Raw genomic sequence first — 275,000 nt, 5'->3', positions numbered from 1 at the left:
CCTGTGTAACTCCAACCAAATCAGAAGCTGGAGCTTTTACCGTCTCGACTTGTGCTGTTTTTGTATTCTAGCTAACTCTCAGCAGCTAGCTCCATCATTTCCCTCAACACAACCTGTTTCCCCTGTGTGCAGTGCGGCGACTTTCATCAACTAACACACGCACTGTGGCTCACTTAACTCCATCCTAACACAACAGGCATGCTCAGTACCTTGGACCAATTTATTTCGCCCAGGTTGCGCTTTTCATAGAAAACAAAAAACCTGGCTCAGCCTCGGCGAAACAGTGGCTGTTGGTGATCCGCTCTCTCATTAGTATTCCTTCTGCTCGGCCATGTCCTGGCTGCTACAATCAGCTGACTCCATAGTCACCTGACGTTAGCGAGACAGTATATTTTCCACCCGTATTTCGACACACCTCCACTTCCTGCAACGCGGATCGTCCACAAGACGTGCCTGAAATCCTGTGCTGTGATTGGTACAAATTCACATCATTGCTGCGCGAAATAATGCGCCACTGTGAACTATTAACCAATCCTCAGCAACGGAGGCGGGGTTTGTCAGAATACAGGTAGAAGAGAAAAGCGTAAAAAGTTTTTAGGGGGGGTAAAGAGGAATTAGTAAATGGAATTAGTAAAGTATTCATTTATGGGTTTTCTTTTGGCTTGGTACTAATGTGTTCCTGCTGTCAGTATCATTTGTAGTTATGAGCTTTGGGTCAAGTCCAATCAGCTTTGATGGTTCTAGCATAAATGTTACTTTAGGCTAATATCACACTTGCAAGTTGTGATATAAATATATTGCTATTACTATAACCTTCATTTCCAGTCAATTACGTTTAAAGCATAAAGCATAAGAAGAGTTAGAAGAGAAGTAGTAAACTGGCCCCATACACAAAATATGCCATAATTTAAAGCTCAATAGCATTTGAAGGGAATGATGTACAGTCACACAATCAACTGTAAAGTGTTCATCTAGGTGTCAGCTATGACGCACACCTTTTAGATTTTTGATATTTGACCCTACAATTCATGAACCAAAAAAACCTTCACGAATGCATAAAGGAGATCAAAATGACCCGTACTGGACTGAATAGTTTTCTTTAAAAAATAGATGTCTAAATATATATATATATATATATATATATATATATATATATATATATATATATATATATATATATATATATGTATGTATGTATATATATATATGTATGTATGTATGTATGTATGTATGTATGTATGTACCCCACCTTGTGGGTAAATATAATACAAATTAAAAAATCTAAAAGGTGTGCGTTATACCTGACACCTAGATGAACACTTTATAGTTGGTTGTGTGACGGTACATCATTCCCTTAAAATGCTATTGAGCTTTAAATCATTGTATATTTTGTATATGAGCCCATTCTGCAGTGAAATTCGTGTCTAATTTACATATATATATATATATATATATATATATAGAGAGAGAGAGAGAGAGAGAGAGAGAGAGAGAGAGAGAGAGAGAGAGAGAGAGAGAGAGAAAGAGAGAGAGAGAGAGAAAATATATTATTTATTTCTTTGTTTCACAATGCCTTTTCAATGCAAGGCACATAACCTTCATAAGGTTAATGGACAGATTAGTCTTAAATAATCAACTGTAACTGTCAATCTTGTTACTTTTTTATGATTAACACAGGGTGGGGGTGGCAGGGGGGTGGCAGGGGGGTGGCAGCTGATCAGCGGCCTAGAGCATTTGATAGAAGGAATCAATTTTGTTTTGCTTAAAAAACAAAATTCATCAGTACAGGGTTAATGATTTGTTACATGTTCCTGAGGCATGACAAGGAATAATTTGAATAGGAGATGCCATACAATGGGTTTAAGACAACAATCATCTTTCTAGTAAAGCTATTATCTCTATTTTAAGATCATTCATATTTGATATTTTCACACGAAGTTGCCTTGAGTTCCATGAGTTCTTGTCAAAACAAGACGTTATAATCCAGGCAAAGTACTGGTGCAACATGCAGTAGAGTCAACCCTCTGAAATAGCAACTCAACAAAATCTAAGGACTTAAGGACTCATTATGATAGTTATGATAATCAGGATTAGCACGTTTGCCTCACACCTCCAGGGTCGGGGGTTCGATTGCCCTGTGTGTGCGGAGTTTGCATGTTCTCCCCGTGCTGTGGGGGTTTCCTCCAGTTTCCTCCCCCAGTCCAAAGACATGCATGGTAGGCTGGTTGGCGTGTCTAAAGTGTCCGTAGTGTATGAATGGGTGTGTGAATGTGTATGTGATTGTGACATGCAATGGACTGGCACCCTGTCCAGGGTGTACCCCGCCTTGTGCCCGATGCTCCCTGGGATAGGCTCCAGGTTCCCCCGTGACCCTGAAGGAAGGATAATAGAAGATGGATGTATGGATGGATGGATGAAAACCAGGGTTAATTCAACAAAATCCTATTAATCCATTTTGCATCTTGGTATTTCTCAGCTCCACCGCTCCTGTTAATTTGCATTATTTCTGCATTATCTGTTACTTAGTCATCATGTGTAAATCCAAAAATAAACCTGCTGCTTACACTTCGTGGGTTAGTCTGACACAGAATACAAGTAAGGAAGGGAGTGGTGCTTATGAGGGTGGTGAGAAGTTTCAGCTGGAAGAGTTCATAGTATACTGTGGTTTATCAACAGCAGCTTATTTATGTGACTAGTCATATGATCCTAACGCTAGTTTATTTCAGTAGTATTTCAACAAAGAGAGAAGCAGCTTATGTACCAGTAAAAGCATCTTAAAATGTAAAAGCATATTATTTCCATTTACATTTATTCATTTAGCAGATGCTTTTATCCAAAGCGACTTACAAATGAGGAAATACAAGCAATATTTAACCCTCCTATTGCATGTTATGGTTCAATTTGACAAATTTACATATTTGAGATGTCTGAAATAATGGTTTCTCTTTGAAATTCTTTGACTTTTCCTCATTTAGGGTCATGAACTTGTACGGAAATATGTCTTCTTAAAGGTTTACTGTTTTAAGCTGTTCTTCGCTGTTTTTTGTGTGTATTTAAACTGTGGAAGTCATTGTGACCCATAACATAATGGATATAACTTTTCCCCCCAACATAATAGGAGGGTTAAAACTGTTTTGTAACATTTTACTGTTCCAAACCTGAGGAAACAATAAGCTGAAAGTAAAACATTGGAGTGAAAAAACTCGAGTGGCCTGCACAGAACCTTGACCTCAACTCCACTGAACACCTTTGGGATGAATTGCAATGCCAACTGCACCAACATCAGTGCCTGACCTCACTAATGGGCAGAATGAGCAAAAGTTCATACAGCCACACTCCAAAATCTAGTGGAAAGCCTTCCCAGAAGAGTGGACATTACTATAACAGCAAAGAGGGGCTAAATCTGAAATAGGATGTTCAGAAAGCATGGGTACGAGTGTGATGGTCAGATGTCCAAATACCTTTGGCCATATAATATACTTACCAGTGTGGAAAGCCAAGAGGCAAAGGAAATGGAGAAGGACTATTTGAAGCTTTGACTTCAAGTTTTTGTTAACTGGTGTCATTTGTGTAACTGTTACTGACTTCATTGTGAAACATGAAACAGAAAATAAGTGATAAGTTGGACCACTCAGTGGTGACACTTTACTATTAGGGCAACGAATAATAAACTTATTATTTCATTAAACCTTAATGCATCTGGAAATAATGAAGCATGCACTAACGGCCAATTGAAACTTATACTGTATGTATAACCATTAATAATGGTAGTAGTTGTGACATCCTGGAAATAATCTAGGTTAACTCAATTTATAAGCTATTAATTTGACACCTTTTTAAATACTTGATTCTAAACTAAACTAAACCCTAACACAGGATATATTATAACTAAAATGAAATATACACCTTGTTAAATTTTTCACCTGTGGCATGAACTTAAAATTTATAATACAGTGTTCTGAAATCATGTCTATGCACATCTCTAAGTGAGGCCTACTTTTATTAGCATAGTTACATTTAAAATCCTAATTATATTACAGGTGTTATAATATATAACAAAATATTAAGTGTATTATATGTTCTTTTACAAAGCATATGTGGTAAAATCAGCCATTTCATGTAAATGGTACAGAAATGCCTTCCCAATGTGTAGACTCAGACACTGTTTGGAGATGGGTAGTAGGCTATTTTTTTGTTTGTTTCTTTTGTTATTGTTTTTTCATTGCAATTTTTGATGATCACATGATCTCAAAGCAACTTGTTAGCGGGATTGGCTTTCCGTTGTGTGTGTTTTTTTTTAAATGCCCAGCCCCAAGAGTGTTCATACAAAGTGTAGCACCTGAGTTTACTTAAAGTGAACATCAAACCACCTTTCAAGAGGTATTACTATTTATTGCAAGTTATTATGTCAAAAGTGCAATAAGTGAAAAAGCAAAACATTTTAGTAATCTATATTTAATCCAATCCACTAATCATAGCATAGCAAGATGGAAAATCATAACTGTATTACACATATAATGCAAAAGCTTAACTCTGTTTCAGTATACAGTATATGTTCTTTCACAAAGAATCTGTGGCAAAATGAAGCATAAGACATAAATGGTGCAGGAATTGCTCTTTTACTTCACCACACATGCAAACCATCCAGGTGCGCACACTCAGACAGCCACACTGTTTGGGATTCTGTCTGGAGACAGGTAGTAGTATGGGAGGTTCCTCCCCTCATTGCGATTTTTGATGGCATTGCTTAGCTCATCCAGCTTTTTCCGGAAATTCTCCATGGCTTTCTTCACCGGTTTGTCAATGAAGTGTTCATCTGGATACATGCCTAAGAACAACTAGAAAGAGAAGTACACACCAGTGTCAATAAAACTGTATTACAGCAGTAAATGTGGAGTGGAAGCTTTTTTTTTTGTAGGTCTCACTTCATTCTCCTGGAATTGACTAAGAGCCCACACTGCTCCAAGATGCCAGCAGGAGCGACCACGGTCAGGCAGACTATTCACGATGAATGATACATCCACCTGGCCCTTCTTCGTAGGCGGGGGCTTCCTCATAGTGGGCGGAGAGTTCGGGATCCATGAACACCAGTCATACTGAAATTGTTATAAAATTTGGTTAAGAATTTTGCATTGCAATATTATGTTTATGTTGTTTATTACATTTTTTATAACCAGTGTTTTGATGTATCATTGTGTCTATATTAGTTCATGATGACCCTTGATACAGAGAAATGCTACCTGTCCAAAGTTGACGGCTGCATGATGCGCAGAAGCTGTGAAGATTATAACAGTCAGGTAATCCACCAGCTGCTCTCGCTTCTGCAATGACTTCGGAAACCCTAAAAGCAATCACAAGCGTGTGTGAATCAAATGTTCTCAGACACGATTGATCACTTATTTCAGACACAGAATATAGTTTATTGTTTCATTTGTGAAGATTTTTGTGGTTTAAGTGGTTGTAACTTGGAGGAAGTTCTTGCATGATGAAACTCAGGAAACTTCTTAGAAGCTCCTTTCGAAAGATATCTGACATCATGACAAGCATAAGTAAGTTGTCATTTTTTATTTTACGCATTGTATAGGTATGCTTCTGTTACCATCGCATTGTACATTATTTCAATGCTTACATAAATAAAACATGTCCAGATGAATAAAACATCAGGGTCAGGGCCATAGTTATAAGAAATTTGTATTTGTAAAGAAGAATATTCAAGAACGTGGCAATATAATACAGTGAAAAGCTTGTTCTCACCACAATGATCAAAATCCTGCATTCCAAAGCTGCAGACATCTTTGACGAATGCCTGTATCTCCTCATCCTCCAGCAGGGTTTTGTCACAATCATAGTATATGTGCACCACTTCCTCCACAAAACTACCAAGAGCCACAAAAAATGAGTTTGTCATCCAAAGTTTTATAAAACATTTTTTTTATATATAGAGGAGTAGATTCTCACTGCATATTAATTCTTTTACTAACTGAAAATGTTAGTGGATTTAGATTTATATTCTATGAACTTCCCAGATTACCTTTTGATTATCTCCCAACATCTGAGGCCATCGTCTCTGTAGTAGTAGTAGGGTATCTCCTCCTTGCTGTCCATGCCTCGGGCCTTTATGGACTCCGGAAAGGACATGGACTTATAGGTGAAAGTCTTCATGGCTTTCTGCACTAGCTCTACATGGCCACCACCACCTGTGCCATTAGCCTGCAGTATGCCCACACACAAACACACACACACACACACACACACACACACACACACACACACACATTTAATGTCAATGTGGTTCCTTAAGATGACACAGGTCCAGAATCAATTGTGTTTGGTATGGTGTAAAAGTGTGGTATGTGTACAGGGTAAACATACCTTGTCAAACAGTCCACATTCGCAGATAAGTTGCTCGCGTGCTTTCGTATTGATGGCAATTGTGTAACGAACATGTGGCACAAGCAACTGAAAATGTAAAACATATCTTCTAAAAAATGTCTTAAAGAACTTTGCATAATTTATGTATTCTGATAAGGCTATTTCACGCTTGGCTGACATACACTGATCAGCCATAACATTAAAGCCACCTGCTTAATATTGCGTAGGTCTCCCTTGTCCCACCAAAACTGACCCGTTTAGGCTCAGACTGCACAAGACCTCTGATGGTGTGCTGTGGTATCTGGCACTAAGATGTTAGCAGCAGATCCTTTAAGTCCTTTAAGTTGCGAGGTGGGGCCTCCATGGATCAGACTTGTTTGTTCAGCACATCCCACAGATGCTCAATCAGATCGAGATCTGGGGAATCTGGGGGCCAGAATCCCCAGAAGTCAACACCTTGAACTCTTTATCATGTTCCCCAAACGAAACAATTTCTGCTGAAAGAGGCCACTCCCATTACGGAACACTGTTGCCATGATGAAGTATACTTGGTCTGCAACAATGTTTAGGTAGGTGGTACGTGTCAAAGTAACATCCTCATGAATGCCAGGACCCAAGGTTTCCCAGCAGAACATTGCCCAGAGCATCAAATTTCCTCTGCCGGCTTGCCTCATTTATATAGTGAATCCTGGTGCTATCTCTTCCACAGGTAAGCGATACACGCACCCAGTCATCCACATGATGTAAAAGGAAAGCATAATTCATCAAACCAAGCCACCTTCTTCCACTGCTCCATGGTCCAGTTCTGATGCTCAAATGCCAACTGTAGGTGCATTCAGAGGTGGACAGGGGTCAGCATGGGCACTCTAACCGGTCTGTAGCTACACAGCCCCATATGCAGCAAGCTGTGATCCACTGTGTGTTCTGACACCTTTCTGTCATAACCAGTATTAACTTCAGTAATCTCTGCTACCGTAGCTCTTCTGTGGGATCGGACCAGATGGGCTAGCCTTTGCTCCCCATGCACATCATTGTGACTTGGGCGTACATCTCGCTGTCACCGGTTCACCGGTTGTCCTTCTTTGGACCACTTTTGGTAAGTACTAACTCCTGCATACTGGGAACACCCCACAAGACCTGCTGTTTTGGAGATGCTCTGACACAGTCGTCAGGCCATCAACAATTTGACCATTGTCAGAGTCATTCAGATCCTTACACTTGCCTACTTTTCCTGCTTCCTATTCATCAACTGCAAGAACTGACTGTTTACTTGCTGCCTAATATATCCCACCCCTCGACAGGTGCCATGGTAATGAGATAATCAATGTTATTCACTTCACCTGTCAGTGGTTTTAATGTTATGTATGGCTGATCAGTGTATGTATTAGTTTTGCCTCAATAATGCATGACATACAAAGTGTAAAACTGGCACACCTTGTACACTGGATGAACAGCAGGCAACTGTCGGTACATAGCAATGCCAAAAACCTCTGTTATCAGATGGGTCCTCAGGAGGTGTGTCACTGTCTGGTGCACATGAAAGTCTGAAGATTTCACCCAGATCTTGGCCAGCAGCCAGTCATACTCAGCATCACTAGGCAAAAAGATTGGGCTGTCTTCCCCTGGGGTTTGACTCAGCTTTTAAAACATATAGACACATGTTATTGCCATGTCGTCACAATCTGCAAATTTAAATGACAATACCAGCAGGAATACATCTTAAACATAACTATGGTACCTTTTTTTTTTTTTTTTTTTTACAATTCAGGTTGTGTTCAATACATTAAAAAAAAAAAAATTCAGCCATTGAAAAGGCCGCAATAGTTTGGATTTTGTGGTTGTGGGTGTGGTCTGGATATTCAATATTATGTATTCAGTATTCCAAAATCATCCAAAAAATCCAGGAAGTGTTTCTGTATCATACTTTTTATTATTATTATTATTTATTCATTAACTGTTAATTTATCCTGGTTGTGGTGGATCAGGAGCCTATTCTGGGAACACTGAATGCAAGACGAGAATACAACCATCACAGGGCATAACACATTCACACTGAGGGACAATTTAGAGTGTCTAATCCACCTACTGAAAAGTCTTTCAGACATGGGAGGCAACCAGAGTAATCCTGGGTGTCACGATCTCGCCAGCAGAGGGCGCTGCGGCGGCGACATGCACGAGCGGCTGGAGAGCATGTGCAAGTGCTTGAAGTGCGGACGTTAAGACTGTGTTTACAATATGCACTATGACATATGCACTTGTTTTGGTTCCTGTCCTGTCCCTGCCCGGTTCAATTATTGGCAGAGGTGCGTTAAATGGAGTGTTTCGAGCCTGAGTTAAACGAGTGTTTCATGTCATAGTTGTGTTCTAAGTGCAATGCTTTATTCCTAGTTAAAGGATGTGTTTAAGTTTCATGTCCTTTGCTTAAGTCTAAATAAAGATGTCACCCCTGCGCTTACTTCCCGTTTTGAGTCCTGTTTCGTAACACAGGATGTTTTAAAAAAAAATCTTTTCGTGTTGTGACATTGTTTTAGGTGCCTTGAAGAATGTTCCTTGTGTGAACACTAAAACTTTTTTCATCTTACTTTGCTAAAAATTTAACAGTGGTTAATTATACATTGATTATTTTTTAATCCTGCATCTAAGTATATTTTTAGACTGCACCGAAATAACATTTATAATGGAATTGATATGTGGTTGTAAAAGACATTGAGATTTGCAGCTACTATAGAAAGTACCGCTATATACCTGTATGGCAATTGGCAAAATTTTGTTTTGCTTGTTCTTGTACATCAAGCAAATGGGTGCAGCTAAATACTGCAGGGTGCAAGGATCTGTAGCATTGGGGGTGATGTCATCCATGATCTCATAATCCGCTATGAACAAGTTTCCACCCTGCAAACCACAAAGTGTCAGGACAAATCAAATCAAGTGGCTTTATTGTCATTTCAACCATATACAGCTGGTGCTATATAAAACAACAAAGGACTACAAGAGACGACAAAGAACTAAATAAGACCTACACATTTCTACATAAAGTTCTCATGCAAATGTTTGCAAACAGCACAAGATAGTACTTTAAGTACTAAAACAGGGCAGTAGGCACAGTATAAGTGCCAACCAGTACACAGTTCTAGTGTGGAAGTGACGGATATAAAAAGTTGTGCAAAGAGACTCAATGGTTAGTTACCTTTAGCTCATCTTCTAGAGTGAGATCTCTTTCCAAGCAGTCTTGCACCATTTCATGGGTGACTGGAAACTTGTCAGGTATTTTTGTACACTTCTGGATCATGACAGGATTACAGCCATTTAAGAACTGATATCCAAACATAAAGTCTTCTTTCCAGTGCTGCATCACATACTCTGTCCAAAAGAAAACATGAGCAAAGTCATAATATGTCAAACAGATTGTTTTCCATATCTCATGCTCATGATAACTCACAAATACTCAGTGATTATCTTAATGTACTAAAATTGACATCATAAATTTACATACACCTTGCAGAATCTATTAAATGTCATTTATTTATTTATTTTTAGATTTATTTTATTTAGCAGTAAATTGTTATTATTTTGTCTTCTGGAAAACAATATATTATGTAGCTTCTGAAGAGCAGTACTAAATAATAATAAAAAAAGATCTATAAACAAAATAATAACAATTACACCGATCATCCTGTTCAAAAGTGAATGTTTGCAGCCTTTGTAATAGTTGTGTACGAGTCCCTCAGTTCTCCTCAGTGGGAAAAGATGGATGAACATCATATAGCTGCTGTTGGAATGGGGTCAAATATGCAGAAGATGCTGGAAAAGCAAAGAATGTGCAGGACCTGGAGGGTTTTTTTAAGAACAGTGGGCAGTTAACATTTACAGCATTTGGCAGATGCCCTTATCCAAAGCGATTTACATTGAAGTAGATGAAAGTTAAGGGCATTGCTCAAGAACCCAACAGTGGTAACTTGCTGGTGCTGTGGTTTGAACTCATGACATTCTGATCAGTAACTCCACATCTAAACCACTGGGCTAGCACTGCCCTAACCTCTATTAGTTTATCTGCAATCTGCTAGCTATGCGCTATCAGTTTAACTACTTAGGACAATCAAGGGGCTCATAAACAACTATCACAAAACACAAAAACAGTCATTGATCATCCAGGTAACTACACACAGTATAAAGAATCAAGTGTATGTACATTTTTGTACTGATTCATTTGTGTAAATTCAGTTATTATTGTGTTTGTGTACTATATGTAAACATCTGTTATGTGAAATCACTCATTCAGGGCAGAACTAAATAAAAAAAACAAAATGCAATTTTTTTAGGATCCCTAAAAATTATTATTACTTTTTATTTAATATGAACATTTTGCAGATTCTGCAAGACATCTGTAAACTTGTGACCTCAACTGTATGTAGAAATAACTTATTATGTACTATGTATTGTTTCTAATAAGTCTTAATATTGGATGTGGATGAAAACAGTGTAAATATTCAGACAAAAGAACCTGATATTGTGTTCTTGATCCTCATGAATATCCGCTCGAAATCTGCTAAATCTCCCCAAGAGGACTGGAACATGTGCATAAACTGGTTAACACAGAGGTTCTCTATCCTAAAAGAAGAAGAATAGATGCTTTTATTATTATTGCATAATATCTGTAATGCTGAATGTAGTATCGATGGTGTAACAAGAACATCCTGGTCATTAACGTTTGTTTGCTTATCTTTCTGGTTGCTTAATCTAAATGATCAAGCATAGAGTAAGATTATGACTACAGAGAGAAAACTGCTCAATGTACCACATAACCACTTTGTGGGAGTCTAGCTGCAAGCTAGAGTTTTCAGTAGTAAATGATTTATACATACAAATGCTTCATATGTGCTTGCGCTGTACAGGAAACTACTCTCATGTACAATTACACTGATGTTTTAAATATTGGGTTTTAAAGAAATGTATTAATCACTGATTAATATCAGATTCCTGAAACGTTTATAAGAAATATATACATTTTATTAGAATCTATTGTGTTTTTAAGAACCTTAGATAAGTTAAGAAGCTTCCGGTTCTAAAAGACCTGGCAGGGTCATTTTCAGAGTATATATGAAGAGAAAAATAAAGATAGTGTGAAGGTAAAATGTACAGAATGAGTCTGGCAAACAACTGCATGTCCTAGGCACACATGTGTTTGACAGTATACTGTATGTATTCAGGAGTCTGGCTCCAAAAATGACATGCAAATGTTCCTTAGAAGAGTACAATGACTGACTGTTGAAGAATCCAGGAATGTTATACCAGTGGGTGTAGGTCAGTTTGTAACTGTGAATAACTAGGAATTGTACCACAAAACTCACGCTTTACTGTAGTTGAGGGCGAAATCCACACCTTTCTCACTGTCAAACTGGATGTCTCGAGGTAGCTCTTTATGGGTGTTTGCATCGATGCTCATGGGAAAGCCAGGATGCCACTCCTTCCATCTACAATAACGGTATTAACAATTATCTGCACTTAAACAATGAAAAAATAAATGAGAGAAGAAAAAAAAACAAGCCAACATACATTTCCTAGTGCAAATGAGGGTAATGTACACATATGAAATGGTTCACACACTGTAAGACATGGAAATTCAGTCCCTGTTTAATCTGCTACATTTTATTCTTAATTTGATAGAGCTGGGAAAAACAAGCCATACATGAAGGCAGACAAAAAGGAAACAACCTATTTTGCTCAGACTGTTTGTAGAGTATATAATAGCTTAAGATTTTAATTTCTTGTAAACCTGAAAGTCTTCTGTCTGTTTTCTAGCTCCTTGCGTCTGTGTTGTTTTGCCAGTCTGGTTTTGTCATGCTGAGGGAGACGAGCTGCAATTCACACATAGAGAAAGCATGAAACACTTTTTTTTTTTTTTTGTCTGACTCTGTAAGGACAACTCTTTAGAGCAATCGAATCATAGAGATTTAGCAAGCCACATGTATGTAAGATACAACAAAAGGATCCCACCTCTGCCATCTCGAAGTATTATCTCTTTATCGTCCACTACCCAGCGAAAACAGGGGAACTCAATGTAATCTCCAGTGGGTGTCTTGACTGTAATGTATTTACAATACCAGTCATCATGCATCCAGTACTTTTTCTTCTCAATCTTCAGGAGCTCTATGTCACCAAGGTCCTCTGACACTTTAATGTCATATGAGTCCACCTGGAATTAGACAAACTGGGCGTCAACTGGCAGGGTAATAAGATAAGAAAAATGTTATGTGTTTATTTTCGTAACAAACCAAATTGGCCCATTATAAGCCATCGTAGCAGACAGGGCGCAACTCCTAAAATAAACAAGCTCATTCTTGTGATGTGAACATAGTGTGAGAAGAAGAGTCAGAAGCTTCACTGTGTCTCAAAAAACTATTTTCCTCCATTCACAGTTAATCTGACTTTCTCTAATTACAATCTGACTGGCATGCTTAAAGTACTCCACTTTTGCATTCATATTTTCTTGCATCTTTTTCATTTTGTCTATTTTGCTTTTGTCTAGTTTCGAGTCCATTTGCATGCATTTTTCAGGATTGCTATGTCTTTGTTATGTCTTTTTATTATTCTATTCTCTTCCTGACCCTTCTTTACTTTTCATACCGATTGGTACTAACTAGCAACTTCTCCAAAGTTTTTTTGCAATTGCTGAAAAAAATTGATGATAGACAGACATCTTACCGCTCCTCGTTCAAAGTCATTATATAGTGCTTTATCCAAAAGTGTTCTCTCACTGCAGCGCTCTGTCCCCACCAGGGTTAGGTAGATGTAGTCGTCAGTGCCAGCAAACCACTGGGATCCTGTCGCTACAGTCACGGTGTACGAAGGCATCCTGATCAAACGTGTGGACAAGATTCTGTGTCTTCACAGTGAAACCTCTGAGGTCTTTCAGTGAAACCATTTCCCCTGTTCTATTTCACACACATAAAACTGTGCGCACGCATACACTCAAACATACGTCGCTGATCTACTGAGATAAGACATGCAAATGCTTGAAGGCATCAGTAGACCATGTTCCACCCATAACTTTAGTCATGTGAAATACCAAAGCATGTTTCTACTATTAATCTAGAAAAAATGTTTGATATAATACGAGGCATTCCTATTTCTCCATTGAAGAAGTAATTGTTTAATAATGAACAACCACTAAAGCACTGTTGAGTCAGAATGACGAGAAACCTTTTTAACTGTCAGAAAAGGAAACCACATAGGTATTTTCATTTTGGAATGACAGACAGAACAGATCTTAGCAGATGATACAAAATGTACCTATATACTATCTTTCTGCCATTTATTTACTGTGCTGCATGATGTGGAAAGCATTCAACATAAACCACAAACAGTATTTTGTATATACCATATTTACCAGTCAAATGAGACACTACTTCATTCAGTAGCACCATACAAGACCAGAGAGGAAAATGCAAATCAAGTAATGATAGTATTTTGGCTTGTTTCATTAGAACATGATGTCCCTGAGGTGAAGGTTTAATAAATATCATTGCATTATAAAGATGGATGTTTAATAATTTGGTCAGACAAAAGCTCATTTCACATCAACAGTCTTTTATCTGGCTGTATTCTTGTTCCATACTTAACCAGACAGACACACAATCTTGCAAGTATATGATGGTATGGCTAATATAATGAATGTAGTATTCTAGTATGCTGAACAGTAGCAGCATAGTCTCCTCACTGAGGCCGGCTTATATAAATTTCAACAAGTTTGTATGAGATGCCGTCACATGTATTGGGGATGCCGTCCGCACGAGCTTCAGCTGGGTTCTTCCGGATTCTTCCAACCTCCCAAAAACATGCCAGTAGGAAGACTGTCGACTCTAAATAGCCCCTAGACGTGAATTAGTGCATGAATGCATGTGTGCATGGTGACCTACAGCTGATTGGTCTCTCATCCAAGATGTATTCCCTCTCCATACACAGTGTTCATGGGATAGGATCCTGATTCACCATGACCCTGACCAGGATAAAGCAGTTACTGAATGAATGATTCAATGTATTGATGATGAAAGTGCATACTTCCAGTAGCCTATTATAATATTTGGTATTCTGTGGAAAGTTTCCATCACACTCACAAGTTCTTAGGCAGGGTGTATATGAAATAGCTAGCATTACTGTAAGTTCCTGAATCAACTGACAAAGAATGCAAATCTTGCCTCATCACAGTTATTTTATCACAAGTGAAAAGTACACACCATGGTGGCTATTTTAACACGATTAGTGAAAAATATCCCATGTCCTAGTAGCTGAACATCCCCACAATCTAGCTCAAGTATGTAGGTTTGTGTTGAATGTGGAGGTGGTTAAACTGAATGTTTATAAGCTGCAAACAATGCATTTATGACATCCTGCTGTGGGTTTATTGCAGTTTACTTCCTCATAAGGGTTTATAAAGCACCTAGGGTTAGGGGCTTCTGTCATAGTCAGTTTGATAATTATACTAGTTTGCTAATTATACAGGTTACGTATAATAATGTCTGTTTATCGTGCTTTTCTTGTCTTCAAATGAAGACAAGAAAAGCACGATAAACAGACATTATTATACGTAACCTGTATAATTCCACATACACTCTTTGGGTTCACTTTTAGGCAGTGGGATGTTGCTGACTCACAGCTCACCTTGCAACATGGCAAATATGCAGATGTGTACAATAGGTGCCTGGAAAGCCATGATATTTTACACTCCTCATGTAGTATCTTCAGCTCATCAAAAGAAAAAGAAAAAAGACTACTTCAAACATTTACATTAAATAGTGTGCCTACTGTAGTGCAATCATTGGGAGTGCTCTTGTTAGAAGAAAACTAGGATGCTAGGATGAGTTTAAGAAATAGTAGATAGGTGAGGAATAGTTGTAGTGTATTTTGAACATGAAATGAATAGTCGTAGCAAGCTGCATAAGTTCACAGAGATCGTGCAGCATGAAGGGTTTTGTAAAAATGTGACTTTGGTACAGTAGTAAACAGTACCTGTTAGCAACTGCTATATATCCAAAAAGTGGCAAACCATTATGCAGAAGAGTATTTATATTCTCAAAGTATCCACCATTGTCATCGAGGCATACAAGATGCAGAGTCTTTTGATATCTATCTTAATGGGCGGGAATTAACTTCACACTGTGTGACTGTGTCAAAATGGTTCAGTTGAAAGCGATATACAAAACACGCAACCACATGCGCTTCCTTGCTGTAGTGGAAAGCCAGAAGATTATAGTCCATGATTCAATTTAAACTGACCACCATGAAAGTAGGTCACTTCAATCTCAAGGTTGGTCAGAGTGTATAAAGACAAAGGAATCAACATGGTTTTATATATTGGTCGATCATGAACAGTGCATGAAAACTCTTTCTACAGACACTTTATTGATATACCGACACATGGATCACATACAGATCAAATGACGTTTTGCAGAAATAGAAATATACATTAAATATAACCACTGCATGAACAAACATTAAATGATCATTTTCACTGATCAGTAGTTTTGTACTGATTAAATATCTGCCTGATGTAAAACTCCACACCTATAATTTCATTTTTTTAAAAAAGTAAATTCCTCATGAACGCATAAATAATTACATTCTTCTGTCAGTCTCCCAATACAACTGCAACCTTAATAATGAGACAAACATTTCCCAGAGCAGTTCTTCTGAGCTCATTATAATGATTTCATTCATGGGCAACAAATACCACAAATGAAATACGAGACATTTACTTCAGAAAATGACATGAAACAAAACGATAAATATAAGCATATTAACAATAAATGTTCATTTTACCCCATATATACAAGCTGTGCAAGCAAGTTACACTTTCTTTTTAACCAAGTTAAGTCTCTTTCATCTTTTTTTTTCCATCAAACAGAGCAGCATCTGTAGGTAAAAGCATGTTTATAACAAAACAAAATATTAATAAAAAAAATGGTGAATGGTGTACAGATAATTCGCTGTTAAATTGCTGTTTCAGGATAAGACTGCCATCAAGTGGAAGCAAACAAAAGAGCACTGAACAGGATGATGACACTGAACCTTCTGCTGTTCTACACCTCTGTAAAGATGCTACAACATACGGTTAACTTACATAAAAAATAACATAAAAAAACAAGAATCTACTATTAGAAGCTCTCAGAAACAGAGAGTCTACTAGAGAAAATAATCAGTAGAAATACTACAAGTAAAACCATATCAGGCTCTACAGAATTTGTTCGGGGTACACGGTGGGAATCCAGAAAATATACACTCACTGTCCACTTTAATAAGAACACCTCATTTATGCAGTTATCCAATCAGCCAATCATGTGGCAGCAGCACAATGCATAAAATCATGCAGATACAGGTCAAGAGCTTCAACATCAAACATCAGAATGAAGAAAAAATGTGATCTCTGTGACTTTATCCGTGGCATGGATGTTGGTACCAGAAGGACTGGTCTGAATGTTTCAGAAACTGCTGATCTCCTGCGGTTTTCACACACAACATTCTCTAGAGTTTACACATAAGGGTGCGAAAAACAAACAAAAAAAACATACTGTGTGCTAGAGACTGTTGTGTGTGGAAATCTACAGAGATTTACATAGTTTATGAAGTACTCAAACCAACCCATCTGGTACCAACAACCATGCCACAGTTAACGTCACAGCCATCACACTTTTCCCCCATTCTGATATTTGATGTGAATCTTTTGACCTGCATGATTTTGTACATGATTGGCTAATTGCATAACTTTATAAATGAGCAGATGCACAGATGATCCTATTAAAGTGGACAGTGAGTGTATGCCACTATTTAAAGCAGTGTGTCCTAATGAAAAATAAAGTACTAACTCTATGTTGAGAAGACAATCATAATTCCCCTTTCAGTCATGCTCACATGCTTTCACGTACTGGTATATAATCAGTATTAAACGTGTAGAGCAGCCAGGAGAAATATAGGCTTTGTGTCACTAGTTTTACTCACACAAGACGTAATCAAATCTGAATGATTAAGGCGGATTGTTCAGTGCAACCATTGTGTCATTGGCAGATCATTTCCAGTGATCTGTGTTAAGTGATGTTCCCCTGATCCACATGTGAACATGGTGAGCAGTGCTCCTACAACACTCCCAGAAGCTGTGTACAGTTTTGTTCCTGGTGTGGAGGTGAAGATACCTGCTCTAGTTCAAGTGCAGGACTTGCTTCATAAAATCGTAAGTGGTGAAGGCAACGGCTTGCGAAGGTACACAGCGGATGTAGTTGAGAGACAGGCCACGGTACAGTCCCTTTTTAATCCCGTACTGATTATATACATGCTTAAGGGTCTTTGTAAGGGAGCTAGGCAAAAAAACAAAAACAAAAACAAATTATATATAAAACTAATATTAGAATGATTAGAAACATCATTCTTTGATTGCCTCATTTAACACTAGTATATTATTTACTACCAGTTGTAAATACGATATAAAGCAGCGGTTCTTAACCTTTTAGCAAGTGCGGCCCACTTTTAAGAACGACAATGCTTTGCGACCATCGCTCACAACCACCCTCCAACCAACCCCCCGTGCACAATGGTGCGGACTACTCACTCAGTGGGATGGTTGCGCTTGGATAGGGGATGCTAGGCAGTCTTGTTGTGCCTCAGTAGGCCTGACCATAAGTCTGGTGCTATTCTTGTTCTTTATGTACACCAGTGCTGAAAAAACAGCCTCACAGAGATAGGCTGATGCGAAGGGAAGTGTTTTTTTTTTTTTCAATGCCATGTCTCAGTATCTGGCATGCACAGATTGCACGGATATCCGCCAGCGGCTTCTCTGTGAATCTATGTGTACAATCGGTTAAAATAAACGTTTTTCTGCAACACCCTTCAGACCCTCCGGTTAAGCGACCCCCCGGTTAAGAACCGCTGATATAAAAAATAAACACTACAATCTCCAAGACTATATTTATAATCATACTTGACTTACAGATATTTGTCGGCGTCAGGGAGTGCTGCTCCCAGCTGCATTCTCCTCCGGGCAACATCCAGAGGATATCTAAATGATCAAGAGAGATTATTAATCTACAGATATAATAGTTTCAAGTATCAAGTGTATCCTTGACACATTTTCAGACTTGTTAAAAGGGTTTTTCCAGCTATCAAACAGAATTTTGGCTTCCATTTAAACCCAGCAAATGTGTGACTAAGACAGAAATCTAAATATAGATCAGCTATATTTAGCTCCTATTGAGCAGAGCAGAGCAGAACAGAACAGAACAAAGGATTGTTCTGAATGAGAATGTTACTCATTAATTAAAACCACTACATCAACATTAACTCATGTTACTTATTTACTTTTACTGATGCTATGCTGTGTCATGTCCAAATTTAGGTTTAGGAGCCTGCAGCTGATCAATTATTCCTTTGTAACCTTGGCGAGCAGAAAAGCATCTTGGAATGTAGCTCACAATGCAGCAAAGGTTTCATGGTTCAGTCTTCTGAGATGCTTTTCTGCTACAAAATGGCCAATTGGATAACAGCATAAATGGGCAGATGTTCCCAATAAAGTGGCCGCTCTGTGTACAAGATCATGCATAAAACAGCAATATTCCAATAGTGTAGCATCAAAAAAAAAATATCAAGAAATTAAAAAAAAAAAAAAAAAAAAAACATACTAATAAAGTTTGTCCTCGCAATTATGGTTTATACATTTGATTTATTATGGGTCATGAGGCGTCAAAAGCCACTATATATTTTTTTCCCTCTATGTTTGTACACATGGGTATGACTTACGATATAGTTTGAGCGATGGCCCCTGCTACTCCTCCACATAGCAGGTTAACGTGTGTCTTCAGAACCAGGACATCAGGGTTGTCCAGAGACGGCTTTCCCAGGAGCTCTGGGAAATGAGCCAGTCCCAGACTCTTCAACGTTCCAAATGTAAAAAAAGAAAATCCTGGAAGAAATAAAAAAATTAATAAAAATTCAGTACACACAATGCACATACTGAAAAAGAATAGTATAAAGCCAGTAATATCACATTTAAAGTTACAATGAGGCCCTGATTTATTAAAGTTAAACAAGTGCAAACTTGACAACATTTACAAAAACATTCAAGCTGATTTACTAATAGGGTTTATAGTGGAATGTGTCATTGACAAGAGCACAATACATTGTATTTTATATGTTTGCATTAATAATTATGCCAAATAATTGAATACTCCAATGTTATTTTGAACCAGCAATGCAAATGACTAGGCCTGAAAGTGTTATGTTTGTAGTGTGTTTTGTGTCATTGTCTTGTTGCATGATGAAAATATTCCAATTAGATGCATTTCTCTGTAAACCCACAGATAGAAAGTTTCTGAACAGTTCTGAATTTATTCTGCTGCTACCATAATGAGTTACATCATCAATACAGATTCGTGAGCCTGTTCCAGAAGCAGCCATGCAAGCCAAAACCATGACACTACCTCCACCATGTTTCAAAGATGAGCTTGCCAATATTTTTGATCACTTGAAAAATGCATGAATTCAAACAGAATGTGCCATGTTCTAAGTTTGTAAATATGAGGAAATAGATGCTGAAATTCTGATAAGTCATCTCATAGTCATCTTTTGATCTCAAACCCAAAAACAAAAGTATTGGCCTTGATGTTCCAATACTTTTGGAGGGGAATGTATTCCTCATGAACAGAATGCACATTTATATCTACACTACTTTTCAAAGCTTCCCACTGACTTCAGTCATGTTTGTTTCAGCCCTCTGATATCTAAACTCACCATAGCTATAGAGAACAATTAGTTATTTGCATGTTGTTAGGTCTCCTAATTTGCAAGTGATGTCATTTGCCCAATACTGTTTTGTATATCATCCACAACACATCCACTGACTGAATGCAGAATTTATCCAATGCACACAGGAAATTAGTGCCTAAATCAGGGCCTAAGCGTAAAAAAAACACAGTAAGAAATGACAACCAACTGAAAAAAAAAAAAGCTTAACCTGCATAGGGAGCCATGCCAATGATGGTTGGAATTAAACCATGGTAGAACCCAGGGATACCCCCCTCCTTTGAAGAGAAAACACAATTGAAAAAAATGATACGAGAAAACAATTCTCATTCAAACTCCGCGTCCCTCTTATACCTTAAGGTAGATGGTCTGGAAGGCGTTTCCTATGCCAGTGTATCCATGCTCCCCGGTCACCTGAAACGCCAGGCGAGCACGAATAACATCAAGAGGATAAGTACAAATTACTGCAGTCATTCCTATAGAAGAAGTGGAAACACAGAGCGACACACTCAGCATCAGTAAATATTATTAATACACCCATTTGTACCTCTAAAAACTAAGAAAAATATCTTTTCTTATCTAAGTGGGAGGCCAATATTACACACCTGCCATAGATCCAGCCATCAGCCGATGAACATGCCCAGATATACCAAGCTGCGTACTAAGGAACTAAAAAACACAAAGTAAAATTAGAAACACTACCACAGTTAAACAGAACACTCATGCATATATAATTGTAGAGCTTATACATTTATGTGAATAATGTGAAGCACCTTTTTATAGTTGTCAAAGGCCATAAACTGAATGGCTCCGTATGGAAAGATCCTGACCATCATGGCCCCATTTCCTTTGTAGAGCCCGAGGAAGCCCTCTTTTTTTGGTACAGCCCTGAGTGTAGCAAACACTCCTACAACGTGCACAAACATACAGTATACTATAGAGTTCGGTATCAGGTTGGTTTACCATTACAAGTACAATGCAAATAAAACTATTACCTTGCTCTAATCTGCAACAAGTATTACTTACCTAAGTGTTTGTAATGAGGATTATGAGCTTGAAGTAAAATTTTCACTCTGTCTAGAGGTGCAATAGTGGTCTTGGCACAGCATCCTGCTACACCTATATAAGCAAACAAATGACACACCATATTTAAATTATGGGCACTTAATCCTTTCACCTCGCTGGCTCACGTTGGCAGTCAAGGACAAAATGAGTTTGTGTAAAGGTCATATGACGGAACAAGCTGCATAAATCTCAAGCCACTGTAAAAGTATGGGTCATTTTCTAGGCCAAAAACAATGTCACTCTTAACCCACATTCCTCAGTGGGTAGTCCCTAATCTACGTCAAGCAATGAAACATGTCTTTTACAAGTAGAAAACATAATCCAACGTGTTTATAAAGTTTTCGACTTATGAGCCTTTTAAATATGAATAGACCTGACCATAAACCTGGAATATGCCATATATACTGTATATAAACACACACCAAAACACAGTTTGCCTATGTGGGTGTTCTGATGATACAGACCATTCATGAGATCCAGCAAACTGCAGTATTTCGATTTCATGCAGTGCATGCAAGGTCAAGCCAATGGATTATCAATGTTGCAAATCATGTTGTAATCACAATGTGTAGCAACATAATTACGCTAGAAATTTCCTCCATGTTCTAAAGCTTTACACAGTGAGACCTCACTATTTTGCACTCCATGTGGGACTGAATACACACACCTGTTTCACTTGTATTAGACCATGTACAACTTATTCGACTAGAAGATATATTGACCAGCTTTACCTCCTGCTACAAAGGAGCGGAGGAAGTAGTAGTAGTCCCTTTGCACAGTGTTTCCTCCCGCAATCTGAGACCGACCAGCGGAGGAGACAGATGCCTCGGTTGTCATGTTGTGTGAATCAGCGCTCAGGCACAGGCATGTCTTCAGCAGAATCTAAAAATTTAATAGCCCAATTTAAACAATTTAATAATCATTTAAAATAATTATAATAATAATAATAATAATAATAATAATAATAATAATAATAATAATTACACTAACCATTAAGAAAGAAAAGCAAAAAGGCTGTACAAACCAGCATAACTCATAATACTGGAGTGTGTAATTTCATACATATTTCTCATTGGATAATGTTGGTACAAACAATGCAAACTTTGTCGCATCTCTGTATCATTAGAATTATAATATATTTGTTTTAAAATGAGTTAATTATTGCAAATCTGTAAAAGAAAAATTCCTAGCTGAAGATTTTTTAGTGCTACAGTGTAAATTTACTTCATTACCACTCTCTAGTGTAAACCCTACACATAGTGATGTTACAGGCAAGTCCATAAGTATTTGGACAGTGACACCATTTTTTAAAATTATGTCTCTGTACACTGCCACAATGCATTTGAAATGACGAAATCAAGATATGATTGAAGTGTAGACTTTCAGCTTTAATTCAAGGGGTTTAACAAAAATATTGCATTAACCATTTAGGAATTACAGCCTTTTTTTTCTACAGAGTCCCTCCATTTTCACAGGCTCAAAAGTAATTGGACAATTGACTGATAGTAGATTTATGGCCAGGTGTGGACTATTTCCTCATTATTTCCTGACAAATTATGGAGATATCTGGAGTTGATTCCAAGTGTTGAATTTGCATTTGGTAGATGTTCATGGGAGCTCTCAATATGCGGTCCAAAGAGGTGTCGATGCAATTAAAGGAGGCCATCATTAGGCTAGAAAAAAACCCAGACCTATCAGAGAGATAGCAGAAACTTTAGGAGTGGCCAAATCAACATTTTGGTATATCACCACCAAAAGGCCTGGAAGACCATTGAAGACAAGTAAATTGGATGATCACAGAATTCTTTCCTTGTTAAAGAAAAACCCTTTCACAACATCTAGCTAAGTCAAGACCACTCTGGAGGAGGTAGGCATATCATTATCAAAGTACAATCAAGAGACACCTTCATGAATGTAAACACAGAGGGTTTACCTCAAAATGCAAACCACTGGTAACACTCAACAACAAAAAGTACAGATTAGACTTTGCTTAAAAAAAAAACCTGACCAGTTCTGATGCAAGATTAACTTGTACCAGAATGATGGTAAGAGAAGAGTGTGTGGAAAAAGAAAGGAAGGGCTCATGATCCAAAGCATACCACATCATCTATCACACATGTGGAGGTAGTGTTATGGCATGGGCATGTATAGCTGCCAATGGAACTGGGTCACTGGTGTTTATTGATGATGTGACTGCTGAAGCATAAAGAGCCATACCTTCTGCTCTGATTCACTCAAATGCTGCAAAACTGATAGGATGGCACTTCACAGTACACATGGAAAATGACCCAAAATGTACGGCGAAAGCAACCAAGACTTTCGTAAGGCAAAGAAATTAAATGTTCTTAAAATGTCCAATGACCTTAACCAAATTTGTAAGTGCTTTTCACATACTGAAGACAAAACTGAAGGCAGAAAGACCTATAAACTAGCAGCGACTGAAGAAGGCAGTCATTGACTGCAGAGTATTTGCAAGTATTGAAAATAATCCTAATATTTATGATTATCTTAGTTTGTTCAATTGCTTTCGAACCTGTGAAAATGGAGGGACTCAGTTTAAAGTGGAACGCCAACACTTCAACCACATCTTGACTGCTTCATTTCAAATCCATTGCGGTGGTGTACAGAGGCAAAAGTACAAAAACTGTGTCGCTGTCCAAATACTTATGGATCTGACTATGTCCTTTATACATTTAAAATCAAATGATCGTTAAAGTCACGCCATCACGAAGGCTATATACTATACACGACATTATCTAGACCAGGTGTTCTGGTGCTTATTTCACAAACATTATTTAAATGTGTACAATCATGTTTGGTTTATTTATTAGATTTTATTCGCTGACGCAACACATTAGTCAACATTCAACAATCAACATTATTAAAAGGCTACTTGTTGTTTTTTTCAGATGTTTTGTGACGTTTTGGATTAAACCCCTTCAAATATCTATAAGTCTATAATAACTCAATAATAAACATAATAACTTTGATCATGCTGGACTGTGAGTTCCACCACTGTAACAAGATTAAAAAGGGATTGATCTCCTGGATATTCTTCACTGACCTCTGTTTGAAAACCTAAGCAGATAGTTGCTAGCTAAGTAGCTGTCAACAGATCCGGTCAGTAAAGCAATGGATTACCGCAGAGACCGGATCTTCAGTGTAACGTAGATCTACCGACAATATTTGAGCTATTTTGCATGCAGGAACCTGTGTTTAAGGACAGAAAGCCCCCAGGATATAAAACAAGCCTACCCAACAGTAACGTCAACTATCAGTCGATGTTTTCCTACGCGGACTTTGCGCCTGTCCCGTGTGATCCCGTGTGATCCTGTATGATCTTGTGTGATCGTTAACACACGCAGCAGTTCCGGATCACAGCGTTATTCCATTTCCATGCCAAATTTCATGATTAGCTACATTAGCTAGCTCTTGAATGATACTAGACTGTGAATCTAATGCAGTAACGTTAATGGGTTCAAATGTCTTCCATCGTAGACCGTATCGATCAGGTTAAACCATCATGATGCCCGAGGTTTCCTCACAAGCCGAATTCGGGACATTAGAGACAAACTTCGCACGTGTGTCTTTCACTGGCTGTCTTGGGTCCTCATTATAGGGTGCGTCTCAAATCGATTTCTAGTACAACAAACTAGGGATCTGAGGGATGGGTTTGACGGTAGTTTGTGGTTAGTATATCCAGTCGTGGGTTTCAATTCAATTCAGTTTTATTTGTATAGCGATTTTTACAATGGACAGCTTTACGGAAACATATAAACACAGGATACTAATTTTAAGTATGTGGATTACTCCCTATTGAGCGAGCCGGTGGCAGTGGTGGCAAGGAAAAACTCCCTAAGATGATATGAGGAAGAAACCTTAAGAGGAACCGGACTAAGAAGCGAACCCGTCCTCATCTGGGTAGCAACTAGTGTGAAAGTAAAAGAAAGGTCATTATGGTTTTTATATTAAGTCTTTGTTGAACTAGTCCATGGGTTCCCAAACTGTTCCAGGGCAAGACCCCCCAAATGGCATAAACATTTGACCGAGGCCCCCGTTTTGCAAGATGTCTTTAAAACACATGAAAAATACAGACTTCTGAATATACCCCCCCCCCCCTTTTTTTTTTTATTAATAATTACATTTTACATTTTTACTATACATTACATTAGGAACGGACTGTGTGGGTGGGTATGTGGGTGGTTGTCTGAGAGTGAGAAAGAGAAAATCATGTATTTATTTTTGAGGCCCCCCGGGCGCCCCCTGGTGGCCCCCAAGGTGACCTCGGCCCCCACTTTGAAAACCACTGAACTAGTTCACTGTTCACTAAAGGAGACCTGAGTGCAAAACTGCATGTGGTAATTGTAGTCTCAAGGCCGTAGCAGCAACCGTAGTCCCAGCAACCACAGCGAGAATGTCCATGTAGAATTGAGGTCTAAAACTATTTCATGGTAAGTTTTTCAAGCAGTACCATCCTAATCAATCTCCAGGCTGTAGCCTCCAGTTTCATCTCCAGTTCTACGAATTCTGTCCTAACACAGACCGATGACCTCAAATCACCAAGACTTTGTAAACTGATTCGCATGTTAGAGCAGGGATCATGAAGTGCAGATCTTGGGTTGATACAAAATGCAATTCATTGTGTGTTCTCTGTGTAAATGGTTGGGTTCTGTGCGGAAAGTATAGTGATAAAGTCTCCAATAAATAAATATACGTTTACCTAATGTGTCTGATATACAGCTGGATTGTGTTTATAATATCAGTCTATGTCGTCATTATAAGACAATGTTATACTTATTTATTTAGTTAGTTAGTTAATTGTTTATTAATTTTGGCCTATGGTTGCAAAAAGTTGAAGAATCCCTGTCTTAGGTTATTGGAGACCTAAAGCCAACCCATAGAAAATATCATGTCATGGCAGCAGGATGATATGCTCTGCGTCCCAATTCACATACTTATACTATGCACTATAAGTATGTACCCTTTTTGTAAACAATAAGCATACATACTTCTGAGTGTGTAGCAAAAGAGTATGCAAGTACTGGGACATACTAACACATCGTGAAACGGATGAGAGCACTGTCACCGTAAACACACTCCTCGTTGCATTTCAGATTTTCTTCATTAATTATTCCTTATTTGATTTATACTATATAATTGAATCTATTATCCCCTTGATTTGTTTTTCCACATTTCATTTACACCTCTCTAAAATACATCCTTGCATTCGGCGAAGTAAACCGTCACAGAACCCCTTCTCCCTCGCGCAAGGAGTTGTGGGAAATATTAGCTGAAAAGGCGTCCACAGATCCACAAATCTACAGGAAATAGTAGACCATCTGGGTATCTTATGGATACTTATTACAACATACTTCGATTTGGGATATACTAATTCTCATCTCGGATACTATTTAGTACGGTTAGTATGCCACTTGGGACGCAGCGTTACGAAAAGCCTTTACGTGGCTTTTAAGTGTCCGAAGCCCGAGTTGATGTCATGCAGAAAAAGACGCCGATTTGAGACAAACCCATTACATACCTTTCTGTCGCATAAGTATTACGTCATTAGTAAGCGGCAATTGACCGTCAGTGTAAAAGCATGGTTTTAACCATTTTAGTTTTATGATTAAACTGCAATTTAATGCTAAGATAACAACAACAACAACAACAACAACAACAACAACAATAATAATAATAAAACATTATATTGTATAATATTATGTACTATTATTATTCCAAAATTATAACAAATACATACAACACACCAAGAAACTTAGTTTTAATTGTATTGAAAGTTAATATCAGCAGATTTATTGATATTTTCATTTCACTGCTCATGAAATCTTTGATAAAAAAATGTTTTGTCATATTTGATCATATTATTGTTATAATTATTATATATTATTATATATTATTATATTATCATTTAGGCTACTGCAATCTCTAGTGTAATCTAAAAGTTGGCCTAATGCTCTGTTTGCATAAGACCTTCCCTGGCATTTTAAACATGGTTTGCTTTTATGAGTGTGTGCAAAATGCTCGTGTTTAAAAGGAGAATTCTAGGTCAGGTCAAGGTCAAGAAAACCTAAATGAATTTTATGCAACAGATATTGAATAAAAGCATGCATTGCTGCAACATAGAACAACATAACTTTCATTAATTTAGTTTATATACGGCATTGTTTCATGTGTCATTATGTTAGATTTTCTGGATTTGACCTCAGCCTGCCTACTGTGGACATCATATTGGGAATTTCCTATGCTATCTGTTTATACTTGCAGATTTGTGTGCTGATACACAAAATCTTGAAACATTTAGCATTTCTTTATTGGCAGTCATTGGGCTTTCAAGAAAAACTATTAAAGTGCATCTGATGTTGCTTCTCAGGATTCTTGATTATGTGTCAAATGCAATCTATAATGACAGATGTAAATGTTGAAGATCTACAACACTAACGCTTAACGTACTGTAATAGTATGATTACCCATAATCTTTTTAATAATTATCTGTATAAACAATACTAGTCTGAACACTAATAAAAATAATCATTCTAATATTACTAATAACATTAATAATTATTATTATTATCTAAAATTAGGTTAACTAGCATGCTAATAGCATGATGACATTTAAGACTTTATAATGATTTGCTTAGTTGAAAAAAAAAAACTTTCAATCTATAATTTTGGCACTTTCATTGTGACCTCATTAGTCAATATCACATAACTGAAAATAAAGAGAGAGAAAAAAAATTAGAGGAGGTACTTTTCTTCCTCCCATGATCTTCAGGAAATTTGGATGCTACAAATTCCTGTAAAACATGTGACTTGTGGAATAATTCAAATATTTCATAAAGGGTGAAGATGAGCAAGTAAGAGGGTTGAATGAATGTGGGGAAATCAAATTGCCTATATTGGATGCTAGGCAGCATGCTTGCAAAGTGTATAGCATCACTGCCTCACAGCTTCAGAGTTCCTGGTTTGATCCAGTATCTGAGTGGGTTTCCTCTGGGTTCTTCGGTTTCCACCCACTGTCCAAAAACATGCCTGTAGGTGGATTGGCCACACTAAAGTGTCTGTGAATGGTTTCCTGTGATGGACTGGCTTCCCATCCAGGGTGAATTCCCAGGCCTCGCACTTCAGATCCACCACAAACTTACCAGGATAAAGCAGCTATGGAAGATGAATACATGAAAACAATGAATGACTTAGGTTTCACTCTTGTGATATTAAACAGGTTAAGTACTATTAATTATTATATTTCAGGGTAAAGTATAGTTGTAGTGGTCTAAGACTGGCAAAAATAATGTTTCTTAGTGCTGTAGAGTTTTTTTTTTTTTTTTAGTTATTGTTTTAGATTAATTATCTACATTTTCTTACGACACAGGGAGGAGAGGCGGGAGCAGGTGCAGATCAACGTCTTTATTTTACACGTAAATCAATAAACAAGGAAAACGCAGTCTCGACAAGAAAATGAGAAACTGGATGCGAGGCAGGAAACTGAACAGGACATGGAAACTGAACAGGACATGGAAACTGAACAGGACATGGAAACTGAACAGGACATGGAAACTGAACAGGACATGGAAACTGAACAGGACATGGAAACAAGACCGCTTAGCATACTAACGCATTCAACTTTCACTTATTTATTAACGGATAATACTGCGCCCCGTGCACAGCAAAACGAGGGGTTTAAATAACCAACATAATCAAACTAAAATACAGACACCTGGAGTAAATTAAGCGTCTCGTGCACGCGCCCGCTCTGCAGCAGTCTTTGCGCTTTGACGCCGCAGCGCCATCTGCCGGCGGGAGCGTAACACATACAGGTTTGGAACAGCTTGAGGGTGAGTAAATCATTTTGTTTAAGTCATTTGTCTGGCTAGATGACACAGTCATGTCGTTTTACAGAGACATTATGACAATAAAGACAATCAAATTATATATTTTTTTCTTTGGAACAGCAGAAAAAGAGGCTAAACTGACAAGAACAGGAAAAAAGTTAGCAGTATAAACACAGTGGAACTTTTTCATAATTGGTCTGCTCTACAGTTTGGATCATATTATTCACTATATCTGTGCATAATGAGATGAAAGGCCTACCTGGGGTAGAGAGTGAGTAAATCTGAAATATAATAAACCATCAAATCTAACTTGTTTTTGTATTGTAATACACACTGACGTTACTGTAGTTATTTTGGTCCTAATTATAAAGGTCTTGCATTGTATACAGTTGTGAACAAAAGTTTGCACACCCCTTGCAGAATCTAAATCTTAATACTGTTAACAAAATAAAAAGCATCATAAAAATCCCATGTTGTTTTTTATTTAGTACTGTCCTGAATAAGCTATTTCACATGACAGATGTTTACATGTAGTCCACAAAACAAGATAATATCTGAATTTCTAAAAAATAAATAAATAAATTTACCCCGTTCAAAAGTTTACATGTCCTTGATTCTTAATAAAAGTGTAAATTGTTATTATTTTATTTAAAGATCTTTTTTTTTCCATTTAGTACTGCCCTTCAGACACTATATAAGATAGTTACATGTCTCCCAGAAGACAAAATACTAACAATTTACACCAATAATCCTGTTCAAAAGTTTACACCCCCCTGGCTCTTAACGTATCGTGTTACCTTCTTGAGCATCACTGAATGTTTCCATCTTTTTTTTATCATAGAATTTTTATTGGAAAATTGAATTTTACATATTATAACACCCCATCCAACAACCCCCAAAAAATAATCACAGCCAAAACCAAAAGAAAGGGGGGAAACAAAAAAAACAACAACAAACAAACAACCAGAAAAACAAAAACAAACAAACAAATAAATAAAGAGAGAGGGGGGGGAAAAAAGAGGGTAAGATGATTAGTATTTACCGTCTACCTTTCCTCAATCCACCTCCAGGGTGCGTACATCAGTGAAGTATGTAATAAACTGTTGCCATTTTCCCAAAAATGATTCACCCCTGCCTCTGACGTTATACTTGATTTTTTCAAGTTTTAAAAAGAAGATTAAATCTTTAAGCCAGATTTAGAGGGGGGTTGTGGAGAGGTCCAAGACAGCAATATTCTGCGCCGAGCAAGCAACGATGCAAAAGCCACAACACTAGCTTGTTTATGGTTCAGAGGCTGACGCTGAGATGGAACACCAAAGATGGCAATTAAAGGGCAGACATCCAATTTGATTTTAAGAACGTCGGACATAGTTTCGAAGAAAGAGTTCCAAAAGTTCTGCAGTTTGGGACAGAGTGCAAACATATGACTGAGGTTACAGAGCAAAAGTCTGCATTTTTCACACATCAGGAACATTGGGATATATTTTAGATAGTTTACTCCTAGAGAGGTGAGCTCTATGGACCACTTTAAATTGTATGAAACTAAGTCTAGCACATGACATGGCGGTACATATATTATCTAACACTCTGCCCCAGTAATCATCCTCAAGCTCCAGGCCCAATTCCTCTTCCCAAGCACTAATGGTTTTGATATTGTAAGAATCGTCCTGAGACCAGATCGTTGCATATATCCGTGAAATAATGCCACCCTTATGAGGATTCAGCTTGAACACCTCTTCCCATGCAGATTTCGTCGGCAAGGAGGGAAAACCAGCCAATAGGCAGGAGACACAATGCCTAGTTTGTAAGAAACAGAATAGGTGAGACGGAGGCAGGCTGAATGACGAGTATAATTCAGAAAAGTTTGCAAACACATTATTAATGAAAAGATCCTCAAAGCATTTCAGACCCTTCTTTTCCCAAAAAGAGAATGTGGAATCTATAAAGGAGGGGGGAAAGAGGTGGTTATTACATATAGGTGCCATGATTGAAGCCGAGATAGATTTAAAAGGACGGCGAAACTGATAGAAAATTTTTAGAGAGGTACATACTATTGGATTATCCGTGTGTTGTGAAAGGGATATAGGAAGGGAGGAGAACACCATAGCAGGGAGGGAGGTTGAAATACCAGACTTTGCTTCTAAGTGGTACCATGGAAGAGAGGGGGCCTGCACCCAGAGCACCAGTTTCTGAATATTAGCCACCCAATAATAATACATGATATTGGGCAATGAGAGGCCACCACTTAGTCAACTCTTCTGAAGTGAAAATTTGGAAACCCTGGGAGTTTTTCCTGCCCATATAAAAGAGGAGATTAATTAGTCTATAATCTTGAAGAAAGATTTGGGTAAAAACAAAGGAATGGACTGAAAAGGGTAGAGGAATTTTGGAAGAATGTTCATTTTCACCTGTTTATTCTACCAAGAGGGGATAATGGTAGAGGTGCCCATCTTTGAAAGGCTGACTTCATGTATGAAATTAAGGGTGTCAAATTCACCGCCATTAATGCAGAATAGGAACAGGTGACATTAACTCCGAGATATTAGAATTTTGAATCCTCCAAACGAAAAGGTATTTCAGTCGGTTTTATTTTTTGGCCAGATTGGTTTATGGGTAAGCATTCACTCTTTTGTAGGTTCAGTTTATACCCGGAAAATTTCCCAAAGTCATTTAATACGCGTATTATCCCTGGAATAGATGCAATTGGATCTGTAACATAAAGTAGTAAGTCATCAGCATACAGGGCTAATTTATGTTCAATTCCTTTGCGGATTATACACTGAAATACAGAAAGGGTTCTAAGCGTTATCGAGAGAGGCTCAATCGCTATGGCAAAAAGTGAGGGAGACAGAGGACATCCCTGGCGCGCACCCCGAGACAAAGTCAAATAGTCAGATTCAGCATCGTTGGTATATATGGAAGCTTGCGGTTCCACATATAATAAACGGATCCATGATATCAGTCCATCCCCAAAGCCGAACCTCTTTAGCACTATAAAAAGATATTCCCATTCTATCCAATCAAACGCCTTCTCTGCATCCAGAGAGATGACCACTTCAGAGGAGTCGCTGTTTTGTTTTGAATCTAAAATACTAAGAAGAGTATGAATATTAGAAAAGGAATGCCGTCCTCTTATAAATCCGGTTTGCTCCTCTGAAATAATGCTAGGGAGAATCCCCTCTAAACGAGAGGCCAAAAGTTTGGCTAAAATCTTGACATCACCATTGAGGAGGCTAATAGGTCTGTACGAATGACATAATGCTGGGTCCTTCCCATCTTTAAGCAACAGAGTTATAGATGCTTGTCTCAATGTTTTTGGCAGCGTACCTTTCTAAGGATTCCTCGAATACAGCCAGAAGTAATGGGGCCAATGCAAAATGAAATTTCTTATAAAATTCGGAAGGAAACCCGTCCGGGCCAGGCGATTTCTTAGATTGCAATGAATTGATCGAGTTAATGATCTCATCTAAGGTGATGGTGCTGTCAAGTTCAGACGCCAATAGAGGGTCAACGCTGGAAAAATCAATATTTCTAAGAAAATTGTCCATGTTACCTGAATTGTCAGGAGCTCCAGCTGTGTCTAAAAACAGTCGTGGATCATCCAGGTAATGACACAAAGTATTAAGAATCCAGGATATGTAAACTTTTGAACGGGACAATGATTATTATTATTATTATTATTATTATTATTATTATTATTATTATTATTATTATTAAAATAAATTCAGCTTTTACTTTATCTTGTGGATTATATGTAAACATCTGTTATGTGAAATAGCTTATTCAGGACAGTACTAAATAATAAAAAACAACATGGGATTTTTTATGATCCCTCTTATTTTGATAACAGTATTAAGATTGAGCAGATTCTGCAAGGGGTATGCAAACTTTTTGGGCACAACTGTATGCTATATAAATAATGTATTTGGGCCTTTATTACACAGAGAACTAAAAAAGATCACCCCACTAAATGGTTTGGTCTCCCCCCCCCCCCCCAATGTTCAGGATGTGGTTACAGCCCTGGTTTAAGAAAACGTTGATCTTTACATTACATACATAGTTAAGTTAAAGCGTGTTTTCAGAGGAAGTTTAGTGATGGTAGTCCACTCCGCGTTTTGTCGGCAGCCGGCGGCGGGCGTTAAAGAGCCGATCCGCTGCCTGAGGCCGGAGGGAGTGGAGCTCCACTACACGCTCTCGTGTAAGTGCGGTTTATTACGATGTTTTACACCGAGACAGCATGGCAGTGTTATGAGTAAAAGTTTATAGTGGACTTATTGACAAGTTTATAGTCATTCGACCGACTTAGCCAGTTCGCTAAGTGAAAATGCTGAAGGACCAGGCGTCTTTTACAGGCGTGGAGTATTATTAGCAGGTCAGACGTTGCAACTGTCTCTCCGGTATGTAAAGTATTTCAACTGGTTTTAAAGTGTACTCACTACTATAACGCCACAACAACAGTGTCGGTTCATTATGGGTATTGGCTCATTTTTCCCCCGTGATGTTGTATATAGAAAGTCGATTTCAGACGGTTTTAAAGCGAGATGAAGTGTTATAACTAGACGCTGCGGTGAGCTTGTAGCAACAGTAACGGATAAGCGAGGAGCTAGCTGGCTAAGGCTAGTTTACTCGAGTTAGTAAACGTTCAGCTGGGCTTCAACTTCAGCTCGTCTACATTACTCAAGTCTACATTTACTTGTCAGCGTTAGCGAAGGATTGGAAACCCACGTGACCTTTACACAAATTATCGTTTTAGTAAATATACATGATACAAAATGTAATATTGAAAAGTTTCATGAAATGTGTCACTTCATGGACAGCCACATTAGGGCGTTAGCTATGTCTTAAGCCGCATTGTTGATATGCTGTTTTACTTACTTTAAAAACGACAACAACATCATATTTAGATCATATTTTTAGATTTAATTTCTTACCCACTTGGACTACATTTTATAAATGTTGTTGTGTTACATTGTAACTAACAAACTAAGGAACTACACACAACATTTATTACACTAACACTTCAGTGCACCACATAATTGACACTAAATCCAGTGATAATACAATGTAAGGTACAAAATAATACAAACTAATACTACTACTAATAATAATGCAGTAATACATCATAATAAAATCAATCCATCCTTTAACACCCTAAACGTCCAGGACTTGTCAGCAGGTCCATGCATCTATTCCTCACTACCTTCTTTACATTAGTTGCACTGTAATTACGAATAATTTATTACTATGAGTTATTTATAAAAGTTACTGAGTAGCATGCTTTAAGATAAATATCTGAATAACAAGTATAATAGAAAGAGTTTATCAGGATGAGATGATGATTATATTTACCGTTTCCACAGACATACCAAGGAATTATTGTACTGGACGCTAAATAGGGAAGATCAAATTCCGCATTTGAAAGATCTTCAAGTTAAAAATTATCCTAGCTCCACTTCCCATGTGTGCTGACTCATCTTTTAACTCCCTCACTCTCATGATTCTTAGCTATGCCTCATACTGTCAAACGACCAAAGAAAGTACAGCCTCCAAGAAAACAAAATGTTAAAAAGTTGAAATCATCCACTGGTAAAAGGCGAGCAGGGAATTCAAGCAATCCCAGAGGGCCAACAATAGGTAAACGGCATCCAGTAATCAGAAAGCCCAAAGCAAAGAAACGAGCAACCAGGGTGATCCAGGGACGTGCCATCAGCAAGGACACCAAAAAAGCGGTCACAGGAAGAGCAAGCAAGACCAATAATACATTTAACGTTATAGGATCTATCAGGTGCACACGTAGCTCTCAGGCCCAAAATGGCCTGTTTGCAGACCTCGCTGGCAGGAGGAGGTCCTTTCGAGGTAGTCAGTTATCCCAGATTGTCTTGCAGGAAGTGAAGTCTCCCAGGAGGGTGGTCACAAAAAAGACCATCAAAGCCCAGGAGACCACGGAACAGGATACTATGAAAAACCCAGATCTTTGTGACCCTAAAAGTGATGTCCGACAAGACGAGGCACTTGTTCCCAACAGAGGGCATCCCACCTTTAACTCAGTTTCTGACGAAGCTAAAGTAGAGGAGGACAGAGAATCACTTGTTCTCAATGCTGCTAAGTTGGTGGAGGAGAAGACAGAGGTCACCTCTGAAATGGTAGAAAGTGAAAACAACCCTGGGCCCATTCAGAACACTGACCAGCCACACACTGAATTGAGTGATTTGCTTGTGAACTCATGTGACTCGACCGTTAACGTGGACTTTGTTTGTACACTTAATACCTCAGACCTGACAGTATCCACACTTTCACAGTCACATGATATTGCCCCTCAAATAACTCCAAAAGACTCTTCTCAGCCAGATGTCTCTGTGGTGCCCCCTGTAAATGAATTACTTCAAGAATCAGCAACACTTCAGCACAATCCAGATCCTACCCAAGGGGTGGACAGAGAGCAACAGTGCACCTTAGACCTGAAAGCCAAAGATGTGAATGACGCGGATGTGAAAACCAAAGATGCGAATGACAACGACGATGAGATGTACAACAAGAATGAAGGAGCACTGTCACTCCTCTCGTTGAGCACAGGTTTTTATTGCAACTCTCTGCCCAGCCTGGACTGTGAGTCTCAAACAGCAACGTATTTCCTAAATAAACTGTTGAGCAGCTCCGAGAGCACCCAGTCCTCTTTTGACAATGAGTCCGAGGCTGGGGGTTCAGTACTGGCTCCAGGACCCGAGGAAGCAGGTGCTTCTTCCTTCCTGGAGGCAGAATTACACCAGCGTTTACCCCAAGTTCAGCAGAGAAGAGAGAGAAAGAAGAGGAGGAGATGTGGGGCATGTGTGCCTTGTCTTCGCAAGATCAACTGTGGACAGTGCAGCTGCTGCTTAAACCGAAAGACTGGTCATCAGATCTGTAAGCTCAGGAAATGTGTAGAGCTGAAGAAAAGGCCCTTTCCGATCTCTGCTGGAGAGGTAGGCCACTTCACTTCATTCGCTTAATGTTTCTGTTTCTCAGTTCTTACCATTGCGAAACTGAAACTCCATAGTTCCTGACTATCACGGTTCATAGTGTAGCAAAGACCATAATGTATTTTCTCCATATACAGATGTTTTTGCATGCTATCTGGAATTGTCAGCTCAATGCGCAAGAGAGTTTTTCCACGTGAAACGTGAAGCTCTGCGATATGACTCACATGTGCTTTAATAGTGCGTTGGGCACTTCTATGATCTCAGAACTGCTTAAGTATGTCAGCTGTCATGTTCTCCGTATTACGTGTCTGCTTCCTGTGCTGTGACATGAATGGGAGTATCCAACCACACGAGTCGCTGTCAGCTCAGCACGTGGTGTGAGTGTCTGTTTGTGTGTGTTAGGGCATGATAGCCTTCCGTATGCTTAACTGCCACAATGACGTGCCTCCTTCCTTACCACAGAAAGCTGTAGCATGTTTTTAGCTAATGTGTCACGCTGTGCTAAAATCCAGCGCTGTTCAGAGCATGTCGTGTCACGCATTCACACTGATAAAGTTGCCAAAAAGGCAACTGTGCAAATGCTTCCTCATTTTCTTTAGTCAGGGAATGGGAGGTACAGAGTTCAGGGCAGAATTACAGTAAATAAAAGCCTGGAAAAACAGTCTGTTGCTCTTGTCAGTCTTGTCAGTGTAAATGTTGTACATTTCCAGAAACATTTCACATTTGCTGCTGAAACACTGTGGGATTAGATTTAAAATTTAATTATGCTCAACATAAATATTGTTGTCATATTCTAATGGAAACATTCATGTCTTTAGTAATGCATAGGAATGTGCTGGTGTCTGCGTGATAACACAACTTTTCCAGTGACATATTTAACCCTCTTGAGGTATTAATGCAACATGGTTCAATTCAACTGAATTTATGCTACAATAAATTCACTCATTTTTGGTGAGTGAATTTACATGAATCTAATCTACATGAATTCTTTAGATCATTAAATAGGTTTATTGTAGCGTATATATTGTGTAATAGGTTTTGGGGATCATTCACTGATCAACGATTAACAGGCATCCGTTGCAGTTTATACCTAGCTTAAGTAATACTAGATTTAACTGCTTCATAGACACAGAAGGATAGAGGAAGCTGTTACATATTCTGGATGCCTGATTAAAACATAAAACATGGAAATTTTTGGTAAACATATACAGTCAGGGACAGGAGGGTTCCTTTAAAATGTATTGCGTTACAGTTACAAATTACTTGATTAAAAATGTCATTAGTAATGTAATCCAAGTATCACAATACAAAAGTAATTCAATCTGATTAATTTTGGATTACTTCAAGGTCACATATGTAAATAAAGTCATGAGAAAAGTAATATGATCTAAAATACTTTTATTTAGAGCTTATTTTAGAGGTTTAAATCATGTTTGGATTTGTATCAAATAAATTAACAAATAAATAAATAAATAAATAAATAAATGAAAAAGATCACTGTCCCTGATGCAGGTAACATTACATCACAAAAGCATTTCAGAGAGCAATTTATGTAAATTTTTTACAAAATATATTTGCGCATGCACCAGGAGGTTGTTCATGTGAGCCACGACTGGCGAGAGAGAACCAGAACTATAATCAAGCAGCTGTCTATATCGTGTTATGTCATAAGATTCATTTATTTGGTTTTAAATGAAAAAAATGTTATCCTGATAGTATTCCCATTTTTTTTTTTACAGAATGTACCTGTAATCTGATTACTTTGTTTTTTGACGTAACTGTAACGGATTACAGTTACCAGTTTTTTGTATCCTGACTACATAACACCGTTACATGTATTCCGTTACTTGCCAAGCCTGTATACGGTGGATATAAAGAGTCTACACACTCCTGTTAAAATGGCAGGTTTTTGTGATGTAAAGTTAAATCATGTCAGAACCTTTGTTCACCTTTATTATGAAATTACATCATATAAATATCAAGTGACAAACAACCAGAAATGTTTTTTTTGGGGGGGGCAAACAAAAAACATCCAAATTCCAGCTTGCATAAGTAGGAACACCCTTTTATAATTGGGAATGTGCCAGTGTTCAGAATCAACCAATCACATTCAAATTCATGTTAAATACTAATACACTTGATATCAATTAAAGTGACCGATTATCCCCAAATAAAGTACAACTGTTCCTATAGGAGTTTCCTGACATCTTCTTGGTAACATCCAACTGGAAACACCATGGGCCACAAAGCGCTTACAAAGCGGGTATAGGATCTCATTGTTGAAAAATATCAATCAGTAGAGGGTTACAAAAAAATCTCCAAGGCACTGGATATACCATGGAACACTGTAAAGACAATAATCAACAAGTGGAGAAAATATGGCATGACAATGATGATATTAAGAACAGGACATCCCTCTAAAATTGATGAGATGATCAGGAGAAACTGTTCAGGGAAGGTGCCAAGAGGCCTACAGCAACATTAAAAGAACTTTAGCTATTTCTGGCAAGGACTGATTTGCTCCCTACATATGACAACAATGTAACAGGGGTGTGTAGACTTTTTTTTTATATCCACTGTAGTTGTTTGTTTATAGTTGCATGAGGCCATCAAATATCTGGGCACCATAAAGGTGTACTAACACAATGGATACGTTTTTTGGAAACCTTTTAAAAAAATATATATTTTCTCATACTGTGCAGCGATTCATTATCATATACATCACTATTTGAATAAGAGAGACAATCTTGTGATTTAAATTTGGGGATTTGATCTGCAAGATTGGTGTCGGAGCAAACATAATTACTTCCACTAAATTATTATGATGAAGACAAGTCCAAACACACCATGGCTTTTGTCTTGACAATTCTTGGGAAATACTGAACAGCATGTTGACTGTGCTGAAACACATCAGACTTTCAGAGCTGTGTGAAGTAATGTAAAGTCAGCATCATAAACACTTTCAACTATTGGCTTGCTGAGAGTCAGACATTTTATACTGGAGGGTAATATAAGGGGCATTTCATAGATCTAGTCCACAGTAACACAGATTTTTTTTCTTCTCTCATTTGCCTTTCCAGGCACACGAAAACAGTATTTTCAACCACACACACACAAAAAAACATATTTTCAAGGCTCCTGAGTTGCACAGCAGAAATACATTTGCCCTATCATCAGGAGGTTGCAGGTTCAAATCCTAACAGTGCCACAGCCATCTGTGGCCAGGAGTCAAGACCAAAATTACACTTGTGATGGGAGGGACGCCGTTATTTTTTTTTCCTTGTCAATGAGCGCAACACTAGACACTAATTGTGAGTGTCTCTGAGCTCATGTATGCAGAAGAGGGCAGTGCTTCCCTCAGATTGTGTTATGCTATGACACAGCAGTTCAAAAAGATTTGAAAGTTGGCTTCATATGTCTCCTTGTTGTGTGATAGGGGACATCACATCTTTTCAAATATGCTATCCAAAGATTTGTGGATAAATTTACAAATGAATTGCCATGACAATGCCAAGATGGTGAAACTTATTACTAGGGTTGCATGGTATACCGGTACGACGGTAGTATCATGATACTAAAGCTTCAAAATACCACCAATGTATTTTTTTAAACCATTAGTATCATCAATTCGGTAGTACCGTAAGTATTGTTGTATGTGCGGCAGTTAATACTATTTTCGCTAAAACGACACATCTCACTGCTCTTTGAATACACAAAGGTTAGTGACACTTCATATAACTTAAATTCTTTACCTTAATCTTTTCCTGTTTGCTAGTAAGTGAGCTAACTTTACACTAACCACTGTGTGAAAATACTAAAATTAGCTGAAATGAGCTAACATTATGCCCACCGCTGTGCGTAAATTCTAAAATTAGCTGAAGCTAGCTAACCTTATGCCAACCACTGTGTGTAAATTCTAAAATTAGCCATGTTTGCTAGTAAGCGAGCTAATGTTCCCAATTTTATACATTTATTTATCTTTTAGCGTTTGTTGTTTCCAAATTGTTATTTATTCCTAATGATGTGTTCATTCTTAGTATTCTGAGGACATTTTCCTTTTGCATGATTTCATTGCTCTAGGGACTAATAGATGAAATATGTGGCACATTGAGTTAGTTGCTTGCCAACTGTACGTATGATTGTTCTTGAGTTTTTCCAAAAGCCAGTTATTCATTCTCATTAATAAAGTATTCAGAGGAAAATTCAGTTTGTCTGTTTTCATTTGTATCTCTGTATTTTTTGTAAATTTGGTTCATTTTGTAGATTTGAATTAGGAACTAACATACTATCGCGTGGTATCGTGATACTTTAGCTGGTATAGTATCATAAGGTACGTTTATGGTATCGTGACAATCCTACTTATTACAATGCTCTTTTCTGCATTAGGTATTTAATTTGACATTTTTTGTAAAGGTTGAGTAGGAAACAGACTAGATGAAGCTAGTGTCTCCATGCAGGGTGATCAGGATCAGCCTGTCTTCACACCTACTCCAGCTCAAACATGACAGATCTTAACTGACAATCCATTCAGGCAGCTAAACAGGATGGGGCTTGGCCCTGAGACCCGATTGTGTGCAAACCAAACAAATGTGTAACAAAGCTGAACTGTAGATGGTAGGGATGCACAATACGGCGCAAAATAGCTTAATTATTAATTATTATTATTATATTGGAACATAAAGCATTCACAATATGCCATGCAATATACAAACAGGTAGGTGATGTGTCAAGTCAGCTAAACTATATATTTATGCTATACTGTAGGGCCATAAGTATGTGGGAACCTGACATCACACACCCATATGTGTTTTTGAACATTCATTCATTTTCAGTAGCCTTTTTATACTGATCAGGATCTCGGTTGATCTTGAACCTATCCTGTTAAAATTGGATGCATGGTGGTAATACACACAGGAAGGCATGCCACCATGTAAACACATATCTGCTATATCAATTCACACTTTCTATACCCTCATTTTTTATGCTTAAAGGACAGAACTCCTGCCAAACCCTATACAAGAAAAACCTGGCAATTCAAACACATGAAACACGTGTTCAGGTGCTTTTAATAATATGAATGGGAATATCAACACCTTTTGTAGTACAACATTAAATATAAATTTTCCCTGCAGAGATATTAACTTTTTTTTTTTAATTACTTACTTGGACTGAATACAACCCAAAGTATGCGGTGCAAAAGGGAAAACCCACACTGCAGCAGTAACCGTGATGCTTATAGGGGATTTCTTGCATAGACCGAGCAAATGCTTAGTAATGACAGCGAGACTACAATGACACATAATTGATAGAGCAAACCTGTCTACAATATTCAATAATAGAATTTTACAGAGAGGGTGCTGTGGATTATTTGTTCCAGGAATAATCTACATTGTGCAATATTTTAGAGCTTAGGAACAAGTAAGAATTTCATTGTGTGGTCTAAACCGTGGCGTTTTTACTGTGCACATGACAATGAATCTCTTGATCTTGATGGCAACTCTTTTAAAGATAACAGTGGCTCGTGACCCTAAACTGTTTTCCGATTTTCATAAAATGTCTTTCATATTTCTCTTGTTTACTGAGACTGCATTTCTGAATTGTTACCACTGAGCTAAAAAGCCCTGTGTAATAGCTATAATTCAGTACTTGCCATACCGTCACCTGCAATTTTGTCATGTAGTCATAGTAAACACGGCATGTGTTTTTCGCCACTGTATGTAGTCTTAAAACTTGTTTTCTTTTGTCCAAGTGACTCATAGTCAAATGTAACATTAAAACTTGGAGATTTACCGTTTATTAATTTCCAGTTCACCAGCTCTATGATTATGTGGCATTCGTTTCTTATTCTGTGGCTTATTTGAGTAATAGGAGGAAAATTCTGGTCAGCGGGCACTGCAGTGAGCCAACTCGTCCAATCTAGCTGTACACTGTTAGCTCCCTTATGTCTTTATGTAGTGTTTTAGTGTGCCACAGTGACAGAGCTACTGTAGTTTGCATTGTAAATGTAGCAGGGCTTTGCTTGGCCATGTAGGGAGAGGAGGGAAATCAGATGAAGTCAAAGGGGAAGAGGGCCATTGAAGAAATCAGTTCTGGTTACAGTCTCTCACATCAGTGCTGATGTGTCATAATTGCAGAATATATTCTCAGGTGTAGAGACTTTTAAAACAGAATGAATGTCACTAGAATGTCTTTGTAAAGTATTATGAACTGAACCAATAGAAGAAGGTGGCCTGGTCTGATGAATCATTTTTTTTTTTCACATCATATGGACGTCTGTGTGTATGTGTGTGACTTACCTGTGGAAGAAATGGCACCAGGATGCACTATGGGAAGAAGTGTGATGCTCTGGGCAATGTTCCGCTGGGAAACCTTGGGTTCTGGTATTCATGTGGATGTTACTTTCACATGTACCACCTACCTAAACATTGTTGCAGACCAAGTACACTTCTTCATGGCAATGGTATTCCCTAATGGCAGTGGCCTCTTTCAGCAGGATTACAGTATGCGCCCTGCCACACTGCAAAAACTGGTCAGGAATGGTTTGAGGAACATGACAAAGAATTCAAGGTGTTGATTTGGTCTCCAAATTTCTCTGATCTCAATCTGATCGAGCATCTGTGGGATGTGCTGGACAAACAAGTTTGATCTATGGAGGCTCCACCTCCCAACTTACAGGATCTGCTGCTAATGTCTTGGTGCCAGATACCACAGCACACCTTCAGAGGTCTTTGCCTCGACGGGCCAGGGCTGTTCTGGTGGCTCAAGAGGGAATCTACACAATATTAGGCAAGTGGATGAAATGTTATGGCTGATCGTTGTGTATATATCTATATATTCCTATATAAACCTGCTCATTCACATAGGTTTATATAGGAATATGTATAGCCAATTATATGGCAGCTGCACAATGCATAAAATCATACAGATAGAGGATCAGAGCTTCAGTTACTCTGATCTCAGTGATCCTGACCCTCGCATGGTTGTTGGTGCTAGGCAAGCTAGTCTGAGTATTTCAGAAACTACCCTGAGGTGGATGGGCTGCAACAGCAGAAGACCACATTGGGATACACTCCTGTCTGCCAAAAACAGGAATCTGAGGCTGCAGTGTGCACAGGCTCACCCACAGGCTTCAACTTGTTGAAGATGAGCAAAACTTCACCTGATTTTTCCAATCTTCAACTGGCTAATTTCAGTGAGCTCCATCATTTGTAAACCGTAATTTTATTTAATGAGAAGTTTAACTGCTTGCCTTAATTTCTTTCCTGACACTATTTGATTAACTTCAGAAACGTCCTGTAAAGGTAAATATTGATTCCCCTTTTACTACACTTACTGTACTTCTCAGGTACAATCTCAGCTCATAAACATATTAGTTGGATGTCATAAAGTTGGGAGGATCTCCATTACGCTGTGATGCAGAAGATGATGTTATTTCGCTTCACGTGTAGTTTTGGGCTCCCACCCTCCAGTTCTATAACCATAAAACAAATAAAGGTTTTCCATTTGAATTTCGATTTTTAAATTTAAAATGTAAAATTTCTAAAATTCCAAGACTAGATGCACTTACACTGCTATGCTTACACTAATAAAGATCACATATAGGGGAGTTTAAATGGTCAGGTTAATAGCAAGCTGCCTGTCATGGAGGTGCTTATGTCTTATTAAAGTTTGCTGTGATTTTTCATAATCAGTTACATTTCTTCCAGTAATCATGGTCCTGTGCATGAATAGTCTTACATTCAAGGTTGTAATATACAAATATACAAATACTCTGGTGCAACGATGATAACCAAAACACACACACACACACACACACACACACACACACACACACACACACACACACACACACACGTTTGTCTTACTTTCCTTGTTCGGGCATTCCATTGAAAATTATGCAGCTAAAAAATGCTATACTTAAATTTAGCCCCAACCTTAACCTTAGCAACCAAAAGGAAACCATTTATGCTGTTCTAGTTTTTTAAAAATAAAAAGCTGGAGTTTTTGTTTAAAAAAAAAAAAAAAAAAAAAAAAAAAAAGGGGGGGGGGGGGGGTTTCTTCTCATTGGGACCAGCCAACATCAAAGCTGTTAGATATTCCTACACTTGTGGTGACATTTGGGCCCAACTGAGATAGAAAAGCATGCTCATGCATGTGCATGCACATACACACACACACACACACACACACACACACACACACACACACACACACACACACACACACACACACACACACACACACACACACATATATATATATATATATTATACAGACACACACTGCTGTTGAACTCATTCAACCCTCTATGGCATTGCAATAGTTTGGTAATGGAAGGAAGTCTTGTATAAAGTAAACTTGGGTGAGCCTCCACCCTTCCACTACAGCACATGGAAATGCCAGACACTCAGGACTATGATATCGTGTTTGTGTTTAGCACAGCTTGTTTTGTTTAGCACATATAATGGCTGAGAATTTTTTTTTTTTTTTTTTTTTTTTTAAATATGCTTAAAGTGAAATGTGACAACTGAAGGCGATAGTGTGGGTTGTTGATACTGTGACTGTGTGTCAGATTGTGAGGTGTGGGCATGGCCGCTAGGAGGCTGAGGTTGCCAGAAAGGATTCGTGAGAATCGTGAAGCATGAAAATGTGAGGAGGCAGCACTGACTCAAAACTACTATAACATCTTTTCTCCTGTGTGCCTACTACTGCTGTTACCAACCTCCACACCCCGGTAGCTACCCACATATGAAAACACCAACCACATCATGTTCTGCAGTGGATATCATAACTCTGTGAATCGTGTTATCTATGGGAATGCTGTAATGATTGAAGCTAAAGGTATTGTCTCGGGGTCAAGTTATCCGGACATTTGAATATCTACATAGTTTTACATAAAAACTGGAACGCAAGTCCCTTGAAGAGCAGTGTAAAAAGTAGGAGCATTTGGAATGGCTTTTCACAATGTGGAATCTGCAAAGATTGTTTGAAGTTAAGGTTGTATGTAGTACCTAATTGTCTCTCACAAACATAGAAATGTACTTTAACTCTTATCAATTCAAAATGGCCTATTTTACATTCCACCAACACAAAAATTTTAGTTTGGCTCAATTTCTTGAACAAGCATAAAAGACCTTATGTTTAAAAGTCATATTTATATTACCAGTATGATGCCCTGGGGTCTTTTCTCTCTGGAGTTTAGAGCTGCCACAACTAATCAATAAAATCGATAATAATCGATTTTAAAAATGTTTGTCAACGAATCTTATTATCGATTAGTCAGTCTGCGTGCTGCACGGGGCACGTTTACTCATTGTGTTACTTCTGTTCCGAAAACACACATCGGAGAGTACAGATCAAAGTTGTGTCCCAAATAACATATATACATTTACACTATGCACTATGTAGTCTACCATCCAGTGTATGACTTTTAGAAGGGTAGTATCATCTCAAATGGAACACTAGCGTTTTTTTACTAACCGGAAGTATAAGCTGTTTCCAAATTGATGGCACCTGAGGTCAAACGCACGTAACGTGACGCTGCTAGATACCCAGAGTCAATGACAAATTTTTTCAGTTTTACTGTTTTATGCCCAGCGTGACCTCAGTCACCATCAGACGGAGGCATAATCATAAACAGTGGGAGTGCAAGTAATGTCTAATTAAAACCGTACGAACAAAATAAACATAACTAAAGCAATATGCCTAAAGGCAGTGAGTAATAGACACCGTAAGGTGCAGTGAAAGTGTTTTTATTATTAGGACCGTAGTTTAATTATCACTGCTTTTTGTGCAGCCATAAACGAATAATGCATAATTGCTTACAGTGGGGGAAATAAGTATTGGACTCTTCGACATTTCATTCAGTATATATATTTCCAATGAGACTATTCTCATGAAATTATAATACATCAGTATTAACTCAAGAAATCTGAAAATAAATAGAATTCACAACATTAATTAAAGTCCATAAATAAAGTTGTGTAATAAAGTGTAATGACACAGGTAAAAGTATTGAACACGCTAAATGAAATTTATTTAATACTTTGTGGAGAAGCCTTTGTTTGTAATGACAGCTTCAAGACACTTCCTGTATGAAGAAATTAATGGGCAGCAGTATTCAGATATGATTTTGGCCCATTCTTCTAAACATATTGTCTTTAAATCTTGTTCAGTTTGATTGAAGTCAGGTGATTGACTTGGCCATTCTAACACCTTGATTTTTTTTCCTCTGAAACCAATTGAGAGTCTCCTTTGCATCGTTGTTCTGCTGGAAGGTCCACCCACATCTCATCTTCATGATCTTGGTGGATAGCAGCAGATTCTTCTCAAAAATCTCCCGGTTAAGGGCTCCATTCATCGCTCCTTCAATTATATGAAGTCTGCCAGTATCATGCGATGAAAAACAGCCCCACACCATGATGCTTCCACCTCCAAACTTCCCTGGTGGTATAGTGTTTTTAGGGTGATGTGCAGTGCCATTTCTTCTCCAAACATGGTGTGTAGTTTGACAGCCAGAAAGTTCAACTTTGCTCTCGTCTGACCAGACTACACTCTCTCAGTATTTCATAGGCTTGTCCAAATGAGTTGTAGTGAACTTTAAACAAGCTTCGACATGCCTTTTCTTTAGTAATGGAGTCTTGTGGGGTGAGCGTGAGCAGTGGAGTGCGTTGCCTATTGTTTTCTTTGGACTCTTTCTGAGTGGTGGGTTACTCTTCTGACTCCCTGGTCAGAAATCTTCCGAGGAGCTCCTGTGCTTGGCCGGTTGATGACGGAGTGATGATGCTTCCAATGGTGATGATGCTTCCAAAGCCCCAATGGTACTTATATTTAAATTTACATTTACAGCATTTGGCAGACGCCCTTATCCAGAGCAACTTACATTTATCTCATTTATACAACTGAGTAATTGAGGGTTAAGGACCTTGCCCAAGGGCCCAACATTGAACTCCTGACCTTCTGATCAGTAACTCAGAGCCTTTAACCACTGAGCCTGTAACTGATTTCATCAGTATGTTTTGCAACAATAAGGTTACAAAGGTGTTGGGAAAGCTCTTTGCTTTTACCCATCATGAGATGTTTCTTATGTGACACCTTGGTAACAAAAAGCCTTTTTATAGACTATCAATTTTTACTAACGCAACTGATATTAATTTGCATAGATAGGGGGTATAATTACTTTTCGGATTTCAGCTGGTTCCTTGCCTTACCTTGCTGTGGAGAACTGCTTTTTCTTACCGTGTTCAATACTTTTTTCCTGTGTCTGTCACGTACCGTGGATGGCAACGTAAGCAGTTGTGGGTGACCGAGTCCAGGCGGACTAATCCAAAGGGTGAGACAAAGTTCGTAGTCGAGAAAACAGTCAGGGGTCAGGCGATCAGGCAAACAAACAAAACGAGGCGAGGCAGAAAACGAGGTCGGGTACAGAAACACTGGGCAAAATACACTAAGGCAAAACTCCCTAGAACACGGGTTGGCAAAACGGCAGAGAGCAAGTCTACTGAATGTATTACTTTGCAAAGTCTGTTTGTTTCCAAAGTCTCTTAAATGCTGTAGTGAGAGTGTGTGTGTGTGATTGGAAGCAGCTGTGTGCGATTAGAACTCCGGGGAAGGTGAGCGCATGCGTATGTGGGAAGTGTAGTCCTCAGCAGCCATGTTTGTAGTCAGCGGTGTCTCCTGGGAAACTGAGTCTTGACTTGGCTGTGATATGACAGTCAGTGTGTTTACATGGACAACAATAATCCACTATTAACCCGATTAAGACAATTCTCTGATTAAGAAACTAGCATGTAAACAGCAATTTTTAATTACCTTAATCCGATTAAGGTCATACTCAAAGTAAACACAAATCGAATTAAGACAAATCGAATTAAGACATGTGAAGTACTCCTGTTTTAGTCGCATTATCGACGTGTATTACAGACATGTTAATACCTTAATCACACTATTAACGTCGTGTGAGTTTTCACCGCATTTTGCAACAGGACAAGTACACACGGTAGTGCTCAACCGTTTGACGGCAAACGAGAGCACGGTTACCGCGTACTTGCCTACTATAGGCCTGTAGTAGGAGAAATACATGTATCTTGGCTACTATATAGACGGTAAGTATGCGGTTTGGGACACAGCCCACGGTTTCAAGCAGTCGTCTATTTGCACGTACAGCATGACAAATAATTAACTGCACTTGAAGCGTTCGCAAAAAAAATTAATAAAAACACCCAAAACTGTATACGGTCCCATAACGAAGACGAACTGTATGTTGATACATGAAATTCTGGAGGGATGTCGGACGGTGTGGCGTGGTGACGTAATGACGTGTTCTGTTAATCGAACCATGTTCTATAACATGTAAAATGGGAACATGACAGGAGTATTCTAAAAGTGACTCATGTAAACACCTTAATCACATTATTATCTTATTCAGAGTAAGGTCAATAATTAGATTACTGCTGTCCATGTAAACGTGGTCTGTGTCATTCCACTTTATTACACATAACTTTATTTATGGACTTTAATGTTGTGAATTCTTTATACTTACAGATTTCTTGAGTTAATACTGAATTCTAGTGAAAATGTCATGTGAATAACCTCAGTGGAAAAATATTTACTGAAAAAAAATGTTGCGTCCAATACTTATTTCACCCACTGTATGTGTGTATGTATGGTATGTATGATGTATGTGTGTGTGTGTGTGTGTGTGTGTGTGTGTGTGTGTGTATATATATATATATATGTATATGTGTGTGTATGTATGTGTGTGTATACATACATACATACATACATACATACATACATATATTACATATATATACACACACACACACACACACACTCTATAGAACACAACTGGAAAATGTTATGCATTGACCTGGAATTGGACGTGTGTCTGTATTGTCTCAACACACTGTGAAGAGGATGGTTTGAGTGGCCAAAAAATCTCCAAGGATCACCGCTGGAGAATTGCAGAAGTTAGTTGCGTCTTGGGGTCAGAAAGTCTCCAAAACTACAATCTGAAGGCACCTACATCACCACCAGTTGTTTGGAAGGATTTCAAGAAAAAAGCCTCTATTCTCATCCAAAAACAAACTTAAGCGTCTTCAGTTTGCCAGACACTACTGGAACTTGAAATGGGATCGGTTCTATGATCAGATGAAACCAAAATAGAGCTTTTTGGCAGTAAACACCAGAGGTGGTTTTTGTGCACACAGAGGGAGCCATATGGAAAGTACCTCATGCCCACGGTTAAACATGGTGGTGGATCTTTAATGTTTTGGGCTGTTTTTCTGCCAGAGGACCTGAACATTTTGTTAGGATGCATGGCCTCATGGACTCTATCAAATATCAACAGATATTAACTGAAAACCTGACTGCCTCTCCAGAAAGCTTGAAATGTGTCATGGTTGGATCTTCCAGGGATCTGGAGAGATTCTGTATGGAGGAATGGTCTCAGATCCCTTTCCATGTATTCTCTAACCTCATCAGGTATTATAGGAAAAGACTCAAAGCTGTTATCTTGGCAAAGGCAAGTATTGACTAAAAGGGTGCCAATAATTGTTACACACATCTATTTAACAAATATATATTTTTTGATAAACCTGTGTTTTGTTTGCAATTCTTTGATATCCATGATAGCAGGGTATTTTTGTGAATTAAAAAAAAACTGTTCAACAATAAAGACAATTTTTCACAGCCTTCTTTGCAAGGGTGCCAATATTAATGGAGGACACTGTGTGTATATCTGTATATATAAATATTTCAACTTCATATTGTAGGGTAACATAAATTAATTAACATGTTAGTTACTGAAAATGGATGAATGAACATGTCAAAGTCACTTAGGCTACTGTTTCAACGTTGGTTTGAAATTGATTCACGATGGTCTAGGCTGTTTCTAAGAACTCTGCTATTTGGAGTGCTGTAATGGTGATGTAATGGCTAATTTGGCTCTAAAGTAGAAGCCATTTCATATTTGAACCAGTGGTTTCTTCGTTTCTTCTCTTCTGTTATTATAGAAGGGATTGAACCATATGTTTGGTCTGGTCTCACTTTATATTGGGTGTCTCTGGTGATTATCGTTACATATACACTGCACATGCAGCTACAATGTCACTACTGAGGATGTGCATACAGATGTAGATGGAGCACAGCAGTACATCTTCTGTAAATACCCATGTGTATCAACTTTTCAATTTTGGCTCATGTACATACACAAGTCTATCTTGGCAGTTGTAACAGGACATCGGGTTTCTCTCAAATGCGTTAGGTTCAGGAAAATTACATTTGTATGAGCTGCTGGTTTTCCAATAACATTTTCATTCAGATTGCGACAATAGCTACAGTCCATTCTGACGTAATAGAACATCATGAGAACTCTATAAAGGGGGACAGCCCATGGTGAAGTGATGAAAAGCACATACATTAAAGGGTACGTCTTTTTCGATGGGCATATCTGATAAACCTTTTGCTTCTGAGATATTTTTTGCATCAGCCATAACATTGAAACCACAGAAGAGTTACTGTAGCAAAGATTGCTGAAAACGTTAATGCTGGTTATGCAATAAAGGTGTCGGAACACAGAGTGCACCACCGCTTGCTACATACGGGGCTGTGTAGCCACAGACCGTGGAAAAGATGGCAGCAAGGTGCACTGTGGAAAGCTGGCGGAGGCAGTGTGATGCTCTGGGCAATGTTTTGCTGGGAAAACTTGGGTTCTGGCTTTCATCTGAATGCTACTTTGATACATACCACCTACCTACAGTACACCCCTTCATCGCAACAGTATTCTATAATGGCAGTGGCCTCTTTCAGCAGGATAATGTGCCTTGAGACCCTGCAAAAATTGTTCAGGAATGGTTTGAGGAACGTGATAACGAGTTTAAGGTGTTGACTCGGCCTCCAAATTCCGAGATCTCGATCCGATCCAGCATCTGTGGGATGTGCTGGACAAACAAGTCCAATCCATGGAGGCCCCACCTCGCTACTTACAGGACTTAAAGGATCTGCTGCTTACATCTTGGTGCCAGATACCACAGCACACCTTCAGAGGTCTTGTGGCGTCCATGCCTCGACAGGCCAGAGCTGTTTAGGTGGTATAAGGGGAACTTCACAATATTAGGCAGGTGGCTTTGATGTTATGACCGACCAGTGTAAACGTAAGGTCAAGTTTAGATATGAACATTCCATTTAGGAATAATAAGCTATTATTAATAGGAAACAGATAAAAGTAGCTCTTAAGTACGGTTCATATCACATTACTACTTCAATTAACTGCTCATAAATTCTGGGAGGAAAAATAGCTTTGAACGTGTTCGTTCCAAATGGATATTACTTTTAACCCTTACATGTCACAATTCTCACTGTAAAAGGTGTAGCCTTCATATGGAGTAGGGCATAGTCATGATAATCTCACAATGCCAGTATCAGTGCCAGTACTACACAGGAACTGTGTCCAGTTATTTATTTTTTTTGAGAGATATTTCCTGTATGGTTAGTATGTAGTATGTTAAATTACAGACTGGTGTTAATCCGATTCTGTCGGATTAGCATATTACAACACAAATATGGTGTAGAGATGATATAAACGTTAGAAAATGTGAAGATACACACTCCAAAACTGAAACTGATACACGTGTATTTACCCATGTAAGATGTACTGCTGTAATCCATCTGTGTCAGTGTACAAACTGTCAGCACATGTATTGTTTATGTGTAACTACACAGGTATTAGAGACACTTAGTTTAACCCTCTTACCCCGCATGGCCGAAAAACCGGCTTGCCCGTCTTTGATCTATTCCAGTAAGGACGATATACCGGCTTGGTCGTCTATGCCAAATACGTGTAAGGCCGATATAGCGGCTTTACAGTGTAAACGTTATCCCCGTAAGGCCGGTGTACCGGCATTACTCGGCTATGATTCCTTACTTATTTAATTTTTTTTTTTAACCCGGAAGGTTGATGACGTCATGACACCACGACGTGATTACGTTATTACGCCGGCATTACGATGAAGATCCAAGCATGAATATTGATGTAATAGTAGAAGTGAACTAAAAATGCCAAAGCGCAAAGCTAATCATGTTCCAGCTAAAGTTACACCTACAGTGAACACAGGTACATCTAAAACAGTGGGAAAAAAACAACAACATACAGTTACACAGGCGAGAGCGAGGATTCTAGATAGTGACAGCAGTGAAAGTTCAGGCGATGTTGAAACCAAAATCGAAACTGATAGAGACGCAAACTCTCCTGATTAAGACCCTGATCCGTCTTCATCTTCAGCATCAACCAGTGCGACTGACACTGCAGGGGTCTGGAGTCATAACGGGACCATTTCTGTGCATTCGTGAAAACACTACCTGCCGGTCTGATTATCACCAGAAACTTGACTTTTGGCGCTAAAATGCATTTATTTATTTATTTATTTATTATTTACTTGAATTTATTCAAAGGCATTGACCACGCTGATGCTCGTATGGTACTTCTAAATGAGTAGAAGGATTTTAGCGAGCATTTTTCGTCATTTCTCTAGTTAAGAATTGTGCTCTAAGTGGAGTAAAAACACTGAACTGCTTCATTTTCAAAGTAATATTACACAAATACATTATTATAAGTTGTTTCAAGGCCTAAAAATGTTAAAATTAAAATGTTGATTTTAGGGCCAATTTTGGACTGGGAACTCAGGGTTGGCGTGCTGTTTCTATGGGGAATATAGGGTTGTGGGACATAATACTGTGGGAACTAAGGGGTAAGAGGGTTAAAGTAAAAGCTTTGGTCCTCCTATATCACTCCACACACACATACAGTACACACATAAAGCACACAGCCATACACTATTTACTTCCTGACCACTCAGGGAACCTGTGGGCTGGATGACTGTGGTCTGTTTTCATCAGCAGTGATAATAAAAGCTGCAGGCGGAGACAGCGTCTCAGTCCAGTGCTGCTCACGAGCACCACACACTGCCCTTTAGAAGACAATGCTTGGTGATGTCCTTACCAAGGGCTTCTTTGATCTTTCAATCTTGTAGGATTTTTTTGGGCAATCAGCCTGATTCAAAAGAACGATTCAAGTTAAGCAAAACAAGGAACTAATTAGACTGCAGGTTGGAAAAAAATAATGACTTTGCTACGTAATAGTTGTCTTCATTTTGAGGTACAGAAACGTAGCACGTTTATTCTTTCATCTTTAGAAGTTTTTTAGGCCTGTTGTGTTAATCATCCCATCCCACTAGCATCCCATCCCACTAGCACCTGAATATGCCGTGATAGGGCATGGTGTAGAGGGATGGGGCGAGCACTTCCAACCATCTAACTCATTAATTATTTGTTAAGAAGACCGTGATTAATGCTGGCACTGCTTGTGACTAATGACAGTTGGTCAGCTTGTTAAAGCTCAGCATATGGGACATTTTAAGAGCAAGCCAATGGGAGTACCTCAGTGGAAAGAGAGGTGGAAGACGTGCAAGAGCATCGACTGAAGGCATCATCATCATCAATATAATCTATTGCTTCCCTTAATATGTTTTTAGTGTACTGATCACATGCTCAGTGCATTGACGAGACAGATGATTGGGCATCTGTGACACAGGGGAATATATATATATATATATATATATATATATTTAAATCCCAAAAAGTCTTCAGCATGGATTCTACAAGAAAGCTTGTTAGGCAAACATTAACCTTTTGCACAATCAAACTAGCAAGTTAGTTTTACACCAAAGTTTTGCTTTTTTTTAAAAAAGTGAGAATTTTATGAAACAGCGTTTATTTAAAAGTACATAAAGCACAAGCTCGGAATTTCACGAGTGGGCACATGCAACCAAAGATCATTATTCAACATGTTAAATTTAGCATTATTACTCACAAATAGCATCAGCTTGGCTTTCTGCAGTCATGGAATTACCTCATGAGGTTCTCACGGCCCTCTTCCTATCTGAGAGGATCTCACGAGCTCTGTTATTCGGCAGCTGCGGCGTGAAGAGTGCGTCTTTCTGAAGGCTGCTGAATCACTGCACGACCCAGAGTGCTGCTAACGACTGCAGTCGTCATCGCTGAACGCACGATGACAATAGCTGGGGTGGGGGGAGGGAGAGGAGGACACATGCTTACAGATCATGAGAGAATACCAAGTTTCAGGAATGTAGAAGCAAAGTTTAGATAGAGTGGGATTAATTAACTGTGCGTAAACGGTATATAGACCGCAGATCTTATAAGTAGTAATCTTGTCTGACTCGTTCAACAACAATTCAGTATGTGATCAAGCAAGAAACTTGTCTCCACACCTTATCCGCCAGGTATGCCTTTATTTCCTAATGTAAACATGCGTTTAAATGAGTGTTTATGGAATGCATATTAAACTGTCAGTTTTTTTTATTGTGTACGTTCACCTGTGATAATGAGATTAGGTGTGTGCACTAAAGTAGTGATGGCTTGTGACACTCTGTGTGTAAGGAGTTTGCTGTAATAAAGTAACACCTGAAAGTATCTTCACTGTTTCCTTGTGGTTGTGTGCACATCTGAATGTGCCAGGGTATAAATGGCATTGTGTACGTAAGACAAGCATGAACAGTGGACAGAACAGAGAGAAAACTCGCAACAGCTTGATGTACACTTCTCATGGAAGAGAGAATAGATGTGAACTTGTACGTGTTTGTGCCCTGAAAGAGTGGCACACCTTGCTTTAGTGTTATTTTGAGGAAATATTGGTTATTGGTCATAGAATAAATCAGTTATTTTTGTTTTGTTTTTTTGTAATTCCATGTAGATATGTGATTAATTAATGCTAGGGTACTAGATTGCAGACAAAGAGTGCAGATAAATCTGTATGTGTGTGTGTGTGTGTGGTTTATATTTATGTTTTCACCCTGTAGAACAACCAGTTCCCAGTCGAAAGCATAGCTACCCTTGCTGTTTTGCGCTCCAGTCCAGCACTGCAGTTGTCCACCCCACAGCTTGTCTCTTGCCCTCGTGCGTACTTGTAGAGTAAGAGCTCACATAGGGGATCCTTTGTTTAGGAGGGTCTAGGCATGGCCGATGATTTACAAGCTGCAAAAGTCTCCACGCGATTGGCTGCCTGTGCCGTGTGCGCGTCGGTCAGAAGCATGCGTCAGGCGTCTGCGGCAGTGTGTGGCTGTTTCGCTCTGTGCTGATCATGCAAACCTGGGCAGCTCACTTCTCATCGAGCACTACAGCCACTTATTCTTCTAAATCCAAGGGAGGCAAGATGGCTACCTTTTAGGATTATGTTGCCTAAAATCGAGGGCTTGCCCCTAAGGAGCGACAAGGTATAACACTGGCTTTTCTTTCTTTTCTTTTTTTTTTTTTTTTTTTACAGCTATTGTCTCGAGGAGACAGAGGTGTTATAATTGTGGGTCTGCTCGTTTGCTTTGTGTGTCTGACTGTGTTTTGTTCTTATCCCTGCATCAGTAATGTATGATGGTTTATGTTATGATTCTTCTTTTCAGGTGAGCTGCAAAGATCTTTCCAAACCACAGAAAAAGAACAGCGTCTCCAAGGTAACGAATACCCACTTTTAGCTATATGAATGTTTTCTCTTTCTTTTTTTTTATAAATGTTTTTTTAAAATAATTAAGTACGGTTTTGGCACCTGCCGCTCTGTTCATTGAGGAATGCTGCATTTGTAATCCGCATGTGCTACGTTTATGCTGGCTGGCAGGCAGGAGCAAGCGTAAGATTCTCATCTGCGCTCTGTTTAGTCTGTTTTCTATTGAGTTCAGTGAAGTTGTGAGACAGGAAAGGAGTGCAGTATGAATGAAGCCACCACAAGCAGCTTCAGAGAAACTCTCACCAGGAAGGAAGCATGCTTTTTTAGAAGTCACATTGCACTAAAGACTTGATGCTCTGACATTGTGCATGCGGTGCAGTTTTGGCGAATTACTCTTTGAGGGCTTTCGAAAGGACTAGGAGAGCATCACGACACTTGTTAGTCGTGTCAAGGTAGGAGCAAGACCTTTTTTTCCCCCTCTCCAGATTTCAGAATTGCAACTTGAGATCTAAACCACAAGTGTAAATCTGTGACCTACTTGTTGTGTCTTTGATTCTCAAAATGTTAACTATGAATCTTTTGTTTAGCAATGGAAGGATTAAAGAGAATGTGTTCTTTAGGTCGCATGAGCTTTCTTCTGTTTTTTTTTTTCTTCTAATGGTGTATTATATTGTCTTCTCTCTTTTGTAAATGGGAAGTTTCGTCAGTGTGTGTAGTTAGTGAGATGCAAAAGATGTGAAGTCTCTCCTCTGTGTTTGGGTTGGACACGCCCACTCTGCTCTAACTTTCCCTGGTAACGCTTCCTCAGGGAGGCTTCTTAGAATTCTGTAGGCAATACGTGCACTGTTGCTAGGGGTGTGCGTGGGGGGTGTGTGTCGTTTGCCGTGTCTACGGTTTGTGTGTGTGTGTGTGTGTGTGTGTGAGAACAGGGTTGTTATTATCCTGAAAAGGAGTCAAGTGTGACTTTCTGGGTTTCAGTGCTTCAGACACAACAAACGAGAAACAAAGAAGCTGAGATGTGTGACGTGCTGAGAATAAGCAAATCATCTCCTTTATGCCAAGTGATCTGAACAAGCACTATTCGTGTTTTTACAGTAAACAAGAACACGTGATAAAACGAGTTATTTCAGTTTAGCTCCTGCTCACTGCAGATAATAAGAGACAACATGGGGTCAGAAACAATCACATTTCAGCCTTAATTTATGTGTCACGATTAGGTTCAAATCATTAAGATTTCGGGATATTAATTAACTATAGACATCAGGTTAACGCAGATGAACATAACGCATGGACCTCACTGATTATTGCGCTTGTCAGATTTATTTGCAGCTGTTTTTAGATCAGGTTCCAGAAATAAAGTGCATCAGAGTAGTTGGTTTATGGCGGGAGTACGTTTTCTGTACATACTACTAATGTGCACTTATTTGCTGTGATAAGTTTCTTTCAGCATTCCGTCATGTTGTTGGATTATTTGTGCAATTGACTTCAGAGAGATGCACATGAATATACTCAGCTCAGCAGAGTTCACAAGGTGCCTGGTCATTTCAATTTCTGATGTGTTCAACCATCATAGTATACTCTAAAAGCAAATCTCCACATGCCAAGTGTGACACCCAGTGCACACAGCAAAAAGAAGAAGACGCTTGGCGATTTGAAACGTTTTGAAAGTTATCTGAATGGGACGGGGAATAATCTTCCTTCACACAGGTCTGTGTGTATGTAAAGTAGGCTAGGAGTTTTATTATTTATTGGTAATTACAGCCGTCATTTGAATAACTTATGTTAAGGATGTTACAGTTTCTGGAGAAGCCTATGAGTTTAGCCTATGCTGATTACTTCATTGTGTTTTTTGTTTTGTTTTTTAGCTACCGTTAGCTGCAGTTTGAATGTTAGAACAGATTGCTAATGATAACGAGCTTGTTTAGTTCTTTTGTTTATTTATATTTGGTGTATAATGTAATACACTTTTATATTGAAGATATCAGTTCTTGCGATATATTTGAACCGTTAGTTAAAATGGAAAGGTTTCCGGGTCTGTGTTTGTTCAAATTAAAACAAAATATGAAACAACTGACAAATGCAAGTTACAAACTATGGGCAGTATCAAAGCCTTCTTGTAAACAACATCCAGTTGGTGGCCATCCTGCCAATTCTTTCCAGGCACTTATTTTTAGTCATGCAAGACCAGACCAAGACATAGCTGAGAAGAAACTTATATACCAGAAACATACTGACGGACGGATTCGAAATAGCTTTTAAAATCTGACAAAACTGTAAATAATGTGTGGTCTTTGGCTCAAATCATATGAAGGAACATTTTATTCAGTTTGCTTTAGCTACTGTGCCTTCATGTTTCTCTATAACTATTGCAGCAAAGGTCCTTGTATGTGTACATGTGTACAATGTTAGACTTGATAGGCTAGGTGTTTTCTGCAAACGTCTTTATTAACAGTTTAATTTTCTCTTTTTATTGACGAGGCAGGACTTACGTAATTCATTTCCTATGTTGCGTGCTACACATTCATTCACATTCAGTGTTGCGTGATACTGCATTCATGGGCTGTTTCCACTAAAACTGAAAAAGGCAAAAACAAAAGTGCATCTGATGATTCTGATCTTGGATTTAAGTCCACTGAGGTGAACGAGGAGCAGAATTAAGTTCAGCGCCACTCTCTAACAATTTGTTGTAACCAATTTCATTGCCAAAGGTCGTGCGTCATATTTACTACTTCAGCAAAAAATTAAGAATTTAAAAGAGTAATTGTTTTCATTCCTACCTAAGCTTCACACATCCTGCCAACAGTAGTATAAATTATTTAAATACTTCTAGTTAATTATGCAAAAGTTAAACGCTGATATTTTATAGTGACAAATAAATGTGGGTGGAACCCATATTGTTATGGCACTTTTCCACCGCACAGTACAACTCCCAAAAAGCCGAGCCGATAGTAAATGTGAGCCATGCACTGAGGGAGCAGGGAATTCTCCTTAATGAGTGGTTCTGTATTGTGCCTGAATAAATGTGTGTCATTTAATACATACAATGGGGGAAATAAATATTGAATGAGTCAACATTTTTTTCAGTAAATATATTTCCAATGAGGTTATTCAAATGAAATTTTCAACAGACATCAGTATTAACTCAAGAAATCCGGAAATATAAAGAATTCACAATTAAAGTCCATAAATAAACATTAAAGTCCATAAATAAAGTTATGTGTAATAAGGTGGAATGACACAGGAAAAAAAGTATTGAACACGTTAAGAAAGGCAAGGTAGGGCAAGGAACCAGCTGAAATCCGTAAGTAATTACACCCCCTATCTGTGCAAATGTATATCAGCTGGGTTAGAAAAATTGATGATCTATAAAAAAGGCTTTTCATTATTAAGGTGTCACACCAGAAACATTTATTGAGTTAATACTGATGTCTGGTGAAAATTTCATCTTAATAACCTGATTGGAAATATATTTACTGAAAAAAAATGTTGACGTGTCCAATACTTAATTACAAAAAAGGTTTCTGGCTTAGATTTTTACATCTCTCTCGTTACTGCTTTCCAAACAGACATTTAACGAAGTCACTCCTGTTGCAGTTGAATCAAGCTTAGTCATATTGAGCACTATGTAGGTTCTAGAATGCTGTTGTTTTACATCCTTAGTAGGGTCCATGTTCAGTGAACAGGAAAGGCATTTGGAATACGGCCTGACCGTGTATTTGTACAGGGCTTCGATAATACAACATTGTTCCTGCGTGAAGGTGAGTGGAAGATGCCACCCATGTTGAGGCGGCACTAAACTGCCATGGAAAAGCAAGCTCAGAAAAGTAAAGCGAGTCGAGTCGAGCTGTACCATGCAGTGAAAAAGTGGCTGTATACTAAGACATTTTGAGGTGCACACATGATTAACATGATTATCAAAGCTAGGATCAGTTTCACATCCTGTTAATGACAATCAGCCTTAATCTTTGCCTACTTCTCATTTATATATGACCACTGATTCATTCATCTTCAGTAACCGCTTTGTCGTGGCCAGGGTTGTAGTGGATCCAGAGCCTAGCCCCAGAAACACTGGACGACTGCAGTCCTGAGCGCTCTACACAAGAAAAATCTGGCAACTTCAGAGGTGTGAACTGCACTCAAGTAATCTGAGTGGGCTGCCCAAAAAAATCAACTTAACCACCCGCGTAACCCGAGTCTGAATACTGCAAACTTTCCCAGCGTAAATATTGATGTAACCTTTTGAACTCACATTGCCGATTAAGTCACTGACTCTGAATACGTTTCTATGGCAATAAAACTGATTAAACACATTAAACTTGCAGTGTTGTGGTGGTGGTCTTTTCTCTGAAGCATGACAAAAATTTAACTAATAAAAAAATCTGATTTTAAAAAGGGAACATTTTAAACTTGCAGGTCCATCCATCCATCCATCTTCTCTACCGCTTAATCCTTTTCAGGGTCACGGGGAAACCTGGAGCCTATCCCAGGGAGCATCCATTTGCAGGTCACAAAGTACAAATAATATCATAATATTATAATACAGTTCTGAAATTCTGAAGCTCTTCCAGTGCAATATGAATAGGCCATGAAAACATACAGTAGGAGCTGATTATTTACATGGGCTGTCTGTTCAGGTACTGGCCATGTTCCAGGGTTGGTTATGAAAAGTAGTTTCTGATGCTAGCTGCTTTCATTTCCCCCCCCCCCACTTCTGGATTACCTGCCAGAGAAGCTGATGACTATACTCTTCTGTTTTTTTTCTCCATCAGTAACAGTTGCAGGTGCTGGCTAAGTTATTGCCTCACTCTGCTTTTGGCACAGCTAGTCAGTTACATCACTGCATGTCCTGGCATAAAGGTTGTAAAGGTTATGTATACAATATTATACACAATCAATGTAATAACTCCTGGTGTATAATTCAGATCTTCAGTAAACAATAAAACCACAAGTGGGCTCAAAACCCTTAAATCCTTTTAAGTTTTTTGTGTACTTATTCTTAGATTTATGCAAGAAGGGAAAATATGTAATAGGTAAGAGCCTAATGTACTGTGTGAATTAAATTACAGCTACACTGCCTGAGCAATGTGTTATTGACTGTTGATGCTTTTTATACTTTTATTCTGTCGTGAAAATACCAATGTATGTGCTAGGTAAATTGGTGATGTATATAATATAAGAAGTGTGCAAAAACATTTTTCAAATATAAGATATAAAAATATAGATGACTGGGATTAGGCCATGAATGTCCAAAATCCAGTTGACAGCAGCACACAGTTTATATATTTAATTCCGCTGTAAGGACCTACGAAACACGGCCAAGTAATGCAATTATACAGGAAAATCAACAAACCATAGAGGAACAGTGACTATATTGTATGCACTCCTGCAATTACACTGAACACTTTGCATATTATTTTTTTAATGATGTCCAGTATATATTCTATAATAAGATTGTGAGTTAACTTTCTTGGTTTAAACTTCTTTCATTGGTCATATTGGTCTGTTTTTACTTTGGTTAAGTTTCTTACATTACCTAAAAAATCCGATTTTTTTCTCCTATAAGAGCTAACAGCAAAACCTGCCAATTATCACTTATGTTTGAAATTGTTGATTTTTTTTCCCCCTCCAATTAAATGCTCTTGTAATTGTGCTAGCAATGCCCTGCTTGATGGCAGCCTGGCACTTGACCGCTAACTTGAAACAGGAATAATGAAAATACAGAACTAACCAACACATTACATCACAAATTTTGCAGTATTAAATTCAGAGTGGACTTTTCCTTTAAGAATAACAAGACATACGTGGATGAGGTTTAAGGTGCCAGGTCAGAGCCAGAACAGGAGAAGACTAGTCAAAAGTGAACCATCAGTTATGGGAACTCCCAGACAAAGAGAGCAAAAACTTTTGAATGTATTCATTGACATGTCCTTATCAAAATGTGCATTTATTTGAGCTGTAGTCCTGCTGTGGCACCATCAGGTTGTTGATTTTTGATGGCCAGTAACAATATGTGCCACATCACTCCTATGCCAAGTTTAGTCATTATTCTGTTTTTCGTTGCCCAGGTTGAGTCACAGGCCATCTCAGTAAATGGCACTAGCTCAGAGCAGATGGAGGAGGAGGTGCCAGAGGACGAGGCATGTGATGTATCTCAAGAACACTCTGCTCCACCTGATTCGCCCACGCCTCTCCAGAACAGCCCTGCACCAACACCAGCTGAGAGCGAACTCCGGCCTGCTGTCAGCCAACAGGCACTTCCTACTCACTATGACTCTCACAATGGTGCTAAGCATGTAAAACCAAACACTGAGAAACATACAGATCCCACCAAAACACAGTCCGAGCCCCAAAGGACTTTGAACATGCTCACCAGCATTCAACCACCTAAGGCACTTCCTGAAAAGATGGAAAATGGAAAGATCAAAACGGAAGAGCCAAGCATGGTGGCAGATGAACAAATCACATCCCACTTAGGTAGTAGTGTCTACTTTGAAGATGCTTTGTCTACACTAGCAACTGTAGTATGTTCCGCCATTCCTGATAGGAAGGTTTTGGAAGAGAAGCTATTTGGTCCAGAGACCTCAGATATCTGTTCTTTAAAAAGTGAAAATGAAGAACCGTATCAGAGTCATAAACACCAAGAACAGACTTTTAACAGTCCAGAAAATGATGATAACCCTCATCTTAAAGACTCAGTTGCACTGTATTTTCCTAATATCCAGTCTTTAGTTGAGCATAGGAGCTTAAGCATTGATCAGGCCATAGCTATTGCGGCCTTAACCGAGTTGGCAGCTACCCCAGAAACCGTGCCCTTCAAAATAGATCATCAGGGTCAGAACCTTCAGAATGAAAGCACATTGTCCACAAACTTTGCATCAAACAAGCCTATACCTCTTCAAGAAGCTAAATCTATATCAGAGGTTGTTTCCAATAAAGTCCCAGTAATTAGTTCATCATTGCATCAGACATCTGTTATTTGCAGTCCATTCAACAGGCAAGAAAATTCCACCCACCGCAGCACACCCACCCCCCACAGACTCTCTTTACATGATCTCTTAAAGGCTAGCTCAGAATGTGAAAAAATCTTGCACACCCAAGAGCATGGAAGATTAAGTCAAGCACTTTGTAAAACAGAGAGGATAGATGGCACTTTTAAAAAGATCAAACATGTTGATAGAACACATAGCTCAAGGAGGAGAGATGAAGAGGAGGTTGCAGCCCAGTTGGTACAACTTGCATTTATGATTGAATCACAGCACAAGCCAGTATCTTCTGAAAACAGCCCACCCAAGGGAATGCCAGTTCAGACTACAAAATACAATCATCACGCCATTGGGCAACATTTAAAAAGGCAAAGGAAACCAAAATCAACCTCCTCAAGTCCAAGGATATCAAAAAAGAGAGCCACTGAGATTGAGGGAGGGAATCACAGGATACCACTAGCCAAGAGATCACCCAATGGCAAAGCACTTCTCAAGATGAAGGGTAAAAGGGAGGCCTTGCAGCAAAAGGCAAAATTGCACTCCAAAAGGAATCCGTTTCTGCCCCAGACGCAAATAGACTTGAAAAAATACCTAGGACATGCTAATAATGAAAATAGGCGACTTTTCCATTTCAGCAACTCCCATAAGAGAGAGCACTTAGACCTGCAGGCTCTCATGAGCTCTGGGAACCAGAACACTCAGCATTTCAAAACAGACCATGCAGCTCTGGGTCACTGCCATGGCAACCAGTGTCCACCAAATGGATATTGTCATAGTCTCACAAATGGCCACCTAGGTGCTACCCAAGGCCAGAGGCATGAATGTGAAGAACATTTTATTTCTCAGGTATCGAAAACCCACAGTGTGCTGAATCATGGTGCTAAATCACAAGCCCCCTGTGCCATGCCTAATGTCCAAAGGCCAGACCCATCAGTGAGTCCAGGGAGGCAACATAAAGCAAACAGTCTCAACTACGAGCCACGTCAGGCTTCCGCTGATCAGAACGGGTATTACGAAGTAGAGACATCCGGCTCTGTGACCGTGTTGTCCATGTCAGCTCAACATATGGAAAATGGTGGTGTAGAATGTCCCGGAGAACACACTCCCACCAAGCACACGCTCAACAGCTTTTTGGAATCTCCATTAAACTTTCTGAACACCCCAACTAAGAATCTGATCAACACTCCCTCAAAAAGAATATTGGACCTCCACTCCTGTGACTGTATGGGTAAGCTGTAAAACATCACTGATGAATTTTAAAAAGATCACAAACACCATTACTAGGAGGAATAGTTCATAAACACCATTGCATTTTTTATATTTATTTGTAGATCAAATCATTGAGAAGGAGGAGGGCCCATACTACACGCACCTTGGATCTGGGCCAACTGTAGAGGCAGTACGAGAGATGATGGAGAACAGGTGTCATAGTTTAATCTTAATCTCTTTATTGCAGAAATGTGATCATCTTTCCTTCTGAGGGGAAATGATGTACGAAGTATGAAAGATACATTTGAAGAATCAAATGAATCGAGAATCAATTAAATATAAGCTAACATGGACCTGTTAGACCGTTTTGATGCAACATGACACGGTATAATAACAACAAACTGTTTTTAATTCTTTAAAATGGTTTGTTTTGAAGAATGAGAGGATAAGCTTTCTTCACTGGGACTGATAGGTAAAGAGAAGCATAGAAGATGAGTAAGCGAAGAGAGTTTCTCTCACGCTCTTTCTTTACTGCAAAAGGAAATTCATTTGAGAGCATGTCTAAATAATAAACACTTTATTAAATGACACAATTAAATAAGTACACTAGTTACCTATATGAATTCAGTCATGATTTTCTCCCAACTATTGTCTAATACTTGATTTTTATTCATGCAACAACTTGAATCTTTGTAAAACTGCACACAGAAACACCAGTTTGTAGAAGCAGAAAAGCAAAACCTGGTTCTCATGCACTATTGAAGTTACACAGGAAGCCACTTTTCTGTGCTGAAGGGGCCCAGCAAAGTGACTTTTACCACACTATACACTACACTGACCTCCTGCAGGCTGATGTCTGTGATGCATTTAGGTGTAGCATGTAATGTAATCCCTTCTCAGTCTCTACAACCACATTTTTTTCCATTTAGGTATGGGGAGAAAGGCAAAGCCGTGCGCATGGAAGTGGTGGTATTTACAGGAAGAGAAGGGCGGAGCTCACAGGGTTGTCCAATAGCCAAGTGGGTAAGTGACCTGTGGAAAATACATTTGATTTAAATTTTATTTCCCCCAGATGAAAGGATTAAAGTGTTTTTGTTGGTGGATATGGGTATATTGTAAGTTTAGCAGTTAGTCAGCATTTTCTCCACCCAGTATACTTCCACCTTAACTGTGATTATATACAGTATATTTCTCAAAATCAATGTCTCCAAGATAGCAATCATTTAATTAATTTATTGTCTTACTTTATTCTTAAACATAAAACAGATGACAGGCTGAAACTACTAACCGTGAAGAACTGAAGAACGCAATGAGCACAAAAAAGGAAAAGGTTAATTATAGAGTCTAACTGTGTATACGCACAACTCCTGTGCCTGATAGACTCAAACCAGCACAGCACACAGTACCATGACATTGTCAGCACTGAGAATGGTCCATTACCCAAAAACGGAGGGTGCTGTAGTGCTATAGGGTTACAGTCAGTAAAAATGGCAGACGAGTTGAAGTTCAACCTCAGTTTCTGACAGCGCCACTGCTGGTTACATATTTTTGGTTGATGGACTATTGTCATCCTAGCAGTGACACTGAGTGACAGTCAAATCCCAGCAACATTTTTGCACCTACAACACCAGCACCACACACATTACCAAGCCTTTGCAATGGCATTGTCACTGATGTACTCAGAATCAGGGCCATTTCTGGGCATAGGCAAACTAGGCGGTCACAAGGGGAACCACCAGCTTGGAGGCGCCGATGAGCATCCCAACGCCCCCACCCCCACCAGACTCACCCACCCAGAAGAAAGAGAGTACCAGGGGTATAACCTGGCCTGGACATTCGGACCTATAGACCCGAACAGTTTTTCTTTAGCCCCAAATAATTTTCCACTCGGAGTGGTTTGCCACTACGTAACTGAATGTCGGTAAAAGAAGACGGCGGTGTTGTAATTTTGTATCTTCGGTGAATGAAGTGGTGTATTTTATCTTCAGTGAATGGAGGCGAGACCAATCAGACAGAGTTTACAAGAAAATATGTGGAAATACTCGTGTCGTTTTGGCTGACGGGTCTCAATTCTGCCAAAGGCTAGCTTACACAGGCAGTTAGTGTGAGGGGAAAATGGATATGCAGCGATTTTATTTTATTATTTTTTTACCAGTAAACTGAAACATTAACAAGGTGTGTAAATGTTTATACAAGTTCCAGTGAACAAGTTACATGAACATGATATGAGCAGAGCATAAGAAGAGATAATGTACTTTGAATGGCACTGTAGCAGCTAAACCCTGACAGTGATAGCTTAGTTGTGCCTCCTCTTGGCTAGTGACACCAAAACTAGTCTAGTCTCATGTTATATAGCCAAAAAGTGTTATATTTTAATTGGTCTGGTTGTCCTGCAAACAGTGAGAACACATGAGGCAAGTTTTATGATAAATCCAACTTTTTGTCTGATCATGTCATACATGGACAGCTAAGTTACCACCGCTTCCATACAACAAAACCTTAGGCTAGTAACTGAGCTGAGAACATTGAGCTGGAGAATTGACCATTATTTTTCTCATGCTTTACTACCTATATCATCGAGGTGGGAATTGTGGTTCATATCAAGTAGTTCCATCAGCAAGGTTTTTACAACCAGATTATGAAAGTTTAGTCACTTTGGGTAGTGTTTGCCTTTCATTCATGAAATTGCAATTGTATTATGGGTTTTGAGGATTTTCCATCACATAGGCCTAGTAATAATGGAAATAGGTGTCTGATATGATGCTGATTTGAGACATTCAAGTGGCTGGATTATTCATGTGCAGATTATATGGTATATCAAATCCAAATCTCAAGTTTTCACATTTTTAAGGCAATTAGCCCTCACATGCAAGAAAAAAATGCCTGGAAACAATCAATTTAGAAGTATGTTTTTAAAAGTTTTTGACGGAGAAGTACCTGGGCTCAGCCCCGGATGATTAACAGTCCAGTTAACGACCTTGTGGAATACAGCACCTTTTATTATTATTATTATTATTATTATTATTATTATTACTACAGTCAGTAATTGTGATTCCTTTTGAAAAGTACAATTGTATAGCAGTTGTACCTGACAAAATGGCCAATGAATATTGATAATAGGCATGTGTATCTTTATCAATTGATAAGTGCATTGTGTATCGTGCATTGATGAGTACAAGTTAAGCTGAGTGCTAGGTGAGAATAAATAGGGCATACATATCTAGTTGCTTGTAATGATAGACACTTGGGAGAAGGTTTAGGCTTTATGTGCTGGAGTTTTGCTGGAGCAATCCCAAACAGCAATCAGGGAAAATCCAAGAGAAGTATTCACACAAAACAAAGGTCATACACAGAAATGGCAGAATTGAATCAGTGAATCAGAACTTACCTAATAAAGATATCGGCGATACCTCACAATGCAGGAATGAGTCATTTATTTTAGTCCATAGGGTGCTTCTCATTTCTTATTTATGCATCCTCCTTTCCTTTCCTCGCTTCCTTTTCTTGGGTCTTAGCCCCACCCCCTTAGGATATGAGGGAAGGATGCAAGGATGAGATGTGAGGAGAGAGGAATTGAAGCAGGTCGAATGGAATATCCTCGCTCTCTCAAGCGTCACTTAAAAGCGACGTCAATTAATGATGACTGTGCTCAGCTGGATGACCTCACTGCGCTTCAGAGATCTGCCATTATGCTTAATTTTTTTAATGTGCTGTTATGTTGTTTGAGCTTGGTTAATAACAACATTCTTAATAAAGCAAAATGCATTGATAGTATGTGAAATGTCTGGGTTATTCAACAATGAATGAATAAACAATACATAAATTATCGCATCTTTTGTGCAGCTTTGCGTATCCAAACATGCAAGTATCAATTAATTACAATACTCATTGTAAGCATATTTTTAATGAATTATATTTAACACAAAATTCCTTCACATCAGCAAAGGACTTTTTGTTTGAGATTGTGGCATATGTAAAGCAGGAGGGGAATTTATACGTGTGCCAGGTTTTTCGATAAGAAACACTTCCACATAGGATACACCTGTGTATCCTCGCTCCTAGCTACTCTGGAAACTTCCTCACTCCTCATCTCCTTGCGGTGCAATTAGAGAATTCATATGTCCTTCAAGATGGTTGACGTTGACCGGGTCACGGGCTGGAGGACACGAGGAAGCATCAGTTTGAGTATTGAGAAGCACTTCTAGACTAAAAAAATGGAAATGTATAGAGAACAGGAAGGGTGTGTTCAGTACTCACAACTCTCTGCTGTTGTAGAGGTGTCGTGGCATGAGCTGGTATTATACTGTTAAACAAACCAAATGGAGTTGAGTGGAAACTGTATATATGCTATAAGAGTTACTTAGGTGTGTCACCCATGGCAAATTTTACCAGCCCTAGTTATGCCCCTCAGGTTATCCGTCGGGGCAGTGAAGAGGAGAAGCTGCTGTGCCTGGTGCGTAAGCGTGCAGGTCACCGCTGCCAGAATGCAGTGGTGGTCATCCTCATCCTAGCCTGGGAGGGCATCCCACGCAACATGGCTGATAAACTGTACCAGGATCTTACCAAAACTCTCTACACATACGGATCGCCTACCAACCGCCGCTGCGCTCTCAATGAGGAGTGAGTCAAGAACTGCACACAGCACAAAGAATGCCCATGATTCATACACACACACACAGATGAACCACACATGAGTGGTTATTTAAGTATCACAGATGAGTGAGGGCTGCTAGTTATCATTTGTTAACTAGACAGTGTTAGTCTATGATTAATATTCCTCTTTTCACCCTTTTTTTTTAACCTGCCTCCTCAGTCGTACCTGTGCTTGTCAGGGTCTGAACCCAGAGACCTGTGGAGCCTCATTTTCTTTTGGCTGCTCATGGAGCATGTACTACAATGGCTGCAAGTTTGCACGCAGTAAAGTGCCACGAAAGTTCCGGCTGCAGGGTGACTTCCCTGAGGAGGTAAGAGCAGTAAACCTTCACTAAGTGGACTTCATAGTTTTAAGAGGTGCTTTTTTATTGCTGATCATATTGGCCATGGGGTTTATACATGTATGACATGAAAAAAAAAAAACATCATGGGTTATATCATTCAATGCAAACTCTGACATACAATATGACTGATAATGAATATGACTGAAAGGACTGTACAATTAGTACAATTACATAACCAAATGTACCTAGATTATTTCAGAAGAAGCATATGTCCTATTCCTTTCACTTTTTCATCATAAATTATGTGTAGCTTCTATTGTTCATGTATTCCTATGGATATGTAGTTGGGGGGTGATAGCAATGCAGATTTATTTGAATGTGTACATAAGTGCATGGTGTGAGCTTAAACAGTATACAGTGCATTTGTCTAATGTGGAAATGTGATAATGCACGAACACTGTTGGTTTAGGATAAAAGTGATGCCAGTTTATGTATACGTACATAAACAGTCACTTTTACTCTTCTTTAAAGGGAATAGCAGTTCTACAAATAAAAACTCCACAAAAAATTAAAATATATACTATATGCATATAAACCATCATTTTTACTATTCTTGTATTAATCTCTTATTACAGCAGACTAAGCACATATGTGCTGAACATGTTTGGTAGAATCTGTGAGGTAGATCAACATCCTCATTCACAAACTGTGTTACTGCGCTCATGTTTCCCCAGCATGATTCACGTACAATGTTGAGGTGTGTAAGGGATCCATTGTTAAAACACAAAATCGTAATATACACTTTTTTTCCCAACAGGAGGAGAAGCTTGAAAGCAACCTGCAGAATTTGGCAGAGGATGTGGCTCCGGTGTATAAGAGACTTGCCCCTGAAGCATATGAAAACCAGGTATAACCATAATGCCAGTCAAATAATTAAGTTGTAAACTTAATGCATTACACAACGCTTAAAGTAGAGGGAAATCACTAGTATTGTAAGAGCCTGTCTGAGCAAAAAAGGGGAGAAATGAGCTCTGCAGATGCTAATCGATTATTAGTGCAAGTATCAATACATTTTATCCACATTCTCCATGTTGACAGTATTCAGGATTAAAAATTTCTGCTGACTCACTGTGAAGGCTGATACCCTGTAGTGAAATAGAAAAGCTGAGTTGACTGGTGTCCTTTTAGGTGCGGCAGGAAGAATTGGGGCAAGACTGTCGTCTGGGCACAAGAGAGGGTCGTCCATTCTCTGGTGTGACGGCGTGTGTGGACTTTTGTGCTCATGCTCACAGGGACACACACAACCTGACCAACGGGAGTACTGTGGTGAGCATTGCACATCATTTATATAGGGTTATATTCAAAGCAGAGGTAAGCACACGTAGTGAGGATTTAATACCGAAATTTCCCATATGGGTATTCAGACGTCATATGTAATTGCTGCAGTAACTACTACAGGAGTTTGCTGAAAACACGTCTCAATGCCGCACACTTCTGAGTGTGAAATTAAGCACGTTTTTCTTGCTGGATATCACCTTAATTGAGAGGCAGTATTAACTCCAGGCTAACTGTCTGTGTGTGATGTAACTCCAAACTGTCATGTTGAAACATACGTTTTGAATATTGTAAATACACAGAAACTATTGAATGCCAATTGACTCCAATATTAAAGATTTCTTTTTTCAGACATGCAGAAAACTCTGCATTATTTGACCAGTGAACCTGTTGAACCATGTCAATAAAAAAGTATGCTCTACCACTTGCAGGTGTGCACTTTAACTAAAGAGGATAACCGTGCGGTGAGAAACATTCCAGAAGATGAGCAGCTTCATGTCCTGCCTCTCTATAAGATCTCAGAGACTGATGAGTTTGGGCGGGTCGAGGGCCAGAGGGCTAAGATGGAGACTGGAGCCCTGCAGGTGCTCTCATCCTTCCCACGAGAAGTACGTATGCTGGCTGAGCCTGTCAAGTCTGCCCACAAGAGAAGACTAGAGGCCAAGAGAGAGCGAGAGAAACAAAGCAGCCAGGAAAAGAAGCAGGTCACCCCAGCAAAAACAAAGAACGAGCCTCTCAAAGGTATTGTCAGTAGTGCCATTCTTTTACTGTCTATCCGTGATTCACAAAACCGGTTATGTTTGTGTGATACTCTTAATAGCAGAGGATTAGCCATTGAATAGCCAATAGAAAATAAGAAGGCGAGACAGTGGAATTATTGTTCAGTAAAAAAAAAATGGAGGCGCTGCTTATTATTAAGATGTGGTCTATAGACTTAATTCTGTTAGCATATATTTGTGACATCCACCCAAATATGCTAGGTTTTTGTGGCACAAAATTCTGCTTTTTTTTCTCTGCCGGCTAGGATTTTCTTGTTGCCACCTGTGTTCTTACAAATAAACCCACAGACATTTGTAGAATGGAATATCCTTAATGTAATACAAACCCAATTCCAAAAAAAGTTGGGACACTGTAACATGTAAATTAAAACAGAATGCAACGATTTACAAATCTCATAAACCCATATGTTATTCACACTAGAACATAGAAAACATATCAAATGTTTAAACTGAAGAAATGTACCATTTTAAGAAGAAAAAAAAAGGTAATTTTGAATTTGATGGCTGCAACATGTCTCAAAAAAGTTGGGACGGGGCAACAAATGGCTGGAAAGGTAAGTGTTACTAAAAGGAAACAGCTGGAGGTTAATTGGCAACAGGTCAGTAAAATGATTGGGTATAAAAAAAGAGTATCTCAGAGAGGCAGAGTCTCTCAGAAGTAAAGATGGGCAGAGGTTCACCAATCTGCAATGAACTGAGTCTACAATTTGTGGAACAATTTCAGAATAATGTTCCTCAATGTAAAATTGCGAAAACTTATTAATATCTCAGCTACAGTACATAATATTATCAAAATGCTGGTTAAAGCACAAATGCTGGTTAAAGCTCCATCATGCAAAGAAGAAGCCGTATGTGAACATGATTCAGAAATGCAGCCATCTTCTCTGGGCCAAAGCTCATTTAAAATGGACTGAGGCAAATTGGAAAACTGTTCTGTGGTCAGACAAATCGAAATTTGAAATTCTTTTTAGAAACCATGGACGTCACATCCTCTAAACTAAAGAGGACTAAAGAGGAGAGGGACCATCTGGCTTTTTTTTTTTATCAGCCCTCAGTTCAAAAGCCTGCATCTCTGATGGTATAGGGGTGCATTCATGCCTATGGAATGGGCGGCTTGCACATCTGGAAAGGCACCATCAATGCTGAAAGGTATATACAGGTTTTAGAGCAACATATTCTTCCATCCAGATTCCATCCCATCTTTACTTCTGAGAGACTCTGGCTCTCTAAGATGCTCTTTTTATACCCAATCATGTTACTGACCTGTTGCCAATTAACCTAATTAGTTTCAAAATGTTCCTCCTGCTGTTGCTTTTTAGTAACACTTACTTTTCCAGCCTTTTGCTGCCCTGTCCCAAATTTTTTTGAGATGTGTTGCAGTCATCAAATTCAAAATAACCTTATTTTTTGCGTAAAATGGTACATTTCCTCAGATTAAACATTTGATATGTTTTCTATGTTCCATTGTGAATAACATATGGGTTTAAGAGATTTGCAAATCATTGCATTCTGTTTTATTTACATTTTACAGTGTCCCAACTGTTTTGGAATTGGGGTTGCATTTGGTTGCCTTTATTATACCTATAACTTTTTCTTTTTATTTTACATTCTTATTAATTAGGTATATTTTTCTTCATAGGTTTTAAAAGCACTTCGCCGAAATACGAGGCGCAGAAATACTGTCCACCTGTGCAAGTGACTCCAGACATGGAGACACGCTTTTTAAGTTTAATAGATTCATCCAGCCCTTACAGCAGCATGGACTGTACTCCACAAGGGGGCCCTAGTGAACACAGTGCAGCACTTTCTCCCTACTCTAACTGCAACCTGCCTGCCCCTTCCCAGTTCGCAGGACAGAAGCCCTTCAGAAACCAGCAGGATACACAAGGCTCCTTAGAAACCGAGTCCCAAGGTTTCAGTGACTACCAATTTGGAGTAAAGACAGAACCCATGGAAGTGCACTGCTTCCAGGGTGGAGCTTCTCCAAGACTGCTCTCCCCAGCCCAGGCCGAGGGTCTCCACAGCCGACTGAACCAAGCACAGCCAAGCCTGGATAACAACTACCACCATGAACCACCCACAACCTTGCGACCCCTGACCCCAGAAGAGGTTAAAGCTGAGGAGGTGTGGTCAGACAGTGAACACAACTTCCTGGATAGTAATATCGGTGGGGTCGCAGTGGCACCGTCCCATGGCTCCATCCTCATTGAGTGTGCTCGGCATGAGCTTCACGCCACCACTCCCATCCTGCAGCCTAACCGCAGCCACCCCACTCGCATCTCTCTCGTCTTCTATCAGCACAAGAGTCTCAATGCACCAGGCCATGGCTTGCTCCAGTGGGAGGCCAAGATGGCCGAAAAGGCCAGGGAGAGAGAGGAGGCAGCTGAAAGGCTGGGATCTGAGGCTGCAAACGTGGGACGGTCAAAAGCAGTTAAGAGAGTTTCAGAAAGTGAAGAGGAAGATGTGTCGCAAGATGAGAGGGAGGAGCTAAATGTCCCTACTCGCCAATCACTAACAGCTACTCGGGACAACATCACCACATCATCCCCATATGCTCTTACTCATGTCACTGGGCCTTATAACCGCTGGACATGACCGTGGCCATGCCACTAATGCCTTACCTCAGTCAGATCTCTCTGTTTTTAAAACATGCTTTCCCCCCCCTCCCTTTTTTTTTTTTTTTTGTTTTAACTTTTCACTCTACATCTCAGCTTTTCAAATGATACTGACTACATTTGTCAGTTTTTAACTGTGAGATTTGGTGTCTATGTTTTTTTCTTTCTTTTTTTTTTTTTTTAAAGAGATGGTGCTCACAACAGATGTTTTAAAAGCTGGTTTTATACAAAGAGATGGAATTAGTGCATAGAAGATGTGACTATTTATTCTGAATGTTGTTTTTTTTTTTTTTTTTTTTTTTTTTGCAACCGTTTGTATTTAATTTCTGGTCCAAGCCTGTTTACTGCAATATTACTGTGTCAACCTGAAAATGATGTGTGTAGTAAACACTCAGAATTGACATTGTAAAATGTGAATTCTATTGTTTGTTTGTTTTTGTTTTCTTTGCCTCAGCTTGGGTGCTCTTGTCAAAAATTCAATAGTTGCTGTTTTATGGTGCCATTGTAGCAGTAACTTTGAATATCCACAGAATGACATACATTACTATTTGAAAGTATTGTGACACAGTTGGTTGTTGGTTAGATTTGAACATGTAGCATTGGTTTTTATCATGTAATGAAGGTACATTGATGCTGAATTATTCCCATTACACATTGCGTTATTTGAAAAAAAAAAAAAAAAAAAAAAAGCACTTTGAAACAACTTGACTTTTGAAATGTCCTGTATGCACAGTTTTTGTTTATAAGCGACCTCCTTCATCCAGTATCTGTATATATGCTTTGCAAGTTGGTTTGAAACCCATTCAGGTTTTTTTTTTTTTTTTTTTTTTTTTAACAACCATGCTTATGAAAGCAATAATCATGGAAGGTTATATGCTGCATTTTGATAATGTGTGGAATCGAAACCATTTTATTACTGGAATTTGCATAAAGTACAATATTACTAGTTTCCCAGTTGTTTAGGTTTTTCAGCTCCAACAGAGTGTGAAACAAGACTTGAAATCAGCATTTTATATAATCTGACATAATATTTTGTCACATTTGTGTGCTAAAATGCATCAATAGTTTTACTGTATGTTTCTCCATGGTGCTTTTTTGAAGACCTACTATACATCCAACTGATAGTAGATCCTCTTTTTTTTTTATTGATTTATGGTGTTTTTTTAATTTGAAATAAATCATGCCCTGTTTTACAATTTGCATTCTTTGTAAATGTCTGAATATTAGTTTTTTAAACCAGCATATATTTGTTAACCTGCTACTCCATTGCGTTCACTGTAGAAATGCTTTCTAAGTTTTATAATTGACATTTGTTATTGCAATTTAGGAAATCCTAGGTTTTTCCAATCGTTTTCCTTAAGGTGCTTAAAGTTTACTGTGTAAATGTAGTATATTATGATGTACTCCCAAAACTTTTATATTGAAAGCGTTTGTGTCTAGAAAAACATTTCTTCATGCCAGCTATGTAAAATCACTTTTTATAGTTTTTTTTCCCCCCTCCTTACATCAAAGGCAGAGAAAGTTCTTACAAAAACCAAGTAGGACCTTCTGAAGACACAAAATGGCATGGATATATTCATTCTAGTGTACATTTCCAATTAAAGCTACTTTTGCTGAACAAGGAAATTGTTGCATTTCTGAAAAGCACTGATATCAAGCACTGAGTGCAGAGCTATCGACTACAACATAGCAAAATGCTCATTTTCATACATAAACAAAGGCCAAGAATATAGTATAATAACACTGGGCTGTTACTCTTTGTGGAAACAGATGCCATTGGTGTTTATACACCAGACATGTCACCAGACATGTGCAGACGTGTCTGCAGTGACTTTAATAAATAACTCATTCACCATAGTCAACAAAGTAGTTATTTGCTGACCCTTTAAAACCTATATTGCAGTTTGCTGCAAAAAAAATAAGCAAACAGAGAACAGTTAAGTCTTGTCACATATTAAAGTCACCATTAACCTTATGAAATGTGTTTTTGATTGAATCCTTTTGGGGAAACTAAGTGTGTAGATTGATCCGTGTGAAATAGTCACTGCAGTGGTTTTGCAGGTTTTTTAAGTAAGCTTTGAGTCTAAATATGTAACAGGTAACTGTTATTGCATTATACGATACATTCTGTTCAATGTTATATTCACGGCACTTTTAAGAGTAGAATTGTTTTTATAATGCAGCTTCATAGAAATGAGAATCTTGATCTCGAATGAGCAAGGCAGATGTGAAAGTGGTGACAAAGACATCATGAGGAGGAAATGGTAGTGGGATTTATTATTACAGCAAACAATAAAAGTGAAATGAGAGTACTAAATCTGTTCAAAGGATAGAGAATTGGAACGATCATATTTTGATGAGGATGAGCATAGGAGGGTAAGACTTCAATGGTATTCAGGTGACATATGGTAGACTACATTACAGCAGTTAAAATGGAGAGCAATGGTTAATTCGTTTTCATTTTTATCATCAATTTGGTAACTTTATATAGAAGGCCACTTTTGTGACTACTACATTGCAATTCAGATAAATGGGATGGAAAAAACATTTTGTGATACACCAAGGGCATCTCACCAAGCAAGTTAGTCATAGAACAAAACCTATTAAACATAACCACAACTATCTCATCACATGAGTTAATGTGTTGTAGTTGAAGGACATCTTGTCATTGTAATGTCAATACAAGATCACTCATTCACGCAAGCTGTCCCATGGTTCTGAATCAGCCCCCTCCTCCCAAGCCCTGATACAGAACAAGCCTTATAAATTCCCTCTGAATATGCTGAAGTACTCAGTATAAAAAAACCTGTATGCTCCCTCCACCTTGACCATATGATTGTGCCATAGACTTCTTATCTGACACTACCCCGCCTTTTTCCTGGGTATATCCCTTGTCTGCCCAAGGAAATAAAGCCATTGAGGAGAACATTACTGAAGCTCTCAAACAGGGGTGCATGTGTACATCTACTTCTACTACCATTGGCTGGATTCTTCTTTGTGCAAAAGAAGGAGCTAAGTCTTTGGCCCACGTATTGACTACAGGGGGAGAATCGGAAAAGAGTATTCAGCACCACTGGACTTTATAAGTACCTCACTATAACACATGGTCTGGCCAGTGCCTCTTCCATCCTTCAAGCCTTTGTGAACAATGTCCTCTGGGGAATGTTAGGAGAGATGATCATAGCGTACATTGACGGCATCATGATCTAATCTCCCTCATGTCCATAACAAGTCTAACACATGAAGAAATATATGCAGCTACTGTATATCTAATACATCAACTCATTCGTGCAATTATCCAATCAATTAATGTTGCAGCAGTGCAGTGCATAAAATCATACACATACAGGTCAAGATATTCAATCAATGTTGACATGAAACATCAGAATGGGGGAACAATGTGATCTCAGTGAACATGGCATGGTTGTCCCTGCCCGACAGGCTAGTCTGAGTATCTCAGAATCTCCTGGGATTTTCACAATCACAACAGTCTTGTGAAAATTAAAACACATCCAGTGAGCAGCAGTTCTGTGGCTGGAAAAGGCCTTGCTGATGAAGGAGGTCAGAGTAGAATGGCTAGACATGTTTCAGCTGACAAGAAGGCTGCATTAATACAAATAATCACTCTTTACCCATGTCTCCCGGTCTTCTTCTAATCTTTAACTGTTTAGTTTCAGTGCCTGCTGTAGCTTCAGATTCCTGTTCTTGGTTGATGGGAGTGAAACACCATGTGCTATTTTGCTATTTTAATCCATCTGCCTCAAGTTTTGATGTGTTGTGCATTCTGAGATGCTCTTCTGCTCACCACAGTTGTAAAGAGTGTTTATTGAGTTACCGTTACCTCCTGTCAGCCCGAACCAGTCTGGCCATTCTCTTCTCACCTCCTTCATCAACAATGTGTTTCTGGCCACAGAACTTCTGCTCAGTGTATCTTTTTTTCTTTTCTTTTTTTTCTTTTTTTTTGGGGGGGGGGGGGGGGGGGGTTTGCACCATTCCATGTACACTAGAGACTGTTTTGTGTAAAAATCCCAGGATCAACAGTTTATGAAATACTCAAACCAGCCTTTCTGTCAACAGCAACCATGCCACTATCAAAGTCATCGAGATCACATTTTTCCCCATTCTGAATTTTAGAAGAACAGTATCTACATGATTCTATGTATTGCGCTACTGTAACATAATTGGTTAATTGCATAATTGCATGAACGTGTAGGTGCTTGTGTGTTCCTAATACCTAAACACCAAAGCTGCCTTGTGGTGAGTGGAAGGTGTGTGCAATCCATAGCACCAATCACTCTTGGAAACGACCTCTGAAAAGCATTTGTTGAATCATTTTTAATAACTAGATTACATGTTACTTATTCTGTGCTATCTTGTCAGATATGTCAAAGTAATACCAAACTTACCCTGTCCTGGAGCATGTTGGCCAAGCAGCAAGTAACCATGGCAATATAGCCCAGTATGATTCACCACCATGAGTCAAAACTCAAAGATAGCACCCTGAGACAGAACTCAGTTAGTGGAACAGGATTCAAGCCCAATTTATGCTACTTGTGAATTTTTGAGTGTAGTTTACAATAAACACATCCTACATAATGCAGGGTTGTAGTTTAGTTATTTAATAAACACATTTATCATGTTTTTATCATTTTCCCTGTCACAGTAAGTGGCTGCAGGTTTGTTTAATGAGCCAAGTATGAAAAATCTTGACAGGGCTCCAGTGAATTGATAGTTACATTTAATTACAAACTTTTGAATCTTAATAAGTTCCTTTAAACAAGTTCCTTGTTTTGTGTAAAAAAAAAATTTGTTATTTTATTTTTACAAAAAAAAAAAACTTAAGCATGTCACATAAATAAATCCTCCTGAAAGTAGCTGAGTAATAACATACTTAACATTATAAATCAATTAGATGCCAATATGAAGAACTTTAAAAACACAGGCTCACCTTTAAAATAAATTCAGTGACTACAGATGGTCATGGAGAAGTTCCTGCAAGAAAAGAATAGAGTTTGTTGTTGAGTAATGTTTATTAGGAACACCTGTACACCTACACATTCACGCAATTATCTAATCAGCCAATAGTGTGGCAGCAGTGCAATGCATACAATCTTGCAGATTTTATGTTCACATCATTCACATAATATATCATAATGTTCACATCAAACATCAGAATGGGGGGAAATGTGATCTCAGTGATTTAGACCATGGCGTGACTGTTGGTGCCAGATGGGCTGCTTTGAGTATTTATATTACTTCTGATCTCCTGGGATTTTCACACATAACAGTCTCTAGAGTTTACTCAGAATAGTGCCATAAAGAAAATGCTATAGTAACAAATATAACAGTAGGAAAGACAACCACTCAATTGTGGTGAGCAGAAAAGCATCTCAGAATTCATAACACGTTGAACCTTGAGGCGGATGAGCTAAAACAGCAGAAGACCACGTCGAGTTATACTTCTGTCAGCCAAGAACAGAAAGCTGAGGCTGCAGTGGGTACAAGCTCACCAAAACTGGCCAGCTACAGACCGAAAAAACGTAGCCTGGTTTGATGAATCTCCATTTCTGATGAGGCACACAGATGGTAGGGTCAGAATTTGGCACCAACAGCATGAATAAATGGACTCAACCTGCCTTGTGTCAACAGTTCAGGCTGGTGGAGGTGATGTAATGATGTGGGGAATGTTTTCTTGTCACACTTTGGGCCCGTTAATACCAAGCAATTATCATTTGAATGCCACAGCCTACTTGAGTATTGTTGCTGACCATGTACTTCCCCAATTTACCCATCTTCTAATGGCTACTTCCAGCATGAAGTACCATGTCACAAAGCAAAAGTCGTCTTTTATAGTGCTCCTAATAAAGTGCTCACTGAGTGTACAATGGCATGCCAAAGGATATCAAACCCACAATCAAAAGTTTTGCATGTCTCTGGTGGTGTTCTGCTTTGGGTACATGGCCTGCATAAAAAAAACCCCACTTCCAAATAAGAATTGGCCTAATACTTATTAATACTTATTTCCTATCTAATTCCTAATGAATTAATTTAATATCATTAATTGGAACCAGTAGATCTTTGCCAGTTGACAGTGTTGGTAGAAAGGAAACCGTTTCTGAATTACAGTAAGGCAATGAGAATGTTCAGTTTAGACAATTAACAAGGAAGCTGGAAAATTAGTTCCCAGCTGGCAAAGTTGGTCCACCAGCATGACCAGCTTGGCCTGTGTATTGATAGCTAGTTACAACAAACTGGGATTTTTTTCAGGTGGGTGTACGCTAAAATGCCATTTGAATGTTTTTGTGAGGGTTCAATAGATAAATAAGGCTTCTAGTCTTCCTAAAAAAATTGTACTTTGGACTCTTTATGATAGGGAAACACTCCGTTGTAGGGTTCTATATTGAATGGAACAACTGAAGAAACCTTAAGGCAAAGGTTCTCAAACTGTTTGAGCAAATGACTCCAAATAGATATTATTATTTTTCTGTGAGCCCAAACCTTGCCCAAGCTACGTTTAATTTTACATTTATGGCATTTTGCAGGAGCGCTTATCCAGAGCAATTTACAGAAGTTCTTTAAAATCTCAGTCAATAAGTATATCCAGAAACTGATTCACTAGATCATGGATTAAGAATGCCATCATTCAAAAAACTCTGTCAGAGAGGTAATATAGTAAGAAAAGCACACAGACAACACTATTTATTTATTTATTTTTAATTGAAGTGCTAATTTAGAAGAGGTACCCTCCAAAACTACTGAAATGGCAATTTTTTTGTTTGTGCTATACAACAAAGACATTTGGGTTTGATATCCAAAGATAGATATGAGACGTGAATTTAGGTTTCAGCTTTTATTTTATCTAGATGTGTTAAACAACATGAAACATAGAACCTTTTGGATCAAACCACAGAATTTTTAGGTGAGCAAAAGTACAGGAACAGATAAGTCTTAAAGTAAATTAAATAACACATAATATTTGATTGCCTATCCCTTTCTTGCAATAACTGCGACTGCGACTGACTGACATCACCAAAGTGTTGGTTTCTTCATTTGTGATGCTTTTCCAGGCTTTTACTGCAGCCTCTTTCAGTTGTTGTTTGATTTGGGTGGGTGGGGGAGGGGGGTTCTCCCTTCAGTCTCCTCTTCAGGAGGTTAAATGCATGCTCAATTGGATTAAGCTCTGGTTATTGACTTGGCCGGTCTACAACTTTTCACTTTTTCTTCTTGATAAAGTCCTGTGTTGTGTTGGCAGTGTGTTTTGGGTCATTGTCTTGCTGCATTATGAAATTCATACCAATTAGATTGGATGCATTTCTCTGTAAACTGGCAGATAAAATGTTCCTGTAAACTTCTGAATTCATTCTGCTGCTATCATCAGGAGTTACATCATCAATAAAGATTAGTGAGCCTGTTCCAGAAGCAGCCATGCAAGCCCAAGCCATTACACTACCTCCAACATGTTTCACAGATGAGCTTGTCTGTTTTGGATCATGAACCGATCCTTTCTTTCTCCACACGTTGGTATTTACATCACTTTGATAGAGGTTAATCTTGGGTCCAGAACTTTTGTGGTTCATCTCTGTATTTCTTTGCAAATTCCAACCTGACTTTCTGATACATCTTGTTGTATGGCCTCTATATTTTTGTTATTTTAAGTCTTCTTTTAAATGGTGGATTGTGATACCTTCACCCCTGTCCTTATTGGTGATGTCAATGACTGTTGTTTTGGGGGTTTTCTTAACAGCTCTCACAATGTTTCTGTCATTAACTGACCCTTTCAGTGTCTGTTGCTCAGTACATCAGTGGGTTTTTTTTTTTTTTTAGGACATTCCAAATTGTTGGACTGGCTAGGCCCAACATTTGTGCAATGCCTCTGATTGATTTTCCCTCTTTTGTCAGCTTTAAAATAGATTACTTATCTCCCATAGACAGTTCTCTGTTCTGCATGTTGACTTATGCCTTTTAACAACAAATGCAGTCTTCAAAGCTGAAACTGAATGCAAAACCAAGAATACATGTTCAGAGCTATTTATTTGTTAAACAATCAATCGAACAGGACACACCTGGATAACAAGAAACACCTGTCAGTCACATGTTCCAGTATTTTTGCTCACCTACAAATTGTGTGGTTTGATACTAAATGTGTTATGTTCTATGTTGTTCATGTGTTATGTTCATGTGTTATGTTCTATATTATGTTCCAATATTTTCAGAGGGGATTGTAGGTCTTTAGATGCTGTTTGAAGACTGCCAGTGACTCAGAAGCTCAGACATCTAAGGGAAGTTCATTCCACCACCTAGGTGCCAGAACAGAGAAGAGTCTTGATGCATATCTTCCTTGTATCCTGAGAGATGGTGGGACCAGTTGAACAGTGCTAGAACATCGGAGAGAGAGTGGTGCAGTGCGGGTGTGATAAGTGCTTTGAGGAAAGTGGGTGCTGGTCCGTTTTTGGCTTTGTAGACAAGCGTCAGTGTTTTAAATCTGATGCAGGCAGCTACAGGAAGCTAGTGGAGGGACCGTAGCAATGGGGTGGTGTGGGAGAACTTAGGAAGGTTGATAACAAGTTGTGCATTCTGGATCAGCTACAGAGGTCGAATAGCGCTCAGAGTTAGACCTGCCAGGGTTTGGTTGCAGTAGTCCAGCCTCGAAAGGACAGGGGACTGAACACGCACCTGAGTGGCCTGTATGGATAGAAATTGACGAATCCTTCTGATGTTGTAAAGGAGAAATCGACACGAGCGTGTCAGATTAGCGATGTGAGAGGAAAAGGAGACTTGATTGTCCATGGTTAAGCCCAAGGTGCACAGTGACAAAAGGTGAGATCAGAGAGTTGTCCAGTGAGATCACAAGATCCTGACATGGTGATGAATCTCCTGGGATGAACAGCAGTTCAGTGTTGCTGAGTTTAATTTTCAGATGATGAGCTGCCATCCATGATGAGGTGTCTGCCAGACATGCTGAGATCTGAGTGGAAACATGAGTGTCTGAGGGAGGGAAGGAGAGGATGACTTGAGTGTCATCCGCATAGCAGTAGTACGAAAACCTATGTGAGGATATAACCTCACCAAGACATCAGGTATGGAGCGACCTACATGTACTTAAAATCCAGATTCCTAATTTAGGACCACTGTAATATTTGAATATTTTATTTTGTTAGTAACGTGTACGTGTAATATAAGTGACTTACAACCAAATGAATATTCATTGCACTGACTTACCAGTCTAGTGGTAATTGCTGTGTTGTTACAGTAAAATAATAATCCTTGACAGGGTGGTGTAATACGGCCCAATGCGAAGCAAAGGTACCCGGATTATACTTGCCAAATGATTTTGCATGCATGTGCAAAGCAGCGGCAGCATAAGCAGCATTGTTCACACACTCTTTGCATGATTTCAAATCGATATTCACCAAATGGCACATTAGAGCCAAAGCATCCCTGGCCATCAGGCTTCCAAGCTAAACTTTAAAATGTTTCTCAATTTCATGCACAGTGATGAGCTTTGTGTGACAGGCTGCATCTCAAATCGAAAAACTCTGACCTTACAAAGGAATTTATTAACCTAGAAAAATCAAAGGTAAAACCTTTCAGTAGGTTTGAAGCCTACATGAGTTTTTTTTATTCATAAAATTACATAAGGCTTCAATATAAGAATCAACACTGTTTAATGAAGGTAGATGGAGAAATTTGACCATTTTTATTGCTGACTTATGCTAGTGAAGCATGTCAAGATAGTCAAGATCATCCATCCATCCATTTTCTGTACTAGTTAATCCTACACAGGGTCACTGAGATCCTGGAGCCTATCCCAGGGGACTCGGGGCACAAGGCAGAGGACATCCTGGATGCGGTGACAACCCACTGCAGGACACAATCGCACACACACTTACAGACAATTTAGAGATGCCAATCAGCCTTCACAGCATGTCGTTGGACTGGGGGAGGAAACAGGAGTACCCAGAGGAAACCCCTGAAGCACGGGCAGAACATGCAAACTCCACGCACACAGGGTGGACGTGCGAATCGAGCCCCCAACCCTGGCGGTGCGAGACAAAAGTGCTAACATCTAAGCCACCATGCCTCATATATCATATCATGTACCCTATTAATTTAAATAGGGCCTGCCTGAATATGACTCCTGGTGACATTTTAGAATATTAGCACACAAATTCAGTCTTTGATATATTTATTTTATATATTAATTTGTGTAATAAATGAATGAATGAAACAAAAGAGGAAATTGTGAGGACACAATTTGTAAATCCAGCCCAGGACCCCTAGTTCAGAAACCCCTGCCTTAAGAGTTCAGAATGTTCAGAGTTAAATGAAAACATTGGAGATACCTATTTAAAAATAATAATATTATTAATAATAAAAGATGGAGCTTTATGATATAACACGGTAGAAGGTGACAGTAGCTAGTAAGTTTCATGAACAGCAGTCGTGTGGCTGGGGCTGGGTGTTGAAGCGTGGGCTTTCAGACGTGAGTCATTCATTAGCAGTGACGCGGTGTAGGAGTCCGCGTGACTTCAGCGGTTGCCGTAGTTTCCGGTTGGCAGTGTGACGTAACGAAGGGCCAGAAGAATTTTACAAGCAAGATGGCGACTTCGGAGCCGGTAAGGGAGAAAGGGGTGCACCTAGTTTGCTCGTTTCATGCGTTTCTGAAATGACAAAGCTGATGTTCCTGTGTATTTCTGGGCTGTTTTCGCTCAGCTCATCTGAACAGTGGCGGTTCTAATGTCTGTGTGGGAAACGTTGGGGCGCGCGCTCTGCTTCTCAACTTGGGGTGGACGAGCACCGATGCTAAGCTATTGCTAGCTAATTATCTTCTAAATGGACTTGTTCGGGGGGCATTGCCTGTCGGCAGTTAGAGACACAACGGTGCTTATGGTGGACATTTTTTTTTAGCTCGCGTTAACACCTCATTTTCGGTCGTCCTGTTCGTTAGTTTTAAACGAATGCACTTGGTGTGTGTTTTTGCCGGCTTGTCGGTTATTTCTGGCCAGTTGGACACGTGTGTTGGCTGCAGCTTTTGCTAGCTCTCTTTTACAGGGGAACACCGTGCTGACCCCGGCACTCATTCACACCCATCCATAGGTTTAATCATCCTAGGCTTGAGAGTGCTTTAATTTTCTAGAACTTTTTTGCAGAAATATCTGGACGTGGTTTTGAGGCGCGGTGTTGTAGTTCTGAATGAACTCACATTAGCTAGCAGGCTAACATAGGATGAGCTGGATTCCTGATGAGCTGGATTGTTGTTCCGCCAGTAGAGGGTGTGTTGTATTTGGCAGATTGCTTTCTGAACGTATTCCCTCACACAAGCAGTGAGTGTAAATCTCTATGAACCCGGGATTATACGAGGAGAAGGAATTTTCCCAGTAGCTCTGTTTCCACTTCTCTAACTGATGCTTTTTATTATGGAGCCCTGCGTTGCTTAGTTATTCCTTCTACTTCATTTGCCGTGCTCTATATTTTTAAATGTTTCTAGGCCAAGTTCTCTAACCATAATTAAATGTGAAGATATGAATATTATGAATTCATGTTTACAGAATACATTTGAAATAATGATGTTGTTATTCATGCAGCGAGGACCTGAAAGTGAAGAGGGCTCGAGTGATAGTCCCACACCAGTTGCTGCCAGTCCTGAACAGTACATTAAACACCCTTTGCAAAACAGGTAACAGTACTTCTTGAAACAAAAACCACACACTACCTGAATTTCATACTGGCCTTGTTTCTCATTATCCATCCAGTTCGGGATTCCCCAATACGATACGGGTCAGGACCTTCCTGGCAACCTAGACAAGATAAAATGCTTCATGGCATCAGGTCCTACTTTCTCTTTCCTGCCATCATGTTCCTCACAGTGTCTGTCAGTTTGGCTTCTGCCACCATGGATTGTGTGTGTGAGATTGTGTGAGAGAGAGAGATACTGTAACAGTCTGTCACTTTGCTGTGCCCAGTAGGAAGTGCTGAGCACACATGATGAGTGATTGTGTTTCTAGAGCCGTCGGCCTTGTTGCTACACGCCGCTCAGCTTTGCACTCTCTCTGCACCAACGAGAAGCCGCACTCGTTCCGAGCGTCGCTTTGAATACCCTCTGTAGCATTTTATTTTATCATATTGAAATACTTTTATTTTAAAACATTACACAAACAAATTTAATGATGCTCATACAGAAAGAAAAAACACAGATGGAGAGAGAAAAAGATATCTATCTCCCTCCCTCCTACCCTCCTCCCAGGGTAGTGCACATAGAAACCAGTAGCATAGTTCATGAGCTGGAACTGCTACATATTCCAGTTAAAGTCTGTCTGATCATGCTCTAAAGTTTCTGTAGTTGAGTCTGATAAGGTGAAAAAAAGTATCTACGCTCCCTTTTACTGAAGCGCTTATTCTTTCAAATGGAACCGTTCTGAAAATCTGATAACATAATTACACTGATGGAGACTCGTCCTTAATCCAGCTAAGACAAAAAACCATCTTCGGCTAATGAAAAGCAACTTGCATGCCAGATTTGTCACCTGTTACAAGTGTCAAATCGTTCTGTATCAGTCTTAGGATAAAGAACCATGAGTCTGTACATACAGTATAAATAATATGGTTTTTAATTTCCTTTGGAACATACTCCAGAATTGACCGCACGGTGGCTTAGTGGCTAGCACGTTCACCTCACACCGCCAGGGTTGTGGGTTCGATTCCCGCGGCTCTGTGTGCGCGGAGTTTGCATGTTCTCCCCATGCTGCGGGGGTTTCCTCCGGGTACTCTGGTTTCCTCCCCCAGTCCAAAGACATGCATGGTAGGTTGATTGGCATGTCCGAAGTGTCCGTAGTGTGTGAATGGGTGCGAGTGTGTGTATCTGATTGTGCCCTGAGATAGACTGGCACGCTGTCCAGGGTGTACCCTGCCTTGTGCCCGATGCTCCCTGGGATAGGGATAGGCTTCAGGTTCCCCACGACCCTGAAAAGGAGTAAGCGGTAGAAGATGGATGGATGGATACTCCAGAATTGTCAGGCTGACTGACAAGTAGGGCTGGGCGATATATCGATATAATATCGACATCGTGACAAATGATTTCACGATACACTTTTCTGAGACATCGTTGCTATGGTTATGTGGTTTTTTTTTTTTTGTTTGTTTGTTTTTGTTTTTTTAATGAGTACAAATGAAATGGTGCTGAATTGATGCTGCTGATTTGACTTCATTTTTTTTCATACTTAAACTTCTTTGTCTTTTTAGGAACTTAAAATATCATCAAACTTGGTTAACTTTTTTTCCCCTGTGTATATTACTACTGTTTTCCAGACAGTTTGTTAGATAAATTACATATATAGACCAAAACCTCTGTAGCATTTGTAAACTTTTTTTTCTTTCTTTTTCTCTCGCTGGTTATTGGACTTTGGACCATTCTTGTTTTTATTTATGACCTGTATATGTATACCTTCACCCCCCCTTTCTGTCAGGATAAAGTATGCTATCTGAATAACGTTACTCTCAACAATGAATATTTCAACCACAGCAAGAGTTTTGCCATTAGGTACATTTATTTGTTTAACAATTCTGTAATCCTTTCATGTGATAAGTTTGAATATTTGTCTAATGTAGGGATTTAGTCCTTAGTTAATCTCTTACTCAAGTTTCCACTGTATCCTCTCTGCAGATGGGCTCTCTGGTATTTCAAAAATGATAAGACCAAAAGCTGGACAGAAAATCTGCGACTGATCTCCAAGTTCGACACAGTGGAAGATTTCTGGGCGTAAGTGCCACTTTGTAATTTGTAACTCTTACAGTACTCATGCTGTTCTTTTTAGTGTTGATTTGTCAAAACATTAAATAATCTCAGTCGTCTTAGAAATAATCTGTTTCTGTTCTGTTTTAATCTTACAGGTTATATAACCACATACAACAACCCAGTAAACTTGGATTCGGCTGTGATTACTGTTTATTTAAGGTATGCTAGAAAGACATTTTTGTTTCTTTTGACTGTAAAATGTCTGCACCAGCGTTCTGATCACACACTGTGTATGTTGTGGGTGCTCTGTGTCTCAGGATGGGATCAAGCCTATGTGGGAGGATGACAGGAATAAACTTGGAGGGAGGTGGTTGATGACGCTCAGCAAACAGCAGCGACACAATGACCTTGATCGCTACTGGATGGAGACGGTAAGCTTTTTTCTTTCCTCGAAGTGTTTTGTTTCTGAAGCAAAAGCCCTGTATCTTAATTATTTGTGCATTGTTTTAACATTGCTTTATTTGACCTGTTTTGCAGCTGTTGTGTTTAATTGGCGAGTCTTTTGATGAAGCCAGTGAGGATGTTTGTGGAGCGGTAGTTAATGTTCGTCCAAAGGGGGATAAAATATCCATCTGGACAGGCAACTGCCAAAATAAGGACGCTATTATGACGATAGGGTGAGTTATATTATTTTGTAGTTGTGTTTAAACTAATGTCAGCTATGAGCTTCTGTATGCAGCTTTCAGCTTCTGTATGCATGACCCTTGCCCACTAGGGGCTAATCACATTCAGGAGGAACTGAATATCACATTGTTTAATATTTTAGTTGTGACCAAATTTGTGTATTTGATCATTCCTGTAGCATTATTGTATTCTTCATCACACCTAGAGTTCTTTTCAGTCAGTTAGATCAATTCTCCATGTGTGACTATCAGTACGTTTACGTGGACAAAAATAATCCGATATCAACCCGATTAAGACAATACTCTGATTAAGAAACTATCATGTAAACAGCGATTATTGATGACCTTAATCCGGCTAAAGTCATACTCAAAGTGAACACAAATTGAATTAAGATGGGGAGTATTCCTGTTTTAGTTTCATTATCGACGTGCATTATAGACATGTACACACCTTAATCACACTATTAACACCGTGTGGGAGTTTTCACCGCATTTTGCGACAGGACCTATACACACACGGCAGAGCTCAATCTTTTGACAGCAAACGAGAGCACGGCTGCGTCCGAAATTGCGTACTTCCCTACTATATAGTCGGTGAGGTGCATGTATTTCAGCTTATATATATAAAAATTTATTTATTAGTGGGAATGTACGCGGATTCAGACGCAGCCCACGGCTTAAAGCAGTCATATATTTGCATGTATAGCATGACATAATTAACTGCACTTGGAAGTGTTCGTAAAATTAAAAATTAAACACCCAAAACTGTATACGGTACCATAACGAAGACGAACTGTATGTCGATACGTGAAATTCTGGAGGGAACGTCGGACTTCGTGGCATGGGGACATAATGATATGTGACGTTAATCGATCTATGTTCTATAACATGTAAAACAGGAACATGAAAGGTACTGTATCTCACAAAAGTGAGTACACCCCTCACAATTTTGTAAATATTTGATTATATCTTTTAATGTGACAACACTGAAGAAATGACACTTTGCTACAATGTAAAGTAGTGAGTGTAGAGCTTGTGTAACAGTGTAAATTTGCTGTCCCCTCAAAATAACTCAACACACAGCCATTAATGTCTAAACCGCTGGCAACAAAAGTGAGTACACCCCTAAGTGAAAATGTTCAAATTGGGCCCAGTTAGCCATTTTCCCTCCCCAGTGGCATGTGACTTGTTAGTGTTACAAGGTCTCAGGTGTGAATGGGGAGCAGGTGTGTTAAATTTGGTGTCATCGCTCTCACACTCCCTCACTGGTCACTGGACGTTCAACATGGCACCTCATGGCAAAGAACTCTCTGAGGATCTGAAAAAAATAATTGTTGCTCTACATAAAGATGGCCTAGGCTATAAGAATATTGCCAAGACCCTGACACTGAGCTGCAGCACGGTGGCCAAGACCATACGGCGGTTTAACAGGACAGGTTCCACTCAGAACAGGCCTCGCCATGGTCGACCAAAGAAGATGAGTGCACCTGCTCAGCGTCATATCCAGAGGTTATCTTTGGGAAATAGACGCATGAGTGCTGCCAGCATTGCTGCAGAGGTTGAAGGGGTGGGGGGTCAGCCTGTCAGTGCTCAGACCATACGCCGCACACTGCATCAAATTGGTCTGCATGGCTGTCGTCCCAGAAGGAAGCCTCTTCTAAAGATGATGCACAAGAAAGCCCGCAAACAGTTTGCTGAAGACAAGCAGACTAAGGACATGGATTACTGGAGCCATGTCCTGTGGTCTGATGAGACCAAGATAAACTTATTTGGTTCAGATGGTGTCAAGCGTGTGTGGCGGCAACCAGGTGAGGTGTACAAAAACAAGTGTGTCTTGCCTACAGTCAAGCATGGTGGTGGGAGTGTTATGGTCTGGGGATGCATGAGTGCTGCTGGCACTGGGGAGCTACAGTTCATTGAGGGAACCATGAATGCCAACATGTACTTTGGAATGCCTTCGGAGACTGGGCCGCAGGGCAGTATTCCAGCATGATAACGACCCCAAACACACCTCCAAGACGATCACTGCCTTGCTAAAAAAAGCTGAGGGTGAAGGTGATGGACTGGCCAAGCATGTCTCCAGACTTAAACCCTATTGAGCATCTGTGGGGCATCCTCAAATGGAAGGTGGAGGAGCACAAGGTCTCTAACATCCACCAACTCCGTGATGTCGTCATGGAGGAGTGGAAGAGGACTCCAGTGGCAACCTGTGAAGCTCTGGTGAACTCCATGCCCAAGAAGGTTAAGGCAGTGCTGGAAAATAATGGTGGCCACACAAAATATTGACAGTTTGGGGGCCAATTTGGACATTTTCACTTAGGGGTGTACTCACTTTTGTTGCCAGTGGTTTAGACATTAATGGCTATGTGTTGAGTTATTTTGAGGGGATTTAGAACTTTATTATAAACAAATTTACACTATTACACAAGCTCTACACTGACTACTTTACATTGTAGCAAAGTGTCATTTCTTCAGTGTTGTCACATGAAAAGATATAATCAAATATTTACAAACATGTGAGGGGTGTACTCACTTTTGAGATACTGTATATTCTAAGAGCAACTCATGTAAACACCTCAATCAGAATATTGTCTTACTCAGAATAAGGTCAATAATTAGATTATTGCTATCCATGTAAGCGTGGTCTATATGTGACGCATACTTGTGTTTCTTCCTTTCATACAGGCAACAATACAAAGAGCGCCTGAATCTCCCCATCAAAAACATTCTTGGATACCAGTCCCACGATGACACCTCTAGCAAAAGTGGCTCTACGACAAAGAACATGTATTCGGTTTGAAGAAGACTTTCAAGTTGTAGGTTTATAAAATTACAAATTTGCATCACATTACTATGTTTAAGTTGTCAACTGCTGTAGTGTCCTTCCTTTTAAAAAAAAGAAAAAAAAGAAAGAAAAATGTTAAACATGTGCATTTGTAGTACTCCATTCTAAATGAACCAAGAATATCTAATGGTTTCGACCTATGAGAGGGACTGCATCAGCTGAAGCTGTGTGAATCTTGCTAGGTGATATTTTAGAATATTTAGACATTGTGCTAACTAATAAAAATGCCCTAGCTGAAAAGATTTATGGCTTAGATTGAAAAGACAGTTCTTTCCCTTATCCTTTCTTTTTCTCATGCTTCTTGATATGAAAATCATATGGAAAAAAAAATAACTATGATAACACAAGGACAAAAGAACCGACAGCTTAATTCACACATTTTATGGGCCACGACCATTTTAACATGCTTTGGTTAGAGGTATTTGGTATGAGACATGATTGCAGCGGTGCCTGTGGAGAGAATATCATAAAGGTTTGCAACAAACGAGCTTCAGTTGCTCTCCAGGTTTGAGATTTGGATGAGCGGCCAATTATTGTTTCAGCTATGGAAACAGCTGTGGAGTCTTGCTTGTGGACCTCCTTTCAACTTTTGTGTTGGCCCCACATTTATTTATGACGTACACATTGCCATTGAGCTACCTAGTAAGAGGATGACTAAAAGCCCTATTTTTGTTTTCCATTATTATTTGCCTTCCTTTTGTTTTTGAAGTTGTTAGCAATGTGGACTACTGCTTAATACAGAACATTTTTACAGTGAATTATATCGTAAATACATATACAGCCATGCTTTTAGATGTGCTTTTCACTTTTCCTCTTACAATCAGCATTGTAAACATCTCATTTGCAGCATTTTGGGTGAATTAAAATGAAGACAAATACTCATTTTGAATTTATTTTGCTCATAATGTATCTATCTTGTAATTCCAGGATGTATATTACCTTCTTTCAAAGTAAAGATGACATGCTTTGCATTAACAAAGTAGTTTGTGCTGTTTCTTCACTCAGAGAATATTAATGAAATATGTACTTCAAAGCATATCACAGTGTAAATTCAGTTTGTGTTACTTCATGAGTCATGGGTATATATATATATATATATATATATATATATATATATATATATATATATATATATATATATATATATATATATATATATATATATATATATATATATATATATATATATATATATATATTCTAATTAAAGCTCAAATGCGTTGGTCATACTTGTGATATTAGCCACTGATGTCAATGTATACCACACCTATTATCCTCTGGCAACTTGACAGAAAAATACCTTGCCATCCATCTGTTTGTATACCAATGTAATTGTGTAAATAGAGATGGTAGTAGAAAATAAACAAAAAACGGAAAATACACCTGTCTATTGAACACAAGTTTCTAATTTACAGTCAATAAACAGTGATTTAACCTGCTTCGTGTTTATAGAGTAGCATAAAAGAATAGCCTTACATAAAAGAATCATTGCTTACTTTGGGTTTTTTGGTTCCAGAACACCTGTGAGCAGTAAGTTCAATCAACCTTCTATTGATAGCTCTGAGTTAATGTGCGTGCACGGCGAATACATATAGACATTGTCAGTGGATCCTGAAGACATTGTTCAGGAGTCACCAGGGAAACCCAGGGTGAGAAAAAGCGAGCAGTATACATTAGTGAAGCGGAGTTTGAGGTTTTTAATTAGACCCTTGTATTTAATAGATAAATCTTTACTTTTAAGGGCGCTCGGTGGTTTGCACGTTCGCTTCACACCTCCAGGGTTGGGGGTTCGATTCCCACCACAACCCTGTATATGCAAAGTCTACATGTTCTCCCGGTGCTTCGGGGGTTTCCTCCAGGTACTCTGGTTTCCTTCCCCAATCTTAAGACATGCATTGTAGGTTGATTGGCATGTCTAAAAGTGTCCTTAGTGTATGAATAGGTGTGTGAATATGTGTATGATTGTGCCCTGTGATGGACTGGCACCCCATCCAGGGTGTCCCCCACCCGGTGCCCCATGCCTCCTGGGATAGGCTCCAGGTTCCCTGTGACCCAGTAAGGATAAGCTGTACAGTATATGAATGGAGGGATCTTTACTTTTAGCCCTCCATCAGTTTCTTTACATTGTACATAGTACATTAGCTAATAATACATAGGATTAATAGTTTATCAGGTGTAATCCTTCTGGATCTAGAGAACTTGGAACCAAGTCAAAATGAAAATGAACCACAACAACATTCTCGAAAAACTTAATATTTAATTAGCTACCTAAACTGTAACCTGACTACTTCGGCCAACAGGAAGAAGGCTGAGGCCTGTAAAATGGGTGCGGGACCACCACCACCTTCACTCACTCCGGCTGAGGAGCTGGCACTGTCCCTTAATCAAGGGCGACCCATGGTCGATGGGATTCCAGGGGCAGTTCATCAGAGTCAACTACCTCCCATGACAAGTGGCTTGGTCAAATGTAGTTATAACATTAGTACTAATGACTGAAGTTTCCAGTGACGCATCCTTAGACACTCAAGATGACCATAAACATTGCCACTGTTTGGAAAAATGCATTTTGAAATAACACTTTATTGTCAATGTTTCACTTGTGTAGTATGCATGCTTATTTTATGTTACTGCATATGGTGCGTACACTCTTAATTGTAGTGCCCTATTAGATCAAATGGCGTTAAAAAAGCTGAACATAATAAAGGCCAGTCTTGAAACTGAATTGCTGGAGCACTGGCTAAAGGTGAGCAAAGTATTGTATTTGCTTAGTGATGATGATGATGATTATTATTAGTCATTTATTGTTGAATGGTAAAGTAATAAATACAAATGTCTTTTTCAATTACATGAAATAAAGAAACCATGAACCACACTTGACAATTCCAGAAAGCAGTTTATGCGACGTACCTGGATAAGTTTATTTCCCATAGGGAAATAAGTAGATATAATTATAATTCAGTAACCTGAAGAACCACCATTAGCAACAATAACTTGAAAAACATTTCCTGTAGTTTAAAGTCTCTCACATTATTTTTGAGAAATTTTGGCCCACTATTCTTTATAACATTGCTTCAGTTCATTGCTGTTTGAGGGCATTTATTTATGCACAGCTCCCTTAAGATCCCATCACAGCATCTCAGTAGGTTGAGGTCTGGACTTCGACTTGGCCATTCCAACACCTTCATTTTTTATTATTATATTTTGTCTTTAGACATTCAGATGTCGTTTTTCTGGAGTGCTTGGGATCACTGTCCTGTTGCATGACCTAATTTCGAACCAGCTGAAGCTGCCGGACAGATGGCTTCACATTGTCTTAAGATTAGACCAGATTTTTCTGGTATAAAGTAAAGTTCATCAATCAATGACTCCAAGTTTCCCAGCTCCTGTGGCTGCAAAACAAGCCTCAATCATCACTCCTCCACCACCATGCTTGACAGTTGGTATGTGGGGTTTTGGTTTCATTTTTGTCAAACATGGTGCTGGGCACAGTAACCAAAAATGTCCACCTTGTCCTTGTTCCAGAACTTTTGTAGTTGGCTCAGATGCAAAATTTTCAAATCAAAGTCTTGCTCCATATTCTTTTCGGAGAGAATGAATCATTTTTCTAGCCACCCTTCCATGCAAGCCATACTTGTTCAGCCTTTTTCTGATTGTGCTGTCATGAACGTAAACATTTAATGTGCTTACAAATGCCTGTAGGTCACATGATGTAGCTCTTGGGTTTTTCTTTTTATCTGTGAGCATCAGATCTGACCTTGGACTGAATTTGCCGGGACACCCACTCTTGGAAAGATTGGACTATTGAAGGCTCACCATTTGTAAACAGTCCTTATCGTTGTAGAATGGTCATGACTGATGTCCTTTCTTCAAGGAACGATGTAGACACATACCTGAGTGCTCCAGAACAACAACCAACCAAAGGGTCTGCTTTTATAGAGGTAGTCACACTTCTTGATGACTTGATATGTATTTCATTAGTAACACCTGGCTGCTAACTATTCTCTTAATGATTGTGAAAGTTGGAAGGGTGTGTACTTATTTATTCCCACCTGTTTTCTGAATGTTGGATGACTGTTGGATGAGTTGTCACCTGAAGGATTTGTTTGTTTGTAGAAATTCTTTTTCCTATGACTATGTTTAAATACTGATAAGATTGTAAAACCTGCTAAACATTACACATCAACGGCTTGTGCACCACACCTAAACGCCTCATTACGTAAAGAATCTATTCTATGTGCTGAATCTTGGCAAACATTAGTGGCTGAAACACAGAGCAGAAAATTACAGTTCCAGTCAGATACTGTTGACTTGTCAAAAAAGCCCGGCTTTTAACTAAGTATGCACTGTTTATTGTCTAGTCATTTATTCATTCAGTCATCTTCAGTAAACACTTCATCCTGGCAAGGTTTGCGGTGGATCTGGAGCCTTTTCCACGATCTCTGAGGTTAATAGACATATTATTCACACACTTATTCATACCGAAAAGCAATTACTGGCATGTTTACATTCCCAAAAACTGATCTGCAAGTTAGGCTTCTACCTTTAAACATCTCCTCAAATTACAACACATTTAGCAATGTAAGCCGTTGGGTGGAGATACATTTTGCAATTCCTTAACCAGGAGCACATAATTACATCACAAAAACAAGACAGGGGCTATCTGAATATACAAAGCATTAATATGGATCATGATCAAATGAAGAGTCAAACACAACAGTTCAATTTATTGGTCTTTAAATTAATTCAGTTTGGTAGCTACTCAATGTTGTCTTGGGTAGATGAGAGTTCCTTATCTACATTGCAGACTATACTGATATGCCTAGGTTTCTCAAAACATATTAAATATGCTTTATCCAATCATCACAAAATTTACATCCCGATCATCTACATATAATATAAATGTATGTCTATAAAATTGTTCAGTGTTAGAGGTATTTTGTGATTTGATAAGACTATAGTTACTACCGAGTGAGAATTCTTGATCTTATACAGCCTGTGTGTATTTAACCTTTACAGAATACTGCAGGTGTGAAATTCCAACCAAGGCTGAGGTTTGCATTTGTGCAAAAAATATGCTTACATGCCTGAGTTACAGGATGGTTTACAGGTTTGCCTCTCTAACGATCTCTCTAAACTTTCTGGTTTGAAAACCAGCTCCTAAGAAATAACAAAAGAGTGGGCAAAATGTCAGCCATTTTGTCAGGACAAAATGATGGTGTTCTCTTCATCACTGTTTGAGAGAAGTACTGAAAGCATTGCAGAAGAGAAGAAATAAAACTCCACAGCATAGCTGAATTCGAAGAGCTCCAGGTTCAAGCTGAGTGTCCACTCAAAAATCGCAGAGATATGCCTGTAGTAGAAGTCCTTCTGAGTAAAGAAGACGCAATCTGACACAAGTAGAGGTTAAGGAACAAGTTCTAAGGAATGTATAAAAGAACACCAAATAATTTTGCCATACTAGGTCTGCAAGTTGCACATGTTGGCTTGTCCTTAAGCATAAAGACTGAGAACGTGGCATACTCTGGCAATATGTTAGTTATTTTGGTGGAGCAATCTACAGACCTCCTGCTGATCTCTACTGATTTATACCTCATTCCTGGTGGTGGGACACCTGGGTCAGGATATGGGGTGACTCTGCTAGCATGGCTTCTATGCATCAACAGATGTGGTTAGGGATGCACTAGCAATTAAGAGGTGTGAATCAACACAAGTTGCATGTGTAACTGAAGTTCTATGAACCTCAGATAAGCACCAGGGTTTGTGTGTTGGCACAGTGACATGTTTCTAGGGAATTATGTGCTGGATGATGGTTTTTATTGCAAACACTGTGTCATACATCACTAGGTGGTTTTGTTGGAAGGTCTTAGCATGCAAGTGCACATGCAAAAGATATCCAGATGATTCAATTGCTAAGAACGGTTTTCCACTCAAGTCTCCATCAATGTACAGCTGATAGCTTCAACATAATAGACTTTAAGTTAAATCTATAATGAATTCAGAAATGACTCTGATGCTCATACTCATAAGTAGCTAATAAGTTCCTGTTTACACAATTGCACTTTTTGACAGTTATAGAAGGGAAATTATTTATAATCGCACTATTCGGTGTCACCTAGATGAGGATGGGTTTCCTTTTCAGTCTGGTTCCCCTACAGGTTTCTTCCTCTTGTCATCTCAAGGAGTTTTTCCTCGTCATTGTCACCTCTGGCATGCTCATTAGGGACAAATTTCTTAATTTAAAATTTATATTCAGAATCTCTATAAAGCTGTTTTGTGGTGATTTCCATTGTTAAAAGCACTTTATGAATCAAACTGCATTGAATTGAATTGCGTTTTACAACACTCCTGCAAGTTCATGAAACAGTTTAATACCATACAGTATGTAACTAGTGTCTTCTGTCCCAGAAATAAATAAAAGCATATGGCACAGCCAGCTGGTTTCTTGTCACACCAGCACTTAACAGTGCTGCACATATAATGCATACACTTAGACAGGATACAGAGGACGGTCAGTGTGACCTGGATGCTGGAGAACACGATGCGTATTGGGTAGAGGGTGCGCTCTAGTCCAGTGAGCATGCACCTGCTTGTCAGAAATGTGAGCAGCACTGTGTAGAAGCAGATACACACAAAGCTCAAAGCAGCACCTAGGTTATGCAGAAACATCAGTTCTGCTGGCTACAGGAAGAACAAAAAAAACACAAGGACACAATCATTTAATGTTCTTAAATAGGTTTTGTTTTGGAGATTCAGTTGTGTAATGTAGGTGACAGTAATGCAGCTAGGAGGAACATTTCGTTATTGAATGCTGTATTTACTGTTCTGTTTTCATTAAAGCACTGCAATGTACACACAGATTGTGCTGTCTTAGTATTTTATGAAAGACAGTAAGAGAAATTAACATTTTTGGCCACATTCCAAAGTTAATGTTTTCAGATTTGTACCTGAAGATCTATATTCCCACTGAATTCAAGTACAGCACACACTGCTTTAATCTTTAAAATCTCTTAATTGCAGTGTGTAACAACTAGGGCAGGAATTAGAGCAACTGTAGGAATGCAGCCTGATCTAATTTCAGATTAGGCAAGCGTTTTAAACATTATGTAGTAATATTTCTATAATTGTTATTATGACCTTAATACTTGGTAAATCTGGTTCTTCATGATTTACCCATGCACACACAATTTTAGAGTACAACAACAACAACAACAACAAAACACAGTTCAGAGCTAATAAGCTATTCCTGTTTTATATGGGTGTTAGAAATCAATAGATAAACCAATAAATATTGCTTTAAATCACTTACTAATTAATACTTACATTGCAGTTTCCAGCCACAAAGGCACCAACTCCAGCAATACAACCAAAGACCATGGCACATTTACTGAGGATGGAGTGCATATTGCACTTCTTCAGGATATGCGCATGATGGAAAATACTGAAAACCACAACTAGACAAAAGGAGAGAATGTACAGTATCATTCATTCATTTTCACAGTGGACACCAAGCCTATCCCAGGAACACTGGGCATGAGGCAGAAATACAACCCGTATGGGGTGTTTTGCTGTAATGCACTAAAGGCATTTTGGTTGTTTTATTATTTATCATTTGAATCATGTGTGATGCTGTTAATCGTAGCATGAAATAAACATCATTACATCATGAAGAAAAAAAAAGAAATACACCCTGTATGGGATGTCAAGCCATCACAGGGCACTATGCACACACAATGTACAGTATACTATAGCTTTTTCACATGTGGCATTCTCTTTGCCACTAATGGTCATAAATCAACTTTCTTATTTTATATATTGACATACATATATACTTTCATAGCATGGCCTCTGCTTGAACTGATCTACGTCACTGTAAATTCAGAATTAACATGTATCATAATGGCTATGGCACTCACATAAAAATGAAGCCCCATTGATTGTAGCACTAAACAGGGAATTTTCTGGAAAGTGGGTTCCACTTCCACTAAAATGTAAGAAGAAAAAAAAAAGTGTGTTAAGACTGGCATGACAAACCCAAAGTGGCAGAACTCCAAAATGTTTATGGGAATAATGTCTGGCTAACCTTATGGTGGGTATGTTATTTCCTGTGCAGCATATTTCTGTTTCATTTGTCATACATGAGTTGCTGTATTCCCTGGAAAAAGAGATTTATTGATGAATAAAACACTGATTTATTTCATGTAGCTTATTAACAGGTCAGGGTCACAGTGGAAACACTCTGCACAAGGCAGGACAACACACTGGACAAGACACCAGTCCATCACAGGGCATCACACATTCACACCTTTTAATTAGAAGTCAGTCCAACAACATGGTGTGTTTTTGGGAGGTTGGACGAAAATAGAAACCTGAATGTACATGGGAAACATAGGAGAAACTCCACACAGACAATGAATACTTCTCTTGTTCAAATCCCACAGCTGTGAGGCAAACAGTACACTCTTAAAACAGATGTGTTAAAAATAACATCATGTGTGAATTTAACACCTCTGCATGTCTAGTTAAGGACAACACATTTTGTGTTGTTTTCAACACAATCAGTGTGTTAGTACATTTAACACATGCTGTGTGTTAGTACATTTCCACACAAAAATAACACAGATGTGTTGTTTATACTTTTTCCGTACAATTATCCTAAAATGCAATTTGTTTGTATGTTAAAATTCTACTTCTAATTCTACTGTTAAAATGCTCACAAAATAAAACAAACAATTGCATGAAATTCAGGGGACATTTATTAAAGTCATGAAAACATTTGACAGATGTAAGAATTGGAGTTGATGCATCTTCTTACAAATCTCCCTGCCATCTGGAAAGACAGGAGTCCCACTGCCTTCCATTTGAAAAGCTGTAAAAGAGCAAAAAGAGTGTTGGTTAATTGTTAGCTACAAAATATGAACAAATGCCTTTGGGCTTCAACTAAGAAACTGCATTACAGTATCTCAAATTGTGTAAGTTTTGAAATGTAACTTCCACTCTGCTAATGAACAGACTCACCAGGAAAATCTGGCTAACTTGCGTATATTTAATTTCCTGAGTTTAGCACCTCACTGCCAATTTCTTTTGCACGACCTAATTAAGGTCAATATTACAATATTACAGAGATAGTGGAAAGCATTACAACTTAAACCCCATCCTCTCTTTTTGTCACGTTAACCTTGTGAAGAATTTTGGCCTCGACATTACTGAGCTAGCTAAGTTCTGTTAGCCACTGACTGTCTGCACCTGTTACCCAGCATTAACACTCACCGAATACATGAAGAAACACGGCTCTAACCCATCCTCCTAATGCTAATTAGTACAGCTTCCCTTGTCTAAAACACTTGCTAAATGTAGTTAATGTTAACCCACTCTCTGTATAACATCATGGTGAATATCTGTAATGTTAGGTTATCATTAACTCTCAAAAAGTTAATGGGCATATCTAACATTACTTCAAGCTGTATGCTAAAGTAATGTTATCAACTCAGGTGAGCATCTAGGTTAGTATCACTCATCCCTACTTTGATTGGTGACAGCATCCAGCTAGCTAACCCCAACTCAGAGCCTCAGATAAGATGCAGAGCCAGAGAATTATAAAATAACCTCAGTCCATATTTCACAGCCAACATAAACACATGACACCAGTAGTGTAACGCCAACACTGAAGAAGTAGTACATGATATTCACGTCTGAAGCCTTCGCGATATTTAAAGTTAATTATCACGTTCTGAATTACTGTTTTCCAATAAATACATTTTTGAGAGCTCCCTGCCTAAATATCACAAACTCACTCAGACATTTTGAGCAATGTTAATGCTAAATAGTGATGAACACTAACTTACCTGTGGTCATTTGGTTTCCTCGCCTCAAAACTCCAACTCCGCAGTCACAATCAAAAGGTCAAAGCAACAAACATTCACTTTGAGACGAGTTCAGAGTTGGATGATGATGTCGACAGTGCAGTCCGCAACATGACTGAACAATAATTTAACACATGTTGTGTTGATCACCCATGTGAAATTTTTTAAACACATTTATTGGATAATTTACCACAGCGTGTGTTGAAATAGTAATAACACAAAAAGTGTGTAGGGTATTAACACATTCTTTCGGAGAGTGTACATTCTGCGTCACTGCCGTGTTTTTTTTTCTGGCAAATATAAAAATATAATAAAACATTTGAAGGTCATGGTGATCTTCATGTATCAACAACTACATAGAAAATTCCAGCAGTGCGACCTGAGTGAATCAGTAATTCACAGCTATGGCATTGTAATCACTGAAGAAATGTTAGCCTTGTACTACTGGTACATCACTGTACAGACACAAAATACGAACTCAGTTTATCAACTACGTTTGATACAAATGGAAAAACATGATAACGTGGTAAGAATTATTAGGACATACCAATTACTGAGTGAGCAGATGTGGTGGAATTTTAATGCAAGTCCATACCTGCAAAAACAGTTTATATGTATAAAAACAGATACATGAGCAAAAAAAAAAAAGATCAACATCTATTAAACACAGTTCTGTATAAATATTATGTATTTCCTGCTAGCATACAAATTTATTCTTTATTTACATGAAGCCAAGCCCTCAACAGCAGTCTAAGTGAATGGTTAATGATTAACCCGGAACTCAGAGATAGAAGACGGTATCAGATGTACACAGTTAGAGACTTTCTGAGCACCATCAGAAGAAAAATTACAGGAAAATCCATCTCCTGTCCTACTGAATTATGTGGATCACTTAAATCATACAGTTAAACCGGCAGCGACAAAACAAGACAGGTGAGAATTCATCTAAGAAAGACAATATAATGGAAGCTTTGCCTTTGTTTTTATATTTCTGTATTGAAGTGTATTCAGTGAGTAAAGGCTATTAGAGTATGTCATGTCATATTTCATATTTTAAGAACCTAAAACACCTTTTAATTAATTGTTGTTGGGCTTGCTAAAATTTGGTTACAAGACACAACCCGAATACAAAAAAACATGGAAAATTGTATTTTTCCTGAATCAAAAGGGACATTTTATATACTGCTCCCTCCCTTAGCACTATTGTACTTCAGAAGGAAGCTTGACCATTTCTCTCTAATATAATAAATAATTTACACAGGTTAGACAGAGCAGATTACTAGAAGATCTCAAGTTAATATTTACACTTTCATAAACACCATATTATACTGAATTTGACTTACACTGTCCAGCATCCGATGAATGAGACAGCACTGAGACTGATGGGTAAAATAATCCAGAAGGCCATGTGTCTTCAGGTGAGTTACCAAATGATTTAGGAGATCTGATTCTGAGCTTGTCAGTAATTCTCTTCCCAGTAGATGTTAACCAGCCATGTACTGTGTCATCTTCATTGTGTTCCTATTCTCATCACCTCTGTAAGCATAAAAGTTCTCCAAAATGGCCTTACCGGTTAACCATGTCTTCTACCAACCAAACTACATTCTTCAGTGGCTCCACTTTGATAGATTTAAAACACTATACCTCCTTTAACCACTCCTTGAAAAACATCATCCTGTAAGAAAGCAGGAATGAGAACATTTGGGCTGGGTCAACTCAGCTTTATCTTACTGTTTGCTCAGGCCTAATGGTTCTTCATTCAGTTTCCACTCTCCTCACTAAGCACATTGCATAGTGATAATAGTAAACGACGTTTGCTAGCAGTGTTCAAAACTCAGGTTTTTAAAACGTGCTGGACAAAATAAAACGTCTTTGTTTTTTTGTTTGTTTTTTCATGCCTTCTTTCCTATACATCAGCAGAACAGGGCGTTTTGATTGGGGAGCACACGGGCAACCGTGTGTTTTAACGTTTCAAACCGAAGTGATGAAGAATTACATTAAAGGGCACTTCTATATAACAAATGAAAGATCCACTATATTCAGAAATATTCAATTGTAATTAAAAACGAATAGTGTTTTGATGTAGAGTATGTTTTCCCCACTACATTTCAGCTATAAAATATGAAACGCCTAGGAATTTTTTGTTGATTAGTCCAGTTACTGGTTTTGTTTACATGAGTGTCAGCGACTGTGCAACAGAAAACACCGGCTTCGGCGCTATTATAAACAAACAAACAAATAAATAAATAAATACATGTGAGCTCCAAATGGCCGTAAATTTCAACCCCTATACAAGGACCCTTCACAGTCCCTACTGCGTAAAGCAGTATTGGGAAGGAAGTAGGGAATAGGGTGCGTCCCAAAACTCTAAAGTAGTGCTGTATAAAACTATAAAACTGTGCCTTGTTCACCATATACTGCACTATTTTCATGATCCGCCATTTTGTAGTGCTGTCCAATTCCCCCCTTTGTGGTTAATCAGTATCTTTATGAATGATTAGTTTCTCATACTGAAAGCATGACCTAATCTAATGTATCACTTATTATTCTTATTTTAAAAATGATTCTACTTTATTCTAATAAAAACCTATCTATCTGTGTGTACTCATCACTTCTCATTGCATTTTTTGTGCATATTTTTATAATGAATATTTTTATTCCAGCTGTATCCATTTTTTGTTTAGCCTAATTAAGATGTTTCTTTTTGAATATGTGCTTCATATTTTCTTGTTAACAAACGGGTACGTCTTTAAAGACTGTGAACTTGAGTTCGGCACCGCACAATCATCTCAGAGTAAATGACATAGCGTGTGTTATTTATTAAGGACCCCAGAAGTAGTTGACTATTCAACTGCCCTGTGAAAACAAATAACATATTGTTTCCAAGTAATGGTTCATAGGAATTCAAACGCTTCAATTTCAATCATTTTCAATGCTTCGTGCTTCAAAACAAATAAACTATGATATCTATCATAAGTACCGAGAAATACAGGAGAAATATAAGTAGTAGCTAACGTTGGGTCCTAATGATCAAAACAGTCAACATGGCAGCGGTTTTCAGACGCACTGTCCTGAAGCTCTTACAGTTGCAGGAGTCTTCGCATTGCGTTAGGTTTGTGACTAAAAAATAGACAGATTCTTCTAGATGTTTATGAATATTTACACTCTTAACTATTGCGTTAAGGAAGAATGACTATAATGGAATAACGCTGTTTACCATAGCAGGGAGTTTAATGGACGAAGTTAGCTAACTAGCGGGACTGATGCGGACAACGTTAGCTCGTTAAATTACCCTAGTTGTCGCTCGTGTTAACTTACATCTTTAGACACGAAACACACAGTTTAGGTTCATAAGTAATCGAAATGCAATGTTATTTTTACAATAATAGACTAGATAAAAAAAATAGGTTCACTGTTGTGTTATTTCTGTTAGTTCAGGTAACGTTATCTTTTTTCTTTTTTTCCCCCCAGCATCACTAAACTAAACACACCGATATAAACAGTGGTTACTTCCGGTGTACAAATGACAGTAGTAAGTAGCAAAGATTAGTAAAACACGAATAAAAGCCCCCGAAAAGATAGTGTTTCACAATACACAATTTATTGCTATTTGTATTTCTCCATGAAATGTCCGTTACAGATGTATGTGAGTCTGTAATGTCATTCTCCTAATGAAAGGATGTTTACTTTGAATAATCTTCTGCATATTAACACACAAGTTTTCATTTGTCTATAAGTTCTCGTGTGTGTGTGTGTGTGTGTGTGTTAGGGATGGGCGATATGGACTTAAAACTATAACACGATATTTTCTGGTATTTATTGCGCTAAGGGTATACAATATAGTACCATTCACCCCTGTTTTTAGCTACAAGTGACAGCTTCATGCAGTCTTGAGAGCCTCAGAAACACAAACATTGATCTAAAAGTAAAACTGATTATCTCTACATTTCCAGATTGTAGAGGTAGCTCCTGGTTTAGCGATAAACTCCTCAGCTTCACGTCCGTCTTCCGCCATGCTTGTTTTCGCTCTGCACGTGAGATGTGCATAGGTCCTAGACCGTCGCACACGAAAATACGTCATCAACTATGCTTTATCTTTATTATCGCAGGAAGACTCATTCTTATTGTGGGGAGAATTTCTATCGGTATATCACAAACGATAAGATATCTCCCATCCTGTGTGTGTCTGTGTCTGTGGGAGTGTGGTGTGTGTTTGTACCCCCACTCACACATTGTGTAGTCTGTGCTTGCTATGACATTTAGTATAGCACTTAAAATCACATTCATGCATTCAATAAGTGTGGTCATAAATTTGACCTTCTCTCTCATCTCTAATTGTCTAGAATGTAGTTTAGTGCAGTTAAGTGTTCAGTTTCTGAGCCAGAGAAGAGTGGTTAAAGCAGGCGGAGATGATGGTAGTACAGATGTGTGCTTCCTGCCCTCGTGATAGAGGATTCTTAATTCTGAATTCCACATACAAGTTCAACAGTTATGGTTTTGAAAAATAAAATAAAAAAGATATGAATAATTAATAGATATTAATAGAAATGTACCTTACTGCACTGATGCATAACAATGTTACAGGAATGCATATTAGGTACAATCTGTTTATCTTATTTCATGCATTTGTGGCTGAATTTATGGGGTAAAGCTTGCTTTAAACTTATGCTTAATTGTCTTAGGGGTTTTTTAAATGGCTGAAACGTTTTACTACTAATTTCATAATGGGAATGTCATTTGGATTAGCAAATAACAAAGAAATAAAATAATCTCCATAGGTTTTCAGTGAAAGATAGAAGTCAGTACCGCTCGCTGTGGTCAGTCCAGAATCACCATATACAAGCTCAACTGTCACAGAACAAACCATGCTCAGGTGAGAATTTTAAGCCTCCGTATATTTCATATTAAATGCTATATGTGTCTTTAGATAAAATGCAGATGCCATGTCATCCCCCATTGCTGGAAATAAATTGCCTAGATTGGTTCTTACAGCCTGGTGTTTTTCTAAAGACAACGTGTGCTTTGTTTTACAGTACGATGGCTGTCAGTTTTTACAGAAGACACACCAAACCCCAGAAGTATAAAGTTCCTACCTGGGAAGCCTGTGCTGGGAACAGGAAGTCTAGACTTCCCAACTTCAGGTTCTGCAGAGTGTTCTTCTTTAGCCAGGTAACATCTTTAAATGAGCTTGTGCTTCTTTTTGTTCTGATCAGAACAAATGTAGTCCCTGCAAAAAAAAAATAAATAATTTTGATATAGTAAATGTAATTAAATCATGGAATTGAGAATATTTTAATGCACTTCTGTTCTGCTGGGTAAGTGTGAAATTACAGTCAGACAGAGAACATTTCCAACGTAGACAAGAGTGAAGGACAGCTTATCTGTGTTTATCACTTAATGTTATGCCTGGTCAGTTTGTCCTTGTTCTTTTGGTTCCCCTTGAGTGAAGAAGTAGTCTGTACTTTCTTAACTTGGTTGTGTGTCGTTTCATGGGACACTGATTAGGCACAATATTTTCCCCATTGTTTCTGCAGGAATCTTTTTCAGGTTGAAGGGGTGAAAAGTGTGTTTTTTGGCCCTGATTTCATCACAATTACAAAGGTATCAGTCAAATGTTGATGGTAATTCTATTTATGTTGATTTTTGTAAAAACAGCAACAGTAGATGAAACAGAGTTAATGCCTTCATTACTTCTGATCCTAGATGGATGGTGTTGAGTGGGCACCAGTTAAACGGCATGCGATTGAGATCATCGCAAAGTTCTTTGAAAGTGGAGAACCTGTAATAACAGGAGTAACACATCCAGAGAACAGTAAGTAAAGCACTGCAGGGCTTAGTGGAACAGCTCTGGTAATTGGAGTTATTCCAGAACAGAGATGCAGTGCTATTAACATTCACCATATTTCTTTGTAGCTTTTCAAAGAAATGTTTCATTGTAAAGCCAGATTACTCCTTTAGCCAAAATATAATTCATCAGCCAATCGAGACATTTTTGGATATTTGAGGTATGTCTTGCCCAAGAGTTCCTAGATAAAAATAATGAACGTATACAGTATCTCAAGCAAAAAATTTTTTTATTATTTATTTATTTATTTATTTATTTTATTTTTTAAAAAATAGATGCTCAGGTTTTGACACACTTGGCTTGGCACATAACATGACACAGACTTGCAAGAAACCTCCAAAACCTCACCTTGTAGCTAAATGCTGCTGTGGGGAAGCCATCTTGAACAACCAGAATCACTCTTTCCCTCAGAGAAAATTGGTATTGTTCCCTGGGAGACACGAGTCTCTAGTTGTATTGATTCAGAAAGCTAGAAGTTATACGGATAATACATTGAACCTCCATTTGTAAGTGCAGACTCTCTGTGGTATTTTACAATATCATGTACTTAAAAAGTAGCTCGTGTGGCATAAAAATACTGTGAAGCAGGTATATGATAATTTTGGCCATGTAAAGGATTTTGTCCTTGATAGACTACTAGCAGCATTGGTCTTGTTGCTCCAGTACTCTAGTGGTTATGGCTGACATCAGAAATTGTGTAAATTACTAACTCTGTCGTGTTGAGAGATTTTATATTTTCATCTATCTGGTTTCTGCTTTTGCAGATGTGTCAGAGGAGGATGATGAGATCGTCGCAATGATTAAAGAGCTTTTAGACACTCGAATCAGGTAACTCATGTTAACATAATTGTGTGCATAAATGACTTGTAAGTATAATATTCAGTACCCTGACTTCTGAAAAATGATTTCCATTTTGCAGGCTATTACCTGCCGGGCTAATAGCTGAGCAAGTTCTTTGGCAAGCCCAGTAAAACTGGAAGTATAGCACAGTGACTTGTGTACCAAGACACTAAACAGGGCCTAGTAATGATTGATATTAGTGCAGCCTTACACGCAACAGCTGCTAATGTGCCCATACACTAAACAGGCCCAAATCATCCCTTTTTAGAAGTGCAGAAATAGGCTAAGCCATTATGTAATGTTAAAATATACTGGAAAATGTTTAAATACACTGCATTTTTAGAGTTTAACGTTTGCTGTTGTAAGTATGTAAATGGTAGAAATAAGTAGATACGTAGGATAAATTTGCCATACGTCTTTTTATTTTTCAAACGTACCACACTACTTTTATACACATCCCAAAAACTTTATTATACTTTTTTTGTGTGTGTGTAAGAGGTTGCTGCATTATGGATATTCAATTCAACATTATTGTCATTATACCAATACATCAATTATATATCCATCCATCATGTTTTGAAATTATGTCCGTTAAGTAGTTCTAATGTTAATGCATGGTACTGTCATAGTTGTCTGCCTATTAAGTAGACTACACAGACTTTGCTTTAACAAACAGATAAACGTTTACATTGATAGCAGTGAAGGTTTTTTTTTTTTTTTTTTTTAAATCAGAGAATCATCATAATGACTAGCGTGTACTGTACCGTAGTGTTATTGATGCATGCCACCCCCAGTTTCCAACCTTCCGTTAAGAACAGAAAAGCTATCTACTAGTGTCCTCTTGTGGATGACTATTCAGGTCCATAAGCAAATATATAAAACATTGTTACTGAACAGAATTCAAAAGGAGTAGAGCCCACCTTCATTTCAGATGAATTTTTCAAGAAAAAAAATGTATGCATCCCCTGTTAAATATCTGAAAGCTTCAAATTAAACACTAAGAACCTGTTAACGTTAGTAAAGTTGCCAATGAACTGTGCTATATTTCCATTTTTACTAAGATGGAACCAAAGTACAACTGCTACAACTGCTACAACTGCCTATGGTTTAAAGAACAATTTGGCTTATTCCTTGAAGCTATTGTTTGCTCTATGTGACTCGTGTGAAACATGATCCCAGCAAAGGATCCTCGAAAAGCATCTTGATGTGTTCCATGGTTCTCAGGCCTACTGTACAGGAGGATGGTGGTGATGTTATCTTTAAGGGCTTTGAGGATGGCACAGTGAAGCTGAAGCTTGTTGGCTCTTGCACAGGCTGTCCCAGTTCTACAGTTACTCTGAAAAGCGGCATTCAGAACATGCTGCAGTTCTACATCCCAGAGGTGGATGATGTTGAACAGGTGAGAGGCACAATTCTTGTCATGGGCCCTACAACATGGCCACAGAGATTCTATGTGGGAAAAGGGTTTTAATGCCTTACTTCAAGACAGCGTCTGTACGCCTCACACATTTCTCTGTTCCATTTGTTCAGGTGGTGGATGAAGTGGATGAAATCAACATGAAGGAGTTTTTAGAACTGGAGAAAAAATTAAAAGATTCGTAGTCCCAGCTTGTTTTGATGACCTGCAGAGAGAAAGACCAAGAACATCGACCAGTGGCCATTATACCCAGTTGTAATAGTATACTGATCTCTAAGTAATTATTCATCTTACTTTATCCTGGTCAGGGTAATGGTGGATTTGGAGACAACCCTAGGAACACTAGGCATGAGGTGCGAATACATCCTCGATGGGATGCCAGTTCGTTGCAGAGCACTGTGCGCATACACACACACACACACATTTGCATGTTCACACACTTACTCACATTTTTGGTTATACAATAATTAACAGTACACAAAAACTTCATAATAAAGGTTATAAATTATGCATTGTAGAACATAATAAGTCAAAGTTTTTTTTGTTTTTTATTTTTTATTAACAAAGCTATACTACAAGTTCTCATTTACTTTTTTATTTCAGCATACCCATGGTTTAACCCTACATTGTATATAATGTAAGATAGCCTTTAAAGACAGGACTGAATACCTATTGTGCTGAATAGAGCTATTTAATAATGTAATAATGTAAATGCCTGAATTATCCACTAAACATAACAAAGCAAATATAATTCTGGTGTAGCTTGAAGTGTATTGCATTCTATTCACAATTGTCAAACAACAAAAACCTGTCTGTTGTTCTGCTTTTAGTGCTTTAGTGCAGTATTGTAAATATCACTTTGAAACTGTAAAGCGTTGACCCTGAATCCAGGCAACTGTCTGTGGAGTTTTGTATGTTCTCCCCATGTTCATATAGGCCAAGCACAGCGCCTTGCGATCCAGGGTGTATTAATACCTCATATTTAGTGTTCTGGCTTTGGATTTGCTATGACCCTGACCAGAATAAAGATGTTATTGAAAATTAATGAGCGAATCAGTGTGTATTTTGCAAAGTGGTAGGATTTATGATGCATAACATGATTCATAATACACATTATTAAAAGTAGTACAAGTGTAAGCAAGTTTACATTCTGGCTATTCTTCAGGTTATATGAAATACACCAAAAAATTAAACGTTAAGGGGGATGGTGAAGGTTTATTGTTACTGTTACTTTGCAAGTTTGTTGCACTTTATACAAGTGAAGGATCAAACCCAAACTATTGCAGCTATTAGCCTGATAAATGGGTGCCTGTCTCAATCTTTTGGAAACTGGCTATTCAACATGGAGTCACTGGAGTTAGTCTTTTCTTCAAATATTTGTCACTGTGCATAAATAATTATTCTGACCTGAGAGTATTAAAAGATCGAAATAAATAAAAGTTTAAGACATAAGATAATTCTTATGTTGGTAAAGGGACATCAACTGATTTGAAAAAGTAAATATTTCTGTGAAACCTGGTTTTAATTTCATGATTTATTAAAGAAAATAATTTAGGGGAAAATGCACATTTTGAAATGTACTATAATTAGTTACTGTTTTAGAAGAGCATGAATGTGTATACTGGTCAAACAATATAGTAAATAATAACCAACATGTAGAGATGATTAAATCAAATCCTATGAAATGTTCAGTGCACCCAGAGAAAATGGTTCCTCATGAGTTATTGTGGGATTCTAAGCCTATAAGCGACAAAAAAGGTTTAACGCAGGGCCCTTGTTTTTTTTTTGTTTTGATTGTTTGTTTGTTTGTTTGTTTGCTTTGTTTAAATGTGCATTAGACATTTATAACATGTTACAATCCAGCCAGCCATCCATTTTCTGTCCAGCTTATCATATACAGGGTCTCAGGGGAGCCTGGAGCCTATCCCATGGAACTCAGGGTACAAGGCTGCTGACACCTTGGACGGGGTGCCAATCCATCACAGGGCACAATCATGCCCTCACACACCCATTCACACACTATGGACAAATTGGAAATGCCAGATAGTCTACAGCGAATGTCTTTGGACTGGGTGGAGGAAACCCCTGAGGCATAGAGAGAACACGCAAGCACACAGGGCGGAGGTGGGATTCAAACCCCCAACACTGGAGGTGAGGCAAACGTGCTAACCACATGGCACCATACCCCCTTGTTGCGATCAATGACTGTAAATAAGTCCTTGGCACTGGAATAAAGTTGGTTTGACGTTGGACGTTCGATATTAGCAGATATGCGGAAATTAAGGGACCATCTCTAAAGGTACATACAACATTGTTATACACATTTCTAACTTCAGTAGCATTCGAAGAGAATGATGTACAGTCACACAACCAACTGGAAAGTGTTCATCTAGGTGTCAGGTATGATGCACACCTTTTAGATTTCTGATATTTAATATAATAAACTATTAAATCATATATACAAAATCACCATGTATTTTATTAGTGCATGGGCTCATACACAAAATATACCATAATTTAAAGCTCAATACCATTTGAAGGGAATGACTTAGTCACATATACATGCACACACACACACATACAGTATCTCACAAAAGTGAGTACACCCTTCACATTTTTGTAAATATTTGATTATATATTTTAATGTAACAACACTGAAGAAATGACACTTTGCTACAATGTAAAGTAGTGAGTGTAGAGCTTGTGTAACAGTGTAAATTTGCTGTCCCCTCAAAATAACAACACACAGCCATTAATGTCTTAACCGCTGGCAACAAGAGTTGCCTAGTGAAAATGTCCAAATTGGGCCCAATTAGCCATTTTCCCTCTGCGGTGTCATGTGACTTGTTAGTGTTACAAGGTCTCAGGTGTGAATGGGGAGCAGGTGTGTTAAATTTGGTGTCATCTCTCTCACACTCCCTCATACTGGTCACTGGAAGTTCAACATGGCACCTCATGGCAAAGAACTCTCTGAGGATCTGAAAAAAAAGAATTGTTGCTCTACATAAAGATGGCCTAGGCTATAAGAAGATTGTCAAGACCCTGACACTGAGCTGCAGCACGGTGGCCAAGACCATACAGCGGTTTAACAGGACAGGTTCCACTCAGAACAGGCCTCGCCATGGTCGACCAAAGAAGTTGAGTGCACCTGCTCAGTGTCATATCCAGAGGTTGTCATTGGGAAATAGACGCATGAGTGCTGCCAGCATTGCTGCAGAGGTTGAAGGGGTGGGGGTCAGCCTGTCAGTGGTCACACTGCATCAAATTGGTCTGCATGGCTGTCGTCCCAGAAGGAAGCCTCTTCTAAAGATGATGCACAAGAAAGCCCGCAAACAGTTTGCTGAAGACAAGCAGACTAAGGACATGGATTTCTGGAACCATGTCCTGTGGTCTGATGAGACCAAGATAAACTTATTTGGTTCAGATGGTGTCAAGCGTGTGTGGCGGCAACCAGGTGAGGAGTACAAAAACAAGTGTGTCTTGCCTACAGTCAAGCATGGTGGTGGGAGTGTTATGGTCTGGGGATGCATGAGTGCTGCTGGCACTGGGGAGCTACAGTTCATTGAGGGAACCATGAATGCCAACATGTACTTTGGAATGCCTTCGGAGACTGGGCTGCAGGGCAGTATTCCAGCATGATAACGACCCCAAACACACCTCCAAGATGATCACTGCCTTGCTAAAAAAAGCTGAGGGTGAAGGTGATGGACTGGCCAAGCATGTCTCCAGACTTAAACCCTATTGAGTATCTGTGGGGCATCCTCAAATGGAAGGTGGAGGAGCACAAGGTCTCTAACATCCACCAACTCCGTGATGTCGTCATGGAGGAGTGGAAGAGGACTCCAGTGGCAACCTGTGAAGCTCTGGTGAACTCCATGCCCAAGAGGGTTAAGGCAGTGCTGGAAAATAATGGTGGCCACACAAAATATTGACAGTTTGGGCCCAATTTGGACATTTTCACTTAGGGGTGTACTCACTTTTGTTGCCAACGGTTTAGTCATTAATGGCTGTGTGTTGAGTTATTTTGAGGGGACAGCAAATTTACACTGTTACACAAGCTCTACACTCACTACTTTACATTGTAGCAAAGTGTCATTTCTTCAATGTTGTCACATTAAAAGATATAATCAAATATTTACAAAAATGCGAGGGGTGTACTCACTTTTGTGAGATACTGTGTGTGTGTGTGTATATATATATATATATATAAATTTAATTAATAGGACATCTATTTCAATCCAGTACGGGTCATTTTGACCCTCTTTATGCATTCGTGAAGGTTTTTTTGGTTCATGCATTGTAGGGTTAAATATCAAAAATCTGAAAGGTGTGCATCATGGTTGTGTGACTGTAAGTCATTCCCATCAAATACTATAGAGCTTTAAATTATGGTATATTTTGTGTATGAGCCCATGCACTAATAAAATACATGGCATTTTTTATATAGGATTTAATAGTTTATTTTATTAAATATCAGAAATCTAAAAGGTATGCGTCTTACCTGACACCTAGATGAACACTGTACAGTTGATTATATGACTGTAAGTCATTCCCTTCAAATGCTATTTAAGTTAGAATCGTGTGTAACAATGTCGTATGTAACTTTAGAGACGGTCCCTTAATATCCACATATCCGCGATTATCGAACTTCCAACGTCGAACCAACTTTATGCCGGTCTTCTTGGTTGTGATTTCATATCACAACAGTGCATATTGAATTTAGGGTGCATGATGGAACATTTTTTTAACTAAGGAAATATAACTTAATAAATAAAACCCAACGTTTATAAGATAATATTTTTTAATTATTTTTACGCAAAAACGCTACATTTGGAACAGAGTGCGTGCTTGGTTACACCTTCCTTGATGCCTGGAGTAGTTAATATTTGTTTGCTTCAAGTGGTATGACGTCACCCGAACGATGCGCATGCGCAGTGTTCATTCGCACCAGCGCTGTTTCTCCGTGTATTACCAGCGGTAAGTGGCTACGATGCATGTATACTATGGAGAATCTTGTTCAATATTTGTTATGGTTCTGAAACACACAACATTCTGCGCAGCAGATATTATTTTGTTTGTTAATTTACGAAAGAATTGTTGCGACTGAATGTCCAGTAACAGCCTCGAGCTTAACTAAGGATATGCTAATCACTGGTCCTCAATTAAAGCGCAGTTTAACAAAGTGTCCCAGAGCGCGGCGCACTCGGAGCTCAGGGCTAACGCTAACGCTAGCGCGGTGAGCTAGTCTGCTGCAGGCGGTGCACGGTTTGCGGACTTGACGTTTCTAACCACAGTGTGAGTAGATAAAGAAGTTTACTTCGAGAAAAACATACATAACCCCTTTGTTTTTCATGTTTCCTGAATGCATTGTCGTTTATTTAAAGCCGCTGGATATCGCTGCTGTTGTAGAATCGCCTAGCATGTAGCCGATATTATATATGGCTTGACAATATGCTTTAGCACGCATTTAGCCCATGTTAGCTTAGCGTGTAAACTGAAAGAGGAGCAGGCTAGCTTGCTAATTTGCTAGTTTCATGGCCTGTTTATATGGCTGGTGTTTATGCTGAAATATACAAATGTACGACTAGCTAACCACGCTGCGTTTTCCGCAGCACAGGCCACAGCTTCAGTGTCGTTCATTGTGGTTTTAACCCACCTGATAAATTTGTTGATGTATTTTAAAATGTTCCTTACAGCAGACATGTTTACATTTTTATCGGAGACAGCTGTAGGATTGTGGCTAACAAGCTCGCTGTGCTGTACGATATGGACATGTAGAGAATATCGCGATATTTCCTGGAATATATTCAGACTAACCGGTGTACCAGTGATGTGTCACGGTTAAAGATCAACCTGCGGGATTTTTAAAAACAAAAAAAAATTCTTTATTGTAATAATGACACGATTTATCATAACATGCTCATATATCTTATCTGGAAATGATAAGATGAGTCAGAATGGTCACAGGAAGAAAACTGGTTGGTTAGAGGGATCAGTTTCAATTAATATTACAATAGACCAAATCAAAATACCAGTGAACTAACATTTCATCTCAGCACCACAAGAAAAATGACAAGGGCTGTGTCTCGATCAGCTCCCTTGGTGGGGAATCAGTATATTGTGTATGAGAGCTCAGGCACTGGTAAGGACCCTGGCTCACCACACACTGGGACACTGGTAACTCAATTCCCAGTGACATGACTACGTACTCATGTTTTAAAACATCACCAAAAATTAAAAACTTTACAATACTTAATAAATATTTTAGTTCATGTGTCATATAAATTTGTTAGCTTAATCACATGCATTTCTGTCATGTTGTTAAAGGCAGAATCATATGCTAGCTAGTGGATTAAAAAAAGACTCAAACTGTATATAGAATGTCAAAGTTAATCGTTAATGTAAGTAATCATTTGAGAGCTACAGCAATGATTACAAGCTACGTACATTTGTAGATGGAAGTTGGCTGAGGGTTTGTGTACCCCCATACCGGCCCAAACCAACACCCCCCCCCCCCCCCCCCCTTCCAGCGGAGCTAGGAGCGATACACAGGTGTATCCTATGCGTAAGTGTTTCTTGCTGAAAAACCTGACGCACGTATTAATTCCCCTCCTGCTTTACATCTGCCACAAACTCAAACAAAAAGTCCTTTGATGATGTGATGTAATTTTTTGTGAAATATAATGAAATAATATGCTTACAATGAGTATTGTGGTTAATTGATCCTTGCACGTTTGTATATGCAAAACTGCACAAAAGACGCATCTTTTAATAAATAAGAAGATCCCTAAAGCGCACTGAGGTCATCCAGCTGAGCACAGTCGTCATTAACTGACATCGCTTTTAAGTGACACTTGAGAGATAGGATATTCCATTTCCTTCGATTTCTCTCTCCTCACATCTCATCCTTGCATCCTTCCCTCACACCCTAAGGGGGTGGAGCTAAGACGCGAGGAAAGGAAATGTGGATGCACAAATAAGAAATGAGAAGCACCCTGTGTCATTTTCATTAAGGGAACTTGAGTGTCAATGCTCCCTGGTTTTTTGCAGTGCATTGTGGAATTTTTTTTTAGGGAGTGAACTTTCCAGTGCACTGGAAGGATTTTGCATTTGCGACCGACCTTAAAATGTCCTACTCCCTAATCAGTGCCCAGACTACTGAACAAGGGAGCTGATCGAGACACACCCAAGGTTTAATGGGCATGATCCTCAAAGTGGGGTCCTGGAAGCATAGTCAGGGAATTTAAAATTTAAAAAAAATTTTTAATTCTGTTATCAAATTTAGTCTAATAATCATTGCGATCTTCTAGTTATGGGTATGTTTGAATTGAATCGGTTTAATCCATGCTTCCTTCTATAAATGATGTCTACATGAATCTGTTAACTGTTTTAATAATTAAAAAGAAAAGTTCTGTGAGTGGGGTGTTGAAGAATAAAGAGCTCTCTGACTCCAGTGCATAGCCAAAATATAATTATTTATACAATAAGACTGTGAACAGTGGATTGTGTTCACAAAATAAACATGTACCGAGATGGTCTGTCATTGCTTATGGCTAAAGGGGGTTCCTGTCTTCAGAAAAGTTTGACAACCTGTGGTTTAATATATTGTTGATTTTCATCTTTGTAAGTGAGATTATTGTTTCCGCAGGACATCATTTGCTGCTGGTGCATCAACACCATAAGCCATCCTCCATGGCTCAGTTCGGAGGACAGAAGAACCCTCCGTGGGCGGCCCAGTTCGCTGCAACTGCGGTGTCTCAGCCCGGACACTCGGCACAGTCCCTTGACTTGAACAGTTTACACTGTGAGTAATATAATAAGTGATACAAATTATTGTTTTTAAACAAAATATATGTATATATTTATTATCATTATTACTGGTAATTTCTCTGTAATCAAATTGTGAAGTTTAAAGGTTTTGAACCATGGTTTATTTAGTGTTCACTGCATTTCGGGTTCACTTCGGTTCACTGTACTTTGGAGTATGTTTAGTCTGCTTTGTTCTAGATTCTGTCCTGCCAGATTGTGCAAAGCAGTGTTTGCTGGGAAGTTGCAGCTAACTTATTTTGTTCTACTGTTTGTCCTGCTACAGCTTTGGGTGTTCAGCAGCCATCTCTTTTAGGTGCTTCCCCCTCCATGTACTCCCAGCAGTCAGCCTTGGCTGCAGCGTCCCTCAACACGCAGTCCGCTGCCAATTACCAGATTTCTCAGCAGACTGCGGCTCTCCAGCAGCAGGCAGCCGCAGCTGCTGCAGCTGCACTGCAACAGGTGAGTTAGTGTAATGTTGCACAATACTCTGCTGTCTTCATGGGTTAAAAGTGCTGGAATTCGGGAGTTCATGAAAGCCCTCACTTAGAAAGCACGCTATTCACATTCCAACAGTACAGTATTCGCTCGCCAAGGATCGTAATGTTTTTAAAGAGATCATGCTGGTGGTCTGAATGTTGATGATGTACTGCAATATCACTGTCTCCGTGCTCAGCATAGCGGTAACTCCTCTCACAGCTGCAGTGAATAAACATGAGGCTCTGCCATGTGTTTAATTTTAGTCTCAGATCAATTCAGCCCTGCAGCAGTACCAGCAGCAGCAACAGCAGCAGCAGCAACAGCCACCTCAAGCTCCCCCACCACAGCCACCTCCGCAACAGACACTCTACAATGTCCCACATCAGGTACTCAAGCTCATCCAATTATTTGTCACGTATGTCTTTTCGCACAAAGAACTTAATCAGACTTTTATACTGTCCTGGCATGTAACACAGAACATGTAGGACCTAATCTACATTCAATGGAATATCTCCTTTTTTTGTGTGTGTATGGAAGTAATATTGTCCTGGTAGCAAAAGAAAAGTGTAATGTGCATTGCTAAATTAAACTACTCTGTGACTGATTGTATTTGAGCGTCTCAAATTAATCTCATTGCTACATTATTTGGCAAATTCACATCTTAATGCAGCACTTTATAATTAGTGGTTGCAGATGACACATCTGCAAGGTTATTTCTCAAGTAATTGATTGAATGAACAAGCAGCACAAACCTTTTTTCACCAAAAATATTCATTATGGAGGGCAACAATTTGCTGTTCAGCTGTTCACAATTAGGGCGAGAAAGGAAATCCAGATGCATAGCTTCTGCTATTAACTGGTGTTGACACACTGCAGATGCTGGTGTAATGTTAAAAGAAAGAAAGACAGAAACACGCATTTTTAATTAATCAAATATGTATAAGACCACGTGTAAATGTGGCTCATATCAGAGTTTGAAAGGATTGGACTTTTTTTTCCTTCTTTTTTTTTTCTTTCTTTCTTGCTGGAAAAAAACTCAGATCTTTTTGGTCTTGATATTTGTATGATTTATGTGAACAGTTCCTTGTTCCCCTTCATAGTAATGGAAATATAAACAGACTATTCCTGATGATGAAGGCGTCAGCCAAAAAAAGGCAAATACCAGAAAAAAGGCCTGCCAGGATTTTCAAGCAAATTGGCTCTCAACATCATCTTTAAACAAGCTTCATAGTACAGCTATGTACGATCACATTTTGTGATCTTGTAAAACATTTTAGATTTTGTTACGTGCAGGATCAATTGTGCTGTGTAAACTTTGTGGTGCTTCAACACTAACAAAGGTTTGGCTGCCTATGGAGTTTTGTTGACTTGATTTAAATTCAGCTCATGCAAACCTGGATTCACTACTTCATACTTTTTTCTTAATTACACTCTTTTTAAACATCAAAAATTGCCTTTATAGTGCAAAATAATCATTACAAGTGAGTATGTAGTGCGATGTTCAGGAAGTGTCCCAGGGTTGATTTCATGCCTCTTAGCTAGTTTGCATCATGCAACTTGTTGACTGGTTTGTTATTTATTCAGGTGAAAATTGTTGCTGCATTATAACAGTGTGCATTGAATGACCTTAGGTTGACATGTTTTAAACTTTGTAAATAGTTTTTCTGTTGTTACTTTGTAATTGTTCATTAATTGCTGCTGTTGTAATTATTCCACTGTTTTTTGACAGCTCCCACAGCCTCAGCCTGCTCTGCTTTCACAGGTAAACTTCATTATTATTTCTTTCCCCATTAAGCTTACACATTCAACAAAATATATTTCATTAAAGGGTAGCACCTTTACTTTCCCCAAAAATTGGTATGTTTGTTCGAGATATAGTCAATGTTAAATAAACATTTGTGTAGCCTGCTCCAAGAAGCTAAATAATTTTTTAAACTGAAGAAATGCAACTTCATTTAACTTTATTTATCATCAAAGCTCTCCAACTGGTGATTTAATATGCCATTGTAGGTCATGTAGTTATGCTCACCAAGCACTTAATTATGAACACCTAATAAACACCTATTTAATTAGACGATCGTGTGACTGCAGTGCATAAAATTATACAGATACAGGCCAGCGGCTTCAGGTAATGTTCACATCAGCCATCAGAGGGGGGGGGCTACAGTAGGCTACAGTAACTCTGATAACCACTCTACAATTGTGGTGAGAAGAAAAGCTGCAGTTGCAGAACTGAGGCTGCAGTGGGCACAGGCAAAACTGGACAGGTGAAGACTGGAAAAACGTTGCCTGGTCTGATGAATCTCGATTTCTGCTTAAGCACACAAATGGTAGGGTCAGAATTTGGCACCAACAGCATGAATCCATGGACCCAACCTGCCTTGTGTCAACAGTCCAGGCTGGTGGAGGTGGTGTAATGGTGCGTGGAATGTTTTTTTTGTTTTTTTTTGGGCACAATTTGTACCTGTTAATAGGAATCAATCATTTGACTATGCTACGGCCTGTTTGAGTAATGTTGCTGGCCATGTGCATCTCTTTATGGCCACAATTACCCATCTTCCAGTGGATAATTCCAGCATGATAATGCACCATGTTACAAAGCAAAAATCATCTCAAACTGTGTGTTCTTTAGTGACCTTCAGGATCTGAATCCAATACAACACCTTTGGAATGTGGTAGAACAGGAGATTCGCAGCATGAATATGCACCTGAAAAATCTGCAGGAATTGTGATGCAATCATGGAAAAATTTCTGAGATTCTGGTCTATGTCGACATCTTGTGGAATGCATGAAATGAATAAATGAGGCTGTATTGAGAGCAAAGGGAGTCCCTACCCAGTATTAGTATAGTGTTCCTAATAAAGTGCTTGTGAGTGTATGTCTAGGTGGGCAATCTTATCTGGAAAGGGCCGGTGTGGGTGCAGTTTTTCATTCCAACCAAGCAGGAGGCACACCTGAGTCCACCTGTTTAATCAGTTGATCTTGGCTTTCAATTGATTCAGGTGTGGCTTCTGCTTGGTTGGAATGAAAACCTGCACCTACAAAGCTGATGTGACAAAAAAAAAAACCCACCTATGCACGGGTGCACTAAAATAAAAAATTTAAGTACGATTTTTGCGCTCAGCATTTTACTTGTCTTTGTACAGTTTTAGCCAAATGTTTACATACACCTAGGCTAAAGATTTGCCCTATATTTATTTTGGCAAGGCAGTTAAGGCATCTACTTTGTTCACATCTACTTTGGTCATTTTACAACAATCTGTTAAAGACAGATTTGTTTACTTTGTACAATAGTTAGTTCCTGTCCTAATTTTATGGTCGAGTAGCGTTTCAAAGGTGCCTATATTTCCTCTAAGCTCACTGAGGCTTTTCACTCTGCTCGTCTGTGATCGCCATGTAAAATTATACACAGTACAATAGTGTTACCGACATCATCAGAGGACATGCCAAACAATACCTTTCAGGAATATAACTTTTGGCTTAAAATATGAATGCTTGTGAGATGAAGTTGAAAAGGAAGTATCAAAGCCAGTTTTACTGGAAGCACCTTTAACGGGATTGTACAAATCATTGTGAGCTAACTAGCCAGTGGAGTTTGATTGAATTTAGCCTAGGTGTATGTATAATTTTGGCCTGTATTTTGAATATGATGTAACTATAATATGACGTTGATTTTATTTGTGCTTCTACGTTGAAAGTTGTCAAGCAGCATCATTATAAAACACTTGCTGTGGCATTTGACCTGCTTTTCTAATGAGCCTAATCCTAACATGGGGAGTGTCAATAGCATGACCGTGCTTAAGTATGGTCTCTGTATGGCTTTCTGTCATTCATTTTAAGAAATCTGGTTTATGTTCCCCAGCCCCCTGTTGCTTTGCAGACCAGTATGAGTTTGTCGAACCCACAGCAGACGGCACAGATCACAGTATCGTACCCGACCCCCCGCTCCAGCCATCAGCAGCAGACTCAACCACAAAAACAACGTGTCTTCACTGGGGTTGTCAACAAGCTGCACGATACATTTGGGTTTGTGGATGAAGATGTATTCTTTCAGTTAAGGTAAGATGCGGTAGTGAAGCTGTGTTTTCAGTGGCTTTTAAATAATGGATATTTATAAAAATGCTGATTATTAACATGGCTCTATTATGTTTCCAGTGCTGTAAAGGGAAAAACACCCCAAGTGGGTGACCGTGTTCTGGTGGAGGCTGTCTATAATCCCAACATGCCCTTCAAATGGAACGCCCAGCGCATACAGACTTTACCTCAGTTACCCAACCAAACGGTGAGCAAAATCAACTTGCCAAACTGATCCACTACCCAAAATCGAAATAACCAACATGATAACTGGTTCTATAATGCTTTCAAAGGATGCCATTGCGGTGATGTTGATTATTGTGCTTTTAATCTCCATATAGCACCAGGCGGCCCAGCCCTTACCTCAAGTTTCCCCACAGCTGTCCAGCTTTTACTCTGACGCAGGAGTACAACGCTACACTGACACATACACAGCGGTGGATTCAAGACCAAATGTAACCTTTCTTTTGAAGTGCTCCCTCTTATCTTCTTTCTTGAAATAGTGCATTCATGTCATGCTGACATAATGGCAGTTTTACGGTTTCAGCTAGTAAAAGAAATCTTTGTCGTACTTTACCCGTAATTACCGGTCGAAATCTCTCTACTTTGACAGTTGTGACCGCTGTCTTGTTCTATACAAACACAGACAAACAAGCAACTGCCACAGCTAAAGGTTGTTAAAACTATGAATGCCTAGTTTTAACTGCTGGATGTAAGATTTGGGAATGTTATGCTCTCTAGTAGAAAAATGGTATTGTGAGCTACTCGCAGAAGAATATTTTGTAATGTGCTCTTCTCCACTACCCAGGTTAATTTGACTTCTGCGTAAGGCAAGTAATACACATGCAGAGAAAATTCAGGACAAAATTTAGAGTACCAGTTGAAAGAACAAATCTTCCATCCGATAACAAGAGCAGGTCGCTTAGTCCTGTTTCATGACCAGTTTTTCTGGATAAGATAAAGTGATGGCTGAAGATGAATGAATTGCTGGTCATTTTCAAATAATGATGTTCTACAAAATAGTGTTTAGTGTTCTTAATACAAACCGTAGTTTAGCTTTCTTAATACAAACTGTTTACATGTTAAAAGCTTTTTGCGAAGTGCTTGCTATCATAGCATAGAAAGAAAGCTGGTTCGCTACTGAATACATTTATTTTTGTTTTGTGCGAGTTGCCTGAGTTTGAACATCTCCACAAGCAGCTATATTGATTAATTTCTATAACTCTTTCATGGCATGAATGAACTGAAATACTGCTTTTTTTCTCCCCCCCCCCATTGCACAAACAGGTGTTAGTTGCAGTTTTTTGCTGCTCTTCCCTTCTGCCAAAGATGAGCTGTGGCTAACATGTTACTGCTTCTGCTCTGGTTTACAGCTTTATGCTTGTGTGTTAAATGCCAGTTTTTATACTCTCTTTTCTCACAATTCGTAGTCTGTCTTTGGCTAAACAGTGTTCGGGGAAATTAGGGCTTGAAGGATTTTTCTTTGTTCTTGAAGCATTCAGATTTGCTGTATGCTTAATATTAATGGAGTGCATGATAAAGCAAGCGTACACTAGCTGATGTCTGTATTGTTCTGTGTAACTAACCAAGTATATTACCAAGAAGTGTAACATTCAGGCTGCCTTAGCACTTCCTAGTTCTAACCAGTCCAACATCTCTTGTAGTCTTTCCCATGAGTTAATAAAGGTGTATGTTTATATTTATTTATTTATTTATTTTTAACCTCTGAGACCGAATGATCATTAATGACTGCATGCTCATATTTTATCACAGTCATGGAGTTTTGTCTTTAAGCAATGGCCAAAAGTGATAAATAATTGATTTTGTATTTGAACTACTTTCTTACTTATTCTTCTTTACTTGTCTCCTTATCATGGGATTTATTTGTTTCTTTTCATCACAGGGTTCTTTGTGTTTTAACAAAACTTTCCTTTAGGTCATAACCTTTTATAATGCGTTGCTCAAATTCATATGCTGGAAGTGAAACAGATTTCATATACTCTGTGGTAAATTGTGTTTAAAAAAAATGAAATGTATACCATGCACCCATATGTACCACTGCCAACAGGCAAGTCCCAAACTGGTTGCTATAATCCTCTGACTGGGTTGATTCTGACTCGCATGTACTGCATGTTTCAGAGCCAGCCTCCTGCTCCCAACATGATGAAGCCAGGCCCTTCCATGATTCAGTCTCTACCTCCACCCACCACGTTCAATGTGCCGGCACAGGGTCCCCCTCCCTCGCTGCTTCAGGCGCAGCTTTCAGCAGCCTCTCTCGCACCATTGCTTCAGAATCCTCCCCAGCCTCTCCTTCCTCAGCCACCTCCAAAAGGTAGGGTATCTTAAGCCAGCTTCCCAACAGGTTCTGAGTTTGTGCAGAATGAGAGATATTACTACATTTATACTGTGTACCTTATACTATGTTTTATCTGTTGGTTCTGCCTGTCTTATAGATTCAGTCTTTTCAGGGGGGTTACTTCAGCCTCCCGTGCGGATGATGCCCCAGCCTCAGCCTGTGAGACGCATAGAGCCGTCTCCTCGCTTTCCCAGCCGCAATGATCGACCAGAGCTCATTCTGAGGAAAGAAGACAGAAGGTCAGTATTTATGTTTTTGTTTGTTTATTATTTATAAGGTAAGGTTATTTTCTATAGGTCATTTTTAATGCTCATTCCCAGTTTGGCAATAATTACTGCTATAAGGTGTATACATCGTCTACATACTGTACATTAATGCTTTTCAGCAAATTGTTGCTTTATTTACTAAACATCCTCTACGTGGTTATCATTTCTTTGTAAACACACACGGAGTTACCTCTCCCATTCATGATGAACTTGTGTTAACACATCTGGTGTTACATGTAATTGCAAGTCCATTACAAACTTGCAACAGCTTCCTGATCCAGCCATATGAATGATTTCAGTATGTTCTTCTTTTGTCAAAGCCATTCTTAAACGCGATCTGAAAACTATCTCTCTCTCTCTCTCTCTCTCTCTGAGATATATATATATATATATATATATATATATATATATATATATATATATATATATATATATATATATACATATATACATATATACATAATGTGTGTGTGTATATGTGTGTGTGTATATATATATATATATATATATATATATACAGTTAGAATTTTTGTAGCAGGACACAATACTCAGTATGTCATTTGTTATTTATCTTTATATTCTTGTTGAAACATGTCTAATCAATATAACGAGAGAGTTCAGTTTTTTCTGTCACAGTTATCAAACTTCCACCACAAAAAAAATCGTTTGGTCTTGGACATTAAACTCCCGATCTGAAATAGGGTCACACTCCATCCCTGCCCATGGTGGAGGTAGTGTTGGAGAGCTGCAGCCATCGCAGGTCGTCACCGACCACCGGTTCTGACCAGAAAGCCGATCGCTCTGTTCAAGCTATCAGTCTGTGCCGAGTACAGTGTAGTGGGGGAAACTTTCAGGGTTGGTAAAATAGCTGTCCATCGGCGTGTATAAGCTGTATGCATAACTATTAAAGGCTGCTGAATGAAGCGGAGGCCAATGAAACTGCATACCTTAATTCTTTGCTGCATCTTGTCACAGGTTTGCAGTGCACTGCATGGCACACACATCCCTGTTCTTCCCCTGACTGATGGATAAATTCTGTCATGTGACACTTTTTTGCATGAATACAGTTTTTTTCCAAACTATATCTTCGCGACATTTAAAGTATCGACATAGTTTATCTGCTAAAGTTAAACAAAAAAAGATGTTGACATTTGTGTAATGTTATCGATAATTTGACTTTCCATCAGCTGCATCGCTATACATTTCAATGAACTAAACCTTTTATCGCAAAAAACCTTGGATTGAAACGTGAGGTATCGGAGCCTTTTTTTTGTTTGTTTGTTTGTTTGTTTTTCTCTCCTCCTCCCCCCTTCTCCCCTTTCCTTTGTATCCAGTCCTCTTTTTTTGTCAAACATGCTGTTGGTGTGTTCATGCCCAAAAAGATTTTAATATCCACACGACTTCTGATAGTGGTTGCAATGACACTTGAAGTGCAGCTTCTGCATTTTATATGCTGTTCTCCAAAAAGACTTGTTTCATGCAATGTGATTAAGCAGCTTATTGTTATGAAGATGGTGTCTAATTGTAAGCTGTGATCTGTGAGTTTTTCTTTTCTTTCTCACCATCCTCCTCAATGTAAGTGTAGGGTAGTATGCATATGTATTTTTAAATACAGTGCTATGAAAAAGTATTTGTGTATCTCCTACTAAATTGTTTCAGAAATTAAAACAAATCTAACATAAAACATAGGAAACTTGAGTAAACAAAAAATACACTTTTTAAGTGATACTTTTTTTGCGTCAATAAATAACTATCAGTCTGGGAAGGATTACAAAGCTATTTCAAAGTCTCTGGGATACCAGAAGACCACAGTGAGCGCCATTATTTCCAAATAAAATTCTGCACAGTAGTGAACCTTCCCAGAAATGGCTGACCCTCCAAAATTCCTCCATGAGCAAAACTACTACTCATCCAGCAAGTCACAAAAGAGCCAAGGACAACATCAAAGGAACTACAGGCCTCTCTTGCATCAATAAAGATCACTGTTCATGACTCCACTATCAGAAAGACACTGGGCAAAAATACCATCCATGTGGAGAGGTGAAAACCACTGCTAACCCAGAGGAACATTAAGGCTAGTCTGAATTTTTCCAAAACACACCTTGATGATCCTCAAACCTTTTGGGGGAGTGTTCTGTGGACTGAGGAGTTGAAAGTGGAACTGTTTGGAAGACGGGGGTCCTGTTACATCTGCTGTAAACCAAACACCGAATTCCAGAAAAAGAACATCATACCTACTGTTAAGTATGGTGGTGGATGTGTGGTGATGTGGGGTCTGGGCATCTTGCAATAATTCATGGAAACATGAATTCTGCTCTGTACCAGGAAATCCTGAAGGAGAATCTCCGGTCTTCAGTCCGTTAGTTGAAACTCAAGCACAACTGGTTTATGCAGCGAGACAATGACCCAAAGCATAGGCGTAAGTCCTAGTCCTAGAAGTAACTGAAAGACTGATCTCCAGTTATCGGAAGCATTTGTTTGCAGTTATTTCTGCTAAACGTGGCACAACCAGATTTTAAGTTAGTTTTATACATTGGTGATGGGTGTTTTAATTTATTTATTTAATTAATTAATTAATTTTTCTTCAATAAAATAATTCAATAAGTAAAAACTGTATTTTGTTTACTTGGGTTACATTAGAGTTTCTAGAGACTTATGTCTGTTCAAAAATGCAAATCAAATAAACAAATAAATGTCTTTACGAACAACTTAAATTAAAAATATTAATTAGGGGTATAAATATATTGCCACATGTTTTGGGATATTAACTAAATTATATGCATTGTAGTTAATTATTTTGTGACCCAGTTTTGCATCTTCACAGCTCCAGGTTCGAGCTCAGCCCCGAGTTTAGGTTACTATCTGTGTGGAGTTTCTGTGTAAGTAATTAAATGATCATTTGCATGCAGTCGGGAGAGAGACCGAGAGCGGAGGCGATCCAGAGATCGTTCCCCAACTCGCAAGCGCTCAAGGGACCGGTCACCTCGAAGAGATCGTTCTCCAAGACGTCCACGCAGAGTTGTACCTCGATATACTGTACAGTTCTCCAAGTTCTCCCTGGATGGGTAAGGCTTGTACTTAATTTTTACTATTAAACAGTAATTTAACATGCATGTAAAGTACACATGCATATAATAATTGCATGTCTATGCATGTGCTCACTCCACAGATATAACTGTGACATGATGGAGCTTCGACGGAGGTACCAAAGTCTTTACATCCCAAGTGACTTCTTTGATGCTGTATTCACCTGGGTGGATGCCTTTTCCTTATCACGACCATTTACTTTTGGAAACTACTGTAACTTCCATATCATGCATAAAGAAGTGGACTCTTTAGTGAAGAACACCGCTGTACTGGACCCTCCTGATGCCAATCATACCTACAGTGCTAAGGTGTGAGGACACATTGTACCTTTTTTTTTTTTTTTTTTCTTTACTTTTTTTTGTGGCATCTTTTTCGTATATTTTTGTGAGTGCTACCTAAAAAAATGCTGCTTGTGGTGTAGGTGATGCTGCTTGCAAACCCCAGTCTTGATGAACTATATCACAAGTCTTGTGCCTTGGCTGATGATCCACAAGAGCTGAGGGACTCTTTCCAGCACCCAGCCCGTCTCATTAAGGTAAAGCCAGAAATATAGTCATCCCACATCCTTATTCACTACAAATTACAGTCAACTTAGAGTTTGGTAATTAGTAACCTATTTATGTGCCACTACTGCAGTATGTTACAGGACAACTGGACAAATGTTTCACTAAGGCTATCCAGACAGTTATTCAATAGCTACCAAATTGCTTGTTGTTAGGAGGGTTTTTTTCTGCTTCTCTAAAAGCTAAATGCCAAGTGTCTATCCTGTTTTTCATACAATGCTGCTGGCTTTATTTGTGTCAGTACCTTTAGTGACAGTTGTGTTAACTGATGTCGCCATCTTGTTTGCATGATGATTGCTGTAATACCTCTTCAGCACTATAATGTGTATAGCATATGATTTATTAATTTTTTTGTCAACTTGTTTCTTATCAGTTCTTGGTTGGGATGAGGGGCAAAGATGAGGCCATGGCGATTGGTGGCCACTGGTCTCCATCCCTGGATGGAGCTGACCCAGAGAACGATGCCTCAGTCCTTATCAAAACAGCAATACGTTGTTGTAAGGCTCTGACAGGCATTGATCTGAGTTTGTGTACCCAGTGGTAAGTACAGCTCTTTTTTTCCAAAGTTGTTCTAATTTGTCTCATTTTACATGTGTGCATTTGTCAGCATTAGTCCTGAGCAATGCTAAAAACGCTAACTGAAAAACATCAGCATTCTGTGACTCACTGCATGGTTTTGACAAAGCTCTGAAATGTCAGGGGCTTATTTGTTTACTTAACTGTAATTTATTTTTTTGCTCTTTTTATCTTTACTTTGCAATGTCCTTTTTTGCTAACGTGTGTAACTGTCATGCCTCAATGTGGTTGAATGCACTTAATCTGTTGCTAGAAAAGCAGAGCCAGAGGAGTCGCCGCCACCATTACATTCTGTTTTATGACATTTGACATGTTAAATATCTTATATATTTAACTTGCTTTCACTGTGTCTTTTGAATATGTCTTCCTCTCACAACCCTGTGGTGTATAAGCTATCCCTCACAAGCATCCAGTTCAGACTCTCAGTTTCTATGGGGAGGGGTCTGGCAGGAGGGCAGGCGAAAATGTCAGATTTCTTGTTCGTTTTCGTTTATTCTGTCTGTCAATTTTCCCAATACATGGCTGCTGTTCATCGTGAGAACCTACTGTGGAGATCTGCAGACTTATTTTCATGTCCTATTCTGGGGTCGTTTTACCACAAAGTGGGGCAATGGGATTGGAGCTGTGTGTGTTTATGGAAGTGTATTGGGGTTAGGCCTTGTGATGTCTGACAGAATGTTTCTTTCCAATGCACTTCTTCCTTTGCGACAGGTATCGTTTTGCAGAGATTCGCTATCACCGCCCTGAGGAGACTCACAAAGGGCGGACAGTTCCCGCACATGTGGAGACAGTGGTTTTATTTCTCCCGGATGTTTGGCATTGTCTTCCTACCCGCTCAGAGTGGGAAGGACTGTCCCGCGGACTCAAGGAGCAGCTGGCAGAGAAACTCTTGGCTGAACGGAAGGAGGCTGATGGAGAACAGGCACTGAATGCTAATCCTTTTCTTCTCATTTCCGCTTCTCACAGGCACAGGAATAGACAGACAAACACTCAAATACACAAAAACAAACACAGGCATCATACAAAAGCCCCTTTTTACTGTCCCTGTGTGTCCATCCTTTTTCCTCAACCCCATCCCCTCCTGCTTCCTTTACTTGCTCTCCCAGCACACCCCACCCCACCCAGCCTGCAGTCACACACAGCGGAACAGATTAGGAAATACTTTTATGAGACTGCTTCAACTGGTAAAACAGATTCTAGCTCTGCCTGTTCATAAATTCAATGAGAAACACACAATTTTTTTGTAGTGTACAAATAGACATAATTCAGTTCCACAGTTTGCTTGTGGGATGTGCACATCATTTAATTTGGAAATTGTTGACATTATGGAATGGTATGCTGGAATCTGGAGAACCAGTTGTGATTTAAAAAAAATGTGTGTTTCAGAGTGTTTTCTGTTATAATTAATTTTATATTTCAAATCAATATCTGATGAACTCCAAAAATTCATTAGGTTTTCTTTCTTGTCTGTCCTCATTTATTTATTTATTTATTCTTTTATTTTTTGGTTATATATTTGGCTATATTTTTTGGATTGGACTGTACCTAGACTTTTGGACTTGATTTCTCCAGGGAGGTTGCTTGGTCCAAGGACAGTCCTCTATGGTAAATGTTAAAAATGAGAGAAAAGGCGTAAAAAATTAAGTTGCAAATTAGTTATAGGGAATCTTTACACACACTGAGTTGGAGACCATCTGAGTGCATCTGTCACATTTCTTGGACCCACTGTCATTGATTATCTTTTTGTATTCCACAGAACTGGCATTGATTGGCCGATGGGTGAGGTTTGGATCGGTTATAAAAGCTAGAGAGCTCCCATGTATACTAGAAGTTGACTCATTTGGTTTGGGGGGGGTTTTTTTGTTTGTTTGTTTGTTTGTTTGTTTTTTTGTTTTCAAAATCGAAACCTCAGTTGGAGAAGAAAATGAGACTCTGTTTTGACCTTGCTTCTTGCACGGATCAGCTTTTATTTCAAAAATGAAGAACATTTTAGAGGTACTCTTTAACTTTTTGTTCATCTGTTTTTAACTGGTGTAGGAGGAAGAGGAGAAAGATGACGACGATTCCAAAGAGGTTACTGCCCCCACTCACTGGTCTAAACTCGATCCGAAGTCTATGAAGGTAAAATTGTTGGTTAATCATTTTGGCCCCATTCCCTGCTGAGCAGCTTCTTCATCGGTATGTGTGTGTCTGTGTTTAGGTGAACGATCTGCGTAAGGAACTGGAGAACCGATCTCTGAGCTCCAAAGGATTGAAGTCCCAGTTGATAGCTCGGCTCACTAAGCAACTGAAGGTGGAGGAGCAAGTGGAGGAATCTAAAGAGCCTGAGAAGGTTGAGCCTACCAGTGTGGAGGAGGAGGAGCCCTGCAGAACGGAGGAAGATCGTGAGGTGAAAGATAACTTGAAACTTGATTTCACTCATATTCGGAACATGTCGACTCAAATTGTGAGTGTTGTTTGTATACTAAGATAGAAATCGTATAGAAGGAAGTCAATTGACTCTGTGTTTATTTGTAAGATTAGTCAGATCAAATCTGTGTTGACTTTCAGGAAGAGGAACGTAAGCGTCAAGAGGAGTTGGAGCGTCAGCGTAGGGAAAGGCGTTACGTTCTCCCAGATGAGCCCACAATCATCGTTCACCCCAACTGGGCAGCCAAGAATGGCAAATTTGACTGCAGCATCATGTCTCTAAGTGTGCTGTTGGACTACAGGCTGGAGGACAACAAAGAGCACTCCTTTGAGGTTAGGAAACCTAATCCACATTTTAACAGCTTCCTTGTAAATCATTATAAATTGTATATAAAGATTGCTAGCAAGTGCCATTTGTGTTGATGTAACGCATCTCACAGTGTGCATATTTTGCGTAAGCGTATTGAGTGGTGCTGTAGTTTGCTTTCTGTATTACATGCTAGTAAAATTGGACTAGTCGTAAATCTCTTCATAAAATCATAAATGTCCTCTAAGTGATAGTTTACTGTGCTCCTGTTTAGGTCTCATTGTTTGCCGAACTTTTCAATGAAATGCTTCAAAGAGACTTTGGCTACAGGATCTACAGAGCTCTTAACGCCCTCCCGAGTAAGGATGAGAAAAAGGAAAAGAAAGATAAGGCAAGGAAAGATGCCGAGAGAAAAGAGGTGGACAGGAGGGATATAAAGAAGGAGAAAGAGGACGAGAATGCTGAGCCAGTCTCAAAAAGACCAAGAGAAGAGGAAGATAGGAAGCGGGTGAGTGGATCTTGCGTGCTCCCATGTGTACTAGCACTTGCTTCAGGTCATAATTGCGTTTAATAAAATCGTGGACCTTTTTCCTTATTCACCAAGGGCGTTTTTGGTGTATCCGTACAGTCAAATTTGACAAGTTTTAACGACCTGAAAAACCTGCTTGATTTGACTGCCAGTCAGTCACTATCATCAGTAAGTCTAAGGAATATAATTATTCATAATAGCGATAACACTTATTTTATTAACTGTAAATTTGTAAAAGTGAATCAGAATGCTCACACATATATCATTATCGGCTCAATTGAGTCAGGCATGCATTTACAAGAGGCACCATGTAGTGTTGACCTGGATGCAGAGTCTTGGGTATACAAAAGATTAGCTGCAAACAGCTTTCACAACTGCCTTCCGGTGAGCTTAGGAAGCGGTTCAATTTTCTACTTGATTTCACTAAACATAGCAAATGAATAGCTCTCCAGGGAGAACATGGGACCCTACTGATTTCCATGAAATAATTGGAAGCACCTTTTTCTTATGTTTTACAGGACGAAGACAAGGAGAGGACTTTGAAGAAAGAAGAATCCAAAGATGACGACGATAACGAAGATGAAAGCAGCAATAACAATGCTGACGAGTATGATCCTATGGAGGCTGAGGATGCTGATGAATATGACGATGAAGGTATATCCTGTATCCTTGTAAAGAGAGGGGTTTTTTTTCATGTTGTACAAATGTATCAGCTGAACCTCACGGTTATAATTCGCAGATAAAGACGATGAGGATTCCAGTGGGAGGGATCGGAGGGATGACCGCCGCGATGATAGAAAATCAAGAGATAGATCATCTAAAGATAAAGTGAGCTCTTTGTGGTCAATGTAGTCCTTAACAACCATTTGTTTTCTGCACGCTGAGATTAATTGCCATCTGCTATCTGTAGGATGACAAAAAGAAGCAGATGGTCACATATGACAAAGATCTCCTAATGGCTTTTGTGTACTTTGACCAAAGCCACTGTGGCTACCTACTGGAGAAGGACCTGGAGGAAATTATGTACACACTAGGCTTGCATCTCTCCAGAGCTCAGGTATTACATATTTATAGGAATCGTTTTAAAACAATTTACTTTATCACTTTGTGATTAATATTTGAAAGCTGTTTGAACAGAGATTTGTATTTGTCTTATAATTACTTATAAGGAGTGTTCAGTTCCGTGGTAGTGCTAACAGGCTAAGAATCTCTTGTAGGTAAAGAAACTGTTGAGTAAGCCATTAGTGAAGGAGAGCTGCTACTACCGAAAGCTAACGGACCGAGCCAAAGATGAGACTGGTCCAATATGGACAGCTGATTCTCAACTCGAGAACTCCTTGGGTAAGTAATAATGCTAAGTGACTGCTAATACTTTAACCAAAATAATAACTTGGTTATGGTTAACCTTATTAAACAGAACAACCTTGTTACTTAAAGATAAGCCATTTAAAAGTCATCATTGGTGATTAACAGTGCTTTGCTGATTTACAGGTAATCGACCTCTGCTGCCCAGTCAGAAGACAAAGCGAGAGATGGCGGACAGTGACTCGGGCAGCCTTATCGTTTATAATGGCGCTATGGTAGACGTAGGCAGCATGCTACAGAAACTGGACAAGAGTGAGAAAGCCAGAGAGGAGATTGAACAGAAACTCATGCAGCAGGACACTAAAATGGGTAACGTATACAGTCACTGTCGCATTAACACCATATCACAAGAATGGGTGCTTCAATGTTTGTAGTTTGCATATGAAATTATCACTGTAACCAGGATTTGATCCAAACAGGGTCAAGGTCACATGTCTGTATTAGGTGTTTCTTAATAGCTTCCTTCCTGTTTTCAGTATATTTCAAGTGTATTTCTGGCCTACTGATTAGACTGCATCCTCACATGCCAAATCATGTCAAATCAATTTGTGGACTTTGGGGAGGTGCTATGTACCATGTGTATGCTTAATATGACTGTGTACCATTGTTGGATAATGTTTTACAAGTGTAATTGCATTTCTAATGGTCTGGTCAGCTCTATGTTGTTCTGGGTCACAAGTTTTTGTGGTTGATTGCCCTTTGTCCGATAATGTTTTGTCAAACCACCAAGCTTTATTTTATTGAGCTGTTTTGTGAAGCGCTTTGCCATTTGCTGTCATAGCATCATTTTCCTCAATATAAAAATATTATTCTTGGTCATTTTTGTCTCATTTGTTTAACTGGGTTCCCTTTATCTACTTTTAGGACTTGTGTGAAAATCTAATGATGTTTTAGGTCATATTTATGCAGAAATGTGGAAACGTTTAAGGGTTCACAAACTTTCGAGCACCACTGGACTTACTTGCACTATGTGGACACCTGACCATGACACCCATATGTGCTTGTTGAACATCCCATTCCAAAGATATGCAGTTGGTGCACTCGTTGTTGCCATAACGGCCTTTATTCTTCTGGGAAGAGTTTCCACTAGATTTTGGAGAGTGGCTGTTGGGATGTGCTCCCTTAGTTCCAGTGAAGGGAAATTTTGTCATTTTAAAGCATGTAAAGACCTTGTAGACAATCGAGTGCTTCCAACTTTCTTGCGTCAGTGTGGGGAGAAACCACATGGGTGTGATGGTCAGGTGTCCACAAACTGTAGGCCATATAGTGTACTCATTTAGTTTATATAGTGTATTTATTTTGTTTCAGGCTTTTAAAATGTCTGTTATTGTGCACAGCTGCCATATTGAAACAGTGCTTTGCATTGCAGACGAAGATGCAAAAAAAATATCAGAAATGGAGTCAACTAACCGCAGTCTGATGAGAGAACTGGAGCAGGTGAAATCCAGCCTGAGAGAGACAGAAAAGAGTCTCCGAGCGTGTGAACAGCAGAAGAGCAGCTACCAGAAGCAGCTTCGCAGCACTCTGCTGAGCCTCGGCACAGTAATGAAGGATCTGCAGAATGTCTTACCTAACGTATGTAAAAACTATACAATACTGTATAATAATGTGAAACTCGGTCTGATCATTTTTAAATTAAAATATAATAGAATTGTTTTTTTCTATGATTTTCAGTGTATATCAATGTTTTGTCTGTCTAACATAGGATGATCATCCTGAAGATGGTGGCCAGAAAACTCAAATTAATGGCTCAGATGACTGAATTACCATTGCACGTGTCTGTGACCTATTAACATGTTTAAACCTGTAAATAAGCACTAAACTCGTTTAATTAGAAGTTGTGGGGGGGGGGTTTGTACAAATTTTAAAGACCGAGGAGGTCATGCTGGTTTAGTTTTCTCCTCATAATGTTTGTTTTTTTTTTCCCCAGACTTTCTACATAATTTATGTTAATTTCATTCAGTACAAGGCTTATCCAGTTCATTTGTGATTATTTAATTCTTGTTCTAATATGATAAGTGTCATTGATTTCAGAGTTCTAGCAAAAAAATTTCTTTTTCTTTTTTGGTTGCCAGTAATCTTTTCTTTTCTGTCAAAGTTCTATCAGTTTGCTTGGAGGTATGAGTGATTTATCTAAGTTTAATTAGCAATAATGATGTTATTTATATGTACAAAGTATGTAGAACAGGTTAAAAGGTTTATTTCACATTAGAACCTGGGTAGAATTATGTATCGGATGGCGAGCCAGGCTCAGGGTAGATATCTTTTATTGTACTGATGCCACAGATCTTTTTGTTTTGTGTGTAATATCTTTGCCAACACTTTGCTAACTTGCTGCTATCCTGTTGGTTGATATGCATGCATCATCATAGATGCATATTTGCTTAATCCTGACAGTTCGGAGTATGTTCTGTGATCTTTTGGTATCCAGTGAGGACGGTACTGTGTGCATGTAAAAAAAAAATTATTATTATTTTTTTTTTTCCATTTCAAAAGTTAATTCTGACACAAAAGCTAAAAATAATGTTTCTGATATAGTGGTTATTGTAATAAACTTAGCTCTGGCTCTGTATACTTCAGAGGAATCCTAAAGTACTCTACAGAATATTCCAGAATTGTAGTTTGTGTGAATGTGAAAAATGTTTTTCCCATATTATTTTTCTCTGTTCGGGCATCATCTTTCGCAGCTGGCTACAGTTGGTGGGTTATAGGGAAACCGGGGGGGGGGCAAACTTAGTAACAATTAGCCCAAAGCAACCAAGTGCATATTATTTTTCTAATACAGATGTACTACCATGGTTGTTCTGTGTAAAATAAAGAATTAAATGGTTCATTTTAACTTTTCATTATGCGCTGCTGCTTTCTAGTCATTTTTATTGGCGGCTAAATGTTTGGGCGTTTGTGAAGCCGCCAGTCATGTCCTTTAGAGGGCAACGTTTGACAAATTAGGAGCTTTGCATTTCAAGGTGTGTTGTCCTGCACAGTGCAGTATTGTTTACTCTAAATGTTTTTAATTGAAACATATCCGAAAGTTTCCAGGAATGCTATATATTATACATAATATATGTGGCTGTCATTCGGGTCATGTTAAAAATTCTCCATTAAGAAGCAACATAAATTTTCTAAGAATGGGGCTGATTCTTAGAAGATAAAATAAGGTGTTGATTATTCGCCCATGTAGATTATCCAGAAACCTGGGGGGTATTTTAATTCCAGACTTCAGATATGAAAGCTTCATTGTTCTCCTTAAATAAGGATTGTGTATTGTCATTCATGAGAGCCTTTTGTTAACTCCACTCCCCCAAGACTACCGTGTGTGTCAGACAGAGGAAGCCAGTTTGGATGTGACTGCTTGGTTTTACTTGCGTTACATTCCAGAGCAGAGAACTGACTTCAGGACTTTTTCACTACTTTGTGTGCACGTTTATTCTTGCATGCTCTTTTTTTTCTTTTTTTTTTTTTTTTTTCCTCTCTTCCCCCTTCCTTTCGTCCAAAGTAAAGGAAATGGTTTCCTTATCCAGAAAGTATAAGCCAGCTTGGATATTGCTGCCGTATTAATGACTCTAACATGCCAAGATTGTCTGGGTTTCCTGCAGTGAATTGGAACAACATAACTCATTGCCCGTGAATGGACATTATGTTGTTCCAAATTGCTGCAGGAAACAGACGCAGTCAATGACATGGTGCAACTGGTTAAGGTGAGAGATTTCCACTGCCACTCAGTTGATTTGAAAATCACTCAACCAGTTCCTGCTGTTACGATATGCTTGGCACAACTGGCCTGTTACATATGCTCTACTGAGATTGTCCTTGACTCTGCAAAACCTATAGAAGTAATATGAAACTAGAGTACCGTATTCCCTGACCTGATGTCAAACACATTTTTGTTATGGAGACCATTATGGGACATCAGTACTGCTCCACTGATCTTGGCCACAATATCACTCTGCAGTCCAGCTGCAGCAGAGGCAGGCGGTGTGTCGTGAAATCTAAGCGTGTGCAGGTAAGCGCACACTCTCTCTGAGACAGAGGGCTTTTGTGCCTCCACCTTCTTTCAACCTCTGAGAGCTGGATAGCAGTCGCACATTAAAGAGCCACTGCACAATTGGCTCATTTAACACAGGCTTGGTGCTTTTTCTTCTTTCTTTTTCTGAGGAGGGAGCTTGGGTGTCTGTTGAGCTAACGTTGGGGGGAAAAAGTGATTGAAAAAAAGATTAGATTGCTAGGCTTACTTGATGGTGCAGACAATTCTTTGAACAGGGAAATAGAGAAGCATGCAGGTTTACTCTAGCTTTCTGAAAGTAAATACTGATACCACTAACATGCTAAAAATTATTATGCACTTACCACAAGTCAATAGTTATATAATTCAAAATACTCTTACTCACCAAAAAGTGTTGTCTGAAGTTATTTTGGTGTGTTGCCTGTAAGTTTTAAGTTGGATTTTTATTTTTTGTATTTCTTTTAGGTCATTGTGTGATTGTGGAAGTAGAACACATGGCTCTTTTGTTTACAGGTGGACCCATTAACCACTGATCTGGGTCAGACATACGTCTGTCTTGGACGCCTCTTCTTCCAACCCCTTTTGTTCACACCCTGCCTCGCTTTAGTAAATCCGGCACCTCACCACGGTCAACCCCCCCCCCCCCCCCCCCCCCCGAAAAAAAATTATTCCATGTCATTGTTACAATTACCACAACAAAGCTGAGCTGTCATCCATTGAAACTCGAGATTGGTCTGTCTTGATGGCTTTCCATAACAAGCATGGAAACCCCACAGGGGTAGACTAGCTAAGATATGTGAATCAGGAATATTAGTGAAAATGAGTAATTAAGAAATCTATACCATAAACTCAATAGGTTGGGTCTGAACAAGACTTTTTTTTGTGTGTGTGCGTGCTCAAAACATAATTGCTAACATGAATTAGAATTAAATGAACATGAAAATGTAATTAATTAAAAATATATTTAAAACTATAAATATTATATTTAATACTTAAAATACTAAATAAATGAAAATACTTTTTGTGATTCTGGGCTACTGCATTTCTATTTTTAATTGGCTGGTTGTAACTACTTAATTTCTGTTAGTCTAATTACTGCCATCCTACACAGAACAACAATTATCAAACTGGCACCCATAATTATTATTATTATTATTATTATTATTATTATTATTATTATTATTTAAAATTTGCCCTACACTGGGGCAAAGCTGTGATACTACATGTCTATACTGCATGTCTTCACATGGTAGCAGGGCCCGGTTGTTCACAACATTTAATCTGGATCAGAATGATCTGGATTTGGTTATCCCATGTTTTGCTGTCCAGGATCAAGTAATCCATCTGACTTTTGTCTCAGTTTTTCCAAGCAACACTGGATCGGCTCACCCTGATCCAGATACAAACGTTACAAGATTATCAAATCAGGATTACCAGTGCTCTAAAAGGAAACATATTACAATGTAAGCTATTAGCTTTGTAAAGAACAACAGGTAGATTGCATGGGGTCACTAAGTGTTTTTATTTGAAGATACAGAAAACGGTACAAGAGAACAACACAAACATCCCCTTCCTTTTCCAATTTCTTTTAAACAGTCTCATCTGACCCATAACAAACAAATACAAACAGATCAATCTACATTACACACAAATACCTTCTAGATATTTTGAACACATGTTTTAAATCATAAAAAGTCTAAATGTCCAATAGATGATAAAATAAGAATGGTCAGAGTTCATGTGTGGAGAGCAATGAGGGATGCAATTGTTAGAAACTACTTTTGACTGGTTCATCTCTGATGATTGTCATTGTAATTAATATACAGTCACAAATGACAGTTAAAATAAAATATTTTTGTTTGATATTGACAGCTGTTTGGGGGATTCTTTTTGGGAACAAAATATTTTTTCTTTTTTACTTTGCTGTACTGAAAGGCTTAATTGGTAGCCTAACGTATACTTGATCCACTTTATCACTAACGGTTAAACAAATCAAGTGCAAAATCTATATAAATGTATATACTAGATGATACAAACATTGTATTATTTGACCAGTTTTAAAGTTTTATTATATTTTGTTCCTGAAATCATCCCTGAATCCTGATAATCCTGATTTTTCAGATAACAGGTATCCCAATCCTACTGAAAAGTTTTGAACAACACATACTGAAGGTTTGATCCAGATCAAAAGAAAGATTGGATTACATGATCTAATCTGATTTCAGAATCCTTTTTTTTTCTTTTGAACAACTCATTCTCAAGATTAGATCCAATCCGATAGCTGAAATCTGATCGGATTACTTCTGAACGACTGGGCTCAGGGCTTTAATCTGGCTAGTGACTACCATGTTTTCCAAACTGCAGGAACAGACTACAGAAGATATTTTTTTAGCAGCAGTCCAGGCCAGCATGGAGGAATAGTGGTTGTTTACTTAGCTGGTAAAATTCCATGCTATTAACTCTTCACTAATAGCATAAGAGGAGGATTTGCATTGGTATTGCCATCCATCCATCCATGTTCCATATCCCTTCTCCTACACAGGGTTGCAGGAAGCCAGGAGCCTATCCTAGGGAGCTTAGGGCACAAGGCGGGGGGGCACCATGGATAGGTTGCATCCCATCACCGGGCACAACTGCGCACACATTCACACACTATGGACAGTTTGGAAATGCCAATCAGCCTACAATGCATGTCTTTGGATTGGGGGAGGAAACCGGAGTACCCGGAGAAAACCCCAGAAGCATGGGGAGAACATGGAAACTCCAGGCAGGCAGAAGGGAGGTGGGATTTTAACCTCCAAACCCAGAGATTTGAGGCACAATGTACATAATAACCACTAAGCCACCATGCTCTCCTGGTGCTGACATATTTTTAAATAACTGAATTGTTAGATATACAATTGTTATAATAATAATTATATATTATAATGTTATGCAAATAATTGTTAGATAAATGTTATAAATTACTAACATCATAAAGTGAAGGGGACACTGCACAGTTTGAAAGGACATCATGACTCTGAAAACCACTAATGTATGTAATGTTTGTTACTTTTAGGTCAGTGATACATGAGAGGAGCCATTGATGGGTGTCTTTAGTGTTACATTTCTTATCGCTAGCTCAGGCCCTTGTGGTGTCTGAAGGTTCCTTATGTACAGCGCTGCCGCTGCTCAGCAACCTCTAGACTGATGAAAGCAGTGTGGTTTTTGAGGAAATTATCCTGTTTCCTGGCTCTGAGGCCAGGGAATACAGGGTTACAGTGTGAGAAACCTGTGCAGTTGTTTTTGCTTGCCCCCTGGGCATCTCTCACTGGGAGCACCACGCCTCTGTACAGTCTACAAGACTCACCCAGATCCTAGACTTTCCCTGCAAGCTTTTATTTCAGGGATTTGCCTGATGGCCTGGAACCTACTGGACCTGCAGCTGGTCACTAAAGGAAGAATGTGCTATTGCATGGAAATCTTGTTAAACCACTGTTATTGTGTGATTATAAGTTGTAGGAAGTGCTAGCTCAGTGGTTAGGACATTGGACTTCTGATCATGAGTTCAAATCCCGGCACCATCAATCTACAACTGCTGGGCCCTTGAGCAAGGCCCTTAACCCTCAACTGCTCAGTTGTATATAAAAAAAGAGAGACAATTGTAAGTCGCTCTGGATAAAGGCATCTGTCAAATGCCATAAATGTAAATGACTGTAGCTTGTTCTTGGTAAGCTACTTAGGGAAAAGACTAACTGTCACAGTCTGTTAAATAACACTTCCAATAAGGGGTTGAAAAAAAAAAGGAGGGAAAAATGTCTCTTGGAAACGCATTGCAATTAATTCACCAAGCAACAATGACTACGTTTACATGCACATCAAATTCCATTTAAGGCCTATATTTGGGTTGCAGCCATATTCCGAATACGGTGTTTATATGCGTACAGGCAACAGAATATTCCTGTATACATGGTTATTGTAAGTATGCCTGAGTTGCCATTCCTAAATACCTAGCCTACAGCTAAGCATCTGTAAGCACCCACAATTCCTTGTGGACTGAACATGAGCATACGGTATATCTCCATTCAGTGGATTTTCTGAGTAATATATATATATATATATGTTTACATTCAGTAAAATTTCTGATTAAAACAGGCATATTCCAGGGGTGCGAATCAGAATATTATCTTAATCTGAATCGGGCAATCGGATTGCGGCGTTTACATGACTCAATACTAATTAGAATAGTGCCAAATTCTGATTAATATCGGAATATTGATGTGCATATAAACATGAGAACAAATGCAGGCTATACAGTATCTGAGAATTGTTGACAGTTGTCCTATTTAACTTAAGTAAAAGAGGTCATCTCACTGCCAGCTGTAACACCCAAACACAAGATCATACTGATCTTATCTATATATATATATATATTTTTTTTATGGTAAAAGTGAGTATATGAAGTAAAAAAAAACCTTGATACTTCATTAGATTTAAGCTGCTGGAGCTCTTAGCCTCTCCTTTATTGTGACTGAGCTTCACTATATACTAACCCGGAACACTCCAGCTGAGGCATTTCCTGCATGGTTTAAGTTACCCTGGTGCAGGGTCATTGGAATCAGCAGGAGATTTTTTAAAATTCCTTCATTTTTACTATCCACCACAGCACATGTTTGATGTTGCTTTAAATATATTATGTATTCTACTTGCACATTATTGTATAGTAAACCCTGGTTGTAGTAGTGAGATAAAAGTTCATGTGCATTATGCACATTGTCTGTAGCCCCAAAAAGGACTGGTAAATTTAATACTTTGCACATTCTCTCTAATGATTTCTGCTTAACGGTAATTTAAAATATGATACTGGACTATTTGGCAGTGCTACGAAAGCAGACTTGCATTGCACAGCTGCATTTTTGCAATATTTGCCTAGCTGTGATTACTGATGTCCTCCACCTTCTTGTTGTATTCATAGTGTTGTTCCTGAGGTACTATACATGTACTTAAACTGCAGTCATATACCAGACTTGCATTGCTGCAAACAGGGCTATAGTCAATGATCTCATGGGATACTGCTCTCTCCTTTGTGTAAAGAGCTGAGTGAAGAAGTGAATGAACACATTCACAATATACATATTTTCATATTTACCTCTCCTTGCATTATCAAAAACAGTGCTTTTAAAACTGCCACCATGTCTCAGTTGTATTTTCCATTTTCTAATTCATATACCCAATAATGGTACACCTTTTGTTCAAGTAACTGCGGTTCTTGAGTAATTGCGGTTCTCTCAGGTAAATGGTCAGGAAAAGTAAAATGGTAATAATGATTTATTCTGTACATTGAATCGAAGTAAATTAATGTTCAAAATGACTATCATTATAGTAACATTGGTGACTGTTGATTGTCTTAATAATTTCCTTATTACCTTGGAGAGCCCTGTATATTTATTATTCAATGCTCTTTTGAAGTGATGAGACAGACTCTAACAGTTAAAAATGACTTCCATTATGAACACGCTTCTACATGACCATTTCTTATTGGACCACATCAACTGGTAGCACATTGATTTTTTCCCCCTGAAGTTTATTGGCACTTCAGACTGCTAGTGGCCCCTTATACATCAGTGCACACCATAAAGATTTAACAAGGAGTGGTGAAAAGTGTCTTTGATCCAGTTTACAACCCAATGCTTACACACGCACCATCATAAAACTGTAATGAGAGAGGGAGAAAGAGGGAGAGATTTCCTCCAGAAAGCAAATTCACTGCCATGTGCAAATGCTACATTTAATAATGATCCAGCAATCTTTTTATTTTTTATTTGATTTCATTACTGAAATTGGACTATAGAGACATGGTAGATGTGCTTATTTGAGACTGTTGCTGTACAGCTAAAATCCACAGGTCCAGTGAGTTTGAGTTACACACAGACTGCAGCTTAATTTTAAATAGAAAAGAATTTTCAGTACGTAATAGGCTTAATAGTTGGGGCAATCTCCTTGGCTCACAGACAGATCCAAATATCTCTAAATTCTCACATTTTCATGCATGCAGATGTCTTGGATATATGCTTACTATAAAAAGAAAATGGCACTGTGGACATCAGACCAGTGAATACAGGACGAGTGCATTGTCTATGGTCTTTTCTGAAGTGGGTGCAACCCATTGCACCTTTCTCCAAAAGGCTTTATTTAGAATGGGAAGATGAAATGTATACTTTACACAGAGGAATTGCAATATCCTATTCCACTAATGGGCCCACATTCAATGGCTAGGCATATACAGCAGACCCTGTTTGGGTTTCATTATCTAGCTGGTCCTTTGATTTCAGGAAGCTGATGGATGAGGTGTTGCATTAACCCCTAGTCCGTAAAAACACAAATCAAACTCTGGACTTATATTCTGAGGTATAACTTACAAAATGGACAAGCTACAAATGTCGATACCCCAAAAGAAGACTCAATTACAGGTAACCAGCCCTCGAGAACAAACATTTTCTTAAATTTCAATACACAATTTAATACTACTTGTAAATGGTAATACTGCATTAACTGGGGTGAATTTCTGCTTCTACCTCAAGGCTTATCAAAACACCCACATTTCAGGTACATTGCTGCGTCAGGGCTTCAGGGTCCCCAGTTTGATCCTGAGCTAATGTCTGTGTGGGGTTTTGTTTGTCCTCGCCATGTCAGCGTGGGTTTCTTCCCACCTCCCAAAAACATACCAGTAAGTGGACCCATGGCCTGTCTCAGAAAGACTGGGCATGAAGCAGGAATGCACCCGAAGGGACACCAGTCCATCACAGGGCACCATGCACACCCAATCACACCTAAGGTCAATTTAGTGTAGCCAATCCACCTACTGGCATGTTTTTGGAAGGTGGGAAAAAATCAGAGTTCCTGGAGGAACACATGCACAGACATTCCATAAAAACCCAAGCTCAGGATTGAACCTGCGAAGCTGGAGATGTGAGGCAGCAATGTTACCCAACACACCACCTGTAGGTAGAGTGGCAACTCTCAATTGCTCCTACACATAAATTAATGCATCGGTACATGGTGGGGCACACGGTTAGCACGTTTGCTTCACACCTCCAGGGTCGGGGGTTCGATTCGTACCGCTGCCCTGTGTGTGTGCGCAGAGTTTGCATGTTCTCCCGGTGCTGTGGGGGTGTCCTCCAGGTACTCCGGTTTCCTTCCCCAGTCCAAAGACATGCATGGTAGGCTGATTGGCATGTCTAAAGTATGAATGTGTATGTGATTGTGCCCAGAGATGGACTGGCACCCCATCCAGGGTGTATCCCGCCTTGTGCCTGATGCTCCCTGGGATAGGCTCCGGGTTCCCCCGCGACCCTGTAGGATAAGTGGTATAGAAGATAGATAGATAGATAGATGGATAAATGGTACATGGTGCTCTCCAGTAAACTAGCATCCCATTCAAGATGTATTCCAGCCTCATGCCCAGTGTTCCTGACAGGCTCTGGATCCTGACCAGAATAAAGCAGTTACTGAAGGTCAACGAATGAATAGAAAAATATGACCATTACCCTATAATATTACCAGGGGCGGACTTAGCACTAGGCAAAGGAAGGCAACCACCTTGGGTCCCCAGAAGGTAAGGGCGACTAAAGGGCGATTAAAATGAATTTACAAACACAAAATCTGTAGACCTGCACCTGCTATGCTCTATCAGGGTAAGCTTGAACTTAAATGTAGCAGTATTTCTACACAGTTTCTCATACTATGTAGTGCGCTAGCATGGAGGATTATGGTTAGGACACAGCCTGTAGTTTTCTATTGGTTCGTGTCTAGTAGCCAAGGTACGTGGCCCCGCCCCTCCTCTAAGACAGCAGCACCGGTTGCCTTGGGAGCGAGAAGCGCCATACAGACTTGAACAGCAGCGAGGTCGGAAACCATGATGTGAGACGACGAATCTGTTTTAGAGAGATATTTATATATCATATATACACCGCATTGTGTTTGAAAAGCGTGTGAATGTGACGAATACGTCGGGTATATGTTTGGGCGCAGTATCGACATCCATATGCTGAAGTGAGCGAGCACACAGAAGCAGTAATGTCTCAACAGCAGCAGCAGCAGCAGCGGGTGGTTCAGCTGTCAGCGGCCGCGCTCGCTGTGGTGCTGCGGAAGGACGACGACGACGACGACTCAGCCAGCGCCAGCAGCGGCCACGATGTTTTCATGGATTTTAAATCCGAAAATCTGCGCAGTTTCTGGAATAAAAGGCTCGTGAAGGCAGTGTCCGAAGTTTACTTTCAGGGCTGGATGGAAAATTCTGTGCTGCTCGTTCAGGGAAGTGGCAGTAATTTGGAGGTGCTGAGGGAAGCGTGGATGCGCAGAGCTCTCAGGTCGCCCAAGGGATTCACGATCAAAGCAGTGGGTAGGTTCTCCAAAAGCCTTTATATGCATAAATGTCTTACACACCTCAACTTGAGGAGATGAACCTCTCCGTGTAGGTCATTTTTGCTGCAAAACTCTCCAGTTAATAGTCTAGATCAGGGGTGGGCAATCTTATCCGGAGAGGGCCGGTGAGGGTGCAGGTTTTCATTCCGATCAAGCAGGAGCCACACCTGAATCTATCCAAGCCAAGAACAACTGATTAAACAGGTGGAATCAGGTGTGGCGCCTGCTTGCTTGCAATGAAAACCTGCACCCACACCGGACCTTTCCGGATAAGATTGGACACCCATGATCTAGTTAATGGTAGTAGACTGACGAGTATCATGGGAAGGTTTGTTTACACAGTACCTTGCCAAGGTCATCATGAAGATCATAATATTTTTAAATGCCCAAAATAGTCTATTGTCAGTAGGTCAATGATGTAACATGTCTTTCTGGAGCTCAGTGGACATTTAAGCCACCTTTGTATGTTCTATCAGTGTCAAGGTTGTCAACCGTGGACATTAGAGCATGCTTGAGCACCAACCAGTAACCTCCAGGCCACAAACAAGGCATCAAGAACAAGTATTTTTCATCTGCTCACATCTGACAAGCAATGATGATTTGTCTCTTAGTGGACATTCCCTCTGCATGATCAACACTTTGTATAAAGCTTCCCTTATTAATTTGACCATATTATGGATAATCTTTCATAGAGACCTTGTAAATAGGACTAGTTTCTAGTTGAAGTTTAAGTATTGTACTAGAAAAGCACAGTGTATTGTACTGGATCCTGAACCGCAGTTTGCTGAGAGACCGCATGCCTGAAGAGTGACTGTGTACGTGCAGCATTACTGTATTATTTCCACAAAACAGGGAATAAAATGTAAGCGGAGAGTGGCCTATAACCCCCAAATAGCAACAACACCCTCTTCACACACAGTCCAGAGTATTGTCTAGCACTGTGTAAATTCTCCTCTGAAACTCTTGGGTATCCTGAACACAAGGCTTTCTGCTCTTGGAACAATTACTGTACAAGTGACGACAGTTAAGGATAATGTTTTTATTAGACACATGTTGAGGTGACAGGTCTGTGGTGACGGTGTGGTCGTGGCCCCACACACATGGTTGCTGCTGCTGAACCCACACAAAGCCGTCAGCACTGTGTGAGATCAGCCATTTGCTCCTGCTGTCAGGGCAGAGGAAGGCAGAGGTCAGCACAGGCGGTGTATGTGAAGGCAGAACATAAAGCTGTGGAATTTAAGTGGCGAGACCACACAATGGGATTGTCTGCAGTGGTTGGGGACTTTAACTCCTCTGGCACACAAACACTTGTGCTTTTGTAACTTCAGGTCAGACAAAAAGCTGTTGCCTTGGTGTGAGCTCAGCCCAATGGCACTGTAATTTACTATCTATTCACAAGGGGTAGAGTGCTGAGTTATCCTGTCTCCACTGGCTGTCCAAGAGACCAGTTTATAAGGCCAGGTCACAGACATTCATTTGCATTTCTTCTCTGCAAACCGAGTGCCTCGCTTGTTTTATTGCAACAAGAATTGAGGTTTCAGTCCCTCAGATCATCTGTGGTTGATATTTAGTTTTGAGTATCTTTTTCACTTTTTAAAAGCCAGGCATGTTATCTTAAACAGTCTCTTTCCAGGCCAATGTTTCCTCAGTAGGAGCTGGTGAGTGCCGCTCTGTGATTAGCTATCAGCGGATGTGATGATGAATTAGCCCACCACCCCTCATTCTGACAGTCTATTGTACATAGCATTCAAATTGATCTTTGTCAGCCAGAGTTGTTTTCAGCATCTGTATTCCAACTCTATTTACTGATGTTACTGTGGGTAAAGGACATTAGATTAGCCCAAGCATGTAATGTGCAATTCAGTTTGTTGTTTTAGCTTTGAACAGAACTTTTTCATACGCCAATGGGCTTGGACTGCAGGAAATTCACCATAAATAATTAAGTGCATTTTGAATGAAAATAATAATTAAGAAAACACAAAATGATGTACACCACAGTGATATGTTTTAACATGTTTTAATACTCTTTAGTGGAAAGTCTTGTCAGTACCAACTCTGTAATCTGCGCTTATCTGGTGAAATTTGAGGCTGCACCCACAATGGGTGCCTGATCTCTCTGCATTATTGAGTGGCTCCAGATCCAGCTCACAGCAGGAGGCAATCTAAGTGCTAAAACATTCACACCAAGCCATACAGAATGTAATAAAGTGCCTGGTAATGTGAACCACCACAGACTTAAGTGCTATATTTAAGGTTGAGATGCATGTTCTTGCTGAAATAGTTTAATTCCTCCTTTCAAGTTCTTGTTTACAAGTAAAACATAGCGGCGTCCTCATTATTATTAGGAGTTTTCAGTGTTCAGTGGAACTGTAAGCTAATCTCTGTGTGACGATGTTTCTGGAGAACTCACCCCTGACTGGTTGTTTTGGAGTCAGATTGCTTGGCCCCAGATCCCTATGTTTTGTCAATGTCTCGCATAGGACTGAGGGGTCCATTCATCCGTGTGGGCCACGTCTCATACATCTCCTATATCTCAGCATATTAGCCATGACCAGGCTTCATGCTGGACTGCTGTGTCCAGAGGGGAAGGTCTCGGAGAGTGTACACATTGAAAGTAACCCTCACTGTTAACCGGACACCAAAGGTCATGGCTCCCCTCCTCTGTTCATGGTGCTCATTGTGGACGTGGGCAGATAAACAGTAAGTCCAGGTGTGCCCCAGGCACAGATGAGGCCCAGTTCAGCCAACATTCGCTTGTAAAAGAACACAAGATTTCTTACACTCATTAAGGCATAGCTTGCTTTATTGCCTGACTTATTAAGGTCCAATATGAATATGTTTATGCGCTAAACATGCAAATTGCATTGGTAAGACTACACACAATTGCATACAGTGCATTCAAGGTCCCAGTGTGAAATACCTTTATATGCCTAGTACTACATGTTGATATGAATATATAGTTGAAAATAATTCAAAACATATCAGGAAAATGGCTAGAATGATCATATAAAGCACGTGCGCTCTCTAGGTCCCTTGTGTAGGAATAGAGACACTGGATCTGGTCTCTAAGAAAGCTACCGCTGGAATGTTTTCTTGTGGTAACCAAACACCAAACCACAGTCTACCACAAGCAGCTGTGTGTGGTGCCTTCTTGACTTCACCGTCTTTCTCCAATGAAACCTCGTATCCTTTATCCATCACCGTATTTAAACAAACCTCGACAGCAAGCAGATGGATGAGTTTGAGCCATTAGTTGTGATGTCATCATTAGAGTTGTCTTCTTCATGGAAACTCTGCCTGTTCTTTCCATGCCTAGACTAATTTCACTTTTCAACTTTTTGACCTGAAATTAATCTGACATGAGATTATTATTTCGATTGTGGAAGCTCTGTTGTTTTTTTTCAGTCTATGGATATTTGTGTGCATGAACCGCCCAGGAGTATTCAAAATGTGTCTGTTTTACCATTAGAGAGAAAATAGGAGTTTGCTTGGGTTGTTATGAATGCCTTTTTTTTCTTTCAGGATGTAGCTGAGTCTGGCTCCTTTTATAAGCTCTAATATGGAACATGACCTTGGCTTCAATTCTAGGAACTGACCTCTAGTCTGACAGTATACTGGACATCGTTTGCTGCATCCTTTTCCCATTAGCGGAAGCTCCACAAATTTATGGCCGAAAAGCAATCAGTGACCTGGGCATATAAACTAAAAATAAAAATAAAAATGAGCAGGCTTCCCTACAGTTGAGCAGAATGACTTTTTTGCCTTTTTGTGAATCTCACCTTGCTCTCATTTTCTTGTTGCTTTTCTTTTGGAAGGAAATTTGTATCAAGCACCGGTGTAAATTTACAGTCCAGTGAAGATTTTTACCTCTAAAACGGGATTCTCATTGCGCTGACTTAGTTTCATGCTCGTGCTTGACTGAAATCAAGACATACTGTGCTTTTTAACTCTAAAGCTGTTCAGGATTTAGACCATGATTAAGCTGTTACACTGGTAAAGGCCTCCCAGTGTAAGGATAACAAACTTTGAATCTGATGAAGTTCAGTCTTAGTTTGAGGAAATAGCTCTCATCTGGTGTGAATTACTGTCATGGATCTTGATTAGTGGTGTGTGAGTGCTGTAAACTTTAGGCCTCACCAGCTTCTGGAGGTGAGACCATCCTGAAACACCTGGAATGTCTAAACATCTCAAGGAGCAAATCTTGTGAAATGGAGCGCCCTCTATTTTTCTGGACTTTCTCTGTCAAACAAGCAATAAGGGGCAGGGACTATAAGGGTGGGTGAAGATGCAGGGGAAATATTTCTGTTACAGGTTTTGTGGCATTTAATACATTTTAGAAGGATGATTTTTGATCCAAGCAAACATTCATATTTACCTTTACGTTTAAACCGATGAATGGGCAGATATGCTAAAGTAATGTAGAATACAGGATGTAACCTGCGGATTGTGTAAAATATGTAATGATGACATTGTTATATAATAATAAGTTATTCTCTTTACATTTAAACCTTTGAATTTTCTCAGATGTATTTGCTAAGCTGGGCCATTTGGCAAATATTTGGCACAAGCTTACAAATGTCAGTGACCCTCCCTTTTTGTAAAATGATGCCAGATGTTTTGTAAGGTTACTAGGTTATTCGCCTGCCTGTAGTGAATATATACGCATTTATTATACATTTATATTTGTATATTCTCAACAATGTAGGACTAACATTAATATCATTTTGTCAACTTTGCTATTTTGTCATGGGAAATAGCACACCATCTTTACTTTACTATTTGCAGATACCATGAGAAATAAAAAAATATATATATTTACTTAGTTCATTTGGCTGATTTAATTGTGAAATCAATAGCAGTAAAGCAATCAAAAAGCACTTGGTTATTTTTAAGGATATCGCTTTCCTTTTTGCTGCACAAAATATGGCTGTAGTTTTAAGGGAACATTTGTATAGGTAGATTGCCAGGTATCACTATAACTGTGTGAAGGTCAGTTTCTCCTGTTAATCATTGCACATGTCCACATAATGAGTTCCAGCCTCCTCACTTGGTAATAGTGTCTTTTTGTGATCCTAATCAACCTGGGCAAAGATGCCAAAACATGATCACCCAGTGGAACAGCACGTATCCAGAATGGTGAGCGGTGAAACATAAAATAAAAACTAAACCTGTGTGAAATATACCCGAGTCAGTTTAAAGTGTTAAGTATCACCGCAAAAACTAATGGGGTGCAGAAAAGCTTGATAGTTTGGTCAGTCCTGGACTAGTATATTCAGTTCACTCTAGGAGTCATTGCTGCATACCATTTTTAGACAGCTACTCTTATGATACAACATAATTATTAACACATGGATGAAAGTGGCTCAACCGCAAGGTCTCACAGCTCCAGACTCCAAGGTTCCATCCAAAGCTCCATTTCATGTCTGCAAAATTTCACATCTTCACCAACATTTATTCCAACCAATCTGGATTCAACCACCTTGTTAAAAGGTTAAATCTAGAACCCTAAAGGGTTCCAAATAGGGTTACGAGTAGAACCACTGTAGTAATGAACAACCACAAACTTCACAAAGAACATTTTGTTCTTGTGATCGTTACTGAAATGCAGTATGTTTCAGTACATTTACTGCTGCATCAGGAAACCTGAGTGTGTTAGCCTACTAAACACAACAGGATAAAAGCAGATCAATCTAAAAGGATTAAGACAGCTCATGATTGCTCTAAGTGAATAATGCTATTTTCTAAACAGCATGTCAGATGCTGAGAGTTTTGATTTCTAGGCTACTGTGGTGGGTTTCAACATCAATCCTTTCTTCAAGTTAATCAACTAATCATAGACCTGATGAGGCAGGATTTACTGCCTCCATTCTTCATGCATGGTGTGCACGATCAGACTCGTCCCTCTCAGTTACATAGTGAAGCTGTACCAGGTGGAATTGTGAAGCTGGTCCAGGTGGAATTGCACAACTCCTGGCAGCTGTGTTGATTGAGGCTGCATTAAGTGGGTACAAGGCAGACAGAGCTGAGGAGAGACAGATCTCCACAGAATAATAACAGAATAAAAGTACTGTGGAAAAAATCAGCATTAGGGAACAATTTTGCAAGTTGGGTTATACTGGAGAACCAAGTGAAGAAAGGACTCGCTTGGGTTAAAACTTCAGATCCTAGTTACATATAGACACGGGCAATATGACAAAAAAAACATATCGCAATTCTCTAAGGAATTTCTGCAATACACAATATGTATCACAGTGTAAAGGTTTGCTCACAAAACTTGCCAGCAATACAGTAAATTAAACAGTTCCCTGCAGGATTTCCCAATTTTGTGATAGTAGAAATTAACGCAAACTCCGCAATATTCAGAGGAACTTGCGATTTTTCAAAATTACTGCAGATGTTTCGCAGATTTGGGCCAAGACACATCATGTGACATCATCACAACACGCATTCAGCCAAAGTCCTCTTCAATTCATGTGTCGAACAGGAGTACAGCTAAAAAGTCTCATTTACCAACAAACATCACTGCGAAAGCACGTGCAAAACAATTTCCTGCAATCGCAATTTCATCAGTTCAAGTAGTTTTCCACTAAAAAGCGTGAAAAACTCAGCAAATTGCATGGCAGATTTTGTTGAAATCCTGTATGGACTGATTAAAAAAAAAGATTTGAAACAAATCGTTCTATTATTGATATAACGTCTACAAAAATGCTTTTATAATTAAAAATAAATAATTTTATATAAATTTGTAAACACTGAAAAGGAGAAAAATGTCGAATCTGTAAATTTTTTTTTTAAAAACACGTTTCAATTTGAAAAAATAAGTACAAAATTCAAACATCAAATTATCTGCTTTAAGTGAGGTTGATTTGTTTAAAAAATATATCAAGAGATATCAGAATAGCCACAATATTTCAGAAGGCCATGTTGTGGCATAATTTAATCACAATATCAATATTATACAATTATATCACCCAGCCCTAATTCCATGGTTCAGACAAAACTCATAAGAATTGACTTGTATATCAGGAGGCTCATATTTGGACTGCATTAGAAACAAATTTGACTAGTTGTTTGACAGAAGTTCAATGCCTTTGTGTTCAATAAGTAGACAACTATTACATAGTTACTGCATTTGGCTGAATAAAATCTCAGACTGAGTAATCATAGTTCTTGTCATAGTGCTTCTTAATGGTTCAGAAAGTTTAAATCTAGGACATTAGTGGTATCTCTCCAGGTCTAATCTCACTGTAGACGTGTGTAGTAGTCTAGAAATAGTTAAATACCCTGAGCTTCATATAGGCTGCTTGCACAGGTTAGCTTTTATCCCCTACCTTCCCCCTCCCAGAGGAAAAATCACGTTCTGAGAAATGCCTCTGCATTTACTCTTGCTAACTACTTTTGGCCTGAGCAGAGTGGACTGAAGGGAATCTTGTTTGTGGTCGTGATGAGGAATGAGCCTCACCACATGAAATCTTTATTAGTTCAGAGGGTGTCTCACCGTCTCTCTCTCTCTTTCTTTCTCTCTTTCTCTCTCTCTTTCTCTCTATTTCTTTCTTTCTTACTCTCTCTCTCTCTCTCTCTCTCTCTCTCTCTCTCTCTATCTCTGTGTGTGTGTGTTCACATTGCATCGAGAGTTAATTACCTCTGCGGTTTGCTCGTGTGAAACCTGGAGACTGAAACCACACAGACGACTAAATTTACTCTAGTTGGGGTGCATCCTACCCGAAATTATTTTTCCAGCCCCCACATCATATAGTCACATCATAAACAAATATAATATATATTTGTAGGGAAAACTATATATATAATGTAGGGAAAAGAACCATCAAAATAAACCACATTTCTTCTTAAAAGGGACAAAAAAAAAAAAGCTACATTGCCTTATTACACTTAAAGCATCAGCAACCCATATGACTGTTAGGTAGTTATGCATAATCAGTTACAGTACACAAAGATCATCAAACTGTGCTTAATATCAATGATCTAGTGTGATTTGATAGCTGAGTTCAGGATTATTTAAGTAGTCAGGCATGTGCTACAATCTAACAAGAAGCTGCTGGTTTGTAAGTAATGTGATTAGATTTAAGCAAATGATAGCTGCATAATTTCAACCAGCAAATGAGCATAAATATGTCATGTTTGACATTTGGCATCTGCTTTCAATTAGTTCAAATGGAGAAGAATGGTGCAAAAGCAAAACTTTTAAAATGCGTTTAAGTTTAGTGTACACACACCACATCTTTACTACAGCAGATAACATTCAGTGTTTGCAGTCCAAAGCACAAAAACCAAGTGACCCTTTCTTAAGAAAGAAATTCAACCCCAAATGGAAGTCACTACTTACATTTCATTTAGTCTTTTGCCGCCCTGTTCAGGCTTTTGTGCAACACTGTGTAGTTACCATGGTACCAGGCAGAGTATTCATGGTAAATAAGACAAAGGTCTTAATGTCTGGACGCAGCCTCAAGTTACAATGAACACACAAAGTTTTCCCTCTGAGAGAGAGTGGAAGTTACATTTTCCCCCGGTGGCGGTCACCTAAATTCATTAATTCATACATGTTTTTCCACCTGTTTCTGAAAAATGTCCAACTAAAGCACGGCTAAGATGTGAACATGGTTTTGTAGTACTTTTTAAAAGTACTGTAGGATATATTGTCTGAAAGACAAGTTATGCTAATATTGTTTTCTAAGGTGTTGTCCTTCTCTCCTGATCAGGGCCTGTGTTTTTAGTGAGAACTATTTGATCTGTTTAGTGTAAAATAAAGAACTGGGATTTTCATTATTATATTTAGATAAAAAAACAACAACATTAAAACCACTGACAGGTGATGTGACTAACTGGTGGGATATATTAGACATCAAGTGAACAGTCAGTTCTTGAAGTTGATGTGTTGGAAGTAGGAAAAGTAGGCAAGTGTAAGGATCTGAGCGACTTTAACGAGGGCCAAATTGTGATGGCTTGACGACTGGGTCAGAGCATCTCCAAAGTGGCAGGTCTTGTCGGGTGTTCCTGGTATGCAGTGATTAACACCTATCAAAAGATGAGCTGTTGTAGCACAAATTGCTGAAAAAGTTAATGCTGGCTATGACAGAAAGGTGTCAGAACACACAGTGCATTGCAGCTTGCTGCCTGTAGGGTTGTGTAGCCCCAGACTGCTCAGAGTTCCCATGCTGACCCCTGTCCTCCACCGAAAGCACCTACATTGGGCAGGTGAGTATCAGAAATGAACCATGGAGCAATAGAAGAAGGTGGCCTGGTCTGATGAATCACGTTTTTCTTTTACATCATGTGGAGGTCTGGGTGTGTGTGCATCGGTTACCTGGGGAAGAAATCGCTCCAGGATGCACCATGGGAAGAATGAAAGCCAGTGGAGGAAGTGTGATGCTCTGGGCAATGTTCCGCTAGGAAACCTTGGGTCCTGGCATTCATGTGGATGTTACTTTGACATGTACCACCTACCTAAACATTGTTGTAGACCAAGTACACTTCTTCATGGCAATGGTATTTGCTAATAGCAGTGCCCTCTTTCAGCAGGATAATGCGCCCTGCCACACTGCAAAAACTGTTCAGGAATGGTTTGAGGAACATGACAAAGAGTTCAAGGTGTTGATTTGGCCTCCAAATTCCCCAGATCTCAATCCGATCCAGCATCTATGGGATGTGCTGGACAAACAAGTCCAATCAATATAGTCCCCACCTCACAACTTACAGGATTTAAAGGATCTGCTGCTAATGTCTTGGTGCCAGATACCACAGCACACCTTCAGAGTTGTGGAGTCCATGGGACTTACATGAGACCTACACAATATTAGGCATATGGTTTTAATGTTATGGCTGATCGGTGTATATGCACATTCTACAGTTTCAGTGATTAGGGGAAAACCTAAAGTGTCCTCCTCAGATGAATGGGTCATGGAATGTATGCTCCTCATAGTTAGATATGGCCCTGCTCCTGACAGTGAAATGAGACACAAATGTACAGGACTGTGCAAAAATATTAGGCACCCTTTTTTTAAATACAAACTTTGTTATAGATTTTATGACTTCTAAATAATCGAGTCAGTACAAAAACATTTTAGATTTCCAAACATTAGATTTCCAGCACAAAATTAAATGTTAAAAGAAAAAAGTTTTGTATGTCAGTAAAGAAAGTAGCGTATTACCTAAGAGACACTTTTCAGACAAAGACATAATGAAGGCTGCTGGGTTTTGCTGCAAAAATAAGAAGCCAGTGTGACAGTCAAAGTCTCCTGAAGAACCGTGACTGCTCGATAATACTTACAGCTCATTTCCTTATAAAACTGCACTATTCTACCTGAGACTACTAATAATATTTTTAATGCAAAGTGTTGTCACACCAAATATCGACTTTGTTTAATTTATTACTGTTTACTGCTCTTTATAGTATTTCTTAATGTAGAAACATTTAATTTCATTATTTTTTAAGGCATCTTTGCTCTACAGCATTTCTTTGCTTTTGCACAGTACTGTATAAGTGGAGTGTGATATTCTTTTCCCTGTTTCCTTTCCCAGTGGCCCCAGATTGTAGGTCAGAATATGCTGCTGGAAAAGAGGGAGAATATTCATTCACTTTCAGTAACTGATTATCCTGGTCAGGGTAATGGTGGATCCGCCACTTATCCTAAGTGTGAGGTGGGAATACACCTTGGGTGGGACCTTCATAGGGCACCATGTACACACACATTCCCACACGTATTCTCGCCTTAGGGAAATTTATCTCAGTCAGTCCACCTAGTGGCATGTTTTTGAGAGGTGGGAAGAATTTGAAAGAAATCCATGCAAACACTGGGAGAACATGCACAGAATTCCCATACAGAAAGTAGACCGAGCTCAGGATCGAACCTGGAAACCTGAAGCTACAAGGAGTCAACACTACCCATTACAACACTGTGCTGCCAAGAAGGAGGATATAGAACAAGAAAACAAGAACGAGACAATTGTTATCTGTAAACATTCAACTAAGATAAAAAAACAACAACAAAAAAACTATTATACTAGTTTTTTCTGTTGAATACACACACCGACAAAGGAAGTAAACACTTTTACTATGCAGTCAGGACTTGTGTGATATGAAGGTTGCATGAGAGAGAAATGCCTCTCGTGACATAGTAGTGAAATTGACTAATATGCCTAATCATAAGTATAAACAGAACGTGCACCATCAAGCCATTGTAATGTGTGTGTGGTTTGTTCCTGAGGAATAAACGATATATCATTTGGCTGATGAAATTGATTCGTTGGACTTCTCCACTGATGTCATCCACCAAAAGCACTGACATTTTCTCTTTGAAGGTTATATAGGAGTTTTAGTGCTGAGTGACAAATATGCAACACACAGTGAGCTGTCACTATTTGATGTTATCTCACTAAAGTGGGAATATATTTTTCTCACAGTAATGAAATATATGTACTTGTATGTGATGTGCGTATGCCCTCAACCTTCACACAGAAGAACAGACTGTAACCCATCTCCTGATAATAATTAATCCATTGTGGTTATTCGTTAATTCTCAAAAAGACCAATGTAGGGATAGTTGGTTAGTTGGTTGTAGATTGAAATCCCTATCTTTTTTTGCATTTTGAAATTAATTTTTAAAAAGATTATGATTATGTTTTGCTACATAATTCATTGCTACAAAAGAAAAAATCATATTCTGGCAGTAATTAAATTCACACTTTTGTTGTTATTTAAAAAGGGAGCCACTTTACTGGCACAGAAAATCCCAGTTAATGGTGAGATATCCAAGTGTCACTATATTTGTTGATTTGTCCTCATTAACCGCTTTATCCTGGAGCCTGTACACACACACACACACACACACACACACGCACACACATATGCATTGCTTAGGGGCAATTTATGCTGCATTTGTGGTGCCATATATGTGATCATTTGCAAGTAACGTCATTTCCCATCTCGGCACGCCCAATATGCAGAGTAGAAAAAAACATGGATGCAACCGCATTTTTACTTACAGGCCTGAGTGACTGTTGGTACTGTTCTACTATTGAGAACTTCAAACATTCATGCAACATTTTTGGACTGGAATTGCAGCACAGCAACAACAGTGGATAAAATTGAGTAGCATCTACAACAAGCTAGCTGGCTTATGTTAATGATAACTCTAATGTTGATTATTACATTCTCAAAACAGTGATGAGTATGATCAATATTATAGATTTAACTAAGCACTGTATATTAACTGATCTAAAGCCACTAGTGCTATGAACTAATTTAAAAGTAGAGAAGGGGTATGGTACACTGTTCACAGTGCACACAGCCATGTTATTTTTGACATCACTCTGTAAATGAAGAAGGAACTGGTTGTTGAGAAGACTACCCTAATTTAACAAGTTGAATTTTCATATTTTCTGTGGCTTTTCCAGCTTTAGGTTGCAGTTTTAAGTTGCAACTTTGCCTTGAATGCAGCATTACTCACCAGTCAAACTACTATTATGCTTTTGGGAGGTGGGAGGAAACTGGAAAACCCAGAGCAAACCCACACAAAGAACATTGAAAACTAACCACTAACATTTGTGATGAGAAATGTGCCTTTTTTGGATACCACAATCTAACCACAACTAAGAGTAAGAGTAACTAAGAGTCTAATTAGAATGATATATTGATATATTATAATAAAATGTTAACAAATAACAAATGTTCTGTTGCCTTTTTAAAAGATCTTTGATTTTGTACTTTAGTATTTCTCTGATTAATATTTTTTCGTATACCTACTCAAAGAACGAAACGTTCCAGAATTCTTTCTGTTTCATAAAAATGTCATTGCTTTATATATTGAAAAAATTCCCTTATAATTAAGCTGTATGTCTAGTATAAAAAAAATCCTTTATGTTTTATGTCCTAGCTCAGGGCATCAAGAATCTTGCGTGGTTTTAGGGCTTGTGTCATGTCTGAAAACAAGGTTTATGCAAGTTTTTAATGTATCTGTTTTGGCCAGCTTTGAAGACTGCTCTCAGGCTGCTTTTATTATGTTTAGTGCAAATATGCTTATGTATAATATGTATGAAAAGGATATTAATAGATTTTCCTTATGTGTTTTTCTCAGGTGACTTATCTCCAGTACAAATGTCACCTATCTCTCAGTCGCAATTCATTCCACTGTCTGAGGTACTATGCTCAGTCATATCCGACATGAATGTTGCTCACGTCATGGTCAACCAAGAAGCACTAATTAATCACATGATGAAGGCCCACCCAGGTACCATGTTACAACAAATTCATAACCCATTTTAATATTATTCTGTGTATTCTTTATATCATTTCAGTGTTTATGGAAAACTTAAATCTAGTCAGATCGTCACCATTACAATGTTTAGTTTGTTGTTCAAGTAAAAAATTCTTTATGCCCTTTTTTTTTTTTTTAAATATTAAGGAATGGCCATTCCCACTCAAGATATCCTCTACAATGCTCTGGGAGCTCTCATTAAAGAGAGAAAAATTTACCACACTGGAGAGGGATACTTCATTGTTACACCTCAGACATACTTTATCAGCAACAACATGGTGAAGGAGAAAAACTGGTGGACAAGTGATAATGACAGTCTCTCTCCTCCTCCCATCACGTACCTGATGAGCAATGAGAGCTATGTGGATGCTTCTACTGAAGTACCCATTATGGCTCACTGCAAGTCCTGTAGTTGCTTCACACCTCAACTAACTGCTCCTCCTTCTGTCCAGGAGCAGTCTGTCAGCGTAAGTGAATGCACTGGGAAAAGCCTTAAGTGGCCCAGAGAACACAAGCCAACTGTCCAACACCAGTCCACATCTACGGCCGCAGACTACCAGGCTAGTGAAATCAGCAAGTCTACAACAACTAGCCGTAAAGACAAGGAAAAACCTGGACGCAAATTTGGCCTCAACTTGTTTCGCCGTAACACGGGAAAGAAGGAGAATAAGTTAAAGAAGGAATATGCCACTTTCTCTGGACAGTTCCCACCTGAGGAATGGCCAGTCAGGGACGAGGATGATCTTAATAACCTTCCCAGAGATTTGGAGCATGCTATCATTAAACGGATCAACCCTGAGTTAACTGTTGACAACCTTGTCCGCCATACAGTCCTAATGAAGAAAATGGAAGAAAAGGCAGAGAGAGTGACAAAGGCCCTGACTACTGACAAAGGCATGTCCACAGAGATCCTGCTCCCTAAGCAAAGGCACCATTCAACCAAAGCTGGTGGCAAAAGATCAGCTTCTAAAGCCAATCGGAGCAAGAGAAGAGTTCCCTCCGCAAAAGAGAAACAGAGGACAAAGAGTAAAGATATTCCATGTGATGATGATTTACAGGGAGATGATCTCATCCCATCTTGCCTCAGGCCTGAATTAGTCCTAGATGAGTCTGCCCATCACGAGGATTGTACAGCTTTGGATGCAAAATTTGTCTATAAGAAACGCATAGAGGATCCATTTCAGTCAATTCCAGGATGTCATACAGCCGTCAATCAGAAAGAACTAAGGAGGAGAGAAGCCAAGACCTCTAGTCGACGAGAGCGAGCAGGCCATAGGTCCAAGTCCTGGGATCCTCATCATGTGAAAGGGGTCACTGAAGAGGTGCAGAAAGCCTGCATTCTGTTCGACAGATCATGTGATCAGCTTCATGAAAGAGGGCTGAATTTGGACTCCACCTTAGATGCTAAAACAATCAAAGAACTTCCTGGAGACTTTAGCTCTTTCTACCCCGAGAACAGCACTCTGAGGATAGAAGACAAAGTCAAACAGAAAGGCGGAGAGTTCAGCGATGGGAGGGTGAAGCAGATGAAACAGGTTTTACAAGCGATAGATTTAAAAGATATTTCTGATCAAAAGCTTGGTACAGACCTTGCTTCGCTTTCATACAAAGCAACAGAATTACCTGTATCATGGCCCAAACCTACAGGTCGGTGTAGAGTGTCTCTTCATCTAGTTAACAGTAAGGAGGAATCTGACCACTGTCCTGACCTCCTCTCCTCACATCAGCAAACTGGCAGCATGGCAAGTAACCAGCACCTGGAGAACAGTGAGCGGGTACATAGAAACACAAACCATGCAGATAGTGAAGTACACACTGATGTGGAGCACCACATTTACCAGAATGTTGAAGATGATGATGATGGTTGTAGTTCCCTCTACCTGAATGAAGAGCATGTCAATGAGTTAGTTCACCCTGGCACATCTCGCTGCCGTGAGCCAGTCTGTTTCGATGGGAATTGGGACAGCTCTTTTATAGAAGAGAGCATATTAACCCTTCATCAAGACACCAAACGAAACCCACTCAGACAGCATGAATACAGATGGCCTCAAACTGAGCACAAGTCTGGTTTGTCCCACCTACCAGCAGATGACAGCCCTGGGGGAAAGCCGCAACACGTGGATGAGAAACTGAATAAGCCCAGCCCAGGACACTCCGACCCCACTGAGACCCTGGACATCAGTATCTTTGATTATAGTCAAATAAGTGAGAGGGGCTCAGACACTGAAACAGTACTGAAGTCTGCAGATGAAGACAATGACCAAGCCAGACGCTGGATTTGTCACTCACTGGACTACAACCAGAATCAATCAGTGGATGCTAATAACCTTCAGCCTGCAAGTCTGAGTCACTGTGATCGTACTGGAGCCTGTACGGGTGAAATATCAGAGAATCAAAGCAACACAGCAGACAGTGGGATTGACTCTCCAAGGTTAGATAGTTCTATTGGCCTGGAATTTGAAATCTAATTAAATAAAATGGGTAGTTATTTGAAAAAGTTTTATTGTTAGCATCCATGTTTTTTTTATTATTGTGTTTAGCTGTCAACTTCGCTTTGCTAAATTTATGGAGGTGGATAAAAACTGAATATAAGCTATGATTAACTGCACTGAAAACACTTTTTATAAAAATGTTATGATATTAAGTTAATTACAGGGAATTTACCTTTGTTTTGGTTTATTTGCAGGACACGCATGAGTCTAACCTCAACTAACTCTGTGATACTGAAAGGGCTGAAACGGCGTAATTTCCTACAGAACCTTGAAACGCTCCACTCCAAAACCAGCGGCATTCATCCACAAAGTTCCCTGCTCCAGCTCACACCTGTCATGAATGTGTGAACGGCTGGGTGTAGGTTCACACACGGTGCTTTGAGTTAATTCAGTTACCTCTGTATAATTGTTCATATGTATAGCTATTACATGTAAATAGTTTTGTTGATACAGTATTGAGTAGTGCATATGGGATTTTGGGGTAATTGGACTATTGAAGAATTTTTTTTTTTTTTTTTTTTTTAATAATTTTTCGTATTAGCTAGTAGAACCAAGCTACTCTGTTTATAAAGAGGGTTGCATTAGTTAAATTAATCCTTTACACTTACAATTCAAAATATGAAGATCTTTGTAAATTGTGACAAAAATAAAATGAATACCTAACGTTTTTAGGTTAGTCTTCTTCATGAGTAAAACTCAGATAACATTGCTCAGATAACATTAAACAGAACATCTGAGGTCACTGATTACTGAGTGAGCAGAGATCTACAAATCTACAACATAAATTGTTTTTAATGCTATGTTTGCTACGGTCTATGAAATTCAACATATATGGAAATTATACCTGCATAGTTAGAATTTTCAGGTGAAACAATTCAAATTAATTGAAGTAAATAACCATTTTTCAAATGTGGGACCGGTAGCATTGACAATGAAATTTGCATGAATAAGAAGAGGCTCTAAAGCAGCATCTTGCAAATAAATGCATGGCAGGAAACATTAGTCCATGTTGGAATCGTTGGAATAGTTTGTCTTTACTACGCCACTTATCTTTAATGAGATACAATGCTTAGCAAGGGTATCAGCATTACATTGGAGGGGGGGGGGGGGGGGGGCACTTACTCAGCCTGCAGTAAAACATGCGGAAGCTTGTGGCTGCCTGTATTAAATTTCATGGGGGTAAGTAGTCAGAGAACAGAAAACTTCGTTCTTGTCTTGTTCCTATGCCTGTTCCTTTCTGTTTACCATTACTATGTTTTCCATAAAACCAATGACACTTAAAATTTGCTCTGTACAACTGGTGTGGTTTGCAAGCTTCAATGAAAGTGTAGTAATAGCACTACAGAGAGTAGCACATTGTCAACATAGTGGCAGGATGACATTAATAACAACATACCCTCAAACAAAATTAAGTCAAGAAGCTATCAACCCCGTAATAGGCAATTGCGAGTTGACAATAGTGTATATTGTCATCCAGCATACAGTCTAGTAGCTTGTTTTGAGTACTTTTTAAAATACAATTCTTCAATTGTGTTTGAGACAGTAGGTGGGTTTCCCAAAGAACTAATAACATTAACCAGGGTTGAAAGGTTTCAGTACAATTTCCAGCCCAACTACCTCTCAGAAATGACAAAAAAAAGACCAGAAATAGGAATTCCAAAAATTCAGGAATTGGAAAAGGGATACATTTTTATTCTTTTCTCCTCCTTTTGTATTGTTGCTTAATCCAGTAGTGCGTCAGTTTCAATTTATGGACTGAAGACCGGACATTCTCCTTTAGGATTTTCTGGTAAAGAGCAGAATTCATATTTCTCTCAATTATTGTAAGTTTCCCAGGCCCTGAAGAGGCAAAGCATCCCCACATCATCACACTTCCACCACCATGCTTGACCGTAGGTATGATTTTTAAAAAAAATGGAATTCTGTGTTTGGTTTACAGCAGATGTAACGGGACCCCCGTCTTCCAAACAGTTCCACTTTCGTCTCATAAATCCACAGAACATTTTCCCAAAAGGTTTGAGGATCATCAAGGTGTGTTTTGGCAAAATTCAGATGAGCCTTAATGTTCTTCTGGGTTAGCAGTGGTTTTCATCTTGCCACTCTTCCATGGATGCCATTTTGCCCCGTGTCTTTCTGATAGTGGAGTCATGAACAGTGATCTTTATTGTTGCAAGAGAGGCCTGTAGGTCCTTTGATATTGTCCTTGGCTCTTTTGTGACTTCCTGGATGAGTAGTTGTTGTGCACTTGGAGTAATTTTGGAAGGTCAGCCACTTCTGAGAAGGTTCACTACTGTGCTGAGTTTTTCCATTCGGAGATGATGGCTCTCGTCGTGATTCTTTGGAGTCCCAGAGCTATTGAAATAGCTTTGTAACCCTTCCCAGTCTGATGTATTTAAATGACCTTCTTCCTCATCATTTCTGGAATTTATTTAAATTGTGGCATAGTGTGTTAGTGGGTAAGACCTTTTAACCAACTTCATGCTGTTGAAAAAGTCATATTTAAGTGTTGATTTGATTGAACAGGATTTGTAGTAATCAGGGCCCAGTTGTTTAGAAGTAATCTGATCGGATTTCAGATATCGGATTACGGCTACCGGATTGGATCTAATCTTGAAAATGGGTTGTTCAACAGAAAAAAAAGGATTCTGAAATCAGATTAGACCATTTAATCTGTCGTGGAAATTAGACAACACTCGCAGACTCATCCTCTGAAGGTAAAAAGGTTTATTACAGAAAGATGGTTAATACAGGATAGAATAAAGCAGGATAGAATAATGAGAGTGCTCTGAAGCCATTGTACTAAACCACTACCTTTATTATCTCTCTCTCTATATATATACCCATCAGTATATATCTTAGTTTTGAAGCTGTGATGTAAGAAACACCAATATCTCTGCCGTCACAGAGGTGAAGTTCCCCGAACTTCTTATAAGAAATCGTTCCATGTAATACTTCTCTCAATGTAATATGCGCATTTCTTATATCATTGACTCCCTTCCACACAGACAGCAATACACAATGACTTCATAAAATTCTTATTCTAAATCATTGACTCCCTTCCATAGAGACAGCAATACACAATGACTTCATAAAATTCTAATTCTAACTCTACATTCTTGATGATTGCTACCAGTCAGGGATAAGGCTACATCGGTCTTTCGCTCTACACAACAAAGGCAAAAACGCCTTCGCGTCAACACAGATTTCAGGGTGAAACTTTTCCATAAGCGTCCTCCGGTTTGCTTGTTGTCCAGAAAAGCTGAAAAGACTCGCGCAGTCCAGCCAGGAGATGCCAAATTGTCGTGGAAATTAGACAACACTCGCAGACTCGTCCTCTGAAGGTAAAAAGGTTTATTACAGAAAGATGGTTAATACAGGATAGAATAAAGCAGGATAGAATAAAGCAGGATAGAATAATGAGAGTGCTCTGAAGCCCTTGTACTAAACCACTACTATATATATGAAATGCAGAGCATGACATAATTCTGTGTACCGATAAGAACTAGTTTGAGGCAGTTCGAACAGGCTTTGTTTTAGGGTCTTGGAAGATTTTTAGACGAACCTTGAACAGAAGAACATGTTTGTGTATCTATAAGCAGATAAACATTCTGTACTGATCTCAGTGACATGACATGGCCCTCTTAGGCGTTATCCTCTGATGAGAATGAAATAGAACAAGAACAAAACCCTGTTCATACCATAGCATGTGTCACAGGATGTGCTTTGCTACATGTTTTTTTTCTCCATATTTTATTTATTTATTTATTTATTATTTTTCTTTTTTCTTTTACAGCTTCTATAACTTTCAAACTTTTAATCAATTTAAAGTGCTATGAAAATCAAGTGAATATGCATTCTCGTGCACAGACAGAAAAGGTTCAAAATGTGTGCCATATCTCTAGACATTTAAATAATCATATAACTTATAGGGTCAATAGAGCAAACCTTAAGAATGTAAAAGAGTTTACTTGAGGGTGAGTCCACATACAGCAATTTGGTAGGACTTACAGTTTTCTCTTCGATTCTTTAGAGAAAAAAAATATATATATATCAGTAAAATTTACTTGTGCGTTAAATAGCCAAATATATCATGTACCGCTGATATAATGGAATGAGTCAGTGGGGCATGCCACTTGATAATAATCCGGTGCAAAAATACTGCACCTCTTGCACTTCTTAATAAGTACTCTCTGTACTTATTCATTGCTTGAACTGGACACTTTCCATTAGTAAATATTTTTATCTTTATTATCTCTCTCTCTCTCTCTCTCTCTCTCTCTCTCTCTCTCTCTCTCTCTCTCTCTCTATATATATATATATATATATATATATATATATATATATATATATATATATATATATATATATATATATATATATATATATATATATATATATATATACCCATCGGTATATATCTTAGTTTTGAAGCTGTGATCTAAGAAACACCAATATCTCTGCCGTCACAGAGGCGACGTTCCTGGAACTTCTTATAAGAAATAGCTCCATGTAATACTTCTCTCAAGGTAATACGCGCATTTCTTATATCATTGACTCCCTTCCACACAGACAGCAATACACAATGACTTCATAAAATTCTAATTCTAATTCTAAATTCTTGATGATTGCTACCAGTCAGGGATAAGGCTGCATCTGTCTTTTGCTCTGCACAACAAAGGGGAAACCGCCTTCGCGTCAACACAGATTTCAGGGTGAAACTTTTCCATAAGCGTCCTCCGGTTTGCTTGTTGTCCAGAAAAGCTGAAAAGACTCGCGCAGCCCAGCCAGGAGATGCCAAATTGTCGTGGAAATTAGACAACACTCGCAGTATCGTCCTCTGAAGGTAAAAAGGTTTATTACAGAAAGATGGTTAATACAGGATAGAATAAAGCAGGATAGAATAATGAGAGTGCTCTGAAGCCCTTGTACTAAACCACTACATTTATTATTTCTCTCTCTATATATATACCCATCGGTATATATCTTAGTTTTGAAGCTGTGATCTAAGAAACACCAATATCTTTGCCGTCGCAGAGGTGAAGTTCCCCGAACTTCTTATAAGAAATAGCTCCATGTAATACTTCTCTCCAGATCTCTAGACATTTAATTAGTCATATAACTTATAGGTTCAATAGAGCAAATCTTAAGAATGTAAAAGAGTTTACCTGAGGGCGAGTCCACATACAGCAATTTGGTAGGACTTACAGTTTTCTCTTCAATTCTTTAAAAAAAAAAAAATGCATTATTTTTTATCTCAGTAAAATTTACTTGTGCTTGTGTTTAAATTTGCCAAATATATCATGTACCGCTGATATTATGGAATGAGTCAATGGGGCATGCCACTTGATAATAACTCGCCGTCAAAATACTGCCCCTCTTGGGCTTCTTAATGAGTACTCTCTTTACTTATTCATTGCTTGAACTGGACTCTTTCCGTTAGTAAATATTTTTACCTTTATTATCTCTCTCTCTATATATATACCCGTCAGTATATATCTTAGTTTTGAAGCTGTGATCTAAGAAACACCAATATCTCCGCCGTCACAGAGGTGAAGTTCCCCGAACTTCTTATAAGAAATCGTTCCATGTAATACTTCTCTCAACATAATACGCGCATTTCTTATATCATTTACTCCCTTCCATACAGACAGCAATACACAATGACTTCATAAAATTCTTATTCTAAATCATTGACTCCCTTCCATAGAGACCAATACACAATGACTTCATAAAATTCTAATTCTAACTCTACATTCTTGATGATTGCTACCAGTCAGGGATAAGGCTACATCGGTCTTTCGCTCTACACAACAAAGGCAAAAACGCCTTCGCGTCAACACAGATTTCAGGGTGAAACTTTTCCATAAGCGTCCTCCGGTTTGCTTGTTGTCCAGAAAAGCTGAAAAGACTCGCGCAGCCCAGCCAGGAGATGCCAAATTGTCGTGGAAATTAGACAACACTCGCAGACTCGTCCTCTGAAGGTAAAAAGGTTTATTACAGAAAGATGGTTAATACAGGATAGAATAAAGCAGGATAGAATAAAGCAGGATAGAATAATGAGAGTGCTCTGAAGCCCTTGTACTAAACCACTACTATATATATGAAATGCAGAGCATGACATAATTCTGTGTACCGATAAGAACTAGTTTGAGGCAGTTCGAACAGGCTTTGTTTTAGGGTCTTGGAAGATTTTTAGACGAACCTTGAACAGAAGAACATGTTTGTGTCTCTATAAGCAGATAAACATTCTGTACTGATCTCAGTGACATGACATGGCCTTCTTAGGTGTTATCCTCTGATGAAAATGAAATAGAACAAGAACAAAACTATTACAAAGTAAAAATGAATCATTTCCTTCACAAATCCAATCTTTTAATATGGATCAAATCTCCAGTATGTTTTGTTCAGAACTTTTCAGTTGGATTGGGATACCTGTTATCCAAAAAAACACAAAAAAACACAGGATTATCCTGTTCCCAGCAGAACGGTGGATTCAGGAATGATTTAAGGAACAAAATGTAATCAAACTTTAAAACTGGTCAAATAATACAATGTTTGTATCATCTAGTATATACATTTATTTATATTTTGTGCAGGTTTGTTTAACCGTTACAGTGATAAAGTGGATCAAGTATACGTTAGGCTACCAATTAAGCCTTTCAGTACAGCAAAGTAAAAAAGAAAAAATATTTTGTTCCCAAAAATAATCCCCCAAACAGCTGTCAATATCAAACAAAAATAATATACTTAATTTTAACTGTCATTTGTGACTGTATATTCATTACAATGACAATCATCAGAGATGAAACAGTCAAAAGTAGTTTCTAACAATTGCATCCCTCATTGCTCTCCACACATGAACTCTGAACATCCTTTTTTTTTTTTTTTAAATAAATAAAAACACTTAAAGTGACCGCATGTTAGATAATCTACCTGTTCTTCTTTACATAGCTAGTAGCTTACATTGTGATATGTAGTCCAATTTAGAGGACTAGTGATCTGGATTTGGTAATCTTGAAAAGTTTGTATCTGGATCAGGGTGATCCAATCCAATGTTGCTTTGAAAAACCGACACAAAAGTAAGATGGATGACTTGATCCTGGATCGCAAAACATGGGATTTTCAAATCTGGATCAGTCTGATCCGGACTAAACTTTTTGGACAACTGGGCCCAAGTCTGGTTGCGTCTAGTCCAGCTGAACCCCATTATGAATGCAGTTTAATATATTTTGGGAATTAGTAACCTAGGGGGGTAAATAAATTTTCACACAGGCCCAGCTGGTATTGGATAGCTTTTTTGCTTCAATAATAAATAACATTTTAATTTAAAAACTGTTTTTTGTTTATTCAAGTTGCCTTTGTTTTATCTTAGATTTTGTTTTCATTTCTGAAACAATTTAGTATGAGATATACACAAAAACAGAAGTAGTCAGTTACTTTTTCCACAGCACTGTATACAGTCATTAATCTAACCTCATAAAATCAATAATTGAACAGCATCCAGCTGGACTTCATAGGGATACAATTGATTGAATTGAGAAAAGAATCTAAAAATAGTGCAGAGGTCTCCGAATCGGATCTCGAATTCCAACTACTGTCCTGGGTTAAACAGTTGAACCCATAACGTAGCCGGTTGGCCACTTTGCCATCACACCTGACTGCTAGGTAAACGTAGAATGGCTCTACAGGACCCAGCATTCAAAGACTGGTTTGATAATGCCTGCTGTAGTAGTGCTCTCGGAATTGACACAAATTCTTAAATAATTTGTGGACAGCTCTTTCATAGAAGAGAGCATATTAGCCCTTCATCAAAACGCCAAACAAACCCCAATGAGACAGCATGAATACAGATGGCCTCAAATTGAGCACAAGCCTGGTTTGTCCCACCTACCTGCAGATGGCAGCCCTTGGGGAAAGCCGCAACACGTGGATGAGAAACTGAATAAGCCCAGCCCAGGACACTCCGACCCCACTGAGACCCTGGACATCAGTATCTTTGATTATAGTCAAATAAGTGAGAGGGGCTCAGACACTGAAACAGTACTGAAGTCTGCACATGAAGATGGTGACCTCCACTAGTGGAAAGTTCGGATCATTTTACTGACAGAATTGATTAGTTCACGCCTTGAGTCTTTGGGTACGAGTTGTTCGTTCATCCCGTTCCCGGTTCCGTTTTCCTATGGAGCAGTCACCGGAATAACGAACGACTCGAACCCAAAGACTCGAGACTCGAGATTACTGCGCATGCGCGGTCTAAAATGAGCAAATCAGTCGCTGAGACAACTCGTTGTTCCCGAGTCATATTAAAGATTCGGTCAAAATGAACGAATCCTTCATGAACGACACATCACTAGCCTCCACCCACATATTTTAAGCTAGATGAAGCATATTCATGGAAAAAAGCGCCCCACTGCGGCTGCAATGGTTAAATAAACCGGGACAAATGAACAGTCAGGAAGCTGAAGGCTGTTCAACAACTCCAGTAACGTCTAGCTTCTTAAAATCCCCTCGAAGAAACAAAACTGCCACGGTCAATTACCCAATGTTTTGGTAAAAACGAGCACCGCTTTAAATATATCACAGAAATCTTAAGCACATTTGCGGAGTTTCAAATATCGAAAATAGGCACTGTGTGTTAAGTGATACCGTTAGTAGCAGGAGCGGCTGAAAGATGATATCTGACGTGAGTGCTTATAAAGTCACCATCTATGTGGTGTCTCTAATGGTTGTTTTGCATTCAGGACAGCCTGAGCGCCGGTCCGCTAGGGGGCAGCAGTGCACATGCGGGTCACGGAGCGTCTTTCTGCTCATGCGCTTAAACGCACTTGGCGCCAGCGCTCCTGCGGGCAGTGTGCGAGAGGTTCAGAGCGCAGCCGTGCTGTATAGACGCAAACAAGCCCAGGTCTATAGGCCGCCGATTATCTAAATCCTGCAAATAACACTCCTCCCGCTGTCTTTCACACCGATCTAAGGACAAACAGGTTGGAAAGTCTGTACATCGTGGGCTTTTTTAATTTCAATATTAAAGGAGTAGTTTATTTTGCGTATCCAAATTAATCTGTGCTTTCAGGTTGAACTGTACAAGTGAGCCTAGCCAGCTAAGCGGCTAACTAGCGTGCTATAATGACAATGTTATTTGTCTTTTAGCTGTAATCCGGTTTTAATCGATTAAATAGTACTATATTACACGCCGTTTTGATGTGATAATAAATGAGCAGATTTTGGAGAATGGTTGTTGAATCGTCGTAATCGTTGTAAAAGCTGTAAACGTCATGAAGTTTAATGGCGGTAGCTTGTAGTGCGCTGGATGTAGCTGGATGTTGTGCGCTGTAGCACGACGGTAGGCCATGTTGTTTCACCGAGCTAAGAATGTGTGCTGTAACCGCTTTCATCGGTAGCTAGCATTATCCTCACTGCTCGGAGGTAGCTGCTGACTCCAGTCGGCTTGACCAGGTTGAAACCGCTCCCAGCAGGCTGTACTAACGCATTCCTTATTTTATCGTTGTTTTTCACCACAAAGGGTACGCGTTGTCGGTTATGTAAGATGGGGGACGCCTTTCCCGGGCTTTTCTTGCGAGATGTCTCGGCGATGGTTAGCAATTTTATTAGAAATCCGTCTTAAACATTCGTGATTATCAGTCTAGCTGATTCTGAACGGTTTAGTGACTTTTTACATCGTGCTTTTGACGTTTTAACGACGGGTGTATGTTTTTTTTCATGGCGGTAGCTGCGCTGTAGCTCGAGTTGCGTAGCTATACGGCTGTGAGGGCGGAAGCTAGCGGCGGCCATTTTAGAGCTAGTTAGCTGTTCCAGTCTGAGCTGTACAAGATGCCCACCGCGAAAGGCGTTGTAATTCTCTGAAGAGGCTGAGTCAGAATGTGTGAGTGGCCACTCCGGGGTTTTAACACGGGACCGATCAACAAGATTAAGCGCGGCACTGGATTTAAAGCGGTGTAGTCAAGATATGAAATCTAGTTTATGTACTAGCCAAATTGCTAGTTAGCCAGCTAGTTAGCTGATATTCCGTGCTTCAGGAAGCTAACTAGCCAAGCTATTTAGCCAGCTAACTTAGCCAACAATGGCATTCCTCTATTTTTACACTCTGTACAGTTGAATGCTGCAATTTCTCCCGTCCGCAAGGATGATGGTTTAATGCCGCGTCTACATAAACTCGCTATATTTCTGGATAACTATTAATAGTTTTTGGCTTTTAAAGAATTAATAAGAACTTTGTTTTAACGGGTATACCTAGCAAGCTAAGTTAGCTCAAAAATAACTATCGGCTAACACTAGCCCGTTTTTAGCAAAACAGAGATTTGCTAACTAGCTTAATGGTAATAGCCAGGTAGCATTGTTTTTGTTTGTTATGCTAAATTGTTTTCTCCAAATTGCCTTTTTTAACTATGTTAAAACAAATTGCTCATTTGGTATTTAACACCTGCCCCCTTGTCTTTGCCAGTAGCATGTTCAGACTAAAATGTGGGGTGTGTTGTTTATCACCTCAGCACTGCAGGTGTTAGCCTCGCGGTCAAGCAGGATGCAGTAATCTTCTGTTGCACAGGTTCAACCAGAGGTCTATTCCTAGGACTATCCAAGATTAACATACCAGGCATTAACTTGTCTTTCAATGTTAATGTTTTACTTTAATGTCCTTTATGTGCAGCAAGCATTTGTAAGTTTGTGTTTTGTTTTCTTCCCAACAGGCCAGACCCCTCCTGGCTCGTGCTGACCAAGAAGGTCCCAAGCAATTTTTTTTTTATTCTGAGAAAGCGGTGCTCCTTGAGCAGCGCTAAGTTTCACTTAAACGGGAAGACGGAAGTCGTCAGGCTGGAGTGTGTCCTGATGGCCGAGTCAGAGACTGAGTGTGACACACCAGGCCTTGACACGCTGGGGTCTGAGTGTGTCATAACTCACACGCAAGTCGGTGACTTGCACTATGCAGCGGAAACTGAGATTATGACCCAAGAGGACAAGAGGCTTGATCTGGAAGCCATTCATGGCGATCTTGGGGCTGTGGCTTGCGTTGATGGCGTAACGGAGACAGACCATGACTACATTAAGTCTGAGGTACATCATGACCCACAGTACTTTGGAGGCGCAGACATGAAAGGCAATGAAGCTCTGCTTGGTGAAGTGCTCCTTAAGACAGAGATGGGTGGAGCTTGTGCAGAGCACGTAGTGAAGGTTGAGACAGACCATGGAGGAGAGCTGACAGTGGAGTCGGAGAACGGTGTCATCATTCACGAGGCCCAGGGCCTTCAGTGCAACGAGTGTGGAGAGATATTTGGCAGCATGTCTGATCTGCATCAACACTTTGAAATCCATAAAGCAACCCATCCCTACATTTGTATCCAGTGCGGTGAGAGCTTTGCTGTGGAGGCTAGTCTGAGGGGGCACATGAAAATACACATGAAGGAGAAGGGCTACGCCACCACCGGTGTGGAGATGGTTGGTAAAGGGGTCATTGACGCATTCAACCTCAAACCACATCAGTTGATGCATTCCCCTGAAAAGCCACACAGATGCTCTGAATGCGGGAAGAGCTTTGCTGCAGCCATCACACTCAGAGAGCATATGAAAATGCATTCTGATGACAAGCCCTACAAATGTACTCAGTGCAGGAAGAGTTTTGTCCGCAGGCGCCATCTAAAGAAACATCAGGAGCTGCACGCTCGTGAGAAGCCATTTACCTGCCCTCAGTGTGGGAAGGGCTTTGCTACTGCTTCAAATTTGAAACAGCATCAGAAGACACATGTTGGTGAGAAGCCACATCGATGCTCCCAGTGTGGCAAGTGTTTTGCAGCAGCAGCCACTTTGAGAGAACATCAGCGAATCCACTCTGGTGAGAAGCCCTATAAGTGTACCCAGTGCAGGAAGAGCTTTGTAAGAAAACGCCACTTGAAGAAGCACCAGCTGGTGCACCAGGGTGGCAAGCCCTATCGATGCTCCCAGTGCGACAAAGGTTTCAATCACTCCTCGTCCCTGTCACGACACCACAAAGTCCATCTTGAGGCCAAAATGTTCGCCCAGCCTGACAAGGAGTTCCCCTTTGATACTCCTATGAAGAGGGGCATGCACACGGGTGAAAAGCCATACAGCTGCAACCACTGTGAGAAGAGCTTCAGTCACTCTTCGTCGCTGTCCAGACACCAGAGAACTCATTCTGATGGGAAATCCTACACTTGTGCCCACTGTGGCAAGAATTTTAATCATTCCTCCTCTCTTGCAAGACACCAACGTGTCCATTTGGAAGAGAAGACCTCTTACAGTGCTATTCCCACAGGAAAGGGATTCCCTCCTACTACCATCCTGAAACAGAGGATTCTGCAGAGTGAGAAACCATACCGGTGTTCTCAGTGTGGAAAGGGTTTCAGTCACTCTTCCTCCCTCTCAAGGCACCACAGAATTCACATTGATCAAGCTCACCACTAAGGTGGCTGTGGTATTTTACAGTTTGTCCCAACTTCATTTCAGGCCAGCCTAAAATCATGTTTGTTTTCATAGAGCTATGATGAAAATCTAACGTTTATTCTGGGTCTATAGAAAGATCTTGAAGCTATACTAAAAATAAACTGGTTAAATCCTTTAACTTCACAATTTAAGAGCGATGAATTTCAATAACTAGTATGGTTGACTGAGCTGACGCTGATCCTGCGCAGTGTGCATATATAGCTTACTGCCTTCAGTTTGACATCTGTATGATAATGTAGCAATTTCATCCTTAATGACCAGGTCAGTTATGCTCTTACTCATACCCCTGAAAAGAAATAAGGGTGGATAACTTCAGAGCCTGTTTAGAGCTTTAGATGTATAATTGGTGACCAAGTAAAGTTTTTGGGAGACTGGAGGAACCCACCACCCACCACCAAAGTCCCATGTATCTTTACCCATCGTGTCTTGTTCATGGCCTGTTCAGATGCTATTGTTTGTAAATAAGTGCTGGTTTTTATATACATATGTATAGGTGCGTGTGCAGTTCTTTTACACATTGAGCATTTTGTATGACCCAGTCTGTCTTAACCATCTTTATTTTGAAAATAGGCTGGTACTTGCAAGTTTCACTGGCTTCAGGCAAGCTGTTGGCAAAGGTGCAAGTCTGCATAAAATTTTCACCGTTTGCTTAAACTTGAGTCACCACTGCTTTCAGCGGCATTTAAAATCGGCTGTAGCATGCTTTCAGTGATGAGCCTGTGGTCAGACGGCTTCATTCTAAAATGAGCTGCAAGAAATTTTGACTTGTTGAGAGTGGCAAATTTAGTCGTTCCTTTTGACTTGTCTAACTTACCGACTGACTTCAGAATACCTAGTTTGACAGAATTCATTGTATACTTGCAACTCAGTGTAATTTGATCTAAATGTTCCCTCTGAAGCATTGCTTAACTAGTTCCCTTTGGTACTCTACAACTTGTTACTAATGGGTAAATTGTGTACATTTGCGTTCAATTCTAATGTCATTGCTGTAGAACTAGTTCAGACATCCATATATAAATATAATCTGTAGTTAACTGCATACATGCAGCAAATTATCAAAATCTAGTGTAAGATTGTGTAATTATTACAATAAAATAGCTTGCTCTTGATTAATTTCTTTCAAAATTCCATGAAGATACACTTTCTACTTAAAGTTCTGTGTATGGGGGAAGATCTTTTACATACTGATGTATTTTTTTAATATGGTTTGGGTAATCTGAAAGGGAAAAGAGGAATACTGTTTTTATGGGAGTAAACATATTGAACTTTTTTCTTTTTGAATAATTGTGCTTCAACTCGTAGCATAGGCTTTTTCATTGTGTTAGATAGGTGCCTTATTGCATGCTGAGTAGAAATGTTTGTTGAGCTGTAATAGAAGGAAAAAAAAAGTTTGGCTCTTCTCCCTATGTTTGCATACTAACCAACATTTTACTTTTGACTTTAGGCAATTTCTGTTTTGCTTTCTGTACATGAATATACGTTTATGCTGTTACTGTTGTCTTTTAAGTTCACTCATCAGCTGGTTCTCATTGTAGAAAAACTAAAGGTTTAAGAAAAGAGGTCACAACACCTTTTTGATTCATATTTTGATTGCCCTCTTAAATGGTCAAATCTTGTTCCATGTCTTTACCCCATCTTTGAGTGGCACACATGGATAAATAAAGGTTCTTGACTACCTGTTTTGTATTTTGTTTGCTTTTTTTTAAATCAGTGAATATTTATTGTTTTAATTGACATGCTTGTTTCTAGTGAGGATGTCTTCTTTAGTTCGAGTTGTTTATTTCTGTAGGAAGAGAATGGTTGTTTCTTCCACAGGAAATGTTTGTTCATCCAGATTTCTAAATAGGGCTGTGGTAAACATTGGTGTGATGGCAGATGATGGGCTAATATCAGGCTAGAGTTGTTTCATAATTACAAATAAAGATATTACAATCCACAAATAAATGTGTGATTTACAAAAATTAAACACATGCATTGAATGAGATCCACAAATGTTAGTAGTTTTGCAAAAATATTTGATATGCATTTTATTTATTTTATTTTTAAAACAAATGTTTGTCCCACAACTCTGTCCTGCATTCAGTTGTGGAGTGCGTCCTGTGGAGTTTTGTGTTTTGAAACATTTCTAGCAGTAAGAGTGCACAAATAGTTAAACTCCGCCCACCGTGTCCTCAAACCAATCAGATAACTGCCTCATTATCATCTAACAGCGTCATTGTAACATTTAAAAGAAAACAAGCAACGTTATGAGACTTAAGTGCACTGTTGTTATAGATGAGTGGTCTGATGGATGAGTAATGATTGATTCAGTAAGGATTCTTTATACTGATTCAAACCGGTAACTTAAAGTGCCTGAGTCTGTTAGCACGGTTTGTTTAAAGAAGGTAATAAGTGTCATTAGCCCATTAATTGGATGACACACTGTAGTGTTGTGTTTTGGCAGGCTGCCTGTGAGGACATTTTCTTGCCAATATAATCTTTTCCTGATTTATAGTCTTTTAATCTTAGCACACTCAATTTACTGTAAAATCACAACTCGGGTTTTACCGTGGATTCGGTAGTGATGCTGGAAACACTGGTAAAAACACACATTCCCTTAAGATAAAGAATGTTTGACTCAATGTATGATAATGTTGCTTGTTTTCTTTTAGGCGGTTAGATCCACTCTCCTGTCGTGATTACTCCTGAACGGCCACTTTAGAGAGCCTTGTAATCTGACTCTGTTCCCGTCCTGACTGTAAAACAAAACGTGATTGGTCGGAGCGAGAACGTGCTATGATTGGTCATTGCAATGCAGCTGTTATCCGATTGGCTTTAGTAGACGGTGGGCGGAGTCCAACTATTTGTGGATTTGTGTTCGCTCTTTACGCTAGAAATCCACAAATGAATGCAAGGCAGAGTTGTTTTTATGACAGAAACTTATGTTATTTGTTTCATATATATATATATATATATATATATATATATATATATATATATATATATATATATATATATGCAAATCTCATTTTATCTGTCAGTTTAATTTATTTTTGTGAAACTACTAACATATACTGGGGGATCTCATTCAATGCATCTGTGACTGTTTAATTTTTGTATATCTCACTACATTTATTTATGGATCGTACTATATTTATTTGGAATTCTGCAACAATTCTAACCCCATAGGCTAAGGGGTTTCTTTGTTTTACTGGAGCTGCAGTTTGTGTTCACTGGTGTCATGCAATAGCATTTAATTTCATTAAGTAACAGGATGAAATGTTTTGGTTTTGGTGCTGTAGAAAATCGTAGGTATTGTCTAATTGTGCTTTAAAACACCTGTAAAACCTTTGGGAGATGTTTATTGCATTGTATGAAGAGGGTGAAAACCATCAGTGGTGGCTACTGATGCATTTCACCCATAGACTGTATATAAGATCTATTCTGTATATAAATCTACTCTGGCACAGATGACATAAGCTTTGCTAGGGACAAAAATTAAAATAATTTATCTTCATAGTTAATGCAGTAATTGTATATTTGTAGTCACTATTGTTTTCCTCTCTTTGACTCTGACTTTACAATGACTCATTTGGGGATCTTCTCTGCACAGATTAGTGCACCTATATGTGGCATCATTTCTGGTCTAATACAAGACTTCTGGATTGGGTTCTTTAGTCTGGTAGCCACAGTAATATTTTTTATGGCTTTTGAAAACCACTGGTTTTAATTCATGTGTATTCTCTATGTATTGTCTAATCTGTGTATTTTGGTCTCTAGCTTGTCAAAAATAATGTTGGTAAGATAGCTAAAACTCACTGGACGAGTGGATCCCAAAGTGTGTGAGCACTGCAGGGGAGATGTGGGGAAATGGAATGGATGCATAAAGTATTTAATTTTCTCTCCAGAATAAAAAAAAATCATCAAACAGAATTAACTGTAATTTTTTTTCTTTGCATTTTTTTTTTAGAGAATGTGTAGGACCTGACATTTTATTGCATAATCAAGCATTTTTGGCCACAACAATCACAAAAAAACTGAAAATCCTGATCTGAAGACAGATGAGCTGAGGACTTATACATCACCTATTCTTTTCTGATATGATAGCTTGAAATACAAAGTATGTGCAGAAACACGAACACGCCCTGTTTGTCACTGCCTGCTATCTCAAGTTCTCTAGCTTGAGTGGATGCAAACTCCACAATGTGAATAAATCAACTGGCTCACCGATCATTCACTAATCTCCAGTCCTTTATGCTTTATGCACTCATGTTCTCTCTCTCCCCTGATTGGCTGTGGCTCTTGCCAGTCACCAGGCTATAAGATTTCTTTAATGCCTCAAGTTAGGTCAGGATGACTGGCAGTGTACAATGAAAGTATACAATATCTTGCAGACAATAAAGCTTTGCTACTTTTACACAGTAAAGTAAAACACAATTTTAACTTAAGCTCCTGTAATTGTATGAACAAAAATGTCACTATCCCTCTTAAAATAGAAAGATAACACAGTTTTAGAGTGGCAAGCACAGGAGACAACCCAGTGTATTTTCCTCCACCAGTGCTTTTTAAAAACATTGTTAAAACTCAAACAGAATTAACAATTCATCTTCAGTGGTTAAAAAAAGTTTACCAATTAAATGTAAAATGTGTTAGCTAGGACTTTTTATACGTCAACACCTAGCATGTTTATTAATCAACAGTATCAATGTAACTATAAATGAGCCAGCCTTCAACTTTAAAGCTAATTTTCCGGTTAGATAAAACCAAAAACATGCCATTTAGCCCAGTGGTTTTCAAAGTGGGGGCCGCCAGGGGGCGCCCGGGGGGCCTCAACAATTTGGTGTGAAAAATAAATAAATACAGGATAAAAAAAAAATTGTGTGTGTGTGTATATATATATATATATATATATATATATATATATATATATATATATATATATATATATATAATTCCTAATGTAAAGATGTAAAATGTAATTATTAATAAAAAAAAAAGGGGGATATATTCGGAAGTCTGTATTTTTAATGTGTTTTAAAGACATCTTGCAAAAGGGGGGCCCCGGTCAATGTTAATGCCATTTGGGGGGCCTGCCCTGAAAACGTTTGGGAACGACTGATTTAGGCAACTCAATCTTCTGCAAAATGGCAGTTATTTCTATCTGCCAATATAATTTCCTAGCTAGCTAACTGTAGCATATTTGTTCACTGCAGTAACACTTTATCCTAGTCAGATCATGGTAAATCCAGATCCTATCTCGGGAACACTGGGTGTGGGGTAGGAGTATACTTAGGATGGGATGCCAGTCCATTGCAGTGCACCATGTACAGCTGGGAGCAATTTAGTGTAGCCAATCCACCTACCAGCATGTTTTTTAGGAGGTGGAAGGAACCTGGAGAACCCAGAGGACACCAATGTTGACATGTCTCTGAGTTTCTTTTATATGTTGTGGGGAAAAAAATTTACTTTCTGTCATGGTGTAACATAAAGTTAATTTACTAATAGTAGGTCAATTTGTGCAAAAATCTACTCTCATTAAACTTTAGTCTCATTAGTTTCATGCTGTGTGTGCAAGATGTTTTTTAAAAGTAAATAAGGAACGTTATTATGAAATATTTTGTGAATGACAGATTTTCTCATCAGAAGTAAAATGGTTGTACTTTTCTAACTTGGGAGTGATAACACCTGCTTCTGACCTACAACTTTAATAGTCATAATATTGAATAGTCTTAACACCTTTTCTATATTTTAACTGCCATGGCATGGTGGCAGTTGGTAGCGTTGCTGCCTCACAGCTCCAGGTCAATCCCGAGCTCACGTCTGTCATAAAATCTATTCATGCATACCAGCTGTACACTTGTACCAACAGGTAGCCTGGATCAGGCTGGTTCAAATCTAGCTCTCAAGGTCCACTGTCTGCAGAGCTTACCTCCAATCTCAAACTCAATTTTTATAGCAGAATGATACTATAGGGGACTTATTTCAATGAAAATTTCAGGTTCATATCTGGTCCCCCACCAAAGATATTCAACCTAAAAGTGTGGGATATGTTTTTTTTTTTTTTTAAATTGCACATTCTCACCTCCAAAATAACAAGAGAAGTCTCAAACCTGAAATGTTCTGCCTGCACACTATACTTCACAAGGACACTGAAGATGGTTCTGTTCCTGTGTTCTCTCAGATCCTCTTTTTTATTAATTAATTTTTTTTTTTTTATCTGACCGGCTCATACAAAAACAGGCATGATTATGAATGTTTCTATGTGTTTTACCCTTAATTACAGGGCTATTCCATCTCAAGTGGTCCAATGCAGGTTGCTTGACTGTTTTGAATTATACCTCTATGTACTGGCATTGCAAAATTACCAGTTTTTTATTTTTATTTTACTTGGTTTAACTACGACGGCCATCTTTGTGTCATTACACACAACAAATTTTGGTTATACAGCTGTTTACTGAAACCTCAGTATCTCGGGTAAGGACAGGCCTAGCTCCTTGGAAAAAAAACTGATCTCTAGAGAATATTGCAAGGTACATGAACATACATGAACATTTTGCACATTCCTATTCCTTAGAACTTAAGTCCAAATGTAATGTTCAAGATTGCCACAGTTCCACTTTCAGGGTCAGTTTAGAATGGGAAAGGTTTGACTCTCTCTCTTAAATTTTTATGGAGTACCTAGGTAAGTAGATGGCGAGCCATCCGTCAAACATGCAGCCTGTGGTCCAGAACCAGCCAGATAATAGTTCTAATCTGGCCTGCCAAATGATATTAGCATTACATCAATATGTACTACATGTATTAATATGTACTAAATTAAATTAGTTTGTGGACTGTAATGAGCATATTGTGCACACTTCCATGATTTTGGGACTTCTCCTGCAGTACTTTCACACAGTAGCTGTATTTTACAGTATATGTCTACAAAATTTTCTGAATTACTGTTTGTAAGAATACTGGCAAAGGCTCTTCTGGCAAGCGTGGAGAAAGTCTTCAAACTGTAAGCTTCATTATATACTTTATACACAAGAATAAGGTAAGAAAAATATTTATTAACAGAACTCAACAGAAATTGCTGTCTGACTGTACTAATGTATGAAACAATGCTGTCAGAAACACAAGAGCCACACCATTTCAAAACGGAAATGCATCATAACACTGAATACAAGGTGTCCATTTAAATGAAGGATTTAAGCAAAATGGTGCAATAAAATGAATTTCATTAACAAGCTTTGCTTGTTTGTTTAGTTTTTTGTTGTTATGAATTGCAGTGTGTTCATGTGTTTTCTAGGTGATATACTTATGTTTTTAATCCATTTCTGAATTCAGCATGTACATTTACATTTAAGAGGAGTTGTTCATGTGCTTTTGCTCCACTGAACTGATTTTTTTGGGCCAGCCCACATGACATTAGATTGACTGAAGTCTATCTTAACGTGTGGTAGGACAGATAGTTTGAGAAAGCACTACGTGACAAAACATATTGCTCAACAAAGCTAAAGTAAGAGTCAAAGCATAAAGCTAAGTAGAACAAAACCAATTAAACAGTGAATTAATTTAAGTAAGATAAAATAAAAGAGAAAAAAGCCTAATTTACATTTAACTAGGTTTATAGGTTTAGGATTAAATTAGTAGAGTAGTGAACATAGAAATCAACAATTAGAACTATAATTTAACAATAGCTGATTAATGGTTAGATCTGAACTAAACTGAAGAAATTCTGAGCCGCACAGCTCTTTTATAGTGTGAGCTTTATCATTTTGTATGAAGGTGCACTTTTTTATGTCAGTAAAAATAAAGAATTTAATTGAAATCTTCTTGTACCTTGTGGATGATGATGTACACTATATGGCCAAAAGTATGTGGACACCTGACTACCACACCCATATGTGCTTGTTGAACATCCCATTCCAGATTTATTTCCCCCTGTGCTATTATAATAACCTCCACTCGTCTAGGAAGGCTTTCCACAAGATTCTGGAACATTTCCTCATTCAGCCACAAGAGCATTAGTGAGGTCAGGCTCTGATGTTGGCACAGTCAGTGTTCCAGTGCATCCCAAAGTTGTTCAGTGGTTGAGGTCAGAGCTCTGTGCAGGACACTCTAGTTCTTCCACTCCTATCTTAGCAAACCATGTCTTCAGGAATCTCACTTTGTGAACAGAGGCATGTGGAACACTGCCCCTTAGTTCCAGTTAAGGGAAATTGCAATGCTACAGTATACAGAGACATCGTATACAATTTTGTACTTCCACCTTTGTGACAACAGTTTGTGGAAGAACCATATATGGGTGTGATGGTCAGGTGTCTACATCCTTTAGGCCATATAATGTATCAGCACAGCTAGCTACCTATGTAGGATAGCATTACACTTATCCTGCTTTATAAAACACTTGAAATGATACTTTTTAATCAAAACCTAGAATGACAAATTAATGGGAGAAATAAAAACTGTTAAACTGTTGGGTTTGGTGCCTATAGCTTTCTGTAAAGTTAACGATTAGCTGTATAGTAAGGTACCATATAATTTGTCAGAAATGCAAATCTTTTCCCAGTATACTGTATCAAACTGTAAAACACATATCAAATATTATATTGGGTTGGACACAGTATTTTTAAAAATTCAGAAATTCTTTACAGTGTAGTGAAAATGACTGGATACATTGCTTGGTAAACTATACACAATGGTAATGTCAAGCCCAGCTTCTAGTTTGTATATGGAATACCCTTTTTAAAAAAGAAAAGGAAGTGAGAATTGCTTATTACAGTCAGAAAATACAAATGTAGATGTCTTGGGTCTTTCTACATGGGTAGCATTGCCACCTCACAGCTCCAGTGTCCTGCGTCAAGTTATTGTCTGTGCTTAGTTTCACGAGTTTTCCCCATATTGGTGTGGGTTTCCTCTGGGTTCTCCACTTTCCTCCCACTGTCCAAATACAGGCAGGTGATAGATTGGTGTGAATGACTGTGTGAATGGTTCCCTGTAATGGACTGGCATCCCACTGGGCTGAATTTTCCTGCTCTGTGCCCAGTGTTGCCTGAATAGACAACACTGCAACCCTGATCAGCAAAAAGCCGTTACTGAAGATGAATGAATGAACGAATGAATGAAATTAGGATGAATGAGTTTCAACCCTTTTCTGTAGGTGTTATTGAAAAATTATTGTCAAAGACGTAAATTTACAAGTGACGTTCCTTATTTGTGAATTGGTTTAGTTCCCTATTCAGTGCGTAGTTCAAGTTCCTCACAGATCGAGTTTCACACTTAGTTTGATGTCACTGTTGGATATTGGTCATACTTTCATACTACTATGACTGTGTTTTGTATAGATGGAGGATTATTCCACCTCATGGTCTTCATTCTCATACAAAATGGAAATGCAGAGGAGTGCACAAAGGTACGTTATAAATTAATCACTGTAAGAGTTTGATCATTTGTATAATGTATGGAGTGAGTCTTACCAAACTCATATTATTTTGACTCAAACAGGTTATGAACAATCGACACTATTCATGTGAAGGAAGGAATCTCACATATATACCTACCAGTATTCCTTCCACCGTAGAGACACTAGACTTCAGTTTTAACTTGTTGCCTTCTTTACAAAAGCATCTATTTCCTCCACTGTATGATTTGCAGTTCCTGGACCTCACAAGGTAAAGAGTTCTGTCCATGTAATGATCATTGCTAAACACTAGTGTGTTCTCTTACTTTTAATAAATGTTCAGATAAAAACTATTTTTTGCACATTTTGGCCTTTCAGATGCCAAATCCAGTATATTGCTGATGACGCTTTCCACAATGTGAAGAATGTGACTACTCTAATTCTTACTGGAAACCCCATTTCATATACAGCACCTGACAGCTTGAACTCATTACATAAATTACAGAGATTAGTTCTCGTGGACATTGGCCTGCTGTCTTTAAATGTTCAGTTCAACAATCTCACCAAGCTCCAGGAACTAAAAGCTGGAACTAACAAGATTCAAACAATTGCTCTTCCACTATTCATGATCAACTTTAAAGACTTTTGCATACTGGACCTGCATGCAAATAACATATCCAGCTTAAAAGTAAATCACACAGCTGTACTGCGAGAGATGAGGGGAAATATCACTCTAATCCTTTCCAGCAACCCAATATTACATATTGAACCAGGAGTATTTAAGGACATTTACCTAAAAGAGCTTAACATACATAGTGCTTTTGTTTCATTTGATGCAATGAGGTATGGTCTGAAAGCTCTCAGTGGACTTAATGTTGGAAAACTCGCCATAGGAAACTACATAGAACACAGGGCGATAAAGATATCAGATGCTGACTATCTTGATGGTCTCTGTTTGATCAATTTCAAAGAAATATATTTTCTTCAAAGGGAATGTTCAGATTCTGAAAACAATGTGTTCCATTGCATGGCCAATGCAACAAAGATCACTCTGAAACAAGGTTGTATAGGAGCTGTGCAACATGTCTCATTCCATCAGCTTAAAGAACTACACATACATAGAACTCAATTTCCATTGATATTGGAACTTTCACATCTACACTTCTTAGAAAAACTAGTGGTGGTTACTTATAAATATACAGTTTTTAGAGGTTTGAGTGACTTACCCAAACTCCAGCATGTGGATCTAAGTGAAAACCAATTGAATTTGTTTGACTGTTGTTCAAAGTATTTCACAGGGATGCCAAACATTCATACCCTTAACCTGAGCTTTAATGCAATAATATATCTGAGCAAAAATCCATTCTCTGGACTTGACTCAATGAGGATTTTAGATATACAGTCGACAAAATTAAGTGCATTAACTGCACAATTTAAATTTTTTAAAAGTCTGAAGTATTTACAGTATCTGGACATATCATACTCACACAGTACATTTTTGAGGACCATGACCTTTAAGTATCTAAGTAGTTTAAAAGTACTGAAGATAGCAGGGAATCGTTTCCAAGGCGATGCACTAAGTCATATTTTTCAAAATGTCACAACTTTGGAAGTTCTTGAAATGTCAAATTGTGGTATTCAGAACATAGACTGGAGAGCTTTTCAAAGTCTGTCAAGACTACGAGATTTGTTTCTTAGTCAAAACAAGTTGGTGGTTTTGGATTTTGTAACCCATCCAAATCTAAGAAGCTTAACATTATTAGATGTAGGAACAAATAGCATTTATAGCATCCCACATCATATTCTGCAAAACCTACCAACAAATCTCTCAGATTTTGATCTGTCCTTTAATCCAATTGAATGTTCCTGCTCACAGATAGATTTTATTATATGGATTGTGAACCATCAACCATTACTTCAACAATCAGTTAACATTTCATGCAAAATACTGTCACAAAACTCAAATATTAGAGTCCTTGACTTTGACATTGAAGGCTGTGTACACGTCAGAAGACTGACATTTGTGTTATGTATATGTGCTGTCACTTTTCTTTTTTTTGTATCAGTTTTGACCTACAAATTTCAGTTTTATCTGCAATATGGCTATATCCTGCTAAGAGGTTATAGGGCATCCAGACAGCAGGAATGTTCTTATGATGCTTTTGTTATCTACTCCAACAAAGATGAATCATGGGTAATGGACGAACTGGTGGAAAATCTGGAAAATGGGAGTCCGCCCATTCAGCTTTGTCTTCATGTTCGGGACTTTGAAGCTGGCAAGGCCATTACCTCCAACATTATAGATGAAGGCATCATGGGTAGTCGTAAAATTATCGTGGTTGTATCTAAACACTTCATTGAGAGTTCCTGGTGTCGTTTCGAATTTGAGGTGGCACAGTCTTGGCTAGTGATGCAAGGCAACGCTAACATCATCATCATCATTCTAGAAGATGTGGAGGAGGAGAAGTCAAAAAAGGTGTTTGGGCTTCATAAGCATCTGAAAAACAATACATATCTAAAGTGGAGTGGAAACCCAATAAATAACATGAGATTCTGGATTCGTCTTAGGAAAGCTGTGATCACAAGAAACTGAGTTTCTCCCCCACACTGGGTTAGTAAATTGGTGTCACTTCCTTATGAAACAGAATAAAAGATTGCAAAAGAAAAGAATTTGTGCTTGTGTTCAGCTAAACAGAGTCAAAGATTTTAACTTAATCATCCACTGGAATACTTAGATGAAATCAGTCTCATTTGTGTATGAAATAAGTTTTTAGAAAAGAAAAAAGAAATGAGATTCGCTTATATTAATTTACAAAGTGTAAATGTTTACCTCTGTGGAGTTATCCCCCATATGAAAAAAATTAAAACCACTTATGTTATTTGTGTGTGCTGTGTTTGTGCTGATTTGTGCTATAAACATAATTGTACTTAATTGGTTTTGAGATATTACAGCATTATATAGCAATCTCAATCAGGGGCTAACAGTGACTTCACAGTGAATTGAATGTGTAATATTTATTTAAATAAATTTAAACAGGTACAAACTATTTTGTATAATACAAATATGCACAAATAGAATAACAGTAACATGCACTGTGACATCACCTCTCAACCATAGATGTACGTGGGGAAAAAATCCATTATAATAAAACAGAAACCAAACCACATTTCTCTTAAAGACTAAACAAAGTATGTGAGTTAGTGGATTGAGTTTCGTAGAAGGCAAAGGAGAACTGAAGTGCTGGTTTGATGTCAAATGTAGTCAGCATGAATACAATGTGTGCATTGAGTAATTATTTACAGTAGAAAGGATGAGGGAATTTCATGTGTAGTTTTTTTAGCCAACGTCATGTGATTACAGATCCTCTTTTTGGTAGACATTATTCAAAGTTATTGTCAAATACATCATTTCACATGTGATGTGAACTTCCTTTACTGAGATTCACACTCAGTTTGATGTCACAGAAATATTTTGATCATAGTATGCCCGTGTTTTGTATGGATAGAGGAATATTCCCCATCATATTTTTCATTCTCATTCAAAATGGAAGTGGAGAGGAGTGTACAAAGGTATGTTATACATTTATCTCTGTAAGATTTTGATCATTTTAATGATTGCTGTGTTTGCTTATTTGTCTATGACTGTTAAAGTGCATTAAAAAAACAAAAAACCTGCAACATACTTAAGAATGTCTTACCAAACTCATATTATTTTGACTCAAACAGGTTATGAACAATCGACACTATTCATGTGAAGGAAGGAATCTCACATATATACCTACCAGTATTCCTTCCACCGTAGAGACACTAGACTTCAGTTTTAACTTGTTGCCTTCTTTACAAAAGCATCTATTTCCTCCACTGTATGATTTGCAGTTCCTGGACCTCACAAGGTAAAGAGTTCTGTCCATGTAATGATCATTGCTAAACACTAGTGTGTTCTCTTACTTTTAATAAATGTTCAGATAAAAACTATTTTTTGCACATTTTGGCCTTTCAGATGCCAAATCCAGTATATTGCTGATGACGCTTTCCACAATGTGAAGAATGTGACTACTCTAATTCTTACTGGAAACCCCATTTCATATACAGCACCTGACAGCTTGAACTCATTACATAAATTACAGAGATTAGTTCTCGTGGACATTGGCCTGCTGTCTTTAAATGTTCAGTTCAACAATCTCACCAAGCTCCAGGAACTAAAAGCTGGAACTAACAAGATTCAAACAATTGCTCTTCCACTATTCATGATCAACTTTAAAGACTTTTGCATACTGGACCTGCATGCAAATAACATATCCAGCTTAAAAGTAAATCACACAGCTGTACTGCGAGAGATGAGGGGAAATATCACTCTAATCCTTTCCAGCAACCCAATATTACATATTGAACCAGGAGTATTTAAGGACATTTACCTAAAAGAGCTTAACATACATAGTGCTTTTGTTTCATTTGATGCAATGAGGTATGGTCTGAAAGCTCTCAGTGGTCTTAATGTTGGAAAACTCGCCATAGGAAACTACATAGAGCACAGGGCGATAAAGATATCAGATGCTGACTATCATGGTCTGTGCTTGATATATTTCACAGTAATATTTTTATCTCCAAAGAGAACAGTCACCTTCTAACATCCACCCATTTCACTGTATGCTCAATGCAATGAAAATCCCTCTGAGAAGAGGATGCATGACAGACATGTCCCATTTCATCAACTTTGTCAACTATACATAGGTCCCCATGGTTTATCTGTAATACCAGATGTTTCACATGTACATTCATTAGAAAAACTGGTGGTGGTTGATAACAAGGCAGCATTATTTTGTGGTCTCAGTGACATTCCCAAACTCCAGCAAGTGGACCTGAGTAGAAACAAAATGATTTTAAAAGATTGTTGTTCCCAATATTTCAGAAACACACCAAATGTATGCCACATCAATCTAAGTCTTAACACAAATATATTTTTTAATACAAAATCATTCTCTGATCTTGGATTGATTGAGGAATTAGATTTCCATAACACAAATCTAAATATAATTGGTAAATTTGGAGTCTTACAAAAGTTTAAATATATAAAATATTTAGACCTTTCATACACTAGAACTACTTTTAATAGCTACTTATCTTTCCATGGGCTTAAGCATCTTAAAATACTGAAAATAGCGGGCAATACTATCCAAGGAAAAACACTGACTTATTTATTTGAAAATCTTACAGCTTTAGAGGTTCTTGACATATCACACTGTGACATTGAGTAGCCTTTAAAGCTTTCACAAACCTCCAGACGCTTAGCTAGTTACTTCTGTGATCAAAAGTAAATAGTAGGCTTTGTTCTATGATTTAACACATTTTATGCTGTTGTTTATATTAAAGCCTTTAAAAAATATACTGAATATTTTAATAATTTTTTTTACAAGCCCATCACAATCATACATCCTTGCTTTGAAATCATCGTACACTGGTGATATAGATATTTAGAGTACATAATGTGTGAATGCAACACAGGTTGTTTCCTTCTGTCAGAATTGACAGAACTGTCAATTCCTACTGTCCTGGTTTTTGAACATTACTCAGTCATTAGGTAATGAAGAATAGGAAGACATTTCCTCTGTATAAGGTTTTCAAACAGAAATAAAAAAAAATCCCTTTATTTTTCCTACTTGTACAGACTAAAGTTGCTTTAGCTTCAGCCTTTGTGATAACATCTGAAAATGTAAAACCATCTATTTACTTCCGTTTAATAAGAACCAAATAACTTTGGAATATATTTAAAAATTAAATATGGAAATTTACAACTGTCATGTTCCTTCTCTAAACATTTCATTGGTGTCAGAACCATATTTCATCATGACACACCCTCTAGGTTTTAACTCCAACAAGACATACTGGTTTAACCTAGACATACTTCATTGTTCACATTCTCCCATATAAAGCCTGTCACACAACAGTTTCACTGAAACTACACCACACTCAGAGATCTAGCCTGTGCATTTCCAAGGAGAAATCAAAATGTCTCGACGCAGCAGTGTGACACACCAGAATCATTACAGCTCTCTCGGAAAGTCCCAGAGATCTGAGTCCTATGGAAAATACAGCAACCCCAGATCCGACAGCCGGAACAGCCAGCAAAATGTACTCTGTGATTTCTGCCTGGTGAAAAAGATGAAGGCTGTGAAGTCCTGTCTTACATGCCTGACCTCATTGTGTGAGACTCATCTGCAGGCTCACTATGAGTACCCAGCACTGATGAAGCACAAGTTGGTGGCAGCAACGGGGCAGCTGAAGGAAAAGATCTGCGCCGAACATGACAAACTACTGGAGGTCTTCTGCCGCTCTGATCAGATGTGTGTCTGTGTTCTGTGCATCATGGATGAACACAAACAACACAACATTGTTTCAGCTGCAGCTGAGAGGACAGAGAAACAGGTGAGTATTTATTCTAGAATAGTAGCTTAATACTCTACTAAGACATTCTTTATTGTGTTTATTAAGACGTACGTACATATTGAACATTTTGCCTCACATCTAAAGTTTTAATATGTCAATTAAAAAAATCTATTGTAATATCTTCTGTGAAATCTTTAGCTATTTCATCATTGCTAAGACACATGTGACGGCCATGTGATGAAACATATGCTCTGCTTTACTCCTGCAGAAACAACTTAGTGCTAAACTGATGACCTCTCAGCAGAAGATTGATGAGAGGGTGAAGAAGTGGCAAGATCTGATGCAGGCTACAGAATCTCTAAAGGTGGGGCTTCAATAGGAACCAGTGGAGTGCTCTGTACTCTGCTTTATTTATTTATTTATTTTTTTATAAATCTCTGCCATACTGTGTTCATATCTTATCGAACCTTCATTACCCCAACTAAACTCTGCTTTCCTGATTGTTCACAGCACTCATCTCAGAGTGTGTTGGAGGAGAATGAGAGAATATTCACCGAGTTGATGCAAGCTCTCGAGAGGAGGTACACTGATGTGAAGGAGATGATCCGAGCCCAAGAAACAGCCCTGATGACTCAGGCTGAGAGACACCTGAGTCAAATGGAGGAAGAAATCACGTTATTGAGGATGAAACACAATGACCTGGAGAGGCTTTCTCACTCTGAAGATCACATACATTTCTTACAGGTATCGGTTCCTACATATCAATCAGAAAATATAGTTGTGTTTTTTGTTAGTTATGTACAAGATATAATTAAATAGTCATTATCATAAAATCAACTCACTATTCTGGCCTCAGAGCTGGCAGTCTCTTTCTGCACCTTCAGGATATGAGGACTTGTCCAAAGTGACACTGGCCCCACTTCATTCTTTTGATAAAGTTAAGAAAGCCATCTCTGAGCTTAAGGTGCAGGTAGAAGATGTAAGCAAAGGAGAACTGAACAAGATCTCATCTGCAGGTTGGTGAAATACAATAGTTTATGTAAATTATTTCTTTTCAGTGTTTTAAAAGTACATGATTTATGGTATTAAAAAATTGTGACCTTGTGCTTTCTTTACAGCAAGAGAAGTAAAAATTTTGCAGATTCTGGATCCAAAAACGAGAGAGGAATTTTTACAGTGTAAGTTGTTTTATTCATTACAGGCAAAATGCTATACATACTAGAGTATTTAGTTGTGCAAATATTCACAACATACATCCAAATAAATTCAGAACCAGGCCAGGTATAAGTATTTTTAATGTAACTAAAACAATTCAACAGTCACGTAATTGAACGTAATGGAGGTTAGGACGGATGCAAATGCAGATGAGAGTTTTATTAAAGAGAGGCAGGCAGACAAATCCAAAACATGAGACAATAGCGTGGTCAAAACCCAGGTAATAGGTCAGGTGATTGGCAAACGGCCATAAACGAGGACACAAAGCATGATGAGCAATGGCTTGGTAAACGGAACCTTATGTAATACTTTGCAAAGAGTGAATGCATTAAAGGTTCTTTTAAATTGTGGTTGTGATTGTGACGTAAATTGGGTGCAGGTGAGGTGATTAGAATGAATGTGAGTGTTCTGGGAATTGCGGTCCATGACGGCCATGTTTGTAGGCCACAGTGCAGGATTGGAAATGTAGTCACTGGTTTGCTGTGATATAACAAACAGTGTGAAACAAGGGAGTCTCAGAGTAAGTGGAGAGGGACAGGTGGGGACAATTACACTGGCCTTGGGAATAGAAACTGAGAAATATGGGAAAGCCTTGTATTGTCACATAAACTAATACTAAAGCACAGTGCAATTCTTTGCGTAACTAGCTTTTTAGGAAGCTGCAGTCATAGCACATGATCAGCCCCTGGAGCAGCTGATTGTTATGGACTTTACTCAAGGGTCTAACACTAGCAACATTGCAGCACTAGTATTCCAAAAGACCTGATTGGAATCCATAACTCCTTTTACCACTGAACAACAAATGTTTTTGTTAGGCTATATCTTGGGCTCACGTGACACAAATGTCTAAGAGTTAGCTTTGTCATATGCTAAGAGTCTTGGCCATGTTACAGCCATCCAAAATAACAGCAATAATAACAGTTATACATGGTGCAGTACGTTTCGCACTTAAAACATCACGTTTAGTTATTAGCGCCCCCTAATGCCCAATAATATGTTTTATGTTGGTTCAAAATGGCATCACGTTCTTGATTGGGGTCTTTTATTTCATTTAAATATCACGAGACATATAAACCTGGTTTACAGATTAATCATGATTAAAGTTGCAGGTCGGTTTTGCAGAGAAGATGCTATTCAATCAAATTTTACACATTCCACATAAAATGTCACTCATGCTGTTGTGCAACATGGCAAAATAATGGCTGAATGGCTCGAATTTATTCACAGTACTCAACAGGTCATGGCAAAGTAAACTCTTTATATATATAAAAGCAATTATTTTGGGAGAAAAAGACAAATTGCATATGCACATATGTATGTAGGCATTTATGCGAGTATATGAGTATGCAAGTTTACAATAAAACTGCAAAATACTAGTTATGAGCCATCATTTGCTGTGCTTCCCCCCCCCCGTGCAGATTACTGTCAGCTTTCTCTGGATCCTCTAACAGCTCACCCAAACCTTCACCTGTCCAAGGGAAACACAGTGGTGAAGATGGGCAGTGAACCCAACTCATACCCTGAGCATCCAGAGAGATTCGACTACTGGCAGCAGGTGCTGTGCAGGGAGGGTATGACTGGCAGCCGATACTACTGGGAGATTGAATGGAGTGGTACAGAAGTGGACATAGCTGTAACTTACAAGGAAGCAAGCAGGAAGGGCAGTGACAATGTTTGCAGCTTTGGCTGGAATGACAAATCCTGGAGTCTGTACTGCTCTGAGTCTAAGTGCACCTTCATGCACCACAGTAAACGTACATCCATACCAGTGCCCATTTCTTCAAAAATAGGAGTGTATGTAGACCACAAGGCTGCAACACTGGCATTTTATAGTGTCTCAGACACAATGACTCTCCTCCACAGAGTACATACCTCATTCATTCAGCCACTCTATGCAGGGTTTGGAGTCTGGGGTTATGGAAGTACTGTAAAGATACTGTAAAAATGTTTTATATATTTAAATACACTGAGAATATTTTATGAAAGTCTTTAAATTGTTCAGTGTAAAACCTTCTCATTCAAAGGACATGCCTATTTTAGCTGTGTCATCTTATAGTTTTAACTACTGTCTTTCAGTTGTAGGACTAACTTGAAAGTAATAGGGAGAAATGACTAAACAACTAAAGGAATGAAGATACCACAACTACTACACAAAAACCACTAGATGGTGATATTCTATTACTTTGTTAATGATTTTAAACACCAAAATTAAGTTCAAATAAATTATTGCATTTCTGATTTGATCTGATTTGACTCACTTCATACTTGTGCACTTTTTCTGTGACACTTTTTCTAGTTAACCTTACCTCTGGGTATTTTTACTCACTGTTAACAAATTGTCTGGTATATTTTCTCCTTAAAATATGTATCATATCCACATCGTTTACCTTATAAAATTGAAATAGAAATCTAATAAATGACATGCTCCAGTCAGTTATTCAGAGGTTTAGTCAGATTTCTTTATTTAACTTCTTTACAAATTCAGCATCAGTGTTTACAAGTCCACCATGGCAACCCAGCTCCTTCTGCAGTTTTCCAAATTACAGTTGTCAGAGAAGGCCTTTTTGAACATGGCCTACATGCATAAATGTGCATGCATTAGAGCAAAATGAGAACATTTCTTAATAAATTTACTGTTGAAGTTGAAGTAACCTCAAACCTCAAAATCTCCTCGTACATTTTGTAAACTATAAAGTACAGTAGATAAGTCTATAGCTTTGTAAAAACAGTTTAAATAGTGCATATCCTTTGTATCTTCTACAAGTAGATATACGAGCACTTATTTGGAGCCACACTTAATTCCACCTTAAAATGCACAATAATAACTGTTAATTTTAGCACTGCTTAACATTAATCATTGAACTCATTTACATCATTTACATGAACACATACATAATCATTGAACTTGGGGGGCAAAGTGGCTTAATGGTTTCAGGTTTGCCTCGCACCTCCGCGGTTTTTGGTTTGAATCCTGCCTTTTCCCCAAGATCTCACAGAGCTTGCATGTTCCCCCTGTGTTTCAGGGATTTCTTCCAGGGCACCCTGGTTTCCTCTCACAGTCCAAAGACGTTTTGCAGGTTGTAAGCTGATTGGCATTTCCAAATTGTGTGTGTGTGTGTGTGTGTGTGTGTGTGTGTGTGTGTGTGTGTGTGTGTGTGTGTGACAGAGAGAGACAGAGAGATTGGGCCCTGTGATGGGTTGGCACCTTGTCCATGGTGTCCCCCACCTTGTACCCCATGTTCCCTGAGAGCTCCAGGCTCCTCATGACTGTGTGTAGGATAAGCGGTATGGAAAATGGATGGATGGATGGACATTTATTCTCACTAATCCTGATCAATATAACTTGTTCCTCTTATATGAGATTATATACAATATATGTTTGCGAAGTGAAGCTTATAGTTCATGCAAAGATATTGCTAATGATGTATCATTGCATATAGTATAATACTTTGCATATCAGATCTTATGAAAACCTGACAAAAACACGGACAGTGTGCTGAGTGTTGATTTATCAGACTCCGTGGGCAGAAACTAAAGGCATACCGCCTTTGGAGTGGCAGAGAAGGCACAAAAGCAGTGATCACAACAGGGTGTGAAAGCACAGTGACCACACGCACATCCCCCGGTCACGTGACAGTGTCACGTTCTCTCTGTCTGTGGTGATTGGTGTGCTTTTCACGCTTTTCCCGTGTTGAACATGAAGAACAGGTATGTCTTACTGCATTGTCATCAACTCTGCCATTTCTAGGCAAAAGTTCATACAATCCCATCAATTACATGAAATTAAAATGCAACTTGTATGATCTCCTTATGACCTGAAGAACAGGTTCGACTGGTTTAAACTGACACTAGTAACCTTTAAAAAGCAAACAAGGCGCTAAGAGTACCTAAGTGAAGATATAGTGAGGAAAGTACTGAGGTGCAGATGATGATGATGATGAGGAGGAGGAGGAGGAGGAGCAGCAGCAGCAGTAGTAGTAGTAGTAGTGCTGCTGCTGCCACACTACACCACACCACACCACACTACACTGCTGCTGTCTGGACTCGAGCTTTAGCTCACTGAAGCTCACTCACTCAAACAGGACACGACGAGTGGTGTACATACGGAAAAACGGTTTCAAAGGCGAAGAATTCCTGAGTGTTGGACTATAACCCGCTGCTGTGTGCTGCCCATAAGATTTAGGAGTGAAAAGCTGGAAGAGAAACGGCTACTGTACCTCACCGAGAAAGGGACAAGGTAAAACCATGAAATAATACACTACACACACTTCGCGTGTATTCCTGCTGCCATCTTTCTCTCTTTTTTCCTCTCTCTCTCTCTCTCTCTCTCTCTCTCTCTCTCTCTCTCTCTCTGTGAAAAGTATTTTGAGAAGTTGTTTTTTCTGTCCCTGTAAGTGAGTTGGAGACATTTTCCTTTGCTGTAACTGTGACTGTAAAGTGACCATGCTAAGCGCAAGCGTGTTGGAAAGAAGCTAGCCGTGTCATGTATTTCTCGTCTTGGTGTGTGAGCTTGTTTTGTCCTGCTTTACAGGTTATGGTCTCGGTGATGAACACAGACATGAAGTGAGATGTGAATGTTGCTGAGGAGGAGGTGCGAGGCTGGAGACTCAGGCAGAGGACATGATGGTAATGTCGGGGTGGATTATTCTGCCCATCAGCCTGCCCGTCCTCACCATCACCGGCATCTGGGTTGTGTGAGTGACCCAAAGACACACACCTAGTGTACATCTTACACTATATATTACACTGTATATTACACTCTATATATATATATATATATATATATATATATATATATATATATATATATATATATATATATATATATATATATATATGAATGAAGTGGATCCCTGAGTGGATACATGAATACAAACGGTTGCTGTTGGCCCATCTCTAAACCACAGATTTAATTCAGTTTCATAGGTTTTCAGCCCTAGTGACCTGTTACTGGATATCTGTTCAAATAAATGCTGTTTATGGTTCCTGCTGGAACTGTTATGGTTCAGAAGCTATTGTGGTTAGGTTATAAGGTAAAGAGATCTAGATGAGATGAGGTTGTAAATACCTTGTCAGGAATGTGATTCATATTGAGTCATTTTACAATTGTGTATAGATGACTTTCTGTTGACACGGTGTTGAAGTGATCACCATCACTAACATATATATCTTGGACTATTTTCTATGTGTCTGTGTGTTCCCTGCAGAAAAAAAAACACATAGAAACAATCACATAATTCGAATGGTTTTCGCTACAAATATCATTACAAACCATCAGCTAACCATTAAAACCCATTACCAATACCGTTATTGGTCCTTAATGGTATCCACTAGACATAACATGCCACCAATAGAAGGCAACAAATTACTAGTAGAGACTCACAGGGACCATTACAGTTTCCATTTAAAAAAAACATTATAACCATTAAACCGATAACAAAATTTTTGAAACAGGAACTCTTATAAGTCACTTTTGTATGATATGTTTTATGTAGCCCAGGGCATATTGTTTGACATTTCTAATTGCGAGATATTAGACTTAGTAACGTGGTGACATGGAGATGATTGATGTAGGTGTAATACTGTAACTAGCTTACCCAGGCGGTCACAATATGAAAAGAGACATCATTGTGGGTAACAACGCTGGTACAGTCCTAGACTTGCAGATATTTATATATAAAAGTGCCTTGGCATTATAATACAGGGTCTCAGAGGAAGGAGGAGAAGTATGCACTCTGAGGAAGAATAGGCCATAGCAGGATGCTATGAGTTATGAGCTACAGTTTCTCATTGCTTGCAATGCAGATTTAGGAGGTAAATGCTACAAACAGTTTTATCTTTTCCTTTTAAGTTATGGTAATGGTATACAATTATCTCGCCACAGGAATGCTTCCTAACTAGGTTACTTATAGTGGATTTCTGATTGGTGTGTTGTTTTCTGAATGCACTCAGCAGTCCCTTGTCTCCCTCATCCAGCAGGACAGGGATAGTTACATAAAGCATGGGAGAAGGAATACAACATAGGGGTGGAGCACTTACCCACACTTTCCAGAATACGTCAGCCACTTCTCATTGGCTGTAAGACAAGCTTGAGCAGAGCTTTCCACGTCTCCAGTAGTGAGGGATGGTACCCAATAAATGCGGACTCGCTTGTGCTGTGCCCTAAATAGCTGTGTCCATGACTCCTGTTGACTGGTAAAAAGGCAACTGAAATTATGGATCTACAGAGGGATTTATTGAAAACATTATTCCTTCAAATACAACTACAACATTCTGTTTAGCTAGTTTTAGATCGCAGTTGTTTTTGCCCATTAGTTAGTCCACCACATGGTTTGTTTGTTAGTTTGCATAATTTAGACCTAACTCTGTATTGTTGAAATCTTTCTATTTAGACTAAATTTCCACAGAAATGTTTCTATTGATGTTTTCTTAGGTTTGAGATTTGAATCTTGAATCTGACATGCGGTGTCCCAAAACCGCAGGCATTTAAGCTGGCCCTCAGAAGGAGGGGAGACGCATGACCTTATCAGGTTTTCATTGTTTGTTGTTGTGACAGAGGATCAGATTAGGCCTGTTTAATATGTTGCAGAATGTTCAGCCCATAAAAGTTACACATGTATGTAAGATGAATATATAAATTAACTGAAAACTGAGGTTATTTATTTATTTACTTTACTTTAAATCCCCACAACTAAAGTAGTTTATAGGTTTTCTCTACACCATATAATGTAGGCTGGCACACTCTGAGGATTGTGGTTGGGTTGATGTTGTTTAGCATGTTTACATCTACACTCTTAACTTGCAACTCAAGGTTTTTGTACAAGTGGTGTTACTCGAATATTTAAGAGGAAATGGGGTCTTGAAAAAGACAAACTCTGCCATCTGCTTTCAATACCACAGAATCTGTAGTAAATGGCTGGCCAGTGAGGTTGGTGTCAGTGGTGACCTGGTAACGGTTTGTGTGATTATTCACAACAGCGGTTGAGGCAGATGGGAGTTTGTTTATTTACCAAATGCAGTATTACTCAGTGTTTAATGGTCGGAAAGTGCATCTCACTGTGTGTACATACATACATGCATACATACATACGCACACACACACACACACACGCGCACACATACATATACAGACACAGATGCATCGAGAGATGAAAACAACCCTAACTGGCATTTAGCCTGTTTCTGACCCTGCAGTCTGTCAGATGCAGTTGTACTGGACAAATGTAAATTTTGTGAGCTGGGTAAATGAGATGTGCACTGACAGCTTGGTGATGAGGGCGTACCATGCATGTTCTGTATGTTGTCTATGTTTCCTTGCAAATCTTATGAAAGTGAGAATGTAGACATTCAGGAGCCACACACTGACTACCATCTAATGCCCCTTTGTTCGCTTACATCACTAGAGGGTCATTATGACTCTGGATTGGACATTCTTTGACCTTGCTGCATCAGCATGAGAGAAGATTAATATATTGCCACAATGCTGGTGAAAGGTAAAATCAGTTGAAATCCTGGAGATGACTTACATTTTTATAAAATAACAAAAAAAAAATACGGCAAGAAAATTGCCAAAATTGTAATTACTCTTAAACACCTTTTGTGGTAATCGTCTGTCATTTATGTGTCTCTTTATATGTTCTTTTCTTTCTTTTTTATTTGCATTTTTAAGTATTTGAGACGAAAGTAGTTTCACTTTCGAATTGACAAACTGCCACTGGGCAAAAGCATTACTAACACCCCTGTTTCATGAATTTTCTTTTACATCAGGTACGCCATGGCCCTGTATAACCAGCATGTTTGTCCTGTGGATAACTGGTAAGAGGCTGACTTTATTATTCTTTACATGTCAGTACACTGCACAATTGTTTGTCTTCAGTGAAGCATCTGCTCCATTTATTAAAATAATATGTTATATGTTTCAGTTAACTGTTTATCCACTCTAGATGTGTGACTTGTATGTTAGGATGCTATCTCAGACATTGGTTAATAGGATCACCCCTAAACACACTAACTGATTAATGTTAGGTGGTAAAATCCTGTCAAAAGGCCCAGCTTTCATATATTCTGAATTTCACAGCGTTTCATTGTAAATCGTCAATTACTCATAAAAAAAAAAAAGGGTCCATGATGTGATTTGTCATTGCTGTAAATTTTAATTATTTGTGTGTTTTGCTGAAAGGGCTATAAAATGCATTAATTCCTGCTCCGTATTGTTACAACAAGTGGTCTCATCTGTTACAAAGTGGTAGACCTGCCTGGTGTAGGTTAATGCTGTGTAAGGAACGGATCTCAGATGAGTTCACTATGGCTCACGTAATAGTTTAATCAAGACTGTTTACACTTCTTTGATTTTCTGTTTGTCTGTGCATGTGTTTCAGGTTATATAATCAGTCATGTGAGGAAGATTTGTCCATGCAGAGGGGACCAACACTGTGCTGTACTCTGGACAATGTGCCACTTATCAGGTCTGTCTGACAAAGCCTCAGTATTGTTAAAAGGTCTCTTTTTCTTTGCCGAAAAGAGCATTATATTAATGTATGTAATTTATGTCATTTATTTATCATAAATTCTACATATTTTTCTGCAATTATGTATCTATTCTCATTAAATAATACACATTGTACACAGAATGGTCCTACAAGTGACCTGTAAGTAGGGTGTGCAATATTGACAAAAAATGATATCTCAATATTTTCTGAGATTTTGTCGATAATGATAAATAGATGGTATTTCGCATCCTTCAAAAATGTGTTGTACTAGCTCCCTGTTATTAATAGGTGCTGGTACCTTGGCTGGTTTAGCAGTATGTACAGGATTTCACAGGTGTTTTTCTGTGATTGTTGCAGCCAACAATGCTTGATTTTGCGACGGCTTTTTTCAAAACTTGCGATTATTTGAATTGATGAAATTGCAGTTGCACGAAATTGTTTTGCATGGTCTTTTGTTGGTAAATGAGACCTTTTAGCTGTACTCATGTTCAACGCATTTGACTCGAAGAAGGCTTTAGCTGAAAGCATGTTGTGATATACGTCACACGACGCGTCTTGGCCCAAATCTGTGGAAAATCTACGGTAATTTTGAAAAATTGCAAGCTCGTACAAATATTTTGGGGTTTGCTTGATTTTGCGTTCATTTCTGCAATCGCAAAATCCTAGAAGGACTGGTTTGTACTGTCATGGACAGCTGACTCACTAAGCTTTTCATATTCTTCATATTCTGTTTAGTGGTTAGTTGGCAGATGGTGAAAAAAAATTGGCTGTCGAGCTGTCTTTAATGGCAACCGATTTCCGACATAGTTTGCAGATTGCCGTCTTTGGTGCAACATCTGTCTATGTGAGTGAGGATGGCCCAAGTCCAGCAATTAACTCTTAACGACATGGATTGCGAGGCTGGTGATGTCTGTATTTTGTCTCCTGGTGCTGTTTGTTCACTCATTTGTAACTTTTAGCTATGCTAGCTTAACTTGCACACTGCATTCCAATAGGCTACATCATGCGGTGAAAGTGTGCGCTCTCAATGCGCACGTGCAGTAGTCTATTCTACTAGGCTACATCATATCACATCGATACATATCGCACACCCCTACATGTAAGTACATTTAATAACCTACAACTGTAACTTGCTGTGGCTGCTTTTCAAATGACATTCAAGGTGTCATGTAGTGAGCTGTGGAGGTTCTACACCACCATTATATTCTCCTCAATGTAGTGAGCATAAGCAGTGAATGGGAAGTCAGTTGTAATTACATGTCAGAGGGGGATTTAAATTCCGGCATAAGGACAACATTTTTACACTCATCCTGGGTAGCATAAGAACCAAATATTACAATTCTATTAATATTCAATGTAAAATATTATAGTTTCTGATAACAAGTGGCAAACTTTGATAACATTTCACATGAATCTTTTTAAAGTTCTATTTATCTCGGCATAAATCAGTAGTTAGAGTTTTTGCACTGTAAGATTTTTATCTTCTGTCCTGTGAACCCTCTTCCCAAAAGGTAACCAATTAAAACGGACCTTTGTAAGAGCCATGTGTTTTTGCGTCATCATATTCTTGTCAGCTGCTTATGCGAAGGAAAGGTGTGTTTTTTTTCACTTGAACGCATTTGCGCACTACTCTCTGGTCCAGTATGCTGACAGCGTGCGATATGTTCCCAAATCACAGGGTTCTTGGGTTGTTATTAAGTGAACGTAATAAAAATTATTGCATATCATGCACAGTCCTTCAACACATTGTCTTCAATACAGTTTGTATGCTGTTCCTCTTCCATTCTTCCCCTGAGGTATCTCTTGTTTCACTTCCTGCTACAACGTTCTTTTTTAGAGAAAGAAAGTGTGTAAGAGGGAGGGAATGAGAGAGTGAGCATCTAGAGTGAACTAGAGTGAAATATTATAGTATACTTGTTTAGTGTGATGGTTTTTTGGCACCTTGGTGTCACTGTAAGTGTGGAGTCTGAGAGATGTATTTTTTTGAGATTGTGACTAGTGCTTCTGGATATGGGTCTGGGCCTGCTTATCAAAGACTGTCAAAACATTTCACTGTACAATAATATTTACTTTTAATCGCTTGACAAAATTCTATTGGAATGTTTTGGTGAAATGAGGGGGAAAGGATTAAAATAAATGCATGGCATGATGTGACTTTATTTCCCCATATATATATATATATATATATATATATATATATATATATATATATATATGTGTGTGTGTGTGTGTGTGTGTGTGTGTGTATATGTGTGTGTGTGTGTATGTATGTATATCTTGTGATATATCACTATATATATCTTGTGAACTATGAAGATTCAGTGCTGACATTATGTTAATCAAGAGTATAGTGAACATATACAATCAGCTACAGAATTATTGCTACCCATGGCAAAGATGTGTAAAAAGGTTACGAAAAATGTCTTTGTGGTTAATTAGCTTCCTAAAAATCCTACACTGAAAAAATGTAAGCGGAATCAAACCTTAAATATATAACAGGACAAATAGGATGTTTTAAGCAAAAGTCCTTCATCAGCTGTGCAAAAACCTTCACAGAAACTGGACAGGTAAAGATTGGAGAAAATGTCTCCTGGTCTTTTTCTTCAGCTGTCCAGTTTCAGTACATTAGAAGCTCTTGGTCTGCATGTGCATGATTTTATTCATTGCACTGTTGCCACATGATTGGATAATTGCATGAATTTGCAGGTGTGCATGTGTTCCTATTAAAGTGGATGGCGTGGAGTGCTGTTGAAAGTGATTTAAGCTAATATTCCTATTCCTGTTCAGATGAAAGTGGCCATTGAGTGTATAATGTGGCACAAATACTGTTTGTTCTGTCTGTGGCAGTAGAAAATCATTAATGTTTGAATGCATTTATATCTATTTTTAAATAAGTAAAAGTTTCAAACCAGGTTTCAGAGGAATTTGATAGCCCTTGCCAGGTTGGGTGTGTGTGGAGGAGACTGGATGGGTGTTTATACTAGATTCCCGACATCGCCTCTTCCTGGAAGTGTAGTGAAGTGGGCCAGCATGCACACTGGAGTGAAGCCCATATCAAATGTATTTATAGAATGTGCATTGTTTGACCTATATATGAAAAAGTAAAGGATATGAGGTTGGATGTGAAAAGGAAGACACTGGGTGGACAATTTACAACCGAATTCTTTGTTTAAAATTTATTGTGGTGTTACGGTGAATATAGAACCGTATAATATAGATGTATTTTTTGAGAATGTAGTATGATGTGATTTATAGATAGACCTGCCATTTGGAAGCAGTGTTTGTTACTTGACTTTTTCCATCAAATCTATTTTTACCTTCATTTTATTTGACCTTAAGGCTATCCTCCTCTTGTCACATTTGTTTTGTGCTGTGTGAGCTGATAGCTGGATGACTCCTGTGTCCTTTCTATTCTTCCTCCTCCTGCTGTTGATGCACTTCTCCCAGGATTCCAGTTAGGGCCAGATTAGTGTGTGTGTGTGTGTGTGTGTGTGTTTTGTATATGCAAAGTTTTTGTCCCCTCAAACTTTGTTTCATGTAGTATTTTAAATGTATTAGCAGAGCTAATACTAATATTTAGCTAATATTTTATAGCTAATATTTTTTATCTTTATTCTACACTGACTGTAAGTAAATGATTCAGGGACAGTTCTTATCCTGGATATGAGAGCCTCACTGTTTAACCCCTGCACTGGTATGTGTTTATTTGCAGTAAGTGTGGCACACTACCTCCAGAGAGCTGCTTCTTCAGCCTTATATGCAGCACAGGATCTTTCATGGGTGAGTATGTGTTTATTATGCAGGACATCATGTGTAGGCCATTTGAAAATTTTATGCCTCATTTTAACCTTGTCACAAACAGTTAGGATTTTATTTAATTTAGTAGTTAAAGATAATAACGGACCATATGCAAAAAAAAAATAGCACTGTATTTTAGCAATGAATGGGGCACCTTGTATTTTACATTTAGGATCTTTCTGGGTACTAGAAATGAAAAGTAATAGTTGAATGTGTGTGTGTGTGTGTGTGTGTGTGTGTGTGTGTGTGTGTGTGTGTGTATAAGTATGGGAGGGTGCAGCCTACTCAGTCATACTAAAGAAATTACTCAGACACTGAAAATCAGACTACCAAAGTGAATAAAATCGCATGTGGTGTGTTTTAGTCTTGATATGAAATTATGTAATAACCTCAAAAATGCAACATGAAATGCTGTTGAATAGCACCCGTACACGAGACTCCGCATCCAGGTTAGCACTTCATTGTGCCAGTGCATTATATATCATTCGTTTTAAATTTACACTGATCATGTATTGTGAGTTGGACTTGTAAATATGAACAAAAATGGTTTCTACATAAGCATAAAATTATGTTTTAAAAAAGCAACATTAATAGAGAATATATTGGATATAAAAAGTCTACACACGCCTGTTGACATGTTTGTGATGTGAAAAAAAACGAAACCAAAATGTCAGATCGTTTTCCATCTTTAATGTGATATAGCAGCCAAAAACAAATAGAAATGTTTGAGGGGTAAAAACAAAAAGTAATACTCTATATATATCCTGGTTGCATGAGTATGCATACCCTTTAACTAATACTTTGTTAAAGCACCATTTGCTTGTAATACAGCACTCACTCTTTTGGGGTAATTGATTTTGGGGTAAATCTTGATTTGGCAATTGTATTCCACTCTTCCTTGCAAAAATGCTCCAGATCTATCACATTGCGAGAGGATCTCCTGTACACAGCCTTCTTCAAGTCATTCCAAAACCTTGATCTTCTTCTTCTGAATTCATTCCCTTGTTAACTTGGATTTGTGCTATGGGTTGTTGTCATGATGGAATGTGACATTTTTTTTTCAATTGTCAAACAGAGGCCTGTAGGTTTTGTGCCTAAATAGATTGGTATTTATCCACGGATAAGAAATGGCTTCTGTCTAGACATCCTACCACATAGCCCAGACATGTGAAGAATACAAGAGATTATCACATGCAGGGAAAAACCGGTACTTGCCAGATATTCCTGCAGCTCCTTTACTGTTGCCATAGGTCTCTTGGCAGCCTCCCTGATACGTTTTCTTCTTGTCTTTTCGTTGATTTTGGAAGGACGTTCTGTTCTTGGTAATGCGATTGTGGTGTCCCATTTCCTCTGGCCTTCACGTCAAGAAGAAAATCTTATAGAAACAGATTTTTGTTTGAGACTAATTAGAATCACTTCATTGATGACGGCTGTATGATAATTACTTTTGAACATGAGTTTGAATGTCATTGTTTGTCGTTCAGTGTCATTGCCCCAATATAGTAGGGTGTGCACACGTTTTATTTTTCTTTTATTTCCCCATAAAACATTTGTATTAGTTTTTTACTTAAATGTTGTTTTACATTAAAGGTGGAAAAAGATTTGACATGGTTTCTTGGATTTGACATGGTCCTTGGTTTAATTTTTTTACGTCATAAAAACGTATAATTTTAATAGGGGTGTGTAGGCTTTTTATATTCACTGTATATGTAAAGGTTACATTTTTTTAAAAATCAACTTCTAGAGATAAATGTTGCAAAAAATGTTCTTATTCGGATTACACCTGCTATCATAATAGAAGACATTGCCCTTAATTTGGAAGATTTCACTTCACAAGTGGCAGTCATGGAAGGAGTCAGGCGAAGGAGCTTTCCAAAGTTCTCAGGGACAACATTATTAAACAAGCCTCAAATGGAAAAAGCTACAGTCCAATAGTCAGTAAAAAACTGGTTCAATAATATGAAGGTGGAGAAGTTCATGGTTCACGATCTGAAAGCAGGAACAGGAGTTACACAGAGGACAATAAGCAGTGGAATGCAACACAATCATCTCTGTTCCTACACCCCGTGCAGAACTTCTCTGTAAATATACCCATTAAAGGGTTGATAAAGATCCACATCTAAGCATTCCGATTTATATTTAAAAATTATGTTGAAAATAATTCGGACGGATACGCCAAAAAACGCTGAATAAGGAAGATGTTGATGGTATAAGTGTTTAAGTTCTGTAGTCAGTATGCAACTTGATGATGAATTGGGGTCAAAGTGATTTTTGCTGTTCACACTGTTGTGAAAACAAAAACAAATGCAAGTGTGAGGAACAGGATCATATTTGAGTTAAATCTTCCTGCAGTGTGAATCTAGATTTTCAGTCCTGAGAGTAAAAGAACATAAGCCTTGATCTGTACATTACCAGTCATATTGTGACTTGCTAAATTTCACTACACAGTGCAAGCTATAGAACAGAGTGTAGGTCCAGTATTGCATGGAAAGTGGTATTTTACATACCCAGACTCTGTGGCAGCCAGGTGTGTGTTTTACTGCAGGTCTCAGATGTCTTTTGTGTTGTATTGCTGGTGAAATATGACCTTTGACCTATACAGTTTAGCCTGGCAGTAATGTCTGTGCAAAGACATGGAGGCCTGTGTTGCTACTGATATGTCCAGTCAGTCAAGTTGTGCCTCAGCAAGATGGTTAGATTGCAGGAAGTCATGGCCCTGCTGTTTCCGTGTTGAACCCTAGATTGTATTTTTATCCACAGACAAAAACGGCTATTTTTCATTAGATCAGTATTGTATTATAATATTGCACATCCATGTGTATATCCTTATTGGTTTGCGTAGTACATCCATGTTGACAAAGCCATATCTTTCAGAGACAAGAGTTATGTTTGCTTACATGGTGTTGATACATGTACATGGGACTTTTTCCTTTATTGTAATAATTTGTATGATGTGATTCATAGATGTGTTAGTCCATGAGAGCTTGTAGCTTCCCACTGAAGTATTTGTTTTGGTTATATGCATTAAGCTACACTGGCTGCTTTTTCTTGTTAGAACAAGAAGATATCCCTAACCCCAGGCAATCAAATTCTTGTATTAAATTAAAGAGTTCTTCAATCACAGACCAGTTACTGTAAAATTCAGTGTTATTGATGGTAGTCTGGGAATATTAGGCTTGTCTAGTCATGTTTTGGGAAGTCCCATGTTCTGTCAAAGTTATGCTGTGTGGGGGAAGTATGTTTCAGGGTGATATCAATAGGATGCCGGGCCAGAGATATTCAAACGATCTTGCTTACATAGTGAATTCGTGAAGTCGTTTTGTATGAGTGGTTTTTCATTCTGTTGAGACAGTGCACACTAGCAGAACTAATACTGTCACTGCTTGTATAGATATATAGTAGGAGCTGCTTGTCATTGCAGGTTACATAATAATCACTGTTTTTCACTCTGTGGTGGAGCTCTCTCTGAAACAAGTGGAGCACAGGAGGAAACATCCATCAACATAAGAAACACAATAACAAAGCACTGCAGGAGCTGACCTAGGTCTCTGGAGGCACACAGGCAACCTATCATCATACCATAAAATACCGCTTCTCTCTCTTCTTTGCTGTATTCTGCATGATCACTGGGTATAGTTGGGCAGATTGCAGAGAGACACACAGAGATGTGGAAGCCCTAAATTGCCATGATTTTCTTAACATGCTACATATTGCACTTGCACTTTTGGCCACACATTTGTTCATTAGGAGTGTTAAACATTTACATTCAGGTTTACAAGAGCGTGTTGTTGTTTTTTTCGCAACACAGTGCTATTTCCTCAGTGTTGTCAGTGATTTCCAAGCCCTTTTATACAGTGGCTTCAGAAAGTGCACTATATGGCTGAAAGTTTTTGGACACTTGACGATCACACCTACAGGCCCTTACATACTGAGCGCGACGTGATAAAGTGAAGCGAATCGCCGACGAACAGTGCTTTCACATCGAATGTGAAATGATTGATCACCTTCAGCTAATTCACGCCTGCACAATAGGTGGGGCTGACCGAGAATGCGTTTTACGCCCACACACTAGGTGGCACAACCCACTATTCAGCTGATCAGCCTATTGTCTTTGACCACCGAGAAAAAGAATCACTTAAATGTTGGTGTGTAGCACCACAAGTCACACAAACTGTTAGGACGTACAGAAAAAGAAAGAAAATGGATTTGAAAATGGATTTAGCTGTGACTATTATCAAAACGTTCACCCCTTCCAGATTTTGTCCCGCTGTTATGTGCTGTTATGATAACTTCCACTCTTCTGGGAAGGCGATCCACTAGATTTTGGAACAATACCGTGGGGGTTTGTGTCGCATTCAGCCACAAAAGCATTAGTAAGGTCAGACACTGATGTCGGGTTAGGAGGAGTCTGGGGTGCAGTTAATGTTCCAGTTCATCCAAAAGGTTGTGGTCAGGGCTTGCTTTATAAACCTCACTTTGTGCTCAGGAGCATTGTCATGCCGGAACAGGTTTGGGCCTCTTAGTTGTATTGAAGGGAAATTGTAACTTACAATTCAGAGACAACCTGTACAACTGTGTGCGTCCCAACTTTGTGGCAAAAGTTTGAGGAAGAACCACATATGGGTGTGGTGGTCCGGTGTCCACATACTTTTGGCCATATAGTGTGTTCAGTCCCCTTCAGTTTTGCCATAATTTATTGTAGGGCTGCAACAACTAATCCATAATAATCGATAATTAAAATAATCAACAATGAATGTCATTATGGATGACACAGCTGCTGCTGTGGGAAAAGTGCACGATCCAGGTTGTCCAAAACATGACTGTTTTATATTAAGTGCTTCAAACAAATTCGTAAGTGTATTAACGTGGCTTGATGTATCAGATGCTGCGACAGATGTGTGTGCTGTTTAATGTGTTCCAGAAATGTTTTCTTCAGTGCAGAAATGACCATTTTACCTTTATATCCTTATCTGTAAATGTTAGAAATTCACACTAGTATTTCCATTTTTCATAAATCCTCGTCCTGACAGTGAGTGAGTCTCCATTAAACTTCACTGAATGAGCGCAAGCCCATGCATGCGCGTTAATCAAACAGCACGTAATAGAAAGTAAGCGCAATAACTCTGACTAAAATATTCATTTTGATCAAATATGTTGTTAGATGCTATATTTAGCGATATTTAGAAACAAAAGTAATTGTTTGAGAGCAGTAACTGTAACGGGGTTATAACATGTAATTGTATAGAAATGCAAGAAGTGTCGTACATTTACAGAATAAAGTAACATGTTTTTGTGTTCAGATGAGTGAATGTGTGTGTTACTGCAGAACATTCAACCTCTTACCAGTTAACACTTAGTTTGTGCTTTTGTTTTTCTCTTTTTAATCATTTTTAATATAATGATTTCACTTCTGCTTTAAAGCTTGTGGACAATCAATTGTTTTTTTGTTATCAAAAAATAATGTTAATATTTTAAAAAGTCATTTGCACAATGTATAACATAGCCCACACATAGATACATTTAATACCTTTTTCATAGCCTTCAATTTGCACAATGTGTGAAAGACAACACTAGGCAGAATGTGAAATAGCATTTTTTCCCCCGAAAAAATACAGAAAAGAAAAATGGGACTTCTAATCCTACCAATTGATTAATCGAATAAATAATCAACAGATTAATCAATTATCAAAATAATCGTTAGTTGTAGCCCTACTTTATTGTATTGGATTGTATTAAAATGGCCTTTTGGTTATTAATCTACACACAATAATCCATTATGACAAAGTGAAAACATGTTTTAGAAATATTTGCAAATGTATTAAAAATCAAAAACTGAAATCTCTCATTTCGATACATATTCAGGTCTTTTATTCAGTACTTTGTAAAAGCACCTTTGGCAGCACTTACAGCTTCAAGTCTTCTTCTTTTACAGCTTTGAGACTTCTTTAAATTTCTACAAGCTTTGCACACCTGGATTTGGGCAGTTTTTCCCATTCTTCCTTTATGGATTATAGTGTGTGGAATAATGGCCAAAAAAATTCCCTAAATTTGATCCATTTTAAATTAAATCTGTAACGCAATAAAGTGTGCAGAATCTGAAGGACACTGAATATTTTCCCAAGCCACTTGTTTTTCTGTTATTCTATAAATGTTACATTTTCCACTGTTAAAGAACTAATGTTTGTTCTCTGCAAGTTACAGCCATGTAATAGCGCCACCCACAAATTTGTCTTATCAACTTTAACGGGCTAATTAAAGTGCCAAGTGGGTGCCTACCACAGTTCTGTTAACATCCATGTAGTGGTTTGTTCAAATGCGTACTAAACTTTTATCAGTTAGTTAGATGGCATCAGCAGATGTTGCCCGCTCTGTTATGCTAAATTGGAGAATTGCTTAAGGGAGAACTGCTTAATGTGCCTCATGCAACCTTGTAATATTTGGCATACTTGGAATATACTTTGAATGGGATGCCAGGCCATGACAGTGTATAGTCCACTAAAAATTTTATTTCAATTTAAAGTAAGTCAATAATAACTCACAATGTTCCACATTCAGATATTTTAGAATTAAATTGGCACAGCCAATATAATATAAGATGTAATTTTCATCTATTTTTGAACATTGGGATACATTTTATAAAAAACCTTTTTATCAGTATAATAACTGTTATTACCTAATGGGGCATACACTTTAATAGTTTCTGATATCCCTTATTTTCCCTATAGAAACATCCTATTCTAATTTCAGAGCCTATATATTAGTTGAAAGAATATGATAAATATGTCAAACAAACAAACAAACAAACAAAAAAATAAATAAAAATTTAAATTGTAGACTTCAATTACAGCCCTTTAGGGTCTCACAAAAATGCTGATGTTGACCGGGAAGAATTTGTGTTTGACACGCCGTCATGTTCATATTGCAATGGTTTGATTTCCTGTTATTAGTAAATGAATGTATTAAAAAAATTTTGTATCAGTATCGTTTCATGAAGGCTGTATCTTGTTGTGGTTTTAGTGTATCGTCACGTGCCTAGTCACAACTTTGACTTCCAACAATGCCATAGCCATCAATGAACAGGAATCAGTCAGAGCATAATTGCACAAATAAACTGCATTCAATAAAAAAGAATCCCTTTTTGTAAGTTATAAGTGCCTTCTAGCAACCTACCCTAGGATTAGTTGCTGTTAAAATAGCATTACATTCATGAATGAGTTTCTAATAGAACGTTTTAAGCGGCACTATCAGATCTTGACAGGCCATGATTTTGGCCGATACGTTTGTTAGCACATTCTTAGCAGCATTATTTTTGTCATAATTGAGCAATTACTTTAAAAGTGTAGGCTGGTGAAGGAGAGATGGCTAGTGAATAAACCTGGTGGCCTTTTCCTGTCTGACTGCCTCATTCTCTTGCTCTGGCTCTGACCCAACCTCTCAGTCAGTTGGGAGGAAACCATGAGAAAGCAAGACTGCTGCATTTGTTTAGAGTCAAACGCAGGAATATTTGTCTCTGAGGTGTGGTTTGAGCTAAACAGGAAAATGATGCTTGCCAACAGCAGCATGTGGCACAGAGAACGCCTGCCCCCCCCTTTTTTCATGTCCAGCTTTCTCAGGATTAGAATTCAACTCTAGGAAATGTGCACACCCTTGCCTCTTCAAGGCATTGATCTTTGATGATCTGCAGTACAGTGGCTAACCTTATGTTGGTTAGTTTTTCCATGTGTTTTGCTATACCATCCTTCTAGAGATATTTTTAGCTTGCTGTGAATTGTGACGTGTGCTAGACTTTGTTGCTGTATTCACTCCGTGTCCTCTTCCTCACAGCTTATGTCTATTACTAGATCTGTCGACAACAATGCTCTTGACATTGCACTCCAAACAACAGTCTAAGCTAATGGAGTAAACAAGCATTTTTTGGCTACAGCTGGGCTTTGTTAAAAAGCATAAAGGCTAATTTCCTTTGCCCGGACATGTTGTTTCTTTTTCCATGCTTGTAACTTGCCTAACTTCTCTTAAATTATTTAGATCCTAACAGGAACGTGTGGTGCCCACACACATTCTCAGAATTAGTTTTTTATGGTACTTCTCCCATGGAGTACCATATAAATGAGACATCTGCATGCAAGGTACTATATCTGGATCTGTTTCCTTTGGACTGGGAGATTAATGAGGCTGTTACTCAGATTAAGACATGAAGGGCAGTTTTGTCCCCACTGTTTTCCCTAGCTGACCAGCTCCAGTTACCTCTCATTTAAGCATTAACACAACAAAGTAAACAGCAGAGCAGACCAGAGTGACCGGCCCATATAAGAGCTCTAAGCACATAACAATTGACCTTGTTACCCCTGCCATAGGCCTCCTTTCCCTTCCTGCCACCTCATAACCTTACTCTTCCAGGAAAAAATTATTAGTTTCTGGGGAAACAGCAGACAAAGGTTTTTGTCCTGCAGAATCTGGCTCAGAACACTCATACCAGGCAGAAATGTACATAGCCAATGCAGAGAGCACGTCCCTGGAAGTCCACAAGGCATAATTAAAACAGACAAATTCTGGGATTTAAATCTGAGAATTATGTTTTAAATGATCTTGTGATAACCAAATTGTATATAGAATTTATTCAATCAGTGTCTAGCTATAGACACTATAACTATATCTCTCATGTGTTCTATCTGTGTGTTTTTTTTCTCTTTCAGTGATGGTAATAGTTTTGCTGCATTATGCTCATGTGATTGAAAGGCGCCAGAACTGCGTGTTAAACACAGCAAGTCTCTCCACCGGCTGGATCTGCTCTGCAGGACTCATCATGGTGGGCAACTTCCAGGTGAGAGCAGTGGGGTGTGTATAAGTACATCCTTTTACAGTGCAGGAGATCTATAAATTGTAGCATCAGTGAATAAATTTAGTTTTCTGGAAATAGCAAAAACAGTATCTTTTTGAGCCAAGACTTCAAAAGACCTTATTTAGTACTGTGTTTCTTTTGTAATGAGAAATATGCCATAAATGGTAGCAACACTTCTGCCTTGTTTATAGATGTAAGGATTATGCTTATAACTAGATTCAGACAAAGGGTATTCATTTAGAAAAAAAAACTGTAATGCAGTTTAAACCGTGTTTATATTAGACTAAGAAAAGTAGGGCTGTAGTTCCTGAATGAACCATGTACAAACACTGGAGTCAGACATGTTGTGTTTAAGAAAACCCAAATGTAAGTTAAAAAGGCTACTAGCAGATTAGAGATGCATAAACTAATCGATAAAATTGATAATAATCAATTATGAAAATCGATGACAATGAATCTCGTTATTGTTTAGTTGGTCTGCGCACGGCACAGGGCATGTTTACTCATTGTGTTACTTCTGTTCCGAAAACACGCATCGGGGAGTAAATACTAAAGTTGTGTCCCAAATGATGTACTATACACTTACACTATGCACTGTGTACTCTACCGTCTAGTGTATGTATTTTAGAACTGTAATATCATCTCAAATGAAATACTAGTGTTTTTTTTTTTTTTACAAACCGGAAGTATAAGCCTCTTCCTAGTCAATAGCACATAACGTCAAACGCACATAATGCGACGCCTCTAGCTTTAGCAGAATACCCAGAGTCAACAACAATGGATTTCTTCAGTTACTATTTATGTCAGTGTTACCTTTTATGCTCAGCATGACCTCAGTCACCATCAGACAGAGGTGTAATCATTAAGTGACAGTGGAAAAAAGTGTGTGAGCTGTAAGTCCTGTAAGGCATTGGAGCATTTTGTATTAAATGCCATGGAGGAGACTGTAACCTGCAAACTTTACAAAGTGGAGCTTGTGTAGCACGGAAGCATGACAGTGATGCACGAGGACAAACTTACTCTTATATCCAAAATGCTCCACTGTGTACAAGGGGTTGGGGAAACTGGTGCGAGTTTCTAAAAAGGTTTAGTTTAGTTCAAGTTTATTGTCATTATCTACTGTATTTGCGTGCGTGCAGTGTAAATTCTGTCGTTAATTATAACGGGAGCGATCTATTTGTAACGAGGCCGCGTTACTCTTTACTCGCAATGTAGACGCGTTGATAAACAGTGTAACGCAAGTAAGATCTGTAATGCCTTTATAAACCGGTATGATCAAAGTAAACTAAAGTAAAACAATATGTCTAAAGGCAGTGAGCAACAGAAACCATAAAGTGCAGTGAAAGTGAGATTTTATTGTTAATTTAGGACTGTAGTTTAATTATCAGTGCTTTTTTTTTATTTTTTTATTTTTTTTTTTTAAAAACTTGTTTCTTTGAGTCTTAGCAGGTCACAATCATCCATTCATACATCGAGTTACATAGCTGTTCCCTGTTGGTGAACATTGTTAATCTGTCAGTTTTTATAGTATTAGACATCTACAGAACCTCAAAGATTAGGATGTATCCCGTCTCTGTTCTCTGATCCTCTGCTAAAATCTATATATGCAGTTAGGTCCATAAATATCTGGACACCGACAAATTTATTGTTATATAAAATTTGTTTTTTAACTGTACAACAGTATATTGAAATTTAATTAAATGGATCTTAAAGTCTTTCAACTTTAATTTGTAGGTATTTACATCCAAATCAGGTGAATGGTGTATGAATTACAGCACTTTTTACATATGGTTCCAAACAAAAGTCTAAAAGAACTTCATATGTATACACCAATCAGCCGTAACATTAAAACCATGGAGAGGGGAAATGAATAGCATTGATTATCTTGTTACAGTGGCATCTGTCAAGGGGTGGGATATATTAGGCAGCTAGTAAAGAGTCAGTTCTCGAAGTTGATGTGTTGGAAGTAGGAAACATAAGCAAGTGTAAGGATCTGAGCTACTTTGACCATATTGTGATGGCTAGACGACTGGGTCAGAACATCTCCAAAAGAGCAGGTCTTGTGTGGTGTTCCCGGTATGCAGTGATTAGTACCTGTCAAAAGTGGTCCAAGGAAGGACAAACGGTGAACCAGCAACGAGGTCCTGGACGCCCGTGGCTCATCGATGTGTGTGCGGAGTGAAGGATAGCTCATTTGGTTCGATCCCACAGAAGAGCTACTGTAACACAGACTGTTGAAAAATTTAATGCTGGCTATAAGAGAAATGTGATAAAAAGAACAAACAGTGCGTCGCAGCTTGCTACGTATGGGGCTATGTAGCCGTAGACAGGTCAAAGAGCTCATGCTGACCCCTGTCCACTGCAGAAAGCACCTACAGTTCACATGTGAACATCAGAACTGGACCATGGAGCAATGGTATAAGGTGGCCTGGTCTGATAAATCACATTTTGTTTAAAAATCATGTGGACGGTTGGGTGTGTGTGTGTCACTCACCTGGGGAAGAGATGGCACCAGGATGCACTATGGGAAGAAGCAAGCTGGCGGAGGAGGTGTGATGCTCTGGGAAAAATGTTCTGCTGAAAACCTTGGTTCCTGTCATTCATACGGATATTACTTTGACACCATGATTATTGTCATAGGCTTAGCTTAGTTTTAGCTTGTGTGTACACATGCATGTGTGTCCAAGAAAGTGTTTGGTGCTTAATATTGAATTGACCATCTTATGCTATATCCCCTGTAGCTATTGTATTTTTGCTCAGCTAAGATGGGGCTGTACTCTGTCTTATTGTTTTTCTGTTTTTTTGTTTTTTTTTTTGTTCTCCAGGGCTGTTGCATCAAAGTTCACCGATTTGTAATAGGCTCTGTAATCCTCTTTGGAGCCATAGAAAATCACTGAGCAAAGGGCACTGTTTTACTCTGTGGAATTTACATCTTTTACCATTATTTATGAATCAGTGTTGACTCTCTTGCTGGCTCAAAGTTTTTAGGCAGCTGTAATGTTTGGACACTTGGCTGAGTGCCCAACTTGCAAGCAATGCGGGGGGGGGTTGGCCAATAGGGCACCAGACAGACATTTTTACGAGCCGGTTGCCATAGAGACAGAGGGGGAGAACAAGTTCTCTTTCTCATACTATAACCGTCCACCTCTTAACTATACAGATTTATCAACTGGATGTCTGAGAGTGTATACAGATTGAAACATCCATTCTTCATCTCTTCCTTATATAAGTATGAAAAGCAAGAGTATGAGTACATTTCTGTCTGTGTAGGATGGCCATTCCATCTTGTGTGGTCTAATAATTGCAAATTTGGTTTCTTGACCGTTTTTAATTTTTCTAATTTTTTTGGAGTGATTACGTTTATGTACTGGCATTGCAAAACCACCATTTTTTTATTTTTTACTTTAACTACAGCAGCCATCTTTGTGCCATTACACACAACAAATTTTGGTTATACATTTGTTTGCAGAAACCTCAGTATCTTTGCTCAGGATAGGCCTAGCTCATTGGAACAAATGTTCTAGATCTCTAGAGCACTTTACAAGGTACATGTGCATATACAAATATTTTGCACATTCGTGTTGCTTAGACTTAGAACTAAAGTCCAAATGTGATGCTTAAGATTGCTCACAGTTCCACAGTTACAGTCAATTTATATTGGGAAGGGTTCGAGTCTCTTAGGGGTACCTAAGTAAGTATAGTGTGCGTGCAGAACATTTCAGGTTTGAGACTTTTTTAAAAAAAATCGGGGCGAGAATGTGCAACTACAGCTCAGAAGTTACTTACTACTTTTATCACAGGAGAAACAACAGCACAGGTTTTTTTTTTTTTTTTGTGTGTGTGTGTAACACCCAACTGAACACTGCTTCCATATTTGCATAAAATCTATTTATTCATACCAACTGTACACCTGTACCAACATGACAGATCAGGCTCGTTCTTCAAATCTGGCTCTCGAGGTCCGCTGTCCTACAGAGTCCTCCAATCTCAAACTCACAATTTTTACAACAGAATGGTGCTATGGATTTCATTTCCATTTCTGTGAAAATGCCAGGTTCGTCTCTGGTCCCCCACCAAAGATATTCAACCGGAAAGTGAGGGGGAATTTTAATAAGTGGCACTTTATCACCTCCATAAAAAACTGTGGGTAGTCTTGAGCATTACATTATGTTCTAAGTCTAAGGAACATGAATGTACAAAATGTTTATATGTGTTCATGTACCTTGCAATATGCTCTAGAGATCAGTTTTTGTTCCAGGGAGCTAGGCCCATCTTGAGCCGATATATATATAGAGGTTTACGTAAACAGCTGTAAAACCAAAATTTGTTGTGTGCCATGACGCAAAGATGGGCGTCGTAGTTAAACCAAGTAAAATAAAATAAAAAATTTAAAACTGGTGATTTTGCGTTGCCAATTCATAGAGGTAATCCCTCAAAAAAGTCTAGCAACCTGCACTGGACCACTTGAGATGGAATGACCCAGGAGAAGACACTGGCACATACAGTTCATCAGTCAGTCTTTCATTTGTCTTGTTGCGTTTTTTATTATTATTATATTATCTCAGTGTTAATTTGGTCTTATTTCAATGTCTGGAAATTTTGCAGTTGTATTACTTTAAGCGTTTTAAAGATTGAATGTCATTTTGGCAATGACTACTGCAGTCTTGTGTATCCTGGACATTAAAATCACTTGTCTATATTGATGTCTCTATGTGTGGAAAGCAGAACTGAGTGCCAAGCACAAGAGTTCCATGTTTGGTTGGAATACAGAAAGTCTGCAAACCATTAAGTCTGAATGAGCTGATTCCTTCCTTGGTGTGTGTGTGCGCGCATGTTTGTGTGGGAACTCTTCCACACAGAGCCTTTTAGGAGGGCTGTGTGTACACAACCAGTCTCTTCATACTCGTCTGTTCACATGGCTGCTACTTGCCATATCGTGCTCCAGTGCAACTATTAACACAGACTGAAATGTGAGTAGAGATTCCTGCTGCCACCCCCGTAGCCACTTCACAGAGGGAAAGGTGGATCCAGTGCCTTTTTTGGCTCTCATAAGGTTTTTGAGTTGACTTCTAAAATCTTTCAACAAGACCTGTATAGCCCTTGTCAGGATTTAGGTCGAAGGATTGATGTATTGTGTCCTGATAACTTAGTGAATATGTTTAACTTCACTGTGTTGTGAAACCACAGACTGGCATCTGATGGCAGAAAAGAAACAAAACTATGAGATTTCTTCTTAGTATCCTTTGTTACGAAACAGGGGAATTTGCTGTCTGCTTGAATGACTCATGGGTGCTGTGTGTGTATGTGTTGAGTTTGGAATGAGAAACATCAAACAGACACGCGAGCCAGAGCAGGAAAATGAATTCTGGACACCACATCTGCACCTCATCAGCCAGCCCGCCTGCACTTCTCGAACATTCCACTGAGATGCTCACCATGCAGGATGTCAATATGGCCAACTCACTGTCTTCTGCCACCCAACACGTGTGACACATTATTTCTTCAGGGACGGTTATATAATAGATCCTTTTGTCTGTAATTTTGTGTAACCAAAAATTTAGAAATAGACATTTCTCAATCATCCATGGAAAAGGAAAGAGAAACTGGGGAGAGAAGAGCTGTGTAGGTACAGGTGTGCAGGGTGTGAGGAGCTGCAGACTCTTAACAAGCCTGCCTGTGCATGTTAGGAAGGCAGTGCCACGTGGAACATTCTCTCCCCTAATTAGTGACATTTATAGCCTTTCAGAACATACAGTAGATTTTTCCCTCCTTTTCATTCCTAACATGGAAAGAAACAGATATAGAAATCAAAGCATACTTTCCTGACTGGATTTCAGTGTAAATTAATGGTATTTTATGTTCACTTTCCCCAGATATTAAAGCATCCACCTTTGATAAATCTAACTTGGCATGGCATTTCAGTCATGACAATTCAGGGATGGAACCGTCTAGATGTTATTTAGCAATGTACAATGCAATAGCAGCCGTTTTAACAGTTGAAGAGTAAGGTGGCTTACTGATGAGTCACTTCCTTTCTTGTTGAAATTAAACTGTTGTTACACTAGCAGCCAGTGAGCAGAGGAATGGCTCACTGGCTGCCGTTGTATCAATTCTGATCAGTACAACCTTTCTGGGAGGTACTGGTGCATATTTAGGTCTTTGCACATCTTATATTTTGTGGCTGGGACCCACTGACCACGGAGACACTTAAGCCTTGCACACCCAATTGCAGAATTGCCACTTAATAATGTGTAAATAAATGTTGAGGACATGCATGCTCCTTGTGGGATTTAGCGAAATTTACAGTTATGAGGCAGACAGAATTTGAGCACCTATAGGAGTAGTCTAGCATGAGCGAAATTATGGGGCCGAGAGGTTAAATGAATAGGTGAACTTTGCTGCTCTCTGCTGGTGAGGTTAACAAGCAGTTTGTGAATTTACAACTCATAACTAATCCTAAATAAGTGAGCAGAGATTACTAATTTAACTAAATTAATCCCATTTTTCTGTGCCTCAAGGCGTTACCTTCCCATGCTGGGTATTTCCACACTTAAATATCGTTTACACTAACAACACATGTTCTATAGGGGAACGTTTACAGTCAGCATCATTCAGACCTGTTTGAAATGTACTGACTGAGTTTGTTTTCCTCCGGCTTCAGAGCTCCATACCACAGCTCTGAGTACTGAGCGCTGAAAATAACTGCCAGAGAAGTCCATGCACACTGTAATTACCTCTTGCACTTTTAACATACTTTTGGGGAAACTGTTTGCACCTCACTTGAACTGAACTATATCTAAAACTTATTTCTAACAGCTGGTTCAACCGTCTGCCTCAGAAACACAATAATATTAACCACAGAACCAAAATAATGTTGAATGCTAACCTAGAGGAAGTGTTCAACCCCTCAGCGTGTTTGATGTTGTCATGACACACACACTTGGGTGGGAAATACTAATAAGGTTCTACTTTTCGTGTGTGTTGTGTGAGTGGGGGTGAGCAGGAGCATCAATTCAAATAGTTTCAAGTTTCACCATTTCTTAGTAGTGAGATAGAGGGCATCCCCACATTTTAGATTAAGTAGCTTTGTAAGTAGGTAAGCTGTTCTTTCAATATAGCAAGTAGCACAGTAGCATTGATAAATGGTACACCATTTTTATTTTCTTAATGTATGCTACACATTTTCAATCAGTTAAGCGTTTTTTGTTGGTTGGAAGCATGATTACATGTTGCTAGAAAGGCCACTTTCTCGAACCCTGACAGCAGGAAAAAAGACAAGAAAACCTGGACTTGAAATAATATTTTGTCGATTGTGTGAGATGAATGCAAATGTATGAGAGACTTTATTTGACTTTAATAGTATGCAGTGTGTTTATCTGTGTTTTAAAAAATATAGCATTATGTTTCTCATCAACGCACTTGTACAAATACACACACAAGTGTTATGGTGTTATGATAAAGCTGTGGGTTGATTATAATTATTTTTTGGAGTAATTTGACCATTTGACACTTTTCTCTTTTAATGAGCTGACTCAGTGACAATCACTTCATCAGATTTGCAGAGATTTTTTTGTGATTGTTGCAGCCAAAATGTGTGATATTGCTGCCCCCCCCCCAAATTTCAAAATTTGTGATGCAATCTGCAGAGTTTTTTGTGCTTTTTTGCTGAAAACTACAACCCCCAGTTCCGAAAAAGTTGGGACACTGTAAAATGTAAATAAAAACAGAATGCAGTGTTTTGCAAATCTCATAAACCCATGTTATTCACAATAGAACATAGAAAACATATAAAATGTTTAAACTGAGGAAATGTACCATTTAAAGAAGAAAATAACGTAGTTTTGAATTTGATGGTCGCAACACGTCTCAAAAAAGTTGGGACGAGGCAGCAAAAGGCTGGAAAAGTAAGTGTTACAAAGAAATGTAGATAAGGGACTCTTACAATGTATCTTGTAGCAAAGCAGGCTAAATTTCTCTAAATTTCTCTATGAATTCTGTAGTTTAACTAAGCTGTTTAAAGTTGTTTGTTCAGTACTGCTAAATACAGACATGACTGACAGGTAAGTGACTGAAGTACAATTCCTAGTGTGCATGCACTCAGCTTTGGATGTACTTATAACTCTAGATATTGTATTTGTCAACGTTGGTTGGGTATCTGATTTGTACATGGACCAGGCTTTTAGAACAAAAGTACTTGTTTGCAACTGAAGCAAATTAGTGGGTTTTTTGTTTTGTTAGCCTGTGAAGTCTATGGTGTGGCTACAGCAACAGGACAGAGTGAGAAGCATTCTACGAGTGCTGTCAAAGTACTGTGACGCCTTACTGGAGAATCTGACATTGGCTCAGTCTGTTTAGTTCTGAGTTTTATGTTTTTACATATACTGTATGCACAGATAGGAACTGTAACATTGCTGTAGGCTAATGGCCATCACATGTATGTGTGTCTATTTTTTTGTGCTGTAACTTTATCGTGATTTTGCTCATTATTTGGATTTTTATTTTCAAAGTAAAATTATTAAATGTATTATCTTGTGTGTTCCAGGTAGATAATGCAAAGGTGTTGCACTACGTTGGGGCCGGTGTGGCCTTTCCCACTAGCGTGCTGTTTGTGAGTGTGCAGTCTGCACTCACTTATAAACTGGCCAAGACTCAGGGTGAGTACATTATGGGCCATTTGCGTCTCATCATGACCCTGCTGGCCTTCATAGCCTTGGTGCTCAGTATCCTTCTCTGTGACAGAAATGTCTGTATAACTATAAAACTAACATAGTACACTATATGGCGAAAGTTTTGTGGACACCTGACCAACATACTCACATTGAAATTACAAAGTTGCTATAATAGCCTCCACTCTTCTGGGAAGGCTTTTCACTAGATTTTGAAATGTGGCTGTGGGGATTTGTGCTCATTCAGCCACAAGAGCATTAGTGAGTTCAGGCACTGATGTTGGGTGAGGAGGCCTGGGGCACAGTTGCCGTTCCAATTCATCTCAAAAGTGTTCAGTGGGCTTGTGTCATGACTCGGTGGTACTGTCATATTAGAAGAGGTTTGGCCCCTTTATTACAGTGAAGGGAAATTGTAATGCTACGGCATACAAAGACATCCTATATAATTGTGTGCTTTCAAATTTGTGGAAGCAGTGTGGGGAAGTCCTGCATATGGGTGTGATTGTCAGGTGTCCACAAACTTGTACACCTGCTCATTTATCCAGTTATCCAGTCAGTTACTCATGTAGCAGCAGCACGATACATAAAAATCAGTTAATGTCACACCAGACATCAGAATATGGAAAAAATGTGATCTCTTACACATTTGTGACTTTAACTGTGGCATGCTTATTAGTGCCAGATGGGCTGGTTTGAGTATTTCAGAAACTGCTGATCTCCTGGGATTTTTAACATACAGTAGTCTCTGGAGTTTACACAGAATTGTGCAAAAAAACGAAACTCATCCTGTGTACGGAGAGTCTGCAGGCTAACGCACCTGGTCGATAAGAGAGATCAGAGGAGAATGACCAGACTGGTCTGAGCTGCCAGGAAGTCTATAGTAACTCAAATATTCAGTCTTTACAACCACGGTGAGCAGAAAAGCATCAGCATGCACAAAACATCGAGCCTTGTGGAGGATGGGCTACAACAACCAAAGGCCACATTAGCTTCCACACCTGTCAGCCAAGGAACAGGAATCTGAGGCTCTCACGGGCACAGACTCACCAAAACTGGACAGTTGAAGCCTGCATAAAGACCAGGTGATTTTTTTTTCTTCTTCATCTAATCTTCTAATCTAACTGATCACAGATTCCTTTTCTTGGCTGACAGGAGTGAAACCCAATGTGGTCTTCTGCTGTTGTAGCCTATCCACCTCAAGGTTTCATGTTTCATGCATGCTGACATGAGTTTCTGCTCACAACGTATGTAAAGAGTGATTATTTGAGTTACTGTATCCTTCTTGGCAGCTCGAACAAATCTGACCATATTCCTCAGACCTCTCTTATCAACAAGATGTCAAACTTTTTCTTTGTTCTGATGTTTGATGTGAACATTAACTGAAGTTCTTGGCCTGTGTTTGTATGCTTTTTGCATTGCAGTGCTGCCACATGATTGGTTGATTAGATAACGTGCATGAATGTGCAGTACAGGTGTCGCTAATAACGTGGACAGTCAGTGTATAAGTATTAGTAAAGAGATTCTAATAATGACACATTATGCATTATTTAAGGTGTGTGTGATTGTTTACCATTGTGAGAATTCCTTAACTCAGTTGATCCCAAGGTGGAGTTTTTTTCGTCCAGGAGAGTTTTGTCCTGCAGCACGCCTCAGCCATCTTTGAGTGGGTCTTCTGTGTCATCATCATGCTGTTTTATGGCACATTTGCCTTTGAGTTTGCCAATATCTCCAGCAACACCATGATGGTCTTGGCCAGAGGAGGAGCTTTAAGTAGCAACAGCCAAGATCACAAAATGGAGTCTCTCAGTGGAACTAGTCAGCACCAGCCTGAGAACATGTCCATGCTTTAACCTCATGGAGGGAGAGTTAGCACAGGCCTGCCCATGCTACTCTCTCTCTTTTCCTGTTTCTTGTACACATACATGTACAGTAGGGTGCAGAGGAAAACACTAGTTCAGCTGAGGAGATCTGGCCTACTTTTGTTGTTAATCTGATCTAACCTTTTGCCAAAGGACTTTGCACACATTTTTGCACAATGTTGAGACCAAATAATTGTCCATCTTCAGTGTGACTCTCTGTAAAAAAGTGTCTGTGATGCTTAAAGAAGCAGTGTTATATGGACTATATATGGACTATATATGGACTGCTGTGGTATGTGTTGTTGGCTTTGTGAATGTTCATGGCATTGGAATTGTAAAGATACAGTCTGTTCTAATGTAACAGAGATAGCAGTCAATAACACATCCCTGCCAGCTCAGCTGAGCACTGAGACAATTCTGTGCCAATTCTAGCTGTTTCATGACAAAACCAGAAATGTTTAACTATAGAGTTTATTTTTGCCTTTTATATTCAACCAAATTGCCTGTATCTATGCCTTTAGGTTATGTTTGATATACTCAAACAGAGGTGCTTTTTGCTTTTTGCTCATTGCATATTCTGTTCAGGGCGACTCTTGTTACCGTTGTGCCTTATGAAACGGGGCCAAGCAAAGCTGTCTAATGGACGCCACTAATAATCTGTAATTCTGTGTTGTTTATCATACTATCAGGGACACAGTCCAGGGTTTCAAAAGTATACTTTGTTTTGTACTATAAATGTTGTCAAAGGAATGCCAATAAGGCCAGCAAGAGTTAACTTTATAGTAATGCAGAGCATTCCCATATTTGCTGTATATTTGACTTGTTGGTTTGTAGATGTGATTATATTCTTGCTCATCTCTGTGCCTGAGGCCAGTATATTGAGAGGTGTGGACTGATTGGTATTTGATCTGATTGAAGGCCTGTTTACATTTTCCTGCCAGTTTGGTTCTGAACAATTTCCAGTTTAAGAGGAACAGTACAGATTCCACTTACCAGATACACCAGATCCTTTTTCGTATACATTACTTTAATCGTTAAAGATTTGTGCTTCATCAGTCTGCCATATTTTTGTTTGATTCCACACTTTATATTTGGTTAATTGTGGCTTTAATTCTCAGCTTATTTGGACTTAATCTTGTGCCTATGATCATCTGTGCATACAGGTGTCAGAAAAATGTCATCTGTTGTGATAGTGTGACTTGCAGCAGGACTGCAAGTCTGTTACACAAAAAGCCATTTTTTCGATAGAAATACTCTATTACACACTGTTCCTTTTTATGTTGGATGTTGATTTAAGTGCGCATAAACACAAATCCTGTTACCCATTCTCTAGTTACATTCATAGAATATGTATTCTTTGCTCCTTATGTCTTTATCAACTAAAGGCAATTCTAAATTTTAAATCAATGTTTCCTGTTGTGCTTGTTTTTAGTTTAGTCAAATCCTCAGGAAAATCTGTTACACCCACTTGGAGTCTGTACTTTTAATAAAGTTCAATTGATTAAGTATTAATTAATGAGTGAACGTTTTACAGTAAAACTGGCATACACTTGAAGCATATTTGTCATGTTACAAGTGGACTGTAAGTATTACATCTGATTTGCAAAGATATTTACACGTTTATGGTCTGTATGTGCCATGTAACTATTTCCCTGTTCATCGCTTTAAACTTGCAGGACCGCTAAGATATTATTGCTATTATAGCATTACTCTGTCCAATACAGGGAGAAAATCAGGAGGATCCTTTACCTTGCTTTGCCAATAATGACTTTCTGAGGACATGGCTGTCTGTTGCTTAACTTGATCCACTCACTTTCTGAGTTATTGCTTCAACCCAGTCACAGAACTTTTTTTGCTGAGCAAAGAGTGATAACACATTCAAAATCCAATAACACAGACAGCAAGTACAAATATACAACCTCAGTGCACATGTGCAAACACACATAGCAGAAAACAGATATTGGGTAAAATAACTGATATGCTGACTGTCAAAAGGCACCTTCCTGTGCCTTTTTATTACACCAAAGACTGAAAGGGTTTTGGGATAAATCGAAGACGCGTTTTATTGTACTGTATATTTGCCTTAAGCTGAGAAAAAATAAAGCAAATATAAATAAAGCTGCTGACCAAGGCTTCTTTGTTGTCTACAATACTAAATGGGACGACTTCTTTTGTTGTATCATCTATCTTAAAGCCGTGATGTAGATATTATATGTAATTTCATGTAGTAGCATTTTGGTATGGCTGTAAAATAGGTCTGGCTCTGTGTATTGTGGAGAATTTAAATGCTGTAAATATACAGTACAGTGGGCTCCAAAAGTCTGAGCTCACACTGAAAATCTGTTTTTGGGGGGTTTTTTCCCCCCATTTAAAACTGCGTATTAAAGTTTTAGAATTTTGGAAATATTCTGCACTATGACTAGGTCACTATATAAATGTAGGCAAATTTGTGATATTGACCATGTTAACACCTTTGCACAAAATTTCAGATTATTTGAGCCCCATCACTTGCATTGAAGCATGTGTTCAGACGACACGCCGATGAATTTGATCAATCATGGATCATCAGGTTTTACACAAACTTGTGGAGTCCATGCTGGCTCAATTGCATGCAGTCAGTAAAGCGAAGGAAGGACATACCAATACTGAGAAAATCTGAAATTCATGTAAATATTCTAGTATAAATCTGTAATTTGAATATTATTTGTAATGAAAAGAATGCAAAATAGAAGCATTTTCACTAGCGGTCTCAGACTTTTGGACTCCAGTGTATATTTGGTGCACTTGTGCCTAAATTTAGGTATTTCTGCATGAGAAATCCACCAGATATACATTTTTGTATGGAATAGCTGTGATGCAATAACCCGTGCATAATAGAGGTTCTGGTTAAATGACTGTTCCACTTTTTTAATAATAATTATTCACAATTATTTACACAGATCAAATCACGTATGACAAAGACAGGTCACAATTGAACAGAACTGGTCTGATAAAAACAGGCAGGATTTGTAGTGCTGGCTATAAAAAGCAGTATCTTGGACATATAGAAAGGAGGATTAGTATACCTCAGTCATACAGCATGATTTGGAGTTTAGCTGATTACACAGACACACTCATACACTAGCTGTTGGTGCATAATGTTCTTACTTTATACCACAGTGAATCTGTAAACAGGCAGACACTGATATGTTTTTCGTGCCATACTCTGGTATAAAAAAAAAAACAAACATTTAAAACTTATTTTATATGAAATAAGGCACGAAGTTAATTTCTTAAGCCGTATGATGCCTGTAATGTTTTGACATTGATAACAGTCTCACACCAAACTTATTTTACTTTAAATATTATAATGGTCCACCAATTCATACCCATGCTTCACTACAAACCAACAAAAAAGTAAAAGTATCAGGTTTTAAAATGGAGCCGCACAACTTGGACAGAACACCATATTGCAATTGCATACAGTATGTATTGCAACTGAAGTATAGTACAAACACCCAGTATAGTAAGAAAAAAAAAAAAATGGTATAGTTGCACCCTTTGTTGTGACCTGCATTATAGTGAGCAGCATTATTTGATTGATACTTTTTTTGCATTGCAGGTCCTATTAATGCATAAGACAATAATGATTTTCAGTCAATAAACTGAATTTCTCCATGAAAAGCAGCAGATTTTTGTGTGTGGAGATGATAAGGACAAGACAACTGCACTTCAACTAGATAGTCATATACAGTGCTATGAAAAAGTATTCTGATTTCATCTGTTTTTGTGTATATCTCTTTAAATAGTACAATACAGGTTTTATTTATGAATTAATTTTTTATTGAAGCAAAAAAAAAAAAAAATCCAAATGCTTCCGATAACTGGAAATCAATGTTTCAGTTACTTCTAGGACTAGGACTTACTCCTATGCTTTGGATCATTGTCTCGCTGCATAAATCAGTTGCGCTTGAGTTTCAATTTACGGACGGAAGACCGGAGACACACCATCACACATCCACCACCATGCTTGACCGTAGGTATGATATTCTTTTTGTGGAATTCTGTGTTTGGTTTATGCCAGATGTACCGGGACCCCTGTTTTCCAAACAGCTCCACAGAACATTCTCCCAAAAGGATCATCAAGGTGTGTTTTTGCAAAATTCAGTCAAGCCTTAATGATGTTCTGGGTTAGCAGTGGTTTTCATCTTGCCACTCTTCCATGGATACCATTTTTGCCCAGTGTCTTTCTGATAGTGGAGTCATGAACAGTAACCTTTTGTGATGCAAGAGATGCCTATAGTTCCTTTGATGTTGTCCTTGGCTCTTTTGTGACTTGCTGGATAAGTCATTGTTGTGCTCTTGGAGGAATTTTGGAAGGTCGACCACTTCTGGGAAGGTTCACTACTGTGCAGTTTTATTTAGAGATAATGGCTCTCACTGTGGTCCTTTGGCATCCTAGAGCCTTTGAAATAGCTTTGTAATCCTTTCCAGACTGATGTATTTCAATCACCTTCTTCCTCATCATTTCTGGAATTTCTTCTTTACTTCATGCTGTTGAAAAAGTTCTATTGTGTTATCTAAGTGTTGATTTGATTGAACAGGGTTTGCAGTAATCAGGCCTGGTTGTGTCTGCATTATGAATGCAGTGTCATAGATTTGGGGAATTAGTAACTACAGCGGCAAATACATTTTCACTCAGGCAAGCAAATAATTTTTCACAACACTGTACAATATTTTGTATATGATACCATAATGAAAATAGTGGTAATTTGTGTGTTTCCCACAAGGATTCTAAAAAGTATTGACTGTAAGTCTTATCTAGCACTCAGTTTAAGCTGCTGTGGTACTTAAGACTTAAGTTATAGGAAGTGACTGCACTTACAACTTATATATTGCACTTACAATTAAGATATGAATGGCTCTGAATTAGAGCTGTTACTGCAATCAGTCCCTGAGCAGTATAAATTTCCATGTGGTCGGTTTGTTTCAAAGGCAGCAGTTGTTGTGGAATTTCTTGCCAATGCTTTTTACAACAGTGTTAACTTTGCATGTTAAAATAAGACAAGGTTGAGCAAAAATAATGCATGTTCTACAGATATGGAAAATCGGAAAATACACTATATGGCAAAAATGTTTGTGAACACCTTACCATCACACCCATATATTGGTCTTGCCTAAACTGTTACCACAATGTTAGAAACACACAATTATATAGGATGTATAGGGGACTAAGGGGCCCAAACCTGTTCCAGCATGACAATGCCCCTGTGCAGTGAAATGAAGTCCACAAAGACAAGGTTTGCCAAGAGTGGACTGGAAGATCTCGACTGGCCTGGAAATGAAAACCCCATTGATGATGATCACCTTGATGATGATTTGGAATGCTGACTGTACCTCAGGCCTCCTCACCCAACATCAGTGCCTGACCTCACTAATGTTCTTGTGTCTAAATGGGCAAATCCCCACAGCCATGCTCCAAAATCTAGTGCAGGGGTCTTCAGTCTTATCCACAAAGGGCCGGTTCGGCTGCCTGCTTTCATTCCAACCAAGTAGGAGCCACAACTGATTCCCCTTGTTTAATCAGTTCACCTTGTTCAACTATCAAGTGTACATCCCATTTGGCTGGTATGAAATTCTGCAGCCACACCAGCCCTTTGCTGATAAGATTGAAGACCCCTGATCTAGTAGAAAGCCTTCCCAGAAGAGTGGATGTTATCACGAATGCAAAGGGGGACTAAATCAGGAATGGGATGATCAAAAAGCACAGATGGGTGTGATGGTCAGGTGATCACCAACTTTTGGCCAAATAGTCTATTTTGTATTGACAGTGCCTTCTAAAAAAATAAATTAAAAAAACACCGCATGAGAATTTTCATACACTGTTGAGTCTCGTTTCAGATGAATATATTGGCATTCAGATGGTGAGATGAGTAAAACCACGAGGGACGGGAGAAGGCAGGATTGCTCTCAGTTATTCTGATAGAGGTCTTCATGGTTGTCTCATGGAAGCGTCTCCTGAGCCTTGCTCAGCTTAAAATACAAGGGTTTTGGGAACCTCCCAGGTAAATCCAGGTCGGCCAAAGTGACCATAGCAGGCAGTTTCCTGGTAAATGGGCCTCTTCAGCTTCAGGTCCCTGTCAACAGAAGTAATTTATTACTGCTTATAGCCTAACATGCTTGGAAGCGACATAAACTGGTTCTCTTTCATGTACGAGTTCACAGACAGATGCAACGCTTTAACTGATATGGGAGAGACAGTAATGCCATTCTTCTGATACAGAAAGCAGGGCTAAATATGTTCTCTTGGAATCTTGGTCATGGATGGCTGTGGCATCACTGGGATTCAAACTCACAACAACATGGTGAATCTTCACTACCTCTGGGGCTTCTAAAAGTTAGTATATTTAACCCAAAATACACCGATACGTTTAGTTTTTTTAAGCTGAAAATGTATTCTAGCCTCTTGTGCTGTCTGTATATCCTTTATGACAAACTGTGGCTAGAAAAAAACATTTCATACATTTAAATATAAAAATTTGTTCTGTAAAGGATAGCAATGTTATTTAATCTTATTAAATCTATTTCAAGCAAGCTAGTTAACTTATAGTACAATTTTATTATAGGAATAAAAAAAAATATGCATCAGCGTGAAATTAGCATGTGTAAGAGGTGTTGGTGATTCTTTTAAAATTTTTTCTAATATATTATAATTATTATGGGATATTAAGTGAATATAGCATGCTTTTAAGTGTCGTGTAAATCATGCTGTAAAGTCTTACTCTTTCATTTGTCTTTTCTGCTACTTGTATTTAACATAAATATTTAGGCCAGAAAGTAACACATAGAAGACAACAGTTTACCTAACAATAACACCCGGCCGAAGGTCAAAGTTTTTGTTGACAATATGAAGCAGTTCTTTCTCCGTCTTCTCAGATGAACCGTAGGTAAAGAGTGAGATAGACAGTGGGTGGTTCACTCCAATAGCATAAGACACCTGGACAAAAAGACAAAAAGTACATGAATTTGTATATTTTTACATCATTGTTTTATAACTGGTTTATTATTTAATTTCATCCTAAAACAAGACCATAGTTTCCCTCTATTACTGAAGTGTGTTGTATTTGTGTTTCAGGGAAAACATTTGCAAAGATAATGTGTTATCTCACCTGTACAAGAACTCTCTTGCAAAGTTTAGCTTTGACCAGAGACTTGGCCACCCAGCGGGCAGCATAAGCTGCAGAACGGTCCACCTTAGTGTAGTCCTTTCCAGAGAAAGCTCCACCACCATGGGCACCCCATCCACCATATGTATCCACAATGATCTTCCTCCCAGTGAGTCCAGCATCTCCCTGAGATTCAACCAAATTAACGGTCAACCTGTTGCCATTAATGCTTTAATTCTTGTGTAAATGTAGGCATGAAGAAAAACCCAAGAACTTGTCATGAAGAAACTCACCTGAGGTCCTCCAATAACAAAGCGGCCACTGGGCTGTAGATGGTATATGGTCTTGTCATCGAGATACTTAGCTGGAACTACAGCATTGATGACCTTCTCCTTCAAAATCCTCTTCTGCTCCTCCAGTGAGATGAATTCATCATGCTGGACTGAAATGACCACAGTGTGCACACGCACAGGAACCATGGCTCCATTCTCCTGCTTGTAATGTACAGTCACCTGCAGGTATGGAGAACCCCAAGCATATTATAGGAACATTCACGGCATATCTTTCTCATTAAGGGAGTTCTCCGGGTGTACAATCCATTATTGCAGAAAGCCTGGCTCAGCTGGGCTCTAAATAAGAATCTACAGCGGCAGTAAAATAGCCACTTGAAGGACATGCACAATAAGGATAAACACTGTGAGCAAGAAAGTTTTAGTTTAGATAGAGGAGCCTAGCTTGGGTTGCTGGTAAACTCTAAAGGCAACACCGAAAATGCAGAGTGGACAGCAGCATCCCACCAAATATGAGGCAAATGGCCCTTGAATGTCCTTCTTCTCAGGGTCATTTTCATCACATTAAATAAAAAAAGAATGCTTATCATCTTGCTCAATATGAATGACAACTACTGGTTAAGAGATAGATAAGATGACCACACCAGCTGATAGTTCACATTGTTACTGTCAATAGTCAATTGCAGAAAAATCTACCATAAGGCTTTATTCTAACCTGTGTTTTAGAATCCGGACGGAGCCAAGGAATAGTGCCATCACGACGCAGTTCAGCCATTTTGGCATTGAGTTTGTGGGCAAGGACAATGGTTAGAGGCATGCATTCCTCTGTCTCATCAGTGGCATAACCAAACATCAGACCCTGCCAAAGCAGAAGTTATAGAGTGATCATCCATTGTAGTTATAGTTCATTCACTAATTCACGCTGTTATTGTAGTTCTAATTTTTACCTGGTCTCCAGCTCCAATGTCCTCTTCACGCCGATCAATGTGTACACCCTGTGCAATATCAGGAGACTGCTGCTCAAGAGCCACCAGTACATTGCAGGTCTTATAGTCAAAACCTAAGAGCAGATAGAAATTATACACAAACAAAACATAAACACACTTTTCTAAATGACTGAAACTTCATTTGTCAGGATATTCTTACCTTTATCAGAGTTATCATAACCAATGTGTTTGATGGTGTCCCTCACAACTTTCTGGTAGTCCACACTGCCCTTGGATGTGATCTCACCACACAGAAGCACCATACCAGTCTTACAGACAGCCTCTAATATATAAGATAGACAACATAATCAGAGGCATATACATATACAAAATATACCATGATTAATAACAGCTAAGAAAAAAATCCATGGAGCTGAATGAAGACCAATGTTAGTGTTGTAAATTAGAGGACTAATCATTAGTGACTATTGTTAGAACTGAGAGAGAATAGTTCTGTGTAACAGGCAGTAGACAATAGTTTATTATTTATGTACTCGCCACAGGCCACTTTGGCTTCAGGGTCCTGTTTCAAATGTGCATCAAGGACTGCATCACTGATCTGGTCACAAATTTTGTCTACAGAAAGCAAGAACAGAAAAATAAAACTTGAACAAAGTTGAATTAGCAGTCAGGATTTTCTTCCAGAGGCTGTATCACTTGCTATGGTTTTGTTCTTGCCACATGAACCCTTTGAATCACTAGAACATAAAATTGAATTTGACAAAGTAACTAAAGGACAGGCATACGTAAAAGAAAAGTAGATTTAATGTGTGCAAACTATTATTAAGACCCTGTAATCAGATATTAAGGGAGATTTAACTGAACATGTTAAAATAGTGAGATTTTAAATTTAATACAAAGATAATATAAAGTTGGATGTTGTACCCCATTTATATGTCCTAATTCTGTGCTTTATATGCCATTATTTTGGAAAGTTAGATTTCCTGAGTTTTTCACACAAATGGAGTATAGAATGCTTCAGAAATATGTCCCAGTAAGAGCAGGAGAATGCTTTCATGCTTTCAGCTGCACTCCATCCCATTCTGCACTGAGGCAACAGCTTATGTGTATTACATCAGAAACAATGAGGGCAAACAGTCTCTGAAGCTTCATGAGGCCTGAACATCGATACAAACCAATGGAGTCATGTCTATGCTGCATGTTTAAGGGTGAACCAGAAAGATTATGCATATGTTCTGCTTTTTCCCTCCACATCAATAGCCCACATCATGCTTCACTGATTTAGTTTCAAAGGTTGTCTAAGAGACCCAGGGGCTTCATGAGAGAATTGCATCACTCACTCTATTGCATATTTGACCTTGCATTTGACATTTAAAATTCTGTGGAGTAAGTGCAATCCAGCCATGGCTTTCAGTCAGTTTGGACACATATTAAGGGAGCCAAGAAAGTCTCTTCTACTGATAATAAATCGGAGGTCTGGCTAATTCCCACACAAGACTGCAGAAGTGCTTTCTTAGTAAAATATTAACCTTGTCAGTACCAAGGTCAATTCTTAGAACCATGTGATCAAATACCTAATATCAGATACGTGATTTTTTGCACATTTAGTGCAGATACTCCTCCCAGGGGGCAATAAAAGCACTGACTGCTAAAAGTAGGGTGTTTGTATACTATAGTATTCACTGAATGCAATACCAGCTAAGTACATGGTTGAGTGAGACAACTTTTGAAACTAACCACATGCTCAATCCTTTTGCACAAAAATCTTTTTTTAAGCACTTGTGTCATAAATGGTCAGTATTAGTAGTTACAAGTGTACATTACTACACCATATGCAATCTAATCTGTATCTTGTTTGCATTTTCTTCTGTCATGTGAGGGAGATTAGCAAGCACTGCCTAACCCTCTCAACAAGAACTTGTTGAAGCAAATATACCGCTGAGTCAGCAAGTAGCTGTTGAGCTGTTTGCACGTGTTGGGCTACACAGTTTAGGAAATTACAGCGGGATTTTACAGAACAGTGTAGAAAAAAAAAATGTAATAGATAAAGCCTCACCTGGATGCCCTTCTCCCACTGACTCTGACGTAAACATGAAAGAACCATCATCTGTGAAGTCATTCATTGCATCCATGTTTGTAATCTAACTCGATAAACTAGAAAGCAATATCTAAAAGGGGCTTTTAGGTTTCTAAGTGCAGCTGAAAAGTATTCTTTATATCCTTCAGATTTTAGGATCTCAGATCCTACAGTTAGGTCACTGAATATCAATAGGTCTCTAAGCAAGCATGCTCCTATTTATGGCCACACGCGCACACACACACACACACACGCACACACACACACACACACACACACACATACATACATACATATGCCTTATGTAAATCGGTGAGGTTGAATGTTCCAGGGGGAGTTGTGGAGGGAGGGGATTCAGAGTTTAAAGGCACTCTGTTAACCCTTTATTGTCTGACTAGAGTGTAGAAAGAAGGGCAGTAGGACATCGGCATATGGTTGGACTCCTTGCCTTGTGATCAGGTTCCTATGAGTATCTCAAAATAGCATTGCTGTGCTCCAGTGTGTTGTACACTGAGTTTAGAAACTGAGTTTAGAATGGGAAAAGGTAATAAAGCTTTTACAAAGCAAATATAACTGCATTTTACTAAATGAGAGGTTTTGATGTTTGTACACACGTTATCTGATAACTTACACAGTAACATTTAGCTGTAACGAGATTTTGAGACTTGATAGCATGCAAGCAAGGACTGTGCACTAACAAAAGTGTTTTAGAGTGTTTTAAATAACATGATGAGTGCAGCTCATTTGTGATTTTTATTCACTCTTAAGTATGTGGTATTTCAGTGCCAAATTTTTGCAACATATTTATCATGCAATGCAAATTCTACTATGTTAAAATATGCCTACCACACATTTCCTCACCATTCAGATAAACATGGCAATATTAACTATATAACTAGTGAACAGTAATCAAAATTGCTGCTAATCAGCATGAACGCCAAACCCTGTTAAAGTCTCCTACCATGCATGTGGAATTTAATCTAGGGCACACTGTGTTGAAGGACAGTTTTGAACTCACATTTATTATTGCATAATTCAAATCACATGATGAGTATATGCGCAAAAGACGCGACATAAAAAAAAGCCCAGTCTTGATTTCCTTTTTTTAGTTTTCATAACCACCCATATGGGTATAATTATAACAATGGCATGCTAAGGAAGAGAAAATGAGAATTTAGGAGAAAAGCATATACTGTGACCTTCCAAGACCAGCACCCATTCATCCATCCATCTTCTATACCACTTTATCCTTTTCAGGGTCACGGGGAACCTGGAGCCTATCCCAGGCTATCCCAGGGAGCATCGGGCACAAGGCGGGGTACACCCTGGACAGGGTGCCAATCCATCGCAGGGCACAATCACATACACACTCACACTCCCATTCATACACTACGGACACTTTACACATGCCAATCAACCTACCATGCATGTCTTTGGACTGGGGGAGGAAACCGGAGTACCCGGAGGAAACCCCCGCAGCACAGGGAGAACATGCAAACTCCGGACACACAGGGAATCGAACCCCCGACCCTGGAGGTGTGAGGCATACGTGCTAACCACTAAGCCACTGTGCGCCCAAGACCAGCACCATTTTCAGTAAAACAGCCATGATGCCAACTTGAGCACCATAGCTGCCCTCACGTTCATCTTTACCTGAAGAGCATGTATATAATGCATATGTCTGTTGGTAAATGAGGCTGAACTGTGTAGGGGTAAATTTTACATTGATTATGTTACAGGTTGCCCAAAACATACAGCCAGATTGTGGCTATGTGTCAATGGTTCTAAAAGCTTCTAGCACACTCCTTGTTCCTTTAGCAAGATTTATTTTGGTGGTGAACAACTGGTTGAAAAGTGCAGAATATGAAAATCCTGTATGTTATTGGTCAGCCTGCCATGCTAATAAAGCTTTAGCTGCACAAAATGACACTGTGCTGCTATGCTGCTTTGAATAAGACATCACTATTTGATTTAGCTTTAGACTCATATAGTCCACTCAGTAAGTATTGGAACAGCAATTCCAATTCTTTTGTATTTGCTATGCACTAAAGACATTTGGATTTAAGATGAATTTGAGAAGACATGAAAATGGCACCTTTGGTAGCAGGCAACCCCAATTTTAGGTGAGCAAAAGTATAGGAAGAGATAGTCTTAAATAAGTAAATTAATGTAAATAACACTTAATGATTGGTTGCACATCCCTTGTTTGCAATAAATGCATCAGGCCGGTGACCCACTGACATCACCAAACTGTTGCATTCTTTTTTGTGTTGTTTTGCCAGGCTTGTACCACAGCTTCTTTCAGTTGTTATTTGTTTCAGAAGGTTTCTCCCTTCAGTCTCCTCTTCAGGAGGTGAAATACATGCTCAATTGCGTTAAGGTCTGTTGATTGAAAAGGTCAGTCTAAAACCTTCCACTTTTCTCCCTGATGAAATCCTTTGTTGAGTTGGCAGTGTGTTTTGGGTCATTGTCCTGCTGCATGATGAAGTTCCTCCCAATCAGATTGGATGAATTTCTCTGCAAACTGACAGACAGAATGTTTCTGTAGACCTCTGTATTCATTCTGCTGCTACCATCATGAGTTACATCATCAATAAAGATTAATGAGCGTGTTCCAGAAGCAGCCAGGTAGAGTTAATCTTGGTTTCAGAACTTTTGTGGGTCATCTCTGTATTACTTTGTGAATTCCAATCTGGCCTTTGATGCTTACTGCTAATGAATGGTTTGTATCTTATGGTATGGCCTCTATATTTCTGCTCTTAAAGTCTTCAATCAGTGGATTGTGCTACTTTCACCCCTGCCCTGTAGAGGTTGTTGATGACTGACTGTTGTTTTTGAGTTTTTCTTCACAGCTCTCGCAATATTTCTACCATCAACTGCTGTTGCTGTTCAATGTCTGTTTGTTAGAACACTAGTGGTTTCTTTCTTTTTCAGGACATTTCAATTGTTGTATTGGCTATGCCCAATGCAATGTTTTTGATAAATTTTCCATCAGCTTCAAAATGGCTTGCTTTTCTTCCATAGACAGTTCTCTTTTTCTCTCAGTTGACTTATCCTTTTTTAACAACAAATCCAGTCTTCGCAGGTGAAACCCAGGGTGAAAACAAAGAGTAGACATTCAGAGCTATTAATTGCTTAAACAATCAATTTAACATGGCACAGTGGGGCAACAATAAATACCTGTCAGTCAAATGTTCCAATATTTTTGATCACTTGAAAAATGTGTGCATTCAAACAAAAAGTCCAATGTTCTGAATCTTTAACACATCTAGATGTAAATATCAGGAAATGAAATTCTGATCTATCATTTCAAATTCCTCAATTGATCTCGAACCCAAATGTCTTCAGTGTATAGCAAAAACAAAGAATTGGCCTTGTCATGCTAATACTTTCAGAGGGGATTGTATACACCACATTCATCTCTACCCTGAGTAACATATGCATTGTGGACAATAATGTGTGAGCTGCACCCAAGACACTAAAACAAGAAGTTAATGACTGATCATTAACTGAACTGAATCATTTTGCCAGCGCAGACAGAATCACACTGAGTAGAAAGATAAACATATCAGTGCTATGACCTTGCCAATATTTTAACTGGTTAGGTGTCAGCATAGAGAATTAAAAGGAGTACACTGAATTATTTGGCATTGTCCCTCAATATGGGTCATTTTATTGTTAGTATATGAATAGTTGCCATCAAAAATGTTCATTTCCGGTTACACAAACTATGGTCATGTTAAATGAGATTTAAACTGATCTAAACTTTAAACTATGACCATAACTATGCTCAGCAAGCATGATGAGGCTGGAAGGTGATACAAAGTACAACGTTTCTTAGATAAGCATGGTATAAAGTCTCAGCTAATTGAGTTATATTTGTAAATATTATTCACAGAACACACCAAATATTTTTGGTAGATTACAAAGGTTTCTAGGAAATTTACACAATTTTACTAGATTCAGCACTGACCTAAAGTCACTGGTGTTTTCTAAGGTCATGGTGGTGTATGACAGCAATCTTAGTGCACCACAAGCTGGACTGAACAGGAATAAAAATTAACAAATGGGTGGCTATCGCCCTATTTCTAAAGTTCAAGGGTGTGTTGCATAGTGTGTACATGTTTATTGACTGAAAATGTCAGTAATCTTGATAAAACGGGCTTTCCACTGTGTGCGTATGCTGCCCATGTGCTATTCTGCCAAGCTTACAGAGGAGAGTGTTAAACCAGCCAATGCCCGATTGATGTTGTTACCATAAGTAGGTGGGGCCCATATCTTACTGCTGATAGGTTCTTGAGCCAACTCCCTGAACAACATCCTAATCCTGGTTTGCAGAATGAGAGAGAGTCACATTAAACCAAACAAAATATGCCCCTATCTCCATATCTGCTCCTATGTGAGTCACAAAAACTCACAGTTTGAGGCAGATGGGATCAAACTCTATAGATTATATCAGCAGATTTTTATATTGAGAATTGTACACAATGATACACAATATGATGCAAACTATGAAATTGAAGTAATTTCTTGGAATTTTCTTATTAATTAAGAAATACAATGATATATACATTTCCATGCTTCTGCCATCCTTATTGCACTAATACCATTCTCATTGATAATCCTCATCATCATGATCACAGTACCTGACTGCTAGCGACAAACCAACATAAAACATGCTAATATGTGATTTTCCACCTCCATACAACAGCAGGGGAATAGAAGTTCAATTTAGGCAAATATTGGGAGACTGTGAAAGGAAAAGGCGCCCTGTGATGATTCAGTAGACCATTGGAATGCAGTAGCAGCTGCAGGCTGGAGTGGGGTGTCACTTCGCCTCCCTCTCAACACATTTCTCCTTACAGTAATGAGCAGCAGCTACTGCTTCTCCCTCCTTACTCTATAAATAACAGTCATCTCCAATCTGGACCCACTTACATACTCTATTACAGATTCAGAATGATCTTTTTTATAGAACCTTTTTGACCAAGTACAAGATGCACAATGATATTATGTAAGTATAGCAAAAAGCTGTGCCGATGATGGATAGTCTCATTCTTTCAGGATCTTTCTTTAAGGAGATGTTGTATCCCATTAGAAAGTATCCCTTTCCATAATTAGTGCTTCAGAACTTCATGCCCAATGCCTCAAAGACTGAGGACAAGAATAAAGGCTCTGAACCATGATTGTATAGAAAATGTATAGAATTGAAATTGTATAGAAATGTATAATAACCTAGTGAGCACTTGCTTCTTATTTTTGCAGCAAAACCCAGTAGCCTTCATGATGTTTTTGTCTGAAAAGTGTCTCTTACGTAATATGCTGCTTTCTTTCAATGACATAGGCCTACAATTTTTTCTGTATCATTTAATTTTGTGCTGAAAAACAAATGTTTGGGAATCTAAAATGGTTTTTGTACTGAGTTGATAATGTAGAAATCATAATATAAAAAATCTATACAACGTTTCTGCAAAAAAAAAATAGGGTGCCTAAACGTTTTTAAGAATAAAAAATTATTGGCACCCCTATGAATTCACATGAGGAAAATGTATTTGAAGTATATTCCCATTGATATTTAAAATATTTATTTATTTATTTATTTATTTTAGTACACCTGGGTTACTAGTAACAGGTCATTGTTCAATTCACGCGGTATCACGTGATTCGTCACGTGTGAACACGCGGTATACTGCAGGCACGGTTCTAGGAATTTAAATTAATTTGTTGTGCTTAGCACAATAACCACCAGGTGGCGCATGGAACAACACACTGTAGCTGAACACAGTACGATGAAAATGGAATGTGTGCTCGAATGGTTCACTTAGAAATATTACGTTCATCCTCAGTACAGGTACAGGTACACTAGCTATAGTATTTAAGTTAAGGATATTTTATATATGTGCTAGGATAGTTCAGCGGTAACATGATTGGAGGCCCATGCCAATTAGAAAGATTAGGTGATGGACTATTAGCAAGTCATTTTCATTCATTCGTATAATTCCAACAATTAGTCCGTTTTTTTTTTTTTTTTTTTTTACTATTTATTTGTCTTTTTATTTTAAGGCTCTAATAAATTGCATATAAAAAAATATTTTATTTACAAGTGTCATGTTCGAGATTTTCAGGTTATTCGTAATTTGTGCAGCTTCTGACCATTAAGTGGCATGTTTTCAAGAGGTGGGAGAAAACTGGAGAACCTGTAGGAAACCCACACAGGCCCATTATGCCAACTTACCACTGCAGCTGGAGCAAGCTAAAGTTTAAGTAGCTTACCATATGGATTCATTAACTAAGCAACATTTACCTAATTTATTGATAGATAGAAGTCTTTAAGCAAAGAAATGTGAAAGTACAAATCAGTAAAAATATGTACAACGAATAAACAATAAGTATGCTAAATAAGTATGCTTTTAAAAAAAAAAAGGTTGGACACAAACTAAGTATATACACAAAGTTTATATGCATACTTAAAAAATAAGAATGTATACTAAAATTTTAGAAGTGGAAGAAAACTAGAGAACCTGTAGAAAATCCATACAAGCCCAGGAGGAACCATGAAACACTACAGATGTGATCACAGTGAAACCTATCCGACAGGGAAACAGAGTTCGACACGATAATACTGATACTGGTATAAAGTTGGTTTGACGTTGGACGTTCGATATTCACAGATATGTGAAAATTAAGGGACCGTCTCTAAAGTTACATACGACATTGTTAAACACGTTTCTAACTTCAATAGCATTTGAAGGGAATGACTTACAGTCATATAACCAACTGTAAAGTGTTCATCTAGGTGTCAGCTTCTGTACATTTAGATATTTTACACTTCTTTCTTTTCACTTTCATTGCAATCTCTCCTCCTCTCATTTTCCTTTTCACCCTGCTCTAACCAATGATGTTACACTTAGCTCAATGTGCTGTCCTTCTTTCCTTCCTTTTTGTTTTCTAATCAAATTATAGAGTCTCAACTGAGTTTGAGAGATTAAGAGAGCTCTAATATTTTAAAGAGCTACTTGTAATTGCTCACAGTTATGGATCTATTAAATCAGCTGTACATGACTGGCTTTATTTGCTAGTTTAAATTGTTCTTTCAGTCTACACTCATTACTCATTCATAAACCATCCTTTCTTCTAAAAAGTGCAGGGGTGTATCCCATAGTTCATCCATCCATCCATCTTCTGCCACTTACTCCATCTTCAGGGTCACAGGGAACCTGGAGCTAATCCCAGGGAGCATCAAGGGAGCACAAGGCAGGGTACACCCTGGACAGGGTGCCAGTCCATCGCAGGGCACAATCACATACACACTCACACACCTATTCATAGACTACAGACACTTTAGACACGCCAATCAGCCTACCATGCATGTCTTTGGACTGGGGGAGGAAACTGGAGTACCCAGAGGAAACCCCCGCAGCACGGGGAGAACATGCAAACTCGGCACACACACGGCCCCGGTGGGAATCGAACCCCGGACCCTGGAGGTGTGAGGCGAACATGCTAACCACTAAGCCTATCCAAGCTTGACTTGGTTGTGGGAAGGCAGACAAGCGCACTCAAAGCAAGAGTACACCGAGGGGATTGCCCAACATCGTCCCAGAATGACAAATGTTCTGAACACTTTAGATACCTTATGTTAAACAATTGCTAACGTGAATGCTGATTTATGATAAATACAATTGTGGTTGTTTTAGCGTTAACTTTGAAACAATTGCAGATAATAGTTCGATTTTATATCATTTAACAGGTCCATATGTTATGGCTTCAACCACTACTGATTTTTGAGACAATACAATAGACAGGTGTAAACTGGCAGAGCATTTAATTCATTTGTCACCATATTAAGGGCGTCTTAAATATAATATACATCCTTTTATTTAATCTCATAGGAGTGGGATGTGGTGGGGGGGAATGAAGAGGGGAATTTTGGATGAGTGAGGTAGAAGGATAGTTGCTGGAGTTACTTTTGATCAGGTATGAGGTCATCAATGGCCTGGCCTTTCTCCAATCGCTTCTCCATCTCCACCAGCAGCTTGACTCCATCTACCACCATCTGAACGAGCTCCACCTCAGAGAAGCCCAGCCGGTCAGCATTAGAGATATCAAACACACCGTCCACTGCAGCAGTGTCCACGCCACCTGACACATTGAATACAACATTAGTGCCAGAACAGTCAGCTTATATTCACTACCAACAGCCTATAGAGGGCAGCACTGAGCTTCAGACAAACAGCTTGCCTTCTTATATGGGTCATTTGTAACATTTACCTGTTCCACGCTTCTGCAGACGTAATCTCTTGAGCACCTCCTTAAACTTTTTGTGCTTGCTCACATTCGGGAGTTTGACATGCACACCTCCACGCAGCCCTGTACCCAGGTTAGACGGGCAGGTGAGGACATAGCCCAGGTGCTCGTTCCACATGAACTCATGTCCCTTACTCTTGAACAGCTCCTCAATCTGAAAAGGGTATGAGTCAGTAAGCAGCAGTAATTTACAGCACAGTTCATTAGACTCACAGTTTCTCCTCAACAACTTTAAATCACTCTTGAATGTTGATGAGCAGATTACCTTGGTGAGGCCTGTGCAGAAACGAGTAAACACTTCTTTCATGTTGCCACCTTTCTGCATGGAGATGACACGCAAGTGATCCTCCTCATTCACCCACACGAGGAATGTTTTGTTGTCATTGTGCCTGACAAACATTAAAAGGAATGATTAGTTAATGGAACTGCTTGGTCCCAAATTTCTTTGACATTTTTCTTTTTTTTAAAGCCAGAGTTATCAAAAATGATCCAAGTCATGTGGTGTGAATAGTTCTCTGAATAGAGAAATTATATGAACATGACCACTAAACTGGGACAACAAGTTAGCACAGTCTCCAGTGTGGTAGGGGCTACCAGAAGGCCAAGTAGTATTGCTAAGAACTTGAACAACTTTACCCAATTCATAAATGTAGCTCTAAAACTGTCAGCATGGCTCAAATGTCACTCCTGTTAACATGATTACTGAATTGAACAACCCCCCCACAAGCACCATAAATGCCCAGTGGTATAAACCAGGGCTGCTGCCCTCAGTACCAGTAAGTACTACTGTTCACAGTTTTCAGGGAAGTAGAATTTCCTTTAGGTCACAAGTGTCAGCATCTATACTATTGGTAGAGGCATAGAATCCAGGTAAACCCACTCTATTTGACATGACACATTAAATGTAAAGCACAATATTACCACTAACAGACATTTAATATCCACCACTCAGTGGCAATATTCAAATACTATTATTAGTGTCTAATAGTACCTGCATCCTGTCAGTCCTATGTAAAGACAAACACACATGTATACACACAGAAAAAGGTTGTTGAGCTTCACAAAATGGGAAGTAGCTATAAGAAAATAGCACAAGCATTGAAAATGCCCATTTCCACCATCAGGGCTATAATTAAGAAGTTCCAGTCAACTAGAAATGTTATGAATCAACCTGGAATTGGATGAGTGTATTGTCTCAACACACTGAAGATGTTCAAATGGCCAAAAAGTCTCCAAGGATCACAGCTGTAGAATTGCAGAAGTTAGTTGCATCTTGGGGTCAGAAATTCTCCAAAACTATAATCTAAAATCACCTACATCACCACCAGTTGTTTGGAAGGGTTTCAACAGGGAGAGGGGAAAAAAAAGAAAAAAGAAGCCTCTACTCGCATCTAAAAACAAACTCAAGCATCTTCAGTTTGCCAGAGACTACTGGAACTTCAAATGGGATTCTATGATCAGATGAAACCAAAATAAAGCTTTTTGGCAATAAACACCAGAGGTGGTTTTGCTGCACACAGAGGGAGCCATATGGAAACGGTTATATATCACGCCTCACGCCCACGGTTAAATATAGTGGTGGATCTTTAATGTTTTGGGCTGTTTTTCTGCCAGAGGACCTGGACATTTTGTTAGGATACATGGCATCATGGACTCTATCAAATATAAACAGATGTTAAATGAAAACCTGACTGCCTCTCCAGAAAGCTTCAAATGGGCCGTGGTTGGATCTTCCAGCAGAACAATGATCCAAAACATACATCAAGATCAACACAAATAATTTACTGCCCAAAAAATCAAGGTCCTGCCATGACCATCCCAGTCCCCCAATATGAAACCCATAGAAAACCTGTGGGGTGAACTGAAGAGGAGAGACCACAAACGTGGACCTGGAAATGTGAAGGATCTGGAGAGATTCTGTATGGAGGAATGGTCTCAGATCCCTTGCCATGTATTCTCCAACCTCATCAGGCATTATAGGAGAAGACTCAGAGCTGTTATCTTGGCAAAGGGAGGTAGCACAAAGTATTGAAAAAGGGTGCCAATAATTGTTGCACACTTTTTTTTTGTTGATAAAACTGTTTTGTTTGCAATTGTTTGATATCCATGAGTGTTTTATTTATTTATTTATTGTTTAACCAAAATGTTAAACAATAAAGACAATTTTTCACAGCCTTCTTTGCTCATATTTACCAAGGGTGCCAGTATTAGTGGAGGGAACCGTGTGTGTAATGTAGTTATATATATAAATAAAATATTTGTAAAAATTATTATATCTCATTTTGCGGCTCATTAATAATTCTTTGCCTAAACAGAACTAAACATCTGATCGACTAATTATTATATTATATAATTATAAAAAAAAATTTAAATAGAGTCTGTATTCTCTGTAAACATGAGCCCTCAATTTTATGAGCAATCAATGCACAATTTCATTAAAATGTAGGATTTTTTTTACTTAAATCTCACACGGTCATACTTCCGTACATAAATGTAGAATTAATACTAGGTGTGCGCAGATATGTTTATAGGATATAAAGCATATTAGTGTAAGTTTTGGCAATTCTACCTTCACATAAGTGGTGGAACCCCAGTACAAATGCTGTATTGTGGGTGCTCCAACACTTACCATATTCCCCTGGCATCAGGCCAATCACGGGCCATTCCAGAGGCCAACAGCAGGGGAGACACAGGCTTGTCAAAGAGGAAGTGGTCATCAATCAGCTGCTGCTGTTCTGCTTCTGACATATTTTTCAGAGCATAGTATTTCCCTTTCAGATCTCCACTCAGGGCACCTAAAGCTACAAAACAGACAGAAAAATTCAGTGCATTGTCAATTTGAAACCTTTCCCTTTTGCTACTATTACAGCAATGGGTATGCATTACTATCTTTTACAGCAACAATCTTTAAAAAATTTTTTTTAAATAAATAAATAAATAAATAAATAAATAAATAACTAAATAAATAAAAAGTATATTGGGAAAAGTAAGAGATTATACACATTCTGTAGTTTAATCACCACAACAGATTTAAAAAAATGTTAGTTACAAAAGATGTGGTTTAGTATCCCCAATAAATACTGTCATTTACTTTTTAGTCAGGTGGTTTCAGCTGTAAGCATCATTCATGACTGCTTGGTAAATAAAGCTCCAAATACATAAAATTCACAGAAACCCGATTTAGTCTATGCAATATCTCAACTCAAGAGCATTGCAACAATCACAAGGGCAGAACTGGAAAGATGAATAAATAAAGACAACAACAAAAAAAACCCCAGCAACCACTGGGGTTGCAAGCAGAAGCAAAGGTTAAATTAGTAACTGGTTTATGGTTGTGCCAGTTTTTAAAATGGGTCTTAGCATACCCAGATGAATTTGTAGGTTTATGCTCAAAATGATGGAATGGTAAGAAAGTGGTGCATATATACCATTAAAAATTTGAATCTAGCAGTTTGTTTATTCATAGAAATTTCAGATATTCACTGTGGATAGGACTTGAAGTGCAACAATGAAAGTAACTTGGATTAGTGCCACTATTTCCACATTTCATTCTTAGAAATTTGTTACAACCTCTGAAAGTTCTCAAATCATAACTTGCACCCTTAGCTCCCCCACATGCGCAGAAGATTGTCACTAGATGGAGTCCTGCCCTGCTGTAGAACTATACCTTCCACAGAGAGTTTTTCAACAGCTCTCCTCTCGCCGCGACTGCAGTGTGGTGGCAGGCAAAATCCACGAATGCTCCGGCCTGTTCGCACACGAGAACTCAGCACGTAGTTGGGATCCAGATCATCCCCACCCTTCACAAAAAAATTAATTAGCATGAATACTTCAACTAGTAAAGCCTATAATCAAGAAGATTGCACATATTGCAGTAGCCGGCACACTGCAAGTCATAACTGTACCTTGAGGTTGGCTGGGTTCAGGTCGGTTTTGTGTTTATCAGTGGGTTTGTATCCACCATGTCTGTCCTTGATAACAGGGTCCAGCAGCTCCTTAAACACCTCATAGGTCTCCTCATCTCCCGCCACACAGCCCACAGTCATAATGAAGGGGTGGCCTAGGATGGAGAAATGGAAAAATCAGCTCTACGTGCAAATAGATGATGTTTCACTAAAAAAAAAAAAACCTAGAGTACACAAGGCACAGTTACACCAATATGAAAAATATTAAGAGTGGAAAAAACATTTTCTTGCTAATTTAATTTAAGCTTTCACTGGAAGAAAAAACAAAAAACAACAACCCTCTTCACTGAAGATGATATTCAGTCCTGGACTCTGATTCACTTCTTTTTGTGAAAACAGAAAGGCTTATTCTAACTGGAGAGTGTTCTACCAGGATTATCTAGACCAGTTTGAATGGCTATGTATGGTGAGGCCACTGGGAGTGGAATGCTCATGGAGCTTCTTGTACACATATCCAGTGTCAAAACTTTGGCACATATGGCTGCTGTGCTGGCTGAAGTCTGGGCATTCATCCTCAGCGGAGAGTTTATTGATGGTAAGAGCTAATTTTTTTTTTTGCTTGCTACACAACTACAAGACAAAACACAAGAACACAATTTAGGGAGAAGTCATCTGGAATTCATCTCACAATACAGAGTGTAATCACCCTGGATTCATAAAAAGTGTTTGTTACTATAACTCAATCAGCTTTTATCTGCAACACTCTACTACTGTTGGAGAGCCAAGACTAATAATAAGGCCTTTACTCTTGTATGTATGTATTTATTTATTTATTTAAACTCAGCCAGGTTCCAGTACAGCATGCCTTTTATGGATTTAGCAGTTATAGATCTGTTATAGATCATCATCAATTTGTATTCACAATCTGAAACCGGTCTGGCTAAGCCTGGCTCGAAAACAAACTATTTGAAGTGTTCGGCCAACACGCCACCGGGACAATCAACTTTAATATTAGAGTTGAATCTTTTTGGATTTTGTAATGCAAGACACTGGTTTCCAATTCCAGTAACTTTCCCTACTCCCTACACACCTGATACAGACCATGAAAAGCTCCATCTATTGGGGTTTGTTGGGATAAACGACCTAATAAGGGAGTTATGCACTCTTTATTAAACTGTGATGCTTTGGAGCAGATGGTTTCAGCTTTGTGTTCGGGTACAAAGACATTTAAGCAGCTTTACCTGGGTTATCGACTCCAGTCTGAATCACATCATCCAGCGTGAAGCCACTCGGTGTCTGTTTACTGCGCAGGCGCTCGTATAAATCAGGGGTGAGCACTTTGGCCATGTGGTTGTTGTGCTTGGTCAGGTCGGGATACTCTGCTTCAGACGAGTACTTCATCTTCAGCTGGTTGTGAGTGTTTCCGGTAGGCATGGTGGAGACTCCGGAACCCATACTAGAACACGTCAGTTTTTCCACACAAACCGGACAATACAATCATCCAAACAAGGACTTGGTTCTGTTTAATAAATAACGTCGACAGTTTACCGCTATAAAAATTCAACGCACATTACGAGGGTACAGCCTAATGTTCGTTTATTAAAATAGAATAAACTTAGCTTGACTCAATAGATTATAAATAAAAACCCCATGAATGTATTGATTACACAGACGGCTGATTGATTGCGTGCTGATTACATTTCAAATGCTCCTTACCGTAAAGTCAGATTAAACACGCATCCTGTAACATTTGGCCAGACGCAAAAAACAAAACAAAACAAAAAAAACCTCCCCGAATATTAAGGAGTGAATGCATTGTTAAAACAAGCTGAAATGTACAGTCTGGATAAAGGATGATGGATGGCATGCTTTCTGTAAAGTCGTCAAGTTAGAAATATGTAACTTCACAGAAAACAATGTGTAGTTTTAACACTTGGACATTAGGGCAGTTGTCTATACTTACGTTGCAGGATAAATTTGACGTTCAGTTTGTGAAAACTTCTAGGAGTAAATGGGAAGCAGGAAAAGTTGCTCGCTGTAAACTGATAAACCAAGACCGCTACAGTGACCTTGCTGAAGATAAAAGAAGTGAAATTGTTCCAAATGAAGTGTAGATTGGTAATATTTTGTATGTTCTCAGTACAGTTACACAGTTTGTGTATAGACATACACTTTCTTCCGTGTTAACCTTATCCTCGAATGTTTCTTGGAACATAGAATTCGAATAATAACGGGTATTCGCGCATATGCGGAAATTAAGGGACCGTCTCTAAAGTTACATACGACATTGTTAAACACCATTCTAACTTCAATAGCATTTGAAGGGAATGACTTACAGTCATATAACCCACTGTAAAGTGTTCATCTAGGTGTCAGGTATGAGGCACCCCTTTTAGTTTTTGATATTTAACAAAATAAGTTATTAAATCATATGTAAATTAGATATGAATTTCACGACTAGGTGTCAGGTATGACGCACACCTTTTAGATTTTTGATATTTAACCCTACAATGCACGGAATGACAGGGAAGATGAGGCTGGAGACAGGAACACTGCAGATGAAGATGAGGATGCAGATGAAAGTTGAGGGCACAATATGCAGAATGGTACAGAAGAAAGGAAGGACCAGGGTTATTCTAGTGACAGGGAAGTTGAGGGCTCAAAATGTTGACTGGAAGTGCTGCCTACATAAATAATTTTGAATTCCTTTGGCACCCATACACAATTTAAACATCTACATAAATAAATTAAAAGAAAATAAATAAAAATGTTTGAAATATTAAAACATTCGTGTATCATCAGTTCTTTTAATTATTTCACTAATAGGACATTTTTTATTTTATTTTATTTATTTATTTATTTTTTCAGAAAACCATTCAATCCAGTACGGGTCATTTTTACCCACTTTATGCATTCGTGAAGGTTTTTTTGGTCCATGCATTGTACGGTTAAATATAAAAAAAAATCTAAAAGGTGTGCGTTATACCTGACACCTAGATGAACACTTTACAGTTAGATGTGTGACTGTATGTCATTCCCTTCAAATGCTATTGAGCCTTAAATAATGGTATATTTTGTGTATGGGCCCATTCTGTACTGCAATTCATATTTAATTTACATATGATTTAATAGCTTATTTTGTAAAATATCAAAAACTGAAAGGTGTGCCTCATACCTGACACCTAATCGAACATTTTACAGTTGGTTATATGACTGTAAGTCATTCCCTTCAAATGTTATTGAAGTTAGAAACGTGTATAACAATGTCGTATGTAACTTAAGAGATGGTCCTTTAATTTCCGCATATCCGCGGATATCATACGTCCAAAGTCAAACCAACTTTATGCCAGTAATAGAGATGGGAAGTTCGTATCGTTTTACTGACTCGGATCTTTGAATCTCGTTCAGCAAAATGAACGAATAATTTTTCGAGTCATTTCGTTCATTTCAGCAAAATATAATGAAAATGTTACATGTTAAATTCCCCCAACACATCTAGTACTTAATAAACCATACGTTAATGCAGCAAAGGCCGCTGCATTAATTAATTAATTAATTGATCAGAAATTATTAATTAATAGTTTAGCTGGTCTTCAGGCTATGCAGTCTGTTAGTTCACTTCATCTCCCGATCCGAGTCGTTCTTTCTTTTCTCACGTCACATTTGTCACGTCTGTTCCCTGGAAACGATTAGAAATGATTTTTTCACGTCTCAAGTCGTTCGTTCACCCCGTTTCCGGTATTGCATGATGTATTGCCTATGGAGCGGTCACCGGAAGAACGAACGACTCAAACCCAAAGACTCGAGACGTGAACTAATCATTTCTGTTTCCGGTACAGAACCTATGGAGATGTTGCTGCGCATGCGCGGTCAACACAAAGTGAACGAGTCACTCTCGGAGACAACTCCGTTGTTCCCGAGTCATATTAAAGATTCATTCAAAATGAATCGTTCATGAACGACACATCATTGCACGGTAACTGCTGTAGACTTGAAGGGAGATTAGACAGTACATTAGCGCCAAAACAGAGGTGAGTGTACCACACATCAACATAGAATAACGCTAAAGGTAAAGCTGTTAATGTCATTTTCTTTTTAGTGTTAACAGCTTCAGCACCATATTCAAACGGAAAGGCACACTATTAGAGTTATGTACTGTATCTAGGCTTAGCACGAAAGCTAACAAGCATTTGACAAGTAACTTTAGCAATTACACTGCCATTTAATCGTGAATATTAAAATGGTTTCTTTTTCGTAGACTGCGTAGTTACATTGTAGATCGTGTTTTTAAGTGAAATTACCTTAATATTTCATGTAAGGTTTGTTAACCGAAGCTTGGCGTTAGGTAAATAATGTAGGTGTTGAATATTGTTTTGCTTTTAAGTGCATAGTTTTAGCGCAGAATGAGGAATGTGATGCTATGGCTTGTTGTTTTAATCTGTTTATATCTATTCAGATATCCAGCATAGCTAGTGCACAAGTTTTTATACAGACTGACTGAGCCATTATGGTGGGAAGCTCTTGTTATGTAAACCGTCGCAGTAACACTCATGACAGCCATGCTTAAAAATGACTGTCGTTTTACCCTCATCCAGTGTGGAGGCACAAATTGGCAAGGTGATATGCTTATATAATGCCTATATAATGCTTATATAATGCTTCAATATAATTCATACGTAAAATATTTAAGTATTCATTTTTAAAAAACAAAAACAATGAATCACACAGCAATAATTACTACAGTCACTGTGGAGAACATTTGAGGCTGTGTTTTCATATTTTAGCTTCTTGTACACATTCATTTGTGAAGTGTACACGGACTTCGAGTGTCGTGACCCTTTTAAACGGCTCAAAAGTGTAGGCACCCAAGCCACATAGCAGATATGAAAAGATGTATGGAAATTTAACACGAAGTAGCATATTCAGAGCATTATACTGGGAATTTTTCCTCTGGGAACCTCTTATTTCCCACATGAGGGCGTTCAGGCGAGCTGTGAAGTCGGAAATAAAATGAATTCTCACTGTAAACTGGAATTAAAGAGCTGTTTGATTGGGGCTTAATTTATTTTTAAACTACATGTGATAAATTCACTGTTAATAGTGCCAGAAATGTATTATTTTAAAATGTATAAATTTACTCTTGTTAAGCAAGACAAGTTTAAATAACACAACATAAAGCAGTAATCTCTTTAAGCTCCTGAGCTGTGTGAACAGGCCTGTTTCACATAAACAAAGAACTAATCCTTCCAAAATGGTGGAACGATCCCATAATGCCTTGAGTTGCGTGAAAGTGATAATTGGATTGCATCGGACTCACTTTGTTTGTGTGACAAAGTGTCTGCCAAATGAATAAATATAAATGTGATTTGGAAACCTTCTGCTACAAATCCAAGTTAATTCCAGTTTACTATACAAGTTGCAGACTGATTAGATAATGTGGATGTGCCATTCCGATTGGCTGATTGACACAACACAGAACTTGTTTATGAACATAGGACAAATTGACCAGCTGACATGCCCTTAGCAGTACAGTTGGACCCTCTGATTGCATAACTGTACTAGTGCTTCATAAGGCACATCATTGCACTTTACTCAGGGGCCGTTTACACAACGTTTTCACCTAAAAGCGGAAAACTTTTTATGCATTTTAGCTGTTTGTTTACACAACAACACGTTTTGGGGCCTGAAAACACAAACTTTTGAAAACGGGTTTCAAAGTGCAAGTTTTTGAAAACGATGCCGCTATCGTCTCCGTGTAAACGTACAAAAAATGAGAATTTGTGAAAATGATGATGTCATGCGCACACGTATTACGTGTTCAGTCTGTAGGCGCGAGACGTTCAAAACTACAGACTGTGTTTGTGCTGCTCAACATTGAGTTTATTGATGCTTCTCCAGCAAAGTGTAGATTTATTGCATCACTACTACGACCAGCGGAGATGCATTTGTTACATACGCCGACGAATTGTATTCAAAATCTTATAATTACCTTTGTAATTGTCTGTTTTGGAGTATATCTGTATACTTTTATTGTTAATAAAATTAACAATAAGTTACATTGTGTTACTTCTGTTCCGAAAACACGCATCGGAGAATAAGTACTAAAGTTGAGTCCCAAATGATGTATTATGCACTTGCACTATGCACTGTGTACTCTACCGTCTAGTGTATGTATTTTAAAAGGGTAATGTCATTTCAAATGAAACACTAGTGGGTTTTTTTTTACTAACCAGACGTATAAGCCGTTTCCCAGTCGATAGTGCATGACGTCAAACGCATGTAATGCGACGCCACTAGCTTTAGCAGAAACCCAGAGTCAACAACAATGAATTTCTTCAGTTACTGTCTGTCAACGTTATCTTTTATGCTCAGCATGACCTCAGTCACCATCAGACGGAGGTGTAAGGCAGGGGGGGGCATTTTATATTAAACACCATGAAGTAGACTGTAACCTGTAAGTTAGTGTTACTCTAAGTTAAGTTTTTTGTTTTGTTTTTTCCATTTAGGATTCAATTTATTTGGAATAAATAATTTTGTGCTTAGATGGTATTTTCCATTTTTTTTCCAGAATTATCACCCTGAAGATTTTATGTGGCAAAGAATGATTTGCTAAAATCAGTGTGGATGCTTCCAATGGCCTTTACACAAATACAGCCTGTGCGTTTAGCTCGGTTTCTGAGAAGAAGAAACTGTATCTTTCATACAAATAATGTTGTTAAGGATCAAGTCTATGACTGCACTTCCTCGGCTCTGCAGCTCTACAGTCAACTACCCTCACCCTCAAAAAAGAACCTTCAAATTTTAGTAAATAAAATTCACCCAGAGTACAAGTCACTAAACTTTGTGGGATGCCAATCTTTCTTTAAGTCACTTACTTCCATTAACGCCAACACCGTTTGTGTGTATTCGACAAATCAACAAATATCCGTGAAGGACCAGAGCAGCCAGTCCACCATCTGTAAATCTAAAGGTACTGCTCCTGCCTGCTCTACAGTACTTCCTCTGCATGTGCTTTGGTAATAGTTTGATTTAGATTAGCAAATGATGAAATAGTTTATAAAACAAGAGTTTATAAAATCTTTGAAAAGAGCAAAGTTTCATCTGAATTTTAGTTAGTTTGTAAATGTCTGTTAAACCAAGCCCAATTGCTTTTAACAGTGCACACAAAGCAGGTTTACAGAAATCCGGATATACAACTTTTTAAGTCAAAATAAAAGTTTAACCCTAATGAGCAAGCCAGAGACGATGGTAGCAAGGAAAACATAACCCTGTGACATAAAGTGACTAGCCACTCCACCATCAACATAATTGAGTGAACGGATAAGAGTGGGGCGTGGCAGGGTGTTGGGGGTGACAGCATCCAAACATCCCAATTTACCAACACACTCTGTGCTCATGAACCCTCCAGATCTATGCCTTTACCTAAGAGAAAATCTTATTAACAAAAGGCTTGACTAAACAAATGTGTTTTCAGCCTAGATTTAAAGACTGATACTGTGTCTGAGTCCTGAATACTAATTGGAAGGCTGTTCCATAATTGTGGGGCTTTGTAAGAGAAAGCTCTGCCCCCTGCTGTAGCCTTCACTATTCGAGGTACCAAAAAAGAGCCTGCACCTTTTGATTCAAGCAGACATAACATCATACAAGACCAGAAGTTTGTTGGGTATTGTAGCGTAAGACCGTTTAGTGCTTTTTAGGTCAATAGGAGTATTTTATGATCAATACAAAATTTTACAGGAAGCCAATGCAGTGTGAATGGGATAGGGGTCATATTTTCTGGTTCTAGTAAGGACTCTGGCTACTTCATTCTGGACTAACTGGAGCTGGTTTATGCACCTACTGGAACGTCTTGCTCTGTCTTCTCTCTGCAGCACCATCGTCCACCATGGAGGTGACAACCTTCATGAGCATGTGGTCACTCAGCCTTGGAGCTATGGGTGCTGTCATTGCTGGCATAATTCTGGCTAACACAGATTTTTTCCTGACCAAGTCTGATTTTGCTACTCTACAGTATCTGGAAGATGCTGACCTCAAAACCACTGACGCAGGTGAGTGGGACTTCATATCTTTATCCACATATCAACAATAGTAGTGGGCAATATGAAGGTTGATCTGGAATATCAGTTGCAGTTCTTCTTAAGGTATACATTTTATCTATACTATTGAACTGGTATATATTGCTTACCTGAGCATGTATTTTCTATAAGCCCCAGAATGCCATGAGTCAGTGAAAGCCAAAAAAAGAAAAGAGAGGGAGCGTTAGTTACTATACCAATATTTATAGTAGTTAGTTTAAAAACTTCCAGCTGTGGTTAGTAGAGCCAGATATGCTAACAAGTCCCTGAGGTCCAAGTCCAAATCAAGTCTCAAGTAATTGAGGTGGAGCCCAAGTCAAGTCTCAAGTCTTTGTTCCATTTTTAGCAATAGTTCTTTCACTTTACTATCCACTGTGAGAACTTTGGAGGGCCAAAACGTATGGCACTCAAAAAATATGGTCACTCGGAACTTAATTTTTAAGTCATTTTGATTGGAAATTCAGTTTGAAGCAATCTTACGGCATGACTAGCTTGATTACGCTCCCTTCAAAGGGCCATTCGGAGGGTGATTTATACCATTTGGAATGCAGAGACTGTCACCACATGGGGTAAAAAAAAAATGTGCTGTGTATTTTGAGCTATTTGAGGTGCTGTAGTTTGCTGTAGTTCTCAAGCAATTATGGGTAAGGTAGTGTTCCAGTGAGCGCCAGTGGTAACAAAACCCCTGTGTATAGGTGCAATTTAATTTGGTAAACTTTGATATATTATGCATATGGTAGCTAATACTTTGGGGGGAAAAAATGAAAAGGACATGGAAAAATGTGTACTTCTTGAAAATGGACACCAAGCAAGCCCCTGATAGCTTTGTAGCACCGCAGCTTCCCTTTGGACTAATTGATTGCTTTTAAAATTAAATGACACAGAGATTATCAAGACTTGGCTATACATTTATTGTTTGTTGTTCATTTATATAACAGCACGTTTCCAGTGGCTGATGAACACGCGCCTTCAGATGCGTCACACGTGTATATAATAATGCTGGCTTGGTGTGTTTTAGAGATGAATTGTTGTGATATTTACTGATAGGGAATGAATGAATGAGGAATGAAAAGAAAAATGTGGTGTTTGATGCTGTCATGTGGGGTAGTAAAAAGAGAACGGGGACTCCAAACCAAAATGACTTGTGTTTTTCCATGAGTGTCTGTCTTCATGTCCAAGTCAAGTCTCAATTCGGTTGTTCACAAGTCCAAGTCAAATTGCAAGTCATTTTTTTGCGACTTAAGTGCGACTCGAGTTTCCATCTCTGCAAACACATCTAAGCATCAGTATTTTAAAAATAAATATATTCTTATAAACAGTGTGTTTAGCAAAGATGTTAATTTTATTCAGAAATAGGAACATGCTGGAAATAGGAAAGTTGGAGCTGTTTGCTGTGCTGTGATTGCATTGGTCTTACACAATTAAAAACCAAACTGGTTAGGATAGAGCTATAGATCTGATATTTTTTGCTTGCAGCAGGTATGGATTAAAGTGTTGGCACCTATTACATACAACACAAATTTCTCTTTGTTTTTATTTTAAAAATTAAATTTGCTTTATTTTATACTCATGTTCAAGCGGTGTTCTTTCAATGTATTTTAGAAGTGTTTCTGCATATTCAATAAGAGTGCATTTAAAGGACAAATGTCAGGACAATGTCATTATTTTCTCAACAGGAGACTAAAGAATACCAAAAATATCAGACAATAAATATCTTCCTTGTAAAATTATAAAAGGACATCATATTATATTGTGATGGTCATAGCTTTATAATGGAGGACATGGAGAGTACAATTGGGGATCGTGTTCTTTTTCTATTGTCTTAAAAGTGCACTGAGCGTGTTGTGGCCCTTTTATGATTTTCTAAATGATTTACACTTTTTATTTATTTAGATGAGAAGGTATTTAAAGCTAGAACTCTTTGGGAGACTTCTGGAGCAGTGATCATGGCTGTACGGCGGCCTGGATGATTTTTGTGTAGAGAGGTAACCTTGATGCATTAGCCTGTAATCCAGTTTAGTTAGGAGGGTCTTGCTCATTGCTGATATACCTGGTGTACTTGTCTCTCTGCAGGAAGCCGCTGAGCTATCCTCTCTGAAGCCCCAACTGGACAAGCTTGGGGTTCCTTTGTACGCTGTGGTCAAAGAGAACATTGATACAGAGGTTCACGATTTCAAACCACACTTTGCTGGAGATGTCTTCCTGGATGAGAAGGTTAGAAAAGCTGATGCTTGTTTTTGTTGTTCTACAGTGGTTTTGTGAGAGAAAATATAAAGTCATTATCCACTTTGATAGGAACACCTGTATGCCTGCTTATTTATTCAGTTATCCAATCAGACAATCATGTGGCAGCAGCACAATGCATTACTGGTCAAGCGCTTCAGTTAATGCTCGCATGTATGATGTGAACTTTAACTGAAGCTCTTGACCTGTATCTGGATTGAATTTATGCATTATGCTGCTGCCACCTAATTGGCTGATTAGATAACTGCATAAATGAGCAGGTGTACAGGTGTTCCTATTAAAGTGGACAGTGAGTGTATGTCACAATGCATAAATTTCATTTTTGGATATTGAAAGAACAATGCATGTACAGTTAATGTATTTAAACATTGGTTGCAGCAATTGTTCTATGGTCCCACCCTGAGGAAAATGGGAGGTCTTGGCTTCATTCGTCTGGGAGTTTGGCAGAACTTCGTAAGGGCCTGGAGGTCAGGTTACCAGGGAAACATGAAAGGAGAGGGCTTCATCCTGGGTGGAGTGTTTGTCATTGGATCTGGCAAGCAGGTGACATTATTAAGACATGCACTATATGGCCAAAAGTTTGTGAACACCTGACAATCACACCCTTATGTGGGCTTTCCTTAAACTGTTGCTACAAAGTTCGAAGCACACCGTTGTATAGAATATCTTTGTATGCTGTAGCATTACAGTTTCCCTTCACTGGAACCAAGAGGCCCAAACATGTTCCACCATGAAAATGCACCGTGCACAAAGTGAGATGGAGACATGGTTTGCCAAGGTTGATCTAAAATTGTTCAAATGTCCTGCACAGAACCCTGACTTCAAACCCACTGAACACCTTTGGGGCGAACTGGAACGCTGACTGTGCACCAGGCCTCTTCGCTCAACCTCAGAGCCTGATCTCACTAATGCTGAATGAGCAAATCCCCACAGCCATGCTCCAAAATCTAGTGGAAAGCCTTCCCAGAAGAGTGGAGGTTATTATAACAGCAAAGGGGGACTAAATCTGCAATGGGATGTTCAAAAAGCATTATATGGGTGTGGTGGTCAGGTGTCCACGAACTTTTGGCCATGTAGTGCACTTAAATAATTTTATGCTGTACAGCTCTCTCAGTGTAAGTATTCTAAACTAGTCAATCTTGCAATCTAATTTGTATAACAAATTCTTCAGAAAGGATAAAAGCATTAAAGGGATGGTTCACCCCAAAATGAAAATTCTGTTATCAGTTATTCAACCTCATGTCGGTCCAAATCCATAAGACCCATACGTTCATCTTCAGAACACAATGGAGGCATTTTGAGTGAAACCTGGGAGATTTCTGTCCCACCTTTTACAGTCCACGTAACCAAAATTTTCAACCTCCAAAAAGTTCATAAAGGCATCGTGAAAGTAATCTGTGTGTCTTAATCCCAAACCCTACAAAGCGATACGAATGCTTTGTGTGCGCAAAAAAAACCTAAATTAAGTCTTCATTCACAAACTATCTTCACTTCCGCATAGATCTGACACGCACACACGAGAGAACCATAACACAATGGTTGTTGAATCGCAAGTTGTCTTCTATGTCGAAATCGGCAGACGTCTTTGCTACAGACTGTTCTGTACGACTCAGTTTGTGTCCAGAGTCCTTCTTCATCTGCTGTAAACAGTGAGCAGTTTTGGTTACTTGGACTGTAAATGGAGGAACAGAAATCTCCCAGGTTTCATTAAAAATGTCTTCATTTGTATTCCAAAGATGAACGAAAGTCTTATGGGTTTGGAACGACTTGAGGGTGAGTAATTGGGTGGTAACAGAATTTTCATTTTTTGGTGAACGATCCCTTTAATAAAATATTTTTGCTCTTTAACCTGTATCTGTGTAACTCTTCCCATGTTTAAGTTTCTACTTTTCTGCCCTTCATAGGGAGTTCTTCTGGAACATCGGGAGAAGGAGTTTGGAGACAAAGTCAATAATGAGTCTGTTTTGGAGGCTGCTAAGAAAATAGTAGTTCAGAACTAAGTTAGTTTGTGTATGCTTAGTGATCTAGGGATTATTTGAAGATTACAAGCAGGTTGCTAAAACAGAAAAAAATACAAACGAGTCTTGGTACTATTAAAACACATCTTTTTAAAGCTAACAGACAACGTTCATCTGTCTAACCTCATTGCTTCAACTAATGCTGTGAATGCTCAGGAAAGCACATTTTCTGATGAATTGACACAAGAGAGTCATCTTACAGAAAAAACAAGTACAAAGTGTGTCATTAATGGGATTTTAGCATTGCATCGTTTGCCCCATTCAGGTACATAGGTGTTGATATTTGTGCACTGTTGTTTTTCACTTTAGAAGTCATTATTGTATTGAGATCTTCTTCACTCACTCAGGTTCTGAGATGTCTGCTGCATGACTGTGGCTTGGTTCGTGTGTTTTAATGATGGTCTGACTACAAACTCCTTAGTGAATTAGCAGACTTGAAGCTTAACATACTTTCCTGATCAACAGTTTTTGGTTAGTGGAAAGTCAAAGATCCTGAAACGAATGGAGAGTGCCATTTACAATAAAAACAGCAGTCACGAAAACGTGTCGACTTTTCTTTATATTTGAGAAATTAGTAGATGGAACGTCTTGAAAATTGACTAAATTCTTGAACATAACGAGTTCTTATTTTGAATCCAGTAGGACATGACGTCTGCTTTATGACCACAAAACATCAGTATATTTTGAGAATATAAAATCCACAGTACAATCAGCAAATCTAACCTTTTCATAACACCAGGTGACTATTAAAGAAAACCTAGTATTTTAGTATCCGCTGCTTGTAAAATGACCTTTTTTTTATTTGGGACAAACTCGTAGGACGTGCTCAAATTTTAGACGGTGGAAACCTCACATCTTAAAAGGACTTTTAGAAAAAGACCAAACGGATGATATTGCAAACTTGTGCTATAACTTTATTAGTCAGAGGTTAGTTACATACTGTGATTACTTACAGTACATTCACAAAGGATGATTCTGAATGCAAGGTGGTTCAGAATGTGCTCACTTCTTAACATACTTCAGTATTGAAACAGGTGTGCTGGAGTCAAGACAATTTGTGCCATTCTTAACCTAATTCTATGATCTGCATTTACGCTAATAAACCGCTAATGAACTCCCCAAGCCAACATTTTACCATATTTGTTATACAGGTCCACTTTGCTATTGGGCATTTAACATTACATTTATATCATATGGGTCTTGTATCTGAAAACATTCATTCTAGTTGTTAATTAAACATATTTACATAATGTCCAAAACCATAGTTAAAAGAAGCCAGGTATTGAGCATGAATGGTAACCGTACAGTAATAGAGATGTCTGCTTGCCGCTCTCGGGACAATAAGAGCATGGTTTTTTTTTTCAAAAAAAATAAAAATAATAATTCATACAACACCGTTCAAATGGAAAGACAAAAGAAACACTGCAAAGTATGTTCCATTCATCCACAGAAACACTTCACAAAACAACAAAAAACATTATCATCTCACTAGAATATTGTATGAACTACATTTGATCATATGCTCCAAATACAACAGGAATTCCAGAGAGTTCTTAATATCTTAACAGGATTATAATAACATTTTTGGTACATCACTACAACCACATCCAATGACACAAAAATAAATATAATTTTATGGTGCATCCATCATGGCTTATTTCAGAACTGTATAAGCACACATACCGATAATATCTAGCTGACATTTCTAAACAAATATACATTTCAGTATGTTTTACATTTATCTATATGTAAATTTAGATCATTTGAAGCTACAGTGAACATAGTTTGCTATAAAACAATCATGAATATTGTTAAATGGTTGTGCGTTAGATCAGTGAAAGAAGACTGATGTATGGTGATATGTCAGCAGTTCACTTTTCTGCTGAGGTTCAAACACCACATTTTATTTCCTATGCCACTGCCAGTAATAAAGAATTTAAAAGGATATGCCATGCTTCTGTGATTGCATAAAATATAAAGCATTTACCTGTAATATTTCTATTTCTAGCTATCGGATACATGTTTCTCTGTAAATGGAAATTTGTCTTCACAAAGGCCTGTAGTCAAAAAAGAAACTAGACATTTTAAGCATTACACAGACACCACGTTGTTCAGCAGTTTCGCCACTACTACACCCACAAACCAATCTATACCCACAATGTAACATAAAAAATAATAAAATTTATATATATATATATATATATATATATATATATATATATATATATATATATATATATATATATATATATATATATATATATATATATATATATATATATATATATATATATATATATAAATAAAATATGCACCACTCATATTAGTTAAAAACCACACAAGGCTTAGGATACACACACTGACCAATCAATCACCAAAAAGTTTAGATCTGGATTCATTTATAGACCACGTTTACATGGACAGCAGTAATCTAATTATTGACCTTATTCTGAATAAGACAATATTGTGTTTAAGGTGTTTACATGAGTTGATTTTAGAATATTCCTTTCATGTACCTGTTTTACATGTTATAGAACATAGATCAATTAACATCACACGTCATTATGTCACCACGCCACACCGTCCGATGTTCCCTCCAGAATTTCACGTATCAAGATACAGTTGGTCTTCGTTATGGTACCGTATACAGTTTTGGGTGTTTCATTTTTCATTTTACGAAACCTTCAAGTGCGGTTAATTATTTGTCATGCTGTACGTGCAAATAGACGACTGCTTGAAGCCGTGGGCTGCGTCCGAAACCACGTACTTACCGTCTATATAGTAGCTGAAATACGTGTATTTAACCTCCTTATATAGTAGGTACGTACGTGGTTTCGGACACAGCCGTGCTCTCGTTTGCCATCAAACAGTTGAGCCCTGTTGTGTGTGATCGTGTCATGTCGCAAAATGTGTTGAAAACTCCCACATAACATTAATAATGTGATTAAGGTGTTTACATGTCTGTAATACACCTCGATAATGCGACTAAAACAGGAATACTCCACGTCTTAATTCGATTTGTGTTTACTTCGGGAATGACTTTAGAGGGATTAAGGTCATCAATAATCACTGTTTACATGCTAATTTCTTAATCAGAGTATTGTCTTCATCGGGTTAATATCGGATTATTGTTGTCCACGTAAACTACTGATAAAGAAGTGTGTATACATCTCAACTTTCCTATCCACTGGAGTCTATTAGGTCAGTTCTGTAAGGATTAAGAGCACTTCAATTGCACATACTGGAGATAAAACCTTTTGAACTAGCTAAAAATAATCCCACGACTCAAAATTGATTCTTCTAGGCCATTTCTTGTCATTAAGCTGTGGACAGATGTTTGGTCTGGAAAGTTAGGTATAAATATTGTAGGTCTAAACACACTAACAAATACACACGTCAAGTATTTTTGCAAATAGAAATAAATAATGATAAATAGAATTCACGTGAAAAAATAATTTGGGACTCCACACATTGTTATTAGCACATAAGGGGTCAGATCATAAATGCAGCAGTAATAAAAATCCTCCAACATCCTCATAGTATTATCTGCTTTAGATAAACATCAGTCAGGATTGCATGTTATCTTGAGGGAAAGTGCAGGTTTTGCAACACACTTCATTTTTAAACAGAAAACTAAAACAAAAAAAAGAAACTGGATATTTACTCTTCAAGTTGTGTCCACTGAACTCAGCAAAATACAGACAACCATTTGGACTTGAAGAAAAGTTCTCTACAAGCCCTTGTTGAAATAAACCACGGTTGTGTTAGGACTGCTCTGTCGTATACTCTCCTGCAGGTCAGGCTCCAGCCTGCTCAGCTTCATAGAGCTACACACACACACACACACACACACACACACACACACACACATTATATATTATATATATTATATATATGGGGCCACCAACAACCTAATAGAGAGCCACCATCTTTAGAAATAAATAAGAAAATGTGTTTAAGGCAAGCACTCACCTCTTCTGTGGGAATAGGGCACAGCACAACGGAGTAGCAAACACCAGACTACCAGAGTGGAAACACACAAAATTAATAATCAGCTATGATCCAGACATTTTACTGCCTGTGATGCAGAAATCATTAACAGTGGAACTTACCATAATCCCACAAGCCCAACTTGTACTGGGGCATTGAGCACTGGGAAGCGCTGGAGGGCAAGAGGGAGAAGATTTACATGTTTCATGGATCACACAACACAGTGCTGAAAGTCCAGCTCAGTTTAGACTTCGCATCAAGATTCCACAAAGTTAGCAGGCTTAGACAACCACAGCCTGATGTCCTGCTTCATTTAGTGTTTGTTTATGCCTCATACTGGGTAGCTTAATTGCTATCTAGTGGTGGAACGTAGGAATTGAACTGTAACATGTGCTACTATCCAAATGTGTGACAGATTAAGCATTAATAATTAAACAACCCTTATCAGATACAGCAGCACAGCTAAGACTGGTGACCTGGGAGCAAAACAAAAAAAGGACACTATGACTTTACCTTCATGAAAGCTTTTTTCTCCAAGGCATTCATGATAACCGGAGGAATAGCTGTAAGCAGAATACAGAAAAATATACTTTAGAAGAGTTCTGGTAGCTCACAGAAAAACAAGGAATAACAAAGTGGTAGTCCAGGCACACAGAAGGAAGGTGTAGGGGTTTGTTTCAGACTTCAGTTATTCACAGCAAAGAATGAAACACACAAAAAAAACATAAAATATTTTAAATTTCTTTGTCAATTTTTGGGACCGTGGTCGTAATTTTGATTATGCATTCTTGAGTGCAGCCTGTAACAGCTGAGACGCCTACCTGTCTATTTTAAAATCTATCACTCTGCTGAGTCTATATATATAAAAAAAAATCATCCATCTCTAATGATTCAATAGCAATAAAGAACTAGATTAGCTGGAGCACGAGTGTTAGAACTCAGGCCTGGTCTGTGCACAATCCCTGACAACATTAGCATGAAATTATTAAAATAGTGCAGACTCCTTACCCATGGCTGGTACTGCCATGCCGATTCGGGACACCACCACCTGTATAATGGCCTGCTGAGCAGCACTGGCAGATTCTCCCAGGCGATTACCCTCCTCATCAGTGACTGGAATACCGTACTTCAGTTCCCTAAATAAAGGCAATAAATGGTGAGTTTTCTACACACGTGTTGCTGCACATAAATACTGATGATTCTTGGATTAAACCATTTAAACGCACCGTTGTCTCATGAAGGGAATGTTAATGCAGTTTGCTGCTGCCACTGCAGCAAATGGAACAAACCGGCCGATAATAGCTGGCAGGTGCTTGCAAAAAAAAACCCAAAAAGTAATTTATTAACAAATGAATAGTGTTTTACATAAGGCAGTAAGAGAATTACAGAGTTTATAGCTGTTATTTCACAGAAAATGAAGATTTTACTCTCAAACAGGTAAATCTTACAGGATACAGTTTATAGGCAGGTTCACTACATTAAATGTATGAGACAGGAAGTGTTATGTACTGTACACTAGACAAAACGAGAGCACTAGTTATATGTGATGTAGAGATTTAAAATTCTCACCTTGGTTAGGGATTTGAGGCCAAGAGCAGTAATTACAGCTCCAGTTGTAGCACTGACATAGGCTGCTCCAAGCTGACTGCAAAAGCCCAAACACAAAGACTGATGTTAAATAAAGCATTAAAACAAATAATAGCAAATAAAAAAATTCAAAACAATATAGGTAGAGTTAAACAAATTGCAATGTATGCTTTGACCAGACATAGCTAGAATGGTGACATCATGCACTGATAATGATTTGAAATCATAACAAGATTAATAGCACAAAACATTAAGCCATCTGCACTTACCACTACAACCTAGCCTGTAGACAAACACTACAAAAAGTTATATTTGAATACACACTATATGACCAAAGGTTCATCAACACCTGAGCATCACACTCATTTGTGCAGTGGTACTGCAGTGGTTAAGATGTTGGGTTACTGATCAGAAGGTCATGAGTTCAAATCCCAGCACTGCGAAGCTGCCACTACTGGCCCGTTGCAAGGCCTTTAACCCTCAACTGCTCAGTTGTATAAATGAGATCAATTTCGTCTATGGCCAAATGCCATAGACGTAAATGTGGTTCTTCCACAAACTGCTGCCGCAAAGTGGTAAGCACATAATTGTTCATACAAATGTCTTTGTGTGCTGTAGAATTACGTTTTCACTTCACTGGAGTTAAGAGGCATGACGATGCTCATGTACACAAAGCGAGCTCCAGGAACGTTTGCCGATGCTGATGTAGAAGACCTTGAGTGGCCTGCACAGAGCCCTGACCTCAACCCCACTCAACTTATATCACTATATAATATAATACAATATAATAATATATATAATTGTATAGGCTTAAATAAAATATTTATTTTATTTTAGCACGTTTATTTTATTTTTATTTTCTGTCAGTGAAATCTCAATACAGCCTTGTTATGTCGTGTTGTTGCAATGAGAAACAGCCTGAGGGCGCTGTGGGACACTATTGTGATTGACCGGCAAGGAGAGAAGTAGAATTAGTCATGGCTACAGTCACTAGCTGTTTTAGTAGCAAAAGGGGGACCAGCACGGTGTTAATGCACATGGTTTTGGAATGAGAAAGGAAGAGTGTGATGGAGAGGTTTGCACAAACATTTGGCCATACAGTGCATGTGATTGGCCGGCATGTTTACCATCATGAGTATATGCTTCCAATAATTGATGGAGTGCTCCATTACACATCTGTGGTCAGGAGTGCTGTTTTTTTTTTTTTTTTGCCATAGGTTTCCATAATGAAGCCTCTTGCTATAAAGGAGATCAATGCGTCCTTACTTTACAGATATTGGTGCATCTCCACTGCGGTTTGTGTAGTTGACGATGGCATTGAAGGACTGGTTGACCCACTGCCAGAACACAACTGCAGGAGTTGTCCTGAATAAGAGAGAAACATGAACACAAAGATTAAAAAACATGCAAGAAATATACGTGTAATATGTTGCAGTCAAAAATTCCAGGTAGATAAAATTTGCTGCCAAAACAAAAGAACCTTCATTGAATCATGTGAGAAAAAAATGAAACACAGCATTCCCTAGATGCTGTACATTACCCTAAAGCCTAGCTTATGTCAACAGACAGGTTGGTCAGGTTTTGTCAGATCAGTTGATGTTTGATGGTTGAGGAAAGTCTGAGCAGTGTGGTATGATTTTCCAACAAACTCAGATGTAATCTGACCTGGGCATGATCACATGAATCACATGGTTAATTCCCTAAAAATCATTAGGCCTCATTGATCAATGTTTTAGTAAAGTTGTTTGTATAACCGAACTAAAAAACACAGCTGACTTGCATTTGGTGACACCCAGAAAACTCCATAAAAGGCAAAGCTCACCCAGCTGAAATGGGTCTCTCATAGGTAGAGGGGAAAGTTATTTTGACTCATGTCGATGACAGTAAAACTATATAAAGGGAAGGAAATAAGTATTGGACGCGTCAACATTTTTTTTTTTAGTAAATATATTTCCAATGAGCGTATTCACATGAAATTTTCACCACACATCAGTATTAACTCAAGAAATCTGCAAATATAAAGAATTCACAGCATTAAAGTCCTTTAATAAAGTTATGTGTAATAAATGATTTAAAACGTTAAAATGATTTTAACTGGGCTTCACAAAATATACATTCAACTTGTGTATAATTAAAATAAAAAAGCAATTTAAATTTCTCAGCAAAATCCAGAACAAATATAAAACTGCAGTAACTCATAGCGACTTGATGACCCGTACTGGATTGAATGGTTTTCTTCAAAAAAATAGATGCCCTATTAATTAAATAATTGTAATTGTGTGTGTGTGTGTATATATATATATATATATATATATATATATATATATATATATATATATATATATATATATATATATATATACACACACACACACACACACACACACACACAAGCCGACCATTCGAGGTTTACATTATTTGTAAATTAGTCTTCTTACGCATAAACTTACACACACTCAGGGGTAGAATACAAATTACAGGACTAATATGAACACCAAATTGAGTAAATGCTCCATTAATCATAAGATCAATCTTGTCATAATACACTTTCCTGAGATATAGTCAGTAATTTTAAAATAACATTTCAACATCTAATCAACTGCTTCCAATAAAGAGCGTGCATAATAATTTGTACAATTAAATGAAGGAATCACTGAATTCAGATTTCCACAGGCTGTTGTTAAATGCAGCACTACTGTCTTGCTGGCAGTTTGTTAGCAAACCTGTACATTGAGTTCCATGTTGTGTATTGTGGAAAAGTATAAAGTGATATGACGAAAATGTCATATCACCCAGCTCTATGTGAGAATTTGGGACACAGGAAATACAAATGAAATGCAAGCAGGAGAGAAACTGTAAAAACTCAGTATGGAGATTTTTTTCCATGGTGACTTATTTGTTGATGACTCACTACATTTCCTGCCATAATCTCACTTCCTGTCATGAATTGTATGCTTTCCAGTTTACATCATTATATCAGTTCACCATACAGCAGAAAAAAATGGAGGCACGTTGGATAAATACACATAAATAATCTTTCTACTTACAGCACATGTACAATGCCCTTACCTATAGAACGTGAGCATGCAGCCTGTGATGGTCATGTTCATTGGCACTTGTGCAGACATGCGACCAATCAGCAGCATCTTCTCACCAGTATCAGGATGGAAGGCAGAGTCATAGATGTATTTGGCCCTCCATAGTTGATCCTCTGTCAGGCCTGGTTTCACAATTCCTTTCCTGTGTAGAAGGACACAGCGGTCAGTTATTTTAATGCCTCAACAGTCACAAGTGCGACCAACTGCTTCATACAGAGTAGATGTCCTAATTGTCAGCACCACTGGTTTTTCCAAAAAGCCGATAGATTTGTTGCTTATTTTGCAAAAAAAGGCGTTAAAGGGGTCTGAAAAGTTGGCAACACTGGTCTGCACTGACAGCAAAATACAGAGGGAGAGGGAATGCGGGGGTTTTCCATTTATGCACATACTATATCAAAAGCAATAAAATACACCTTGTACCCAAATGATGCCCTGTCTGTGTTTATTTATTTATTTGTTTTTCAAACAATTTACGCTCCCCTTCCGATCTCTCCACGCCCCCGCCCCCCCCGTTTGAGAACCACTGGCTTACACTATAGATAATGTAAATGTGTGTCAATAACATAGTCCGTAATATTACTAGCCAAATTGTGTTTATACCAAATGCAGTTGAACTTTTAATTCTGATTGGTTGGAAGATGTTGATTAATTTTCTCCAACAGCAGCTCTTAGGCAAATCACAAGTTTATATTAATGTGCTGATTTTTAACACATGCACTAAATGGCCAAAAGTACTAAAAAGTGGACAGATGACCATCACACTCAAATGTGCTTCCTCTCGAAAGCAAATGATTGTATAGAACAGCTTTTCCCAACCTTTTTACAGTCACAGCACCCTATGAAAATTTTTAAAAAATTTGTGGCACCGTACACAAACACTAATGCTAGACAGTGTTAGCTACACTGAGGATGAAGTTGATGGTCCAGAAGCATCTGGAGCTTTTCTTTTAAGAAATCTGTCCATATTCTTTTGCACTACACATGCATACTGAAATTGATGTGCTGCTGACATGTCAGCGAGGGGGAGGGAATTTTTATTTTTTTTTTTTCTAATTATTGTGAGCTGTGCGTCTTATTATTTCTGTGTTATTATTTCAGACATCAGATATTTATTATATATTAAAGGTTTTATGCACATTTTACCATTTTAGAAATATCTGAAGGATTTTTACACGACACCCCTGCTCTCATCAGACAGCACCCGGATTGGGAAACACTGGTATAGAATGTCTTTGCACACTTTAGCATTACCATTTCCCTTCACTGGAACAACAAAAAATGCAACAATAAGTTGATAAAAAATAATGATGTGTCCTTCATTAATAATTAAAAAAAATAAATAGAACTAGCTAAATTGCTGTGGTATAAGAGGAAAGTCCTCAGGACATCCAGAGTGCAGTTTAGGTGAACCCAACTGCTGACCTGTAATCCTCCACAATGACTCGCGCACCCTCCAGAACCTCGTTGGAGAGCAGCACATTTCTTGGGTCGGTCACTGTGAAGAAATGCTGAGCTCTGCCCATAAACGTACTCTGGTCCCACTGTGGCTCCTTAATGTTGATGTTCAGCGGCAAATCCCCAGACATCCTTTCTCTTCTCCGTTCTGTCTATAAAGAACACAACATGTAACCCGCTTTTAAAATAAAATTATGGTCACACAAATAAACCCGGTTACATGCAGCACTCAGAAAACCTCAGTTTGGATGACTCAATTACGCAAAAATTCTCTTGCGTTACAGGTTTTCTATCCATCATGGTTTTGTTGCATGAAGAGACTTGTCATGTTTAAAAATAAGTTCAGACAATGATCAAACACAGATCTTATGAGTGCTAACTCTTCAGTGTACATGAATGTAGCCTAAGCTGTAGATCAGGAATGCTGAGACCTGCACAAGCCTGTTTTTCAGACTGTCAGTAATTAAAACTTGTAAGAATACCATCGATTCATCCATTTCGAAAGTAAATGACTGAGATCTATGAACTTTATAAAAGTATCTTGTTTGTAGCTTCAATTACACTAGTTTAAACCAGACAAACGTTAGTTTACTAAGAAAACCTGACAAACATCCTCCATGTAATTGATTATTTTTCTGTAATATCCTGATGGATGTACCCTCACACAGCCTTAAGTTTAAGTGATGATTTGTTTGCTGATGCTTCATCCTTTTTGAAATATGGAGTTACGCCAATCATCATCATCATCCAACCTGTTCAGCTTTTAAACCTCAAGAACAGACAGCTCGGTATTAGCAAGATAACCAAGGCTCAGCTAGCCAACTAAAATTATCATAAAGACGTTGGTTAACTCTTGTGCATCTTCGATAGAGATGCGTTTTAATATTCAGCTGCAGATATCAAATCAATAAACGTTCAATAGCTGGTGGTGTATCTACTACACTTTCAGACTTAGCCAGCTGAAGTAGCTCTCCAGCTAACAAACAACAACCCGGCAATTTAACCTAGCTAGCCGACACAGCTAACTAGCTATGCTACGTGCTAGTAATGTCACTTTCGGAAATAATTATCGTTTCGGTTAATTAACGTGTTTATTCAAATAGTCTAAGCCCAGAAACATACCTTTATCAAAATCAAAAACAGAAAATGCAACTCGAGATGCCTGATAAATTCAATGACCTCTCCACCACCGTTTCTACACAGTTTGATGTCTGCGGTATTAAGCGCGTGCGCGTGTTTGCGCGCGTGTGTCGAGGCGGTGTTGCGAAAGAGCGCGGTGATTGGTTGAGCATGCAGGGCGGGGTTTGCTGTCCCACCGGCACATTAAAGTTTGTGAGTTATTTGCAGTATTTGCTGTAGAGCAACACAGCTGAGTTCAGACACCTGTATGACCTTGTGGTCATTACTTTATCACCATGTTAACCTGGAGCAATACTTTACTTAGAGTATTAGAGTAAATAATGCTTAGAGTATTATTTTATGTGTTTCCCATGATGCACATACGACCTTGTAAACTGTATTCATGCTTTATGGTCATATTTCGAAATGATTCAGCATTAGCTTAGTAACATAATGGTGGCTTTCCTAAACTTAATCTTGGGTTGAAATTTTGTGTCATTAACAACAATTAATAGAAAACAAGACCAACCTGATAATCTTGTGTGGTTTTTAGAGAATAAGAATTACTGCTGCTGAAGGTCAGTCTCACAGACTGGAATAAAGTTGGTTTGATGTTGGACATTCGCTATTCGCGGATATGCGGAAATTTTAGAAGAAAACCATTCAGTCCAGTACGGGTCATTTTGACTCCCTTTATGCATTCGTGAAGGTTTTTTTGGTTCATGCATTGTAGGGTTAAATATCACAAATCTAAAAGGTGTGCATCATACCTGACACCTAGATGAACACTTTACAGTTGGTTATATGGCTGTAAGTAATTCCCTTCAAATGCTATCGAAGTTAGACACGTGTATAACAATGTCGTATGTAACTTTAGAGACGGTCTCTTAATTTCCGCATATCTGCGAATATCGAACGTCCAACGTCAAACCAACTTTTTGCCAGTGTCACACAAGGGGGGCCTATTTTTACGTTTCACACTTGCATTGACGTGGTGAGGCCAGTAGGTGGCAGTGTAACACCGCAGGAAAATGCCTTTCCATCACAACATTGTTCGTAAATCATTCTGGACAGGCGAAACTTCTTAAACGGAAACTTCCGCTTAAAGAAAAAAAAAATGTTACGTGCATAACTATGTACTAAACACAATACGTATTAAGTTATAATTAAATTGCTTACACATTATATATGCTTGTGTAATGCTCTAATGCCATGAGAAACGATTGTCATACTCTAGATCAAATGAGTTTACAATGGCAACTTTAAGCTGGTTCAGGTAATCCAATCAGCCTGTCTGAAAGGCGGGCTGGATCACTACTAACCTCACTCTGCCTCAGGTGAGCTCATTCAGCGCAGCATGGAGACAGGTAATACTGACTGTGCTCATTTGCTTGTGTTTTTATATAACCTATATACTGGTCCTAGTTCAAATGACTGGTGACATTCACATATAGGCTATTTATTAATGGAAAAGTCATAGCTATATAACCATGTGTGGGTTCCCCCTCTGGCTTCATTAGTGTGTTTGTGTGAAATCCTGTTTTCAATGATGCTGGGATCCAAACTGTGTCGAATTATAATGTTACTTGTTTTCTTCTGATTGCAGAAGTTGCACCTGATATCCAGTTGAACTAAGCTAAACATAAACACTGTTTCAACCAGGCCAGCTTGACACCACATGGCAAGTCTAAGCATTGCAGTTGTGTTTGAGCTAGTTTTTGGTCCAGAGGAAGTGTCCAAATTGCTTTAGTTTTAAAATGGCACCGGATAGTTTCCCGCTTTTCGGCAGCTTGTTGTGCGAGCGCTGTCCGCGGTGCTGGATATAAACACCTCACAGGATGGATGCTGCTTACTCTGTCACAGCTCTTCACATTAGTGTAGAACTTAACTGCTTAGCCATTAAAGTAAACATTGTAAAAAGTCCCAATTCTAAGCAGTTATGCCTTTGTTTCAGGAACATCTTACTTAAACTGGGGAGAGTGTAGTGTACCATTCCCTTTCTGGAATGTATTACCTGCTCATATCACCTTACGTCCCTTGGGAAATCATCGACATTGCAAGCTGTCCCTCACAGATCGCCCATCCTTTCTCATTATTGTTTATGAGTAAGTGAAGGTCGGGAAATAGTAGATAAGTGACTATTGTCATGCATATGAGCTGTGAAGGATTACTCCAGCCCTTGTTTAGCCAGTGGAAGCTCTTAGTCTGGACAAAAATACCTCAAAATCCTCAAAACCTCTGCTCAAAGACGTATGTTTTTCTTTAGCTTTTCCAGGAAGTCTACTTGGATTCACTGAATTCACTGAACCCTAGCCCCTTTGACATATGCTGGAACCGTGTAGAATAACACTTGGCAAATATTGCAGGAGCCATTACAGGCTTGTTCTCTTGTGCCATTGCAACAGAGTTTTCCTTAGCACAGTCCACCTTCTGGTGCCCTACCAGTCCTCCAGTCCAGTTGCTCCCTTTCCTTGTCGATCCACAATCCCTGAATGAGGGTTCGAGGAGGGGTCCCAATCTCATCATGGCTTATTCATCTGCTGAGTCCCACAGAGAGATGACGAATGGGGCCCATCCTAACACCCACCCAGGAGGCCCGGGAACCTCCACTTTGCCACGATACTTGCACAAGAAGCAACAGCGGCAGAAGGGAATGAGATCTTCCTCCCCAATGGGTAGAGTCATCCTCATCAATTCACCTGTGGATGGTGAGTTACTAGTATAATCAACAGGTCTGATGTTCAGTTGAATTTAAAAGCTTCTGCTATAAGATAGGAACCTCTGAAATTTATGTGAAAGTGAATATCAACATGTCATTATTTAAATGTTGTGTGTGGTGCTGTCTGACTACAGGTGGGGATGATAGTGAAGACATCCACACAATCACTGTGGACAAGAGTGAGGATGGTAGGCTGGGCTTCAGTGTGCGTGGTGGCTCAGAGCATGGCCTTGGCATCTTTGTTAGCAAAGTGGAGGACAATAGCTCTGCAGGTATACATACATACACTCTATTACAAAGTATTACTCTGTTTTACCACGTTAGTAATAGTTAAAGTAAAAGTATAAAAGTAAAAAAACAGTATTTAATTGCATTCTCTATACAACTGCACAGACCATTGATCTCTTATTTACTCATTTTAAAAGCGATTTTCTAGTGAAACCCTGGTCTGACTTTAGTGTGATACACTGCTTCTGTTTAAGCGATTCCATGCCTGAAACGTTTTGTATGTGTACGGCAGAATTTGCAGGGTTGTCTGTTGGGGACAAGCTGGTGGAAGTGAATGGGATCAGCCTGGAAAGCATCACCATGAGCAGTGCTGTGAAGGTTTTGACAGGGAACAACCGCCTGCGCATGGTGGTTAGGCGTGTAGGGAAAGTGCCTGGAATCCGCTACTCCAAAGAGAAGACCACATGGTAAGGGAAGAATTTTTACCATACATTCAAATATATGATCATGTGGACAATTCTGGCATGGTTATGGTCAAATTATTGTTGTAATTTAAGATGTCATGGCTCATCATTTAATTCTACATTCCAAATTAAGCTGCTTTAGGCCAATTTCTATTTTAAAAGAAATGTTTATTATAATATCTGGACATAAACAGGCATAATACAGTTCATAATTATTTCCAGCTATTTCACAGTTCAGGACCTTTTAAAAACTTCCTGGTAATATTACAATGTCTTGTGATGACCTAGAGTCTCAACATTTGGCCAGCTTAATTTTGACCGAATATAAACTGTAATGCTAATACAAATGAGTATGGTCTGTGTCAGTGACTCAGTGTGTCTCAGAAGACATATACCCGTATAAAAAGTTTATTTTCAGTCTGTCTGGTGATTCCTGTTGATTCTGAATTACTAATTAACGCATCAAAACGAATCACATAAAACAGGACAGTGAAAGCTGTTCTGGCCCGGTCACCATCCTCTGTCTTTCATGCCCAGCAGTGTGGAAACCCACTGACTCTTGGCCTTTGCTCATTATCTTTCTTTCTAGCTACTCTTTCACCATACAATGGGGAAAGGGTGTACTGCCATTTCATTAAGTGATATGATCACTGTACTAGCATGTGTCCACGATTATGGTTGAATGGTTTTGTATGTGTTAGCAAGTATGTTTTTAAATGTATAATTTTTAAATGTTGGTACATATGTAATTTGGTGCGAGATTGTGTGCCAGTCTACGTTAACTAGAAAAGTTTTATTGTGTTGTGCAAATGCAGGCAATTATGTGTATAGTTATGTGTTTTGTAAAAATGTAATTGTGTGTAGGGTGGATCTAATCCATCGAAGGATGGTGGTGGAAGAGAGTGGTCACACCCCCTCTGAGGTCAGCTCAGATGGAGCTTTGCGCCGGATAGTGCACCTCTACACCACCTCAGATGATTACTGCCTGGGCTTTAACATCCGTGGTGGCAAAGAGTTTGGCCTGGGCATCTATGTCTCAAAGTATGGACGAAGAAGGAGCTGCGTCTCTGTGGTTTATATTTAATGAGATTTTATGAATTTCTTGCTTTGTAGTCCCTGTCGTAGGCTGCAAAGTCCAAGTTGTTTATTTGCTTGGTTTGTTGATTAGGCTGGACCCTGGTGGCTTGGCAGAACAAAATGGTATTAAAATGGGAGACCAGATTCTGGCAGCAAATGGAGTGAGTTTTGAATATATTACACACAGCAATGCTGTGGAAGTCCTGAAGAGCCACACCCATGTCATGCTCACTATTAAGGTAAGAGTTCTCCTCTTTGGGTTGAGATATATTAATTGGCAATTATAATTTGCTTTAACATTTTCAACATGAGCCTACACTGGCTGTGTCTGGATTTAATTGAATGTAGGAACACGAGCAATACATTATGTGCATTATGAATATTTTACAGTCACTGGATACCGACATTATTTATGGAATGTGTCAAAGAATATTGTGTTTAAAAAACACTTCTCTGTTGGAAACTCGCTCATGCATTCTAATAGATGACAGAGACAGATTACTAATGTTAAAAGGGCTAAATGATTAATAGGGAGTAGTCAGAGCGCCACATGTTTTTATTGAATGGCAACTACTTCTCTACATACATTCTTATCAAATTACTGGACAACCCACCTTTTGTGTTTTGGAACATTAACCCCAGTTTGATAATCCTTAAATAGAGTGATATTTTGAGCTCAAACATGCAGAAACATTGTATAGTTTTTTTTTTAATCTACAAAACACTAGTTTTGTAATTATTATTGACAAAAATAATTGACACCCTCACAATGAATAATTTGTGACTCCTGCCCTGGAGATAATCAGCACTGAGTCATTTCCTGTAATGTCTAAAGATACTTGTAGAGGAGTCTTAATTCACTCCTCCATGCAGAACAGTTTAAGCTCCTTTATATTCTCAGGTTTGAGACCATGTTTTTCTGCTTCAGACAGGTGAAACTTTATGTTGTGGCCCTGATTGTGCTTAATGTTATTTTTAACTGCTTATGTATTTTTATATCCATTACCTGATGTGTACAGGTTAGGGGTGCAATGCAATGCCATTATCTGTATCTGTTATGTGATCCAGGTATTTGTATCTATATCTATATTTTGATTTAAATCCAAAGTGCGCATGAACTAAATCATAAGGTTTTTCTTTAAATTAACCATATGCCACTGAAAAACACTGGAAGAAACTGTCAGCACTATTAGCTTGGTGTGCAAATGAATCTAAAGGTTTCTTAATTCCACTCACACAATTATTATTTTTTAGTACCTGTCCATGATATTACCTAATAAATTTAGTTGGTTCTATTTTCCAAAATAAAAACAAACTAATAGCCTAATTAAAACCACCATGACCCTAACCAGGCATTTAGTGAGAACTGCTGCACCTTCATGTTAATGAATGTAGTCTTTTATTTGTCCCACTAGCTTCATACCTGTGTCCTTCATTCTTGCATCCACATCATATGAAAATAAAATACCTCCCCTGCCCCAACTGGTGCATCCAGTGGGATATTTCCAACAACAAAAAAAAAATGCTACAGAAAATGTTTGCATTAAAGAAAGTAACATATTACATAATACACCACTTTTCAGATAAAAAAATAATGACGTCTGTCGGGTTTTACCTGCAAAACAGAAGCAAGCGTGACAGTCAAAGTCTCCAGAGGAACTGTGGCAGATTCTTCAAGATGCGCAGTAAAACTTACCAGGCAATTTCCTCATAAAACTGCACAAAGTGTACCTGAGAATACTGATGAATTTTTAAAAAGCAAAGGGTTGCAACACCAAATATTGACTCGGTTTAGTTTTTACTATTAGAGAAAAACTACTGAAAAACTAATGTTTCTCATAGCAGAGTTTTTATGTAGAAACATATAATCTTATTAATTTCTGAAGGCGTCTTTGCTTTACAGTATTCCTTTGCATGTGCCTGAGACTTTTGCGCAGTACTGAATATATTTGAAAGAAAATACAATTGTTTAGGCATATTCTCCCCATGTCTGTGTTGGTTTCTTTGGTTTCTGCTCACCACCCAATAACATTCTGGTAGGTGAACTGGCTACATTAAAATAACCCCTAGGTACTTGTGCTTGCCCTGCAATGGACCACTGCAATAGGCTCCTGACCACAGCAGTTACTGAAGATGAAATAGTTCTAAACTTTAATTCTGTCATTCTAAATAGTTTCTCCTGTTGCTTGTGTGGAATTCTATATTCTATATATGCCTGTGGGTAATTTCTAATGGTGTAGATTCATAGCTAAAGATTTCATGCTGAGGCGCTATGAGTTAAACACAGTTTTTTATTGAGCCCATCAATGAGACTGAATAGTAAAGAAGACAGCTGGCATTTTGTCGTCACATTTCTGCTTGCTCACTTTACTCAAGAGAGTCTCAGGTTACGCCTGTGAAAAAGTGCCAGGGTATGTGCATTATTCACCAGGCCACAGGGATCAGATTATAATCAGCAGAAAATGTCTTTTTTATGGCCTTTTCTTAACCTAGCTCAATTTGTAGCAGGTTGATAAATCAAGCTGACAATGTAAGCATGCTAAGTTTGCTATTCCTGACTATTCCTTCTGT

At 38.6% G+C, this 275,000-nt stretch overlaps 19 protein-coding genes and 2 long non-coding RNA genes across 42 annotated transcripts in view; 13 read left to right on the top strand and 8 right to left on the bottom strand.

The window, feature by feature from the left end:
• Positions 1-376, bottom strand: part of washc2c (WASH complex subunit 2C) — a 19,460-nt gene extending 19,084 nt beyond the window's left edge. For all 4 annotated transcript variants that reach the window (XM_017464034.3, XM_053679658.1, XM_017464035.3 and 1 more), the window contains exon 1: positions 210-376. The gene's annotated coding sequence lies outside the window, so the exon portion shown is untranslated. The remainder of the gene's footprint in view (positions 1-209) is intronic.
• Positions 377-4,371: 3,995 nt separating this feature from the next.
• On the bottom strand, positions 4,372-13,479 carry alox5a (arachidonate 5-lipoxygenase a). The gene is made up of 14 exons (XM_017464987.3): positions 13,075-13,479; positions 12,367-12,565; positions 12,146-12,227; positions 11,721-11,843; positions 10,874-10,980; positions 9,560-9,732; positions 9,118-9,264; positions 7,807-8,010; positions 6,373-6,459; positions 6,032-6,210; positions 5,755-5,876; positions 5,241-5,341; positions 4,926-5,096; positions 4,372-4,838 (listed from the first exon to the last, which is right to left on the bottom strand). The coding sequence occupies exons 1-14, from the start codon at positions 13,222-13,224 to the stop codon at positions 4,659-4,661; spliced, it is 2,025 nt and encodes a 674-aa protein (XP_017320476.1). The 5' UTR covers positions 13,225-13,479; the 3' UTR covers positions 4,372-4,658.
• A 2,272-nt stretch (positions 13,480-15,751) lies between these two features.
• slc25a16 (solute carrier family 25 member 16) lies at positions 15,752-24,851 on the bottom strand. Of its 3 annotated transcripts, none has more exons than XM_053679661.1 (10): positions 24,361-24,851; positions 21,951-22,101; positions 21,181-21,273; positions 20,928-21,061; positions 20,760-20,823; positions 20,509-20,630; positions 20,366-20,432; positions 19,153-19,315; positions 18,347-18,415; positions 15,752-17,717 (listed from the first exon to the last, which is right to left on the bottom strand). In XM_053679661.1, the coding sequence occupies exons 2-10, from the start codon at positions 22,054-22,056 to the stop codon at positions 17,561-17,563; spliced, it is 975 nt and encodes a 324-aa protein (XP_053535636.1). In that variant the 5' UTR covers positions 22,057-22,101; positions 24,361-24,851; the 3' UTR covers positions 15,752-17,560. The 3 variants fall into 3 exon arrangements, with proteins under 3 accessions (XP_053535636.1, XP_017320484.1, XP_047010199.1); XM_017464995.3 differs by having other exon boundaries at positions 24,475-24,850; XM_047154243.2 differs by having other exon boundaries at positions 24,284-24,436.
• Positions 24,852-33,135: 8,284 nt separating this feature from the next.
• On the top strand, positions 33,136-74,592 carry tet1 (tet methylcytosine dioxygenase 1). 3 transcript variants are annotated; one of them, XM_017464534.3, is made up of 12 exons: positions 33,136-33,463; positions 34,427-36,025; positions 55,492-55,542; positions 61,598-63,743; positions 63,847-63,937; positions 64,654-64,747; positions 68,136-68,344; positions 68,538-68,688; positions 69,479-69,568; positions 69,850-69,987; positions 70,428-70,737; positions 72,415-74,592. In XM_017464534.3, exons 2-12 carry the CDS (start codon positions 34,574-34,576, stop codon positions 73,368-73,370), a joined length of 5,688 nt encoding a protein of 1,895 aa, XP_017320023.1. In that variant the 5' UTR covers positions 33,136-33,463; positions 34,427-34,573; the 3' UTR covers positions 73,371-74,592. The 3 variants fall into 3 exon arrangements, with proteins under 3 accessions (XP_017320023.1, XP_047010198.1, XP_017320024.1); XM_047154242.2 differs by having other exon boundaries at positions 33,142-33,264; XM_017464535.3 differs by lacking the exons at positions 33,136-33,463; positions 34,427-36,025 and adding an exon at positions 53,693-55,311.
• Positions 67,727-68,140, bottom strand: LOC108263575 (uncharacterized). The gene is made up of 2 exons (XR_001812208.3): positions 67,982-68,140; positions 67,727-67,880 (listed from the first exon to the last, which is right to left on the bottom strand). It is a non-coding gene; the product is annotated as an uncharacterized LOC108263575 (long non-coding RNA).
• Positions 74,593-83,981: 9,389 nt separating the features above from the next.
• On the top strand, positions 83,982-91,629 carry eif4e1c (eukaryotic translation initiation factor 4E family member 1c). 2 transcript variants are annotated; one of them, NM_001200641.2, is made up of 7 exons: positions 83,982-84,006; positions 84,976-85,067; positions 87,051-87,146; positions 87,278-87,341; positions 87,440-87,553; positions 87,660-87,799; positions 90,491-90,703. In NM_001200641.2, exons 1-7 carry the CDS (start codon positions 83,989-83,991, stop codon positions 90,603-90,605), a joined length of 639 nt encoding a protein of 212 aa, NP_001187570.1. In that variant the 5' UTR covers positions 83,982-83,988; the 3' UTR covers positions 90,606-90,703. The 2 variants fall into 2 exon arrangements, with proteins under 2 accessions (NP_001187570.1, XP_053534649.1); XM_053678674.1 differs by lacking the exon at positions 83,982-84,006 and adding an exon at positions 84,209-84,271 and having other exon boundaries at positions 90,491-91,629.
• Positions 91,630-95,347: 3,718 nt separating this feature from the next.
• si:dkey-228d14.5 (Frag1/DRAM/Sfk1 family protein) lies at positions 95,348-102,221 on the bottom strand. 3 transcript variants are annotated; one of them, XM_053679663.1, is made up of 9 exons: positions 101,854-102,220; positions 101,058-101,105; positions 100,493-100,625; positions 98,953-99,516; positions 98,731-98,802; positions 98,564-98,631; positions 97,971-98,101; positions 97,151-97,328; positions 95,348-96,037 (listed from the first exon to the last, which is right to left on the bottom strand). In XM_053679663.1, exons 5-9 carry the CDS (start codon positions 98,781-98,783, stop codon positions 95,850-95,852), a joined length of 618 nt encoding a protein of 205 aa, XP_053535638.1. In that variant the 5' UTR covers positions 98,784-98,802; positions 98,953-99,516; positions 100,493-100,625; positions 101,058-101,105; positions 101,854-102,220; the 3' UTR covers positions 95,348-95,849. The 3 variants fall into 3 exon arrangements, with proteins under 3 accessions (XP_053535638.1, XP_053535639.1, XP_017318746.2); XM_053679664.1 differs by having other exon boundaries at positions 98,953-100,625; XM_017463257.3 differs by lacking the exons at positions 98,953-99,516; positions 100,493-100,625 and having other exon boundaries at positions 101,854-102,221.
• Positions 102,222-103,554: 1,333 nt separating this feature from the next.
• Positions 103,555-109,657, top strand: zgc:110319 (NifU family protein). Its single transcript, XM_053679662.1, has 8 exons — positions 103,555-103,622; positions 105,289-105,383; positions 105,544-105,679; positions 106,045-106,111; positions 106,214-106,322; positions 107,120-107,183; positions 108,420-108,594; positions 108,726-109,657. The coding sequence occupies exons 1-8, from the start codon at positions 103,555-103,557 to the stop codon at positions 108,795-108,797; spliced, it is 786 nt and encodes a 261-aa protein (XP_053535637.1). The 3' UTR covers positions 108,798-109,657.
• Positions 109,658-113,482: 3,825 nt separating this feature from the next.
• ccar1 (cell division cycle and apoptosis regulator 1) lies at positions 113,483-135,276 on the top strand. 3 transcript variants are annotated; one of them, XM_017463984.3, is made up of 26 exons: positions 113,483-113,589; positions 116,261-116,416; positions 116,705-116,880; positions 117,162-117,284; positions 118,628-118,660; positions 120,761-120,957; positions 121,054-121,180; positions 121,314-121,427; positions 123,112-123,304; positions 123,426-123,567; positions 126,504-126,659; positions 126,764-126,989; positions 127,103-127,216; positions 127,618-127,784; positions 128,532-128,742; positions 129,858-129,941; positions 130,021-130,266; positions 130,371-130,562; positions 130,811-131,044; positions 131,584-131,719; positions 131,805-131,893; positions 131,976-132,122; positions 132,283-132,406; positions 132,557-132,739; positions 133,800-134,005; positions 134,136-135,276. In XM_017463984.3, the coding sequence occupies exons 1-26, from the start codon at positions 113,517-113,519 to the stop codon at positions 134,190-134,192; spliced, it is 3,906 nt and encodes a 1,301-aa protein (XP_017319473.2). In that variant the 5' UTR covers positions 113,483-113,516; the 3' UTR covers positions 134,193-135,276. The 3 variants fall into 3 exon arrangements, with proteins under 3 accessions (XP_017319473.2, XP_017319474.2, XP_017319475.2); XM_017463985.3 differs by having other exon boundaries at positions 113,484-113,589; positions 130,021-130,209; XM_017463986.2 differs by lacking the exon at positions 113,483-113,589 and adding an exon at positions 113,597-113,907.
• An 8,957-nt stretch (positions 135,277-144,233) lies between these two features.
• Positions 144,234-161,268, top strand: stox1 (storkhead box 1). The gene is made up of 5 exons (XM_053679655.1): positions 144,234-144,332; positions 144,444-144,813; positions 157,928-158,080; positions 158,255-160,538; positions 160,794-161,268. The coding sequence occupies exons 2-5, from the start codon at positions 144,489-144,491 to the stop codon at positions 160,945-160,947; spliced, it is 2,916 nt and encodes a 971-aa protein (XP_053535630.1). The 5' UTR covers positions 144,234-144,332; positions 144,444-144,488; the 3' UTR covers positions 160,948-161,268.
• Positions 161,269-163,853: 2,585 nt separating this feature from the next.
• On the top strand, positions 163,854-165,321 carry LOC128632721 (uncharacterized). The gene is made up of 3 exons (XR_008396284.1): positions 163,854-163,940; positions 165,023-165,125; positions 165,235-165,321. It is a non-coding gene; the product is annotated as an uncharacterized LOC128632721 (long non-coding RNA).
• Positions 165,322-165,369: 48 nt separating this feature from the next.
• si:ch211-198a12.6 (C2H2-type zinc finger protein) lies at positions 165,370-174,747 on the top strand. 6 transcript variants are annotated; one of them, XM_053679654.1, is made up of 3 exons: positions 165,370-165,442; positions 166,494-166,580; positions 171,303-174,747. In XM_053679654.1, the coding sequence occupies exon 3, from the start codon at positions 171,442-171,444 to the stop codon at positions 173,029-173,031; it is 1,590 nt and encodes a 529-aa protein (XP_053535629.1). In that variant the 5' UTR covers positions 165,370-165,442; positions 166,494-166,580; positions 171,303-171,441; the 3' UTR covers positions 173,032-174,747. The 6 variants fall into 6 exon arrangements, with proteins under 6 accessions (XP_053535629.1, XP_017319893.1, XP_017319890.1 ...); XM_017464404.3 differs by lacking the exon at positions 166,494-166,580 and having other exon boundaries at positions 165,421-165,442; XM_017464401.3 differs by lacking the exons at positions 165,370-165,442; positions 166,494-166,580 and adding an exon at positions 169,430-169,580.
• Positions 174,748-182,264: 7,517 nt separating this feature from the next.
• LOC108263518 (toll-like receptor 4) lies at positions 182,265-185,382 on the top strand. The gene is made up of 3 exons (XM_017464399.3): positions 182,265-182,446; positions 182,539-182,705; positions 182,813-185,382. The coding sequence occupies exons 1-3, from the start codon at positions 182,360-182,362 to the stop codon at positions 185,025-185,027; spliced, it is 2,469 nt and encodes an 822-aa protein (XP_017319888.2). The 5' UTR covers positions 182,265-182,359; the 3' UTR covers positions 185,028-185,382.
• Positions 185,383-185,891: 509 nt separating this feature from the next.
• Positions 185,892-187,190, top strand: LOC108262933 (toll-like receptor 4). Its single transcript, XM_017463281.3, has 3 exons — positions 185,892-186,004; positions 186,161-186,327; positions 186,435-187,190. Exons 1-3 carry the CDS (start codon positions 185,918-185,920, stop codon positions 187,060-187,062), a joined length of 882 nt encoding a protein of 293 aa, XP_017318770.2. The 5' UTR covers positions 185,892-185,917; the 3' UTR covers positions 187,063-187,190.
• A 1,179-nt stretch (positions 187,191-188,369) lies between these two features.
• ftr14l (finTRIM family, member 14-like) lies at positions 188,370-192,271 on the top strand. The gene is made up of 6 exons (XM_017464412.3): positions 188,370-188,857; positions 189,087-189,182; positions 189,329-189,562; positions 189,675-189,834; positions 189,937-189,996; positions 191,452-192,271. The coding sequence occupies exons 1-6, from the start codon at positions 188,441-188,443 to the stop codon at positions 191,973-191,975; spliced, it is 1,491 nt and encodes a 496-aa protein (XP_017319901.1). The 5' UTR covers positions 188,370-188,440; the 3' UTR covers positions 191,976-192,271.
• A 1,485-nt stretch (positions 192,272-193,756) lies between these two features.
• Positions 193,757-223,196, top strand: zgc:154058 (Frag1/DRAM/Sfk1 family protein). Of its 3 annotated transcripts, XM_017464413.3 has the most exons (8): positions 193,778-194,270; positions 194,565-194,727; positions 197,801-197,848; positions 198,412-198,498; positions 202,235-202,302; positions 211,014-211,141; positions 219,702-219,879; positions 221,431-223,196. In XM_017464413.3, exons 2-8 carry the CDS (start codon positions 194,654-194,656, stop codon positions 221,673-221,675), a joined length of 828 nt encoding a protein of 275 aa, XP_017319902.1. In that variant the 5' UTR covers positions 193,778-194,270; positions 194,565-194,653; the 3' UTR covers positions 221,676-223,196. The 3 variants fall into 3 exon arrangements, with proteins under 3 accessions (XP_053535627.1, XP_017319902.1, XP_053535626.1); XM_053679652.1 differs by lacking the exon at positions 221,431-223,196 and having other exon boundaries at positions 193,757-194,270; positions 211,014-211,155; positions 219,702-219,720; XM_053679651.1 differs by lacking the exons at positions 193,778-194,270; positions 194,565-194,727 and adding an exon at positions 194,916-197,526.
• Positions 223,197-224,564: 1,368 nt separating this feature from the next.
• On the bottom strand, positions 224,565-232,341 carry mat1a (methionine adenosyltransferase I, alpha). Of its 2 annotated transcripts, XM_017464415.3 has the most exons (9): positions 232,123-232,341; positions 230,604-230,681; positions 230,266-230,388; positions 230,067-230,179; positions 229,835-229,978; positions 229,123-229,341; positions 228,833-229,015; positions 228,527-228,660; positions 224,565-227,800 (listed from the first exon to the last, which is right to left on the bottom strand). In XM_017464415.3, exons 1-9 carry the CDS (start codon positions 232,196-232,198, stop codon positions 227,698-227,700), a joined length of 1,173 nt encoding a protein of 390 aa, XP_017319904.1. In that variant the 5' UTR covers positions 232,199-232,341; the 3' UTR covers positions 224,565-227,697. The 2 variants fall into 2 exon arrangements, with proteins under 2 accessions (XP_017319904.1, XP_017319905.1); XM_017464416.3 differs by lacking the exon at positions 224,565-227,800 and having other exon boundaries at positions 228,523-228,660.
• A 7,610-nt stretch (positions 232,342-239,951) lies between these two features.
• LOC108263462 (creatine kinase B-type-like) lies at positions 239,952-246,551 on the bottom strand. The gene is made up of 8 exons (XM_017464262.3): positions 246,319-246,551; positions 245,597-245,811; positions 244,356-244,510; positions 244,118-244,250; positions 243,080-243,251; positions 240,716-240,839; positions 240,415-240,604; positions 239,952-240,285 (listed from the first exon to the last, which is right to left on the bottom strand). The coding sequence occupies exons 2-8, from the start codon at positions 245,808-245,810 to the stop codon at positions 240,107-240,109; spliced, it is 1,167 nt and encodes a 388-aa protein (XP_017319751.1). The 5' UTR covers position 245,811; positions 246,319-246,551; the 3' UTR covers positions 239,952-240,106.
• Positions 246,552-248,332: 1,781 nt separating this feature from the next.
• On the top strand, positions 248,333-257,234 carry selenou1a (selenoprotein U 1a). The gene is given in 6 exon segments (NM_001201270.1): positions 248,333-248,386; positions 252,227-252,403; positions 254,324-254,415; positions 254,504-254,644; positions 255,053-255,217; positions 256,579-257,234. Coding segments are annotated over 5 exon segments (639 nt in total). The 5' UTR covers positions 248,333-248,386; positions 252,227-252,258; the 3' UTR covers positions 256,675-257,234.
• A 1,742-nt stretch (positions 257,235-258,976) lies between these two features.
• sfxn3 (sideroflexin 3) lies at positions 258,977-268,078 on the bottom strand. 2 transcript variants are annotated; one of them, XM_017464263.3, is made up of 11 exons: positions 267,945-268,078; positions 266,790-266,974; positions 265,339-265,509; positions 263,536-263,634; positions 262,252-262,327; positions 261,909-261,994; positions 261,691-261,818; positions 261,196-261,245; positions 260,805-260,854; positions 260,665-260,712; positions 258,977-260,519 (listed from the first exon to the last, which is right to left on the bottom strand). In XM_017464263.3, the coding sequence occupies exons 2-11, from the start codon at positions 266,951-266,953 to the stop codon at positions 260,423-260,425; spliced, it is 969 nt and encodes a 322-aa protein (XP_017319752.1). In that variant the 5' UTR covers positions 266,954-266,974; positions 267,945-268,078; the 3' UTR covers positions 258,977-260,422. The 2 variants fall into 2 exon arrangements, with proteins under 2 accessions (XP_017319752.1, XP_017319753.1); XM_017464264.3 differs by having other exon boundaries at positions 266,790-266,970; positions 267,945-268,033.
• Positions 268,079-268,110: 32 nt separating this feature from the next.
• The window catches only part of pdzd7a (PDZ domain containing 7a), a 27,680-nt gene continuing 20,790 nt past the window's right edge, over positions 268,111-275,000 (top strand). Inside the window, exons 1-6 of the mRNA XM_017464849.3 lie at positions 268,111-268,154; positions 269,896-270,649; positions 270,795-270,932; positions 271,181-271,355; positions 272,217-272,393; positions 272,521-272,668. Of these exons, the coding sequence (XP_017320338.1) occupies positions 270,466-270,649; positions 270,795-270,932; positions 271,181-271,355; positions 272,217-272,393; positions 272,521-272,668 (822 nt within the window). The 5' untranslated portion in view covers positions 268,111-268,154; positions 269,896-270,465. The remainder of the gene's footprint in view (positions 268,155-269,895; positions 270,650-270,794; positions 270,933-271,180; positions 271,356-272,216; positions 272,394-272,520; positions 272,669-275,000) is intronic.

This window comes from Ictalurus punctatus, chromosome 3 (genome assembly GCF_001660625.3).
Source record: "Ictalurus punctatus breed USDA103 chromosome 3, Coco_2.0, whole genome shotgun sequence".
Classification (NCBI taxonomy): domain Eukaryota; kingdom Metazoa; phylum Chordata; class Actinopteri; order Siluriformes; family Ictaluridae; genus Ictalurus; species Ictalurus punctatus.
This window is presented reverse-complemented; position numbering and strand designations above follow the sequence as displayed.

Excerpts from the sequence above, each read along its gene's own strand:
- alox5a (XM_017464987.3), bottom strand. The coding sequence starts at position 13,224 with ATGCCTTCGTACACCGTGACTGTAGCGACAGGATCCCAGTGGTTTGCT. Across the intron at positions 11,844-12,145 it reads AACAGACAGAAGACTTTCAG|ATGGAAGGAGTGGCATCCTG; the intron begins GTTTACAAGAAA and ends CCGTTATTGTAG. Across the intron at positions 5,097-5,240 it reads CAGCCGTCAACTTTGGACAG|TATGACTGGTGTTCATGGAT; the intron begins GTAGCATTTCTC and ends TAACAATTTCAG.
- slc25a16 (XM_053679661.1), bottom strand. The coding sequence starts at position 22,056 with ATGACAACCGAGGCATCTGTCTCCTCCGCTGGTCGGTCTCAGATTGCG. Across the intron at positions 21,062-21,180 it reads TCCTCATTACAAACACTTAG|GAGTGTTTGCTACACTCAGG; the intron begins GTAAGTAATACT and ends TGCACGTTGTAG. Across the intron at positions 18,416-19,152 it reads GCCATCGCTCAAACTATATC|ATATCCTCTGGATGTTGCCC; the intron begins GTAAGTCATACC and ends TTGATCATTTAG.
- tet1 (XM_017464534.3), top strand. The coding sequence starts at position 34,574 with ATGCCTCATACTGTCAAACGACCAAAGAAAGTACAGCCTCCAAGAAAA. Across the intron at positions 64,748-68,135 it reads GTTGTCCAATAGCCAAGTGG|GTTATCCGTCGGGGCAGTGA; the intron begins GTAAGTGACCTG and ends TATGCCCCTCAG. Across the intron at positions 69,569-69,849 it reads CTGAAGCATATGAAAACCAG|GTGCGGCAGGAAGAATTGGG; the intron begins GTATAACCATAA and ends GTGTCCTTTTAG.
- eif4e1c (XM_053678674.1), top strand. The coding sequence starts at position 84,224 with ATGGACTTGTTCGGGGGGCATTGCCTGTCGGCAGTTAGAGACACAACG. Across the intron at positions 87,554-87,659 it reads ATCGCTACTGGATGGAGACG|CTGTTGTGTTTAATTGGCGA; the intron begins GTAAGCTTTTTT and ends CCTGTTTTGCAG. Across the intron at positions 87,800-90,490 it reads GACGCTATTATGACGATAGG|GCAACAATACAAAGAGCGCC; the intron begins GTGAGTTATATT and ends CCTTTCATACAG.
- si:dkey-228d14.5 (XM_017463257.3), bottom strand. The coding sequence starts at position 101,918 with ATGGCCTTCTGGATTATTTTACCCATCAGTCTCAGTGCTGTCTCATTC. Across the intron at positions 97,329-97,970 it reads TTGTGGCTGGAAACTGCAAT|CCAGCAGAACTGATGTTTCT; the intron begins GTAAGTATTAAT and ends TTCTTCCTGTAG. Across the intron at positions 96,038-97,150 it reads GGTCACACTGACCGTCCTCT|ATTGCGTCTTCTTTACTCAG; the intron begins GTATCCTGTCTA and ends TACTTGTGTCAG.
- zgc:110319 (XM_053679662.1), top strand. The coding sequence starts at position 103,555 with ATGGCAGCGGTTTTCAGACGCACTGTCCTGAAGCTCTTACAGTTGCAG. Across the intron at positions 103,623-105,288 it reads GAGTCTTCGCATTGCGTTAG|GTTTTCAGTGAAAGATAGAA; the intron begins GTTTGTGACTAA and ends TAATCTCCATAG. Across the intron at positions 106,112-106,213 it reads ATTTCATCACAATTACAAAG|ATGGATGGTGTTGAGTGGGC; the intron begins GTATCAGTCAAA and ends TTCTGATCCTAG.
- ccar1 (XM_017463984.3), top strand. The coding sequence starts at position 113,517 with ATGACGTCACCCGAACGATGCGCATGCGCAGTGTTCATTCGCACCAGC. Across the intron at positions 128,743-129,857 it reads AGGAGGCTGATGGAGAACAG|GAGGAAGAGGAGAAAGATGA; the intron begins GCACTGAATGCT and ends TAACTGGTGTAG. Across the intron at positions 130,267-130,370 it reads GGAACATGTCGACTCAAATT|GAAGAGGAACGTAAGCGTCA; the intron begins GTGAGTGTTGTT and ends GTTGACTTTCAG.
- stox1 (XM_053679655.1), top strand. The coding sequence starts at position 144,489 with ATGTCTCAACAGCAGCAGCAGCAGCAGCGGGTGGTTCAGCTGTCAGCG. Across the intron at positions 144,814-157,927 it reads ATTCACGATCAAAGCAGTGG|GTGACTTATCTCCAGTACAA; the intron begins GTAGGTTCTCCA and ends TGTTTTTCTCAG. Across the intron at positions 160,539-160,793 it reads AGTGGGATTGACTCTCCAAG|GACACGCATGAGTCTAACCT; the intron begins GTTAGATAGTTC and ends GTTTATTTGCAG.
- LOC108263518 (XM_017464399.3), top strand. The coding sequence starts at position 182,360 with ATGACTGTGTTTTGTATAGATGGAGGATTATTCCACCTCATGGTCTTC. Across the intron at positions 182,447-182,538 it reads ATGCAGAGGAGTGCACAAAG|GTTATGAACAATCGACACTA; the intron begins GTACGTTATAAA and ends TGACTCAAACAG. Across the intron at positions 182,706-182,812 it reads CAGTTCCTGGACCTCACAAG|ATGCCAAATCCAGTATATTG; the intron begins GTAAAGAGTTCT and ends TTGGCCTTTCAG.
- LOC108262933 (XM_017463281.3), top strand. The coding sequence starts at position 185,918 with ATGCCCGTGTTTTGTATGGATAGAGGAATATTCCCCATCATATTTTTC. Across the intron at positions 186,005-186,160 it reads GTGGAGAGGAGTGTACAAAG|GTTATGAACAATCGACACTA; the intron begins GTATGTTATACA and ends TGACTCAAACAG. Across the intron at positions 186,328-186,434 it reads CAGTTCCTGGACCTCACAAG|ATGCCAAATCCAGTATATTG; the intron begins GTAAAGAGTTCT and ends TTGGCCTTTCAG.
- ftr14l (XM_017464412.3), top strand. The coding sequence starts at position 188,441 with ATGTCTCGACGCAGCAGTGTGACACACCAGAATCATTACAGCTCTCTC. Across the intron at positions 189,563-189,674 it reads ATCACATACATTTCTTACAG|AGCTGGCAGTCTCTTTCTGC; the intron begins GTATCGGTTCCT and ends TTCTGGCCTCAG. Across the intron at positions 189,835-189,936 it reads GAACAAGATCTCATCTGCAG|CAAGAGAAGTAAAAATTTTG; the intron begins GTTGGTGAAATA and ends CTTTCTTTACAG.
- zgc:154058 (XM_017464413.3), top strand. The coding sequence starts at position 194,654 with ATGATGGTAATGTCGGGGTGGATTATTCTGCCCATCAGCCTGCCCGTC. Across the intron at positions 197,849-198,411 it reads GTTTGTCCTGTGGATAACTG|GTTATATAATCAGTCATGTG; the intron begins GTAAGAGGCTGA and ends CATGTGTTTCAG. Across the intron at positions 198,499-202,234 it reads GACAATGTGCCACTTATCAG|TAAGTGTGGCACACTACCTC; the intron begins GTCTGTCTGACA and ends GTTTATTTGCAG.
- mat1a (XM_017464415.3), bottom strand. The coding sequence starts at position 232,198 with ATGGATGCAATGAATGACTTCACAGATGATGGTTCTTTCATGTTTACG. Across the intron at positions 230,389-230,603 it reads TGAAGCCAAAGTGGCCTGTG|AGGCTGTCTGTAAGACTGGT; the intron begins GCGAGTACATAA and ends CTTATATATTAG. Across the intron at positions 227,801-228,526 it reads CGGCCGGGTGTTATTGTTAG|GGACCTGAAGCTGAAGAGGC; the intron begins GTAAACTGTTGT and ends TTCTGTTGACAG.
- LOC108263462 (XM_017464262.3), bottom strand. The coding sequence starts at position 245,810 with ATGGGTTCCGGAGTCTCCACCATGCCTACCGGAAACACTCACAACCAG. Across the intron at positions 244,511-245,596 it reads GACTGGAGTCGATAACCCAG|GCCACCCCTTCATTATGACT; the intron begins GTAAAGCTGCTT and ends TCTCCATCCTAG. Across the intron at positions 240,605-240,715 it reads TCTGCACAGGCCTCACCAAG|ATTGAGGAGCTGTTCAAGAG; the intron begins GTAATCTGCTCA and ends TACCCTTTTCAG.
- sfxn3 (XM_017464263.3), bottom strand. The coding sequence starts at position 266,953 with ATGTCTGGGGATTTGCCGCTGAACATCAACATTAAGGAGCCACAGTGG. Across the intron at positions 265,510-266,789 it reads GTCATTGTGGAGGATTACAG|GAAAGGAATTGTGAAACCAG; the intron begins GTCAGCAGTTGG and ends CCTTCTACACAG. Across the intron at positions 261,819-261,908 it reads ATTCCCTTCATGAGACAACG|GGAACTGAAGTACGGTATTC; the intron begins GTGCGTTTAAAT and ends GCCTTTATTTAG.